This window comes from Diprion similis, chromosome 8, assembly GCF_021155765.1.
Source record: "Diprion similis isolate iyDipSimi1 chromosome 8, iyDipSimi1.1, whole genome shotgun sequence".
Lineage (NCBI taxonomy): Eukaryota > Metazoa > Arthropoda > Insecta > Hymenoptera > Diprionidae > Diprion > Diprion similis.
In genome coordinates, this window is record NC_060112.1 from 5739585 (window position 1) to 6027942 (window position 288358).

The 288358-nt window shown below is 37.9% G+C and overlaps 14 protein-coding genes and 1 long non-coding RNA gene across 21 annotated transcripts; 8 read left to right on the forward strand and 7 right to left on the reverse strand.

Annotated features, from left to right (window-relative positions):
• The first annotated feature begins 3635 nt into the window (after positions 1-3635).
• Positions 3636-125437, forward strand: LOC124409302 (netrin-3-like). Of its 3 annotated transcripts, none has more exons than XM_046886837.1 (7): positions 3636-5542; positions 69205-69393; positions 103178-103327; positions 104726-104830; positions 121835-121903; positions 124563-124761; positions 125257-125437. In XM_046886837.1, exons 1-7 carry the CDS (start codon positions 4237-4239, stop codon positions 125399-125401), a joined length of 2163 nt encoding a protein of 720 aa, XP_046742793.1. In that variant the 5' UTR covers positions 3636-4236; the 3' UTR covers positions 125402-125437. The 3 variants fall into 3 exon arrangements, with proteins under 3 accessions (XP_046742793.1, XP_046742795.1, XP_046742794.1); XM_046886838.1 differs by having other exon boundaries at positions 3637-5542; positions 104735-104830; XM_046886839.1 differs by lacking the exon at positions 103178-103327 and having other exon boundaries at positions 104735-104830.
• A 28555-nt stretch (positions 125438-153992) lies between these two features.
• On the reverse strand, positions 153993-159559 carry LOC124408826 (solute carrier family 12 member 9). The gene is made up of 10 exons (XM_046886062.1): positions 158999-159559; positions 158593-158876; positions 158370-158504; positions 157925-158262; positions 156578-156791; positions 156184-156453; positions 155908-156115; positions 155040-155828; positions 154511-154948; positions 153993-154352 (listed from the first exon to the last, which is right to left on the reverse strand). The coding sequence occupies exons 2-10, from the start codon at positions 158858-158860 to the stop codon at positions 154154-154156; spliced, it is 2859 nt and encodes a 952-aa protein (XP_046742018.1). The 5' UTR covers positions 158861-158876; positions 158999-159559; the 3' UTR covers positions 153993-154153.
• Positions 159560-160074: 515 nt separating this feature from the next.
• Positions 160075-162603, reverse strand: LOC124409257 (BUD13 homolog). Its single transcript, XM_046886765.1, has 5 exons — positions 162434-162603; positions 160985-162290; positions 160698-160852; positions 160359-160543; positions 160075-160267 (listed from the first exon to the last, which is right to left on the reverse strand). The coding sequence occupies exons 1-5, from the start codon at positions 162538-162540 to the stop codon at positions 160095-160097; spliced, it is 1926 nt and encodes a 641-aa protein (XP_046742721.1). The 5' UTR covers positions 162541-162603; the 3' UTR covers positions 160075-160094.
• Positions 162604-163602: 999 nt separating this feature from the next.
• On the reverse strand, positions 163603-167936 carry LOC124409902 (prostatic acid phosphatase-like). Its single transcript, XM_046887856.1, has 7 exons — positions 167510-167936; positions 167346-167444; positions 166526-166948; positions 165125-165248; positions 164817-165028; positions 164512-164692; positions 163603-163796 (listed from the first exon to the last, which is right to left on the reverse strand). The coding sequence occupies exons 1-7, from the start codon at positions 167621-167623 to the stop codon at positions 163672-163674; spliced, it is 1278 nt and encodes a 425-aa protein (XP_046743812.1). The 5' UTR covers positions 167624-167936; the 3' UTR covers positions 163603-163671.
• Positions 167937-169674: 1738 nt separating this feature from the next.
• On the forward strand, positions 169675-170549 carry LOC124409911. The gene is made up of 2 exons (XR_006929551.1): positions 169675-169814; positions 170059-170549. It is a non-coding gene; the product is annotated as an uncharacterized LOC124409911 (long non-coding RNA).
• A 1920-nt stretch (positions 170550-172469) lies between these two features.
• LOC124409045 (prostatic acid phosphatase-like) lies at positions 172470-174869 on the reverse strand. The gene is made up of 6 exons (XM_046886438.1): positions 174771-174869; positions 174582-174725; positions 173784-174206; positions 173344-173467; positions 173035-173246; positions 172470-172631 (listed from the first exon to the last, which is right to left on the reverse strand). The coding sequence occupies exons 1-6, from the start codon at positions 174867-174869 to the stop codon at positions 172470-172472; spliced, it is 1164 nt and encodes a 387-aa protein (XP_046742394.1).
• Positions 174870-178718: 3849 nt separating this feature from the next.
• On the reverse strand, positions 178719-182720 carry LOC124409900 (pre-mRNA-processing factor 40 homolog A). Its single transcript, XM_046887849.1, has 8 exons — positions 182586-182720; positions 182138-182366; positions 181179-181611; positions 180671-181102; positions 180120-180588; positions 179406-180041; positions 179187-179333; positions 178719-179104 (listed from the first exon to the last, which is right to left on the reverse strand). The coding sequence occupies exons 1-8, from the start codon at positions 182586-182588 to the stop codon at positions 178901-178903; spliced, it is 2553 nt and encodes an 850-aa protein (XP_046743805.1). The 5' UTR covers positions 182589-182720; the 3' UTR covers positions 178719-178900.
• An 808-nt stretch (positions 182721-183528) lies between these two features.
• On the forward strand, positions 183529-185525 carry LOC124409903 (inositol polyphosphate 1-phosphatase). Its single transcript, XM_046887857.1, has 4 exons — positions 183529-183819; positions 183897-184167; positions 184473-184644; positions 184769-185525. Exons 1-4 carry the CDS (start codon positions 183607-183609, stop codon positions 185211-185213), a joined length of 1101 nt encoding a protein of 366 aa, XP_046743813.1. The 5' UTR covers positions 183529-183606; the 3' UTR covers positions 185214-185525.
• Positions 185526-186958: 1433 nt separating this feature from the next.
• On the reverse strand, positions 186959-270440 carry LOC124409901 (RYamide receptor). Of its 5 annotated transcripts, none has more exons than XM_046887850.1 (8): positions 270217-270440; positions 266917-267157; positions 257158-257573; positions 256194-256444; positions 253634-253793; positions 190187-190255; positions 189870-190110; positions 186959-188414 (listed from the first exon to the last, which is right to left on the reverse strand). In XM_046887850.1, the coding sequence occupies exons 3-8, from the start codon at positions 257527-257529 to the stop codon at positions 188209-188211; spliced, it is 1299 nt and encodes a 432-aa protein (XP_046743806.1). In that variant the 5' UTR covers positions 257530-257573; positions 266917-267157; positions 270217-270440; the 3' UTR covers positions 186959-188208. The 5 variants fall into 5 exon arrangements, with proteins under 5 accessions (XP_046743806.1, XP_046743809.1, XP_046743807.1 ...); XM_046887853.1 differs by lacking the exon at positions 270217-270440 and adding an exon at positions 267515-267608; XM_046887855.1 differs by having other exon boundaries at positions 188274-188468.
• On the forward strand, positions 207570-212047 carry LOC124409906 (pancreatic triacylglycerol lipase-like). Its single transcript, XM_046887860.1, has 7 exons — positions 207570-207899; positions 208251-208305; positions 209665-209813; positions 210319-210561; positions 211011-211211; positions 211613-211772; positions 211914-212047. Exons 1-7 carry the CDS (start codon positions 207812-207814, stop codon positions 211993-211995), a joined length of 978 nt encoding a protein of 325 aa, XP_046743816.1. The 5' UTR covers positions 207570-207811; the 3' UTR covers positions 211996-212047.
• On the forward strand, positions 214222-216876 carry LOC124409910 (lipase member H-like). Its single transcript, XM_046887863.1, has 7 exons — positions 214222-214399; positions 214584-214638; positions 215678-215817; positions 215892-216134; positions 216208-216399; positions 216479-216638; positions 216718-216876. Exons 1-7 carry the CDS (start codon positions 214315-214317, stop codon positions 216794-216796), a joined length of 954 nt encoding a protein of 317 aa, XP_046743819.1. The 5' UTR covers positions 214222-214314; the 3' UTR covers positions 216797-216876.
• Positions 221102-222907, forward strand: LOC124409909 (pancreatic triacylglycerol lipase-like). The gene is made up of 7 exons (XM_046887862.1): positions 221102-221305; positions 221382-221436; positions 221518-221663; positions 221884-222126; positions 222207-222404; positions 222474-222633; positions 222714-222907. Exons 1-7 carry the CDS (start codon positions 221221-221223, stop codon positions 222796-222798), a joined length of 972 nt encoding a protein of 323 aa, XP_046743818.1. The 5' UTR covers positions 221102-221220; the 3' UTR covers positions 222799-222907.
• On the forward strand, positions 241261-243413 carry LOC124409904 (lipase member H-B-like). The gene is made up of 7 exons (XM_046887858.1): positions 241261-241400; positions 241605-241659; positions 241847-241992; positions 242128-242370; positions 242573-242755; positions 242846-243005; positions 243078-243413. Exons 1-7 carry the CDS (start codon positions 241316-241318, stop codon positions 243217-243219), a joined length of 1014 nt encoding a protein of 337 aa, XP_046743814.1. The 5' UTR covers positions 241261-241315; the 3' UTR covers positions 243220-243413.
• Positions 245651-247980, forward strand: LOC124409905 (phospholipase A1-like). Its single transcript, XM_046887859.1, has 8 exons — positions 245651-245787; positions 246009-246063; positions 246260-246405; positions 246569-246811; positions 247059-247237; positions 247326-247489; positions 247561-247702; positions 247866-247980. Exons 1-7 carry the CDS (start codon positions 245703-245705, stop codon positions 247697-247699), a joined length of 1011 nt encoding a protein of 336 aa, XP_046743815.1. The 5' UTR covers positions 245651-245702; the 3' UTR covers positions 247700-247702; positions 247866-247980.
• An 8625-nt stretch (positions 270441-279065) lies between the features above and the next one.
• Positions 279066-282348, reverse strand: LOC124409908. The gene is made up of 6 exons (XM_046887861.1): positions 282224-282348; positions 280811-281231; positions 280115-280293; positions 279722-279781; positions 279481-279581; positions 279066-279266 (listed from the first exon to the last, which is right to left on the reverse strand). The coding sequence occupies exons 1-6, from the start codon at positions 282299-282301 to the stop codon at positions 279077-279079; spliced, it is 1029 nt and encodes a 342-aa protein (XP_046743817.1). The 5' UTR covers positions 282302-282348; the 3' UTR covers positions 279066-279076.
• Positions 282349-288358: the final 6010 nt, after the last annotated feature.

Consider the following 288358-nt stretch of genomic DNA (forward strand, 5'->3'; position numbering starts at 1 on the left):
AATTCTTTTTCCTTCTGTAAAACTTTTCCCAGCGTGGCACTGATTATAATAATTAATTATGCATGGTCAATCCATAAGTTGAAGTGATTTTCCCGACTTGGAAATGTTTCAACTTAATGAGAAGGCTCGAACAAAACTTCTTGCGTTATATAGTTACTAGAAATTTTTGGTAGAATGGGTATCGACACAATTACGGTTTAAATATTGTTGGAATTAGAGGAAAATTTATTACAGGAGATTATTTAGTGCGATTAAAGACATTTTTCGATTCTACCAACAATTGATCTGTTTGTTTAACTGACGATACTTTTTCAATCAAGTACCAGGCATTAACATTGATTTATTCTTTCACCAATATCAAATTATCGTAACAGTTAGAAGAAAATTTATGTAATCAAAAATTCCTTCCAACAAAATTCAAATTATCATATGATTAATATGTGGCTGTATGTAAAAAAAAAACTCCATCATTTGCTATGCAAGTATGTGTAAAAGGAAATATTAGCAGCGAAGGGCGAGAAATTTTCTTTCATCCCTTATTAAGATCTTGTTGAATAGAATTTTGGTCACATGTCTTTTACAGTCATTTAAAAAACGACACCCTTGGTGTTATCAAAGTGTCATCGAAGTTCCTCATTAAGGATCCGCAAGTAGAAATTTTCCTCATCAATAAAAGGAGCATGTAGGCACCCTGCACAGCGATCCTGGGCGTTGGGGATCAGTTGGGAGTCGACAGATCGACAAAGAATGAATTCGGAAAGGGTGGATGGGGGGCAGCTGCACCCGTTTTAATCTGGGGAGAAGTCTGTGTCAGGGTCCGGTCGAGATTTCTGTCGACATGGACGATGATCGCACACAAAGACGAGAAATGAACGCGTACGTCGCGCTCAAATTCAAACAACGATTTAAACCGAAATGTTTAATAATCCTAAAGTCAAGCCGGACGTCACGCGTCACGTGCTTCGCGAAGTCCGACCGAGATTAACTCGATTCAATTAATAACCGGCCCATGCATCGCGGGACGATGTCTTCGAGACAACTTTCGACATGCATCATGCGCGTATTACTTATTACTATACAATTAGATTCTAGAGATGATGCGAAGCAATTTTATTCATTACATTGTAACGCCATTTCTTCGGTTCTTTGGACGAATTATTCAAAGCTGTGAGATTATATTATGTAATTGTTTTTTTGTTTCGAGATTTGTAAGATTAATCAGTGTTGAAAAATTGAAAATTTTAATTCTCTTTCCCAGCTTCGAAAAGTAGGTTTAATGTAAACTGAAATTTGCGGAATGCGAGGTATTGTGATATCAATTATTACAAAGAGCGTCAAAAATTGATGCAAAAATTTGGAGCAGGAATTTTATATAAGTTTGAAAAACGTTTCTGTACCCGGGAGTTGAAAAATCGAAGTAACGAAATGACGATAATTTGACTAATTTGTTAAAAAAAAAAAGGAACAAACATGTACAAAGCTCGAAAATCTTTTTAACGCGTATCTCTTGAATAATTATATACAATTAACAATTCAATTATCATTGAAAAATCGTAAAAAGGTCAAAGATCATAAACATCCAAATCAGCAGATATGAAAAAACGACTAACATAAATACACAACTTCTCTACACACCGTGAATGAAGTGAAAAAAATAGAATTTTCAACACCTTGACTCTGGAAAATTTGCAAAAAACAATTTTCCCGACGTCTATTATCGTTAATTAATCGTTAATTATATGTACTAGGATCCAAAGTCTGAAGTTCGGAGTGTCTTACTTTGAGAAAACAGGGGCGTTCACCTTAATTCTTTGAAAATTTTCGAGCAATTAAACCGGACCAGCTTGCAGAAGAAAAGAACGAGCGGCAGTAGCAGTGACCTTAGAAAGGTGAGACTTGTTGGCGTCGTTATCGATCAGCATCCTTAGGTGAGAGAGGGTCGAGGTTGAAAAATAAGAACGGGAGAACGAGAGAGAGAGAGAGAGAGAGAGAGAGAGAGAGAAGGCAAAGTCGTGGGGGCAGAAAACTTGAGGAATCATCGTACGTGATCAAAACTGTTTTCACTATCAAGATCTCGCTGAGGTCGGGGGGCTCAGAACCTCGATCTTGAACAAATAAATTCTACCGCCGCGGGATAAGGACCCCCGTTTAATAACAATAACAACACACGCGTTGCGAGCAAGTTCAGCCTACTTCAGCCTAGCCCAAGACCACCGTTAACGAACTAACCAAACAAGACGTGAACCTAAATAGCACGTAATAGTCGGACAGCTTCGTAATTTTTTTTTCGAAAAATATAGAAATTAAAAAAAAAAAGAACAACTAACCTACTGATTGCCAAGACGCGATTTTGGGGAGAGTGAAATGGTTGCATTTTCCCGGTGAAGGTAAGTTTCGAGGGGTCGGAAAATAGAAGCGTCACAAAGACGAATTTTTTAAGACACAAAAATTTAGTTCACAGATTTTCAAAATATGGTACGTTGAAGTATGGCAAAGTCAAAGTGTAGAGGACTAAAGTCTAAGTATAGAAAGCCAAAATATAGTATTTTGAGAATAAATGAGAATATAGTAAGACAACAATGAAATCGCGATAATTCTGACGATTTTATCATTTTGAGTTTCTACAATGTGAAATTCTGTAAAATACATTTTTGCGTTTCTGAAAATTCTACATGAAACCCTTCGACCTTCTGTCATTCATTAAAATAATTCAATTTTTTTTGGTATTTATTTCTTCAATTTCTAGTGTCTTATCTTCTTGCGTATGTATGACGAAGAGCTATGAAGATTTTTTACACTCTTTTATTGGATGAACTTACGTCTTTCGATGTTTACTTTCACTTTTTACGCTTATTCCAGTTCACTTTGTGTCTTCTATTTTATTACCCTTGCTTCATCTGATTTTCCTTATCTTTACTTATTTTCTTTATCCTCGGTATCGTTCTATTCCTTCTCTCGTTCTTGACGTTATCGTTCTTGCTGTGAGTTCTGATTCTTCGAATGCTCTTTGCGTTCCTTTTCCATCATTTGTTGCAGTTTTTTTTTTATTTATCTTTGAATTTAATCTCAATTTTTCATGCTTTTCTCTTTCCAATATCAATGTCCTCTTCATTCATTGCAGCATCTGAATTTTACTACAGCTTTCACCTTTATGCCTTTCCCTCCTTTTATCAAAATACACTTTGCTCCTTCCTTAATTTTTCATCCGTTTAATATCACTGTACCTCTACGATTTAGATTCCTTCAGTTTCTCACCTTCTTCCTCACGTATTACCGCAATAACTCTTACCCATCACTAAATCCAAGCTCAAAAATCATACCCCTTAGTAAACAAAAACTACCCACTTTCCATGCCATTAAAAAATCCTCACCTCACTCTTTCCAAACTAAAAAAAATCCCTCTCCACTCTCCTCTTCAAATTCCTTGCCATGCACCCTGTATCAGATTGTATATTATACGTATAAAAGGTATCAAGGATCAGTTGATAAGGCAGAGATTTCTGGGCGAATTCTCCCGGGTACCGAATCTCCGCAGCATCCCTTTGCTCCCCCCCCTCCCTCTCCCTCCTGCCACCCCACCGTCACTCCGCCGATCCTCCATCCCTTAGCCGTAAGCGGGGGCGGGTGCTTCGCTTGACGGTAGAGTGTGCGAGCGCTTTGACGCTCAGTAAGCGGCCAGCCGCCACAGAGGACGGTTCGTTCGTTCGTTCGCACGCAGGCACGGTAACCTCAGGTGCTGCTCGCGCGTTGGAGAGTCACCCGAGTGATTTCCACTACCTCCGAAAGTGTTATAAGTAAGTGTAACTGGCTCGAGGTTGAGATTAAGGTATAACATAGGTTTTCCCGAGGAGTGCATCGTCACACGGTCATCGCGTCGACACTCGAGTTGGAACACCTTGATCATATTCAAAAGCTTCGGATCCTCTTCGAGGGACTTCCGTCGTTGACATATCGCGAGTGAATGGTGAACAGTGATTCAATGTCGCGTTCATCGCATTAGTTGGGTGCAGGTTGCCTACAGCCTCCGAGAGTGCAAGGGTGTTTGTAAGAAAGCGCGATTGTCAACCGCGGAAATCGGGAAAGTCACATGGGACTGAAACCTGGAGGTCTGGACCGATAACCACCATCGTTGTTATAACCGGACTCATCACACTACTTGAGGGTACTGCCATGCAGGCAGGGCCGCGGTGCTAGTTCGAAGATCGTAGTTTCTTCTGGGTCCGAACCCCAGCGATAATGGCGCGGGTCCAGACCCTATCAAATTGTCTTGCACTGTTGCTTGTGGCCGGCGTTCGACTGGCCGAAGCCGGGGGCGAGGGTTACATGAAGATGTTTGCGGCCCAGCAGAACCCCGTGGATCCCTGCTTCGATGAGGATAGACCGCGGCGGTGCATCCCTGATTTCGTTAACGCGGCCTTTGGGACCGCCGTCGAGGCATCTTCGACGTGCGGAAGTGGTGGTCCCACGCGTTACTGCGACGTCTCCGATGTTCCCGGGGGCAGTCCGGGACCCTGCCACGTTTGCGACGACTCAACGCCACGGCGGCGGTTCCCCGCTAGCTACTTGACTGACCTCAACAACCCTAACAACATCACCTGCTGGAGGAGCGAGCCTCTGGTATCGTCGCAAAGCTTTTCGGCGCCCCCGGACAACGTCACGCTGACCTTGTCGTTGGGAAAGAAGTACGAACTGACGTACGTCAGCCTCCAGTTCTGTCCTCGGGCCGCCAAGCCGGACTCCATTGCTATACACAAATCCATGGACTACGGGAAGACCTGGCAGGCCTTCCAGTTCTATTCGTCCCAGTGCCGTCGCGTCTATGGAAGGCCCAATCGCGCCACCATCACCAAGGCTAACGAGCAGGAGGCACGCTGCACGGACAGCCATCGGTACACCGGAGGTGACGGACTCGCACCCGTCGGGCGTATAGCCTTCAGCACTCTCGAGGGACGCCCGTCGGCTTCGGACTTCGACAACTCGCCGGTGCTCCAGGACTGGGTTACGGCGACGGACATCAAGGTGGTGTTCAATCGGCTTCACCTACCTCATGGTCAGGAGGAGTTCGCGCCTCAGGAGGAGATCCAGACGCCGGAGGAGACCGGCGTTGCCAAGGAGCTCAGGAAGGACCTCCAAGAGCGCGCAAAGGCCAAGGGGCATCCCAAAGCTCAGTTCGCCAAATCTGATGGACTCGAGTCTGCTGGACCACCAACTGTACTTCCGTCCGTCCAGGTGATTGGACCACAGGAAATGCAGTCCAACGATGCCCTGGACATCGATGTTAGGGATATGAGTCTCGTCACCACCACCGTCATCACGACCACATCCACCACCCTCGCTCACCACTACGCTGTTTCCGACTTCACCGTTGGCGGACGGTGCAAGTGCAACGGGCACGCGGCGAGGTGCGTTCCTGACAAGGAGGGCGAGCTCTCGTGCGATTGCAGACACAACACTGCCGGCAGAGACTGCGAACGTTGCAGGCCCTTCCACTTCGATCGACCATGGGCAAGGGCCACTGCCAAGGAGGCGAACGAGTGCAAGGGTGAGTTGTTTTTATTCGCATACTTTGTAACAGTGCGGTTTGTGTTGGCAAAGGTTTTCGACATTTCCTCTACCTACTTCAGGAGAGAATTTTTCTTTGTTTCTGTGTTTTTGGCTTTTTACCACTTCGAATAGGCAATTGTTGCTCTTTGGTTAGTTAAACTTTTCTTAGAGTATGGTAATGACTGATCGTTACACGCATAAGAAAGAGAATGATTGGATGATTGAAATCCTCATCAAATGCAATACCGTGGTCAAAGAGAACGACAATAAATTGATCAGATTTATAAAATTATTTCATAGTGAATGCGATGGTGCGATTTGGTCGATTTCGTGGCCTTCAAATTTTGCGCAAGTCTGATAGAAGGGTATAAACATTTGTACATTGCACCCTTTAATACCTAGAGATTACACGTGTTCCAAACCGTTTTGAACACTGGTCCAACGAAGTTCAAGATATTCGCTACTTACATAGGCATGAACCACGTTCAATGATCCTTCTGTACATTCTCAATCATTCAAGAGCCGCGCAATTAGAGGAATTGAATTCCTTGAAGATCTACTTGCTGAATATTATCCGAGATGATGGAATTCCCTGAAGTCCTTATGACCAAGATTATACTCGTTCTCTCTCCTCCAAAAGGAGTTTCTGCATGTCTTGAAATAATTGATATTGGTTGGACCTTGAGTAAATTTGCTCGTTTGCGGAATTGCCCTTCGAAACGAGGCGGCGCGATTTCGCATGTCTTATACTATAATGACTTCTCGCGCCGAAACGCGTGAAAGTCCAGGTTACACACTCCGTGTCCCTTTAGAGCCATGAGCATGCAGTTTCTGGAGTGGATATACCTAGTAAGTAATGCGATTCGATTTGAAGAAGCGAGAATTTACGACCAATTTGTATCTGGAATTTTTGTACAGCGGTCGGGAAGGCTTGCTTTGCCAGTCGAGTTCAGAGACGCAATTCTTTTTTGGCATCGCCGCGGTTTCGCTGCCTCTTCTGCTGTGCCAGGAGTCAACCGAACCCGTGTCGTATCCTCGTCTCCATCCTGCGCGGTCTCGTCACACCTACAAGACGAACACCATGCCGTCGTCAGTGCTCGTCGACTGGCTGCCAGCCAGAGCAGATATTCTCTTCATTGCTATAGAAGTCATAGGCCTTATTCCTCCTAGTCGTCATGCTACGGTGGCCTTGGCTGGAACTGCTCATTTCGACACTTGTTATACGCGTGTTAAAAGAGCCCATGCCACAGACGTTTTCCGCAGGTATAATACACCCGTGTCGATTGTCCTTTCGCGTTTCTATAACTAGTCAGTCACATTTCTCGTATGTGTCCAAGGTACCTACGGTGATTTGACAAAACGCTCCTGACGTGTTTACTTGACGCCTATCCGCGTTCTCTCAATTGTCTCACTACCTATATTCATCCATCCAACATGCGAGAGACACGCTCGTTCCGCAATACTCTCATTGTCTGATTGTGAATAGATCAAAGCCACGCGTGTAACACATCGTGTTCTCGTCACGTGAATAGGTTCTCCAATTCCGTACTCGTGACCTGCACGGTTTAGACTTATTCTTTTCGTTTAACAGTTACTGCTCACAACCAGGTAACCACTATGTCCTCCAAATTCGGTTCACTACATCTTCCTCAATTTTTTCTCCTCTGCAATGGGTGGCTGCAGAGCCTTATTCTTTTTGCCAACTGTCGATATTCTCGCGTAGTTCTTAGATTCGATCGTCTTGCCTGATTTAAATGCTTCACTAGTTTTACAAAAGTTTCGTGATCGAGTAGACGGTTTTACACGTTAGTGATGATTCTAGACATCTACACTGTAGTAAGAAACATCAGTGTTAAAGTCGAACAATTCCGCGTCAGATCGTCACCAAAACAGAGTCTACACAAGTCCACTCTGCATAAGTCTCACAGTACAGTAGCAGTAATAGCATAAACACCATTTCAATACACACCCAAACCAATCACGTTTGCAACGATTATTCAACAACTTGGCCGTATCACGAATGCACCCTAGAGTCGATATCCGGGGTAGGTATAAGTAATAATCGACGGTTATTGACTCGTCTCTGTAGAACACAGGCTGACGCAGATCCACGTAGCGACCACTGTGAGTGTGACAAAGAAACTCGGAAGTAATAACCGGTGTTATGGGGGATCATGGAGACCTGGTATGTGCACCCGAATCACAAAGGAGTATAACACATACAGGAATTAAAGGCGGGGAGCCAAAATGGCTCATTGAATCTCTGCATAGAGGCTCTTTATTCATGCTCCCGTATGTAGGTACGTACATGTAGCAGTAATAACCGGCCAACACACACGCCGAATCTCTTCGATCCCGTTTGTGAACACACGGGGTGCATTAGGAGAGCCGATACCATCTTCGCCCGCGGCACTTTTGACTCTCTATACCTCTATACCTATAACCTACACTCTAGGCGGTTCATCGGCATGGTGGGCATAACTGGCCGCGTGTGCCGTCACCCGATGCTGCATGGATCACGTGCACATGGCCCGGTCTCCGGCATTCTTTCATCTCCGTTTCATCTCGCGGGAAATTCGACGATCTCTCTTCTCTCTTCTCTGCTTCCGGAGGAGCGTTTATAACCACTGTTTGCTAATCGCTGCTGAGCTGTTTGCTATTCGTCTGTCTTACTGTCCGCATTCCAGGCTAGTATAACTTGGGGAAAATATGCAGCCTCGTCTCCTCTCGTTCGCCGGATGTTGTCGTTGTGGAGGATCTTCCATTCAGTACCTTTACATTGTTGTTCTTTATGCTATATTTCTAAACATTCGAACTCTAGTCTGCTACTTGGCAAACGGATCGATTCTACGTTTCTTTACTCCGTCGATGACGACGCGACGCTGCGCTGCTCGCTTGATTCTTACTTCGCTTTTATGCTCTTGTGATATAACAATCCACCGCGTGAGGTAATCGTTACTGTATCCCTGACCATTTATTGGTTCTTCTTATCCCTCGTTTCATCGGTCGATTGCCGCTATGGGTTGATCAGTTTTCTTCTGTATTTCTACGAACTTGCACACTGTGAAAAATTATGCTTATAAAATCAATCGAAATTAATCGGTGGACAATTTTTTCGTGACCAATTTGAAAATTCAATATCAGACTGTGTTAGATTCGCACCAGCTTATAGTCTACAGAAATTTCACACCGCGTGCAGAATGATTCATCAAATCAAAGTGTATTTTGGTTATTCTTTTCTTTACGCTGTCTTTCTTCCTAGCATCCTTGCGGTACAGTGTGAGTGTATAAACAACGGTGATTAAACCAAGACGCTCGGCAAAAGCACGATGTCTCTTTCAAATAATAAAAACACTCACAATCAGGACGGATGTACGGCAAGCGTAAGGTTTGAGGCTTGAATGGGTCACATTGACGTTGAAAATCCGTTTGAATAATATTTTCGTTAACTGTATAATGTCGGTCGATAAACAGTGCGCTCAGTAGGGCATCGTGTAGGAATTATTCGAAGTCGACTTTGCATACTTTTTATAGGTACGTGTAGCCTTAGAAGCTGCAACTCTTCGATAACCTCGACTCCGGATTATTATATATATAATATATATATATATATATATATATATATATATATATATATACATTTATTTCGAATGAAATTTTCCCCCTTCTATTTATCAACGTGTAATACAACATGCGAATATATTCCATTACCGATCGATTACCACCTGACGTCGAGTTATTCATTTTCGTCAAATTATGACCATCATCATCATCATCATCATCATTATTATTATCATCAACGTTGTAGTCATCGCTAAAATCTGTACGAAAATATACTAAACGAAACGTATCCGGTTAAGGAGCAATTCTGACAGGGATGGGGGTGAAAATCGAGTTAAAAAACGGCGAGACCCCCGGGGGGCAACGTCGATTGAATTACAGTTTAATTTCGCCGGCGTTATATACATATATATATTATACACACTGTACACACGCACACATATATACAGTTAATATAATATTATACGTGTGAACATCGCACTCGCAACCTGAGTGAGCGGAGGAGTTGATAAGATAAGTAAATAAATAAATAAATAAATAAATAAGTAAATAAATAAATAAAACGACGAAAGATGGAATGAAAAAGAAAAAAAAAAAATAAAAAATCAACGAGAAATAGAAGAAGTGAGAGAATTTCTTGCGCAATAATTTACATTTCAAATTGAATTTTCCTTCTCATTTCTCGGCGAGAGTCAACTCTACTGACAGGCCTCCTCTACAGCATGCTCAGGTTCTCGGCTAGCCTCTGGATTTTCTCTTACTCCGTATCTCTTTCATTCGTTATTATTATTTTCGATATCTTTACTTTTTTCCGTTCATCGTTCAGTTGCACTTATTGCGAAACCGTATTACCTCATAAAAAGAGAGGTGTTAGAAAAATATAAGTATAATACAAAAAGTCCGAGCGGAATTACAAAAACCACGTGTGTAATACAAAATTAGGAATTTGGTATATCCGATATAAATTGAATGGAGATTTTACGGTATTGAAAAATCAGCCGTGCGAAGAGAAAATTTTTCACCTTCTCTTTTCATTTTTTTTTCTGTCTTTATTTTTTTTTCATTTTCATTTTAAGTACGGTTGATTCGAAAGCTCGCCTCGAGGCGAACATTAACACGAGGGATAAATCGTGTGGGTTCAATGGTCGTTCTCACTTTTCTTGATTCAGGAAAAAGATTTCTTGTACGTACGTACGTACCTACCTATAAACTCTTAAGAAAGTACATATGCACGTATATATACATAGGCGTGCAGGTTGAAAGGGAGCTGAGGAGTCGAGGCTTATCTTTAACGGGGTACAAATTAAGCTGCCTGATTGTTTAACGGGGTATTTGTCTTGGTTGTACGACTCCGTGTATTCTCTTGTTGATAAAACCGCTTGTGACACGCATTAATTTAAAACGCATCCCATGCAGCTATCGTATAAAGCGAGAAAATTTATCACGAAACGGAATTTATACACGAGATTTCGGGAAAAATTGTTTCAATCTGTCGGATCGAAAGGCGAAATATTCTTTGTATGTTCTTTTTGTTGTTGTTTTTCTTTTACCCCACTTGAAGCGGTGAAAGAAGAGAGTATAAACGTTTCACAAAATTCTTACTCGAAATGCAGGAAACTTGTATCAGCGGCTCGCTGATATCGCCGGCTGATTTAGGTCTACAGCGGTGAAGGAATTTGAGGAGAAGTGAGATTAGCATCGTGACTCGACCGACGACCGGAAGCAAACTGGCCGAAAGTACTTTGTTAAAATTTGTCTGCTCTTCCGGTTCCCGTTTCCCTACTTTTTATTTCATTTTTACTTCCACGTTAGCTTTGATTTTTTTTCCCCTGCGTTTGTTACTTTCACCGGGTTTTACGACACGTATAACGATCCGTTATTCCGTTGGTGTTTATAACGCGATACGTTTTTGAAGCCCGTTTTATACATCTCGTGGGAATCAATGAATCGGCTGTATTTTCATCGCCCATCGAGAATTCTTGGGGGCATCGATTTCTAACGGTTATCGGAATCAGCGTACGATCGGTCAGTCCTTGACTAGTTTCAATTTTTACACCCTAATCGAAAAATAGAATTTTAAGTACAAAATGAAACTGAGTTTTGTGACTACATTAACACGAAAATTTAAAACGTGTTAATATTTTTTTTTATTATGGTAATTTTTACTGTATACATATATATTTGCGTGCAATTATTTGGATAAATTGATCGAGAAATTGATATCAACGTTTATTAACTGACAAAAATTCAGTTGACTAAAAAAGCTGATTCAATGTTGAGCATACTATAATTGCACTAAACAATTACTAGCACCAGATTTTCTTGTAATTACAATAGCATTAAAAATTATAACTATAACTATCTTCCTAGTAACTACGAGAAATAAATAAATTCCGAGTTATGCAGAAACTCGAAATCGCTAACAATCTATAAATTACCGTCGTCTGTAGGAATTCGAATATTATTATCACTGGTTAACCAAATTCCGAGTTCTATGCGCCTGCAGAAGGAATTTCGAATGTATCGACGTTTCATGGTTTTTCGGACAGGGGACATAATGAAGTCCGTACGACGAAGCATCGCAACCTTAACCCACAGAATTACCCCGAGTGATTTTTATCTCCGTATTATAGATGCTTATTATCATACCTTCGGACGCTATGAGAGATTTAATTCGGTTGGAAACTTGATCCTTAAGGAGAAGACACGGCGCAGCGATGTCAGATGCTGTCATCGCTTTAACGAAATTCAATCAATGCGCGTATACGTTCACGTAGATATTACACGTATATATATATACAGACATTAGGGTGTCCGTTATTCAGAGTGTTGACGAATTTTTGCCGCCCCAACCCCCAAATCAACTTCAAATAATTCGAAAACAATTGCCTAATTTTTTTTCAGATTTCTAGCTCAACTTTGGGATACTCTGCTTTCTGATCGAAATTTCTTATGGAAATAACATGGGAAAAACTTGTTTCCTTGGTATATATTTTGTTGCAAGAGTAATAATATTTAAAAAAATCTGTAACTACGGGGTTTTGGTGGACATTAGTGCTACTATCTATAAAAAAATTTACATCACTATACCAGCAAATCTAGACGAATTGCATTTCCTCTAAATGCAAAAAAGGTCAGATTTCGAGGGTGTGCTATTCGTTGCGATTGCGTGGTATGATTATGTGAATTTTTTCCCAGACAGTAGCACTATTGCTGACTAAAACCTCACAGTTAAAAATTCTTTTTTTAACGTTATTACTTTTACTGTAAAATATATACTGAGAAAATAACTTTTTCCCATCATATTTCCATAAGAAACTTCGACCACAAAGTGGACTATCTTAGAGTTGAGGTAAAAATCTGAAAAAATTCGGTAATTGTTTTCTAATTATTTGAAGTTGATTTGGGGGGTGGGGTGGCAGAAAATCGGTAACACCCTAAATAAGGGACACCCTAATACACATATATAAAAATAACATACATCTTAATGAAGAGTGTCTGAAATTTTTTTAATACTTTTACACAAAACTCGTAAATTTCAATCCTCGCACTTTGTATAATTATATGTATATGTCACGCACTTATGTGTATACTCACCCTTGCGCAGGAATGCGGCACTTCGATTATCGGTATTTCCTTATCTTGACCTTTCTATTGCGTTTGCGTTCCTTCGGCGTTTTTCCCGTTCACAATTCAGCCAAGGAATGCGAAATGATCTGATGTCTTAATCTCTCGCCTCGCAACTCGACCGAGAGTTAAGGATTTATCAAGTGTACAGTTCGGTCAGAAAGGCGTCGAAACGGAATATGTAATCATAAGACACAGAGTTTCGGAATAGACGTGTTAGAATTTCGAGGTCTGATAGAAGAGGAAAAAGAAAAAATTAATTTCAAAACTTGTAAAAGTCGAGGCGATTAGATGCGTGCAAAAATAAAATTCAGTCGCAAGTCTACGTTATTTTTACAAATATTTATTATTCTCTTCCATTGTCAAAAAAATGCAAATAGTTCTTTTTTTTCACTCTGTTTGTTTCTTCAATCTTCATTTCGCTACACTTTCATTGGTTCGTGTAGATAGTTTTTACCGGACTGTACACTTCCACGATATGCAATTCAATTATGTGAAAACGCGCACTGCACTCTGAATATAAGTTTTATTATCTCGTCGGGAATATGCGGTTTAATTAGAGACACCCTTTCTCGGTGACGATGATGGTGATGACGATGATACACGGGGCGAGAATAATATCAGGTATACATATACAACTGCACACCATATGTGTGGATATAATTATTGCCGACATTTTCGCTAAGCGATCCACAGTGCAATACAACGGCTAAATGTCAGAAATAAACGCCGTCCGCGGCACCTCCGCTTATAATACCTACATACATACATATATATACGCTGTGTGGAGAGAGAAAGAGAGAGAGAGAGGACTGCACTTGAACCGTAATTGATGACCAAGTACAAATTAATAAGTAAACCCTTTACTCGCCGACTTCAGTTCAGTTACAACGCTGTAAATATTTCTGTCGATATATCATAATCGTATTTTTTCTCAATTCCCGAACGATTTTATCTTGTATATTGTATACACCGTGGTCAGTTTTAAGACATAAACTAACGGAAACGTAAGAAATAATATTTTATAAAAAAACTTGGACGGTTTTTAGAGATTTTTTCAAGTGTAACTTCTTGTCTTATATGTATAGAGAGAATGCGTTTATTTTGCGTTATTATGCATGAATATTTTGGATATGAGCCGATGACGGCGGGATTGAAATCGATTCCAAAAAGAGAACAAAAAAATTAATTTTTTGACGCTTGCTTTTTGATTACTTTTTTCATAAAAATTTTCAATTTACTAAATTAGACGATCAAGTTCGGCGAAAGAAGAGTTTTTCATTTGTTTAAATAAATTTAGTTTCACTTGATAACACAAATTTTTATGACCACTTTTTTTTTGGATGAAATAATATTTTCTTTTTTTATTTTGAATTATAGTAGCTTTTATTTCGGCCTATTTGGTAAATTGACTAAATTTTTTCTCTGTCTCTATACGCCTCGATTTTCATTATTGGGGACTTCCAAAGTCAGTACTTTGAAATTCCCAACCACAGGTACAATTGAACATTGTTTAGAATTTTTTTTTTCATCCTTCAGCAGAAAATAAATATTCCAATAATTCGTTAACATTGATTTCGAGTGATTTCTGCCATATCATGCGATTTTTATTCATTTCAATGTAACTACCCTCGATTTCCGATAACGTCCAGAGGTTGTGGGTGATTTTCAGTGATTTCCGGATTGTTTTGAAACACCCTAATCACTGAAAATCACTTGGTATTCAACTGAAAATGAACAAAGTTACGCCTGATAAGCCAAAAGTCAGTAGCATATGAACAAATCGGAACCATTTGACTGGATTGAAACAATTTTCACGAACCCCTACGACGTGATTAAGCAATGATTTCAGTCATCCCGAATGATTCCTTTTTATTTGAAAGTAAAATTTTCCATTTATCCTTATTCATTTTCAACTGTCTGCAGCAAATTTACGACTTTATCTTGATCTCCTTGCGTCTTTGACTAGTCGACGTGTAAATTGTGATTACCTTTCGACACCGCATGATTCCCCTTAAGTCTCCCTTTTCTATCTTAGTTCCTTCGTTTCGCGCATTTTCAAAAATTCGCAGCGTCCTCCTAAGCTGGTTGACAGGTTGAGAACACCTGTTCTTTGTCCGAACGGGTGCTGCACAGTGTGTATAAGCAAGCCTCAGAGCCGCGGTCCATGATCGCGGCATGTGGCTACGGGGAGAATTTTTTTCTACTTCCCTCTCTTTCTCCCATTTTTTTTCTCCTCTCCTTCTCTCCTTCTCTCCTCTCGTTCCTTTTGCTTCTTTTAAAGGCGCGTAGCGGTTAAGCAGCGACGCAAAGGTGCAGTACGCGAGAAAAAGGATAAGGAGGTGGAGGAGGAGGAGGATGGAGGGAGGGAGGGGGGGGGGAGGATATATATCCTCGGTTCATTCAAAGATTCAGAGATTCCTCGGTCGGTGCACATAATAGCTTATATATGAGCCCCAGGTGTACGTATAATACGGTGTGAAAAGTTAACGCAAGTATTTGTAAAAATTTTACTGGACAGAGTGAATTCTTAACGACTGCGTGGTCCATCGTCTGAGACTTGAGAGCAAATGTTTGTAATTTAAACAACAATTCTCCGCGATGTGTGTGATGTAAAAAATTTTTTACAGTTACCGCTGGAAATTCTGCTTGATTCCTAATTATAAAAATTTTTTAGTTTAGGGATAGTTAGTCAATCTGGCGAAGAATTGTTCACGGATTATAGCGTGTGTGCATTAAATTCTTAGCAGACGACGGGCCGTGCAGTCGTTAGGAATTCACTCTGTATTTACAATGTACTTTTGCATGGATCGTTATCCAACCATGTTTATTGTAGTCAATATGTTTTGTTTAGAGTAGTTTCGTGAGTATCATAATATTCGTATGATTAATTGAGACTAATTTCTTTTTTTGCCAATTTTATCACGAGATTATAGGCACGTTTATTATTCATTAAATTTTCGTACTTGCTAGCTACTATGATTTTCTTTTTTCTAAAAATTATAAACAAGGATTTGCACGCGTCGATTTTTTTCATTTGAAATCGTTTTAACATTGTTGAAAATGTAGCGGATCTGTTTTGATTTCACGCCGCGATTATTCGTCTTTCTCACGGAAAACTGTATTTTCTGTAATTCTACTTAGACACTTTTTTTATTTTTCAAATCACGTCAGTATCGTTGAATATTTATTTTCTTGAAATTGCACGCGTGATCTTGAATATTAATCCAGATCGAGAAACTGTAACACCAAATATTGATTATAAAAAAAAAAGAAAAAAAAAAAAAAATAGAAGAAAAATCTGTACTAGAAAATTTGAAAAAAACAATTTTCTAACCAAAATTTGCTGCCGTGGAGTGAAATTGAACATATCAATGCAATTTTTTTCAACAATTTCCAAGTGACTTGAAATAAAAACTCGATATCTTATTATTAGTTAATTAATGTTTATAACTTCAATCTTTTCCCCCTCCTATTTTTAAAAAACTTTTAGTACGGCTTGCGAGTGTGAAAATTCTATAAACACTGAAAATGCGACTATCTCGTAATAAAACTTTCAAAAAGTATCTGATTGTCACCCCATCAAGGTTCCTGATTGTTCATATGCTTATAATAATAATAATCTGATCATTCGGTTGATCGATAGATTGATCCATGAATAATTGTCGTGGCTATGTAAGTAATTATTGATTTAGGGAAATGTTAGAAATAATTTTGAACAAAAACGCTAAACTAATCGAAAAAACGCTAAATCAAATACAAAAAAACAAGAAACAACTTCTTCCCTCCGTATTTTCGAGGTGATTGATCACCCTGCTCCTGTCACAACAGTTGTGTTATATATACGCAACTGTAGCAACGTCACCGCAGCAGCAGCAGCAGCATGCGTCGCTTACAACTGTGTAATGCGTTTCTAATTATCACCCCTTGCAGCATCCGCGAGTTCAACCAGCTGGTGCAGCTTCTTGCTGCACCGATGCAGCCGCGTGTTCAGCGTGCCGTTCGCAATCCTCTCTCTCTCCCTCTCTCTCTCTCTCTTTTTCTCTTTCGCCTTATTACTAAAAATTGCACTTCTTTCGAATCGCTCCGTGCGCTAGTTCGTTGGGGCCTCAACGGGCCCGGCTTATTAGCGCAGACCCATTACACCTGCAACTCTGGAGAATGTCTTAATTTATATGTGGCAGTGCAAGGCGACTGCGATTCGCTCTACGATGAAGCGCAATTACGAGAGAGAAAAAAGAAAAGAAATTAATAATAATTGATTGCCTATGTGGAACAAATATCAAGTACGTGAAAAAATAGGAAATTAAATCTATACACTTTTGAGTTACACCGGAGTTTTAGAAACGCGGTAGCTTTTGCGATTGACGCGAGTTTTAACGGATGGATTTTTTGTAACTAATGTAATTTTATTCAATACAACTCTATCCACGTGCCAATTAAAAGGAAGACATCTGTTTTTTTCACATAATTTCAATGATTAATATTTATTTTTTGTATAATGCAATAGTCCAATAGTCCAGTATATATTTTTTTCTTTTTGCAACACAATAGTCGAGGAATTTTTCGACAAAAATTGTCTAGTACGAAACGTTTCTATATTACAAATTTAAGTAACAAAAAAAACTATTTCGGAGGATATCCATCAAGAAGGAAACGATTTTCTCTTCGTACTGAAATAAAAATCACCGAATCAACGAATTATTCTCTATAATTATGAATGAATAAACTATTCTTGAAAAAAAAAAATGAATCGAAGTATTACAAGACAAATGTATCCAATGTAGACACGTGTGTTTAACGCTGCGACATGGTACACTTATGGTGCAGAACTATAATATAATCGAAAATCGAATTTCTCCCATGGCATCGCGTCGGCTAATATTCCGTTATTCGATTTATCCAGCTGCAGTGCACTTGCCTATATATTATTATAGCATACGGAACATTTTATACATATCTACACTTGCAGACACCATATACCTCTGGGTAAATAACCTTAAACACACACATACCTATATCTATCTATGTACAATGTCTTACCCGAAGTATATACCTTATATGTACTCCAGAGCTCGCATCATCGACACGTGCCATTGAGTAGGTTACTCGCACCTAGTTAGGATCGATTTCCTAGTGACAAAGAGAGACGGGAATGTCCCGAAGGGAGAATGAGAGAGGAAGAGAGAGAGCTCCCAGCATTCGTTTGAAAGGGTGTCGCTGTAAGACTGGCGGCAGCACACGTATTAGCGTTAATTGCTCAATAATCATCTATACGGAGATACTTACTCGGCGAGCTCTCAGCCCCCATTAGTCGTCCTCCCCCCTCCTCCTCCTCCTCCTCCTCCTCCTCCTCGCTCGCTATCACGATCACAATCACGTCACTCCCGCATCTCTTAAGTATCCTCTGCATAGCCCTTCTGTATTTCAGCGCAGACGAAATGGTTTCAAATGAAATTAAACAGTGTTAGAAAATCGATCGGGAACAGCTCGTACGCATTAGGTGTGACATGTATTCTTCGATGATGGGAGTGCATAGTATACGTATTGTATGACGAGAGACAAAAATTGGCGCGACAACAGTTTCTTATAACAAGCGATCGAAAAGTCGTGGGGATTTCAAAGGTAGTTTCGTGGCACGCAGGTAGTCAATATTTTCTCCCTAGGGACGAAAGTGGTTTTCTCCCAAGGGAGGAAAAGGAAAGTGACGCAAAATTGGCTACTTTTGTCCCGCTAAACTGCCACGCAAAGCTCCACTTTTCATTCACGTGTGATAAGAAAATATTTCATCGATGGTTGTGCGCCTTTCTAAATTTCCACGAATTTTGCATTCTGCGAAACACTTGCTGTACTTTGGATAGTATGGTTTGTTGCTGATTCGTTGTTTGATCAGTTGTTGTTTATGCATCGTTTTTTTTTGTTTCGTTGCATGGGGCTGTCAAAATTTATTGCTGTTGGAAAAAAAGTTATTAGCTAGACTTTCACGTTCGTGTTGAAATAAATAACATGATTTGATTGAATGTTGAAGATAGTAATTTATTTGACAGAATTCTTTTGAAATTACTTGAACAGACGTAATCAGATCTATGAAGAAGATAAAATTCTTTTTGAATTGTTAAATTAGAACTATAAATTTCAGTCTTTCAATTCTCGCTTCGATGATTTTTCAATTACGAAAATCGTTTAAAAAACTTGATATAATCAAATTTCGAATCGCAAAACTATAACAATATAATATTATCCGAAAAATTGTTTGAAATTTTCATCATACTCATGCGTAACAATCGATTTGTCACAGGTTTTTTTCCTTTTCCCGAGTTCACTGAACATTACGAATATATATGTAATCTGAAATCGATATTGCAAAGTGCAAAATATACTGAACCAAATAATATGGTGTGTCTATAAAAATTCGAAACGTATATAAATGAAATCGCTAACAGATACAATAAATTATATTTCATCTGAGAATCGCCCAACTATTTTCTTGTCATGCCACTAATTAAAAATATGTGTTGATAATAGAAATTGTGCAATTTCAGAATTCACAATATGTCCGATCTATTCACCTCGAATTTCCGAAATTAGCACCTTGCCCGGAGATGAAAAATTCTCTCGCAACTATATTAAAAAATGGATTGAAATAACATTTTTCACTCTTAAAAAAAATAAACTGCATAGTAGAAATTTTTATCTCATAAAATGAAAAGAAAAAAAAAACGATCTGTAACTAGTATAAAAAAAGAAACCACGTATCAATTTGCTGTCGGTGTACAAGATGATAGAATATAACTAGAAAGAATCGGAAACGCAATTAAAGTCGAAATTATGGAAAAGATGAAAGAGCTTCTGAGAAGCATCTCTCGTCGTCAGTCACCCGTTAGGACATCGAGATGCATCATCAGCATGCGTGAGGCATCGACGCATACCTTTTCGTAGGTATATGTAAGTATGTGGACGGAAACGCGACGCGCGGTTTCGACGGCGCAGACTCGATGTCTCCGGTTCTCCTCTCCCGCAAGTGGAGTAAAGGCACCCCACCCATACCTGCAACCGACTAGCCGTACGGAAAGTGGCCTAAGGTGGCAGGCATGGCGGTGTGCAGTGCATACAGCGAGCGCGGTGAAACACCGGCTGCAGAGTGCAGACCGGGAACCTAACGGAGAGAAAATAAGCAGAAAACGAGCGCGACGCACGCGACTTACGACCTGCGACGCGCCCCCCTTTTGCCCCCCTTTTGCCCCCCGTTTCACCACCCGAAAGCCCAGGCAGCCGCAGCTTGCAGGCTATGATACTCCATAGGCGCGCTGCGCGACCAGCTTATAAATAAGTTCGTCCGCTTGAACGTATATCTTTTCCCTCTTCTTCTGCTTCTATTGAGATTATCACTTTGCAATGCGGCGCCTGGTGGTTAAAGATCGTACTAATGCAACCAGACTTGCAGTGACCTTTGACTGGGTTCTTTTTTCGCGTGTGATCTAATCGATTGCACGTCATTGATACATGGGCAGACATTAGCAATTTGCAATCGTCAAAGTAACGATTTTCGTCTATGAGAAACTGAAAACTTAGGTTATGTGGCAACAAAACCGTTTGTGGTTTGTTAAACGAACACATTACTGATTAAGTCTCATTACCATATGTGACATTAGTAATTTAAAAGCAAAGAACTAACGATTTTAGTACATCAGAAATTCAAAACTTAGGTTATGTGGTAACAAAATGGCGCCGAAAATCGGTCTCTGACAAAGTGAGGGCATTTTTTAATACATATGTATCCGTGATTGCGAAGTTGGTGGAGAGGTGGGAAGTTGGTGTACCAAGCATGAAAACAAGAGGAAAAATGTCTGCCTCCACAGAGCAGTGTTGCACGTATTTTCAGCTTGCATTTGGCGTCAGAAATTCCGACGCCGTCGCCGCTGCCACGCGGTCTGCCGTGCTGTCTCAACTCTTGGGACACCTTTCGCAGATATTCGTCTGGTCGGACGATGAGTGCGAAGTTCTGCGAATCATTCGCTGCGTCTGCGCACTGCTGAGGTGGATTTATTTCAAGTGTTTTGAGCACCCGGTCACGTGGCTGATTCAAGAGTATCCCAATGAGATTTGATGCCATTTTTTTATTGATATCGTTCCAATTTAAAATTTTTGCTGTGGTATAATCAGATTGATCTGATGTTCGGAAGCGCGGTCTGGTCAGCTGGGACAGATAAATTATCGTATGAATATCGAGTAATTTGTAAGATATAACCTCAAAGTCCATCTCGTGGCCAAATAAATAGATGAAAAATCTGTACGATGTTTATTTAGCTATGGGTGACCACAGCGCACTTTATGACAATAGCACGATCATTTTACAAAAAATTCGAAATCGAGAAGTTTTGGAAAAATAAATTATCCCAATTCTCGTAAATATTATACTCTTGAATCGGTCACGTGACACCGTACTGAAAACATCTTAAGGGCTTAAAGAGGGGATGGTTTACCAAAAGTTGATACTTCTTATCAATATTACTTATACCAATGCAGGCAGTCGTTATAGTGTGAGTATTTATCAAGTTGTTTTCGTAATTTGTATGTATAGAAAAAGAAAATACTGGAATTAAAACCGAAATTTCAGATGTTGAGATGATAATGTTATACGTATTATGCTTGGGAATTTGTTTTTTTAATCATTCTTTTTTGGTCATTTTTTGATGTAACGTAATAAGTGGAATGTAATTCAGAAATATTGCAGTCATAAAATTTGTTCTTCTCTTTCTTCAATGTTTTTCTACATAATGTTAGAAAGTCAGAGTTGAATATGAGCAGCGAAAAAAGTGTAGTATTGAGGAAATTTTTTACACAATTTTGAAAAACTTTCTCCGAAATTTTATGCATTTGCAGAGAATTTATTATATTTTCTGATCTTCTTGAAAATTCTATTTGTTATCGCATAATAAAAGTCGATTATAAAGCACTTCGCAAAAATAAAGCATCGTTAAGGAGAAAAATGGAATTGTAGAGTTTTACCAAGATCTGGAAAATGGGGAAAATAGTTTTCTCCCAGTTATGTCGAATTAACGTTGTAGCGTTAATTTTCCTACGCATAATTCTTCTCCCGAATAATTATTCATTGTAATTTGCGCAGCATTGTATCTAGTGAACTATGATCTAATAAGGGTTGATAAAGTCTTTACGAAAAGTGCTGAAATCGATGGAATCTATAGAACAAACTCATAGACGCCCAGGCTACAAGCCACCCTACACATGCATGTATCTATAGTAGTGATACATTATAACGTGCAAGGAAACCTTGATACCAACGACGAATTATGGGACGCCAGGGAAATGCAATTAAGTTCCCTGCAGCACGGCGAGGACTGGCAATGAACGAACGAAAGAACGAACGAGACTGAAGCTATTAAATTTCAGCCCGGTACTAGCGTAGGTTTAATACGTATACATAACGTACATATATGTATGTATATACGCGACCGTGTACCTAGAATGCGTAAAACGCATCTATAATACAACACGCGAAACCGCAGACCGACCGTAATGAATATATATAATGTATTTACACACGATGCTGCAGCGTGAATTTAAGGATGCAACAGGCGTACAGTCCAACAAAAAACCTGTCGGAACGGGAATATTTAGAAGAATACAGGCTTGCAGGAATAAATCAGTCATTTAATTGAGTTCGGATGAGTTTCTCGGGGGGAAAATTGTCTCTGTAGCTACACAGCAAAAAAATTTTGCATCGTGAATTTTCACCCGCAAAATTAAGCAGCAGAAGTTTCCATAGATAAATTACGCTTGAAGAATCCCGAATTTTACACAGTAACTAATCCGTGACTATCATTCCATTCACCATGGACTCATATGTCATCTGATAATGAGACACGAAAAAACCAATTACTTTTCCCCCCTGAACCTGTTATCGACTCTCTTCCTTGCCGACAGATGGTACTAGTTTTCGATCTGGATCTTTCGAAATTATACGTTGGGTATAGGGATTGAATTTTGATGATCGTGGGCTCACTGCACAAGGACACAACGATCTCGATTTATCTAGCTTCTATATGTTGGCATATAATAGTCATGCACAGGGCGTCGTAGGGCGTTATTTCTGGCGTGAAAATATTTTCATTTCGAGTATAACCGTTCGGTGCTGCTTCAGCCTGTAGAAGCAAAGTACACATCGCGACTCGGCTCGCCCTGTTGTTGTTGGCCGACTGCAGCATCGGCATCGGCAGACAGACGTGCGTCTCACAAAGAGATCAGTAAGCCTCGAAAGAGGGTCGAGTCGGATAGGAGAACTCACATCCGCCGATGATGGATACGCTGAAAGGGAATTCCGCGCGTCGAGAATTAATCGACGTCTTTTAGGGAGCTGCCAATCGGCTGGACCTCGAGATCGTTTTGTTATGACATCTCGGGTAAGAGGGATTCCTTATAAATCCGCTTACTGCGAGCCTCGAATTGATGGAGATCGAATTTCTCCTTATATTGTACCAAAAGGTGCTGGGAGAGGAGAGAAAAGCGCTAACTTCAATTGACTCAGTATTTAAAATCACGCCGAAATGCCTAATTGAGGTTTTTTGTTAATTCATATTTTTGAGGTTAGGAATTGCGAATCTTCGGGCATCCTGATTGTTTCGGGTTTAATTATGCATCTACATCGTATTTTACCAACACATTTTACTGACCAATGCGAAACATAATTGCAAGTTCGACAGCTAATTGTGCGCGGAGTTTTAAGCGGCGAAAACGATCAGCTGGCTGCTAAGTGCGACGCCATATTGCCTGTTGTTTATAGTATATACGCGCTTACCAATTTGGATCTTGACTCGAGAAAATGGTAGAAAATTGAATCGAATTGATTACGCAAATGATTGTTAAACGAAAAGTCATGTAACTCGAAGAAAAGTTTCACTGGACAACTTTCAAAATCGTCTTTGCCTTTATAAAAGTGATCAATTTTTAAACCTCGAAATTCCAAGAAACTGACAAATCCAGACTTTAAATGGCAGCAACGAAACTTCACCATTAAACGTTACATGACAAATTGAAGGTCGTTAATTATTCTACAAGCGTATACTCGAAAGTTTATAATACGTCGACTTTAATTGTCGTCTCACTAAGGCTTTCTCAAGCTATTTGCCAGAACTTCGCAGCTGCGAAGTAAAACACGGCGACAAAGTTTTGCACCAATTAGTAAAATGTATATAATATAATACATATATTGTAACGTGGCATTTTAGAATGGCCCGTCACGTGGACACATATTCGAAGGAAACTTCCGGAAAATCCGTCCTTGCCTGGATACTCCAAGCGAACGCGATACAAAATAGCCAATAACTACTAGTAACCAATTCTTTCTTTCTAAATTCTGTAACTTCGCGCTTCGGCACAACCAAACAAGGTGCCATAACGACGATTCCGACCACCGAGGGACCAACAACTACCAATGCCTACGGTTTTCCGCTCCCAGTGACTTCCTGACCAGGTATCATCTGACCCACTTGTGAGTAGGGGAGACTGAAGCTAGAAGTGACAGGGGTAGGTTGTTACAACAGTTATTATTTGTAAACTATGGAAGATGGTGCCACGGGCTAAAGTGTCTAAATACCTCCTAACCCGTGGCACCATCTTCCATAGTTTACAAATAATAACCGATGTAACAACCTACTACTCAAGTGACCTAATCTCTCCTACTACTGTTCACGTCTATTGCCGGCGTCGAGAGATGTTCAAAAACCGATGCTGCTGCGTTCTTGTCGGTAAGGACCACAATCATTGTGAGTCATGCTCCACGACTCTGCAGAGGTGCACTAAGACATCGTGTGACTGCATGATCTCCCTGATATATCGTGGGCAGAGGTCCACTGCCTATACGACGAAACCGGTGGAAGCCGTCGCTCTCCATTCGACAACTTTGGCTGGGAGACATCCTACGTACGTGCCTCCGTCAGAGGGTCCTCAACGATGGGTATCCTGGACAGTAAGGTGCCGCGAGTGGAAACTTGTACGAGATGGTGTCACGACGAAGTCACGACGGGCCGAACATTGCGTGTCATTTATTAGCAATCTTCGAAAATGCGTGACGTAATCGTAACCGATATTCGCCAGAAGAGAGATGATCCAATTATGATGGGGCACAAACCTCGATCTTGTTGACTTAGATTTCCTTCAACTTTCCTTTTTCTTTACAGCTATCACTACCGTTTCTATCGGCTTCGTACCTTCAACCGTTTTGCTCTGCTACTCGTTTAGCTTCTTTCCTCAATTCAAAATATTGTTGAGTTAATTATTGTAAAACAGAGTCAGTGTTTGAGCGCCTGATTCACCGGCCAAGGTGAGGCTTCTGCCTTGTATCGTATTGTTTCGAAGTTGCTCATATTTTCCGATTTATCATATCGTAAGTATTTATTTTTTGGTTGCATTGTGTGATGCCAGTATCTTCGTAAATCATGCTCCGCGGCTCTGAGTTGCTGTAAGCCGTCGTGTAACCACATGGTTTCAGTAATTAATTAATTCCGTATCGTTGAACGACCTCGTGGCTGTCGAATAAATATTTCTATCGTATCTTTGATTTTTTCTGATTTTCTTGTAAAACTTTTCATTAGAACTGCTTCTGTAATTTCCATCGTCTTTTGCTATCGTTAAATTTTTTTTCTCCCGTTTAACTTTATCCCATCGAAAATTCTGTAGGCTACCTTTGTTTGACTTATAACTTATCGCTATCTTTTGTAAACTAACTTGAATGATACGGAACTTTGTTAGAAAAAAAAAAAAAAAAAAAAAAAAAAAAAAAATTGTCGAATTAAAGACAAAGAAAAGAAAGCGAAAGAAATCAGAGAATTTCAAATTCTCCGCCAAATGATTTTCCTCCAGAATCGGCAACCCGGCGATCGCAAAACAGACGCGATTCTCAGATCTGGTGATCTATTCTGATCCACACGCAGTTTGGTAGGCTGCATGTACCTTACGTACAAGAAATACTTACAAGAAAAATCTAACCATCAAGTACCGAGCTAAGAATAGGTTTCAGGCTGCAGAGTTTCGCTCGTCTTTCTTGTACCGCGCTGCGTGAAGAGCTCGTCGAACAAATTGATACGAATGCACCGTCTAATAATGCATCCTGTGTTTACCTGATTAGGTACCTTGAAAGAATAGGAAAGAAACTCATTACTGCACAGTTTGTCAGTCTACTCAATTGCGATCACGAAACAAACGTGTTTGTGCTCTTCACTCGCGTTGAATTACACACGATGATGAACATATTTGCAATTTTATTTTCACATTGATATTTATTTGCAAATTGTGTTGTTGTTTTCGTTTTTATTTTACTTTATTTATTATTTTTTTTTTTATATATAAATTTTGAATGTTCAGCGTGAAAAAATATATATATATATTTGCATAAATTTCGCAGTGAATATTGGGAAGTTTCAATTACTTTTTGTTTTTTAAGATACGAATTTGACTCTACAAATTTTTGTACCAACTAAAAGACAAGAAAAAAAAAAAAAAAAAACCGCCGAATCGAACTAGGAAAAAAATCGTATATCATTAAAAAATTGTATGAAAATTTATATTACTGTTAAATTTGATCAAAAAAGAGATCCGCCAACAATTTTTCCTCACACGAATAACTAATCACTGACGGTATTATATCTTGGGTGAATGAAAAATTTCAACACATATCCGCGTATTTTCAAATTCTTATCTACGAATAACAGTTTACAATAAATACATTTAAATTGTATATGTATATATTACACATCATACACAATATCAAAGACGATATTATGTATTATAAGCAAAGTTGTTAGGCGGTAGCCGGGCGTCGAGGAAAGACGTTGTGAGATTTGAAACCAGTTTCATCGAGAATTGCTCGAGTGCCGCGTGGTTCCCTGCAGCCTTACATGGTTCTCGTATCAGAAGGCATACCTTTTAGATCTTACCAAACTGACCATATCCAGCTGGCTCAACTCCTTACCTTCTATACATCATACACACACGCATACACACGTATATGTGTGCCATATACACCCTATCCCTTTTATACACACAAATGTATAACTGATCCTGCACAACACCGCGTGCAGTTTATCCAGGTAATCGGTCGAGTGTCTCGCTGCACGCTCTCGGTACTCGACCATCGCGTGAAATACAGTTTTTTGTTTAGTTTTTGCGTCATTATTTATTTATTTATTTATTTATTTATTTATTTATTTTTTTTTTTTCGTCCCAGTTCTTTTTTCCAACAATATTTGTTCGCTCTTGTCACTCCTTGATTTTATTTATTTTGTTTTTGTTTCGGATTGCATTTTTTTTCGCCGTATACTGTTACGCTTTCTGGCGAACCAGTTTTTGAATTTCATTAAAAAAAAAAAAAAAAAAAAATCCAGTAATTTGATTTGCTTTTATCAAAACACTTTCTTCGTTTTGACTTTTTACTGAAACGGTTCCCTGAGTTTTATTTATTCCGTTTTTCTTTTAAATTTTATCGCTCCTTCGCGTGGAACCAGATTTTTGCAAGATCTTCAAATCTCATGGGTTTAGTGTTTTAAATTGAAGAAAAATTCTTGTTACATTATTACATTATTTTTATGCGTTTGAAGATCTGAAGACGGGAAAAACAAGAAAAAAAGCGAAAAACGGAACAAAAAAACAATGTTTCAACCTATTCAAAACTTGTTGAAAACACTTCTTTTCTAATGTGAGTAACAATCATGACCGAGGAGCCCCCTGTGTATGTATACTTGTGTATACAGGTATGCAATAAACGAGTGCTAAAAAAGCAGTTAAATCCGAACCAGCCGATTAAATGCAAAAAAAAAAAAAAAGTACAAATAGATAAATTTTAAGAAGGATCGTCTTATACTCAGCTCGCGTAGCTATTCTGACCGTAAAATCACGGCAGTATAACGCGTCGCGTGGGTACAAATAAATAAAGAAAGGGGGGCAGGGGGGGGGGGGAGGGGTGAGAAGGTGATAGGAAGACGCCGAATGAAGACCAGAGACCCCCGCGTTGAAAATATTCAAGATTTCTAGGCGTGTAGAAACGAAAGGTAAACAAATTCCGTAATATATAAATACTTGGTGTATATACGTATATACATATAGGTATGTATTACCTATGTTTGTGTATAGAACCCTGGGTATATCGTGTAGATAATCTTGATAAGATAGCTGCACAAGTTCCTGGTGTGTATTTGTGTGCGTGTGTAAAGATGTATAAATGAGAGAAAGGGGGGGGGGGGTGGATAATAAAATCGGAGAAAAGGTTGTTTCTCGCCGCGGTTCGACTGTACGGGAAGAATGTCAACGAATTTGTTACTCCCACGCGATTCTTTACATCTCCTTTAAAGTCACGGAGTTTCTGTTGTATATATCTTTGTTTTTTTTTTATACCCTCCGCGGCGTACGTAAGTTCGAAATTGTCACCGATTCGATCACTTTTATCGATCTTTACTTTACCAATTTTTACGATAATTTCTCTTCCCACTTTTACGAACGGTTTCTTCTTTTTTTTAAGTTTTTTTTTTTTAATTCCCTTCGATTCTGAGAAATAATCTTTTGTCTTCAGTTGAACGGTTCTTTTCCAATTGTTTAATTCAATGAAATTATATATTATTCATTCTTATCTATTTTGAGAAAAGCATTGTTGTAGAATCTTGTATATATATATATTGATGCTTTCGAAAAATTTTGCAATTCATCGATTTTATCAAACGTCGAATACAATTTCTTCAAACCCGATATTAATTTCTATACTTTCGTTTCATATATGTTACATGCACGGTATGTAGTGTAATACATATGGAGAATTCCATGTGAACTCAAGCAACGTCTGGCCCTCACCGTTTTTGATTTTGTTCAAATTTTTCCTGCAATTGTCCCAACTCTGAAACAGTGCCTTGAATTTTTTTTTGATCTCTGATTCAACTCGTTGATTATTTATAAATATTGAGAGTGATTTTGAAATAAAACTTTTTTACAATTCTCGAAAACTCGAGTTTCTATTCCAAACATTTCAAGATCGGGCACATGATGAGCTGATTTTTTCTGTTCTTTTTTTGAACAACTTTTGATTTTGTTGATCAACTAAAACATTGCTCAAACGACCTGACTATTCCCAAAAAATTCTCAAAACTCTTATTTTTCACTTAGAAGATTTCTAAAAACCTGTCTACAAATGGTCTAAATGAAAAACAGAAGGTTTGAGAATTTTTCGGTAATTTTCAGGCCGTTCAAACAATGTTTTACCTGATTAAAATAATTGATACTGCTGAAAAAGATGAAATAAATCAGCCCACATGGGACCGGTCTTGAAATGTTTGGAATAGAAAATACAGTTTTCAAGAATTTTTTTAGAATTGTATGAAGGTTTTTTCAAAACCACTTCAAGTATTTATAAATTATTGAGCAGTTGATTAAAAAATCTGAAAACATTCAGGGCACTGTTTCAGAGTTGCGACAAGTCCAGAAATTTTTTTTTTAACAAAATCAAGTGGAATTTTTCATATAGGTATTATTTTTAATATTAATAAAAAGTACGTTTTTTATTTTCTTCCCTTTTCTTCATGTCGTTGTGATATATAACTAGTGCAAAATTATAAATTTCGGACTCGATATTCTTCAATTAAATATCCGTCATTTCTAACGATTCCCAAATGATTTCTGTGCGTAGATATTACAACGAATACACCAACGTAGCTCCTCGACCCTTTTTTATTCTTCACCCTCGACTTCTCTCCTCTTTTTATACCCCTGCGGAATCTCGGGGTGATTTCCCCGCGGAAAATCTCCTCAGTTCAGGATCACTCGGGTGGAAATCTAATCCTTCGAAATGGAGTTCCTTCGCGACACTGCGCATGCCACGCCACTCGTCGTCTGCACTGTAGTTTGCCTCGCAGGATGTCTCGGTATATGTGTTTGGTGGAATTTTTTCAGGCCATATAAACTATACAACGAAACCGCGTCGGCATAACCCAGGAAAATATTACATACTCTATGTATATATATATATATATAACTAAAAGTAATCTATCGCTTCATTACCCATCGCTCGAGACATCGATAATATAGGTACCTATAGAATATTCTCACTGCGAGTGCGAGAAGAAAAGAAGATGTAATAGAGGAAAATGGAATTTTTTTTTTATACGAACGGTAGGAATTCCAGAAGTTTATGTCCTTCTTTCTTATTCTCTGTGTTATTGTTACTAAGATTTTTTTGTTGTTTTTTTTACGGTTCATTTGTTGATCTCTCTTTTTGATCATTCATTACAATTATGCCTTTTTTTTTAATTTCTCTCTCCGTCTAGATCGCAAAACTGGAAAATTATAAACTCATTTTCCGCTTATCTTTTTATTGTTACAATCATTTTTATTCTGTTATAATTGTATCTTGTAATTTTTGTTTCAATCTGGGTGTCGTCTCTCCAAGAAAAGAAATAAATGATTTTTTTTTTTTGCAAAAGCCGGCAAATAGATATAACTTTTTTTTCCAAACAATGAAATATCCCTGCCAGTCGATTTTCGTGGAACGATTTTTTTTCCCCCTGAACATCGTAATTCTCGTGTGCAATTTTGGGCTCTCGAGATATTTTTTTTCGTGTTGGTCGTTGAAGAATTCACAGCAAAAAAACAAAAGAAAAACAACAAAATGGGAGACTAAATTAAAGACTAATATTACATAATATATCGGAGAGGCATATTTGAAATTGATAAGAACAAAGAGGCTAAGCAAAAAAATAGAAACAAAAATCAATGAAAAGAAAATACAGCATTTCAGAAATATGACAAACGGAAAGAATCGAAGACAGGAATGAAAAATATATGTAAAAAATCGAAACCGCGTGTCTCCGGACGTTCTTCACACATTTTTTTTTCTCTCTTCTTATCCTTATCGTTTTTCCTGTTTTATTTTGACACCCACGAACGACCCTTTCGTAGTCTCAAGTACCAGCTCTCAGGCAGAGTATATCTCTTCTTCGTTTCTCTCTCAATTTCTCGCCTAAGTTCATCTTTCACAAATCCGTGAGGTGGTTTCTAGGTGGGCCACGTGTGGTCCACGTGCGCGTTGATGCTCTTCTTTTTCTTCTTCTTAACGCTTACTTGTGTTTGTATATGTATATACATATAGTTAGGCAAAAAAAGTGTTTGGAAAGAAAAAGTTTGAAAACCGAGCTAACCTGCGCGCATGATTTATAATAAGAGGTGTGGATGCGTTGCTTGACGAATAACGTCAAATTTTTGTTTTTTCTTACCGAAGCTCAAACGGTTCAAAAGTTACACGAGCCTCGAGCTTGAGAATCAATTTATTCCACGTAAAAATTCAGCTTTTCAACGTTTTTAATGTTTCTAACGACTAAATCATTGATTTCATCATCACAGCAAAAATTCACAACACAATTTTTTAAGCGATTTCAATTTTTCCTAAAAAAAAATAGCTGTAAAGCAAAGTTTTGTAGATTGAACGCCTTACGCGATGAGTTTTCTAACGAAACATTTGGTCTTTCGATAATCCATAGTGGCTAAATTATTTTTATCTTATGAGAACAATTAAAATGATCAATTTTTTTGAGAATTTGTTAATAATTCTTGACAAAATGCATTCAGGATCAAGACGTGAGAAAGAAAAAAGTGATATCTTCGTCGTATTATTTAAATGAAAAAACTTCAAGTTCCTAGAGAGTGATTTTTTAATATTATTTTTTTTAAATATCCGTCCTCGAGAATTCCTTTTTCTATATCCAAGAAGAGTTGCGTCAGTTGGGGGTGGAAAAATGGAAAATGAACTGCTTTCAAACGAAACACCTCAACAGGCATTGTACGTTATACAAGGGTTGAAGTTGGAGTAAAAAGTAAAAAAAATACGGAGACATAAGCAAAGCAAAACATTTCACGACACTTGAACCAGCTTACTTCTGTTTATTTTCTCACTTCAACGCCTAGCAGTGGTGCAACGGGTAGATTTCTCCCGCACTAATTTTTTCCTTTCCCTAAGTGAGAACTGCACGGGGGTGAGGAAGCTTAACGAGAGAGCCTCAGAGGCAGGCGTACCCCGCTATCTTCCTATTTTTCCTCCACTTTGCCTTAGTTCGAGTTTTAAGGGCGTCTCAGCAATTCGACTGAGATAAGATAAAAGAGCCCTTCGGAGAGTCCAAGTCGCGCGTTACTCTCGTACCGACGTCGTAAAGCGTCACTGAGGCCGATAAGCTTTTTCGTCACTCGCCAGAAAGAGAAAGAGAGAAAGAGAGAGAGAGAGTGAAAAAAGAAAAGGAAAGAGAAACTCCGTCTTATTCATTTCTCAATGTCTCAACTAGACATCGACTTTCATTCCTGCTGCTGTGCAGCTTCGGCGTCTGTATCCATTTCAAGTTACACCGACGTCACGTCGTTCAGACGTCAAATAAAAAACGTCACACCGATGTTTCATTATCAAGTATAACTTATTTTTTCTACCTTTCATTCTACCGAATGGCACTCAGTCAAATCTCATTACGTTAATCATTCGTTTAGAAATTTATTAGCAGCAGAGATCACGAGCAAGATCACATTTTAATTATACTTTTCGAAAAAAAAACAAACACTTTCAAAATTCTCCATCATCTTGTCAATTTAGGGCTGAAATGAAATCGGAATTTTTTGTTCTCTGATTCGTTATGCTAGCTAGGAAATTTTGATTTCATTTCGAAAGTCACCATTGAAAAAGAGAGAGAGAAAATAACAATCGAAACAACAATGAATCGAAAATCTCAATTTTTTTTTTTTAACAAATCCGAAATACCTACTTCGGGAGGGTTGAATTCACCCTGGATTTCAAGCTGGAGTGATTCGGGCAGAAGTTATAAGACTCGAAGGAAATAAGAATGAGAAATCGTGTCATTGTCGAATGGATTTCAAGATATTCGATGGAGCAGTGCTGCAGCCATCTCTTTTGCCATTCAATAGAATCGAAGAATAAGGGTTGCTGGCTTAAGGACCTTATGGCCGGGGGAAAAATAAGGCGTAAGAATAACAAGCGGATGGCCGGATATCCCTTTGCGAAATTTCAACCCCAGGTTTGCAAAAGCGGAAAGCAAAGACGTCCCGAATTCGTCTAGACCTCCATTCTCATTTTCCATTTGTTAGGAACGGACGCTCGAGGTATATACTTACGTATCCATGTAGGGGTACAGTATGCTTCAAAAGTTCGATAAGGACTCAAAGTTTTGTATCTTAGCCTCGGAAAAGGTACAAGCGAATAATTTAGGTAACATTTCTGAGTAGAAAGAACCAATTTTCAATAAATTTTCTGATGGAACTGAACAGAATGGTTTTGTTTTTGAGATTTTTATGATGCTTCGCAAAGTTGTTTGTCATTTTTTTCAAAATATTTTTAACTTTAATTTTATTTATGTTTTTTTTTTTTTTTTTACATTTTTTATGCGATTTTCTTTCGCGAAGTTACGTAACCTTTTGTACGTATAGTTGTCCTGTGTTCGGAAAATTTGAGTTTAAAATTAAATACTTTGAGTGAAAAAAATCAACTTCTTTTACTTTGAATGTGGTCATAGATTTTTTAGAATCGTTATTTCGTAATTCCATCTTGTTGAAAAAAAATACTTTTTTCTTTCCTCGTGTTTTATTTAAAATCCCGCATACAATTCTCGAGCTATTACACATTCTACAAAAACTAATCTAATGTAGAGAAATTTGAACAACTTTGTGAGATGAAAAAATCGTGAATAAAATATCGTAATACTAAATGAAAGTTTTTAAACTGGCCTCTTTCGATTTGTTCCGTTATGAAATTCTTACCGCTGTTTTCCCAAAAATTTTGCATTGCAAATTTATGAAGGTGTACAAAAATCGTCTAAAAAAAAACAAATTCAAAATCATTCAATGAGTCCAAAATAAACTGTAGGGAAGTTAAAAAAAAGCATATAACTAAGCTGGCTCCTCCCACTTTTAAAATATACACGGATTAGTCGATCAAGTTTCTTTTTCGCCAAGATATCTGTAACTTTTCGTCTCGGTCGTAAATTCAAAAAGTGAAGAAAAACTTTTGGACGGTACTGTATACACGTATAACGTGTATAGTATGTATGAAGCTGCGAATATTTGCGCGGGTTTATAACGTTCTCTCGATTTTCCCTCTTCTCTTCGCCATTTCTCGGGACTCAGGCTACATACCGTCTCGTTGCCGATTTTATGCCGATATGCATGCATGCATCCCGCAGCCTTGCATGCATACTTTTCTCTCTGTGCAGTTGCACCCGGAATAAGATATTCGGAGAGATACGATTCTCCCGCTGTATCCCCGATGCACATATTCTGGGCACAAAGTAGCCTTCGGCGATTCCCCCCCTTTCTCTCTCTTTCTCCCTCTTTTTCTCTGCTTCGAACACTCCGCATTAATGGAAATTGCGACATGTTTGAATATTCTCGGAAAGTTCTGAAAATCCAAATACTTACGCCTTTAACTCTTTGAGTCACACGTTATTGTTGGTTTTTGGGCTCGCTGATTACGAATATGGAATCAGATTTCAGAAAGTCAAGATGGCGGATCCAATATGGCGGACCAAAATGTCAAATTTTATCAAATTCGGTCAAAAAACTTTATATAGGAGTTTTTTGGGTTGCCATACTGAATTTTTAAAATACAATTTCAGACTTTTAATCGGTGACCCCAGAAAGTACTCGACAGAGTTTTTACTTCTGATTCGATCGAACTTGAAATTTTCGTCCGCCATATTGGGTTCAGTCCAATCCAATTTCAGATTCGTGATCAGTGACCCGAAACACTTATAATTTAAATGAAACATGTACATGTGCAGAGGGATAAGTTTTTCGGAAATGAATTGTTCCTTCAATTTTGACGATTTTTTTCAATCAATTTATTTCTAATAATAATAATTTACATTATATCACAATAATTACTCTCAAGTATTGAAAACATATCATCCAGCTAAATACCCCAAAGAAATTTGTTGAAAAGTTCTCTAAATATACAACAAATGGATATAAAATAGGGATGGGGGTTAAAACTTGAAAGGGTGAATATTCCGAATGGCCGATGTATCGAAGTCTCAAACATGCAAAAACAAAATATAAGACAATGTCACTGACACGAGTAGAATGACTACTAATCAAAAATCAAGATTTCTACCAAATCATCTTTCGTTATTCTATTTTTGCTCATGTTTCAAATTTCGATACACCGTCCATTCGAAATATTCACCCTTCCAAGTTTTGACCTCCAACCTTCGTTCCATGTTAATGGGCATGCATCGGCGGTGGTACAAGATGTGAATAGCTGGGGGAAGAGGAGATGAGACGAGATGAGACGAGATGAGACGGAGACTGAGACTTCGGGTACTCGAAGCATGCCCATCACCGCTCTCCAGGTATCTTCAAGGTGGGTAAGCAGGCACCCGGTGCACCAGGCGTGGGTGTTCGATATAAATTGGTTAGGTGGGACGCGGGGCATTGTCTCGGTTAGATTGAGCGCTTAATCAGAGGCCCCCGATTGAACTGGGTCCCCTCTCCTCTCCTCTCCTCTCCTCTCCTCTCCTCTCCTCTCCTCTCTTCGCCACCCGACACCGCACAGCCAGTTGGGGAGAGAGTTCATAATTAACGTACCTGCAACATCGCAGCCTACACAAGAGAGAGGCAACGAGATTTCATTTCCATGCTCAATGCGGGAGTGGATATTTATATTATTATTTTTTTTCCGGAACGACGATAGAGACCGTGATTTAATACGTTGTATGAACTGCTGGAGGAAAACGGAATTTCTTTTACATCTTCGTACAATAATAATGACGTTTCAAGTCATTTGTTTGTTACTTTCTTCAGTGATTTGATGCAAATGGTACCCGAAATGTTTCAACCTTTATTTAAAGTCAATTTCCTGCTGATTAGATGTGCAATATTCAAATATACTATTTCGATGATTCGTTTTTTAAGAGTCAGTGGAATATGGGCATTTGTTTATATTTATTTACATTAGGTATAAAAAAGTATTTTGACGAAGACAGTAGTTTGGGTGTTTATGGACGAATATAAAACACGATAAACAATAATATTTTTACTATTCTACGTGTACGAACGAATTGTACTTTACATGCAATAAAATCAATTCAAATTTCAGAAAATCATAGAATTTCAAATTGTTCTTGTGGGGCTAGTGCAAGAAAAAAAACTTCTAAAAAACAATGAAAACCATTTGGGACCATTCGAAACTTTATTGTTCCGTAAAAGTTCAATTTCTTGACTTCAATCAAGTTTTGCCAACAAATAATTCGGAATTAGGCGCTCTCGGGACTTTTCAAATTCGGAACTTCGACTCCGTCCCCTTTTTGCATTTCTGCACACTGTTAGCACAACTTCGAAAATCTTCCTTATTTGTCGAGCATCGAGTTCGTACGTGCAAGGATTAAATCGGCGAATACCGTACCTGACCCGAGGAAAATACTATCCTGGCAAAATGCATCGCAGCCTCGGCTAACTATCGGCTAACTTCTTTGCCTCCAGGTTGCTCAGATAGTACTGGTGCTATTTTCTCGGCTGCAACAAGCCTCTATTTACGACCTGTCCGCTGATGCATCGTGGATCCTTGCAGTAAAACGCATCGTCAGGCTCGTTAATTCGTTACTTAAGGGCTTATATACAGTCGAAAGGCCCAAAAAATTAATTTTTCAAAATTTTTTTTTGAGAAGACCTTTTAATTTATTAAAGTAAAAATTTGTACACATATTATGATAACTTTTAACTGTATTTTAACATTTTTTATTTTTTAAAATAATTGTTTTGAAGCTGCTATAGCTGATCAAAAATATAGCTGAAAGTGCAAAAACCAAAAATTCATCGTTAATATAATGTATTATCTTGTAATCGATCGAAGGAATAAGCAAAGTAATAATTTTTGACAAAAAATCGGCTTCATAAAAAAAAAAAAATCGATTTTCGACAAAAATGTAGGCCTTAGATTGTTTATAAAATGAAGAATATTTGTCGATGAGAAACAACCTTCGATTAATTACTAAAGAATATACTTAAAAAGCTTGTATTAAAATTTTTAACTGATCGGTTGAGCCGTTTCTCACCAACTTTAAAAACACAGTTTTGAGAAAAACGCGTTTAAACTTTTAGAATCACTTCATACGCATTAGAAAATTTTTTTTTTTCAACTGACATCGAGTTATCAATATTTGCCGGATTGACAAGAAATTTTTTGCGTGTGTGTACTTGAATATATGTACATACATTACGAGACTAAAATAAAAAAAATCGATTTTTTGAAAATTTTAACTGTACACGAAAATCGTCATGCCCTCATTCTTACATCGGTGCAATTCCAATCAACTGACTTTTCGAAGGGATTAAAAAATTCGTCAAATCTTTTCTCATTCATACAGTTATATAAGGTTGTAGTGAAGTAAGTGTAATATTTCCATTTCGCAAGATGATAAAATAAATTCATTCTTATTGATCAAAACGCTATTGAATGTAGATTGAAAAAGTTACGTTTTCGGATGCTTTCGTGAATAACGAATTAATTTCCTTATCCAGAAGCCCGATGAATTCAAACCGCTGTGTTTGAGGCGCAATTTCGTTATACTGCAGGTATAAGGGTATATAATATAAATTCACCCAGCGTATAAAAACTCCGAAATCGTAAATTTACGAGCGTTTTTTTACAACCTGTAAACCTGAACGCTGTAGCAGCATATTGCTCAAAAAAGCTTTATCCGCTATTTCTCTTCGTTTTTTTTTTTTTTTTTTTTTTGCTCTTGGATTTTCCATCGTGACGTCGAAGCTAAAACCTTACCTTATTATACTTGCACAATATTTTCTCTCCTATTTCATCTACGTAGTTGGCAGAAACTTTATTAACCCTTGGAACAAAAATGACGAACGTTTTGTATGAAAAAAAAATTTGAAACCCTTGCCTGTTCCGTATATCCTTCTTTATTTTACGTTTATACACATATGGTATAAGTATAGTATATAACAATGCAATATATAAAATATCCACGACGTAATAACGACCCTTTAAAAAGTTTTAGGATAAAATTTCGGACGGTTATTCGTCCTGTTGATCTTGCTGCACGGTAAAACGATCGTAAAACCCTCACTTTTGTCCTTCTCTTTTACCCTGATATGCTCTCGTATGAAAAAAAGAATTTCTCGGCTGTAAATCTCGGCTTTTTCTTCTTTCTTTTTCTATACTAAGTAAATTTTTTATCCGTTTGCCAATTTATAACTGATCAAATTTCGTTACTCGATTCCTTAGATTGAAATTTTATCTATATTATTTGAAAGAAAACAAATTGGTTTATCGTCGTTTCGTATCCGTCATACGGTGAAAAATTAATCGTTTAGTCAGGGATAATCAATTTTTAAAGAATACAAAAATCGTGGTTAATTTTTGAGATCGAGAAATTTTTAGATTCTCTTCTAAATAATCTGTTTAACAAAATATAAATTCGTCTCTGTGATTTTTATAAGAAATATTTGAGATCGTTCTCTAAATTTTTTTTAGTTTTATTGTTAGCACATTAATTTTAGCTCATTAATGTTGCGAACATTTCGCCAATCCGGTGTATATCTTGATCGAAAAATTTCACCTTTTTAAAAATAAAAAAAATCCAAGAAAACAAAAGAGAGAAGGAAAAAAAAAAAAAAACACCGAATAAGTTATAAAATCCGATCGCGAGAATTATTTCCCGGAATCGAGATTCTGTTTCCTGCAATCCCATGCATGATGCAGGCTCTAATTGGCGCGCTGCAAAATCCCTCGTATGATGAATTGTAACAAGGACGCGGTAAGTTGCTTGCCAATTAGCGAGGAATTTCGTTTGATGTTGAGACCCCTGATGAAACGGACAGAGTCAGAGGCATTATCCACTCTACATATTCCAATGCCAACTTCGCGACATGAACCTGTGCGTTCAAATCTCTGTAGAGATCGTTTCAGATCCTGCGGCGTCCTTTTGGATGTCATAAATTTTGACGCTGAGAGTCAACTTATTATCTGTTGTACAGATCGATTCGTCGTCCTAGTGATAAATCGACCGACTCAAAGAGAGAGAGAGAAAAGTATTCTCGGTTTTGAAGAGGCGAGATTCCGTCACGATATCGATGGGAGGTCCTCGATGTAATAAAACTATGATATCTGTGTGACAAATGCTGTCCACTACCTGTCGTTCGTTTCGATCTCGGTGGTCCTGCTGTCCGAAGGAAAGACCAGGACTTTGATTTATTTCGAATCTAAACACTGTTCTGATTTTTGTCAGTCAAATTTGAGTCGAATCGTACACGCAAGAAAAATATCGATATCTTGATAGTCGATTTTTTATTCAAATAGTCGTAATAAAGTGATTCTTCAAAGTTGAAAGAATTATATGTATAATAGATATAGTTTGAGAGAATATTGATGCGTGAAATTATTTTATTCATTCAAGTGTCGTGAAAAAAAATTAACACATAGAAGTTTGAACATCTTTCCATTTTGTTTACCACTTACATCCAATATTGTTCAGTTATTCATAATATCTGTGTCGGATATCCTACATTATCGAGCAGATATTTCGTTTATTCCAAATTTATACACTGTGCCCAATTTTGATTGCCAATAAAATTTTTTTTTTTAAATCGTATGTCTCAAAAGTTGTTGTTTACGAAATTCATTTGTCTGTGAACCGATTCGACCGGACTATACATCTGATAAATTTCTCAAACGTATCTCACGGTGGTTAAAAATTTGTTTCTGTCAATTCAGTGATCACAATTTTAATAATAACAATGCCAATAACAGCTGTAGACTAAATGTTTATAACATGAGCCGCAGCCTGTTCATATATCATTTTGAAATAAACACATGAAGAGAAAATTTTACAATTCCTCGTTCTTCTTTTTCTCTTTTTTTCTCCCTCTCTTTCTCTGTCTCTTTCTTTTAAACATCGTATACATACCGGGGTGAAAAATTGGGTAATAATTTTTCGGGACGAAAATTGCGATAAGATTAACTTAAATTTTCCCAGCCTCTTTCCTTCACCTGTACTACCATGTAAAACATTCCGTATATTCTGCAAGTATATAACATATATGTACGCATTTGTAATATATAGATAGATATACATTGTACATACCTCGCCTCTCGTTATACTCGCATATTTATATGGTCCGTTTCTCCTCTTAAAATTATACGTAAGAGGCTGTTATAATTTTTCATTTTTACTCGAATGTCAGAAACAATTAAGCCGCCGCTCTCTTTAAGCTAACGCCTCTGGTTATTTTACCGCACACGTACACACTTGTGCGTGTGTTTACATATATAATAATTATATATATATATATTATACAGACATAATAACGCTGCAATTTGACTCGTTGAAATACACGGAGCCGCCTCTCATAATATTCCGCGAGAATATATTACAATGCAGGCCGCGCTATTAATTATCGGAACGTGTATAATAAACGGTGAATAGGGCTTATAAAATAAATATACATACCTGTAAATGATTTTTTTATTTTTTTTTTTTTGTTTCTTTTACTTTTTTTTCTTTGTCTTTTTTCCCTCCTTCAACCGCTACTAATACGTTCAAGATATTACGCGTTCGTAAAAGACGGCTAGCGTTTCTTCTCCTTTTTTTCCTACCCCCTTTCTCTCTCTTTCTCTCTTTTCATTTATCGTTTTGCTTTTTTTTTTCTCAGCCCCTGTTCTCCTGCCTCTTTCGACGTGATCCTTATAAATAATTCTCGATCTATGTTGTATACATATATACGTACATGATGAACCCGTTTTAACGCACTATAGGTATATAACATGTGTATTATATTATATATATACGTATACATGTATATCCTATGAATATATAGGTATTATATATGTCTATCCTATTTAAAGCTCAGCTACTCGTATAAATATGTATCCTTGAGAATGCATGACTATATACGATCTGCATGTCGTTATGATTACAGTGCATCTCGCGAATGACGTGAATTATCGTAAGTTATCGATTGTTATTTTGAGTTTTTTAAATTTGATCTAAATTTTGCAGCGCGACAAAATTTAGAGGGGTGAGTGTCCTAGTGTTTTTCTCCTGTTTTATTCTGCCGTTTTTTTTTTGTTTTTTTTTTAACAAAAGAATTCTTTATCTTGAAATTCGTTTTCGCAGCAGCCTTTTTCAATTAATTATTGTTCCCATGTCGGATAATCAAAATAGAGTTTTAGAATATCGTGGGATTAACTGGTAAAAAGATACGACGATTATTATTATTTTTTTTTACCCTTGTTTTACTGGGTAGAACTTTTCACGGTCTTTTTCTTTTGAAAAAAAAAAAAAATAAAAATAACATCCACACCTAACATAACACAACTGATCTCCTATGGTGTTGAAGTGTGAAGATTCATTGTCAGTAGGTTTTTCTGGTTCAAAAACAATTTTAAAAATTATTTCTTTCCTTTATGATTCGAGATCGAATTAGGTTTATAAATTATTTCTTCAGTAATCTGCATACAATTTATTTATTTATTTTTTACTTCTTCAACGTTTCAAAATCGATATTGAAATCGACGAACGAAATCGAAATCTTCTTCGATTTTAATTCTAGATTTTTTTAATTTCGATTCAAAATCAAATCAGAGTTAGGCTAATATCAGAACGAATCCTTTCTTCGTTTTCAACTCTGTTCCGCCATTTTCCGTTTAAAAAATTTGAAAGAACTACTAAAATAATATATTTTATTAACATACCTACCGTACAATTCCTCGCTTCTCAATCATCGTCTATCGTCATCGGCACTATTATTATTATTATTGTTGTTATTATTATTATACACGTTTCTCGAAAGCCGAAAACCTTGCGAAAAAAATGATCTCTTCAACAAATGGAAAGGAGAATTGAAAAAAGCTGGTGGTGCCATTATTTTGTTTGTTTTTTCAAATTTTTTCCTAACAAAGTATGTACGTGTCGAGTTTCTTTTCTTGAAAAAAAAATTCAACTTTCAGCATTTTTTTTTATTATATTCTTTAAATTTGTTCGGTAAGAAAACACATATAGGTTTGAAAACGAGGCGGGTCAGCCGCTAATTCTGAAAGACCAAACGCAATGAGGATCTTAACAGTCAGGTAGTTTCCGAGGTGTGAATCTAAGGTGGTTGGGCATTGTTGTGTGCGGTATTGTTGCCCCGTTACTGCTGGAAGGAAAAGAGCACCCAGCTCTTGTCCATCCCGAGTTTATTCCTTGCCACCCACAGCGCGTGATCAAGGAAACCTCGAAAAACTCAACTCATACGACGAAGAGGTAGAAGAACAAGAAAAAGAAAAAGAAGAAGAAGAAGAAGTGGTAGTAGTAGTAGTAGTAGTAGTAGTAGTAAACGGAGCGAGGAAGAGCAAGAGAAGAAGGAAAAGCTCGGCGTGGGCGGATCGGACCCATTGACCATTGCTGCCATCAGCAGTGGCTCTCATTTTCGAAACGTGCAGGAAATACAATGAGAGGAATTCAATTTCGAGTAGAACATTGAACGAAAAAATTAAAACAAAAAACAAAGAGTACTATTATGCAAATTCAGATTATTGGATCTGAAGGACTCGAGTTTAAAGGATATTAGGAAAATTGGAGAATGGAGAAGGTGTTAAAAGAAGAAGGAAAAAACTAGTTACAAGGTGTTTTACAATCAGTAATATTGTAGAGATAAATCTTTTGCGTAAAATGAATAATCACAGAGTGAAGTCGAACGAATTTGTGCTAAATCTTTTGAATCGTAGAAAAAAAATCATGGATAAAATTAAAAATCGATGTGTTCGTAATTCTAGTATTTCTATTTTCTTTTTACATTTTTATTAAGAAATTATCGTAGATTAGGATAATAATATACGTGCAGTTTATAAATTTGTTAAATACTAAAATATTCGTGAAATTATCTCGTAATCGAGATAAAAAATATGAGACAGCATTAATTTTCAACTCGTTGGTTCTGAGATTGATATTGATGAAACCACGCTAAAAATATAACAGAAAACAATTTTAATCAGCGTTCTTCAATAACGGTGATCAAATAATTAAACAGTTTTGTAACGAATATAGCCAGCTGAATTTACATAAGTAATTGTCTGCCGAAAATGTTTAATTAGTCGGCTTTGAGTATAACATTGAGGGATAAATCATATTATTTAACGCGAGTCGCGGACGCGATCAGCTAGAAATATTTCGGCGTGTAGAGAGACTCATTCGCTTCGCTGTCGGATCGCTTTCAGGGTTATTATGCAATTAACCGAAACGATCTAATTAACATTTGGCAATTAATCTCCATGCAATTATATATAGAAAATTTGCCCGGTCTTATTATATCTCGGGAAAATTTAAGTGGAATGAAAATAGAAACGAACTGTAGATAAAAGATATGAAAGAGGATCGACAACAGAAAATGGAAAGTTTGACGAATCGAAGATGAAGATAAGGAAAATTGGATTGGGTAAGAGAACAATTAGAATTGAAAATTAAAGAATGAAAATCTAAGGAAAAAATAGCTCTACTTGAAAAATTTCATAGAAAATTTGGATTGCACCAATAAAGTTTCGAATGGTCCCAAATGCGACGGCACAAAGTTCTGAAGTGCAAGATTCTGAGAATTCAAGTTACGACGGGGCAAAGTTCCGAACAATAAAGTTTCGATATGAGTGAAATTCCGAAAATTAAAATATACTCACACAGCGTCGTTTACTCAACGAGTGCGTGTAAAGAATCAGAAAAACCGTGAATCAGAATGACCAGAATTCCGGGCGTAAAAATATCGAAAATCCAAAACAAAGAAAGATCAAAGTCGTGAAATTTCACCACGCCAGAAATTCACAGAACTGAGAATCTTCGGTCATTCGGAATTTCGATGTTTCAAGTTTTTGAATTTTTTCACTTTCGCACTTTAGGAACTTCGGAAGTTTGATTTCTTCACTTTAACTTTCGTCACTAAAAAATCCGGTTTGGAACTTTTTAAATTCGGGATTTACCTCTTCGAGATGGTGAATGATTTTTAAAAATTGTCCGACCCTCGATAGGAAAATAGAGAAAGTTGCCTATCTACAAATCAGAAGTAAGGATCTAGACCCGCCAAATTTTTTCCCGAGCTTGTGGCGCGGTTTGAGTATCTATCAGTCTTCGCAGAGTGACTGATGCTCCTGTAATAGCAGATTTATTCGGTTAATTAAGTCGGCGTAATTAGCCTCCGACGTTTAGCCTTTCTAATCGTTTAATTACCCCGAGTGAGCTGTCTCGCTGCGTCACGTCGCGTCCTCTTACTTGTCGGACGCCTTTTTTCATCTTTTTAGTGCATGTATTACCTCAGTTCACATCGTGTGTCCCTGCATGTGAATATGGAAATACTGAAAAACTCAATTTTGTTATGTACAGTAGCTGGAGAATTATGTAGTAAAATTGTTATTAATAACAAGGAAATTTAAAGGTAAAATCGAATCCGTTTGTCTAGTCGATGACGTTTAATTCATTTGAATAATAATTTAAAGTGTTTTCAATTTTCACCATGATTCTTCTAAATCGTATGCAAAAAGTTGTATCCTTTTTTTGTACTCAAGAATTTCAACCTAAGCGGAATAATGAAATTTAGTTAATAATTGTGTACCTTTTACTCAGATTTTTTACAAGCTCTGTGCATTATAATCCAAGACTGTTCATTGAAATATTTAATCGAATCTAGAGCGATTTTGGTTATCTTTAACTACTAATAAAAAATATTTGCATAGTTTCTATAACCTATATTTTCTAATCTTTGTTTAAATTTAATTCTTTTTGCATCGGTTAAGTTAATTGCCGTAATTTTTCTCAACCGAGCTTTCGAATTTTCTTGAATAATCCACAAAACTAGTAGAAAATTATTGAAATCACATGTTGCAAAGATTGATCATAAATCTAAAATACAAATTTTTTAAATCTTATACACAATTCCGAAACTGTGCAGAACATTTTCAACCAATATTTAATCCGATGTTGATAATTTTTATCTCATCGTAACAAAATACTATTACCTACCTCTTTCTGTTTTGAGATACTCGCTTGTTTGTTTTTCTCTCCTTTAAAAGTTGAAAAAATCTGATAAAACCAGCAGGAATTTTTACTTTTGCTTACTAGACAGCCCTCAACTACTTTCGACTATTACCATATCTAATTGAAAACATAGTTCTGGGTACAAGATGAAACTGATTTTTGTACCTGTAATGATTCCTTTCTTCTATCTATTGCGATAATTTGCTGCCGATGCAACAATAAATGAAATTTGTGGTTTTGTTCAACTGAAAAAATGTAGTCAATCAATCAAAAAAAAAAAAAAAAAAAAAAAAAAAACGTATTCAACGCTACAATAAGTACCAAATGTAGAGTAGAAAACTGTAATATAATCGGACTAAACACTTGTAGAATTTTTTTTTTTTTTTTTTCCAATTTTAAACGTATTTCAATTATTCTATCGACACGTAATAATTCTGAAAAATTAAATTTTTTCCTCAGTGTGTTATAAACGACGGTTCGCCGTCTCTCGGAGAGCGATCGATCAATCATTGCAGCCGGCGGGCAGACACGGCACATTTTCCATCGCAAGCCTGTCGCGTTTGTCGAGCTTATATATGTATATATATCTATATATATATATATATATATAATACAGCTAGCCTGAAATGAAATTGGAAAATATATCGAGGGAATCCGAGGGGCGCACCTGAAGCAACAATGCGGCATTGCTTCGTAGCACCTGGGCCAGCAGAAAGGTCCTTTTTCGAGGCTCCGCGCCGCAGGATCAGAATAAACACGGCCGCATATTGCAGGGGAATCGTGAAACGGATAAACATACATATAATACATGGGTATATTCAGAGGGCGCTCCGCCCCGAGAAAACTTTCCCAAATCATTCCCCATTCATGAATAGAGACCCTCGAAAAACGCGATATTTCAAACGTTTAATTATCGAGTGGCGGCAGCTTGCTGCTACCGATTTTTCTTTTTAACTTCGGTGTCGTGATTTTTTGTTATTTGATTTTATCTTGATACTTCTTTCACTTTCACTTTCACTTTTTTTTTTTTTTTTCTTCTCTTATTGCTCTCGCGAGGGTGGGAATGAATTGGAAACGCGTGATGCGGAATTTTTTAGTAACAAATTGCAAACGAAGTTACACGTTTACGCTTAATTATGTTACGCATTAAGTAATTAGTGAGACGTACAATTGGGTGAGATATTTTCATCGAAATTGGGTATCAAAACATTTTTATCGAACAGAGATGTTATAATGTTTTTATACTTTTTTTTATACCAAAAAATTCGTATATAGTTTAGCTGAGGTAAGGCTTTTAAAATTTCTCTTACTTCATCCATTCGCAAGAAAAAATTTGACGTGTACAATCGTCATTATGATTTACATGCGATAAACTTTTTCTTATTAGACATCATTGTTATTTAAAATCTTAAGTTATTGTTAGAAGATTTGAAGAGACTTTATTTTCGAGTAAAATAGGCTATTTCTCATCGTAATCAAACAAGCAATATAAATTTTTGGGTAGAAAAAAAAAAAAAAAAAAAAAAAAAAAAAGACAGAAGAATGTGATTTCTTTGACATTGTTATTAAAAAGATGTTTACAGTCGAAATTCAGTGTTTTAACATTTGTTTCTCTACCATGTGGACTTTTTTTAGTCATCATATGTATATGACACCATATTAGCTTTAGTGACACTTTCGAGACTTTTTTCTTTATAATGATAATATGGTCAGAAATTTCTTTTACGATCAATGAATTATTCTTTCTTCGATCAACGAAATTAATTCTTTGGAACACGATTGCTTCGCGATTTGCCTTAAAATATATACTTTTTGTTGTACAGAAATCGCTGATGATTTTTTTTTTTCAATTATTAGTCACCTACGGTGTTTTCAAAATTTCGTAGACCCGGATTCAATTTCGGATAAATCTTACTCCTAGATCCTGAGATCGAGATCGGAACGATTTCTCGCATGTGTAAAGTGGTAAAAAACGTTTTAGAAATAAATACATATATACATATACATACACATACAATGTATGTATGCATATAACCGTTTGAGTCCTGATACTTTGCATACACGTTTATACATATACCTACACACCGCCCATAATCACATACTGGCACATAAAGGCAAACTCTGATCGTGTTGCAGCGGTGCAAAACGATCGAGATTTACGATTTTTTCCACGAGATCGCATTATACATAGCTATTTATTCTCGGAAGGATCATATAAGCAATAGCCCGTGTTAACTTATACGCCTCTTGTTATTCCGTTCTCTCTCTGTCTATTTTCACTCGTCCAAATAAATACCCACCTACGCTTATATTAATCAGAGGGGCTCACTCTAAAGCTCTGTTAACACGGTTCTGCCTCGCGAATTTATTATTACTATTATTATTATTATATGTATACGTGTGTGCACGAGTGGAGGCTGAAAAAACATTACCAGCCTCTTTGAGGAACCGAGTCGAACATGAAAACTCGTCGTGAAATCGTGAAAATGAACGTTGCGATTGTTGTTTTCATTAAATCACTTCTAAAATCTTCAAAACTTTTTTTTTTAATCGAGTATTTATTTATTCAGTGTAACGTGAAGTAAAAAAAATGAATGGTCGAGCTTTTTGATCGGTATAATTAAAGATTGATTTAAAATAAGTTTGACAATAATTTGCTCAGTGTAAAATCATCGAAAGTAAAATAGGAAACTATTTAGATTTTCAGAGGTTAAAATAATCCAGCAAACTAAAATTTGGATTTCGACATCCCTCCGAGTGTTAAATATTTGTAATCACATCTGGAGCCTCGGGTGAAATCCAATCCCTTACATTGCTGAAGCGTAGAGCTCATAATTCGAAAATATCTGTTTGCCAATGTTACACAGCCAGCATAGCATCTCCCCCTGATTTATTTCTCCCTAAGTTATATTACGTTTCCCGGCGCAACACGTGCGCGGGGGCTTGTTTGCAGCCTCCTTCGAAAAACGGGGCTCAGCTCCAGCGGCAGGAGCTAATTAACTCATTTGTAGAACCATCGTCCGCGTGCCGGGTGGATGGATGTATATCTGCGCGCGGCGATCGCCGGCCTCCTGGTAGTTTAGTTCCAGGGACGCTCCGTCGACGCCGCGTGTCGCCCTCGGCGAAGCGCCGCCGGACGGCCAACTTCCGAGGCTCCGCTTCTCTCCATGCGATTTCTGCTGCCGCCTCCCCCCTCCCTCCCGTCAATGGCACACTCGTCCCTCGGGGCGGATTTAGATTAACTCTACACGCGCTGCCGGGTATTACGAATAAACACACACGCGCGCACGTAGGTACAGAAATACAAGGATTTTGTATTCACGCAGAGGAAAGGGGTCCCGAAGCTCAATTCGCCGGCTTATGTCTTCTCCTGGATTCCATATGCCTTCCGTATAATTGTCTCTCTCTCTCTCTCTCTGTCTCTCCCTCTCGAGACTCTGTACGAAGGATTATTTATTATAAGGTCTACAAGTTCTGTTAATTCAAATGATTTCTTCATTGTTTTTGTTTTAAAGTTTATTTTTCATACAATTTTCACCATTCTGAGAATAATTTTTTATCCTATGATCTGATTTCTCACGATTTGTTTTTTCGTTTCTTACAATTTTTTCTTATCGATCTCTTAATCGATCTTCTAATCATTTTGTATTTAATTTTTATTATTCTCTTTCTCTGGATACCGATTTTCAATCAATACACGTTGATTTCAAGATCTTCGTTTTTGTTTCAAGTAATTTCGACTATTTTTTACAATTTTTCGACCAGTTTTTGCTTTTTTCTTTTTTTTGACATTCAAACAGTTTTATGCTGAATTCAAAACGATTTTACTTCTTAACTGCCGATTCTTACTTTTATCCAGTTTCGCTGATTTTGATTTGTAAAAGCTTTTATACCGATTTCGATCGTAACGACTTTTAGTTCGACTTTAATTCTGTTTTATTGATATTTCAATTCAATTTCTACGGTTTTACTACCGATTTTTAATCACTACCGATTTCAAATTATTTTTCTATCTTACACGATTGACAGTGTGATCCTGGTTCGTTTCATCGATACTTCAATCAATATTCTACGATTTTCATTTTTCTCTGCTGATACAGGTTCACAAACTTTGATAATTAATTGAAATGATTTAAAGTTCGAATTTGATTGTTCAAAGTCGATATTCTAACCAGTTTAGTACGATTTTACGTCCAAGTTCAAATTTCTTCAACCGATTTCAATTTGCAAATCTCGATGCCGATTGAATACGATATTTTAAACATGATTTCGGATTCAGTTTTGGTTTCTCCCGGTTGAATCCAAACGATCTTCTACAATTCCAAATCAAGTTTTGGTCGTTTTAATTTCAAATTAGCTACCGATTTTCAAAGTGCATGGATGATTCCAGATTCAGTAACCTCAGACTAATGCGTCGGCGAGCAAATAAGCAAAAAATTGATTTTGCGCGTTGGTGCGAATATCAAGATATCTAGAATTCTTCTACCGATTTCTAAGACCCTGCGTCTCTCACGAGTTAGTGTACGACATCTCGTGCTTATTATACGTAGCGAAGTCTTGTGGGCGGTAAATACGCCATCACACCAGGCATTACGGTCGCTTAAACGACGCCCACTTGCGGTGGAAAATATAATCGTCTAAAACTCGACGCTCCTCGATGCGGTACGAGGTGTAAGTATTTCATACACGTGTATTTAAGAGGCATGTCCCCGATGCTCAGAAACCGACCCGCGTCGTTGCGAATTAATGCCCCTTTCGACACCCGTGACATCGCAGTAATCTACAAGGTATACGACTCGGCTTAGAGACATCAAGGACGGTGTATAAGGTGGTATAAGGATGCGGAAAATTGGCGAGCACGTCGATGCTGAAAAAGTTCGAATAAGCCCTCGAGCTTTTTTGTGTAATAAGAAATCGTGGATAGTCGTATAATTTTCAATAATTCGGTAGAGATTGGAAAAATAGAACGACATACCTGCTCGTCTTCTAAAAACAAGTTAGACAATTATTTTAGCGCTGCGTCGAAGTTGAGATAAGAAATCACAATCTTGTAACTTTGCATACTTTGAAGCTAGTGAATAGGAAATCATAAATTAAACAGTTGAAAATCAAGTTGTTCAAATTAATCACGCCAAAGTGCTGAAAAAATCGTTTAAGTCTTGAGGTAAACCCCGAATTGTTGGGAATTATCATTGATATTCTATTAACTTCTAACCCATCAAGTTAAATTTCGTTTATTTTGTCCACCTAATGATTTTCATTTATTAAAAATTAAATCTTGACAGCGTTCTCAGTGATTTGATGCTGTGACTCTAACCAATCAGGAAATCAACGAGAATCGCGTATAATGACGTAAAAATCACGATGTCCAATTATATAATCGAAATCATTCGTTTGTTCATCAAGTGAATGCGGATACCTTCATTTTTCTAAAACTAAATAATTCGATCTGGCGATACGCCTTTGATTTATTTATTCATTGCGACGAGTCGCCGCAAATTGTCACAATTTTCAATTCCTAAAACCATCGGTTCCACCTTTACTTCCGGAAAATTCGCATCTTCGGAGAGACAAAAATCCGGAAAATATACGTTTAGTTGAAAGTAAGGTCACCATGTATGTTGCGCGGTCTTGGCTTCGATGGTTACGTTATGAGATGCGGCTGGGGTTATTACGTCGAGGCAGCAGGGGCCACACCTTGTGGTTATGCATCAGGATCTTAGCGCATCTGATGACCGGAACATACGATTCATTAAATACGACGAGCGATCTAACGACGCGAGATTCGGTGTGTCGAACTTTAATTTCGTTGCGCAGGAATTAATATATGTTGGTATTATATCTTGTCGTTAAGTATGTACGAGTTATGCATACATTATATTATATATGTACATATACAAGTGGTCATGTAAGTATATAGATATATGTATATTAATATATTTCTATATATAATTTATGTGGACGTATACATATGTACATTGATGTAGAAAATTTCCTGACTGGCTGCACGTGATGAAACGCCAAATTATACGCAGACGTTTTATTCATTTATTTATTTTTTCTTTTCGACAAGTTTATCTCGTTCTTTCTCGTCCGTTTTCAAATTTCTTTCTATTCTTATTTTACTTTCATTTTTATTCTCGGTCTTAGTCAATGTGATGACCTGTATATATATGTACCTATATAATGTTACAGCTGTACAATTTCAAAGAGCGGTAAAATTTTTTTGAAATCTTTACTTTCTACAAGCGAAAAAAGTAGCTGTTCTATTTACCATGTTCATGAATTAGAAATTTTGCTCATCAAGACAATGATGTTAACTGTCATTTGTTTAAAAATAATGAAACATTTGTTGCAGCGTTGTAAATCCTTCGAAGAAAATTGTACTTAACTTTTTATCAATTGGACTGGAATTTTTTTTTTTTTTTCACATTACATCAGTATTAAATGTCATACAATTAACGTAAAGAAAACTTATTTCCTTGGTTTTAGTCCTAAGAATGTTAGAAAGATGAAAATGAACAATTCTTCATTTAACTTCTGTGAAAAATATTGATATTTTCCAAAAACTCCTACAATGATGGTAGAAAAAGAGAATTGCATTAGTATAGTGATGCGAAAAGTAAAAATTTTCTTAAAATAATTACTAGGATCAAAATTACTTCATCAAAAATGACGAAAATTTATAATTCACTGTTTCATTATCACTCTATTTCTGTTGGGGCAGGGATCAAAATTTAGAAATGTATTATTACACATCTGTTTATTATTACATATTAAACAATATTTCGAATGGCTGATATATCAAAATATGAAACATGCGAAAATGGAATAACAAAAGATGAATTGTTCGAATATTAACCCCACCACCCCCCTCCAAGTTCTGAGCCCCAACCTTCTTCTGTACAAATTGAAGCATCCCTTTATCATTCAAAGCTCATGCGGTGAAACTCCAAAAGGATTTTTTGCGGGCGAGCTGCAAAAACTAATGCGGTGAAATTGCCCGTTTAAAGGAATATCCCGATCTTCGATTGCGTTTCGACATGCTTCGACATTGAACGATGAGGCGCGTGAAGACGGGGGTGAATTTGGAGATCCGTCAGGGCACGTTTCGAAACGTCCTGCAGGACGTAGCGGGTGAACAAAATAAATGTACTCGTACAACCGACCATAATCTCATGCGATTTTCTGGACGAATAATCGCGCGGCGAGCGAGACCAGAGTTTCTTCGAGTTTAGCCTGTTATTCACAATAGCCAGTAATGGGGTGGTTCTATCGTTCCTGACCCACCCCGGAGACCCGGGATATTCGGGTTTTGTTACCGCGTCCCGCTGCCTCGCTGAGCATTTAAACCGAACGTTTTGATAATTGGGTTTACCAGAAGAGAATAACGTTTTTTTTTCGCTTTTCTAGTTTTTTTTTGCCGATATTAAGGAGAATTGCGCGAAAAATGGACCGTTTCAAACACCTCTGAATTTTCGAATCGACAGTAGATTTTGAAAATCTGCTGGGAAATTTTATTCTAAAACCCGAAAGAAAATTTAAGAAATTTAGGTATTGATTTCAGAAAACATGTCATCGATCAGTAAGCGAAATAATTGAAAATAAAAATGCTAATAATACTTCATTTTTAACGAATGGAGGAAAAAAAAAAACGGTTTCCAAATAACTGCGTAGCAGGAAATGAAAAAAAAATTGAACCTGGCAAACGCGAAAAATATTAACATCCTGAAAAGTTTAATTTTGTATCGGAAAAAGTGTGAACAAAAAAAAAAAAAAAAAACAATTCAGTGCCTAATATTTGTTAACAATTTTAAACCTGATCGTCAGGAAAATAGAATAAAAAACAATAGAATTCAGGCTGCAGGTGTTTGAAAAATTTTGTAAGGAATTTAATCTTATAGTTCAACTTCAAGGAAGTCTCATAATTTCACATTATGTCTAAAAATACGAACAGAAACATAAGAAAGATGCTCACATTTTACGCTCTAGTCTTCAGTTATACGAGAAACGGGAAAATCCGAGATTCTCTGAGCACTTGGAGTATTTCTACAGAATTTCCTGACCGATCCTGAGTTTCGAACGTTGCGCAGATAATCTGTATAAATATTTCAAATCTCACTTCACTCGCATTGAGTCTCGAGTGAGGAATTGTAGCGTAAAATCCACGTCGAGAACTCGAATATATATATGGGTTGAGACTTATGGGGGAAGGATTTTTGGCCCCGTAGGAAGAAATTGGTTTTCTTTATCAGGTATGAATTTGGATCTTTGGGAAGGAAACTCCTCTCGAGAAAAAACCGTAAATGAAGTATATAAATATGAGTCTCAGTTCCGAAGGTGAAAATTCGCCACAATTTAATGGTGGCAGCGCTCTGATCAGGGTCAGGATACTCAGGAGTGAAGGATAGAAAGTGCCGGTGAAAAATCGACCATTTCTTCGGATCTTCTTACGTTCCTTCACGTCTCGTGACGGGAAAAAGTGAAGGAGCTTTGACTCAATCCTTGTGAAATGCATTTGTCTGTATTATTCACACAATTTCTATGTTTTCATTACCTATTACAATATTCTTCAGAATATTTATGAATTTTACAGGATTTAATCAGGCGTCCTCGTAAACAACTTGTCTTTTTTTAACACCGGGTTTGAGGATGTAATGGGTGTACTGTTCGGTTAAAAATTGTAAAAATGGAATAATTGAGGAACAGAGGTACAGAGTTAATTAAACTTGATTAGGTTTTAATAAATTATATGAGAAAACCGTCATTTTGGTGAAGAAACTAATTTAGAGCCGTCAGTTTTTATCGAAATCGTTCAATAATTAATAATCTGAAACGCGTTTCACTGTCGGAACAGCTTCCGATGACGTGAAATACGAATAGTTTATTCAATTTTAATAAATACTAGCTCATATTATACCTCAATGAATTCTACACAAATCATGAATATACATATTTTGAAGCAAATCACTCGTACATTACGTAGAAACCGTATAATACGTAGATAAGTTAACAAAGTCACATTTTCTATTTGGATTTTCAGTTGATTAAACCAATACTATAATGAAACAAACTCGACAGTTATTCGAGATCTGTTCTTGTAGTTTTGCAAAGAATTAATTTACGAACAAAATAAGCCCCGAATTACTAAAATCGATCAAACATTGCGATTCTTTTCATTGTAAGAATGATTCGACAATGGGATCTCTTCAACGTCATCAATAACTGTCCTACACTAGTTGAAATTGATAGTATTTCAATTTTATTGGTGTTTGATGGTGTTTCAGATGAATTAAACTGGATCAACCTTAACGCCACTTTGAAATCTTCGATATATCATATCTTTCTCGTCAAGTACATATGTCGTCAAGTAGTCAGTTGATTAGATAGTTAAACAGCTTGTCATTAAGTTAGATTTTCATCCCTCCTTCTTTCCCACACTCTCACCCCCACCCCTCGTTAAAAAACCAAGTAATAAAAAAAAAGTCGTGGAAACACTGGTCAAAGAGGAGAAAATTTTCGCGATTTTGGGTTCGGCGTGCGCGTAACTCGAGTCTCCGACATGCAACCCTCGGGTCATTGTAATCGGCAGTTTGACACTCCATCGGGAACCGCACAGGGAGTTCGAGGTCGGGTTCCTGTCGCCAGAGGCTTCGTTTTTCGTGACACATGGCCGTGGCCTGGAACAACAACCCGGAGCTTTGGCAGAGGCGCGTGTTTCTCGCCTCATATTATGGGACGCGGAGTGAATTTTCCCACAAGGTACGCGGTCTCACAAATCCATAAATCTCTCAGACTAGGTTTTCTTAGGGCCTCCTTTATTGTCTTCGGAATTACTGCATTCGACGCCTCTCTATAAGCGACCTTAACGCCAATTCTCCGAGCCCAGGAAGTCATGTGTCAGAGTGAAAAGGGGGAGACGAGTTTACCAGGAACTTTGTAACACTGCGGCGATGTGCTTTTAGGTGATGTTAACGGAACATTTATAACCGTTTTACTTTTTTTTAATCCTGCACCGATTTGTTAAAAAAATCGATTCGAGAAGACTTGAATTGTTGTGGTTTATTTTGCTTTAAACTGTAATCACGCTTTGGTGCAATTTATTAATATTCTTTGAAAAAAAAAAGAGAATTAAAAAATTGCTACTCAATTTGAAATTGCTGTGTCCAAAGGATAAGAAAAAAATGTTGGGAAATCCCGAAGCAGGGAAAACAATATCATAGCCCGACTGTAACTTTCTTTTTTTGTCTGATAATCGAACATTGAGTGTTCACAAAATTTTTTATACATTGTACGTAAGCTGCGAAGATATTTTTAAAACTAGAAAAATACTTGATTAGTAGAAATAAGTTTAGATGTGCCAATGCTTCGTTTCAAATTGCTTGAAACCACTGTTTTCTCTAAATTTTCTGAGAAAACTAAGAAAAAAAAAAAAAGAAAAGACAAAAATCTGTTTCAATGACTTTGTAAAAAATAGTTTTCCGAACGCAACGGATCATTGCACAAATTGTGTAATACCAAATCACTGCTTTCGATGTAAACGTAAATCGGCGCAAAATGACGGAGTCAGAAAATGAAAACGGCGGAGAAATAGAACAGATTTATTAATTGCGTACATTTTCCGTTCAATTTCCGACGTAGATCATAGAATGTTAAGGCGAATTGAAAAACTACATAATTCAAATTTCTGCGACGTTACGACGCACGATTTTTTTCTTTTTAGTTGCAACTTTTACCGACCATAAAATTAAAGTAACAGAATTACGTGAAAGAAAATCTCTGGATCCTTCGTAAAAACGATTTTTTTTTCTTACAAATTTGGCACAACCATGGATCTTAATACAAGACTGTAATAATTCAATATTGATGAAAATTTTTCTATAATATATCACAAATCTTGACGTATAATTATTATTTTTTTTAATTCATTTTCTAACTATCAAGAACTTTTTATTATTATGGATGAATTCAGAAACACACTGCATGACTTTATGTATCGAACTCCCAATGCATACGTATAATAATATAGCCTTGTGTTTTATTATAACCCATAAAGGCTGCCACTGCCCCGTTTACAAGCAAAGTGTAGCCGACCTAAGTTCATGGCGCAGTTTAATTAAATCCCTAAATACAGAGGCCACCCTATACATTCGAGTTTCATGAAGTAAAACGACTTGCTTGCAAAATTTACTGCTTTGCGGTGATGATTTATATGACGTTTACTCGCTGATTTTAGCTCTCATTAAAATACACGCAGCTATGTAATGTTGCGACTTTTTTTTTTCTCTTTTTACATTTGTTCGCCTTTACATATATATTTATTTTAACCGCTTTTTATGCCGGTTATGTTTACACCTTGTTGTACGTGTTGCAAATTTATAACCATGAAATTCGTTGACGGTATTATAAGTTATTTTACATGAATTAATACGGGAGAATTAAATGCAACTATTTTATATGTCATAATTTGAGATCAGTTATTCAAAAACTGGTCAAATTTTATTTGGCGTTGTATATTTTTGTTTTCGAATATTTCGAACAGTAAAAAAAAAATTCGATCATTAGGATTAGGTTATACCAAAGTTAAAACACAGATTTCGTTACCGTATAATATTTGTATTGCATTTTTCAAAAAGCTGTCGAACGAAAATCATTTTTCCTAGCGAAATTTGAGACTTTTTGAAACTGCAGTTTCAATAATATTAATTCAAAATGAGCAGGTTTATACATATGTTTATAACAATCCCTGAGTAAAATGGTTGATGATTGCCGATGATCAAAATTCTGAAACGTTTTTCTTGATCTTGCTTGATCGAAGCTCACGATTTAGATAACTGAATTTTTCGATAAACTTTGTTTCCAAAATTGTTCCTCTTACTGTTAAAATCGAACGTCGCAATTTTGTTGCGCCTTCTTGCATGACCAGACATACTCATATACTTGAATATCTATTCGTACTGCTTCCAACGTTATTTTATTTCATCGAGAAGAAGATGAAATTGCCATTAGTAATTTTGACCGAAAGTTTGGTCTGCATCAAGGAGGATTAAGCTCGCTATACATACTATAATATCCACTGCAAGCTGAGTAGCCCCGAATGATTACCGGCACTCAAATCAGCAGTGACACCTACCCTGCAACAGCGTTGTGTATAACAGTGTGCATACATATGTGTCACACACACACACACATGTTATACAGCCAGGAGCTAATTTCCTAATGAAATTCTCCGAAACGAGATTAGTTTCGATTCCCGTCGCCACGCGTATCATCCGCATCATCCTTCGGAGCTTTCAGCCTCGGTGTCTCTCTCCTCCACCCTTCACTCTCACATTCGGCTCTTCCTCAATCCTCTATTCCTGCTGAGTGCCAACTGACAGGCTCACGTGATGCAGCGATAAATCAAACCCCGCGGATTGACAGATCGAACGGAGTATCGTCGCTGAGGGATCCAGAGAGCGAGAGAGAGAGAGAAAGAAAGAAGTGGAGAGAGAGAGAGAGAGAGAGAGAGAGAGAGAGAGAGAGAGGGAAAGAAGGGGGCCCACCCACCCATAAGTGGGCCGAGCCGAGTACATATCGCGGGCTGGAATCTTACTCCCTCGTCTTGTTTTCTTTTATTACACCCGGTAAACGGAGTGCTCATATTGCGCCGGTCGCTCCGACTACTCGCTTCAATTTAAAACATATTTAACGCTCGATTTAGCACGCTAGTCGCACCTCCGCAGGTATTCTCGCTCTTTTTTATTCTTCGTTATATCGTTCGGTGCCTGAAAACCACCGCGAGTGTCAATTTTGACACGTCGGAATCCCGTCGGCGTCGCTTCACTTTGTTGGAAATTGAATTTCCCGCGTGAGCGCGCGCGCAACTCGGCGACGCGGGAATTTTGAACTGCTTTAATGATTCACGAGCCTTATAGTCGATTGTAAAATTGAATAAATAAAGGTACGATCGAATCATGGTTTGAAAAGTGAAACTGTTTGAAAATTTTTTTATGAATGTCGAAATATATTCACAGCCCGAAAGTCATGCTCATAAAATACAGTTATTGGATAATTTTATAACAAGGTTAAATTCTTTTTCAGTTTCTCGTTAAATAATCAAAAATCGCCGTTTGTCAAATTCGAGGCTCATTTTTTCCGTGAACTGATTATACTCTAAATTATATATTTAAAAAATTCATGTCTTTCAAAATCATTTGACCAATTTTCATAGAATATTTATTTATTCGTTGAGCCATCATATCGAAACATATAATTTAACTGTCCTAAGAAGCGAAGGAAAGTTTTTTTTTTACCTGGATTCCTGTACTCGTGGTTTAAATTTCTATTTTCTTTTTCTCCTCGGGTTAAACGAATTCTGATAGAAAACTGAGAGACAGATCTCTTAACCCGTCTGGTTGCAGCGCTATCAACGTAAGGCTTGCAGTTCTTCTGTGCTTGTTTGACTATCCCTACAAAACTGACAGAAAAAATATATCCACCAGCGGTCTATATGATGTTATATACATGTAAATGTGTGTATGTATATACTTGAAGAGCGTCCTTCCCTTGCGACGCTCCTGGGTCTCTGTATCATTGTGTTTAATGAATGGAGAGTCACGTGTTTACTCTGGGCAAACGAATGCGCAAGACTCTCTCTCCAGTCGCGCCGCACCGCGCCACGTCTACTACACGCGGTATCACACACATGTGTGTATATGCGTTGAAAAATAAGGAGAAAAGAGGATGAGAGAGGTGGAAAAAAGAAACGTTAGAAATACGCTCACGAATTTACCTTTTGTCTTCTTTAGAACGTCGACTCGAATCGCATCCTCGTCTACATTTTAAGGTGTCCACGTGTTATAGATATAGTTTCAAACTGTTTCCTGAAAGTCAATTTTCAAAATGTGCGACGCGTTTTGATTTGTGTTTTTTTTTTTTTTTTTTTTTACACTCATGTATCTTGATTTTATATCTTTGAAAATCGCTACTTCTTATCGATTGGTTGAATGAAAAATTCTTCGATCTAAACGATTGTGATATTCTTCACAAACGTTACGAAGATCGAAGAATTTCCAGTAAAATATCTCGCTTTTTCTTAAACAAAAATTGAAATTAACTGCTCCGTTGACGGGTAAAAATTACTTTCCAAATTTCGTTACAATTGTCGAAATTTTTTAGAACAAGGGTTAAAAAAAATTCTCATCACGTGTCTTTTTTTTTTTTTTTATGAAGAAGTTCTCACAATATTCCAAATCCAAAATCAGAGTTATATAAACTAGTTCGCACGTATAATAAAATATAGCCGAGAATGCGGCAATGGCGGAACTCTTTCTCTGTATTTTTCATTCATTTTCTCGCTTCGATTTTGACTCATCTGTAAAAAATCGGGCCCAGGGCGGGTCCGTCTGAATTATAACAGGCCCAATTTGGGCCGCGCGGTCACCTTTTTCTATCCCCTCGACTGCGTTCTATTCGGTGGAGAAAAGAGCAGAGAGAAAAAAAAAATGAAAATAAAAATAAGTAATAAAAGAGCACGAACCAATTCCAGCTTCCCGGGCAATTTAACTCATCCTCTCTCTCGCTCTCTCTCCTCTCTTTCCTTCTTCCTTTATTTTCCGCACAGTAGGCGAACCTTCTTAAAGTCAAACCGTTTGAGATGATGTCCTAAGATAGTCGATGCCGGGACGACGAGCATATTTCTCCTCTCCTCTCAGGATATTTTTTCTCCTTGTTATTTTTTATTGCGAATTCCTTATTCCTACCCGTCGCATTATATACCCTCGACCCTAAACCACTGCCACGTCTATCTATAGCATCGCTGCTGTTTTCTTTCCCCCCCAGACAATTTTCTCTGCAACGTCCGCTGCGTAAGCCGTGTCTATATACATACAACCACGGATAATATATATTATACGTACGTACGTGTGCAATAGAATTTTTGACTGATTGAAAACTGCACGCTCTGAAACAGCTGATGAGAGGTGCAATTTACTTGGTTTGAAAAATTAACGCTTCTGTTGAGTGAACAGACGGTTTTTTTTTTCTCACTGCGTCGAAAATGCAAAGACATATTTACTCGTCTACACGGTTTTGTAAGAATCGAACGGAAGTTATTTGTTTCGTAATTGTCGAATCGTTTCTCAAATAAACTGAGTAAGTGTGAATAAATTAGACAGGTGAAATGATTGATCAAATAAAAATTTGTAGAATTAATATTCGCAGAGTAAAACTGTTTTTGGAAATACATCCAATAGAAAGCGAAATGTTGAAAAATTATGAATAAATGTGAGTATTTCAAAATTATCGAGCAATATGCTTCTATCGTTGAAATTTATGAGTTTCCAAGCTTATTTCACTTAATGCTAACAACAAGAGATATATCCAATTTTTTTCTATACGCCTAACATATTTCACAATAAATGGCGACTTCTGAATTACGCCTAATTTTTTAGACGAAAATGAGCAAAACAGAGACTCTGCATTTCTCGCAACACCTTCGTTTTTTCGTTACAGTAAATGAATTTAAAATGGGTTAAATTTCACCCTAACGACCCTTTCAAATAAATAAATATTCTTTCTTTGTTAAAAAAGAAAGCTACGCACCTCTAATCACGACTAACTCTCTGCCGAATTTAGTTGACAAATAACAATGGTTCACCTAAAAGCCCGAGAGTTTGGAAGAGAAGTTTGACTCTGCATGACGGTGCAGAAAAACGTTGCTCGATCGTCTTCGGTGATAAATATCAGCACTTTCGCAACATCCCTGATATAATAATTTAATCATCGATGCTCACGCCCATACGAGAAAGATATTACATAACCAGATTTATAAATTCGTAATATCCTCCATGACGATAATCATCACTCACGTGTAGCAGATCAATTCCGACCAGCTGATTGGACGCGGGTTATAAAATTGGTCCATACCACCGTTGGTTCGGAATAATCTCACTTTCGTACAAGGATCCATGAGTGTTTTTTTTTGTTTTTTTTTCATCTATTACAGCCCGGAAGCACGTGGGTTGCGATTCACTCCCAATTAACGCTCGGCCCTTTCGACTCCGAGTCGATTACACCAGGCAGTAAAAAAATGTGTGTCAAGTACGTGCGCGGGAATCTATCAGGCCACCACTCGAACCGCCTTCAGGCCCCTCAAAAATACGTGGCTGTATAATTTGATCGATGCAGACCCGTTGACAGGCTTAATGGACGCAAAGTTGATCGAGTCCAGCACAACTGCCTGCAGCGTTCAAGAACGCGACTCGAATCATTTCGTCGAGCCCTGCACAATTCGAATTTCGTTCCGATTGTCACCATGCATGAACCTACGCCACATACCCTTGTCAATCACACTACGTACCTACTACAATAGATTCGTCACACCATCTCGTCAATTTCGCGCATTTCGTTCCAGTTCTTGGCCTCCAGGGTCACTTCAAACCACTTCGCATGCTGGGCGAAGATTTTCTGTTCTCCTTTTGCTCTTCCAGTGCCGGATTATCAGTCCAAATGGTCACAACTCAAACTAGTCCTCGTCTGGCCAGTGGCGAAAAATTTATGTTGGGTCTCGAGAAGGGTGCTCCCAATGATCTTTCTCGTTGATCAAGTCATAGTTTCGATCTTGATCGTTTGGAATTTGACCTACAAAATTTCTTCAAACCACTTCGCATGCTAACATAAGATCAGTCCAAATAGTCAAAGTTCGAAGCGGTTTTTTGTCCGGTCAGTAGCCAAATATTTGTGTAAAATATACAGAAGATTCACCACAGAAGTCATCCATATCATGAAGTGACGGTTGTGTTACTGGTCATTTGGAACTCGACTTGTACGATCACTCCAAACACCTTCGCATGTTGAGCCCAGTTTCTCTGTTCCTTTTCCTCTCGCAGTGCCGGATTATCAATCCAAATGGTCAAATCTCAAAGTTTTTCAGACTGGCCAGTGGCGAAAGCTTTATGTCAGGCGTCAAGAAGCTTCGACGATGATGGAGTGACAGTTTTGATCTTGACCATTCGGAGCTTGACCTGCAGCACCAAGCCAATCGGCGATAGTTCGACGAAACCTGGAGTATAATTGAGCAGAGATGGAAAAAAGATGCGGACAATGCGAGAGGTGTTGGCGATTGGACTTTGGTCGGGAAGACTGATGGGTGACCCGAGGTTAATTACACACTCAACGGGGAGCCGAGAGGCCCAAACTCTTCATCCCTCCTTCAACACCGGCGAAACGGTGATGGAATGAAAATTCTCGTACGGTTTTAAAAATGCGCCGGTTCTCTTCTCGCTTCCTCTTCTTTCTCAGTCCATCTTCCGGCTCGTTGATCCCCTTCTCTTTCTCTCTCTCCAGCTTTCATCGAAAGTCCGAAGGCGATCTAACCGCGGGGGCGTTTTGTAATTAATTACACGTATCGATGCGATCGTTATCGGTCGTCGATCTGGATCCTCGTATAGCTGGGCCTCGCGATATCGATCGGTTGATTTATTATTCGCATAATTATGGGAGATTAATTGAAACTATTGTCCAGCGTGTGTTATACAACCCCGGGTGCAGACCCGAACGCAACACATTCAAACGCCGAATTACCCTTAAGGCCAACGAGATAAACGCTGGATTATAATTTCAAAGTCGATACCATCTGCGCTTCCACCGTTGCTTCAACCATGCGATCAGCATGTGTTCAACGCATGATTCGACCGCTATTTGTACTATCAATCGTTATTTGCTCCTAACTCGCAGCGTTATTATGATTCTCTACTGTAAAGTACTTCACGAAAGAAGCATTAATTTTTTCACACAAATAAATGATCGTTTAACGAAAATGCAGTTTGAAAAGAAACTCTGAACCCTTTTGAGGGTCCGCAATGTTTCAGCTTTACAATTAGAATATTTCTCTCCATCTCACAAGCGTGAAAATATAGAGCTATACTGTCGTCGTAATCAGTTTACGACATCACGCAAGGTTCACTATGTGACTAATGGCTAATTAAAAATAAAGTAAGTGTCAGTAACTTGGAGTACTTGAACACGATAGTGTTTCTCTGTTTATTAGATCAAAATCTAGCGGCCGTTTTATGGCGTTGATTTCGTTCGAGCATTTTCAAATACAGTCAAGCCTTGGACTGCAGGGTGATATTGGCTTGTGGCGATGACGGTGGTTACAGTTGAGATGGTTTGGACCATGACTCGGATATGCCGGTCACAGCAGAGATGAAAAAAGGGAAAAAGGGACCGAGATCTGAACGTATTTCATACACGCTATCACGCGAGGTGAGGTGTGGCAACTTGTACCGATAGTACCTCACGATCCAAGGTCTATTAATCACCGTTACGAGATTTCAGTATGGTGTACCGCAGCTGCACGCGTGCCTCCATCCGTGTAATTTATATTTATGTACACTCGATTTTCTCCCTCCTTCATTATGCCGTTTTTTCCATTCACTTTAATTTCATTCTCGAACCGCATACTTTACACAATTTGGATAATACGGTATTTGTGTATGGAACGAATCTGAGTGTTATAGAGTGGAAATTTGAGATGTGTGGAATAAGGGTGGTTCGTCGGGTTACGGAAATGACGATTGAGGCTCTTCAGATTATGTCGTGAATTCGATAGAACCTTTTTCGCCCAGCTATCGCAATAACTCTGATAAAAATTCTGGCATCTCTGAAGTCAGGTGGAAATATGATCGGGAACTAGTGATTGGAAAAAAGTCACTATAAGTTACCTGAAATCGCGTGAAGTTATCAGAATTCATGAACTCTTCAACCCACTGGGTTTTCTTTTCATTACCGAAGCTGTCGATATGTTCAAGGATCGATTTACCGATAAAATTGAATCTCGGATGTAGTCTGTGATGCGGCTTCAAGTTCTTCCAATATTCGCTCAAAGTTTCCAATACGACAGTTAAGATCTGTCTGAGCTGATAGCTGGTTAATTTCGCATCAAGGACGGTTCAATTAAACCGTCTTATACTGTCGGAAATAAACGAGGCATGCATCTCGCGACGAGATAATAAATCTGTAAAAAGCGTAAAAAAGATGGATGAAGAAAAGTGGTTAGAATTAGCTAGAGAAAGAGGCGAAATTTATCGGACTGGTACAGTCCAGTAAAAAAGTGCTCAATTGAAAAGAATCATAGAAATAGGCTAGAATTGACAGCTGAATTCAGTTTTATCAGAAAAATAATCCTCTTGGTTACTTTATTTATAAAAAAAGCAGAACAGCACGATGTCTAAAAAGTTTTCGATAATTGGGCTCTTTTTTGTATCTTGATGGGAGAACGTTTGACCAAATTAAACTTGATTAACTTCACATGCACTTGTTCAATACTTATTTCGTAATCCCTTCGTTTGGATATCGTTGTTGCCAAAATGTATCCTTGCTATGTTCTCAATTACACCGGCCGCGGCAGAAGCTACATCTTAAATTACCGAAGAAGTTATTTTCCACATCTAATACTGTAGCAGCGCTATCAAAAAGCAACTCCGTAACCTGTTTCGGGCGAATAACTGAGCCAGATATAATTAACAGGTTCTTTCGCACAAAACCGATTTGAGATTGATGAGTATCTATAACGCAGTAATAGGGTGTGTTCGAGGATTGCCAGCGCAGCTGCATCCCTGATCACCATCGCACAGCATCCCGAGATAAGTTATTTACAAGGGTTGTTTTGGGCCCGGAATCCAGGTAGCCGCAATACTACTCCTCGAAGTTTTTGGCTCGAGTGATGTTGGTTGAAATTTACCCGGAGGAGCGCAGCGGTATCTGGATATGTATGTCTCTGCATACGTGGGACGCGTTACAAAGCAAACTCTTCAGGGATACGCCCCATTAGAAGCTGGGACCTCGTAGATACCAAATTAAGGAAAAATTCCACGTAGCATCGGTTAATGAACTGATTTTAATTTTAAACGGCCCGCACGATGTGTCCGGAATAACTAATCGAACCTCCACAGCCTCTTCCTCTCTTCTCCAGGCTTCCGAGACGTTCACCACCAAACGCACAGGGGAGCCTTTAGTCCCTTCTCTCCCCTCCTTTCTCTTCCTCCCTCTACTTCGCATCGAAACGAAGAATTTTATCTCGACTGTGGGAAATCTCGTACAAATTACTCGTTTAAGATCGGCTTAATTATTGGGTCAGGCGTTTTTTTTTTTCCACTTGCACATGATTCCTCTCTGCACGTGGGCCATGGTCCCCTCTCCTTCCGCCATCTTGTCATAATAATCTCGCCACAAATTAGCACCAATTATTTATACCGAGATAAGCTTGATATTAATTAATTTCACTGATACAACCACTAGAGAGAAAGAGATGCAATAGAGAGAGAGAGAAAGAGAGACAAAAGACAGTTCGCTTTGCACCTGGGTCCAGAAGGGGTACCACGGATTCTGATATCTCCAGAGCTTCGTTGGTGGCCCGTCTCTTTTCCCTCCGCCTCTTCGCCTCCGTCTCTTCTTCTTCTACTCGAGGTCTGGTATAGGCATTCACATTAAACCTGGCGCTGTTCAGTGTCTTCGGCAGGAAAAAAGTCCGAAGGATCATTGTGATCGGGGCTGAAACTGTCTGTGACGATCAAATCTGTTCGTAGAAAACTGCACCGCAATCTCTGACGAACTCTGCAGCTGTGCAATCAATTAAATGGATTGGTCTTCGATTTAATATGGAGTTGGATTGCAGGGTCGTGACCTTGGTCCAATGTCTAACCTGGCACCAAGTTTCCGGGGAAATTTACCGGCGGCAGCGTTCAAGACGCCTCGGGTAATTTATTTATGTACGCACGTGTGGGTAGATAGTGCGTGGGTTGACCGTAAGAGAAGGGAACAGGGGAAGAGAACACCTGTGCCGTTAATAGCTTATTTACGCTTCAGTCCTCCGCCGCATTTCCTCTCTATCATTTTCTTCATCCTTTCTACTCTTCTCATGCGTTACAGGCTACACGGCATTTCCAATTCGCGATAAAGTCTTGAACGGTTAAATTTCTGGTCACGATCCTGTGTCGAAGACAAGACAAAAATGGGGTTCAATTCTTGATACGTCAACGCTTCTTTTTTTTTTTAAATCTTACTCCCATGGTATTGTTCGTCTCTTGAGTTGTGAATCTGGTCTCGAAAGTTTTCCTTAAACTGAGTAGAAACCGGAAAATTGGTTCTTTTCTCTTTCAACGTGAGACCACTTGGATGTCACCTCAAATTTCTTAGTTAAGGTGCGTATGTTTTGTGAACTGAGTTGAGTTTCGACTCCCCGGGACTTCTTACCGTAGTATCCAACTGTTATAAGATTCCTCGAGGGTATTCCTCGGTTAATTTTTTAGGGTAGACTGTAGCGGCGTGTAGACGCGAGCGAGGTGCGGAGGCTTGGTGGCAGGTTTGTTTTATGGTTGGGGAGACCTCCCTCGGAGATTCCGACACCCTCGGCACCTTATCTAAGGGGCGTTTTGTCTTAACGAGCCAACAGGATTCCTACGTGACCAGAAACTCAAGCCACCTGATATAAAGGTTGTTTCGATCTACGGCAGCAGAAGCTCACCGAGTTGTCCGGGGCAAATGGAAACCGAAAGTGTCGTGCTCTCTTCTCACGACCATTGCAAAACCTTATATCACTAGCCGAAAATACTCGAGAGTATTTTAGTATACTGTATAATACTGAACACATATAATATCAAGGCCGAAAACATTCCGAGGCGCGGTGTTCACCGCATGTTGTTGGAACACAGAGGAATTAAACCCGGGCAAAGCCTGTTCGAGTGACGTGTAATTAGAGGATAGTTCCAGTTCAGCTCTCAATTTGCAAATGTAATCCCACACCGCGTTGACGCTGAGCCCTGCAACGAAGCCGCTGTGTTACGCTGATTGTTCCCCTGGGAATCTTCGGGAGAGAAAGAGAGAGAGAGAGAGAGAGAATCCACTCGGCCGTCTCTCCTCCTCATCCCTTTTCCATCCACTCTCTCTCTCCGGCTGGACTATGCCGGGCAATCTTCTTCAGGAATTAGGTATCACCTATATACGACGAAAAGCTCATTCGGACACCTCACACTTTGCCGTTTACCCCTCTCTTCCCTTTCCCCAGTCCTTCCCCGCCCTTAACCGTCACGTTAACCCATTTCCGACCTCTCGACCCTTGCAGGTAGTTCGGTAAATTCATTTCAAGGGGTTCGACACACTCGACGGATTTAGAATGATGATCTTCAAGATTTCTCACGTTCCGGAAACAAACTTTGACAAATGAAATTTTCGGAACCATCGTGCTGACTGCAAATTAGTGCTGGACGTTTTTTATTTCACTTTGGATTATGCAGTGGCGGTATGTTTTCTCTATTTTTCTAATATCGATGCTTGACAACCGAACCATCGAGTAAGAAAAAGCTCCAATACAATTTTGCACTTAGAATAATCGTGTGAAAGATTTAGTTGTTAATTGTTGCTCTACTGCCAACACGTGTGATCAGTTAAAAAATTGTCGAATTATCGTAAGGGTTCTTCCACAACGTTTTTAAATTTCTTGCTGATCAATTATTTTGACGAAAAGCCGTGATAATTGTTCGAATCGATACTTCGGCGCGAGCATTCGGTAATCGGCATTCGATAGGCTACAATTAGACGAATTACGGCATGTCGAATAGGTGCTTGAAATTGGTGGGTATCGATCCTTCGAATATGTATTCCGTCGTTGATACACAAACTCTTTTTAGTCACGCCGCGTCTCTTGGCCGGACTGAAAATGATCGGAGAAAGAGCGAAGCGGCATCGATTTTTATAGTTTGTAACAAGCCGTGATTAATCACTAATTACGGTGATTGATCGGGTGGTTAGGTCTGGTCTGCTTCTACCGTCTTCCAACTCTTAGGCTGGATCCTGTCGGTACAATAAAAAAATAGATCCTCTAGGAATTTGAAACGAATGATCCGTTATTAGTGGCTGAAAAAAATGGCCTATTAACAACTCGAGAGAGCCGTTTACCGTCGGCTTGTTGTTATAATTTCATAAATCTAAGTCCGGAGACTCGAGGAGCTGTCGACTGGCACAGTCACCGATTGATCGAAACCTGAACAGATATCGCAACTAATCCAGCAAATATTGACTTTTCGTTAGAGGAGCACCCTCTCGACCGTCGTAAATCAAACATGATAATGAACCGGCCCGCGTAGGCAGCTTCTTCTTCTTATTCTCTTCTTCTTCTTCTTCTTCTTCTTCGCTGGGCTGCGATGACAGAGAGCTAAGAACCGGATGGGTGTAGCTCGCACTGTTTGCACTTTGCTCGAGGAAAGACAGTGTCTTGGAGAAGAACGATCGAGGAACGCGTGCTTTACAAAGCGAACAGTCCGACGCTCCGTATACTAACGAGCTTCCTATACGCCTCGGCTGATTGTTTTTAACCACAAATTTGAACACTGGTTAGTGTAACGATACTCATTGTCAGTCAGTCAGTCTGGAGATTAAAGAAAAGCTGAGAGCTTTGAGGGCGGCTGGACTTCTCGACTTTCAAGTTTATCAGACGGCTAAAAGGTGTCGTAAAGCTTTCCTGATATACATACCCGTTTCGCAGAGTTTAGGTTCTCATTGTCAGTGAATTATCAACGTTATTTATCTCATGTTGGTAACGAGGTGGCAATCATTATGCAAGAATGGCTTACACTGATTATTATTACATTTATTATAGTAATTACAGGAAGATTACACACGATTACAGAGATTGTAAAGATTTTTTGAAATTACAAAAATTTCAATTATTATTAAAGATTACAGACAGATTTCAAAGATTACAAAAAATTACAAATTATTATAGAGATTACAAGAATTGCGAAAATTATAAAATTGCACGGATTACAAAGAATACAGAGAGATAGTGTGTGATTATAGTGATTACAACGATTACTGGAGATCACAAATATTACCTGAGATTACATAGAGATTGCAAAAAGATAACGGAGAATACAAGAGATTACAATGAGTAAAAAAGATTACAAAGAATACACGAGATTATATTGGTAATCAATAGAAGTGAATTGGAGAAAATTCGAATAATACGAGTTAAGATATCAACAATTCGAGAAAAGTTTCTGTGATTAGAATGTTCCCATTAATTACATCTACTAGTTCTAGTAGTCCGATTAATTTCCAATTACAAAACGTTTTCTCGAATAGCTAGCTATCATAGTTAATTGCGTTGTTCGAATTTGCTCTTTGTCAGTCACCTGTATCATTTAGTAAAGGTGTTGTCTCATTCTGTCACTGCTAGAGACGTTTTAAACACTTGTTTCTCTTTCAACTTTTTATTCAAACAGTTCAGCGGATTGATTCTCCAGAATCACCGCCTCCAACTGTTCAACACAAACTTTTCAATCCAGTAAGTTGGTTTTCACAGCATTTTGGAGAGGATGAGATGAATCCGACCAGATTCCGCAGCTTCTCGAACTGACCAATCTCCTTTCCGTTTCAGCATGCAACTGCAACCTCCACGCGCGAAAGTGCCGATTCAACATGGAGCTGTACAAGCTGTCGGGTCGTGTCAGCGGCGGCGTGTGTCTTCAGTGCCGACACTTCACGGCTGGCAGACACTGTCACTATTGCAGAGAAGGCTACTACAGAGACCCGGCAAGACCGATCACCCATCGGAAGGCCTGCAAACGTGAGTAGCCCTCCTATTTCCGGTATAATTCACCGCGTCCATCTCGCCGTCATAGTCGTTAAACCGACGGAATTCGTCGCTTCCAATATCTCGGTTCTCCTTCATCTTCCCGCCTCGATGCATCTCTTCATTTTCTTGGTCTTCTTCAAACGCACGCGGTTAGCAAAAAGCGGTCGAATGACACGGTTTTTTGCCTGCAAGCACACCGTCTGTTCTCGCTTCTCCTCCTCTTTACTCCTTCCCTACTTCCATAAGCTTTTCACATAATAACTTAAATAAACGGCTCAGTTTACGGACACAGAAGCGCAAATATTCTCTCATAGTTAGCGGGGCGTCGTTAATTCTCGACACAACTACAATAACGACTATGCTAAGAGAGCACGGATTTTGTAACTCGTCTGTTGATGCACGGTTCTTTACGTAGGGGCCATATGTACCCCGGTATGTACACTCTGGAACATCGGCTCTGTATACCTTGATACCTTGATACGTGAGAACACGCCGCTTCGTCACGTTCTTCTCGTCTTTCATAACCGTATAAATTGCAGATTCATCGCCTCGTTTTCATCCCCCATTTTTTTTTTATCTTTAATCTTTGCTATTTTTTCCCTCGGCTTTAGTTCTATTCCTTGCTTTTCTCATTCACAGATCAAAAATGCAAATTTGAATAAAACATTTTTTTCGTATTATAACTTTCAACTGAATTCGCGACAAAATTATGTCCAATATTTTTCGAAACATATCAAAAGAAACGAAAATCATTCATTTTAAAAATTTGACAAATATCATTTCTAGTTTTCCTGCCACCTGGTAAAATATTTACGTGAAATTATTGAGAATTTATTTTGAATGTTTTTAAATTGTTTTTAAAACATTCTTGAAAATCGTTTCAAATTTCTTGGAATGTATCTCGAGGCGGACGTAAGCTCGGTAAAAATTTTCAAAATTATACGGGGATTATGTCCGTTTTCTTTTCAGATCTCTGTTTATTTTAACCTTCCATAAGGGAGTTTATTTACGGCCGATATATAAGGCTTTTAAGAGAACTATACCTATCCGTGTGTGTATAATATACGGGAATGACATCGCCCACGCGAAGCGACTATATGTCTATGGGGCCATGCGTTTATACCTATGTGTTGCACAATATGCGTATTCAGATATTTCAGGACGTTGGTGAGTGGAATATCAATAAATACTTTTGGGTAATTTGGTTACGAAACGGTCACAGATTTAGTTTTAGTTGTCATATTCGTATGTATGAAAAAAAAAAAAAAAAAAATGGTTCATTTCGAAGAATATGTCGATCAAATATGGCGAAATGCCGAATTAATGTGGTGTCAGTTAATAAAACGAATTATTGCTCTGACTACTTGTTTTTTTAAATTAAATATCATTAATTTGAATTTATAGAGCATTTTTTCGACACATGTGATCACCATATTCGATAAATTCAATAAATCCTTCGTAAGATATGATGATTTACCCAAAAATGCAAGAAAAAAGGACTAAATTCACGAACGAGATGTTTGATATTGATTGATTTTTTTTTTTTTTTTTTTATGTAAAATCGTTTTAAAATAACTGAAAGTTTTGTAAATTCGTTCAGTTTCAACTTCACGATAGCTACTTTTTTTTTTGATAGATAAAATCGTGATTTATAAAATTTTTACAAATAAAACATTTGAAGATTCCGATGTGACAAAAAAAAGTATTTCACTAGAGTTGTATAAAACTACAGATTTCTGAATAAAATGAGCAGTCACAGAGTATAACCGAACAAAGATTTTAGATTTTTATCCATTTTAAAACGATTCCAAATGATGAATTAATATTTTAGCTCCTTTATATATAGTTTTAGGATTACTTTTTCTTGCATTTTTAGATAAAATTATTCTAACCCATATAAATACATCAATTTTATAAACATTTAATGTGCATTTAATTTGGCAGTCAAAATTGCTTCTCGACCCCTTAACTCCATCTGGTAATTTACACGCGTAACGAGAAACGACAAGTGATAGGAAGAGAGATAGAGAACGCGAAAAAAAAATAAAAAACAGAAGCAGGAATACTTCAACTTGTACCCACGCAGACGGACGACTGTGAATACTTCTTTTTTCCTTTAGTTTATCCTTTTTTTTTCTCCTGTAATAATATTTTTTTCTTTAACTTGTTTCATTTTTTACACACCTGTGCGAACGAAACACCCGTGCGGTTTGGAATTTAACCGCAAAACGTCTCGGCGTCTACACGACGTCTGGTAAAAATAATTGAGGCTTTGATTCGGGACGTAGACTCGGTTACAAATGCAGATTAAATCTCATTCTTTTCGTCACGCCCTGTAGATGAGTGTATATATAACTGGTATATAATGGTGTAAAATTGCCGTGCGAACTTCTGTGCTGTCACCTTACTCGGAACATGATGCGTTGCATCGATCGTAACGAGATTGTGTCGATTACTTGTATGCAATTTCCCCCCTCTTTTTATTCTTCTTCTTCTTCTTATTCTTATTCCTTGCTGTTTTTTTCTCATCACAAGGAAATAAAAAATTAGAGATATATGTAATTACAGATAATTTGTTCTCATTTTAGAAATCCTTTGACATTTTGAATGTAAAATTTTCGATCAAATAACTGTGGTATTGTAACGGTTAGAGGAACAAAAAAAAAAACAAAAAAAAAAAAAAATCCGAGGAAATTTTAGGCGTAGATTAACTTTTTTTTGGGGGGTGATTCACAGCTTTTTGATTCACAGAAACAATTCAACAGATTAAAATAGAATTCTGAAGTACGAAGTTCGTGAAACAAATTCTGTGGTACGATATATTTTCAATCAAATCCCAAGATATGATAATTTTTAATAAAATTCCGATATGTTTTTTGTCAAATTTCGAAGCACGATATTCTCGAACTAAATTCTGAAAATTAACGTCTTTGAATCAACTCACGAAGTGCGATGTCTTTCAATCAATCTCCGAGGTACAATTTTTTTTTCTAATCAAATTCTGAGGTACGATTTTTTTCAATCCAAAATCCAAAATACGATATCGTTCTGCTCGTTCGTTACAAATTTAACCTCGAGCAAAAATTTCACCCCGGTTAACCCGCGAACCCTGTCTTGCGAGGGTGTAAGACACACCGATGATTCAACTTTACTGCACACAGTCGCAAGATTGGTAAAGAGAACGCGATGCACACGGGGTTGCCCGGTAATATTGGAAGCTTTCTTCCCCCTCCGCATGTTTGCGGAGTGCGCGTGAGTTTACTAAAACGATACCGGGAGCAATCCCCCTCCCCCCTCCCTCTCCCACCCCTTTCTTTCTTTCTCTCTCTCTCTCTCTTTGCTGGCGGCTCTCCGCGTGGCCGTAAATACGGGGTCAACCCTCTATATTTATTTTAGCCCCTCCGCGCCCTCAGGCAAGGGTTGCTTCTCAAACATCAGATTTTTCTACGTTGTTATATATACTCCGTGTTACGTATGTGCGAAACTCGTCTACAGGACGCTTCACAATATATGCTGATGTTATGTTCTTCTGTGAAAGAAAAAAAAAAAAAAAAACACTTGAAACACCATTTTTTCAGGCTATAATGAACGGAAATTTCGGTGATACAAATGAGGTGTAATTTTTTGGACGATTCGTTAGTAGCAACGTAATACAATTATGGATTCATAAAGAAATTGTAACTTTTTATTGTCGTTTTTTTTTCTCTCTAGAGTCACTCGGTTTATTTCGAGTCCGAATATTACATTCAATTCGATATATTTTGTTACGTTCGATATATTTTTACTGGTAAAACTCTGCCGAAATAATTTTGTTGTTGTTGAAAAATATTCCTTGAACAACCTGTAAATGTAATTGTTGAGATTCCACGTAGAAGAAAAAAAAAAAAAAATTCATTTCACTCAAGCTCATTAATTTCAACGAAGTATATATAGTAGAATAAGTTCTTCAAACATCGAAGAAAGTTTCTTTGACATTGTAATATAGATATTTTGAAAATCAATGAAAACTTTTATCATTCCGAGAAAAATTCATAATTTACTGCTCAATTTAAAACTGATAATAGGAAATTTATTCAAGTTATAAATAAAGTAAAATTATTTATTTTCGTAGGACGATTCGTTTCCTGATAAATCAAACCCGCAGGCTTATGTATCCTAGTTGCAAAATTTAATTGCACTGCAATCTGGTTCGTTCATTGACTCGTTTGATACCTATAAACTCCATTTATTGGTGCATTAGGAGATGTTTCACTTCGACTCGATATTCTTTCGCCTGGTTTTGACGTCCATTTGGAATGGCCTGTATAGCGATACGTACGCATGCTGCAGACGGAATAAGGGGGCATGGTTGGTTAGGTTAAAATCCCGTGGCTGGTTTCAGCCTCTCAAATATCTCCTCTCGAGGCTGCGAGACCCCGTAGTCGGTGGTTTTATACTGGAAAACAAATCACGTAACAGGGAACATCAGCCGCAGCTCCGGATCTCGGGAATGGGACGTCATTTGTTACGTGGCGAATTTGCCCTCTTTCTCTCTTTCTCTTCTTCTTCTTCTTCTTCTTCTTTCCCCCTTATCTTTTCACCGGAATTGGATAATCGATTTTAGTCAACCCTCGGAAAGAATCATCGGATGGTAAGAGATATTCGTTCATTTCTCAGTGAAGAGAATGTTGTCATTACTATATGTATATACGCCACGTTGAAGAAAGAAAACGAAATGAAGAAAGAAAATTTTATACAGTGAGAGAAATTTCTAGTCGTAATTCTTATAACTTTTTTCATTTTTCTCCTTGTCACAGTAACGGCAAAAAATATGATTTTCTGCCTGCAGTGATAATAGAGAATCTATAAGCTAGATATATTACTATTATTTTGAATTGCGATCATTTCTACTGCATTTCCTTATATAAGCATCGCGATAATTTTGACTAAAAAAAGAAAAAGAAAGATCTAAACTTCGAGATAACTAAAAAATGCAGTAAACTAACGAAAAAAAAAAAACATATTGAACAACTAAATAGCCAGAAAAATTAGCATTGACAATTGTAATTTCAATACGTAGTTACTTTTTTACTCTATAATTCGTAAAATTGACTTGTTATTCGAAGAATACATTCAAACCGTTATTTGTTTAGGAACCTAACAGTCGTATTATTTCCTTATATTTTAACAAAACGAATAAATTCTATATGTATAGATTTACGCTATCAAACTCACTCCTACATACAATGAACGAATGATCATCTAAAAGTATAGTTCGGCAAGGGAGAAGAGAATTTCTCAGTCGCTACTTCTATATCGGTGACGTCACCGAGCGACTGCTGAAGACTTGATGATTCGACCAACCGTCTCTTATAAAAGCGCCACCGCCGATCGAGACGCACTTCTCGTTTGACCAGCGCCAAGTCAGCTTCAGATTCGCATATCAGACGAATCCACATTGGTTCAACAACAGGTTGACAACGAAAACCTTTCCTTATTCTATTTTAATTATTATAATTGTTTCTCAAATACGTTTACTTTTCAAGAGCCAGATCATGTCCTTGGACGGTTCATCCGAGTCAATTCTCAATTTAAACACCGTTATTTTATCAACAATGCCGACATTTTATCGGACTTTTTTGGTAAAAATTGGTATAACGAAAATGAAATTTTTTTTTTTCTCAATGTCGTCGGTAAGAATAAAATTCCTTTTTAAATTCCTCGGCGAGCTGCTGCTGAGTGAAAGGGGCGGGGGTGTGGGGGGGTGTGTGGGGGGGGGGGGGGGGCGTCGACGGAATTTCGCTACCCTCTTGAGCCCTGCACTTGCAGACAACCCCCTTCCCTTATTTCATCCCCCAACAACGGAAAGTTACCCTGGCTTCGATCAATCGATGTCGAATGATGAAGACGCGTCTCGCGTTTCCCGCCATACACCGTCAAATATTATATACCTTATACCCATGGCTCCCCATATCGCTTCGAGGGGGAAACTCGCTGAGCGAATATTACATACGTGTTTATGGTTCTCGATAAAATTACGCCTGAAACTGTTTTTCAATCTCGCGAACAGTCGGACTTGGGATATATTTTTTTAACCATTTACCAGAGTTTTTTTTTCTATCTGCGTTCGAACAGTTTTACAGCGAAATAAAAGTTGTTTATTTTTCATGAAATTCGTTATTACTATTAATATTATTATTATTATTATTATTATTGTTATCATTTGTCAAGTTTTTACACATTTGATAAAAATTTTCGCGCACTTATGACTCGTTTTAACGCATGAAGATGTTTTTTTGAAATTCTTAGTGTATTATTTTCAACATATTAATAGCATTACAAAAAGTATCAGAGGTGATAATACAACATTAACCTGTAAAATTGAAATTTTGAAATTGTTCAAAATCATTTCTAATCGTTTGAATCGTGACTATTGAGGCATGAAATTATCACGATGAATCAGTGACATATTTCAGCTGCTGACAATCACACCGGAATCGTTCGAAATTTGGCAGTTATTCTGCTGAATCATTTAGCATTTCTCAATCAACAAATCACTAGAAATCATTAGTGAAATATTTGGAATTATTGATAACCACTATTTCTAAATTATTTGAAATTCAACCTTTCTTTTTCAATTATCGTTGGTTTTTTAAACGGCAATATTTCCAGGCAGAATCATTGAAAATTTGGCGAAAAACAGCCTTATTCACTCACTGCAAAATCAATGATAGAAGCGAATAGTAATAAGTTGAGAAAAGCAAAGAAAAATAATATTTAACAACAAATGCTGTCGCGTATTGATGAAATCTATGGTACCAAGAGATGATCAAGTGCAATGCAGCAGGCTCTGCCGGAGACGGGAATGGGGAACAATTAGGTTCATTCATCGAGTGAATGACGAGACTCCTCGATCCTCTTAGCATTCAGACAACGTCGCTCGCCGTCTCCACGATCATCAACAAAGCTCAATTCGTCCCGTTTATTGTCATAGCTTCATCCCTTAATTAAGCGACCACATTCAAACTTTTCTTTTATCTCTCTCACTTACGCTGCTCGACTTTTCTTCTTGTTTTCTCATCACAATTATCGTCAGACTCACGCATCGCTTGAAAAAAGTGTGTATAAAATCGAATCATACTGCGATAGAAATTTTTTTTTATTCCGCTGTCGAAATTCAAATTTACTTTCAATTTCACACAGAAATCAAAAGATTTATGAGATAAAAAAATACTGTACTCAGCGTATTGATAGATATCGATAAACTTGTTTTTGATTGTATATTTTGAAAAACTGCTTCTGTTACTGAACATTTTTCACAGACTGCAAATTTTTTAGTAGCAAAATTACGATCGTTGGTTGCCGAGTTAATCCTTTGAATCATTTTCATGTTATTATATTAAGTTGATAAAAACAATAGTGACGAGCTTTTTGTTCCTCTGTTTAATTTCTTTTATATTTGCAAACCCTTGATCTTGATAGTAGTAATTTACAGTGTGAGTTTACGGTGAAAATATTCACGCCAAGAATTATATTGATATCGTGAAAGGGTTGATTCGAGAAGATGAAAGTGCGGAGGAAACTCGACGACGTGAATCGTAAGAGAGAAAATTATCTCTTTCCGGCGGTGAATAATGTGTCTCCGAGAAAAGCTTCTTACATTGATTCCGCAAAGCAGCTCCGTTGTTACAGGAAAAACTAAAGCTTGATGTTGATACCGCGAATTCTCTCTTCTCTCTTTCAAAGATTGAATACGTCTCATTCCTGTATCTTGTTTCGCCTTGTCAAGTGATAATTGCTTTAATCGGATCATGTTGTATTCCTAATAATCTCTGGGAAAATCAAAAGTTCCGTCTGCATGTCGCTTTTAAAAAGGGTGATGAGATGGAAATCAAGACGTTTTGTTAATTCTGCTACTCAATAGTCGTACAGTGAGAAGGTGTATTTGATGAATTTATGCATGTACTCGTTATCTCAGTTCAAGATTATTTTTACAAAAACGCTAAAGGTTAAAAATCAGCTGAAATTCCAGACAAGAGTTTAAATTTTACTTTTTTACTTCAAATCGATTTCAGATGGTTATAGAAATCTGTAAGATATATATTCGTTCGATTTCAATTTGCGGTTACTCATTTTATCCAGATAACTATTCTCCGTAATTCGACTGTGAAATTTTTTTTTCCTCGTCAATCAGCATCGTTGCATTTAAAATTTCTTAAGATTTGGGTGAAAATAATTTTTATCAACAAACAACGATGTCAGATTTATTATTTAAACAAAAAAAAACCTGCTGGCAAGTTTGCAGACAATGATTATTTATTTATTTATTTTTTCTCTTTCCTAATGAGCAGTAGCAAAGTGAAATTGAACGAATCAATCAGACTTTTTATCATTCTAAGGCGATTTGAAATTAAAAAAAAACCAACTCACTGAACTCTTGTTAAAAATTTGCGACAATAAATCCAACGATAAATTCAATATGGTAAAAGAATTTCAAAAATGCATATTAAAATGACAAAAGTTGATTTACTTTAACCAACTTGATAAAGCATCAGGATATTGTTATTCTATTTATTCTTACAAAATTGAATCGTGATTTCACGTTTTATGAATCCAGTGTCCAGTCACGTCTTTCAAGCCTTCGTTCTATACTTTTTTTTCATTTCACTACTTTTTGTCAGACTGTACGCCCGAAAGTTTGGCGTCTTCGCTTCTCTAGCTTCCAGTCTCTAAATCGTATTATATCGAGATGCGAATAAACAATGGCGAATGCGCAAACAGTGTCCAGGTGTAACAGGACACTCTAACCGGCTATTCTTCTGATTCTGTCTCTTTTCTTTTTTATTCCGGGACGCGAGCAGAATCCGCGCGTGCTTCAACCGTCGAAATAACATAAATAAATACAGAGTAAATAAAAAGAATAAGAAAAAATAAGAACAAATTCAAATAAAACACGCGTCTCCGCTGCTCAGCTCGCAACTCGCTTCTGAAGATTCGCCAACGCGAAGGAAGGAAGCTCTTTCAATGTGGGCGGAAACAAGTCATGTATTTATCGTGTTGGCTGATCTAAATTATCTGGAAAGGATCAACCGCGGAGCCTGCGGCAACCGTGTCTCTAATTTGATCGTTAACTTTTTTCTTTTATCCTTTTTCTTTCTTTGTTTTCGCACCATTCTTTCAATCGCGAATTTTTCCCCCATCGTTTTGACTCAGTTGGAGTTGTTAAATAGCAGGGAAAGTGCTGAAAAATTATGAGATTCCGTTACCTGTTTTTTTTTTTTTAGATTTTACTCATATATATTGTTACTGAGATTTTGTGAGTCTAGTGCTGCATATATTGTGCATGGATTTGCTCGTTGGTAAATGCTAGAAATTCTTCTTTTTTTTCTGTGTTCGGTCGTTTTGATAACGGAGTATAAAATCAGCTTCAATGAGATAAAGCTCAATGAAATTTAAAAAATTTGCAAATGTTATAGTTTTGGAATATCGCAATTTTTGCGTTTTTCAATTATAGATACGATTTCTAGTTGAGTCTATTCCTTCAATTTTTAATCAGTGAAATTGCTAAAAAAAAAAACACGCTACTTCTGATTATTTCGTGTTTCACTTATTTAGGCACGTGTATAAAAAATCGGAGGATTTTTGTTTCAATGCAAAAACCGAATAAACGAAAAAAGCGAAGAGCGTGTTTAAAATCTTCATTTATCCCAGCCTCACTTTTCATCCAAATTGCATTTCATCGCCTTTTACTCTTTTGAGAAAATTTTGGGACGTTTAATTTCGGATGACTTTTGAAAAGCGAAGCGTCACGGATGAGAACGATTAGAGATTAGCGAGCAGCGACTCTCGGCATGGAGTGGCACTCGATTTGGAAGTGATGCCAGCGGCGGTGCGGGGCTCGGATCATAACTGCTGATCCGGTGCTCCTCTCCTCTCCTCTCCTCTCCTCTCGTCTCGTCTCGTCTCGTCTCGTCTCGTCTCGTCTCCTGCACATCGGCCGAGAGTGCCGAGTAATGAATATGCTAACGTATGCCGAGAGAGTGAGAGCTAGCGAAACCCTTTTGTGTTCGGTATCGAGTTCAAGAGGTTTCCTCGAGTGCGCCGCTTCCAGCTTCCGAGTTTCGAGTCGGCGGTGCCTTTTCCTGCCGCGAGGAGACGCCGATGATGATGATGATGATGATGATGATGATGATGATGATGACGACGACGACGACGACGAAGAAGAAGAGACACCACGACGCATCGTCGTAACAAGGCAACTTGCCGAGTCGTTGACCCGGCGCTTATTTTATTCACTGACTTTTATCGAAGGGTGAAGTGGTTTCCTTAATTAATAGTAAAATTCGATCATTCCGAACTATTTTATTGTCAGTATGATTCAAATGGTTCGAATTACTTATCTAAATCTAAAATTATTATGAATTTCTTTTTCTTGTGCTGGAAGTACTCGCGTTACTGTCGAAATTCTCTTACATGCATTAGAAAGTTAGAGAAATTTCTTAAGACTTCTGAGTTCATTTCGAGTCAAAGGATTGGTAGAAAATTCAGACGTTCAATTAATTTCAGAAATTTTCTTAAGGAAATCAAATCATTTGGTCATTTGTTACTGTAGGTGTGTAAAATAATTAAAACCCAATATTCACGGTTTCGACTAAACGATTCGAGAAATAAATTCGAATAGTCCGAACTCTGATGTAATCGTACGTCGAAAAATTCAAATTTCATACAAGGTTCATATTATTGCGAAAAAATTTAACAACCCTGAATTTCTTCCTCTCGAATTTTGGCACTAGATATATATACATTTTTTTTTATATATATGTATATATACGGATAATGGAAATGCCGAAAGTGCAAGCAATCGATCGCGCCTCGCATTCTTATTGCAATAATCCCGTCTTTTCCAGATTGATTGATTGGACCGTTTTTCTTTCCTGTCGTTCCGATAAGGAAATGCCTTTCGGTTTTTCCCGAGGGAGTGGAAAACCCTGGGCTGCTAGCCTCCGTCAAACTAAATTTGACGTATGATGCTCACTCCGTTTCAAGTCGTTCCAGCGATAAGAAATTTGACGTTTATATTGACACACCAAAAATTGCTGGGCACGTGTGTCATTTTTTTTGACAATCGGTTGGTGAAATCAATGGTCGGTTATGGTCGTCGTTATAACTGATGTTTACGATTTTTTTTCAGTTACTTCGATCAATTTTCGTATATTTTTATCCATCGACTAAAAATTGTTGTCACATTGTATTTAAGGATTCAATATCGAAACGTCACACATGTGGATAAGTGTGAAAATGTGATTTATATTGATAGTTTTGGAAGGTAAATAGTTTCTAAGTTGAAAATTGTAAAGATTGATTTATTTGAAATTCTAACGGTTTAGGAATTAACTATTTGTCAAGCTCATAATAGCTTGCTTGCAATAGCGAAGAATGAAATCGTAAAAAATTTCGAAAATATAAAACAGTCAAAAATCTAGAAATTACACAACTGCAAATTGCAAGACTTGAGACTCTCCGCTGATTGTGAAATTTTGAGAAACTCGAGGAAAATCGAATCTCTGAAGATCATCAAATTGACGAAATAATTCGGTGAGGTGATAAATTTTATCGTCAATCTCGTCAGTTAAAACTCAGCTTTTCAATTCATCAGATAACACAAAATCATAAAACAAAGCAAACAAATAAATAAATAAATAAAAGCAAGATTTTCAAACTGTGGAGAAAACACTTTTAAAAGTTTGGAAAACTATAAGGTGAGAATGTTTTATCGAAATCGGCAATGAATCCACTAATTATGATTATCTTTTTCTAAATTTTAGAATCGTAGTAAAACTTTTTCACGTGAAACTGTTCATTTTCCTCGCCATCCGCGCAACGGTGAAGGATCTTGACCCTGAGGTTGTTTCGCACGCTATCTTCCATCTTATTACGCCTGTCTGCTTGTAATATAAATTATATAGACACTAACTCGCGTTACCTGACGACAAGCAGGCGGACAGGTTAATAGCTGCCGAATTTCTGAGAGCGACGGAGAAATAGGGAGTCGAGAGCCGCACGCGATCCTCGAGGTATTAGGAGAAGGTGGAGGCTTACAAAGTAGACGTGTCTTTATTTCGCACCCTATATCAACTTGCCTGCATCGTTGAGGATAATTTTTTTCGTTATTGTTACTAGAAAATTCTAGTGAAAAATTTAGGTATACAATTAGTTTAAAATTACACTGGAATTTTGTGCGATAAGTTATTATTCAATGTTTGTTAAACGGAATATATTTTTCCAGTCAAGAAAATATTGTTAGATTATCAAAACTGATTTTCATCTTGTAGCCCGAAACTGTATTTTTTATTGATTGGGGTGGGAAATTAAAACAGTCTTCATTCATCTTAAAAAAAAAAAAAGAAAGAAAACAATAAGTAGAGAGGTTAAATCGAATGAAATTATTCACGAGATCTAAGTTGAAATTGGTAACATGAATCAAAATCAAGTGATATCACGATTTAAATTGATAACAATAGATGGAAATTATTTTACTTTAAAGTCATCCGATTCAATTTATGTAATAGATCAGAGTTGAAATTGAGATTGAAACCCATTTTGAAGTCGCTTGAAAGGAAAGAAAATTTTCCGTAATCATCATTGAAATCGAATTGAAGTCCGCTAACAGATTGGAAACATGGCAGTCCTGTAAAATTGCATTTTCCCTGTTGAAATGGTTTGAATGAAGATAAAACCGGGTAAAATCGATGTCAAAATCGTTCGGAGTTATCGAAATATAGCGCCAAGAGTTTTTCACCCTTTAAGTTTTTTCCATTGTCTCGTTTATCGGAAGATTCCGGTAAAACGAGCCCCAAAACAAGGGAAAAACATTTCGCACTTTCGCACACCATCTGGAGAGCCGCTACCGAGTGCGACGGTGGAAAGATGATACATCGGCTCGTTTATCGGCGTAAAAAATGATGGTAGACCTCGCGAGCAGGTGCAGCAGAAGAGGAAAAGGAAAAGGAAAAGGAAAAGGAAAAGGAAAAGGAAAAGACTCGGCTGTATTTAAACGTCGGATGATTACTTTCAGCCTGAGAAGAAGCTTTGCGTTTGTATATCGCTGAGGATATAATTCCGATCGCGTAGGTGTAATTTTCCCGGCATAATTCGAGGGTCCTCAATGCTCTGCAAAGATTGATCGGACTTGCGCCTTGACTCGAAAACCAACAACCGAGAATCGCGCTTCGGTCTTGATTGTTATTTATCGACAGATGGAGTTGTTCGTGAACTTTTGCAATGCGGTCAGAAACGAGAATCGAATCACGGCTCGTGCACAGGGAATTAAGGATACGTACGAGCCGTACAGCCCAGTCGAAAAATCGTCGAAACAGTCGAATTAAGAAACAACGGTTTGAATTGCTGAATTCAGTTCTGACGGGGTTTACGAAAAAACTGTCCCTTTGGTTTATGGAATAATGAAAATCATGAATTTTTATTGAAACCGTTTACTTGTTAATTATCTAACTCGGTTTGTATCACTGGGAAGATTTTTGCAGTGCTGTATTCGTATAGTTTACCCGATTTCAATAACTAATAATAGCTCATATTTTGTCTAGTCATGAATTCGAAACAAATCACCTTGAAATAAATTATGAGTATTACATCCGGTTACCCGGGATCAATTTCACATAAATTGTTTTTTTCGCCCTATCAAAGTCCTGAAATAAAAGCGAAATTGATCAAATCGCAAAACTTTTTCATTTACAAAAAAAGTAGAAGAGTATTACGTTTTTTACAGTTTTTAACAACCGAAATCTTTTTGTGAAAATGTATTGATATTGGCTTCTTTTATTGATTTATTGGCTTAAATTATATTACCAAATTCAGCTAATCGATCTCAAGTGCACAATTGTTCAGTCTTTATTCCGTAAGACCTCCGCTTCTAGACTGTTTTGACTAGACTGTACACCTGATACATCCTCAACCTGCGTGAGACGCGAGCCTCGTCGAGGATCACACGATTGCAAAGTAGAAGAAGAAGAAAAATGATTAACAAAAGTATACGAAAATGTGTCTGAGTCGAATAAAAATGGCGTATCAAACGAGTGTCTAATCCCTTTTTCAAAACCGAAATAATTATTTTATAAACGATAAATTTGCCTGTAATATTCCAGAATTCGAATCGAGTCGTGTATCTATAGACACTTTCCGAAATTGAGCTATTATTTATTTAAACTGTAGAAAGAAAAAAAAAAGAAAGAAACTCGGAGGAATGCATAATTAAAATTGCCGAATACAAACTTCTGTCGAAATTCCCTTTCGTTGCCGTCGAACACGCGAAGAACTGCTGCGTCTATAAACGATTCTGCTTCCTGCGGGCTTCGTCGGCTCGGATTTCAGCTTATTAGACTCGCGCGTTTTCGAGATTTATCTAGCGGGCTGAAATGGACCCAACTAGAAGCCTAGACGCGCCTTAAGGGGTCCGGATTCTATTCGTTTAGAATTTTTCGGGCCTCGAGTTCGTCTGGACGTGATATCGGTTATTCGGGAAGTTTTATTACCCGGAAAATTTCACCCCGAGATGAGAGAAGGGTTTTTTTTCTCGCACGCATCGTCTTGTAAATATAATAGGCTCGATTATCCCCCTCTCAAATTGCCACTGATTGTAATTAAACATAATGAATTTTTGGCTGAGCAGCTCGTCGACTATAAAAATTTCATGAAGATAAAAAAAAAGAGAACATCGATTAACGCTAATTCCGTTATCTTTATCAAGCAATTGAGTACGTTTGCAGTAGAAAGCATTGAAATGAAAACCTGATAGCTTTATACGAATGATTGACATTTTTTCTCACCACTGCAATTGATTGAACAGACTACATATAATATAAGAAATGACTCGATGATGTTTCATTCTAGAAATTTAGTCAACTGTGAAGGAAAAATACTGGCTGATAAGCATTTGTGTGTTCTTCGATTGAACGTTTCGGCTCACGTTCTAATTCACTGTTCAATTAACTCAATTGGGAGTTTGATCGGTCGAAATAAATTTATCGAGTTCCGGAACGCGGTGCTTCGATCGAGTGCACACATAAATAACCGGATTCATACGCTCCTTCTCACGATGCCGATAATTTTCTTCTCGTCGATTTCTTCAGGCAATCGAAACGAAACTCGCGGCACCGTTCACGTTTGCAAGCGACACAGGACAGAAAGGACAGAACGAAGGATGCGGGATAAAGAGATTCGTAGAGATAGTCGAGGGCTGGCCAAGTTCGGTATTAGGTTTCAATTAAATATGATTTATAATCGGAGATACGGTCGAGACTGCTGCTGCTGCTGCTGCTGCTGCTGAATGCAGCTCGTTGTTATATACGGCAACAATTTATTAACGAGCGTCTCTCGAACCTGTTGAACTGCCAAGCCGAAGGTATGTTAATCCTCGAGCAAATGCAATATCTTCATCTGCACCGGTAATCCGCGTTACTTTTCATCGCGAAATACATTTTCTGGCTCACTTTGTCGACACCCTCGTTATAAGAGCAGAGATTCATTCGATTTAAGCACTGCATATATCGAGAGGAAACGGTGAAACTTATCAGTCTGCGCGACGGACTGCGCATGCGCAAAACGATGCGCGTCTGTTGGCTGGAAATATTTTCGTCCGCAAGGCAAGCGTGCCAACTTAACTGGGAACAGATCGTGAGATGTCAAACTTCCCGCGTGAAATCTGTCAGTCAATAATGAAAGTCCGCCAAGACTTGCCGATTCATTAGATCAACTGGCTTAGATCTGTTTTACCTAAAAAAAAAAAAAAAAACTTCGCATCATCTCAACTTACGAAACGATAATTTTCTTTTCGATAAATAATCATTCGTTGTGATAACGTTTCTGGATTTAACATCGTTTGGACACCCGGTACCAAACGACGGGCAATAAAGAAGGAGAAAAGCAGGTCGCCGCTAGTCGTCGACACGCCTCGGTAATGTCGATTACGTAGCGATCCAGATGGTCAAGGGTCAAGAGGTGCCCCTGCGAACGCGCCGGGCGTAGATTGGAGGCAATTAACCGCTCCGCAGGCGTTGATCAAAGCTTGATAAATATTGCATCGCCCGTGGGTGCAGTGTTTAGACCTGCAGTCCTCCTCCTCATCCTTTGGCCCCTGATCATCGCCAATACTCCCTCTAATTGCATTTACACGTTGCCAATTCGCTTTGCCAGTGTACCAAACACGTTCCGCGGTATTTGCACGCGTGTAATGCACACAAGAATCGCTTCGCAAACTCGCAATCAGCTCGGTGATCACCCCACGAAAAATCTCTCTTCAGTATGATATGATATGTCAGGTGAATCACTCCTGATGAATTCTCGAAATTCTCTAGGTAGCAAGTGCTGTAGATGTGGTTGGAGAATTCAAAATCATGAGAATCTATACAAGTGCTTTGGAATCGTTCGTCTCTAATGTTTTTTTACTTACGATTGGTAATGACCTCCGAATTAGAACAAAGACAAAAGACGAGGACTCGACGATCCATTTTGGAATTATTCTGACTTGAAAAAGTCATGAATAGAAAGTAAATTCTAATTGCTTGAACTTGGCTCGAAGTGAATTCACACGAGGTCAAGTTACATTGCTGGACTTGAAAGTGATTCCAGTAAATTTGAAGATGATTATCAACCGACTTCCTCTTCTTCGCCAGGAAAAGTTACCCGCTTCCTTTTGTTCTTCTCGTTTAAATTACGTTCTAAATATGATCTGAAATTTCATAACACATGCGCCGTGATTCTCGGATCCATGATAATTTCCCCACATCCTGGGGTCGAAAATCGATGGAATATCTTCGCAGACCACAAAAGACTGGCGATCGAAGTGACGAAACGGATTACCGGACCGGGTACCAGACGGTGGTAGAGCCGTTTCAGCGTTTTCACGTCTTGTATTCCGTTACTCAACACGCAGCCCTGCATGGTCGATGGGTGAACACGCAATGATATTAATCGGTGTAACTCGATCGAGCGGGTGACAAGGAGAGAGAGAGAGAGAGAGAGAAACTGACAGAGTTACACGGTGTACATCCAGGCAGTCGCAGCATCTAAAACACAAAGTATCCTCGTGCCTACACCTACAATATGGCTAACACACAAATCCGGTGTTTGCTCCATACGCGTAGAAGATCGCTTTCCTGTCACTAAAATTTAGTGTATACGCAAGCTCCGAGGTAAGTCGGGCTTCGATTCCGAGTTGAGATTACCATCTTGAATGGCATCTATATATATATACGTACACCCAGTTTCGACAGAGTCGCGTGTCTCCTGTATAGGAATTACTTGTGAATTATATACACCGGGAAGACTTATAATCAGCTTTAAGAGCAGTGCGGTTAGCTTCGTTTCCCTATTTCTCTTCCTTCTTTACCGTTAAAAATGATCCTCAGAGATTCAGGTTCAGATTATTCCTCAGTTCTGACCACCGAAGGGAGTCAAGTGACTTTGAATATAAAAATTTCATGAATCAGGAATGTCGGAAATGGTCTTGTATCTTTTTGGAACGAGGTGTACACTGCAAGACAAATTTTCGTCCAGATTTATGTAGACTATAATTTAGTGGGATTTTAACACTGTCTGATGCTTGATTTCAGATTGACCAAAAAAGGTGTTCTATAGTAGTCGACACTGGCCAATTTTGGTCAACTTTAACACCAGTATTTCCTGCAGCGTAATTCCACTTCAAAATAGCTAATGCCAAACGAACTTGTGATCTAGTATTTTTCTTCACTTGGTTACTGAGAAAAATAAATAACTGGAAGTTGAGTTTGGCCGAAAATGTGAGGCTCTCATCTTGGACAGTATCCAAACACATCATGAAAATCTTTTTAGAGATAACTAAAATTTTGTTGCTTCGTTCTAGAAGATGCAAAGTCAAAATTAACAGGAATTATAAAAATTGACGAATCAGTCTGTTTTTATGTGCCTATGAATGTGTTTAAGACGACAAATGATAGGCATCAGCTATCGTTGCTCAGTAGCAGATCTCGGGAAGAGGTAATCGGGTCTTCAGGAAGTCGATACTCGGTCTAGCCAGGAGCGTGGCCTGCGTCCAGAAGCTCGGTGGCAATTCGATATACCGCTAGAGGATCGTTCCCAAGCGACGACGGGGTGCCAAAATTGGTTCGGAATCGTAACGTTTCCCTGGGGAAGGATCCTCCCTCTCACCCTCACCGGTTTTTATCTCGTTCTATCCACGTTCGCCGGCGATGATACCCCAGGGATGCCACTTCCGTGGCGAAGCAAAGTGTCCGACCCTGTTATAAGTGTCTCGGAGTTATTGCCACCGCGGATTACGCTCTCTCCATACTCCGGTCTCGAAACATCCTAGAAGAGTGTCCAGGGAACGTTTCCTAACAGAGCGCAACGACTTTGCACTTTCGGAGTAGCTCCGACCATTCGTTCTACGAGTATTTTTAGAGCCGTCTCCGTGATCGATCAGTCGTATTTGCTTGGTATTTTTTTTTTTTTTTTTAATGGGGTCAAAGTTCACAAAATTTTCTTGTTGTTTTCCTTTCCAGCTATAAGAACAATTATATCGATTGGCTTTCAATAGTATCGGAGTTATTCGAAGTGTTATCAAGTTATATCTTAAGATTGTTTTTTTTTCAAGTTGTGTCCCAATCACATCGGGTTCGGGTCATGTGAATGCATTCAGTATTATATTCATCTTACTTTAGCCATTGAAAGTCACGTAAAGTTTCTATTTTCTCGCATTGGTAAGGTCCAATGCCATTCGAAAAATGTCACATCATCACGTGGGGTTCATATTTAGTGGTACAAAGTTATGTATAGTAATTTAAAACTACATTGCGACCGTGTAAAAGTTGCAGAAATTTATGGAAGGTCAGGTCAGTAATTATTATTCTGAATTCATAATTTTCTGAAATTATTCATCTTAATGTAACACAATGTCGTAATCTTGCTCGAAATTTATACGCTGGTGTGAGTGAGTCTCGGGGTCTTTGCCCGCTTTTTCTTTTCTCTCGCCTCACCTCTCGGCGTTTCGGTGTTCTCCTTTTTTCCACTTCCGAAAAAATACGACACGTGGAATTTCGCAAGCCAGAGAAGAGAACGATCGCGAAAGTTGGAATCGGAACTACAGCCATACCGCGGCTAACCTACCTCGAGTATAAGTCCGGGGGTTAAAACTTTCACCAACTGAATTCGAGGGGGGAAAATTTACTTCTTGGCTAGAGTCCCTGATATACACCGCCCTCCGACTCACCCACAACGTCTGCTCTACCGTCTGTCCTGCAACTTCCATTTCACCGAATTGATGAGCTTCTTGTTCAAGTTTCTTCCACTTCTTTTCTCACTTTTTTTCCCATCTACGATGCACTCTCTGTTCACTGTGGTGAAACAAGATATTTATTGATAGGGGTTGAAAAATTTTCAACTTTTGTTCGCTCTGTCGCTACTGTTGTTTCTTTTTAAACTTCATCCGAGCAACTACCGCAACACAATAAAAATCCGAACGTCTTACTCTAGCTACTTCGGCAATTGCCCGAAGTCTTCGATAACTGGAAAATAAGGTCCTAATTATCCGACCAAGCGTCTGTCCAGGTGCCGGTTGCTTATGGAGTATCGACTCCCGGGGGTAGATCGGTGCCTAATTAATTGCCGCTTAAATGCCAGCTGTTAAAGTCCCGGGAGTAATTGACTGGGACTGAAACGGTAGGAAAGAGAGAGGAAAGGTAGGCTCGTACAATTTCTAACCTCCCCTCCAATATTCCCCGTTAGCGTTACAACGAAACGAGAAAACGATGAAAAATAAACCGAACACCTGACGACTATATGTGGAATATTAATTTTTTTCTTCCACTTGACTTCTCGAAAATCCATAAACGAGTTGCTCACACTCGACTGCTGCAGCAAGTGTGACCGGTAACGTCATGCAGGGGCGTCAGAAAAGTTTATTTACTCACTGCAGAGATACTGAAGTGCTTCTTACTTCACTTCACTTCGCCACTAACGGGACATTCCGAGGATAGGACGAGCTTCAACTTTTGGAACACTCCTGACAACCTGCGTACCGATTGCGATATCAAAATGCCTTTGAAGACGAATTATCTATCCAAAAAGGTACATCCGGAAATTCAATCACATATTTCGTGCTAATTAGCCTCGTCGAAAAACGAGAAGAAATAAATCAAGGTTTTCGCGATCAGTAACTGCTCCGCCATGTTGGATTTTATTATTTTGGCGTCTGATTTAGGAACACCGACTCCGAAAACACATGAGTACGAAGTTTCGAGCAAATCGAACAACTTTTACCTTTAGCTAGTGAATCTCTTTTCATTTTCTCATTATTTCCCTTTATCCTTTGCTGCAGCGAACCTGAAAATGACAACGATAAAGCGTAATTTGATCCGAATATCAACGTGAGAATGTTCATGGATTAGGCAAGATCCCAAACTCAGGAACCCAAACAGGTTTTGTCACACGGGGGTGAGCCACCTGTGGCAGAATATTGTAATTCAAATGGCGGTCGGCGGAGGGTGAAGCCTTCTATGCTGCGTCGCGTTCGTCAAATTGATTTTTGGCGGTTTGCATCGATCACGTCTTCTCAATCCACACCTGCAGCCCAAACCGTTTCCAGGATACTTCGCGGTTCGACTGGGCTTCCGGTCCCCGCACACCGTCATATCCGGATGATTGGCCGGTTCCACTCTTCGGATCCGTGTCCTCCATAAATGATTATTAATGTTTTCCTGCGCACCCGCGGATCCCGGCTCGCCTTTGACCGATGTCCACGCTCCACTGAGCCGAGGCCAAACACGGCCATTAATCGGTTAATGTCGTGTTCCTATGAGTATGTGCAAGGCCTAAGTGTCTCTGTGTTTCCTCTCTTATTCCCGTTTCAAATGATGTTTCTATGGTGAAACCGTTTTCTTCTATTCCAGCTGTATGACACGCGTGGATACCAAGATTGTTCAGTACCTGTGAATCCGATTGACGCAGCTAGACAGTGAATCATCAAATCGTTACTCATAATGCATCATAGATTTCTATCCTTGGCTTATTCCATCTATCCAGTTTCTCCCCTCAGCTTTCTCTCTCCTTCTTTCGTCTAGGACTATTACCACGGTAAATTCGGGGTGGAGCAGTTCATGGCTCAGAGGAGAACTACGCCCTGAACCGTCCTCTCGTACAGATCCATGCTTGGCGAGCTTCGCACGGGTGGAACAATTACGCGACCTTTGAACCTGGGGAACGTTTCTACACGTCTGTGGCAGTGACGGGGCTGTTTTTATCTCCCATAACTCTTCCGTTCACATCGCTACTACTATATAACTCGGTATATTGGATACACCGAAGTCCTGGTCTTGGAATAAACCATTCCAATTGAACCGAACTAGCTGCAGTTACGTGCAAATTTTCACCTTTTTCTCAAGAACTTCCGTTATGGAAATTCGCAATAACGTAATATAATGATTTCGAAGTGTTGAAAAAACCTCACTGCGGTGTGAAAAGCACTAGGTACTGTAACGGAACGGAAGGACAAGGTCTGATGGCTTGACGGTGATGTACGTGACTCGGGAAAAGGGATGCTGAGAAGCGGAAGAAAGGTCGCGGAACTCGAGCATTTGGTCGGACTACAGGGTGTTATCACAAGGTAACGGCGTCGTAAACCCAAGTGACTATAATGCCGGTTGGATGAAGGAGAGGTGACCCTCGCTTCACAACTGCTTATCTCAGTTCGCGGTGCATTCATGTATAATATGGCGACACGTCGCGTCAGGTCGCTTATTTCCCGTGCGAAGGATGAGCTGGCTGGTTGTTGGCGCGGTTGTTAAACTTTCCGCGAATTCACACAGAGTTTAATTTACCGGGCGTTATCTCGAATTGTTCGTTAATCTCGGGTCCCGGATCTCTCTCGCCACTGTGTAACGCACCGTCGTCTCCTCTCCCCTTCACCTCCTTCTATAACCACCTTCCTTATTATACGTACCCTCCGTATGTTGGTACACATTCCGTGCCTTTGACCGTGTAATTTCAACCGTTCTACAGACGGCAGATTGCCCTCCCAGATTTATAAGCAGATACGTATACGTCTCTGTTTGCACAAAGCCTACCAGCCGGCAGAACTTCCTCAAGGCTTGAATGCCCGGGAATTCATTCAAAACCCTTTGAAAGTCTTGCCAAGTGACCTATGATCATTTTATACTCATGTCAAGGATGTGGAATGCACTTTAAAGTCTTGTGGTAAATGATGCACGGTCGTTTTACAGTAATGTTAACTTGTCTCAAATGATGCTGAACTATTTCAAAGTCAGGTTTATTCTTTTTCGATAATATTGACATGACGCAACGTCATATTTATCGATGGAAATCGATTTTAAAGTCATTCAGAACCATGTCGCATCATAATTGATCATCCAGAAGCTACATGAAATCTATATAAGTCAAGTGCTGTTGAACCTTATGACCTATAGTAAAAAGTCGTGTCAAATGTTTTTACTGAGCACGTTGGAAACACGCCAAGTAATGTAAAGTGATTCGAATATCCGTTAAGTGATCTCAAGTGATTTGCTACATTGCAGTGTAATACAAACTACCAAAAGCAAATGAACCAATCTCTATTTTTCCTGTAGCAAAAGCCTTGATAATTTCCTTAGTTTCTCGAGCACAACTGTGAACATTGACAAATGATAAACTGGCGATCATTTGGCCCACAATTGGCGAATCGGTGACGCGTACCCTGCCTGCATAAGGAAGAAAAACAATTTGCTGACGTGGAGTTCAAGTTATGAATACAAATTTTTCGCTGCAGGGGCTTCCACCTTCCGTGTGCTTTTCTTCTTCTTCTTCTTTTTCTCTAACACGGTGCGAAAAGCGCGAGAAACGCCATAAGCCGTTTCTCTCGGTTCGTGAAGGGACCGAACGGACTGATTACCAAAAGCCGCGTGCCGTCTCTCTCCGTGATTGGAATATATCAGCGCTCTTCTACGTGTCCGGAATCCAACTCCGCGTCTTTCCGACCCCCGAGTTTCTCAGAAATTTCGAAGAATTCGCTGCACGGTTTACGAACCCAGAATTTGCCCGCCCCGATATCTTCTACCAAGTTTCAACCCCTCTAGAAAAATATTTTCCAATTAACGAGATCGCAGGTTCGTTCCACGATCGATCATAATCGATGCAACGATCAAACTGTCTTGCATTCGGCTAGGAAACAGACTCGCCGAAAGTTCACTGAACACGCTGAGACCATCGACCTTATGACCCCGGGATAACAGAGTTTCTAAAACGAGGGTGAAATTGGAAGAATTCTATCAGCGGGAAATGGCCGAGGGGAAAATCATATTGCGGAGACTCACATTGCAGAAACTCAAGCATCAGTTGACACTGGCACAATTCTTCGCAGAAAGTGAGAGAAAAGAAAGGGGTCAAAATGCTTCTCTTCCCTGATTCAACTGCACCCTTATTGGCTCTCATAATGACGCTGGGATGCGGAAAAGCCACATTCGATCCGCGGGCTTGCATCGAAAAGCTGCAGGGGGAACTGTTCCGGCTTCATTGGATATACCTGGAAGCGTCGGCTGCGGGGCCAGAGCCCGAGGGAAATCAGCCGGCTGATAATCTGATAAATAAATTACCCGCGGCTGGCTAAATCCTCGAGATAATAATAATTATTCCCGATTTAATTGGTAATTTCCATGAAATAAGAGAAGCTCTCAAGGGCGGATAGCCGCCCCTCGCATTGTTCGACCCAACGCTCTTCGGCTTTCCACTTATCTATCTCTCTCTGGCTGTTATTGTGCGCCTGGAGAAGCGAAGCTGGCCGAATAAGAGTAAGAACAAGAAGATGAAGAAAGAGGAGGAGGCAGGCGGTAAATTCCGCACGCGCGAAACGTTAATTAACTCCTGTGCCAGCCACCCATCGAGGCTTTTGTTACTCCTAATTCAGTTAACATGCCGAGTAGAAGGACGTCGAGGCCTTCGAGTCGCGTTCAGATCAGCCATTCGCTTCCTATCTCTGGGCCTTTTTTCGATTAGGGTAAATCGCCTGAAAGGAACGTGCACTCTCGGGTTTCAACTCCTTTTGGACAGTCCCGACTAGTTGGATCAGAATACCCATCTAACAGTGTCCTCCAGATTTCTTATCAACGGAAAACCCAACCGTTTTCGGGGGAATTCGTCGATCCAGCATTTTTTGCCTGGGATCAATTTTTGTAGCCTGGCGTGAAATTCGAATCGTTTATTCGGATGGAAATAAACGCTTGCTGGTATTTTGATTATAGGATACTCGCACATCCAGTATTCATCGAATTATTCTATCTATAAGTTTTTTATCTATCTATCTATCTATCTATCTATCTATAATATTTGTTTATACCATATTTGGTAACTTCAATAAATCCTTTCATTGTACGTCGATAAATACTCAACGTGTAATTATCTCGTGCTGAAACGAACGAAAGATAATTGGCAAATTCTTTAGCCAAGATTTGAAAGCACGTGTCCAACTTTGAGATAGACGTTCGGTGTTCACCTGGCTGGTTTTACTGCTTGAGCAGAGCTGCTGCCTCTGCTGCTGCTTGTGCTTCTGCTTCTGCAGCACAATCTGGAAATTGGACGTACATAGGGGGGCAGGAATTATAGCCTTGGCATGTACACGTCGTGCGGCGTGAGCACTTTGGTTAACTTTGTGCCTAGCCTGCGGTTGTCCAAGGCGAGGAAGCGAGCATCGCGTCGCTTCGCGACTCGACGCCACGCCGTAACGGGGATAGTAATTCGCCCCCGCAAACCGTTCTCTCTTGGTTCAAATTTGTTCACCCTGTTGAGAAACTATTCCATTAGAACAGACCGCGATTTGTTGAACTCAACATAACGGCCAGACGCGAACTACGTGCTCCTGTAATTTTACCCCTCGCAGTTTCCCCGGGTCAAATCGAAACTCAGGCACTCAACAGCCTCGCCGCCGTTATACTCTCTCAGCATTTTTCAAAGAATTTTCAAAATACAGAGAAAAAAAGAGAGAGAATGAATGAATGAATGAATGAATGAATGAATGGGTCAAAGGGCAATACAAAGATACAAATTCAGCACAAAATTACTGGAAAATTACAAATTTTTATACAAGGTAATGAAATTTAAGAATGCAAACTATCGAGAGAGAGAGAGAGACGCGAATCACAGCGCCGAGAATTCGAATGTTTATTAAGTTTTGGGGAATTGCCACGGGTTAGGTATGGTCTTTTCCATTCCTCGACACGAAATTCCCGACAGTTGGTTTCACAAACACTCAAATCGGTGACCATCATTCTACTCACTGTTTAAAATTTTCATTGTCAATAAACGTAAATTGGCGCAACCGATTTCCTGATAATTTATTAATCAATTGTGGAAATAGCCAAGGTTTTTAAAGGTTCTGTGATCGCAATTTTACGATTAGAAGTTGTCGAGGTTCTGAATTTTTTACACATTTTCCATGTATTTTGGTAAAAAAAATTTCGTTGATAGTTCCGACGATCGATTCATCAACCGATTGCTCACCCTGCCACAAAAATCGCATCAAAGACGAAGCTTGCGAGTTCATAGATAATAGAAAATAGTCTTCCAGGGTGAAACGTATAGCTGGAACGAAGAGTGACGTGCCGATCTATGTAACCGGACATTCGATATGGAGATCGGCGATACCGACTCGTCGATTTTCCGTTATCTGTTAAACGGGCTGGTGCCTGGGCGGACAGCCGCTTAGAAGTTGAAGATATCGACGACGGGACGAGGACGTGGGCGAATATCGCTTCCGCGAGCGGAATACAGATTGCGATTTTATTTCACCTGCGGCTTCGGAGTAAATTTGCAGCCGTGAATTAATCGGGGACAGACCAAGAAGTCATGCTGGCCTGTTTCGGCCGCTGCGCAATTCGAACTCTCCGAGCAATTGAAGAGAGATTTCTCAGTTTTAATCAGCTTAAGGCGACTGCCGGTCCGCGTCCGGCAATCCGACGTTTACGATTTCGTACCTTGACTGCCTCGCGGCTCGCTAGATGCCTGCGATTGCCGTATCTCTTGTGCTTTAAACGAGACAGAGAGAAACAGAGAGAGGAGTTTTGGTGAGCCTCCGATTTATGGCCTACGCCCCGATCCCAGCCGGCTGCTCTTCGAGATTATCTCAGACCCATGAAAACACTCGAGGACACTGCAGTTACTTCGTTCTTCGTTTCTTTCTCGCCTTTTTAGTCACCTCCTCAGTGCTTCTTTGACTCTTGGTCCTGGCGCCAGTAAGCTTGATCGGTCGTTCAAAAAACCAGGGTCAACGATCCTCTTATATTTCTTGCTTAAAACGGCATTTACTAACAAGGTAACGATTGAAAAAAGCGGTCATGCTTTAGTCTACTGAAACAATCTTTTCTAGACGTAAAAAAGATTTCAAACCTACGAATTTCGATGTACTTATCTTTTATCATTGCTGTATCGTTTTCTAAAATGACAAAAATCGGCGAGCATCTATAGGTATGTATAATCGAGGCGGGATTCTTTTGCCAAAAGTCAACCCGTCAATTTGACCACATATTTTCGGATTCATTAGGTAATCTGAAACATAAAATTGAATCTTCCAGTTTCTAGTTTCGGTTGACCATATGAAATTCGTAGTTTCCAGAATTTGGACGAAAATTCGGATCGTTTAATATACATAATTGTTTATCAAATGACCGTACACATTCTCGCTACAAAGAGTATCAACGATAAAATTCAGGCATAAAATCAGAAAAAGGTGTGAAGACAGAAATTTTGGTTTCACTATCTCGAGGAAATGAACGTCTTTTGCAGATTCTGCAAATAAATTTCATCCCGAAAGGCATGGCAGCAACACTCGATAATCTGAGTAGCGTGGCACTAAGTCTCAAGTGTCATGCAAAGTCTTGCCTATAGATCATCGCGTCCTGACGCGTTTAAAACTGGGCAACACGTGCCTTCGCTTAAACCGATGAGATTAATCAAAGACCACATACGTCGGTTTCTTTGGACAGGAAGTTAACTGGCTTCTAATGCGAGGAATTATGTCCTTTATCGCGAGGACCTGCAAACACGCATTAGCTAGACCTTTCAAAGGCGAAAGGTCAAAAGCGGCCGGACGCTTTTACGGATTCAATCGCGATTTAGATTTTCAGATCGTGAAAACGAGAAAAGATCTATTCTTGTACCACTTTTTTGATGCTTTACCTGAGATAAAATCTCGATTCTTCATTCACTCACATTTATGCTCGAAAAATTTTTGTGCACGGTCGATAGTCCAAATTCAATTCAAGATCCATTGGCCATTATTTTTGATAACTTATTCATCCATTTTCAAAATTACTTTTTATATTCAGAAGATTTAAAGGAACTTGAATTAGTAAAGTTGGAGAAATTTTGTGCAATGATATTTTTCGCAACTAAAAAGAAGATGGTGGTTTGAAAATTTTGCACAATTTCGAGTCTTAATTCCAGTGATTTTAGAGGATCTTAAAGATTCACAATACACGAATTTAGAGATTTATTTTGATTTCTCGATATTATAATATTAGTGTACAAGAAAAATGTTTATGTAAGAAGTTCAAAGATTTCATGTACATATAACTTTGATCAGTTTCACATGTTGTAAATAAAAATTCACGTTACCATTAATCGTAGGATTTTGAAAGGTTTCGAAATATTTTGTAAGATTTCAAAAGTTTTTATAACATTTCGATAAGATTTCATCCAATGTCAAAGACTTTGGTGATTTCAAAAGATTTCAGAGATCTTATATAAATCTACCAGCCGTTTGGCGTCCTGTCAAATGAAAAAGAAAGTAAATACAAAGACGATTGAAAAAATTCCTTATCGTTAAGCAAGAGCTGGACGAGAGGCTGGCATGTCGCGAGTCGAAGCTGAAAGGCGATTGTGATCTTGGCAATACAGCGCAGCGTTGCATGAAAGGCCGGGGATTTGTTGGCTGATATTCGCCGCGAATAATACAGCCGGCTAGAATCCGACTTCAAAAAGGAGCCGAAGAGGAGTAGCGGAAATTTTTACGGTTGTTGGAGGGTTATCCTGGATGCGTGGTAAAAATTGTGGGGTGAGAAAAAAGAAGGAAAAGAAGAAAAAAAAAATAGAAGAGAAGGGAAGAGAAAAAATGGCCGAAAAGCAGAAAGCAAAATGCTGTGTAATTGGCGGGGTTCGCAGAGGCAATCATTTTTTCTTCCGTGAAAAAATTTGCATCCCTCTTTACGCGTCGAAGGAAACACCCCTCCAGAGATGTTACGTGGATGTATATTCTCGGATTCTCGCTCTCTTGCCGCTGCATGGATAAAAAGACCTTTGCCTGGTTCTTCTAATCCTCCAAGCGTCTACGTCGTTAAGCAGAACTCATATTCTCTTTCACTACGGTTTTTGCCATTTTGCGATAAACCAGTAGGAGTGCAGCAGCTGAAGCTGCAGATCGGATTCAAACGCTCAAAATTATTCCGCCAACAACGGAGGCATCCTTACTTTATTCCGATAGATGTAAACCACTTTCATGATTCTCCTACAGATTTTGAAATTGATGAAAATCTTTGGAAATCCTATGAAATCAATCATTTTTTTTGTCAACTTGAAAATAAAGTAATCGAAATTCTTCAGGGAATTATTACAGCCATGATGTGAAGCGCTTTGTTTCTGGAAATTCTTACAACCTTGTAATACTTTTTTTTTAAATTGCTCTATAATATTCTCGTTGAAATTATCTACCAGAAATTTTTGCTAACTTGTAAAAGGATTTGAAAATCTACCGACATTTGAACTCTTCTGAAGTCTTCGAAAACGATACGAAAACAATCAGAATTCTTTTAAACCTATTACAATCCTTGGAATACACTTGACGATATTTGAAGTTGTTCGAAATCCTCCTGCAAAGTATTTATATCCGATATAATATGATTTTGATATTGTTTACCAGATTGAAAAATTTGATAATTACTTCTATCTATCCGATTTATTTATATAATTGTGGTAATCTGAATATCCTTGAAATTCGCTAAGATTCGGCAGATAATCCAGAAGTCAAAAGCTTGTTTAAATACTTGTTCAGGAATCGCAGAGATTTTTGGGGTAAAAACGATCTGGCGAGTTTTGAGGGACGTGGAGAAAATCGACAACAGATCAACACGTAACCGCCGGAAAGACGTCGTTAGCCGATGTCGGGGCAAAGAGGATACCACGAGGTTAACGATACAAGTAGAACTCATATTCGCTGATCGTAAATCAGCTTTATTATGTCCATGAATAACTAATTACCTTGCCGGCGATAACGAGCATGCCAGCGCCGCGTTCCGTTCAACTATTTTACGATCGTTGATGCCGATCAGCGAAGAGGTCAGTCATAAAATTTAGCGGAAGTCCCCAAAAGTCCAGTACCGATTTTTAGAAACACGCGTAAGAGGATAATTTTGTCGAGAAGTGATGCCGATCATTGATATTTCGAATATCTGGTCCTGAGAAAATCTGACAAGTCCTGCGAAATCGGAGATCGAAATCGCGGCTTTCAAGTTGTGATAAACGGCCAAAATGGCACGCCGGCGATCGCGAATCGCTACTCGTGCAGTCCTTTTCTCTCCGTGCGGAACGTTAAAGGGGAATGGTAAAATACCATTGATTTACGATCCGACGTGTAGGTCGAGCTCTCGTGGGCGTCTCAGTCATGTTTATATTAGTTAGCAATAAGTGACACGCTCCGGCTGTTCATTTTACCCAGCGTAAATATGAGTTATGAGACTTTTCGCTCGTAGACTTCAGTTGCACGTCTTGTGTCCCCCTCAAAGCTCTCAAAATCGGTAACCAAAGTCATCCATCTTCCTTTTTCCATCGATTTTAACATCAAGTTATAATTCGATTTGAAATTCAGGTATCTCATTCTATGATATTACAACTACGTACCGATTTGTTGATATTTGTTTTTAGAATTCATACCGATTCTCGATTCTAACGTCATACGATGCGATTCGAAATCCAAATATTTTGCTGGATGCTTTTATAACTACATACCGATTTTTTCTTTTTTATCGGCATCTTTAGAATTCATACCGATGTTTTTGATCGGTAGTTTTGAAATTGATAGCGATTTTGCGGTTGGCGCTTCTAAAATTTGTACCGATTTCCCGATCAGTACTTTCAGAATTGATGCCGATTTTTCGATGGCATTGTCGGAAACCTGAAAACCTGGAAAACCTATGGAAACTAAATTAGCGAAGAAGCTAGAACATAGATAAGAACAGCAGACTGTGATCGGTAGAAGTAGAAACCAATAAAACTGAGACACCGAACACCGATTAATTTTCACAAGTCGTTTTCATGCTTCATATTTTTTTTTTCATTTCACCCTGATATCTAATCTTCCGTGTTATTAATTCTCTTTCTCCTCCTCTTCCTTTCTTTCTATTTCGTGCTTCTTTGTCTCTCTTAAGAAGATCAAACGCGGGGCGGAGATTAGAGCTCGGTTGGTCCGTACGTGACTCGATCCGGGACGCGTGACAACCTGATTTCCGTCCGGGATCAAGTCGGTCTTAATTTTTTCTTCTCTTTTTTCCTCTCTTTCGTCTCTTGCGTCGATCCGGTCCACCGCAAGGGCCGCGACATCTCGCCTGGGGATTAAACCAATCTTACGAAGCTGTGTCATCGCCCCATGCAAAACACGCTCGCTTATCGTTTCTCGATTTAAACGTCGACTCACCTCGCATTCTTGCGCAAATTCCTCGTCTTTGCTAATTTTTCATGAAAATATTTTTTCGGAGTATCTTCATCCTTCGAACTCCCCTCGCACGGCGTCCCCAAAACTGTATTTAAGAAACCAAAATCATTCATGTCGCATTGAAAAAAAATAATTTCTACTTCCGGTTACAGAGTGAATTTTGAAACGATCATTAATTGCGCCCAGAATTCACCGCGGCATAAAAAATGGCGCGAATAATCTAACATTCGCAATTTCTGACTTTTAAATTCTACATTTATATAACTTGTAAAAAATTTTGACGATATTTTGAAGGAGTTTGAGCACAGAATACGGTTCAATTTAGATCTTTCTAAATTTATTTCAAGACGTAGAAATATGTCAGGCCTTAAAATTGAACGAAAAACTTTTACGAATCGTAATTCCTCTGCAGGTCAAGTAAGGTCTTGCTATTTTTTTTTTTTTCACCCTGCCTGCGGTTTTGGCGCGAGATTTACGAGAAAATCGACTCGGCGCCGGCTTCATACTGGCACTGCTCATCCGCTTACTGCGGCCTCGCGGTAGAAAGTAATTCATCACACCCCAAACGGGTGGGTGGACGTAAACTACAAGGTAGTCCATACTAATTTCATTGATACACCAAGAGCCAATCAAGACTGAAAACCCACGCACCTCCTCGCCTCTTATTATATACATTATATATTCCATCGAGGCAGCGTTTCGTGGACCAACATTTCGGTGAAGCATTTATGTATAACATCATACGATATACAGGATTTATTTTTCCTCCCCTTAGCTTTCTTTACGCAGGAAGTTTCTTTTTCGTTTTTGTTTTGTGTGTGTGTGTTTCATTTCTCGTTGATTTTGTTTCAATCTCTCATGCAGACCCAAAAATTGAATTATTATACACCTTCAGCTACATCCACGCAATTTCACGAGAGGTTTGTTATTTTATTTTATCATTTTTGATTTCTCCGCTTTTTCATCGTTTTAATGAAATTCTACAACGAAACATTTTCCCCTGTATTCAAATTGTATCTTATTCACTCCGGATTGAAGATTCTACTGGAATTTTTTTTTTATTTTTATTTTTTTTACAAAAACTCATGCTTTCCTCTTGTTTCTTCTTTAGCAATTTTTTTTCATTTTTCTTATCTTCTTCTCTTTCATAAACACTCTCGCTTCTCAGGCACGAAAGGTCGTGTGAACGCCGCCTTAAGCTATAACACTTTTACCAACGAGGCCGTTTCTTAGGTGCATAGAATTAGGATAAGATTGGAATGCAACGCTTCGTGATACGGTCGACTTTATGCTCAGGTTCTTGCCGCGTTCAGAATGAAACATGTGTATTGAAACTTGAATAACTTGAAACAGATTAGCACAAAAATCTGTCAATTATCGTCTTACGAAGCTCGAGAACCATAAAGAAAAACTGGTTTACTAATATTCAATTTCCCAAGAAAATCTATTCTCTGTTTTTTATCATTTCTTAAAAATCACTAATCGCATCGTTTTTTATTTATTTTTTTTCTTTATACCTAAGTTCAAGTACGGAGCAAAAAGACTTGAATCATCGGAATCAAACGTTCGGAGTGAATTAATATCCAGACGACGAAACAATTCTCGTTTTTATGATATTATGAGTAATTCTTTAAAACAAAAAATCTCTGTTTATCTCGGTCTAGAAAATCCGTCGGTTGGTGTTTAGACCGAAACTTATTTTCATTTGGAGTCGAGTTCCTCGTCGAGGCTGCCTCGTTGAATTTTTAGGGCCCTCGATCCGAGGAGCATCCGGTTTTTATCTGAAATTCTGGTAGCGCAGTACCTCAGCTCGGATCAACGCCGCGTCCCACGGCCCGTCAAAAAATTATACCACGAACAATTTTCTCCGCTACGAAGAAACCGGTAACCGAACTAAACGTGCACGAAGGTTCGTCTCGACCCTGTCAGTCCCTTAGGCAACGAGCCTTTATCACGATTTTACCCCCGCGTTTTCTTATCCGTAATGACAAAAAAATTGTGCACATATATGTGCGGGAAAAATCGCTGCGATGTATGCATAAAATCAGAAATTTTCAGCGATTTGCGCTACCTCGCTACGGCTAATTAATGTTTAATCAACTTTGACGCTATTTCAACTCGTGACGCGGAATTCCCCACGCCGCACCTCGAATTATTCTGCAGCTGGGCGGACGTGTAATTAAATACATACCAACTCATTGGTGTCTCGTAATTTTAATCAAACTCTGTTGCAATATCGCGATGCGATGTACAGTGCAGTTTACAGTGCGGTTAATCAACGGGACGTGTCGCTGAAAATTTGTTACTTCACACTTTTTTACGTAATAAGTTCAGGACCTTTTTTTTCTACAATATTCTGAGAATGAATCAATAAATTCCGATAAATCGTAAGTTAAGTGCTTCTTTTTACCTCATAACTGAGTTGGCTGAAAAGTGAGAAGAGTAAATTATCTATAACAAAAACAACAACAACAACAACAGAAAATAATAACTATATAAATAGATGAATCACCCGATTAGGACAAAAATTGATTCATTGATTTATCTCTATTTAAATGATTTAGAACTAGTTTGCAAATTTAGAGCAAAATATTAAGCTAGCCTGTAACTCCGATTAATGTACCCGAAATTCGTTATATTTTTGTAAATGTAAGGATCTATCTATAATTTATAATGCGAAATTATTCTTCAAGATTTAGTTAATTTTCTCATGCATGTGAAGATTGATGAGATTCGAAGTCAGTCAGATTCTGTACCTCCAGTAGATTCCACCATCTCAGTCAGTCATATCCACTTCCATGAAAGGAAAAAAAATGGAAACAAACATGCCGATCCCCAAGGAGAATAGCGGAGAGTTATTAGTTTTTCATTCGATTTCACCCTCCTTCTTGTTTTCCCTTTCAGTTCCGTTTTCGCGCCGTTTTTATGTCTTGGAGTGGTTTTTCACCCCACCATAAGTAATTCCCTTCCTTCCTTCGTAACCCCGCAGGTATTTTAAAGCCTTTATACGAAATAGCCTTAATCCGAGAAATACTAACCCCGTTGTTTGCGCATGGTGTGTTTCAGCGTGCGACTGCCACCCCATAGGTGCCTCGGGCAAGACGTGCAACCAGAGCACCGGGCAGTGCCCCTGCAAAGACGGAGTAACTGGAATAACGTGCAACAGATGCGCCAGGGGCTACCAGCAGAGCAGATCCCACATTGCGCCGTGCATAAGTAAGTTCAGATCGAGAGAGAAGGAGAAAGAGAGAGAAAGAGAGAGAGAGAGGAGAGAGAGGATTGTCCGGCAAAGCCGGGGCATCCTGACCTCATGCAAGTTTGCGGCGCCGGTTTCCGCGGCGCGATAATAAAACCGGCAGTCTGCTGCAGCTGATGTATTACCACCCTGAAGAGACCCGGGAACAAAGTATTATTGCCTCGACATTCGCCCTCGGCGACGTCTTCGCGATATTCTAGATTTCACCCGAGAGGATCGCGCATATCGTTCTCGTTCAGTTGCTGTATTCTTCTTCCTTCGTGATTCAATAGCCACTGTTGAGATTATCTTTTTTTTTCATTTTTTTTTTTTTGTCGAGAAGGGGATTTAATTTGATTTATAAAATGACAATTGTTCGTATGGAACTCTGGAATTTTAGAATTTGATTAAAATTTTTGATCTTAATAATATTCAAGCGATTTAAAAGTCATGAGTATTTTTCTAAGATTTATTTGGGACGGAAAGCTACAATTTTTTTGTCGATTTATACCGAAAACTAAATATCGGCGCAAAGATCGGTTTATTTTTTTTCTATTTTTATTAGTTTTCTCAGTTATTTAGTTTACTAACTAAACTTAAAGGAAATTTTTAACGAAATCTCCCGTTGAAGGAGGTTCATTAACTTGTTTTTATTAAAACTAATCAGCGAGAATTTTTTATTTTAAAACCTGCCAAGAAAAGTTTCTGCAATATAAAGAAGAATTTGTCACTAATTTTGGAATGTATGATACCTCTGTTAAAATTTTTTAAAGAAAATAGAATTTGCGAAAGATTCTTAAAAATCTATTACTACTGTTTTCAACGTCGAAATCGTGTGTTAAGCGATTTTACAAAGTGTTTGAACATTCCTATATACTGCCGGAATCTACTTTTAGTCGAGAAAAATAATTTCCTCTTCACCTACTATGTATAGAAACTTTTATAGGTATAAATTTTCAAAAACGGCATACTCGAAGAACTCAGTTTTTTTACTCTTGCGTTTCGTGTAAAATGAGCAATTGCGTTTCGTGTAAAATGAGCAAATTTTTCAATCAAATTCCGCTCTCGAAACCTTCTTTGGATTTTTTAAAACCTTGTCTAACTGTATGTATCAAAAATTTATCAATAGAACCTTGCAAATGTACTTCAATTGTTTCGAAAAATACGGTGCATGCATGCTTGGGTAGATCCTGAATTGACCTGCCCAAATGTGATAGTTTTTTCAACTCTTATAATCCCGTCGACATTTTTGAGTGTTCAAATCTGTTTGCAAAAAAAAAAAAAATTCGTCACACCCTTAGTAAGATCCGTGATTGTGTCTCGCTAATCTCGGTATCTCGAAGGACTTCACGACTAATTTTTTCCTTTTCTATGTTCTGTGTTTTCAGAAATCCCGAAGGTAGTGCAGACCCAAGGGATGGCTGGCGAGGACAGCGGGGAACACGAGGAAACCGAACACGAACACGGCTACGATGGACGCGCCGGTAAGTAAGTGATGCCATTAGCAGCGTTCACGTTTCCATTACGACACATATAATACTGTACGATCGATGCTCATATCGTGTTTACATCCTGCTTCCATTTTGACGGTGGAAGAACGTTCAACCTTTCTGATATTATCACGCAAGCTCGAAAATTCCTTTTTTCTCGAACGTTTATCCGAATTCTGCGGCAAATCGCTATCTTCTATAATTGTGTTCAACACATGCGTAGAAAATTGTGGTTTGCGCACGGTTTGGAAGAAGTACGAATTAGCGTTCTAATATCAGGAGTTTATTCACGTTACTATAAACATATCTGTGATAATTTATGTACTGACACTGAAATCTAGTATAAACTATAAGAAATGCTATAAATACTCTATTTTTAATTTAACTATCAAGATTATATCCGAAAATTAGGTATTCTTACTTCAGAAAATCATTCCTCGATATATTGATCGATTGGAATTGAATTGATGAAATTCGAAGAATATTTTTGCAGTAATATTTCAAATTTTGAACTTATCGATAAACGATGGGTTCGTCGCAAGTATAAACTGCAGTAAAGTAGCGGTAACTAAAAGACGTTTTAAACGCGCGCCATTCTTGTGACGTCATTACTCAGAGGTTAGGTTTACAATTATACCGAATAATGACGCGATCAAAATAATAGCGCGCAGTTTGAAACGTATTATTTTACATACTATAATAACGTTGTTATCGCAGTAGATTTTCAGCTCTTATTTACGTAGAATAATCGTGAAAAATCTTTGAAATCCCTTTAAACCCTTCTCGCCCAATTTCGAATAACTTTTCGTACTTTCGTTGACGAAGCGTCTGCGGCTGTCTACGGTACGTCGTACCTGTATAATAATGCGCAATATTTGGGTGTTGAAATTAAAGCGAAATATACATTAATTTCGAGAGTCGTGGCGCAGACGGAGAACGGCGTGGAGGCTGGCTGTCTGGCTCTCAGCCTCCCCTAATGGTTTAATTAAAACTACCCTTACCTTCGCTCCGGCCCGCGGCTTACGACCCCAAACCTTCATCCTCCTGCAGGCGGTGCGCGCCTTCCTGCCGTTTTTATTACCGTCACTTGTGCGTTGCTTGTATGTATGTGTTCATGGGTGTAAATGCGAACGAGGCTGCACGCGTTTTTACCAGGGTGCAGGGTGTTTGGACACAAACAAACCCCGCGCCAGCCACCCTTATTCCTCTTCGAAATTCAATAACTGGAACGCCTTTTGTCTCCGGATCTCGATACTCGGGCTGCTGAGTCTTTGCTTAGAGATTATCGCCGTAGGTGATCGATAAAATCGGTCGAGATTAACGGGAATCCTTGCACAAGAGTGTGGAATGTATTATTTTTACTAGCATTGAGAGTGAACAGGAAATAATAAACGTCAGATTCGCTAATTTTTGGTGAAACTGTTTCTCTGCGGCTTATTTGCAATTTTATAAGAGCTACATTTTTCGATTTTGGCATTAGTTTTTCACATTTTAATTACGAGATCTCGCGGCGCTCGACGAAATTCAATCGGTTATTTAAATTCTAAATTCAAGCTTATTGAAGAAATTCTTAAACAAGCCACGGTAGTATTTTTCTAATAATACTAGAACAGGATAACACTGAAATTCTGACTAACTAAAGTTTAATAGATGCCAAGTATTCGTTTCAAATCTCTTTAAACTGTTTGAAAATCTAGTCGATTCATTTTCGATTACAGTCTGCGATTACTGATTTCACTGTAAGGCACTTTTTTTATCACTTTAGTATAGTTGAATATACAATTTTTCAATATTCCAGTGATATTTCTGTTATTCTAGTTGTTTAATAGAAATTTTCAAAATCCCAGTGTTATTTTAATTAGAATATATTGGAAAAAGATGTATGATATTTGTAAAAAAACATATATATACTTTTCTCTACAAAATTACACGCTAAGTATCGTAAATTGAAATTGAATAAATTAACTAAATTTTTTACCACTTCCAACCAAAAGGAAATGAAAAATCGACATCCAAGTTCTTCTTTATGATTTTCGTATTTATTTTCTTTCAACATTCTTAAGGAACTCACCTAGGATTGTATACATTTTATTAATAATAATGAATAAACGATTATCTCTAATCAAAAAACCAAACAGTGAGTTGATACTCAACTCTTCAAGATTCGTACTATAGTTGGAGATTCGAAATTATAAGAAAAATGGTGCAAAGTGGAAAATAATGCCATAACATATATATGTAAAAAAAAAACAAACAAAAACAAAAAAAAAAAAAAAATGCTCGAGAGTTAAAATTAAAAGGCGACCGACGGTTCTATCAAATGTAGCTCAGCTGAATCGAGGTTGGTTAGTCTAAGAGGCAGACATGAGGCGATATCACATCCGTGGCTGGAGAGTATGCAGCGTCACGGATCGCATCTATATGTTAATGCGAGCCAACCGCAGATAGGTACCTATGTACTTATATCTATATACATTGTGTGCTTCGACTTCTTGAGTGCTGGTCGAATCTACGTACACTGTGTGTATACATACCTAGGCTCTGACAATACACATAAGAATGATAATAACAATAATGACAGTAGTCACGAGAATGAAAATAATAAATAGAATGTTGATACAAGAAAGAAGCTGAAGGTGAAGAGAAATTTATAGATACAATAATAAACAATACGTTATATTTTTTTTAATTGTTCAAAATAATAATTGTAACGTTATCTATCAAAATATGAATCACACTGTATAAGTATCGTATTTGTATGATGAACAGAAAAAAAAGATGCCGGAGTATGAATTTGGGTGAGGAATTTTTATTGTTACTGATAATGTACGGATGAAATTGAAAAAAAAAAAAAATTTAATTTAACCACCCCTCTCTTTTCTCTTTTAAAAAGAATATTTTGAAAAAATATATTAAATATTCAAATTAATCAAACAAACATAATAATCAATATAGGGGAGTGTAAAAATACGGTTTCATCGCGTTGGAAGTGGAAATAAATAATTAAACGATACGGAAACCATTTGATTCAACATTGCTGTGGTAACCGAAAATTCGGCGCTGTTTATCCGCGCAATTAGGTTCTCTCGGTTGGGAACTGCAGGAGGAACCGCGCCTCCGTCGTTATAACGCCGCCCTTAAGGGCTGGTTCGCCTGTTTCCCCGACCCCAGAGAGGAACTTCAAAAAGGTGGCGCAAGGGAGCTGGAATGCATTCTCGGTTGAGTTGTTATGTACGACGAACAGTTTGTCGACGAGACCCACAAACTCGAGCAATCTGTGTACTTTCGAAGAGCTCAGAGAGCGGGCTTGGAGTGCCGGAGCTTATGAAAGGGTCGAGGTTTCTCTAAAACGTGAAATTTAATACGCGAAACTCGAATCTGAATACAAATTTTCCTTGCGAATTATTGTCTATATTTTTTTACCTTGAGGTATGGCTTCGTTTTTTATTTTTAATTTTCTTACATCACGATTGAGATCAATATATTTTGACAACTCGATTACGACGTAGTTGGACATTGAGTGATAATTATCGAAGTTATAAATTTCTAAGCAGCGATAATTTTCTTGAAGTCCGAGAATTAGAAATTCTAAAAGTATAAACAATTAGAGTTTGCTTATTGGGGTTTCATTTCAGATTACTTAGGAATAATTAGTAGATAAATCGTTCGAATTCACTATTTATTTATTCATTTTTTTGGACAGATTGTTTTTACAAGTCGACTAAAGCAGATTTTTTTATTCGGCCGTCAATTTGATATCGCTTTTTGCTGATAAAAATCATTATCGTGGCGCGATTTCGAAATCTCATATAATTAACGACGCAAAACATAATTTCAAAAAATGAGCTTAGCTGAATTCCGGAGAAAAATTCTTTGATTAAAATGCGTAAAATAATTTCAGATTAAAATCGAATAAACCTACTAGATTCTTCTGGACTCATAATTTGAGTATTTATTTTTTCTCTTGCGTGGTAAAAAAAAATCATTCCAGTTTACGAATATTTAAATCCGTATAATACACTCAATATGCGGCTATCCCGCGATAAAATTTACTAAGAGTATGGATTCCTGACTTACGAACGTCAACCTACCATAACAAAAATTTTTATTAGCAAATTTTCAACACTTCAGATCAATGAACATCTTTTTCATTTTTCAAAACAGTGTCGGGGACATCCGTTAAAAAATAATTGCAAACACAGTGCGTAACAACCTTGTTGCTTGTTTATTGCGACGAAAGCATGCGTGCAGCGTGTGTGATATAAACGATGAAATAAAGGCCGCCAATCAGGTTCTAATTGCGGTACGAGCCGCGTCGTAAACGCGAAAAAGAGATACGCCACGCTTTGGGCCCTTGGGCGAACGTAAATCAATGATCGACCGGCTCCTCCAACCATTAATACACCGAAGACTCTCAACACTTTCTCATTTATCGTACACGTTCATACCGGCGATTTGTTCGTTTTCCTTTTTTTTTTTTTTGAACTTCCTTTCTCACCTGCAATCTTAGTAGAAATTCGATTTCTGAGTGCAATTTGCGAATTCTAGGATAAGGAACATGGATATATTCTCTTTTACAAGATTTACGTAAGATAAAAAGAGAAAAGGAAAACGGGGGAAAATTTTGTTTCTATGTGCAGAAAAAAATGTTTGTTTGAAACAAATCAGATTTATTTCGGACCGGTTGGTAAAATTTTTCGTCGATTTATTTTAAACACAGTTTTGTTCCAAGCTAATAAATTTTCAATATCTGTCTTCGCACTATTTTTTTTTCTTTTTTCTTTCACTTTTTGTGACTCTGGTATATGCAAATAAGACTATAGAATTGTTTATGTTACACGTATACTTGGCAGACATTATCAATTTTTTTGTAAACTAAGTTTTATCGGTTTTCGAGTAATTGTATGGCATAATAAATTCAATATAACCAAATGTACGGTGCAGAAAAATTCATAAACACACTTTGACGTTGATAAAAAATTGGTTAATAACCTCGTAGATTTTCACTGAACATGCTCGCATAAACCAGGCCGAGCAAATCCGTACACCAATAATCTTGTCTAATTGGCATCCCTTTGTTGCGTGATCGACCCCAAGAGCGATGCAGCAACGGGACGTCGTCAGTGGAAACCGGCGTGCAAAGCCCAGATCGATGAGGATAACATGTGGGACCGTCAAGGAGAAGATCGGATGAAGAGTAACGTGAATGTATTTGTCGAAAAACGGAAGGCTCAGGTTATATCGGGGCGGAAGAAGAAGAAGAAGAATCGGTCGGACATCGACGCGGCAAAGTGCAAGCGCCAAATCCAATAACCTGCAAGCTTGAGGGCATTTATAGTATGTATATGCCTACGGGGGGAATAATTTTTCAACCTTATCCCTCTGCCGCGGGGAATAAAGCCAGAAACTCGTTCTCGCTCTGACATCAATTTTGGGTAGCTTAGATCCAATAAGGTATCGGAAAGTGGTTTTTGTGCAGAAGCGGCGAGGGCTAACTAGGGCTTACTCCGGAAAGCCGGCCTTAAATAAGGTCTGTCGGCTCGGTGAGCCGAGATAAGTCTCCGAAGAGCAAGGCTCGGAAATATTGATATTCTTACCCCGCCTGTACGTGCAGCTTTGCAATTTGCATTCACCGTCGCGACGTTGCAGTGGCACAATTCATCCCTTAAGAAGTACCTAATAAATTTTCTCTCCGTTCGGATATCGTTCACTGGTATATGCGAATTCAAAACAAGGCTCATAGAGTCCAAAACGCGCGATTATTTCGATCATGATATCAAGTGGGTAGCGAGATTTTTTTATTTGAATGCGGTCTTGGTGCAATATATCCGGAGGCTTTTTTCATGGTTTTATATCCGTGTGTGACACAAACGCTGGTATAGCCGTGGCTTTATTCACTTCTCATTCGCTCGGCGAAGACATAAACTGTAGTTAATTACAACGGAGCTAATTTAAATCAAGACTAATTGATCCTCTCGCTTGTTTGATTACGAAAGTTTTACTCGAGTTGCGGGCCAACCCACCGCGCCAACTTCAATTAAAATTCATCAAAATTACGATTCAGTAACTCTGAGCTGTGCGCGTACCGTCAGGTTCCCTTCTCCATAAAGACATCCCACGTATCTACCTCCCAGTTTTTCTCTTCTGCATTTCTCTCACGCTTCACGAAAGAAATCTAACAAAAAAAGACGACGAAATACGGACGTGAAAGAAAAATTTCAGAAGTTTCACCCATATATATAGATATATATATATATATATATACATACTCGTATACACATATATCTACCAGTAAATAATTCACGCGTCGTAATTTCAACCAAGGTCTTTTTTCCCTCAAGCTATTTACCAGCGGCGTCTTATCGCGAGGGAATTCCTCAGTCTGAATCGGAATTCCTACATTCTCGAATTTCGTCCTGCTACGCTGGAGGTTTAAAAACAGTCCGTCCGATCACGCCTCGGTTTATGGTCTACAAGCGAATCCAATGCAGCCAGGTGTCGTTATCGTGAAACTCGCATTTCACCTTTAATCGGGTTCGCTGTTACCGATCGAATTACGGCGCTCGGGTTTTAAGCTCGGCGGTCCAACATGGCAACCGACGCGATCCTCACCTCGAACTTTCGCACTTCCGCAATATTTTTTCTAGTCAACTCTTCCAAGCGTGTATCGCACCGATCTCCTCCGCGAGAGGGAGCGTTTCCGGAATTCCGGGCCACATCAGAAACCCCGCATTGGTAGCCGAGATTTGAGCCCGTTTATCTCGCCGCGTTAATAACACTTCGCGTCACGCCTCTGTGTGTCTCGTTGAGTTTATTTCCCGGTCTAGAACTTGGACGGGCGGACAGACGGACGGGACTTGAACGAATTGATTAATGTCCCTCGCGGTGGTGCAGGTCTTACGTCCATTCGTTAATGTATTCTCATCGCTGACGGTAATTAAGGGGCTCACGGTGTACGGTTAATACCCTCGCACCTGGCCGAGAGCGTGGCTGTCCTGCAACTATATGACTCGATTCTCTCGCAGCCGGTTCTATGATTTACTGTATCATTGCTTGACGCACGGCTTCGACTATTTGAACGTCACATGCTCAACGTCATCGGAATAACTAGTAAGTGACTCCCGGCTGAAACAGGTGCTAAAAGATGAAGTGAAGTTTAGAATTTTCTGCAGTTTCGGAGTGATTGCAATAAGAACTTCCCATCTGAAGATGTGAACGAGGTACAGTTCCTACAGGGTCGAGAGACTTTGGTTAATTTACATCGTAGGTACGTACATTTTATAGGTATATATATATGAGTACATACCATATAACGATCATTGAAAGGAGGAGAAAAGCTGGTCTTTAGTTAGACGCAAGCCGGTATTTGCATCTGAATCCTTGGTTCAAACTATTTATCAGGATCGCCCGACAGGAACCTGGCTAGCTTAAATCTCCCGGTTTAATCCCCCGGGAATCTGCGCGAAGAAACTCCTCCACCGTACACTTTACATGAACTTCGAACAAGTAATTTACTCAACTAATTTCGGAGTTTTGGTTTCGTGCTTACGTAAAAAAAAAGGAAAAAAGCAAAGGATCTATAAAGGAAAATTGAGTCAGTTGAATAACACGAACAAATAATAATAACGGGCCTAATTCCGAGGAAGCCGGATGAAATGAATTAGAATCCCTGCAGCAGCGGCATTCGTAATACTCGAGATAAGATCGGCCTCTCTCTCTCTCTCTCCCTCCCTCTCTCTCTCTCGCTTTTCTTCTTCTCTTTCTCCCTTTCTCTTGTTGTGTTTTCTGGCCGCGTGAGCTCTTAGTGAGAGTCATAAAGTAACGTCTTAATTATAAAGACATCGATGTATGTATATACTATGTATGTATGTATGTATGCATGGGTGCAACTATACGCGTTTCGAGACCCAGCGCTAACTTAAGTGCAGTAAGAGAGACCTTTAGAGTGAATATTCAGTGTTTCTCCAACTGTATAAGTATAAAGCCGAGTCTTTTAACACCGCACGCGCGTGTCCATGAATGCCCGGCTGTGCATATTTATGTTATTCATATAATGTTGTACCGGCAGCGCAATCTTAATATGTATGTTCTACATCGCGCTGGCTCTATAGGCGAAGAGGCCGCAGCATAGCTTTCCGCATGCGCCCAACGACACGAGAATATGTGCGCATAAGTATGTATTTACACGTATAAGTGTACTAACTTTGCAGAAACACGTGTCGTTGGTTGTTTATTTATTTTATTCTTATTCAAAAACGCAAGTCTTCACACTGTAATGTGAAAAAAAATAAATTAGTCCCTCGTACGACGTAATAACGTCAAGCTCTTCTGGTTCTGAGACGTCCACTTCCGGCTCGTTGGTTGACAGCAATTGCCTTGTATAGTTAAGTACTATTTTCCAATACACACGAAACTTCCCTTTTTGAACATTTTAAACAACCAATTTTGTAAGACCATGATCATTTTATATGATTTTTACAAGCCAAATCTAATTTTTGATCTTTCACTTGTCGAACTAATTTCGAACAGTGCTGATATAGGGATAATATTGTTTCGAAGGGATCGATTTAACAAATGAATTCCATTGAAACAAGAAAACGTCTCCTCTGACTCTTCAACGTTAATTTTTTCTTTTTCTTTAGCTATTGTTAACAATAACATTACTCAACTGTACTACGTTTACGAAATAAAATTCCTAAAGATCGTAGAAATAAGTTGATAAGAAAGGAATTTATGTAAAATCTTGATATTCTCGTTTCTTGAATGATTCTAAAGAATTGAGTTTTTTAAAAACTTGAAGGGAATACATTATCATATTATAAAATGAGTTTCTAAATCTGTTCGTAAAGTAATTAGTAATTGCAAATTCCTCAGTAAATTAGATTACCTGATATTTCAGTGAATCAGGCAATTTATCGATTGAGAAACTGCTGCAGAAACATCGCGAAATACAGCTGTTTTTTGCATTATACACGTGTTCTGCCTGCACAAATCCGCATGAATTGCAGCTTGCAATTCGGTACAGCACGATGCTGCTGCGTGCTGTGCAGACGTATAAACGATTCGAAAATAAACAAGAATGAAAGTGAGATAGGCCAGAGTACATAACTTGAGACTTAAAACAGCTATATGCGAATCGGAATGCAAAGAGAAGAGAAAAGAGAAAGCAGGAGGTTCCTCGATCCCTTGAAAAGACGGGGGGTGGGGGGGATGAATAACACACCATACTTCTGCTTCTTAATTAAGACACTTAAGTCTCGAGCAATCATCATCAGGTCGGATTATTACATCATTCTGCAAGTTATGGCGAATTTATCCCCATCAATAATAATTGATGAATTTTTCTATTGGTTATTCCATATTTACGGCCGACTTTGGCCGCGGTTGCAATTTTTCTCTAAAAAAAACTCGAATCACCAGCCCTCCAGCGAACCTTCGGATCATTAGCGTTTCGCTCGTGTCAGCCTCGGGCCATAATCGGGTTTACTGTTACTTACCTACAACAGTTTCTTCGGCTAACTCTCCCGCATTTTATTGCATGTACACTTAGCCCCAGTGATTCTGGACCAGCTGATTTTTTCGACGATTCGATTACGTTGGCAATGATGAATCAACGCGCAGCGCCACCTTGAGGCAGGATTTTATTTTGCTGAAAATGATTTATCGGCTTTTTGTGTTTTCCGAATGAATTCGACGGTCATAGGTTATGTTAGGTTTAAAAATATCGAGCCATTGCCAACGTAATGACTCGTTGAAAAAATTATCCGCTTCAGAATTACTGCGGCTAAGTGTACATCAAACCTTAGGCTATGTGCACATAGCGGCTACAGTAGCGTAGCTCACGAAAGTTTATATGCATGTTCGATGCCCGTCTCACCTTCCGGCATTTTGGTGTCATGTTATCTTTAGTGAAAGATGGAGAAAACGAGAGGCAGAAGTCGGAAGAAATCATAGGAAACCCTCGTTGTATTTTACTAGTTTCGTAAGTTATAATTTAGGTGGATAAATATATTGGAGTTCTTTGGTCGTTTTAGATTTGGAAAATATTAACTGAGCACGTGGAATTTGTTGCTTTTGAAATTCAAGTCATCATGTTTTTGCACTGTTGATAATTAAAAGAAATATCTGGGTGTGTTATCAAAAATGTTTCGGAGAATATAACAAAAACTGAAAATACAACTCTGGTTATACAAAAATAACAAGAATAAGTAAAAAACAGGTTTTGCCTCTATTCACACAATATGAAAGCATTATTCAGGAAAAATTGCATGTCTCAGGTCCTGATAAATGTTTAAAAGTGGTTTAATTTAACGTTTGCGTTATAAATCAACACGGTTATAATAAATACCTGCATAAATTCTACCCAGGAGAAAAATATGTATTCATATATCACGTTATTTACCTAAATATTAAATATACACAAATTACAGGATTCGGATTCGCTTAGCGTGTCAATTCCGTGGCTTGCAAGATAATGAAGATAAGACAAAAGGAAGAGAGTGTGAGAGAGAGAATGTATATTGCAATTGCAAATTTTATACCGTTTTAATCAAGTTGCAGACGAGGTTTCCGTCGTTCAGGTCTCTGCGATAATCGAATCTATATAACGACGCCGCACGCTGAGTCCCGATAGCTAACGAAATTAAATGTAATTTGAATTTTATTTGCAATTCAATCGATTCCGAACCGCGACGAGCCGCGACCCCCAATCTGAGGGAAATTAGAAGGAGAGAAACCCGTTCGGCGAATCGTTGAATATTAACGGAAATATCCTGCCTGAAGCCTGTAACTATATGAGTGAGTACACAGATCTGTATATTATATTGACACACGCGTCGGCTTGTTTCCAGCTTTGCGAAATGTGCGCGTGTACGAATTCGCTTTTTTCATACGTCGATTATTAGTTTCATATCCGCACCGCGATCCTTTGACAAAATTTTTTACCCCCTCAGGCGGTTCTGGTTTTTGTTACCCAATATCACTGGCAAACTATTGAAAATGGATTGTTTGCTCTTATTCACTTTTATTCATACATACGCTACAGATGTATTATTTTCACTGGAATTGAATATCTAGGGAGGAATTTCAGCGGAATTAGAAAAATTGAGTCACTCGTCAGCGTCAATATCAGTTTTCAGAAAAAAGCAACTTTTTTTTTAGTCGGAGAACTGATCGCGAAAGTACAGAGACGGTCCGTTGGTAAAACCGTGTGTGAAAACGTAGAGTGAGCGACAAAAAATATTGGTTAAAACAGAGATTTTTTGAATTCTCCACTTTGAACAAGTAAAATTTCGTGAAAATCAAGGTTATTAAGTAACACGTATAAAATAGACGATAAAATATTTTCATAAATCTCAGATTTCACCAATTCAACATTCTTAAAAAATAGAAAAACACGTTGCACAGTAAAATATACGATTATAAAACGTCGAGTCGAACAGTTTCGAAAAGAGGGATTCTGTAGAGATAAATCGATAATCCGTGAAATTGATGATCGAGAAGCGATGAAAAAAATCTAACAATAAGTGTTGAAAACTGAATTTTAAAATACACAAACCAGCCTCCGTGCTAAATTAATTTCAAACAGGCGTGAAATCTCTCTGAAAATCTCTCGTAATTTTTTTCTTGTCGCCTTGAGGTACGAGATTCAACGACTGCGATCCCACCTGGAATCGCCAGGATTTCAGTCACGTGGCCGATCGGAGGGATTGATGCATTTAATTCCGGATAACGAGGCGTCGTTTGCGCCGATTAACCCGCGTCGCTATCCTCTCGATTATTCGCGTTACATGTCGACTCGAGACGGTGGAAACCGGTCCGGGAATCGCCGATCAGCCCCTAATTGCCCAGAACTTAACGCTGAAACTTATCGTTAGTTCCGAAATTCTCTTGGCTGTCGTCCTCTGGCTCAAACTCTCGCTACAGACGAAATTAGGAGGCTCTTTACGAGGGACAAACCTCTTCGCTCTTGAAACTTTGCCAGGAGAGTCTCCTCGAAGGAGACTAATTTCCCACGCCTGAGGGAATTAATTTTCAATTCTCCGGGTCTTCGACTATTTTCACTTATCACCGCAATTGAAAAGTATGGTTCAAGGTATAAAATGAAAATTATTAAATATTCTTCGCGATTATGGCTACTCGTATTATATTCATATTCTCGCTACTTTTCCGACAATTTGATCTTGGCGTAGCAATAAATTGATGATCATTCCTTATTGAACTGATAAAAGTTTAGGAAACTGTGTAACAGAGTGATCAAATGTCGCGATAACCAAAAAGTAGAAAATATGTTGATAACTAAGTATAGTTACGCTAATTTCTTACTTGTTCCAAATTTTCTTTATGGACATTGACTGGATTTTCAGTATGTTGTAGTGGATATCTTCCCGGTCAAAATTTCTCACGGGCACAAGTTCCAAAAATCAGTAATTTCCGAGATATAGACTTCGGAAGGGGGATGTATGGATTTTTTGATATCTATGGATTACGCGATTTTGACCATTTAAAAAGCTTCAAAGGGAACTTGAAATAAAATTTATCACTTAAAAACTGCACAGCTAAATCTTTTAGAAACAGGGCAACTCGATTATTGCAAAAGTTAGAGGGTCTCGTTCTTTACGCGAAATTTTTGCATATCTTTTCAGAAAACCAGCGAGTTCATGAATGTTTTTGAGTGATTTGCTTGATTTCTAGTCCCCTTAAAGCTTTGTAATTCACGAAAATCACAATCCATCAATCAAATCCATATAAATGTCCAAAATTCCTAGCCTCTATCTCGGAAACTACTGATTTTTGAGTCTTGTGTCCATGAGAAATATTGATCGAGAAGATATGTATTATAAAATACTGAAAATCTCGCCAATTTTCATAAGGATTCTGCTGGATCCTTTGTACAATATTAAAACTGTTGTTATAACGAGATCCGTTTCATTAGAAAATCAACTTGCGACTGTAAGATATGAAAATTTTATCTCAGTGTGTTTAATTTCCTCCAGCGAATGTCCCTGAACCGAAACTCCATTACTCGATGCCAAAATTAATTCGACATCACCTCGCTGCGGTAGTTGAGAAAATTCTGATTACCTATCCCCGCGAAGACGCGGAGCCAATGTGGCATTTAAGTTTGGCGCGTAGGGAAGAAAGGAGGGTGAATCGGGAAACGGTGGAAGAATGGGGCTGCGTTAAACGTAAACGGGTGTGGCAACTTAAGAGGGGCGGCTTACCGCCTCCTTCTTCCTCATCCTCTTCCTCTTCTACTTCTTCTTCTTCTTCTTCTTCTTCCCCTTCTTGGTAGTTGCAAGATAAATTATTAAGTAAAGTAATTTTGAAGCAATCTCCTCTTCTCTTCCGCTTGTCGGATGCTCCGCGACTGAATACACGTGGCACGGCTACGTGTATCGTTTTGAAATCCGCAACGCTCGATATCAGATGTCCTTCGCCCAAATTTCAGGTATACCTTGTTTCCGTAGCGTGAAGAACGATTTGACCGGATTTATTGGAATGGAAAATCTTCCAAGATTACAGAATCTTAAGTTTGACTTATTCGAGCTTTTTTCATTTACATTCAAATTAACTTTCATTAAACAAATACTTTTCTAGAACCTGGCTGTTTGGATTGATTCATTTTGCTGAGTATGTTTCCGTCGGATGTTATTTCAATAGTGTAAAAAATTTGTGCTTTTGTTCGAAAAGTTCTTTCTGTTGCAATTTTTCTTATAAAAATATTTTGAAATAATTACATGCAGCTACGCACTTTGTCGAGAAATATATAGAAAATAACAATATTGAACTGTGAAATGTAACAACGAGATTAATTTGAAAATAAAAATTTTCCGAATCATCCGACAGTTGGATGAAGATCATCATTTCTCTATATAATCGAAGGAACTTTATACGCTAGAGTTTGACAACTCGTTCGGTTTCCTTCAAATCGAGGCATCGCAGAATATGCGAAATTCGACGATATTCGAAATTGCAATATTGTGTAAAACATAGTTTTTTACCTTTCGAAAAATCGATACCTAACAGCACAAATTTTTGAACTCTACCATGTAAAGCTCCGTCCATTGTATAGAGAAATGATAATCTTCATCCAACCGTCAGAATTGTATTTCTTACACGTTATTCGAATGGCAAATTCAAAATATCGATGCACGAACCACTTTCAACAGGTTCACTATACGTTATTAACTATGGTTTCACAAAGTGGGAAATTTAAAAAAACTAAATTTTTTTTCAATGAACACAAATCGAAAAGCTTGAAGTATCACTGAAGCTCTCCTCAACTGATCAAGTTACGAGAACAACACAAACTTGAGTAGGTATCGTACCCTAATTGTGAGTATAATCATAAAGCTGCGGTAGAAACGAAGAAGGTGAGGCTTGAGCCAAGCTAGGAATTATGATTATTTAAATATTCGGAAGTGGCCGACTGTAGGAAGGATAAGAGTTTTTCAGTCTTAAGTATAAAAGGCCTGAAGAACAAAGGACGAGTGGGTACCAAGGCATTACCTAACCAACCAGGTTTTTGGGCGTGTTGTACTACACGCCGGAGATTTTCTCGGAGAATTTACTCTCAGCAAGATTAATTGCGTTTTACGGTGGCCTCTTTGTTTACGTCTACGTTCGCCTGCCAAAACTAACCGGCCATGTTGGTAACCGCCGGATTATATGCACCAAGGTATATATACCCGGTTTTATAGGAACCACCTTAGCCGTTAACAAGACTTGACAGCCTGCAGGGGTTATTCACTCCGCCCGATTCGCTCCAAGGACACTGGAATCTAGCATTTATCATCTCAGGGGGTGGATAAAACCCGCGAAGATCAAACGGTGCTGCGCAGTTTTTGTTTTCTTTGAAATCGTTTGACATCGTTTTGGAGTTGCCCAGATTATCTTCATGACAGCTCAGAATTCTCGGTAGGAAAGAACGTTCAATGTCCGAATCAAAGGTATGAAAACTGTCCGAGATCAATTCAAAAATCTTTCCAGCATGATCCTGGTTGAAGGTCACCTGAACCGATTATTCTAGTCATGAGGGGTATTTGGATGATGATAGAAATTGTTAGAATCATTCAGTTCTTCGAAGAATTCAATGAACATGATTTCCCGGTGAAAGAAAAGTGAAAACTGGATGAAAACTGACGTAAAATGATTCTGAACTCGGTTAAATTGCGTGATCTGGAATTAGATCTAGGTCAAAAGGTTATTCGAGTCGTGAATCCGTTTTTTAAGGAACAAGTTGAATGATGATAGAGGCCGTTGAAAATTTTCAGTTCATCGAAGAAATCAATGAACTCGATTCCCCGGTGAAGAATAGAAGTGAAATGATTCCAAAAATTCAGGGTTTACATTTGAGTTGATCCGAAATTAAATCACTGCTCGAAGAATGACACAGTGACTGATCAAAGATCGAAATGTAGTCCCGGATCAAAGAACTAGGTAGCAGAAAATTGAGGAGAGCGATTTTGGCTAAAATCGTAGAAGGTTAAGGCCAATAAAACGAAAAAGGAAAAGAAAAAGAAGAAGAAGAAGGAAGCGATTAACGCACTCACGGTTTTCTCCAGCGAGTGATTAACGTGGGTAAGAAAAGGGGGCGGAGTTTGGAAGACGCGAGTGAAGTTTCACGGTTTCACGAGGTGTCTGCTTCAGCCGTCCTAAATCTTCGCTCTTCTCGAATTACCCACTTAACTAGATAAAGTAGACACCAAGTCCTAAATCACTGTTTATCTGTGTTCCATCCATCCATCCATCCATCCATCCATCCATCCATCCATCCATTCGTCGTCTGGTGTTTAAAGCAAAAGACAAAGACTCACCACCGACTGTCTCTCGGTTTCGTCTTTCGACCGTAGAATGAGAGAAGCCTGCAATGTCGCGAATTGCCCTCCAATGTCACGAATTGCCCTCCGATCAACGGAGAGTCACGCGTGTGAATAAATGAAAATTGTAATTTATGCACATATAAATTACAATCGGAGCTGGACTACACTCGCTGTTTTGACCTACAGCGATGGCTAACCACGCAACGGAGGTTGATTCCCAGATTTATTTGGTATTCATTAATATATACTGTAAATCAATTTCTCCCCCGTCTCAAATCTCAATCCCGAAACAATTTTTAACCGTCATTCACGTTGACCCGCTGATAAAGATCTCAATAAGTGCAGTTGCAGACAATGAAGATCGTGTTGTTATGATTGATTGGAAGATTTTCAAAATCATTACTTCAACGTCTTTTAAAACCACTTTAGAGTTGGTCAAGAATCCAGTCCAGTTTTTCAGTTAACAGAATTTCCTGTTTGAAAAACTGTCGAGAATCAAATAAGGGATTCGAGCTGTTCGAATTCACTTTGAAATGTGTTGAAACCCATTTTTGCGCAAAATCATTTGAACTATCATTGCGAAATCAGTTTAAGGTACAATTTCTAACGTGAATTCAGTTAAAAGCATAGTGAAAAATTGATTTAGAAATTTGACAGCCCTTTAAAAAAATTCCCAAATTCGTGGCAACGCTATCAAATTGAGTAACAGTTGCTCAAAATTAGGTTCAACGATCATTCATGTGATGAATTCTTTACTAAAAAACTATAGAAAATTAAAGAAAAATCGGACTTACTCGAATTCACCTAAAGAACGTGATTCGATTAGAATTTCGGACATTCGAGATGGGCTTTGGTCCCAGAATAATGGTCATTCGTCACTTTTGTGACCAGTAGTTAAAAGCTCGTCGTTCTGCTGACTGAACACGAGCCATTCAGCGGACCATTAAAGTCGACTAAACGCGATAAGTTTGGGAATTTGTGGGTTTCGTGATCGCACGAGTATACATAAGTATAAGTAATAACTTGACGGTTAAGGCGGTGTAATTGACGCCCATAAAGCGGCGGAGTGCCGACGATCTCCGAAAATTCACAGGTCATGACTTTCTGTAGGTGCCCTGCAGTCGAATTCGAAGTGACCAGCTTACTGACCCTCGTTTTTATTACTCTGTTTCAGACCAGTGCGGAAAGTGTCGCGCAGGCACAAGAAGACTAAATCTAAACAAGTACTGCAAAAGAGACTTCGGTGAGTTAGCAATTAAATCATCATGAATCTTTGTTTAAGGTGTCATATTTAAGGCCCCATTCAAGTTGCTATCCTCGTAAAACGCTGCAGAGATCAAAACAAATGCGACAATTGACCCACATGGGTGCTTATTTATTACTATGGCGACCACAGGCATGTCTAACGATCTGCGAATGGCGCGCATTTTCTAGCTTGACATTCATTTGCGGTTATGCAAGTGAAATGGGATCAGTTTCGTCGAGGCTTATACAACTTTTGGTAGTATCACCAGTTGCTTTGAAAAATTCGTCAATTTTTTTGAGGATAATAATTTTACGGTGATCGCTGAACAGCTTCAAATTCATGGCTTACGATTAGTAACGACTTGTTCTCTTCTCATTTTTTTGAAAAAAAATTGAGTTTGGTACCGTAATCAGAATAATTGATATTTTCATTATACACATGCATCAACGTTGAAAAAAAAAGAAACTGTTTACGCAATTGCGATTTTTTATCTGTTTAATTATAAGTCTGGAAGCTTTTAAGAATCTTGAACAATGAATCCACAATCAGATAACAAAATTTCAGAATTCTATACCTCAAAAAAAATATGATTCGAGAAAATCATAAGATATGTCATCAACTCATTCAGAAAGACGGAATTGTCGTGGTATAAATTTGTCGATTTTTTTTGCTTTCAATATGACAAAACTTTCGACCGCGATCGTAATTTTTTTGCCTACAACAGCCAAAGGCAGCGAACTTTCGGGTTAACCTTTTTGAAATTTCGGTCTCCGCGATCAGCGACGAAGACTCATAGCTGTAAGGGTGAGAAAAAGAAATCTCGACGTTATTTCGGGAGCTTTTTTTACTGCCCGCCGGGTGTTCCGGGAGCAGCTCTGATCCTCGTTCAGGCAAAGACTTCAATAATAGACCTGCATACCGTCGGGGCTTTTGCGCGCTTTTGAGTTTGACGCGGCACGCGCGGAATGGCCTTCTGCCTGTCCGGCGGCTTGATTCAGCGGAGATAAATCTTCCCGAGGTCCGAACGACTCAAACGCGTCTCTCGCCCCGGAATAGCAGCCCGGCATCGCGAAATTTTGGCCCCGGATTTCGCAGACCATCTTTCGCTGCGAATTGTGCGCTCTTCGAGATATTTCCAATTCATATCAAGGGAGTGGAAAAAAATTTCGCCCGCAACTGGTTTCGCGATGGTAATTTTTTTTTCTTTCTTTTTTTTTGGAACAATTCTAACGATACTTCTCACACCGCGAAAAAATGTCGATTTGAATATCATCAGGAAAACTTTTATTTATGATTTTAAATATTTTCTAGTTATACCTGATGCGCAGAGATTTATAATCAAGTTTTGGAAAATCAACAATTATTGTGAGACTGAATTTAACTTAACAAAATGTCTAACATTTTGACGGATTGAATTTTTGTTTTGTTGAAACTCTTACGATATACTATTTCACTGAAATTTCGTGATTGTTCAAATTCGAGTGTGGCTATTAATTCGAACCGGTGACGTCAAAAACGTTTCAAAGGATGGTGCAGTATTATTTCAACGACGCAGCAAGCGCATACGGACGGAATATATGTGCGAGGCTGCAACAGCATCGTTAAATTGGGAGAATGTGTATAAATTAATCCGTGGTGAGGGTGATGATGATGATCATCATCATAACCATGCCGCTAGGCGAGCTGGGCAATTGGTCTCCTCTGGAATTTATTGTGTAACGTAGGAAGGCGAATGAATTAACGAGATTATCGCTGACGCGATGCTGTTACATTCGCTAATATATCCTGCACCGCCCACGCATTGCGATCCATAGATCATCCGCACAGTCCGGCGTCGATTAATGTCCGCTAATTTCTACCATACATGTATATGCATTCAGATGCTCTGCAGGGATTCGAAATTCCATCATTAGTCTACTTACAGAATTGTGCAAGCTTCTGCTAGGTTTGGATTATACACGTTGATAGACGCAAAGAAAGGGATCGTTCACAGAGATACGCAATTTATTATAATAAGGATCGTTAGTTCATCTCTGACGTAATCGAAACCATCGAGGAAAAACAGAGTCGATTTAATACGGAAATTCAGGTTCATTTGTAATGGGCTTATCTTTTTTATGCCAAACTAGAGGAGAAAAAACCATAAAAGAACAGAATAGAAAACAATAGCACATGGCGTATCTATATTACATTTAATTTGTTCCACAATAATGAATTTGTTTCTAATCCACATCAGGCAAATAAATAAACGACTAAAAATAAAATAAACTAAATAAACGATATAAAAATTTATCAACAGAATGAATAAATCAATCAGTACTCTGTACTTTTTGCGTGTCTATAGACTTGAACTACGTTTCTGTTTAACAATGTTTCTATCGCTTGGTTACTTTTTTGGTTTCAACAAGAGCAAGCTAAATCTGATCCTTATGTTTAAAAAAAAAAAGTCGATTCAGCCACAAAATGTATAATTTGTAAATAATCCTGCTACATTGTTCTCTTTTTTCAAATTCTTATGCGCATTATGAAATTTCTCTTCGATATTGAATAATTTCACTCGCATATATCACAGGTGTAATGAACATGACGATAACGATGACGATGATCGTTATAAAGGATGATCGACGAGGACTTACAATGAACGTTTTTTTTTCAGCCATCATGGGTAAAGTGACAGACAGACACGTGGAGAATGGTGCTGGGAGTTCTGGGTCGGCGGAATGGGTCCGGTTCACCATTCAGGTCCAAAGCGTCTATAAACGGGCCCGAGAATCTCGCCTCCGTCGGGGCCCTATGGCCCTCTACGTCCACGCCGCCGATCTCGCCTGCAAGTGTCCGAAGGTCAAGGCCAACAAGTGAGCATTCCCATTCCATTCCATTCTCATTCTCATTCTGCATGCTCGAGTGTTACTCGGAATCGATTTCCGGGCCCGATACGCTTTTCGCGATGCTTCGGAACCTGATTTTAAATCGCTATTGTCAAGGGTTTCGAATCGTTTACGAATTTATATTTTGCACACTGTTGTTCGAATTTTCGGTTTTGTGGTTTTTTCGCCGGGTGAATTTAAATTTTCTCTCAAATCATCGTTAATCGTTTTCTATAAACATTCTTGTGCAACAGGTTTGCACGTAAAAAAGCGTTGATGTGGATAAATTTGGAAACGGAAGCTTGTCGTTAGATTCCACAACCGAATTAACTTTTTCATACTGAGAAAATTGTTACTCACTATAGTTATTGTAAAATTCTACAGTGAAACGAGTATAGTTACAATATTAACGGTTATATCGTTAAAATGACAAGAAAATCCGGTACAAGTAACTGGAATTTATTATTATCCCTGAAATTTCAGATCCTATTTGATACTGGGTCGAGAGAGCGACGGTGGACGTCAGGGAGCTTTGACGGCAACGCAACGGTCAATCGTCATAGAATGGCGCGACGAGTGGCACCGTCGAATGCGTCGTTTTCAACGACGAGCGAGATCTTGCCATTGAATATCCTTCCAGAGTCATATTCTCGGAACGAAGAATGAAATTCACGTTAATCCTATTTATATGTAATTTAAAATCGCGTCATATATGTTATATATGTACACATCGGCCAAACACACATACACACACACGCATACACACACATACACATACATACAAACACACACACACAACACGCACACATGCACCTACAAATATATAATATAAATATCGAAGGTTAACATGTAACACGACCTCTCAAAATAATACGCAAAACGCAGCATCACTCAGCTCCATGTTTACCCTGCATACGCGTTTCCAAATAATAATAATAGTAATAACAACAACAACAACAATGATAATAATAATAATAATAATAATAATAACTACAGTTAAATAATAATAATGATGATAATAATAGAAAACCATAGCGATAATTACACTGAAATAATAAATAAATATGTCGACGCTTAGGATATTTTCCCCAAACACTTGATGTCCGTACAACCGCAACTACATAGACATGTTGGGTACATCTATACAGCGTGAATTCCTAACGACCGCATGGTCGGTCATCTGCTAAAATGCAATGCGCACGCGCTATAATCCAAGAGCGGCTATTTGCCAGGGTCACCAACTGTCGTAACCGTAACCTCAAAAACTTTGACAGTTTTCACCAAAAGTTATCGTGCTCAATAACGACAATTGTCAAAATTTTTCATATTATATACATCGCCGCGAAGTGTCGTTTAAATTTATGACGGTTCGTCGCCGTGGGAAACAGTTGCTCTCGGATTGTAGCGCGTGTGCATTAAATTTTAGCAGATGACGGGCCATTCGGTCGTTAAAAATTCACTCCGTATATATTAGTAGGTTCAACATTTTTTATGCATATTATGATTGTTATTGTTCTTGTTATTTTTATTATTATTATCATTATTGTTATTATTATCATTATTATATAGCTTTCTCTATTATATGTTTTTTCCTTGCATCTCAGCGCGCGTGCAGCGTATAATGTAGGTACTTATATGTATGATGTAATATGTAATGTAATATCGTAAAATATAATATCATGTTATATTAAGATCTGATATTATAGTTATTTATCGAATTTTCTATGTTTCTATTATGTATACATATATGTATATATGTGTACACACATATACACACGCCCGAACACATGTATACATATATATATATCATATATTTATTGAGATAATATTCTAGCGTTATTATTAATCGCAATTCAAACTTTATAATAACTAATTATTTCGGAACTAATCTGTTCAATCGATGTGTGTATGCGTGTGTGTGTGTGTGTGTGTGTGTGTCTGTGTGTGCCTGCGTGTATTTTCTCTTTTATTCCCCGAGTGTGAATTATATAACAATAATGATAATAATAACAATTCATGAAATTTTTCCATTTATCTCTTAACCGGTGATTTAATTCATATTCTTAATATATATTGAAAATCTCATATCGAAACACAAAATACAGGAAACAATAGAGAGATAAAAATATTTTATTGCGATGAACTGCAAATTTTACTGGAATATTCTAAAAGTTGTGTAATACGGATTTACGCGATGGCATGGGAAAGCAAAAATGCGAAACCGGGAAAAAAGGAAGCAGAAAATATGCATAAATTACGGCCATGCGAGCGTTTTCTTTATAGACGCAGGCTGGTTAATTTGGTATTTTCTGTTTCACCTCGCCAAGTTTTCGCGCCCTACATCGTCGATATTTACGATGTAAATGCGGCATTATACGCATATTTCACCGAAGAATAGAGCCTCCCGGATCGCAAACTTCCTCTTTTCTTCCCGCGAACCCTTGTTTATCACTTCCTCCTCCCCCTCTCTCTCTGCATTACAAACTCCTAAATTAAACACTCGTATATAACTGTCAAAATTATCGCACCTATCCAACTTTTCTGAGCCATGCAATCAGGCCCAATCTACCGCACAATTTATTCTTACGCGAAAAGTTGAATGTTCTTTTTTCTATTCATCTCGGAAAATATGAATTGGATACAATTTTTATTTCCGGATATTTAATCACACCCTCAGAGTCTATACGTAATATAAATACAGCGTTTTTTCATCATTCGCGTTTACTTGTCCTACTGCATGGTTTCCAGTATTATATATACACACATATATGTATTGGCGAGAATATATCATTTATTATTCCGAAAAACGTGTTTGACGTGGAATAATAGGTATCACACCGTTATAATGAATTATAATTGTCTGAATTTGCATCGCGTCACTGATTATGCATTATATTATACTGCACAAAATTTGTCGAATCGATACGCAGAATAATACATGCATATTATTCGCATGTAATAATCCCGCAACTGTATTATGATCTATTACAAAATGTGAAAGGCGCAAGGTTTTTTTTAAATGTAATTTCCTCCGTTCTGTTCAAATAGGATTTCAATTTATTTATTTGTTCTTATTATACATGTAAGTAGGTATAATGTATACATATTATGTATCACACTATCACACTGCTGTGTGTATTAACTATAAATATAATTATGTCACACGCTTGAACCGAGCGTACTAACATTTTACTACATTATACATAGATTTTTGATTCCCCTGTAAATTATTCTCTTATACCTATTAAATATTGCATACGTATAATCATATTACAAAAATAATAATACTTAATCGTTATCAACATAATACTGACGGTAGTTGTTATTAATATTATCATTATAATTATTATCATTATGATTGCCGGCGTAGTAACAGTACACTAATATGCAAAAATATAGATGATAAAACAGTTTATTATTATAGAGTCTAAGAACAATTATTTATATGCGAAATATCGTATATATTTATACATCAACATATAATATTATATCCGTATAGAGTGATTTTTATAATTTCCAAAAAAAAGTTATTTGATAAGTGGTTTAGGTATATGAATGTATAAACCTTTACCTATGTAATACTTATTACCCTTATGGTTACAATATGTCTATAAAACAACACCCCTACGTTTATAATATACTGTGAGTACCTACTTGCGTTTAAAATTAATTTTATACACGTATTATATTATAGGTATATTATACCGTAATGATATGACAGTTGATTTAATGTAATTTAATTTAATACATAAAGGCGTGATTAATTCACGCGTATATAAGTAGATTATTAATTTACATTGTTTCTTGTGTACAGTTGTAAACGCAGTATTATACTATAATGAAGAAAAATGAATTTATCTACTATACTCACTTAAATTTTAGGTCTATTACCATTATTATTATTGTTATAATTAATTACATATTTCTGGTACACGAAATACGGGCTAGTCAGCAAAGTCTATCCCCTTAATTGAAGTTTCAAGTGGCGCGTATTTTGCTAGTTTCAAATCGATTCAGAACAATTAACTGGTACTTGAAAGAGTAGTTGGAATACTTCCTGTTAATTCAATGATCGGAAATTATGAGTAATAACTGAAAAGGTACGTAAAAAATCGTGAGAGATAGAGAATGAGAGAAAAAAATGTGTGAGTGATAGAAAACAAAGCGGACAGAGATAAGGAAAACAGTATTCCATTTCGTATATAATATAGAGCGAATTAAAAAATGAATCAAAGATAAAAATTGTCGGCATTGATTTTCTTGACAACAAAATAAGAAGAAAAATCATGTATGCAACTCATCTCACGTCAGTCACCGAGTAATCCAAGTTCCTAAGTACAGTAAAACCGTTGGTGTATACAATAACTGAACTGTTAAGCTGTCACGAATTCTGCAAAAATGTAGCAACACATCTCTTAAAACAGCCGCCTGATGCCAACAACACCTATAATAATAGTAGTGATAAAGTCTGGATAATATTATGTACTCAGTAATTGTGCATACATTATACGTATGGTTCTATGTAGCGAAATACAATAGAAATGGAAGAAAAAAACAACGCACTTTTTTATTCAACGTGCCAAAATTACCTACGCGACGATTTCAGTTGTTATAGCGAAGCGAAGAAGTATATCATAGGTGCGGAAGTTTTTCGATAATTACTAGATATTGTGTACATCTTATGTATTTTGGTCGATTTAAAAAAAAAAACCTGAATTTTCCAATAAATGTATTTTGCCTAAGCGTACAATATGGCGGATCCTTGTATGTATGGGAATAAAATTAGAAAATATGAATATGTACTTATTTTAATATATATATTCGATGTAATTTAGTGTAGTATAGCCGTTTTACAGCCTAACTTGCGTCTAGGTAATAATGCGTATATATGAAAGATGTATTATCGAGCAGCGGGTAAATGAGAAGAGAATAATGCGATTTATGGCAAGTGCGTTGCAGACCGCCAAACCAGATAAATATGTATGTATAGAATTTATTTAAATAATGTAACAATAATGATAGGCTTGGTAAGGGAATAATAATGTATGTATCATGCATTTGGCAATGAAGAATTCGATAGATCTATGGTAGAGAAACAAAAGTTACGTACGTATGCACATGTAATATGGGGTAGATGAATTATATAATTGATCTAGAATTATATACAATGATTGTGACTATATATTTTCATTAATTATTCTTGCCAATTTGACAGTAATGAATATACTTGCATATTATACACGTACATTGTATACATAAACGAAAAAGGAAAAGAGAATATCGGCCATCTGATAAGAACAATTGTATCACAATGGGTGTGCTATTTACACGTGTGGATTATAATGTGGAGTATTTCACGACATGATGGAGTGTAATAATAATAACAATTATTCTTAATGATATTGAAATTATTATGATTACAATGATGGAAAAATATTAAATTATTAAGTGTAATGTTGTGTAATGTGGTATAATAAATGTCATTAGATAAGAGAAAGGGTTAGGAACAAAATCCCACGATAGAGTATTTGATGATGAATGTATTGGAGAACAAGTTTCACGATTCTGTATAAGACACAGCTTGCGGTAACTCTTGCTTCAATTACAATTTTGGAACTACGAACTCACGGATGGGATCAGGGTCTGTGATGCGATAGGATTTTTTCTTTTTTCCTCTGAAACCTCTGACTTGAAGGACCATTTCTTAAGTAATTGGGCCTTCAAAAATGCGACAGACCAAGGTGGAATATTTATCCTGACGCTGACTATCATTCAATTACAAAAAGTCAACGTCTTGTCTCATTGAAAAAATGTTCACGCATTGGTGGCAGAATAAAGACGAAAGGTCGGCTATTTTTGACAGGCTATAGATCATCAAAAGACTGTACTTGCGGTTGACATGCACTATACTTCATGTTTACGGATGTCCTCTGATATGCCACGCATAAGGCAATACTTCTGAACAACCCGTTGTCACTTTATGCATGTGACCACTGGAAAGTCAAGTAGAGAGTTTTTGACGTTATTCAGACAAATAATTGTTTATGTAAGCGCATACATGTGTCAAATGAACGTCAGTGTCTCGTGGCAGTTGAACTGACAGATTGCGATCTCATACTTGACGCGAAACTATCGGTACACGTGATTGGCCTCCTTGCGGATTGTTGCATTTTTATTTTGACTACTCACAATAAACTAAAGACCTAATAATAGTTGACATCAGGTGTTGTCTTGATCGTGTCATCTCGGAGGACGTTCGCGCACTGATAGTGAGTGTACAGTCAACGATATGCTGTGGATATGCCGATTGAGAATTGAATTGAAATAGTTGACTGAGAATTTCTGTCGATATAATGTCGACTTAATATCAACGACCAATGAACTATGAGCTATCTAGAGAGAAAAATCTAACACCGCATAGCTTCGACAGCAGTGAAATAATAGAGTAGGGTACAATAGCGAAGAAATCACAGATGACATGTTTCGTTTTTCGGCTGTAACTTTTGATCCGTTCTCCGCAACGCATTCCAACTGCGCGCAATAGAGTCCTTTCGCAAATTTACATGAAAATAGTGTGTCAAAAAGTAGCATCTAGCACTTTTTGGAATCGATGAAATGTTCAGCAAAAATCCGAGAGTGTTGACCTTCCTTTTGAAATAATTTTTGGATATGAAAGTTTTAATGCTCAAATCGATTGATATGACACTTCCTAGACTGATTGAAGGCCAGAAACGCAAGAGACGCACCAAGAATAGCGAAGGACCAACGGCGAGGGAGTGCAGTAGGGAAGATCAGTAGCGACTTTTGGAGCCGAAAATTTCTGGTCTCCGAATTGATTTGTATGACCGTTTCTTGGCTAATTGGAACCCCAGGAACTCAAAAAACACATTAGAAAAAGCGTAGGACCAACAGCAGAGAAATGACGATGGAAATCTGCAGTTTTTTGCCTGTAACTTTTGATCCGTTGCTCGCAGCGTATTGGGACTGCGCTCAATCGATTTCTCTCGCAAAGTTACGTCGGAATAGTGCCCTAAAGAATTATTTGCAGCACTTTTAAAAGTCGTCGAAATTTTCGCCAAAAATCCAAAGGGGTTAGCCTTACTTTTCTTGCGATTTTTAGAGCCGAAAATTTCTGGTCTCCGAATTGATTTGTATGACCGTTTCTTGGCTAATTGGAACCCCGGAAACTCAAAAAACACATCAGAAAAAGCGTAGGACCAACAGCAGAGAAATGACGATGGAAATCTGCAGTTTTTTGCCTGTAACTTTTGATCCGTTGGTCGCAGCGTATTGGGACTACGCTCAATCGATTTCTCTCGCAAAACTACGTCGGAATAGTGCCCTAAAGAATTAATTGCAGCACTCTTCAAAGTCGTCGAAATTTTCGCCAAAAATCCAAAGGGGTTAGCCTTACTTCTCTTGCGATTTTTGGAGCCGAAAGATTCTGGTCTCCGAATTGATTTGTATGACCGTTTCTTGGCTAATTGGAACCCCGGAAACTCAAAAAACAGATAAGAAAAAGCGTAGGACCAACAGCAGAGAAATGACGATGGAAATCTACAGTTTTTTGCCTGTAACTTTTGATCCGTTGCTCGCAGCGTATTGGGACTGCGCTCAATCGATTTCTCTCGCAAAATTACGTCGGAATAGTGCCCTAAAGAATTAATTGCAGCACTTTTCAAAGTCGTCGAAATTTTCGCCAAAAATCCGAAGGGGTTAGCCTTACTTTTTTTGCGATTTTTGGAGCCGAAAATTTCTGGTCTCCGAATTGATTTGTATGACCGTTTCTTGGCAAATTGGAACCCCAGGAACTCAAAAAACACATTCAAAAAAGCGTAGGACCAACAGCAGAGAAATGACGATAGAAATCTACAGTTTTTTGCCTGTAACTTTTCATCCGTTGCTCGCAGCGTATTGGGACTGCGCTCAATCGATTTCTCTGGCAAAATTACGTCGGAATAGTACCCTAAAGAATTAATTGCAGCACTTTTCAAAGTCGTCGAAATTTTCGCCAAAAATCCAAAGGGGTTAGCCTTACTTTTTTTGCGATTTTTGGAGCCGAAAATTTCTGGCTTCCGAATTGATTTGTATGACCGTTTCTTGGCTAAACGGAACCCCAGGAACTCAAAAAACACATTAGAAAAAGCGTAAGACCAACAGCAGAGAAATGACGATGGAAATCTGCAGTTTTTTGGCTGTAACTTTTGATCCGTTGCTCGCAGCGTATTGGGACTGCGCTCAATCGATTTCTCTCGCAAAATTACGTCGGAATAGTGCCCTAAAGAATTAATTGCAGCACTTTTCAAAGTCGTCGAAATTTTCGCCAAAAATCCAAAGGGGTTAGCCTTACTTTTTTTGCGATTTTTGGAGCCGAAAATTTCTGGCCTCCGAATTGATTTGTATGACCGTTTCTTGGCTAAACGGAACCCCAGGAACTCAAAAAACACATTAGAAAAAGCGTAAGACCAACAGCAGAGAAATGACGATGGAAATCTGCAGTTTTTTGGCTGTAACTTTTGATCCGTTGCTCGCAGCGTATTGGGACTGCGCTCAATCGATTTCTCTCGCAAAATTACGTCGGAATAGTGCCCTAAAGAATTAATTGCAGCACTTTTCAAAGTCGTCGAATTTTTCGCCAAAAATCCAAAGGGGTTAGCCTTACTTTTTTTGCGATTTTTGGAGCCGAAAATTTCTGGTCTCCGAATTGATTTGTATGACCGTTTCTTGGCTAATTGGAACCCCAGGAACTCAAAAAACACATTAGAAAAAGCGTAGGACCAACAGCAGAGAAATGACGATGGAAATCTGCAGTTTTTTGCGTGTAACTTTTGATCCGTTGCTCGCAGCGTATTGGGACTGCGCTCAATCGATTTCTCTCGCAAAATTACGTCGGAATAGTGCCCTAAAGAATTAATTGCAGCACTTTTCAAAGTCGTCGAAATTTTCGCTAAAAATCCAAAGGGGTTAGCCTTACTTTTTTTGCGATTTTTGGAGCCGAAAATTTCTGGTCTCCGAATTGATTTGTATGACCGTTTCTTGGCTAATTGGAACCCCGAAAACTCGAAAAACACATCAGAAAAAGCGTAGGACCAACAGCAGAGAAATGACGATGGAAATCTGCAGTTTTTTGGCTGTAACTTTTGATCCGTTGCTCGAAGCGTATTGGGACTGCGCTCAATCGATTTCTCTGGCAAAACTACGTCGGAATAGTGCCCTAAAGAATTAATTGCAGCACTTTTCAAAGTCGTCGAAATTTTCGCCAAAAATCCAAAGGGGTTAGCCTTACTTATTTTGCGATTTTTGGAGCTGAAAATTTCTGGTCTCCGAATTGATTTGTATGACCGTTTCTTGGCTAATTGGAACCCCGGAAACTCAAAAAACACATTAGAAAAAGCGTAGGACCAACAGCAGAGAAATGACGATGGAAATCTGCAGTTTTTTACCTGTAACTTTTGATCCGTTGCTCGAAGCGTATTGGGACTGCGCTCAATCGATTTCTCTCGCAAAATTACGTCGGAATAGTGCCCTAAAGAATTAATTGCAGCACTTTTCAAAGTCGTCGAAATTTTCGCCAAAAATCCAAAGGGGTTAGCCTTACTTTTTTTGCGATTTTTGGAGCCGAAAATTTCTGGCCTCCGAATTGATTTGTATGACCGTTTCTTGGCTAAACGGAACCCCAGGAACTCAAAAAACACATTAGAAAAAGCGTAAGACCAACAGCAGAGAAATGACGATGGAAATCTGCAGTTTTTTGGCTGTAACTTTTGATCCGTTGCTCGCAGCGTATTGGGACTGCGCTCAATCGATTTCTCTCGCAAAATTACGTCGGAATAGTGCCCTAAAGAATTAATTGCAGCACTTTTCGAAGTCGTCGAATTTTTCGCCAAAAATCCAAAGGGGTTAGCCTTACTTTTTTTGCGATTTTTGGAGCCGAAAATTTCTGGTCTCTGAATTGATTTGTATGACCGTTTCTTGGCTAATTGGAACCCCAGGAACTCAAAAAACACATTAGAAAAAGCGTAGGACCAACAGCAGAGAAATGACGATGGAAATCTGCAGTTTTTTGCGTGTAACTTTTGATCCGTTGCTCGCAGCGTATTGGGACTGCGCTCAATCGATTTCTCTCGCAAAATTACGTCGGAATAGTGCCCTAAAGAATTAATTGCAGCACTTTTCAAAGTCGTCGAAATTTTCGCTAAAAATCCAAAGGGGTTAGCCTTACTTTTTTTGCGATTTTTGGAGCCGAAAATTTCTGGTCTCCGAATTGATTTGTATGACCGTTTCTTGGCTAATTGGAACCCCGGAAACTCGAAAAACACATCAGAAAAAGCGTAGGACCAACAGCAGAGAAATGACGATGGAAATCTGCAGTTTTTTGGCTGTAACTTTTGATCCGTTGCTCGAAGCGTATTGGGACTGCGCTCAATCGATTTCTCTCGCAAAACTACGTCGGAATAGTGCCCTAAAGAATTAATTGCAGCACTTTTTAAAGTCGTCGAAATTTTCGCCAAAAATCCAAAGGGGTTAGCCTTACTTATTTTGCGATTTTTGGAGCTGAAAATTTCTGGTCTCCGAATTGATTTGTATGACCGTTTCTTGGCTAATTGGAACCCCGGAAACTCAAAAAACACATTAGAAAAAGCGTAGGACCAACAGCAGAGAAATGACGATGAAAATCTGCAGTTTTTTACCTGTAACTTTTGATCCGTTGCTCGAAGCGTATTGGGACTGCGCTCAATCGATTTCTCTCGCAAAATTACGTCGGAATAGTGCCCTAAAGAATTAATTGCAGCACTTTTCAAAGTCGTCGAAATTTTCGCCAAAAATCCAAAGGGGTTAGCCTTACTTTTTTTGCGATTCTTGGAGCCGAAAATTTCTGGTCTCCGAATTGATTTGTATGACCGTTTCATGGCTGATTGGAACCCCAGGAACTCAAAAAACACATTAGAAAAAGCGTAGGACCAACAGCAGAGAAATGACGATGGAAATCTGCAGTTTTTTGACTGTAACTTTTGATCCGTTGCTCGCAGCGTATTGGGACTGCGCTCAATCGATTTCTCTCGCAAAATTACGTCGGAATAGTGCCCTAAAGAATTAATTGCGGCACTTTTCAAAGTCGTCGAAATTTTCGCCAAAAATCCAAAGGGGTTAGCCTTACTTTTTTTGCGATTTTTGGAGCCGAAAATTTCTGGTCTCCGAATTGATTTGTATGACCGTTTCTTGGCTAATTGGAACCCCGGAAACTCAAAAAACACATCAGAAAAAGCGTAGGACCAACAGCAGAGAAATGACGATGGAAATCTGCAGTTTTTTGCCTGTAACTTTTGATCCGTTGCTCGAAGCGTATTGGGACTGCGCTCAATCGATTTCTCTCGCAAAATTACGTCGGAATAGTGCCCTAAAGAATTAATTGCAGCACTTTCCAAAGTCGTCGAAATTTTCGCCAAAAATCCAAAGGGGTTAGCCTTACTTTTTTTGCGATTTTTGGAGCTGAAAATTTCTGGTCTCCGAATCGATTTGTATGACCGTTTCTTGGCTAATTGGAACCCCAGGAACTCAAAAAACACATTAGAAAAAGCGTAGGACCAACAGCAGAGAAATGACGATGGAAATCTGCAGTTTTTTGCCCGTAACTTTTGATCCGTTGCTCGCAGCGTATTGGGACTGCGCTCAATCGATTTCTCTCGCAAAATTACGTCAGAATAGTGCCCCAAAGAATTGATTGCAGCACTTTTCAAAGTCGTCGAAATTTTCGCCAAAAATCCAAAGGGGTTAGCCTTACTTTTTTTGCGATTTTTGGAGCCGAAAATTTCTGGTCTCCGAATTGATTTGTATGACCGTTTCTTGGCTAATTGGAACCCCAGGAACTCAAAAAACACATTCAAAAAAGCGTAGGACCAACAGCAGAGAAATGACGATGGAAATCTGCAGTTTTTTGGCTGTAACTTTTGATCCGTTGCTCGCAGCGTATTGGGACTGCGCTCAATCGATTTCTCTCGCAAAATTACGTCGGAATATTGCCCTAAAGAATTAATTGCAGCACTTTTCAAAGTCGTCGAATTTTTCGCCAAAAATCCAAAGGGGTTAGCCTTACTTTTTTTGCGATTTTTGGAGCCGAAAATTTCTGGTCTCCGAATTGATTTGTATGACCGTTTCTTGGCTAATTGGAACCCCAGGAACTCAAAAAACACATTAGAAAAAGCGTAGGACCAACAGCAGAGAAATGACGATGGAAATCTACAGTTTTTTGCCTGTAACTTTTGATCCGTTGCTCGCAGCGTATTGGGACTGCGCTCAATCGATTTCTCTCGCAAAATTACGTCGGAATAGTGCCCTAAAGAATTAATTGCAGCACTTTTCAAAGTCGTCGAAATTTTCGCCAAAAATCCAAAGGGGTTAGTCTTACTTTTTTTGCGATTTTTGGAGCCGAAAATTTCTGGTCTCCGAATTGATTCGTATGACCGTTTCTTGGCTAAACGGAACCCCAGGAACTCAAAAAACACATTAGAAAAAGCGTAAGACCAACAGCAGAGAAATGACGATGGAAATCTGCAGTTTTTTGGCTGTAACTTTTGATCCGTTGCTCGCAGCGTATTGGGACTGCGCTCAATCGATTTCTCTCGCAAAATTACGTCGGAATAGTGCCCTAAAGAATTAATTGCAGCACTTTTCAAAGTCGTCGAAATTTTCGCCAAAAATCCAAAGGGGTTAGCCTTACTTTTTTTGCGATTTTGGAGCCGAAAATTTCTGGTCTCCGAATTGATTTGTATGACCGTTTCTTGGCTAATTGGAACCCCAGGAACTCAAAAAACACATTAGAAAAAGCGTAGGACCAACAGCAGAGAAATGACGATGGAAATCTGCAGTTTTTTGCGTGTAACTTTTGATCCGTTGCTCGCAGCGTATTGGGACTGCGCTCAATCGATTTCTCTCGCAAAATTACGTCGGAATAGTGCCCTAAAAAATTGATTGCAGCACTTTTCAAAGTCGTCGAAATTTTCGCCAAAAATCCAAAGGGGTTAGCCTTACTTTTTTTGCGATTTTTGGAGCCGAAAATTTCTGGTCTCCGAATTGATTTGTATGACCGTTTCTTGGCTAATTGGAACCCCAGGAACTCAAAAAACACATTCAAAAAAGCGTAGGACCAACAGCAGAGAAATGACGATAGAAATCTACAGTTTTTTGCCTGTAACTTTTGATCCGTTGCTCGCAGCGTATTGGGACTGCGCTCAATCGATTGCTCTCGCAAAATTACGTCGGAATAGTGCCCTAAAGAATTAATTGCAGCACTTTTCAAAGTCGTCGAAATTTTCGCCAAAAATCCAAAGGGGTTAGCCTTACTTTTTTTGCGATTTTTGGAGCCGAAAATTTCTGGCCTCCGAATTGATTTGTATGACCGTTTCTTGGCTAAACGGAACCCCAGGAACTCAAAAAACACATTAGAAAAGGCGTAAGACCAACAGCAGAGAAATGACGATGGAAATCTGCAGTTTTTTGGCTGTAACTTTTGATCCGTTGCTCGCAGCGTATTGGGACTGCGCTCAATCGATTTCTCTCGCAAAATTACGTCGGAATATTGCCCTAAAGAATTAATTGCAGCACTTTTCAAAGTCGTCGAATTTTTCGCCAAAAATCCAAAGGGGTTAGCCTTACTTTTTTTGCGATTTTTGGAGCCGAAAATTTCTGGTCTCCGAATTGATTTGTATGACCGTTTCTTGGCTAATTGGAACCCCAGGAACTCAAAAAACACATTAGAAAAAGCGTAGGACCAACAGCAGAGAAATGACGATGGAAATCTACAGTTTTTTGCCTGTAACTTTTGATCCGTTGCTCGCAGCGTATTGGGACTGCGCTCAATCGATTTCTCTCGCAAAATTACGTCGGAATAGTGCCCTAAAGAATTAATTGCAGCACTTTTCAAAGTCGTCGAAATTTTCGCCAAAAATCCAAAGGGGTTAGTCTTACTTTTTTTGCGATTTTTGGAGCCGAAAATTTCTGGTCTCCGAATTGATTCGTATGACCGTTTCTTGGCTAAACGGAACCCCAGGAACTCAAAAAACACATTAGAAAAAGCGTAAGACCAACAGCAGAGAAATGACGATGGAAATCTGCAGTTTTTTGGCTGTAACTTTTGATCCGTTGCTCGCAGCGTATTGGGACTGCGCTCAATCGATTTCTCTCGCAAAATTACGTCGGAATAGTGCCCTAAAGAATTAATTGCAGCACTTTTCAAAGTCGTCGAAATTTTCGCCAAAAATCCAAAGGGGTTAGCCTTACTTTTTTTGCGATTTTGGAGCCGAAAATTTCTGGTCTCCGAATTGATTTGTATGACCGTTTCTTGGCTAATTGGAACCCCAGGAACTCAAAAAACACATTAGAAAAAGCGTAGGACCAACAGCAGAGAAATGACGATGGAAATCTGCAGTTTTTTGCGTGTAACTTTTGATCCGTTGCTCGCAGCGTATTGGGACTGCGCTCAATCGATTTCTCTCGCAAAATTACGTCGGAATAGTGCCCTAAAAAATTAATTTGAGCACTTTTCAAAGTCGTCGAAATTTTCGCCAAAAATCCAAAGGGGTTAGATTCAGATTTAGATTTAGATTCAGATTTATTGACAAACATATTTTTCGTGTTTACATATAATTTTCAGTTCTCCATGCCTGAGCATCTAATTATGCTTGTGTGGCTGGAGTTGCTTTTTTCTACTTAGTGACAAGTTGTCACTTAATTTCCTAAATTACAATTTTTTTTTTTTTTTTTTTTGCGTGATTGTGTGCTTGCATTTGAGATATTCTCATCCGCACCTGATAGTTCACTATATTACGCAGATCAATCATTCCGAGTTGTTATTTAAATCTACACATGTACTTATTTCCTAATCTATACCTAATAAGTTGGTGATACTTTTTTATTTGCTTACATTTGTAACAAGAAAACATTCAGACAAAACCTTCAGACAACTTCTATATTCCTAATTGAGTCTTGGTATTCACTTATTTTCTAGGTGTTAGTCAGTTTATCATAGTACATTCTTCCCTGCTGTAAAATCCAAGTACTAATACTTTTTTTGAAACCCTGTATACATTTTTGCTTTATTTCTAATGGAATTTCATTATACAGCTTGTTTATAATAACTCTTTCCTGTCTGTGCCCAATTGTTGTTTTAGTTTTCGGAAGTATGAGGTTTCCTCGTGTCCTGGCTCTGGTGTCATGTTCGTGGGTGAGCTTTCTTTGTTCTATTTCTTCCGGATTTCGTTTAAGACGCACTAGTGCGTTCTTCATGTAAGCCTGGCGTATGTCCGGTATTTTTGTTATGGCAAAGAGCATATCACTTGGGTAATACCGAGGTTTCCAAAAGGCTATTCGTAGTATCATTTTTTGTATTATTTCCAGTGGTCTCAAATTTTTCTGGTATGCATTTCCCCATGCTATTATCCCATATTCAATAATAGAGTGTACTAGAGCATAGTAGATTTTCCTCATCGTGTCCTGTGTTACAATTGATCTGATATTGAGCAGCGTGTGAATTGTTTGTCGTAGTCTGGCTGCTGTTCGTTTTATGTGTTCAGTCCACTTCATTCTTTCATCGATCGTGACACCCAGGTATTTAATGCATTCTTTCATTTCTATTTCTTCACAGCCGCATCCTGGTTCGTATTTTCCGCAAGTGTGTATTTTCAGAATCAAGAATTCACTGTCTTCAGGATCTTTGATTTTATTAATTTTATACCGCATGTACTTAGTTTTGTTCCCATTCAGGGTTAGTTTGTGATTGTCTAGCCACCTCTTTATTTTTGCCATATCCGTGTTCGCTTTTCTATAAACCTCCTTCCAGTCATTTCCTGTCGTTATTATTACCGTGTCATCTGCATAGGCTATCATTTCTGATTCTATTTTCATTTTGCACAGATCGTTGGTGTACACAATATACAATATTGCTCCAAGTACAGGTTAGCCTTACTTTTTTTGCGATTTTTGGAGCCGAAAATTTCTGGTCTCCGAATTGATTTGTATGACCGTTTCTTGGCTGATTGGAACCCCAGGAACTCAAAAAACACATTCAAAAAAGCGTAGGACCAACAGCAGAGAAATGACGATGGAAATCTACAGTTTTTTGCCTGTAACTTTTGATCCGTTGCTCGCAGCGTATTGGGACTGCGCTCAATCGATTTCTCTCGCAAAATTACGTCGGAATAGTGCCCTAAAGAATTAATTGCAGCACTTTTCAAAGTCGTCGAAATTTTCGCCAAAAATCCAAAGGGGTTAGTCTTACTTTTTTTGCGATTTTTGGAGCCGAAAATTTCTGGTCTCCGAATTGATTCGTATGACCGTTTCTTGGCTGAACGGAACCCCAGGAACTCAAAAAACACATTAGAAAAAGCGTAAGACCAACAGCAGAGAAATGACGATGAAAATCTGCAGTTTTTTGGCTGTAACTTTTGATCCGTTGCTCGCAGCGTATTGGGACTGCGCTCAATCGATTTCTCTCGCAAAATTACGTCGGAATAGTGCCCTAAAGAATTAATTGCAGCACTTTTCAAAGTCGTCGAAATTTTCGCCAAAAATCCAAAGGGGTTAGCCTTACTTTTTTTGCGATTTTTGGAGCCGAAAATTTCTGGTCTCCGAATTGATTCGTATGACCGTTTCTTGGCTAAACGGAACCCCAGGAACTCAAAAAACACATTCAAAAAAGCGTAGGACCAACAGCAGAGAAATGACGATAGAAATCTACAGTTTTTGCCTGTAACTTTTGATCCGTTGCTCGCAGCGTATTGGGACTGCGCTCAATCGATTTCTCTCGCAAAATTACGTCGGAATAGTGCCCTAAAGAATTAATTGCAGCACTTTTCAAAGTCGTCGAAATTTTCGCCAAAAATCCAAAGGGGTTAGCCTTACTTTTTTTGCGATTTTTGGAGCCGAAAATTTCTGGTCTCCGAATTGATTTGTATGACCGTTTCTTGGCTAATTGGAACCCCAGGAACTCAAAAAACACATTCAAAAAAGCGTAGGACCAACAGCAGAGAAATGACGATAGAAATCGACAGTTTTTTGCCTGTAACTTTTGATCTGTTGCACGCAGCGTATTGGGACTGCGCTCAATCGATTTCTCTGGCAAAATTACGTCGGAATAGTGCCCTAAAGAATTAATTGCAGCACTTTTCAAAGTCGTCGAAATTTTCGCCAAAAATCCAAAGGGGTTAGCCTTACTTTTTTTGCGATTTTTGGAGCCGAAAATTTCTGGTCTCCGAATTGATTTGTATGACCGTTCCCTGGCTAATTGGAACCCCAGGAACTCAAAAAACACATTAGAAAAAGCGTAGGACCAACAGCAGAGAAATGACGATGGAAATCTGCAGTTTTTTGGCTGTAACTTTTGATCCGTTGCTTGCAGCGTATTGGGACTGCGCTCAATCGATTTCTCTCGCAAAATTACGTCGGAATAGTGCCCTAAAAAATTAATTGCAAAACTTTTCAAAGTCGTCGAAATTTTCGCCAAAAATCCAAAGGGGTTAGCCTTACTTTTTTTGCGATTTTTGGAGCCGAAAATTTCTGGTCTCCGAATTGATTTGTATGACCGTTTCTTGGCTAATTGGAACCCCAGGAACTCAAAAAACACATTCAAAAAAGCGTAGGACCAACAGCAGAGAAATGACGATGGAAATCTACAGTTTTTTGCCTGTAACTTTTGATCCGTTGCTCGCAGCGTATTGGGACTGCGCTCAATCGATTTCTCTCGCAAAATTACGTCGGAATAGTGCCCTAAAGAATTAATTGCAGCACTTTTCAAAGCCGTCGAAATTTTCGCCAAAAATCCAAAGGGGTTAGCCTTACTTTTTTTGCGATTTTTGGAGCCGAAAATTTCTGGTCTCCGAATTGATTTGTATGACCGTTTCTTGGCTAATTGGAACCCCAGGAACTCAAAAAACACATTAGAAAAAGCGTAGGACCAACAGCAGAGAAATGACGATGGAAATCTGCAGTTTTTTGCGTGTAACTTTTGATCCGTTGCTCGCAGCGTATTGGGACTGCGCTCAATCGATTTCTCTCGCAAATTTACGTCGGAATAGTGCCCTAAAGAATTAATTGCAGCACTTTTCAAAGTCGTCGAAATTTTCGCCAAAAATTCAAAGGGGTTAGCCTTACTTTTTTTGCGATTTTTGGAGCCGAAAATTTCTGGTCTCCGAATTGATTTGTATGACCGTTTCTTGGCTAATTGGAACCCCAGGAACTCAAAAAACACATTAGAAAAAGCGTAGGACCAACAGCAGAGAAATGACGATGGAAATCTGCAGTTTTTTGCGTGTAACTTTTGATCCGTTGCTCGCAGCGTATTGGGACTGCGCTCAATCGATTTCTCTCGCAAAATTACGTCGGAATAGTGCCCTAAAGAATTAATTGCAGCACTTTTCAAAGTCGTCGAAATTTTCGCCAAAAATCCAAAGGGGTTAGTCTTACTTTTTTTGCGATTTTTGGAGCCGAAAATTTCTGGTCTCCGAATTGATTCGTATGACCGTTTCTTGGCTGAACGGAACCCCAGGAACTCAAAAAACACATTAGAAAAAGCGTAAGACCAACAGCAGAGAAATGACGATGAAAATCTGCAGTTTTTTGGCTGTAACTTTTGATCCGTTGCTCGCAGCGTATTGGGACTGCGCTCAATCGATTTCTCTCGCAAAATTACGTCGGAATAGTGCCCTAAAGAATTAATTGCAGCACTTTTCAAAGTCGTCGAAATTTTCGCCAAAAATCCAAAGGGGTTAGCCTTACTTTTTTTGCGATTTTTGGAGCCGAAAATTTCTGGTCTCCGAATTGATTCGTATGACCGTTTCTTGGCTAAACGGAACCCCAGGAACTCAAAAAACACATTCAAAAAAGCGTAGGACCAACAGCAGAGAAATGACGATAGAAATCTACAGTTTTTGCCTGTAACTTTTGATCCGTTGCTCGCAGCGTATTGGGACTGCGCTCAATCGATTTCTCTCGCAAAATTACGTCGGAATAGTGCCCTAAAGAATTAATTGCAGCACTTTTCAAAGTCGTCGAAATTTTCGCCAAAAATCCAAAGGGGTTAGCCTTACTTTTTTTGCGATTTTTGGAGCCGAAAATTTCTGGTCTCCGAATTGATTTGTATGACCGTTTCTTGGCTAATTGGAACCCCAGGAACTCAAAAAACACATTCAAAAAAGCGTAGGACCAACAGCAGAGAAATGACGATAGAAATCGACAGTTTTTTGCCTGTAACTTTTGATCTGTTGCACGCAGCGTATTGGGACTGCGCTCAATCGATTTCTCTGGCAAAATTACGTCGGAATAGTGCCCTAAAGAATTAATTGCAGCACTTTTCAAAGTCGTCGAAATTTTCGCCAAAAATCCAAAGGGGTTAGCCTTACTTTTTTTGCGATTTTTGGAGCCGAAAATTTCTGGTCTCCGAATTGATTTGTATGACCGTTCCCTGGCTAATTGGAACCCCAGGAACTCAAAAAACACATTAGAAAAAGCGTAGGACCAACAGCAGAGAAATGACGATGGAAATCTGCAGTTTTTTGGCTGTAACTTTTGATCCGTTGCTTGCAGCGTATTGGGACTGCGCTCAATCGATTTCTCTCGCAAAATTACGTCGGAATAGTGCCCTAAAAAATTAATTGCAAAACTTTTCAAAGTCGTCGAAATTTTCGCCAAAAATCCAAAGGGGTTAGCCTTACTTTTTTTGCGATTTTTGGAGCCGAAAATTTCTGGTCTCCGAATTGATTTGTATGACCGTTTCTTGGCTAATTGGAACCCCAGGAACTCAAAAAACACATTCAAAAAAGCGTAGGACCAACAGCAGAGAAATGACGATGGAAATCTACAGTTTTTTGCCTGTAACTTTTGATCCGTTGCTCGCAGCGTATTGGGACTGCGCTCAATCGATTTCTCTCGCAAAATTACGTCGGAATAGTGCCCTAAAGAATTAATTGCAGCACTTTTCAAAGCCGTCGAAATTTTCGCCAAAAATCCAAAGGGGTTAGCCTTACTTTTTTTGCGATTTTTGGAGCCGAAAATTTCTGGTCTCCGAATTGATTTGTATGACCGTTTCTTGGCTAATTGGAACCCCAGGAACTCAAAAAACACATTAGAAAAAGCGTAGGACCAACAGCAGAGAAATGACGATGGAAATCTGCAGTTTTTTGCGTGTAACTTTTGATCCGTTGCTCGCAGCGTATTGGGACTGCGCTCAATCGATTTCTCTCGCAAATTTACGTCGGAATAGTGCCCTAAAGAATTAATTGCAGCACTTTTCAAAGTCGTCGAAATTTTCGCCAAAAATTCAAAGGGGTTAGCCTTACTTTTTTTGCGATTTTTGGAGCCGAAAATTTCTGGTCTCCGAATTGATTTGTATGACCGTTTCTTGGCTAATTGGAACCCCAGGAACTCAAAAAACACATTAGAAAAAGCGTAGGACCAACAGCAGAGAAATGACGATGGAAATCTGCAGTTTTTTGCGTGTAACTTTTGATCCGTTGCTCGCAGCGTATTGGGACTGCGCTCAATCGATTTCTCTCGCAAAATTACGTCGGAATAGTGCCCTAAAGAATTAATTGCAGCACTTTTCAAAGTCGTCGAAATTTTCGCCAAAAATCCAAAGGGGTTAGCCTTACTTTTTTTGCGATTTTTGGAGCCGAAAATTTCTGGTCTCCGAATTGATTTGTATGACCGTTCCCTGGCTAATTGGAACCCCAGGAACTCAAAAAACACATTAGAAAAAGCGTAGGACCAACAGCAGAGAAATGACGATGGAAATCTGCAGTTTTTTGGCTGTAACTTTTGATCCGTTGCTTGCAGCGTATTGGGACTGCGCTCAATCGATTTCTCTCGCAAAATTACGTCGGAATAGTGCCCTAAAAAATTAATTGCAAAACTTTTCAAAGTCGTCGAAATTTTCGCCAAAAATCCAAAGGGGTTAGCCTTACTTTTTTTGCGATTTTTGGAGCCGAAAATTTCTGGTCTCCGAATTGATTTGTATGACCGTTTCTTGGCTAATTGGAACCCCAGGAACTCAAAAAACACATTCAAAAAAGCGTAGGACCAACAGCAGAGAAATGACGATGGAAATCTGCAGTTTTTTGGCTGTAACTTTTGATCCGTTGCTCGCAGCGTATTGGGACTGCGCTCAATCGATTTCTCTCGCAAAATTACGTCGGAATAGTGCCCTAAAGAATTAATTGCAGCACTTTTCAAAGTCGTCGAAATTTTCGCCAAAAATCCAAAGGGGTTAGCCTTACTTTTTTTGCGATTTTTGGAGCCGAAAATTTCTGGTCTCCGAATTGATTCGTATGACCGTTTCTTGGCTAAACGGAACCCCAGGAACTCAAAAAACACATTCAAAAAAGCGTAGGACCAACAGCAGAGAAATGACGATAGAAATCTACAGTTTTTGCCTGTAACTTTTGATCCGTTGCTCGCAGCGTATTGGGACTGCGCTCAATCGATTTCTCTCGCAAAATTACGTCGGAATAGTGCCCTAAAGAATTAATTGCAGCACTTTTCAAAGTCGTCGAAATTTTCGCCAAAAATCCAAAGGGGTTAGCCTTACTTTTTTTGCGATTTTTGGAGCCGAAAATTTCTGGTCTCCGAATTGATTTGTATGACCGTTTCTTGGCTAATTGGAACCCCAGGAACTCAAAAAACACATTCAAAAAAGCGTAGGACCAACAGCAGAGAAATGACGATGGAAATCTACAGTTTTTTGCCTGTAACTTTTGATCCGTTGCTCGCAGCGTATTGGGACTGCGCTCAATCGATTTCTCTCGCAAAATTACGTCGGAATAGTGCCCCAAAGAATTAATTGCAGCACTTTTCAAAGCCGTCGAAATTTTCGCCAAAAATCCAAAGGGGTTAGCCTTACTTTTTTTGCGATTTTTGGAGCCGAAAATTTCTGGTCTCCGAATTGATTTGTATGACCGTTTCTTGGCTAATTGGAACCCCAGGAACTCAAAAAACACATTAGAAAAAGCGTAGGACCAACAGCAGAGAAATGACGATGGAAATCTGCAGTTTTTTGCGTGTAACTTTTGATCCGTTGCTCGCAGCGTATTGGGACTGCGCTCAATCGATTTCTCTCGCAAATTTACGTCGGAATAGTGCCCTAAAGAATTAATTGCAGCACTTTTCAAAGTCGTCGAAATTTTCGCCAAAAATCCAAAGGGGTTAGCCTTACTTTTTTGCGATTTTTGGAGCCGAAAATTTCTGGTCTCCGAATTGATTCGTATGACCGTTTCTTGGCTAAACGGAACCCCAGGAACTCAAAAAACACATTAGAAAAAGCGTAAGACCAACAGCAGAGAAATGACGATGGAAATCTGCAGTTTTTTGGCTGTAACTTTTGATCCGTTGCTCGCAGCGTATTGGGACTGCGCTCAATCGATTTCTCTCGCAAAATTACGTCGGAATAGTGCCCTAAAGAATTAATTGCAGCACTTTTCAAAGTCGTCGAAATTTTCGCCAAAAATCCAAAGGGGTTAGCCTTACTTTTTTTGCGATTTTTGGAGCCGAAAATTTCTGGTCTCCGAATTGATTCGTATGACCGTTTCTTGGCTAAACGGAACCCCAGGAACTCAAAAAACACATTAGAAAAAGCGTAAAACCAACAGCAGAGAAATGACGATGGAAATCTGCAGTTTTTTGGCTGTAACTTTTGATCCGTTGCTCGCAGCGTATTGGGACTGCGCTCAATCGATTTCTCTCGCAAAATTACGTCGGAATAGTGCCCTAAAGAATTAATTGCAGCACTTTTCGAAGTCGTCGAAATTTTCGCCAAAAATTCAAAGGGGTTAGCCTTACTTTTTTTGCGATTTTTGGAGCCGAAAATTTCTGGTCTCCGAATTGATTTGTATGACCGTTTCTTGGCTAATTGGAACCCCAGGAACTCAAAAAACACATTAGAAAAAGCGTAGGACCAACAGCAGAGAAATGACGATGGAAATCTGCAGTTTTTTGCGTGTAACTTTTGATCCGTTGCTCGCAGCGTATTGGGACTGCGCTCAATCGATTTCTCTCGCAAAATTACGTCGGAATAGTGCCCTAAAGAATTAATTGCAGCACTTTTCAAAGTCGTCGAAATTTTCGCCAAAAATCCAAAGGGGTTAGCCTTACTTTTTTTGCGATTTTTGGAGCCGAAAATTTCTGGTCTCCGAATTGATTTGTATGACCGTTCCCTGGCTAATTGGAACCCCAGGAACTCAAAAAACACATTAGAAAAAGCGTAGGACCAACAGCAGAGAAATGACGATGGAAATCTGCAGTTTTTTGGCTGTAACTTTTGATCCGTTGCTTGCAGCGTATTGGGACTGCGCTCAATCGATTTCTCTCGCAAAATTACGTCGGAATAGTGCCCTAAAAAATTAATTGCAAAACTTTTCAAAGTCGTCGAAATTTTCGCCAAAAATCCAAAGGGGTTAGCCTTACTTTTTTTGCGATTTTTGGAGCCGAAAATTTCTGGTCTCCGAATTGATTTGTATGACCGTTTCTTGGCTAATTGGAACCCCAGGAACTCAAAAAACACATTCAAAAAAGCGTAGGACCAACAGCAGAGAAATGACGATGAAAATCTACAGTTTTTTGCCTGTAACTTTTGATCCGTTGCTCGCAGCGTATTGGGACTGCGCTCAATCGATTTCTCTCGCAAAATTACGTCGGAATAGTGCCCTAAAGAATTAATTGCAGCACTTTTCAAAGCCGTCGAAATTTTCGCCAAAAATCCAAAGGGGTTAGCCTTACTTTTTTTGCGATTTTTGGAGCCGAAAATTTCTGGTCTCCGAATTGATTTGTATGACCGTTTCTTGGCTAATTGGAACCCCAGGAACTCAAAAAACACATTAGAAAAAGCGTAGGACCAACAGCAGAGAAATGACGATGGAAATCTGCAGTTTTTTGCGTGTAACTTTTGATCCGTTGCTCGCAGCGTATTGGGACTGCGCTCAATCGATTTCTCTCGCAAATTTACGTCGGAATAGTGCCCTAAAGAATTAATTGCAGCACTTTTCAAAGTCGTCGAAATTTTCGCCAAAAATCCAAAGGGGTTAGCCTTACTTTTTTTGCGATTTTTGGAGCCGAAAATTTCTGGTCTCCGAATTGATTTGTATGACCGTTTCTTGGCTAATTGGAACCCCAGGAACTCAAAAAACACATTAGAAAAAGCGTAGGACCAACAGCAGAGAAATGACGATGGAAATCTGCAGTTTTTTGCCCGTAACTTTTGATCCGTTGCTCGCAGCGTATTGGGACTGCGCTCAATCGATTTCTCTCGCAAAATTACGTCGGAATAGTGCCCCAAAGAATTGATTGCAGCACTTTTCAAAGTCGTCGAAATTTTCGCCAAAAATCCAAAGGGGTTAGCCTCACTTTTTTTGCGATTTTTGGAGCCGAAAATTTCTGGTCTCCGAATTGATTTGTATGACCGTTTCTTGGCTAATTGGAACCCCAGGAACTCAAAAAACACATTCAAAAAAGCGTAGGACCAACAGCAGAGAAATGACGATAGAAATCTACAGTTTTTTGCCTGTAACTTTTGATCCGTTGCTCGCAGCGTATTGGGACTGCGCTCAATCGATTGCTCTCGCAAAATTACGTCGGAATAGTGCCCTAAAGAATTAATTGCAGCACTTTTCAAAGTCGTCGAAATTTTCGCCAAAAATCCAAAGGGGTTAGCCTTACTTTTTTTGCGATTTTTAGAGCCGAAAATTTCTGGTCTCCGAAATGATTCGTATGACCGTTTCTTGGCTAAACGGAACCCCAGGAACTCAAAAAACACATTAGAAAAAGCGTAAGACCAACAGCAGAGAAATGACAATGGAAATCTGCAGTTTTTTGGCTGTAACTTTTGATCCGTTGCTCGCAGCGTATTGGGACTGCGCTCAATCAATTTCTCTCGCAAAATTACGTCGGAATAGTGCCCTAAAGAATTAATTGCAGCACTTTTCAAAGTCGTCGAAATTTTCGCCAAAAATCCAAAGGGGTTAGCCTTACTTTTTTTGCGATTTTTGGAGCCGAAAATTTCTGGCCTCCGAATTGATTTGTATGACCGTTTCTTGGCTAAACGGAACCCCAGGAACTCAAAAAACACATTAGAAAAAGCGTAAGACCAACAGCAGAGAAATGACGATGGAAATCTGCAGTTTTTTGGCTGTAACTTTTGATCCGTTGCTCGCAGCGTATTGGGACTGCGCTCAATCGATTTCTCTCGCAAAATTACGTCGGAATAGTGCCCTAAAGAATTAATTGCAGCACTTTTCAAAGTCGTCGAATTTTTCGCCAAAAATCCAAAGGGGTTAGCCTTACTTTTTTTGCGATTTTTGGAGCCGAAAATTTCTGGTCTCCGAATTGATTTGTATGACCGTTTCTTGGCTAATTGTAACCCCAGGAACTCAAAAAACACATTAGAAAAAGCGTAGGACCAACAGCAGAGAAATGACGATGGAAATCTGCAGTTTTTTGGCTGTAACTTTTGATCCGTTGCTCGCAGCGTATTGGGACTGCGCTCAATCGATTTCTCTCGCAAAATTACGTCGGAATAGTGCCCTAAAAAATTAATTTGAGCACTTTTCAAAGTCGTCGAAATTTTCGCCAAAAATCCAAAGGGGTTAGCCTTACTTTTTTTGCGATTTTTGGAGCCGAAAATTTCTGGTCTCCGAATTGATTTGTATGACCGTTTCTTGGCTAATTGGAACCCCAGGAACTCAAAAAACACATTCAAAAAAGCGTAGGACCAACACCAGAGAAATGACGATGGAAATCTACAGTTTTTTGCCTGTAACTTTTGATCCGTTGCTCGCAGCGTATTGGGACTGCGCTCAATCGATTTCTCTCGCAAAATTACGTCGGAATAGTGCCCGAAAGAATTAATTGCAGCACTTTTCAAAGTCGTCGAAATTTTCGCCAAAAATCCAAAGGGGTTAGCCTTACTTTTTTTGCGATATTTGGAGCCGAAAATTTCTGGTCTCCGAAATGATTCGTATGACCGTTTCTTGGCTAAACGGAACCCCAGGAACTCAAAAAACACATTATAAAAAGCGTAGGACCAACAGCAGAGAAATGACGATGGAAATCTGCAGTTTTTTGCGTGTAACTTTTGATCCGTTGCTCGCAGCGTATTGGGACTGCGCTCAATCGATTTCTCTCGCAAATTTACGTCGGAATAGTGCCCTAAAAAATTAATTGCAGCACTTTTCAAAGTCGTCGAAATTTTCGCCAAAAATCCAAAGGGGTTAGCCTTACTTTTTTTGCGATTTTTGGAGCCGAAAATTTCTGGTCTCCGAATTGATTCGTATAACCGTTTCTTGGCTAAACGGAACCCCAGGAACTCAAAAAACACATTAGAAAAAGCGTAAGACCAACAGCAGAGAAATGACGATGGAAATCTGCAGTTTTTTGGCTGTAACTTTTGATCCGTTGCTCGCAGCGTATTGGGACTGCGCTCAATCGATTTCTCTCGCAAAATTACGTCGGAATAGTGCCCTAAAGAATTAATTGCAGCACTTTTCAAAGTCGTCGAAATTTTCGCCAAAAATCCAAAGGGGTTAGCCTTACTTTTTTTGCGACTTTTGGAGCCGAAAATTTCTGGTCTCCGAATTGATTTGTATGACCGTTTCTTGGCTAATTGGAACCCCAGGAACTCAAAAAACACATTAGAAAAAGCGTAGGACCAACAGCAGAGAAATGACGATGGAAATCTGCAGTTTTTTGCCTGTAACTTTTGATCCGTTGCTCGCAGCGTATTGGGACTGCGCTCAATCGATTTCTCTCGCAAAATTACGTCGGAATAGTGCCCCAAAGAATCGATTGCAGCACTTTTCAAAGTCGTCGAAATTTTCGCCAAAAATCCAAAGGGGTTAGCCTTCCTTTTTTTTCGATTTTTGGAGCCGAAAATTTCTGGTCTCCGAATTGATTTGTATGGCCGTTTCTTGGCTAATTGGAACCCCAGGAACTCAAAAAACACATTCAAAAAAGCGTAGGACCAACAGCAGAGAAATGACGATAGAAATCTACAGTTTTTGCCTGTAACTTTTGATCCGTTGCTCGCAGCGTATTGGGACTGCGCTCAATCGATTTCTCTCGCAAAATTACGTCGGAATAGTGCCCTAAAGAATTAATTGCAGCACTTTTCAAAGTCGTCGAAATTTTCGCCAAAAATCCAAAGGGGTTAGCCTTACTTTTTTTGCGATTTTTGGAGCCGAAAATTTCTGGTCTCCGAATTGATTTGTATGACCGTTTCTTGGCTAAACGGAACCCCAGGAACTCAAAAAACAAATTAGAAAAAGCGTACGACCAACAGCAGAGAAATGACGATGGAAATCTGCAGTTTTTTGGCTGTAACTTTTGATCCGTTGCTCGCAGCGTATTGGGACTGCGCTCAATCGATTTCTCTCGCAAAATTACGTCGGAATAGTGCCCTAAAGAATTAATAGCAGCACTTTTCAAAGTCGTCGAAATTTTCGCCAAAAATCCAAAGGGGTTAGCCTTACTTTTTTTGCGATTTTTGGAGCCGAAAATTTCTGGTCTCCGAATTGATTTGTATGACCGTTTCCTGGCTAATTGGAACCCCAGGAACTCAAAAAACACATTAGAAAAAGCGTAGGACCAACAGCAGAGAAATGACGATGGAAATCTGCAGTTTTTTGCCTGTAACTTTTGATCCATTGCTCGCAGCGTATTGGGACTGCGCTCAATCGATTTCTCTCGCAAAATTACGTCGGAATAGTGCCCCAAAGAATTGATTGCAGCACTTTTCAAAGTCGTCGAAATTTTCGCCAAAAATCCAAAGGGGTTAGCCTTACTTTTTTTGCGATTTTTGGAGCCGAAAATTTCTGGTCTCCGAATTGATTTGTATGACCGTTTCTTGGCTAATTGGAACCCCAGGAACTCAAAAAACACATTCAAAAAAGCGTAGGACCAACAGCAGAGAAATAACGATAGAAATCTACAGTTTTTTGCCTGTAACTTTTCATCCGTTGCTCGCAGCGTATTGGGACTGCGCTCAATCGATTTCTCTCGCAAAATTACGTCGGAATAGTACCCTAAAGAATTAATTGCAGCACTTTTTAAAGTCGTCGAAATTTTCGCCAAAAATCCAAAGGGGTTAGCCTTACTTTTTTTGCGATTTTTGGAGCCGAAAATTCCTGGCCTCCGAATTGATTTGTATGACCGTTTCTTGGCTAAACGGAACCCCAGGAACTCAAAAAACACATTAGAAAAAGCGTAAGACCAACAGCAGAGAAATGACGATGGAAATCTGCAGTTTTTTGGCTGTAACTTTTGATCCGTTGCTCGCAGCGTATTGGGACTGCGCTCAATCGATTTCTCTCGCAAAATTACGTCGGAATAGTGCCCTAAAGAATTAATTGCAGCACTTTCAAAAGTCGTCGAAATTTTCGCCAAAAATCCAAAGGGGTTAGCCTTACTTTTTTTGCGATTTTTGGAGCCGAAAATTTCTGGTCTCCGAATTGATTTGTACGACCGTTTCTTGGCTAATTGGAACCCCAGGAACTCAAAAAACACATTAGAAAAAGCGTAAGACCAACAGCAGAGAAATGACGATGGAAATCTGCAGTTTTTTGGCTGTAACTTTCGATCCGTTGCTCGCAGCGTATTGGGACTGCGCTCAATCGATTTCTCTCGCAAAATTACGTCGACGTAACATTCGAATGAATTGATTGCAGCGTTTTTCTAAGTCAACAAAAAATGGACGCCAGATATAACCGGAAAATGAATACTTCTCACTAGATCAGAATTATTCGACTCAGAATTGAGTCAACTAACCTCTTGTGAACTGATTGGACTCCAAGGAATTAAGAACGGGCATCAGAAATATCGTAGAACCATCAGCTGAAAAATCACCATCGAAGTCTTTCGATTTACGGTCTTAACTCTGATGCTCTGTTTCCAATGAGTTCAAACTACACGTAACCAAGCGTTTTTCTATTGACAAACTTATGAATAAAGTCCAAAGGACATTCTTTCCCTACTCGAAAATCGCGCTGCAAGGGCGTTTCAGAGACCATAGCATTATCCTATTGACTAAGGTATAAGAATTATAAAACTTGCACAGTTAAAATTTAAGTCATGGGTGCTCAACGTAAAAAACTGTGCAATTAATAGTTTCCAAATTAGATGTATTAAAATATTACAAGTTTCTTATATTCTGTAAATACAATACCTGAAAATTGGGTTGTAAAATTATTTTCTCTAACAACTAATGCAACAATCGATCATTGTCGGTTGCCTTCAAATACTCCTTACCTGTCATTATTCAATGTTCAATTTTACTATCTAGAATACCATATTCAATTACGTCAATCAAGGTATCTCAGTTACCAAATCACAGATATTTACGTAAAACTTGTGCTTATAAAGTTGTTGATGTTACAGCATTAAGTCCATGGATCAGAATTGTTGGTGGTAAGTTCGTTGTCAACAAAGACAGCGAATGAAGGTACTGGGGGTAGATTTCTTTCTCGTCTCTGGTGCTGGAGTCAGGTGGTGGCGGAAGGTAAATAAAAACTACTGCCGTGTTTGCTGAATTTTGCCGTATCAGCTTGTTGACACTGGAAAGTGATTAGATTTTAGTGCTATTATTTCTGGTGTATGAACAACAGTTGGAATGATTGTTCAAAATAATAAATCAAGTGTATTATAATCAACACTTCAAAGAAAATATGATTGTGCTATTGCATCATGTGATTCATTTTGTTCTAGTTCAAACCTGGATAAGTAAGATTCGGGTATATTGTTGGCCACGCCTTCCCTTTGATCCATGGTAGACGGATAGTCGCTGTCAGATGATTGAAACCCTGCCGAACCATTACTCTGCAATTCGTCAAGTAGCCTTGACCATTCCAAGACTTGGTTTATGGATGCTGAAATACGTAACATGTTCAAAAGTTCTCTCAATTTACGCTCGTTCAGTGAGTTCGGAAACTCGCTCGATGTTGATCCAAATGATTCAGCCACGTTCAAAATTGAGTGGTTCTGCATTGTTTCACAATGAAACACTCTGAGGTGTAAGTTTTTCCACACCGGCACCATGTTGATTATGCAGGCCAACTGCAGCATGAACAAAGACGAAGTGTCGAAAGGATCTTGGTCGGATGGTTGCAAGAAATTCACTGGCCAGACATCGATGTATTTCAAATTCGAACTTCTGTAAAAAGGTATAACAATCGTAAAAGGTGAATGAAATAAGTGAGACAGCGAAACAAATTTCACAGTGCAAAGACTCTGTGGTTACTCACTTGTTGATACTTGATTTGTCTAGCAAATGGAAGCTTCTGCAGAGGCATAAGTTTTTCTTCATTTTGAGGACATCAAGACACATTTTAACATATTGTACTTGATCAACAGTTCTCTCGGTGCCCATGTCTCTGAGTGGGAATACTTTAACAGTAGTCGATGCAACAGAGCTGTCAAACATGGATGTGGCGTATTGCGAGTTTTGAAAAAAATCCCGAGGCTCTTCCTGGTCATAAAATCCGAGTATAATCGTGTTCGGTTTCATGGCCCCCATACCTGAGAGGCGAATGAGCTGATGCAATCCTTCGCGAACACTCGGCGCAATGGTCAATTCTATAAATGCCTTAACTTTCATGTGATCGACTAGGCTCAACCAGTGCGGATATTCTTCTATTGTCGGGTCGGTCCTCTGTGCGAAGAATTGTCCAACTTTAACGTGTCCGATGACATATAAACCTCCCTTTTTCAAATCGTTTACAAAATCGATCAGTGGACAGGCCGACCTTGGCGAGGCTATCATCAAGAGCATTTGAGGACGCCAAAACTTGACGTGATCCTTGCGCGAGTCCAACATCAATAAGTACTTTCTGACTTGGTGGAATATGAGAGCCTGCGATATGCTGCCCCATGGTGCGTTTTTGCTGGGAGAGAACAGGTGCAGTACTATGACTAAAATTAAACAAAGTATTATACTGCTTGACGCGTAGATGCTGTTTATCACAAACATCATTATCAATGTTCCCAAGAGTCCTACGGTAGCGGTATACCAGGTAAAATAGTTGAAAGTTGGCCTGAAAGCGAAATATATGGATTGAAATTAAAATTTAGATAAACAGGAAAAATAGAAAATAACATTTCATTTGATTTTACCTAAAGTTTGGAGCACTGGCTAGCTCAAGTCCCAAGCACGCCAAGTTGGTTGCCAAATAGCTAAGCAAGAAGAGGACTGAATTAATCTGGGCAATTGTATTCAGCGATCCAACGAGCAGAATAATTTGGACCAAAAGCCAGGAGGTGAGAACGGCACTGATCGGATTTCCATGCCACGTTCCGTACAAAATATAATTCAAACCCGAACCTAGAAAGAGTTTTCCAATTGATGAATGCCGTATTCTTCATCACTGTGAATATAATCTTATTTCTCACCAAAAACATTGTCCTTTGCCAGTGCTTCCAACACTCTGCTCGAACCAATCAAGTTACTCAGTCCAGCACTGAATGTGGCGGTCAAAATACCGATCGCTACAAATGGCGGCCAGAGATTGATGGGCATTAGATAAATAAAATTGTTTTGCAATAAAAATCTACTGCTCGTCGCGGCAGTAAGTATTGACAGCAAGATGTAGCATATAAATGTGAACAACACTGCAGATAAGGTTCCCCTTGGTATATTTTTCGCCGGATTTTTCAGTTCACCTTAGGACACATAATCTGGTATTAGAAGTATTTTTAGTGTAAAAAAAGAACGCATTTTTCACTTGGCATTCAGTTATTGTGTTCTTGTTTCACATAATCACAACGAGAAAAACTCTTTTATTACCACTCATGTTCGCTCCAGCCATTATTCCTGTTACTCCACTGAATAACACACCAAAAACACTTGCAAAGTCAACGACTTTACCATTACTTGTGTAATCAGCCGTGTAATTGGTATAAAGATTTTCTATCAAGGTGGTAGAGAGCAGACCTGTGTACGTTCCATTTACGTGATATGTAGCATTTTGAACCAGGGTATTTGCAGCTGGTATTGGCACCTAAAAACCGGCTAAGTCAATGACTGGTAATGATAAAATTTAATTAAAGGCAAAAAACGATATAAATTTTTTTTATAAGATAGAATTTAGAATAGTAAATCTATTCCATAGCAACGCATTACTAAACTTTGTACTATTAACAAATATCAAGCGATACTACAAAAAAGCTAATTAGCATTCAAAGCAAGCCTGTTTGAAATATTCACATTGTTTGTGAACCAATTGCATGCAGTATATGGAATAATCATTAATGAATATAATAAATTCAAGTTTATGCTCTATATTATACTAACGGATAAATAATGAAAGTATATTTTTCTGAATAATTCGATGATCTGATACATTCAACTTCTCTTTCCTCTTAGCCAAACTACTAATATTAAACTTAAATTAAGTGAGCTATATCAACATAAATTATTTGGGCCGTCCCACATTTTGTATTACAGTTCTTGTTGGCATACATACTAAATGTCAGGACGACTATTGACTCATGCACTGGGGGAGCCTAAAACAATTTCTGTACCAAGATCACAGTTGTAGCCCGTTCAAATTTACTCGTACATTTTTGAGACATGATTGAGATGAAGCGTCATTTGAATGACAACTCACCTTTGCATTAAGCCTGTATGTCTGTGAGATCTTGTCGAATCTCAGGCTTATTGTAGCCTTTTTCCATGTCGGAATTTATGATCATAAGACATGCAGTCTTCGATGCTATTTCCAACGCAAACTGTGAACGAAATAGAAAACATTGTATGCTACGCCAATGTTTTCCTAGATATTGAAAATATTTGTTTGTTTAAAATTTGAATGTTGTAAAAAATATTTTTAGTTTACAACAATTTCTCAATGTCAACACCCAGTGATTTGCAATTAATAAATAACAACCGACATTATTGCTTGCTTATTTTTTGAGCTTAACTGATCATTGATTGAATAATAAACATGGAATGTCCAAGACTGTAAGCAATATAGGATGGCAATAACGGGTATGTATAGTACCAAGAAGCTTGTGGATCAGCAGGCTTGCTTTGAAGCGTGTCAAAAAATTGGCAACAGATTTAATTGAATAAGTATTCCAAAGAGAAAAATAAACTGTTCTAACGTAATGCTAAATCAATTCAAAAATTTACCTCACTTTGACCTTGTGCGAAAAAACTGATGAATACACTGCCCAGACAAATGCAGACAATGGCTAATATGACCGCACTTGTTTTTGCAAACATAGTTGCACCGATCAAACAGACAAATAAGTTTGCAGTATTCACAACAGAACAATACAGAAATCTCCACCATCTGCCATCTGGTAAAATAGGATTCTGGCCAATCAGGTAACCCGAGGGTCCGAAATTTTCCACTAAACCTTCGGCGAACCCAGATATACAAAGTGCACTGGAAACGATATTCGCCATGAAGAACAGAGTCCCAATTGAACCGCCAAACTCTGGACCCAGTGTTCTGCTGATCATGACTGATCAAGAGAATTGGAAAAGTAATAGCTGCTAAATTGTACTACACGAACATTGGTCGGCAATGCTTTGATCTTGAAGACATAAATTATTCTACAGGCAAGGATACAATACGCTCCACCCCCCTCAACGGCACCATTTGTTGAAATTGCGCAAACAGAGGCGACTGTGAAGACTAAAATTCCATACGCAATGACAAATTGAGTAAGCGTAACGAGTAGACCAGCATTTCCAACAATGTAGCCTGAAAATTCAAGGCAAACAATTGAAACCAGATAGATGCGCTTGGAAATCATTTGACAAGTATTTCGATATTGTGTGGAAAATTTTACCTATTCGGATAAATACCAAGGCACTGAACATGGAGAGGGTGACAGGGCTGAAAACACCGGCAAAGGTACCCAGGGTCCGACCTGGCTGCGGACCCAAAGTTCCAAATTCCACATACCCATCGCTCACAGTTTGAGATGATCTTCCAAAACTGAAAAGTCCACCGAGCCTCTGGAAAATTCCCCTTCCCGTAATAAGGGGAAGTTTCTCATTTTTCCCATGAATATTTACTGTGTCTGAGTTCGTTGACCCTGTTTCCGGGGCCAGCATTTTCCATACGCTTTACCTTCAACGAAAAACATTCCATCATTTATTTATTGCTTGTATACCACAAAGACTTACGATATACAGATGTGAGCTCATATGTCAGATATTTGAATAAAGAACAGTAAACAAACTATAATATACCTGAGGATTCCGAATAGTTGTTAATCGTACGTTAATTCATGGATTTTCTTTTGTCCTTTTCATAGGATAAAACAAGTGCATCAGTCAAGATTCAAGGTTTACAAGTGCGATTGAGTAACGGTCGTAAGTGGTTGAGAATTTATACTGTCAAACCGTCCTACATCAATCCTCGAGATAACGTGGGAATGCAACTGATCGCGGATGGGTGAAAACAAAGTACAAGTATATAAAAGAAAGAAACGCTCTTCCTAAATATCATCGAAATTAAATATGTATCCTATTACAGATATATTTATTCACACGTGGAAGGCTGCTCAAATCGTTTGCTCAATTTAATACGGATACTTTTTTCACAAGCCTGACATTTGACAGACCGCCAGATCACCAGAGCAGAAACATGACACACCGACTAACTGGTCACAGTTTCCTAGGTTCTGATTGTACCGTTGACCCTACCTTTCACCCGTCTGACTCATTAAGAGAATGTTATAGTCAGTTTTTACCGACCGCGTTAAATGTTACTTGTTTTGATGATCATCAAAGCCTGCGCATTACCGATGTAAAAATATCTAAATGCAATGCCAAATACAACTATCGAAAAAAAGTTTCGTTTCACGCGATACTGATGCCAAGAAATGTATTCCTGTAATTGAATTACCACAATACAGGAACACATTTCCGGGCCTTATTAGTTTCACATGAAACAAAAAAGTTTTTCGATCGGTAAAAACTGATCATAGTACTACACCCCCGAACATCTGACAGATTTCCTTCTTTACTGACCGATAAACCACAGATATTGACAGGTTTTTCTTTGTATTTATATTTATCCGTAAATCGTAAAATGAATAAATACATATTAAAAATATTAGGCATTTCTTTATTCATTGAATTCCAATAATTTTAAACTTTATTCTCCCCTAAGATAAAAAATACTTATATTAACTGACATAATTTATTCCCGATTGATGAGTACCGTAAGAAATAGAAATTTCTTGACGCGAGTTCCAAGGTACAGGTTGCATATCTACGAAATTTGAAACGAGCGAATCTGATTGATGTATCAGGAAAAATTTTATATATGTACATTTATTCACTACATGTCAGCGGTACTCCATTTATATGCTTCTTCCTGTACTGCCTTCCTCGCATTTTGTGCATCGAACCACTTCTTCTCATAACCGTTACTCCGATCTACACCATCCCAACGATATCCTGGTCGAATGCCAAAACGATTGGGCATGAAGGGTCCTTGGTACTTCGGTTTTTCTGAAATTTCATATTCAGAATAATTGGGTTTAGACTGCTATCTAAAATACGATTGCATTTGGCACAGATGTGTCATTTTTTCTTTCAATACCTGGCTCCTGTTTTCCCTCTTTAATCTGCTTCCGTTTTATGTAAGCTAGCATTGGATCCCCTTCTCTTTCCTGTGCTTTGAGTTCTCGCTCCAAATCCGCGTCGTCCGCGTACCTCGCCAGGGGTTTACTCATCTCGTACAAATCTCTGTCCAGCTTTTCTTTGTGGTCCTCAACTTGCTTCAAACTATAAATAAGATTGTATGCGTTAATTGAAGGTTCTAAGGTTACTTAGGTAATGTAAAAACTTATAAACTCAAATATTTGCGTAGACAACGATAATACGTAGCTCAGTAAATATGATGTGGTCATAATATCAACATATCCACAGAAAAACATACCCTCTTCCCCACTGAGCATATTTATCCTCCAATTCTTTTCGCTTTTCATCCTTCGCTTCTTTGTCGCGTCTTTCTGCTGCAAAGTCTCGTTTTCTCCCAGTTTTACGATCACGAAAGATTGGAGCCTGCCCAAAACCAGTTGTCTCCTCACTCATCTGAGAATAAAAATTCGTATCTTTGTCAGATAATAAAGATCTCGAATCATTCTAGTACAAATTTATTAAATTATCGAATAAGAAAAGCAATTTGCAATGCAATGGAGAGATCATGTCAAAATCAATAGGCACCTCTTGATAATTTTTAGTAGTGTTTTGTAAAGGCTTGGACTCTGGATCCAAATCTTCAAGATTCGTTTGAGCCTCCCTAGGTGGACTCAAATCAGGTGTCGAATCATCTTCATCCTTTCTGGAATGCTTATTTGCGCCTCTTTTTTTGCTATTTCGTTGCCTATCCCGAGGTGATAATGACCGTTCTTTATCACCCTCCTTTCTTCTCCTGCTGGTCAATTTCGTTCTGTCTTTTCTCGACTGTCGATTACTTCTCTCATGTTCTAATGAATTACTCCTATTTCTACGCTTCTCTAATTTGTAATCATCTTTTCCTCTAGATCGTGAAGAATCAAAACCTACAGATGGAGATGCTTTAGAAGTCCTATTGTCATACTTATCATGTCGTGAACTTCGGAACGAATTTTCATGTGTTTTCGAATGTTTACTACTAGAATCAAGTCTTTCAGCCTTTGAATGTCTGGGTGGGCTAAGATCTGAGTCTGAGACTTTTCTGACCCTCCGAGGCACACTTAAGTCATTGTCCTCAGAATTCGGCGAGACAGCGCTGCGTCGTTTTTTGGTTGATTTTCTGTGACTATATTCATCCAAATTAGAGTTCCTCTGGACTCTTCGAGGTGGGCTGCAGTCACTGTCCTCAGAGTTGGAAAGATTTTCAACCCGCGGTTTCTTCTTAGAAGATTTCTTGCACCTAGTTTCGTCTGAATCAGAATTTTTTCTGGCCCTGCGAGGTGGACTAATGTCGCTGTTTTCAGAACCTGAGGAATTTCTTGCAGGACTGGAAACTGCTCGTCTTTGTTTTTTTTTGAAAGATTTCCTACGGCGACTGGACTCTTCCAAGTCATCGTTTTTTTCTACTCTCCGAGGTGGACTGAAGTCAATGTCCTCCAAAGCAGGCGGCTTTTCATTCGGGTTAGAAACAGAACATTGACGGCGTTTCTTCGAAGATAATGTCTTACGGCCAGGTTCTTCCTGATCTGAATCATTTCTTTGCCTCAGAGGTGGTCTCCCTTTACCATCGTCAGAAGGAGAACGATTTCTGGGGTTGGAAGCAGGTATTCTACTTGACTGGCTTGTCGCCTCAGATATCTTCTCATTTCTGTCGATGCTCGTCACAGTTATATCTCCATCAATGTCGTCTGTTATAATTTTCCACCTTTTCTTGTCGGAGAAATCAACCGGACCACGTTCGTCGACAATACCAGCGATTTGTGGTCCATCTTCCGTATTGTTGTAAATGTCGAATTCGCCATCTTCAATTGCTCTCATATTTTTGAGATCAATGTCATCATCAATAATTGTAACACTGGAGAAAGTAAACCAAAATGAATGGATATTATTGCGCAATCGATTTTAAAATCGTGGTAATTCTATTTGGGGTTATTGCGACCTAACCTAATAATAAGCGCATTATTGCTTGATCAAACAGTCATACAAGATAACACTTACGTTTGAGACCCGATTTTGGGTTTCTTTTTTTTAATCTTCTTTTTATCCTTGCCGGATGATAGGTATTTCTTCAAATACTCTTTCTGATTTATCATTTTCTTATCCATCGTTTAGCGCGCATAACCTTACAGTTTGTTTTCATCTATACCTATTCATATCGTAGCTCGGCCTGTTCGCCAGGCAGAAGCCGTAATCACAGACAACGCCGTAATAAAGCTGCTTTTTCACGTGCAGCAAACAGCTGGATGCAGCGGCATCAAAATGCTCTCATTGGCTGCTTGATACTTTCGAGGTGTAGTGCGAGGGGGGGTCCTACTGTGTGCAGCAAATTCATGATTTGGTGTTTTCATCAGCATCTTGCTGTATTCATACACGGAAATTACTGTTCGAAGTAGATATGAAACTACTTTATACTGAGTGTGACCTTTCTACGGCAGTTGGTTTTGCTGCATACAGCAGAAGTCCTCACACCACGTATGTATGTATGTACCTACCAAGCAGCCAATGAGAGCATTTTGCTGTACTGCATCCAGCGTTTGCGGCACGTGAAAATGCGGCTTAAGAGAGAGAAGGCAGCAATTGGAGCCGACTCTCTCACTCTAATCGGTGACTTGGCGAGACTCTCTCTTTTTGCGGCCTAAAGGCTTGTATACGTCACTTCCCTACTCTATTTATTATATATGTAGTATTTAAATCCGTGGTAGTATTGGTTGACTGAATCGACTGAATCATCTTCACTATCCTCTTTGCTTCAACCCTTTCAGTCATATGAGCAGTGCTGCCAACAACAGATACGCCAAATTGACTAATCTTTTCAAAATTAAACCAATTTATTTACCCGTTGTATAATATATAAAATTATATGTATAATTATATTTCCAAAATGATTTCTACAATAATACTTTGTGTTATCAAATCTCAATTTTGATGTCGCTGTTTTATATTAATATAAAGTGAGCAGAATCTGTTTTTTACAGCCAAGTTGAAAGATGAATTAAACCATAACAGCTGACTTAATTAAATTGCTCTAATATCACGAAAATTTTTGGATACCAAATGAACACCACTTGTCAAATGACATTCACTCTAATCCCCTAAATAAATTTAATCATTTATCCAACGATCGATAAAAACAAGGGATGAAATTCAGACTAGAAAATTCTCTTTTGATAATACTAAAGTATTTCAACGTCTGCATTAGTATCCCTAGTAATCATAATTCACATTTTATTAATAAATTAAATAGGATCTGTTGTCAACTTTAGGTAATAACGGTTACTATCACAGTTATTATGCCAGTAGACAAAGCCGATGATTAATAAACCTAGTAATACGACGACAACCAGCAACGATATTGAAATTCCTGAAATAGAAATGTACAGAGAGTAAGAATTTAGAAATGGAAAGATGCCGTATGAATTGTCAATAAAAAAAAGGGGTACGCCGGGCAGAAGGAACTTCTCAAGCATTTTTATATTGAATTATTGTAAATGGAATCTACGACAAAGTGGAATAGATTTATGGATGCTATATTATGGATGCTAATTTATAATTGAAATCATAAAGAAATTGTTCATACGAAATTCAATATCCATGTTACAAATGTATATACAGCGATTATTTATCAAAATTATTTACAAAAATTAGGTAAAATCTATTGCATTTACATGCATTTGTTAATTCTTTATAGATAAATATGTAGACTCATTTACTATCTTGTTCACAATCACGGTGTGTTGAACTTTACATTATGTTTATTATTCAAAACACTGGAAATAGTATAGTCGTGTCTTATGTTGCCTCAGCAGTTACGATATAAGGGAGTCAAACGTTGAGTCCGCTATAAGAAAGCTGTAGTAACACTGCGCGGTGATATACTACTGACACGCAAGTCAAAGTAAGAAAAATAGGGAAATGCAGAAATAAATAGGTATACTGAAGCTGCAATAGGGGCGGAGGGGTCTGGCATTACCAAGAGAAGTGCTATAAGAAGTTCCTTTCAAAATTTCTCTAATTGGTATGAATGTTGTTAACTTCAAATGAACTAAGGGATTGTAACTAAATAAAACTTAACTTACCAAATATAGATGGCATGGTAATATTGTGCGTGTACTGTTCCCAGCCTAGAAGGCATTCCTTTGCCCAATCTTTTGGTATCATATCTTTCGTTAGATCTACAAATTTCCCTAATGGACACGCGACCTCGCAGCCTGGCAAGGTTAATATCCTCGGTTCAGCAGACGTATTTTTGTACGAAATCTACAATATTGAAGAGAAATCTGAGGTGGTAATCATTCTACGAAAGCTTGACTTGCATGCAAAACACAGTATGAATGACCTGAAGAATTATTCATTACAATGCACAAGTAGAATGGATGCCTACCGTTACAATATACTCTTTCAGTGAGTTCACTCTTAATTCCACGAGGACAGTCGCTGTATATGGAGGACAGTGTGGCTCAAATAAACCTAATGTCATCAAAAAGTTTGCCACTGTGGTATCATGGGCGCTGTATATCCATATTTTTCTATTTGGGAATAGTGTATTTTTTGATTTGCTTACTAGGTGATCTACCATTTCACCTAATAATCGACCTGCCAGGGATCAGTGATCTTTTTTAATGAAACATCAATTCTCAGGAATTTATTTTACATAGTTAATATACGTTTTGCAGGGATATTTCTACTTGCCTGACTTCAATCTTTGGAGTATTTTATTATGAGCTTCTACGGTAAAACTAAAATCCGCTAGAGGTCTTAATTTATCTGGATATACAGATTTCGTCCACTCTGGCAAGGTTCGGTTATACAGAACCTGGAAAAGAATAACTTATTGATTATTCAGCTGAATTGTAATAACAATTACTACATCGACATCTTAGAAGTAATGGAATTATAGTACGAATATTATTTCTTCGTTAAGGATCTCAAATCACGCTATGGAAAATTTTTGGAGTTTTATCTGCCTGTGGACAAGGATTTCTGTTACGAATGATTAATATTTAGTAATTTCTTCATTCATCACGAAAAAATATTTTTTAGGGAAAAAACGTTTGACGTGTTAAGCGGGTTCCCTGGTTGATTTCAACATTGACATATATATCTCTAAATATAGAATTTCACATATATCAAATGCAAAAAGCGTTTCACAGCCCCATTTGATACGCAATACTGAACAAAAACACTCGTAACACATTTTCATTTGATTCAGAAATAAAGATATGGCATGAATTCTACAAATTTATTATTACGATTTCATAGAACCCATACCATTTCTTTTTTTCTGTGCCAAATGAAAATTTATCAGTGTTTTTATTCAGAATTGCATATAGAATGGAACTGTTAAGCCCTTTTTTGCATTTGAGACATGTGAACTTCCATATTTGGAGACATATACTTCAACTTCGAAATCGACTAGGGCTCCTCCTTAAATGCCAGCAGAAAATCTAGTATTCAAAAGCAAAACTAATTTTTGCAGTCTGTTATACAGCATGGAGAAAATAAAATATTGGATATCAAATAATTACGATACCTAATTGATCAAGTATTTACAATTACGTATTATGACATTGACACGGTTATCAATTCATTGGTAAGATATTGAATTACACAAGTGTTGTCTCCGAAGGTTATTGTGCTCTTTTTCATGTGCTTTGCCAACAGTGGTTCATTTGTGTATCATCATTCAAGGCCAAGCTGCGATTATGCCAGAAGGCAAAGATACTGAACTCACAGGATGCTAATTGTACTATGACCGACATAAACATTAGTTTTTTTTATTTCAATGCAAACGTTTGTGCAATAAAGAACACTGATTAGGCTTTTGTACAGAATGATCGACAATCTTCTCTAATGGTAAATTCGAAGCGGTTTTCAATTTACGTTATTTTCTAATATTTTAAAAAAGATCTTTGTCCCAGATATTGCATTTCACGAATAACCTATGCTCGTGAAAATGAGTAAGAACTGTTCAATTAAGCAAAGCAATTACTGTATTATCAAGCTAGATTAATAAATCAACAAAAAAAAAGATTAGTAAATATTTCTCTCAAAACGAAGAATTGGTATTCAAGATATGCGATGATTAATTACCTCGATAAATAATGTATTAAATATGTCATTAACATCAGTGACAGATTGAACCGAAGTACCAGCTTTTTTGCTCAAATAATCGTACAGCCCTTTGTTATCATCATTGATTTTCCTGACCTCAGGGGAGTTGATAACATTTTCCAACTCTTTTTCATACTTTGGGCAGTATTTCTTACTCGCCAGCAGGCTGTCCTCAAGTTCAGGTATAGTATGGACAGGTATAGGCATCCACTTAAGTTTGTCCCATACTTGGTCTCCTTCAGGTGGATAAAGACCAGCCAAATTAGCCTCTGCCGACATCAGCGTCCTGTCGACGTCCGTACTTTGTACATGTACATCATAGGGAGTATAATGTTCTGGTAGTAAGTGTGAATAACGCTTTCTAAACCAACGACCAAGCTGAAGATGCTGACTTTTTCCAATCTGAAATATTCAAACAATTTGTGTCCGACTTTTGTAGAGTCCGTGGGTTTGAATCATTGAACGAGATTTAAACCAATGTAGAATTAGGAATTGTGTACTAGATCAATGACCTCTGAAAGAAATAACAAATTTTTCCAACCGTTTCTCATGTAAGCTCTTGTTTACTGTTTGTATCGCTGGGCCTAACAATAACATTGGCCTTTCGAAATTGTCAAATCACATATACAAAATCTCACAATGTTTCGCTTTCACTAACCAATGACCATTTCTCCTTGATACCGACTTCATGGTCAATATTAGCCATTGAGTATTTAGAGTATTTATGATCAGGTGATAAGAACACTAAATTCAACAAGGTGGTCAAAACTGATAGCGTATTAATAGGCTGTTTACTTACATTGGTCAGTTGACCAAAGGGCACAGGCCAAAAGGATTCGTTGCCCCAAGGATCCGTGGGGTACGGCTCGACGGGTGTCCGGTCCCCATGTCTGAAGAGCTGAAAAAGTGTGATGGGATAGTTGATACAAAATTAGAAGCCAGGTATCACAACGAAATACTTACAACGTTTGCGAAGATGATGGTTCCCAGGTCAAGATTTTCGTTGTGGGACGTCGAGGCGCCCAAAACAATGCAGCAAGTGGTCACGAGCACGACGACCGCTTCGACGGTTCGCATGTTGCAACGAGTACTCGCGAATAAAAATGAAAATCCGGTATATTTCAAAAGCTGATAAATCACATGTGTGTACCAGAGATGATAAGCTGCTCCCACCACTCACTTCTGCGGTTTTGCTAATGAACGGCAACGAGGAAATTATTCTTACGCGATGATTACGATGGGCTGGAATTTATATTTTCGGGCACGTTTCATCATTTCGTCGCCGAAGAAATGAATACATACTACTTACAGACAGCTAAACAACATTGACATATCCAAATTGTCTAATTGTTTACTGTAAACACGACGACCCAACTAGTACAAACGGATTTTAATACTCGATTTAATATTATACTTCCAATTCACCGATTAGATTGTTTACCATGTGATCTAGCTAGTGATTACTAATTTTATTGATACTTTGCGTGTTACCCAACAGAATTTTGTGTATTTTTTTTTTTTTTTTTTATTTAGAGCTAATGCAACGGCATCTGTCTCGAACGAGAACGATGCCAACTCATGTTGTACCGATTAGCGTCCAAAGTAAACGGAATATATTGATAATTGATGCAAGAATTTACTATGCGTCACTTTCACGGGGCGAGTAATAGTTACCCAAAATAAGCGATTTTCGATTATTTTGTCTCGATTAATCGAGTATGATCGATTATTTTTCAAACTCGATTAATCAGAATCGGTTTTGTTACTTTACTCCCATAAATGATATGCAATACAATATCAACTTATGTGATTAAAATATCAATTATCATCATTATCTTACTTACTAAGTATCTATTTGATATAATAAGTAAAAGATATAGAAAACATTTCCACTTGAAACTGAAAAATATCTTGAATGAAACTATAAATTATTAAAAAACTGATCCGGCATTAAGACTACATACTGAAATTGACGAAATTTAGAACTCATATGCACGGTTTCAAAAAAATTCAAAATAATCGATTAATTTTTGCCTGTTCAGTCAAGTCGTGTTCTATTATTATTTGGACTCTATTAGCTAGTGACCATGGCTAATTGAGATTCACAGGCTGCTTAACAAAACTGCAGACGCAAGAGTCGCCGTCTCAAGTCCGACGTGGAAATAGACGATATCCATCGATGTTTCGACTATTGATATTTTTGATAGGTGTTTTTTAAATTTGATGCATCGATAGTCGATGGAAAATATTGGACTATCGACATTTTAGAGTCAAAAGTAAAATCAATTTCAGTGCCAACATCTGTCGGTAACTTATCTATACCATTTCCATGTGTAGGATATATAGTATACACGCGGAACATTTTCACATCTGACCCTTACCGACCGAGCGAAAACATCCGTTTTCCTTCTATATTAAGAAATTTCGGGATGAAGATACTTATATCCAGAAAATCGTAAGAAAAATGTGTGGTTTATTGAAACGTGTCGCTATTCCTACATTTCCCGCATATAAGGGTAAAAAAACGTATATTTGATGGACTTTCCGCCAGAGCTAATAGAATGAGGAGTAAAATGAGCTATAGTGAGACTGTTTTCAATATTGCAATATTGAGGCCGCTGGACGAAAACTAGTGATTACAATAATTTCGTAAATAAAAGATGTTCTCGCGATCAACTGGGTGATCCTCAAAATTCACGGAAAAAATGAAGGCAATAAAAATATTGTATGTAAGTTTGTAGGTATGCAGTTATCAAATCGTATCGAATTGAAGAGTACAATCTGAATTTTGGCTGTTCATGCACGTCGTTACGGTCCGGCTGTTCAAAAGCGAATGACGCTGCGCAGCGCTCGCCGCTCGGAAGTAAGTATCGATCAGTCGGAGCTGGAAGTGACTAGCAGTGCGTAGCGAAACGCAGAATGCGGTCCCAGTTAGACAGAATTGTTGTAACTTGCAGCGTCAGGTGTAAATTTGAATTCTGTAACGACCTCAGTGGGATCCCATCGGAAAATGACCATGTTCAGGCTGATACGCTCAAAACAGCGTAGGGGAAAGGGGGGTAGCCCCGGCCATATTCAAAATCTATGCTCGCTTTGTCTTTATTTCGATTGTTTCCATTGTCCTGTGTTGTTTCGCGTCCCACCAGTAACGCGCGAACAGTAGAGCTCACCTCGGCTTTGTGTCCGGTCGTGAGAACGTAAACACTGATTTCTGTGAAACACGATCACGTTATACTCAAAGTAAAAAAGTGTGCTCCATTGAAAAAACGTAAGTAATTATATTTTTTACCTGGCCAACATTTATTATAATCATTAAATCTTACATGTAATTTTTGGTTTGGAAAAATTAATATTTATTTTAGTGCTGAAGCCATAATTCTGCTAAAAATCGAATCGGGTAGCTCCGGCCACCACTTTGGCGGGTAGCTCTGGCCATTTATTCAAAGGCCTATTTCTTATCGAAATTTCATAAAAAAAGATTTACTGCAATTACATGTCGTTTGTTTACGTAGGTGAGCGTCAAAATGGCTAAGTTCAAAGGAAGAACTACGAACCGAGGAAATTGGAGTGGCGAAAATATGAGAAGAGCCATCAAAATCAGCTGATTGAGAAATCAGCAGTTCCGAAAAAAGCAAAAGATCGCGGTGAAAAAAAGGAACGTCACAAAAGGCAAAGCTGAATCGAAATCGCGTGCCAAAAAAAAAGACACCGAGTGCATAATTTGTGGCGAAACATTTGACGAGGACTGGATCCAATGCCACAAATGTCAAGACTGGGCTCACGAGGAATGCGTTGATATAAATCCAGGCGATTTATACTACACGTGTGACGTTTGTGTAGCCAAAGAACGATTTCGGAATTAAATATCGCAGTGGCCGGAGCTACCCGCCACTTTTCTTCGGAGGATGAATTTAAGCCAAAAATTAACATTTTTTTTTTAAGTTGTTGATAATTTACAATTTTTTTTGTTCGATATTCCGTTGAAATATATCTTTGTTGAAATGTTCATGCAATTCCGATTAATTATTGAACCTTAATTTGCGGCATACACATAGAAATAGAAAACTGGCCGGGGCTACCCCCCTTTCCCCTATTGGGGGCTGCGTTAAACTATTTATATTAAATTCACGTTATTCTACCGTCAGTTTCGGAGACTTTGCCAGACTGATTTTCTAAACAAAATACGGTGCGGGAAGCCTAATTCTATATAAAGCAAATACCATTACCATTACACTCACTTTATTGGACATCCACCCATTTTTCTGGATTCTCATTACTTTCTTACAGAGGGGATATTTCATAACTCACTATGATAGTCATAGAGCTCATAAACGCGATAAAACATCACGACAATTTCACAGTTTCTATGGTATTGATAGAGACGGTATTATCGCATTTATTTATTTTTGTGTAACACTGCAGCAATTGTCTAATCCTTCTCGTACTCCCAGATTTGGCTTTTCGATGGAAATTTACTATATTATATGATAAGGAATGTTTTGTAGAAAACCTTGAGCTTGCTAGGTTTGTCAATTATTTTTTCATCCTGTGGTAATAATAATATCCTGGTGTATTATTTGTGTAATTTTTTTTTCAATATCTGAGGTATATTTGATATGAGAACCCCTAATTATAGGCAATTCATGGTACAAGCCCACTCTGAGCAGCTTCGTTGACCTTCGATCAGCGCGCGGCTGACGCACTAAAATATAAGACGGCCCCTGAGTCTTGATTCTGATTTATTATTCACTCGTCAAAAGAAGATATTTTTAGGTTCATCTAGATGGCTCTTAGCACGGCTTTCACGTGTGAAAAATAAGTCAGTTAGAATCAGGGGTCTAACACAATCAGGCAAAATCAGAATAAAAATGAGCCAATCAACACACACCTTAGAAAAGCTACGCCAATCGTAGGGCTTATTTCTTATTTCCTCTTACTGTGCCACGGACTCAATACTAACTACGCCCATTTACCTTTACACGTGGTAAAAGGGCGTATAATGACGGATACATCCTTATATCCCTAGGCACGCGATATACTTGTATTCAATATGTTGCCGCTCCCTATGGTTATTTTAGGGTTTTCTATCCATGCTGGCTTCTCAGCATGTCAACCATTACGAGAATATCCTCGCCTTTGCGAGACCCACTCGAAACGGTCAACTCGTGACAACCGTTTTTGGGTTCCACTACTGATTCGCAGACTGCAATTTCCACACCAGTTTCCCGGAGTGTCAATCATTGCGGCGTAACCCCTTGTATCAGGTCCCCAGGAAGCCAGCACAAAACCCGTAATGTTGAATGTAATTGCTCTTCTTTCATATTTACCAATTCAATTTCATTATGCAAGTTGTCGCTAATCGGCGCGCTGATAGCTATACATTGTGAAAATACGACACTATACGTGTATTTACGCATGGATACATTATTATTATTATCCTATAACACTTTACGCCTTGCTCACGCGCCGTTCGGAGCAATACCAACTTTATACCATCAGACATTCCATTCATCCTCCTCTTTCAGGTAACGGTCTTTATAATAAAGGAATCGAGTAACTGAGCATAATCATATTATTTCAATTATTTAATTAATAAAATGACAAACAAAAAGGTTGACAGGGATAACCAAACAAAATAAACCCGATTCCACTTGTGCCGTCAATAACTTTGACGGTGATAGAGATTCCCGCTAACTTACCTTTACTGGTCTTTACCATTATTGTCGCTTAGTCATACAAGTTTCTTATTATGTTAATAATTTTGCGACTCCAACCAATCCCGCTTAATTTTGTCCATAATAGGTGGTGCGATACCCAGGGAAAGACACTTTTCAGGTCAGCACCGAGGGCAAATTATTTTGTTTCCTTGTTTCTAAGGAATTTTGCCATTTAGCATTAAGATGTGCTGATGCTGCAATATCGTTTATTGATGTTTGTGATTTGCGCTGTTTAAAAGACATTCCTTTGCCCAATCTGTTGGGATTGCATCTTCAGTCAATGTTACGAATTTAGTTAATGGACACGCGACCGCACAGCCTGGCAAAGCTAACAGCCTCGGTTCATCGGACGTACTTTTGTACGAAATCTAAAATATAGAAAAGAGGAATCAGAGGTTGTAATCATTTTAGAAGAAGGTCAACTTGCAGACAAAACCTGGTATAAGCGACCGGAAGAATTGATTATTAACACTTATTAGCGCATGGGTCTTTGGTGTCCCCCTCAAATTTTTCACATGAAACAACTGAAAAACCGAGGTAGTTGTAAGAATGATGAGGTGATATGGAAAAAAAATATTCCATAAAAAGTATCGCTCGTTACACAAAGTAGAATAGTTCTACAGTAATTCAGAATTTTTACAGATTTGACGGAACACGTTGAGCCAATGAAAAAGATTACGGACGCGAGCGACCCATGTGCGGGGTTTGCGTGTCCCAAAAAATAGTGCTAAAATGAAGTATTAAAATGAAACGAATAAAACGTATTCCTACCGTCACAACATATTTTCCCAATGAGTTCACTCTCAATTCTACGAGGACAGTCGCCGCATACAGAGGAACGTGTGGCTCGAACAAATTTAACGTCATTAATAAGTTTGCGACTGTGGTATCGTGAGCGCTGTACATCCATATTTTCCTATTCGGGAATAGCGTATTTTTCGATTTGCTTACTAAATGATCTACGATTTCACCTAATAATAGCCCTGTCAGAAATCAGTGATTTTTTAAATCAAACATCAATTCTATCAGGGATTCATTTTACATGGTTGATGTACATTTCGCAGGGATATTTCTACTTGCCTGACTTCAATCTTTGGAGTATTTTATTGTAAGCTTGTATAGTGAAACTGACATCCGCCAGAGGTTTTAATTTATCTGGATATACGGATCTTGTCCACTCCGGCAATATGTAGTTGAAGAGATCCTGAAAAAAAAATAACAAGTCGATAACTCAGCTGATTTGTGATAAGAATCACTACATCGACATTTCAGAAGCATTGTAATTTTAACAATTTTTATCTGACAGCAAACTTTTTCTGATAGGTGAAGATAAATCATTGTCTCGGATGTTGCATTGCATCAGGAACCTATGCTCGTGAAAGTTAGGGAAAATTGTTTATGAAGCGAAACGCTCACTATATTATAAAGCATAAATGATCAGTCAAATAAAAAAAAAGATATATTGAAATATTACTCTCCAAACGGAGAATTGGTATCCAAAATATGCATCGATTATTTACCTGAACGAGAAGCGTATCATATATACTGCTAACGTCTTTGACAGATTTAACTAAAGTACCAGTTTTTTCGCTCAAATAATCGTACAGCTCTTTGTTATCCTCATTAATTCTTTGGATAGGAGGAGAGTTCAATACATTGTGCAACTCCTTCTCATATTTTGGGCAGTATTTTCTGCTCGCCAGCAGGCTGTCCTCAAATACGGGTGTAGTATGGACAGGTATAGGCATCCAATTAAGTTGATCCCAGACTTGATCGTCTTTAGGTGGATAAAGACCAGCCAAAGCAGCCTCTGCGGACATCAGCGCTCTGTCGATGTCCGTACTTCGTACATATATATCATTTGGACTATAACGGTCTGGCAGAAAATGCGAGTAACGCTTTCTAAACCAACGACCGAGCTCGAGCTGCCGACATTTTCCAATCTGAAATATTCAAACAGTTTGCATTCGACTTTAGTCGAATCCATGAGTTTGGCTGTTTGAATTTGATTTAAGCAATTGCAAAATTAGGACTCGTGTACTAGATCACCAACCTCTGAAAGAAACAACAAGTTCTTCCAATCGTTTCTTATCCAAGCATTAAATTAGTAAAGTAAGCGTTCCATAACATCGGCAATTCAAAATTAACAATTTATATGCAAGTATCAAACCATTCCGGGTTCATTAATCAGTAGCAGCCTCTCCTTGACACCGACTTCATGGTCAATCTCAGCCATTGGTCTTTCAGTGTTTGTGTAAAAACGGTAAAATCAAAAAGACAGTCAAAATTGATGGTGTATTGATGGGCGCTTTACTCACGTTAGTCAGTTCCCCGAAGGGCACAGGCCAAAAGGATTCGTTGCCCCAAGGATCGTTGGGATAGGGGGCGGCGGGTGTCCGGTCTCCATGCCTGAAGAGCTGGATGAGAAGTACGATAGGATAAAAGTTAATATAGAAAATAGAAGTCAGGTGTCACGGAGAAATACCTACGAGGCTTGCGAAAATCACGGTTCCCAGGTCGAGATTTTCGCTGGAAGTCGGTGAGGTGCCCAAAACCATGCAGCAGCAGGTTGTCACGACGGCGACGATCACTTCGGCGGTTAGCATGTTGCACCGAGTACTCCCGATCAAACATGTAAATTCAGCATATTTAAAAAGTTGATTATGCACATATATATATGTCGGAGATGCGGATCTGTTGATTCTGGGGGGAGTTTTGTGCAAGGTTCTAAGCTACTCCCACCACTCGCTTTTGCTAACTAACCGTCACGAAGAAATGAATTTTACGCGATGATTTCGACAGGCTGGTAATCATATTTTTGCGCACATTCCATCGGCTCGTCGCCGAAGAGATACTATATGTATTTTTACATATATTCTACTTACAGACAGCTAAGCAACCTCGACATGCCTAATTATTTACACACGTGTTTAAACACAACGACGCAACGTTCTACTGTATTACGGTTATTGGGGTTAATTTTCTTTTTTCTACAAGGATATTCATACCTTGTCAACAATTCGAATATTTTGTAGATTTTGACAGGAGGTAGCACAGAAAAACGGGTTTGTAGCATGTGCGCACATAGGGACTTCTTGACTTATGCGGCAAATTAAACTCGTCAAGAAATCCCTATTTTATGCGCACTTGATACGAAAATATCTATTGTGTAACACTAGTATGGTTTACGCATCTATTTTGACAGCGTTCCGTGCGAAATTGTTTTTGCGAAAGTACAAAAAAGCGATTCGAAGTATAAAAAAATGCGCTTTCATGACCTAGTAATGATAAGTGCTTTTTTCCGTACTCCGCTATAAAAATAGTACATTGTGTACCAAGAGGGTAGGGTGGTATTTTTGAGGCCAAGCGCGATGTTTTCCGTACGAGTCGTAAACGAGCGCGCGAAGCGCCCAAGTGCTACTTTTCTCCCGCTTATCACGTCAAAAAAGTAAACATTATCGTTGAGTCGGGAATGAAGTTTTTTTTACCACGCGTACTTACAATATTTGTCTGATATTGCAAATTCACGCTCGGCATAAAAATACATCTTATTGTTCAATGTTCTTATTAACTTATTACTTGCAATTCATCGACTAGAATGTTTACCATGTTCTTTGGACAGCTGTTGATTCCGTTGTCTTATAACTTCATCAACACTTTGCGGGTGTAGCCAATAGAATTTTGTTCTATTTCGTCTTCTTTTTTTTTCTTCTTCGAGTAAATGCGACGGCATTGTCTCGGGCTAGAACGATTCCATCTTATGTTGAATCGAATAGTGTAATAAATATAATGCTGAAATAAATTATTATTATTATTATAATTATTATTTATACTTATATCTTCATCGAGATCTTGACTTCTTAAAGATAAGTTTCATGATGAACATCTAGAATTTACAATGTGTTTCAGAAATTGCGATCAAATACGTTTAAAGAGTATATCCGACATGTCACGCTTTCGAGACAGGTACCAAGAGAGAGAGAGACTGTTTCTCGTTTCTCAAAAAGGCAGAAGGAATTATGCGAAGGTTTTTCATTAATTTTACGTTACTATTTATTTGATTTTAAGTGGGTATATTTGCATTTTTAAACCAGCTTCAAGGTCAACTAATTATAGATGCGAAAGTTTAGGCTGATTTCACCTTCACCAGGTTCAACTAATTATAGATATTATTATTCTTTTTTATATCTTTAAGATACACTCGTCCGTTCTCCTTGATCCTTGATCTTCTCGATTTTGGAATGTGTACTTTACTTGATCCTTTTCTATTTATTCACTGTGTCCTATGTCTGAAGCATATTCGATACATTTTTATGGCAATGGATTCATCGTTGATTGTTTATCAAAAAATGAGGAATATGTATAGAATTTGCGTTACACGATGATCTGCCAGCTATTAGTAGCACCATCAACTTTATTTTAACTGGGTTTGTGTTTGCGTGTAGGCACAGTACACATGATCGCGTCAACTCTACCAAATCTTCAGCCAAAGAAGGCCATCATGCAGAACCACGAGCCAGCGCTTTTATTTTAGTAATTCCAAAATGATTAAAATGTAGTTGTTTTAAGTTTAACTTTTATAATATTTCCGGTATAATAACTCGGTGTCCCAATAACACACAATGGCTACCTGTTGAAATAGCTTCTTTTTTCGCCAAAATGATTAAAAAATATCATGTTCTAGTTCTCTTGCTGGCCCCACACATATTTACAAAAAGCTTCAACATTACAAAATGTTTTAGCTTTCCAATCGAAACTCGTAAAATATCATGCCCTTTAATAAATCTTAAGTACGTCTCTGGAATTTCTTCCTGTACTCGTTGCATTGCACAGGTAATCACCTCATCTAATCGACATAATTGTTACTACTAATCTTATACTAAATTGCTCATAAAAATGCTGCCCACCCAATTTGTAGTCGCACTGTCGCACTGTAGGAATCGATCGTTTATAATCAGAATTTGTTAGCAAACAAGAATTCAGAGAAATATTAGACATCGAAAATGATTGCAAGCTCTTCTCTGCCTTCTCTTCAGGCCCTGGTAGGCGCGTTATGGACGAAGCCCCCCGCGGAAGGGGGGCGAGGGTTAAAAAGCAAATATTAATAAAATACCTAATACAGCAGTAAAATAATTGTAAAAGCTGACGAGGCAATCGTGACCTGCAATTATTATGATTATTTTAAGAAATGTCTGATATAAAATATTTCAAATAAACAGACGAAAGCATTTTTTGTATAAAAAATCATTATAATGTTTCCTTTTATGTGTAAGTGTCCTAATCTTATAGTTTAAAAACTACAATATTATTGGAAGTTTATAATAATACAGAAAGAAGTTGTTGAAAATTGAAAAAGACGAGAGAATACTAGAAAAACCGAAATAATAATTTACGGGAAATAAGTATAAGAAGGAATTACAAGCTACTTTCGTCTCGCTTTTCAGGTCAAAAATGTGAAAATTTTAATTTAGTCGAGAATAAATGTTTTTTTTTCAACAACTGAGTAATGGGCATAACCTATTTGCTATACTCAATTGGTTGATTAATTGAGTTATTCTGCAAACGTTTTAATTCTCCTTTCACTTATATTTCAAGAAAAAGGGAACTTTCTAGGGTTGTATAAATTTTGGCTTCGTATCCGGCTTGAAACGCAATCACATCTTCGACGCCATTGTAGTGTATGGGTATTTACTAAATTCACAGTGTTTGTAATAATTTCTTTAGTTTCTAGCACTCGAGCTTCTATACGCTCAGGTAGAGCACCACGGTTATACCCTCACTTTCAATACACGCATGTAATCAAACACCACGATGTGATAAGTTGAAACAGTCAATATGTACGATTAGCACAGTGACAAAAGTGTGTGCACTGACAATAACTATGTACGGCCCAAGATAAAATTCGCGGTAAGTCATTATTTTTATTGACGAAACAACAATAGTACACTTTTTGAACTAGTATCAATATTTTACCACGAATTATTGAAATAAATAATTTTTTCAGCTGAACACTCTGTATTTATCAGTGTACTTGTAAATAAAATAGTTCGTTGCCCTGCCGCCAAGGTTCTTCACTATCACTGTACACACCCGAGATTTTCGACCGCCCGCGTCGAGTGCCGATCAGCAAATACTGTGCAGCTTCCTCTCAGAACCGAAAAGCATCAAGTTGACGCGCAAATGGCGCGGTCAAACTTCAAAACTTGATGGTCCGTAACAAAATTGAGTGGAGAACTGAACGCTAGCATATCAATAATGTTTTACATTTTCGTTACCGTCTGCGAAATCGATGTACAACTGCACTATCGATTGATTCGCATTGCTAATCGTTGCACAAAAGGCGCTTGCAGCGATTCCCACGGTGATTCTGCGTGCAAAGAGGTGACTGAATGTTTATTGCGAATAACGTATCGGAATCGTCATTTTATTTTATGAGCACAAGAGGAACGTTGGAATTGATTCTTAATCATTTTCTTTAAATTTAATACTAACTGAAAATTAAAGTCACTTTACCGTATTGCCGTTGGATTACCCCGGGGTAAGATTACTTATTTCAAGTGATGAATACATTCAATGTTTGGTATATATCTCGAAGTCACTCTCGCATTGGATGCCGTTGCAAGAAGAATAGAACATTTCAATTGTCTTCCTGCTGCATTTGCAGTTCGCGCAATAGTTGTGCTCTTTGCTTTTCTAATTCATCCTCGGATAATTCATGGTGATGAGCAGCACTCTCGTTTACCGAACCATTTTCACTGTGGGCGGAGGTTCGTCGGTGTTTTTCATCCTTACGTTTTCGGTCAGGAGACTCTTCTGAAGATGGTAGTCTTGAAAAGGATCGCTGAACAAGAAATGAAAAGTAGAACAAATTCACTAGTTGAGTAAACACACGATCACAACGATAGAAATAAAGTTTCACTTACTGAACGGCTGCGACCTCTTTTCTTCTTACTTTTCTTGCGTTTGGTTTTTTTCACGTCAGATTCAGAACTGTCCGATTTACTCGGAGGACTCATAGATCGTGATTTTTGGGTTTTTTTCTTAGCCCCTTTTTCACTAGCATCAGACTCCTGAAAATAGTAGAAATAGATTTATCCGTTCTCGTCGAAACGGCAAAAAGGTATTTCTATATTTGCACTTACACTATGCGACCGAGATCGTGACTTTCTTTTTGGTTTTTTTGTCTTCTTTTTTTTGCTTCTTATGTGATGGTGACTACAGCTTTCCTCGATTTCGTGTTGATACTCCTTGAATATCCTTACTCTCTCGCTCTCGAGTGTTATGGCTTTAAAATCGGATTCTCCTTCGATTTTGGCTCTAACATCGTCCCACGACATCTGATAATCGACGTCTAAGGTTTTCAGCAAGTTTTTGAATCCAATTTCAAGTTTTTTGAATTTCCTTGTCTCTTCTTTGATCCTTTCCTTCTCCCTTGCCTCTGCTTTTTCAAGCAACAGATTATACGTGAGTTTGACATTTCCAGCATCCAGAGTCGCCGATTTTCTGTCCTCGCAAACCACTGTCGCAAACTCTTCAAATGTAGTATTAACCTGAACGTCGAAACTTTTGTCTTTTAAAATTTCGCGTATTATTTTCTTTTCGTCGTGGAAACGTGATTTTAAATCTTCGACGTAAAATTTGAACAGATCCAATGGTGTTGATCCCGGTTGACCGAGCATGGCTGAAAACCGTATATCAGCAGATAGCATGGGGTAAAGTTCCACCCAGAGTGACATAGACGTCAGCTTGCCTTGCTCGTGTAAATCGTCCAATAAACTCTGTAATATAAATAACGAAAGGAATGAATGACAGAATACAGCAAAATGACGTATCCATACGTGAATTCAGTGACTCACTATAAATCCGTCCCTATTTTTCCTCTCCAATCGTTTCCTTCGCTTTTTCTCCCGCTCCTTTTCCTCCTCTTCATCCTTCTCCAATTGACGAATATGGTTTTCAAAAACTAGCAGAGCATCTTCCTTGTCCATAGCCAACAAGTCCGCGTCTTCAGCAAACGCGGAGTGCTGAAGCAGCAATGCTTGTGCCTCCTGCCACGTGGTTTTGTATGTAACGTCTGTCATGGCATCTAATACAAGGGCAAGTCGTTTGGTATTACGTTTCTTCATAACCTTTGCTTCCTCTTTCTCACGTTTGGCCAAATTGAATATTACGTCCTCATAAATGTCACGACGATCTGAGTCTCCAACCGATCGCCAAAGCTCCAAGTTACCATACATCTCCTCGCATTTATAATACTTTGTATTACTCGTCATCTTCTCGTGAGTTAATAAAAATTGTTCTAAATCCTCCTTGGCTTTTTTCAACCTGACAACAGAAAAAAATACTCCAATACAAATCAATTACAATGCATCACCAACAGATTTTCAGTAACAAATAATAACTCTACCTCAGTCTTTCCTGTTCACGTTCTTCTTTAAGCCGTTGCGTTTTGTAGGCGTTGAAAGCCTGTTTTCTCTCGTTCAATTTCTTCATCTGTGGATACCTTGGATCATTTTGAATCATTTTTACTGCCTGTTCCCAAGTAGCATTAGAGGGTACATCTCGTTCCTTCAGCAACTCCTTGAATGCTTCGATCGCTTCCTTCTTATCCTTAAAATGCACTTTGGGTTCAGGAGTGCTGTTCCTACTCCCATTGGCAGAACCTTTCGTCGAGTTACTATCGTCGTCGGGTTTTGTCGGAGGAGTTGGAATATTTATCGCGGCGAGTGTTGCCGCCATAGCCTGTTCGATTGCCGATTTACAGCTCGCCTCAGGGGTGCTTGCTTGTGGTGTGGTAAGTTTTGGCGATAACGCATGCATTACAGGTGGAACAAGAGCCCTAGAAGAACATAATACGTTCGATCAAATATTTTCAAATCAAATCACCATTTGTCATTGAAACTAATAACACTCACGCATTCGAAGTACTGCTTGGAACAATAGCAGAGCCAGCAACAGCAGCAGAGGCAGCGGTAACTGAAGTAGCAGTACCAGCTTCCTCACTGGCAAGCTTTGCCTTCAATTCTTCAAGCTCAGGTGGTATAGTCCACCTTGATTCTTTGGTTGTGACATTGTGGTAGTATATTTTACTGTTGTCAGATTTGTACTCTTTCCATGGGCACTGAGATAGCAGCAATTCACTTGGAGTTTTCAATTCATCAGGTTTTTCCCAAAGTGATTGCTTTGTTGAACTGTTATAATAATAGGTACGACCGTCTGGAGCTTTGTGCTCTGTCCATTCAGACTTTTTTTCCATTGTTGGAATTGATGGTGTAACTGTGGTTGGCTCAAGCGCCGATGTCGTTGATGTTGGGACAGCTGGTGATCCAGTTATTTGAGGTGGCGCAGCTGAGAATAGCAAAACAAAGTGAACAAACTTAACTCAACAAACAGAATAGGACCTTTCACTAATCACGGGCTAGAAAAAAATGACTTAGTGGTTTCACCACACATAATCATTCTATATAGATAATCATAGTAAACTATTATTTATAATTGTACAAAAGTTCAATAATTGTTGTGTAATTCATAGTACACAAAAATTAGAACAAATTTCAAATTCCTTGACCTGTAATAAGAGTGGAGTACAAAAATGAACCAATATTCACCGTTAACAAAATTTTAGAAGCATAATTCAATTTCAGTTACGAAATAATTCTGGCTCTAATATAAGGTTTTCAGGGTATATCATTATTATTTATTACCAGACTGTTGATACAATAATAATGTAAATGTGACAGTTTATTACTTTATTAGCCCATTGTCAATTAATACTACAAACATATTCATGATCCTAGAGAATGATATAAGCAAAGCGGTAAAAGATATTGAGTGTAATAGATTTCCAATGGTATTAAATGATTACTCATCTTACCTATAACGTTTAAATCTGGTGGAGGTCCGGCGGAGATTGGAAAACTGAAACCAGGTGGCGGAATAGAAAATTGAGGTGGCATCATGTTCGGAGGGCCTGGAGGCAATCCTGGAGCTGGTATATAAGGGGTGCCAGGCATGATCGGTGGCACAAAACCTGGCGGCATGCTTGGTGGAACTGAAGGGAAGCCGGCTACAGTCCCAGGTGGCGGAATGCCGTCGCTGGATGCCTTTCATACAAAAACAAGTTACACGAAATCGAGATTGAAACTGAAAAGCTGATAGTGCATAAGCATCAGAACTCCGTTCATCGCATTTGTTTTTCGCATCACTAAAAGAACGGCTCGTTCTGCGGCCCTCGATAATTTTGAAGGTTAGGTTAGGTTATATTGACGCGCCGGTCAGCTCACCGGTTTTGGTGACTAAATAACAGATAAATATATTCTCACCATTATCCGTCCTCTAAACCTCGGTTAAAACACGTTGATCATTTAACGGCAACACCACCATTCACGAATCACAACGATATATAATTTACTTCGAAATTCCCACGAACTCCTAATTGAGTTATGTTGTGACTATAGACATAGTATAGAAGTTGACCGCACGAGCTTGGGCTAACGTGTAAGCGGCTACGATTGTAGCGTAGAAAGAGAAAACTGCTTATTGGAGCCAATTGGCCACAGACGTAAGAAATATGTTCAAGCCATAGACATCCTTGTCTAATCCCGTATGCCAGACAAGGATATTCGTTCAGATGCACCGATCGATAGCTCGAGGAACTTCGATAGTCTCGATAGAAATGGTGCGGATTTTCAAACCACCCAATAACAAAACAATCTCTGTTGCAATCTCACAACGGACGTTGATTGAAGAATGTATGTAATTACTATAGTCGATCATTTTTTCTGTGCTATATGGGGCAGGTTCTGCCCGCAAGTGGTATAATTATTATCAGCATTGGAGCTCTGAGACTGGAATCTCGTATATTTTATTCAACGTTGAAGTTCAGTGTGGCAATCGAGAAAATTACGTCACTACAATGTGGCGTTTTATTGGCTGCTTCGATTGGACCAGAGCTGTGATTAGACGAATAAATACGAATAGAACCAGACGTCTTTGCTTGTACGCAGCCAGCCGGGAACTGAGCTCAAAATCTTGTCCTCTTAACGTCGCCAGTCGCTACGTGGCGCCCTAGAATAGAAATTTACGTGGCGCTGCCCGTGTTCCACGCTGCTACCGCTACGTGGCGCTGGCAGTATTGCGCGCTGTTACCGCTACGGTGGTTACGTCTACGTCATAGACTTTTGTCTATGTATGTACTGCCAGCACCCCGCAGTACGAACTAAATGGGGTGAAATACATAGGAGCGCCAGGGGGCTGCTTGTACGGCATCTGTCAAACTCAAAGTCATAACCTTGTTGAAAACAATTAAACAGAGGAATTTTTATTTACAAATAAATACCAATAATGTCGGAGGGAAGCAGATTGTTGAAGTGTTTGTTGAAGGTGTCGGAAAAAGCAGCGAATATAGCAAGAGTATGTCGCCAAAATCGTCAGTTGTTCAAACTCTTGGTACAGGAAAAATCTGACGAGGAAAAAAACCCGAGATTTGTACAGGACTTCAAAACTCTAGCCGACGTATTGATACAAGAAACAATAAAACACGACGTGGGAACAGAGGTATAAAACGTTAAAAAATTGCAAAATTGATATGCTAAGAATTACCAACAATAAGTTAGTTTGAAAATTAAAGGCAGTTTCCAGACCTGGCGGAGCATGTAACAGGTGAGGAGAATAACACGTTCAGCAACACATTGGGCGAGTCTGTCACCGTCAAAGTTTGTTCAAGTTTTGACGATACTGCCAACCTCCTGGAAAAAGTTCTCAATAATGATTCCGAAGTTGCCAATCTACTTGCCATTGAAGTGCACAGAGAAATTCAACTCGAAGATGTGCCAGGGAATAATTGCGTTCCTGATAATCTCAAACTCACCACCGATGCACTCGGAATATGGATAGACCCAATCGGTAACTCGTATTGAAAGTTTTTCAGTTTACTCGTTGTCTGTGATTTGATTTTTGAATATCTATTCATGCATGCTACGCAATTCTACATTGTTTTGTTCTATTCACTGGCAATATTTCTTTTTCCTGTACATAGAAAATTTACTGTTATTTGGTGAATCTATACTTGCTTAGCACACAATTCTGACATCTTTAGATTCTTTTTGTGGCCCATAAGGTCTGGGCACTGTTTTCTTGTGTTTTGATAAGTTAATGCACGCAGTCTACACAATTGGCAGCCTTGGAATGCTCTTATTTAAATTTCCTAGATTCTACCGCTGAGTATATTCACGGGGTAGAAAAAGTAGATGAGGTGACGGGTGTTCATTTAAGCGGTTTGAGGTGCGTTACCGTGCTGATTGGAGTCTTTGAAAAAACCACCGGACATCCAGTTCTAGGTGTGATAAATCAGCCGTTTTACAATAATACTTGTGATTCCGAGTAAGTTGATGGATAAGTATAAATAGAGAATGGTACCTGGGTTTGGAGCTTGGTTGAAATTGTTATTGAAAAGCTTTTATTGATTACTTCATCACTGTTCTTTCTACTTCGCTTCACTTAACAGGTGGCGGGGATCTACCTACTGGGGCTTCAACTATAATGGTGTTAGACTGTCCTCGATAAGTGGGCCAGAACTAATCAGGAATGTCGCTGTTCTGAGCAGCTCAGAGAGTGCGGCTGTCAAGTCAAAGTTATCTGAAAATGGCTTCACTTTGGTCGAAGCAGCTGGAGCTGGTTACAAGTTGTTGACCGTGATTCTTGGTCAGTCTGACGTCTATATTTTGTCTAAGGACTCCACATTCAAGTGGGACACTTGTGCGGCTCAGGCTATATTGGGTTCCTTGAAAGGAGGTGTAATTGATTTTGGGAATTTCTTAAAAACTGATTCTCCGAACGATTCAAATCTCATTTACTTACGCGCGGATAATGATTTCTGCAATCGGGGTGGTATCGTCGCTTACCGCAACACAGAAATCTTGGAATCTATTAAAAAAATATTATCTCAATAGCATTAGAATGCGGTGCCAAATTTTCATGATCTTACAACTCGATCCTGTTATTTATTCCGATTTTGGGTTTTAATTAGAGTTCGATACATGCAGGGCATACTGTGCTTGAAGTGAGTCGGTGTTTTTATCAATTAGTTCGAAAATGATATATTTATGTCTAAATACCTATTTTTAAAGTTGTTACTGACTGGTCCAGATTTATATCCCCTCTAAAAATGTACTTAAGCAAAGTCAGAGTTATTGTGTCATGTGACTGTATTGTTATCCAGTTACTAATTATCATTACAATGTGATTTAAAGTTACCTCACCGCCGGTGATTGCACGATCTTTTTCGAGACGTTTTTTTTTACGTATTGTGAAGTAAAAAATAACTGAAGATTTCATTACATTTATGACAAAAAAAAGTGTACTTGACAGTAATTGCATGTATAATTTGCTTCAACCGATGTAAATCTAGTCCAATTCGATAGATCAGAAAATACGATATTCAGTCATTAGGGAAAAAAAAGTAAATATACACAAGTCAGAGCTTCCACATGCGTTCTTCACTTTTTTCATCACGAAACCAGGCTGATCAAGCTTTAAAAGGTTTAAATCCATGATTGGATCTTTCAGGATTCATTATTCTGATCTTTTCCGTGAATCATTGATTTCATGTAGCCAATCAATATGAAATATTTTACATTTCTCGTCCACGTGTACAGCAATCAATCGAAAGTTTACATTCCTCTACATTAGACATTCATTGTCGTCTATATAGAATCTCTATTTTATGTTAAAAAATAATTTTGATGTACTTAAAATCTCTACTTACCCTACTATTATACACATATATTTACATATACAAAATTTATGTATACATACCTGTAATATTAAGTGTTGAAAAGTTGTAGTAAAGAAATGAATAAATTAAATGGGACAAAAGTTGCAAGCGTCAAATTTTACCCGATGAAGTTGGTTGTACCGCTATTTTCAATACAGGTGCCTAAAGTTGATGATTCACTATCAACGACCATGAGGTTGCGGTCGAGAAGTAGCGTTTGCCCGATGGTGAGAAAAAATGTGCAAATTTGCCAGTTTCGAGACAGACAAGTTGCCCTCAAACTGCGATGGAATTTGAATCGTTGATTGAGGATTCAAGACCGCGCGTTAGATCAGGCTTTGCTAGATAAATCCTGCGGTCCGTAATCGTATCTAATCAATAACTGAAAGACTTGTTCGATATTCAGCGATTTCGCGGAGTGAAATGTGAGATTAATGATCGCCGTTGGAAACGTGCGATTTCGAAGATCGAAGGGGAGGTCCGTTAAGGAATAAGAAATTCGTACAGCATGCTGCAAATCTTGTCACCGTAAGGCGCTTTGGAGTACGTCACCCGTGTCGTTTTACGCTTTAGGCTTCCGCTCAATATTCCGAAAAAATTCGCCAATTCTGCCGTAAGCCTACATCAATGATATTAAAGGGGTGTTATAGATAGGTGCAGATATACTCTGGGGAAATGTATGACGCAAGGGAGAAAATTATCATTCGGTTTACAAGAATATCAATATATGTGTTTATGGGACTTTCTTCTACAAACCGAACACCTTTCTGACCGACACATTTTTGAGTTAGTTTTCAATGAAACTGTTTTTTTAATAAAATTCATTCTTTTAGCTTTAAAATGAAAAAAAAAAGAACTTTCTTTCTAAAAATTCAGCTAAATCAAAAACGAGTCGATCAATTTTTATCAAAATCTGTCCAGTTTGTAAAGGAAAGTCCCTTATATGCATATAGAACCATTTTATTACAGTATAAGGGCGAGGCGCGTTTACTGGCGAATTTCCTCTGCGCGTTGGCATGTCGCATATGTCTGTGTACATAATATTTTATTAATATAAATCGTTAAGTATATCTAATATGTACTTGTTAGTTTAGTTTTTCGAGATGGCTAAATTAGTAACAGTAAATACGACAAGATTCATTTAACCCGTATTATGGTCAACAGTCTTTTACACATTAATTATAATTACGTATTTGTAACCTGTAATGTTGTTAGACATTGTATAATATACATACTGGTAACATATATTCATATGAACATATATAAGTCATTATGTATTCATACCAATACCATTATTATATAAACGAAAATAAAAATCTTATGCAAAGCGTTACACAGCTTACATTTAAATATAAGATAACAATGACTTATTTTTTATTCGCACTTTTTGTTTTTCCCCGTGACAGCACAGTCAATATTTATATTTTATGGCTAGACACCTGATATTTCATATTGTACTGTATATGGGGTGTGCGACTAGTTCGTTTACTTCATTGTTACGGATTATCAACAACGAAATGCGATGATATCCGCGCAATGATTAAATCAGACCTTTGAATACTGTAATATCGAACCGCGATGGGATTTCTGGTTGTGCAGAACCCCGTAGATCCAATAAGAACTAAGATAGAAAATCTCCCTGAAAATCTAAACTCACAGAAAAAAAAGATTCCAGCAGCAGAATGAAATCGCTTGCGAGGATATGTTGCGTTACGATACTTAATTATTCCAATATATTTACAGTATCATATGCATTCTATTTTTCTCGATTATTCGTCTGCTTCTGTATGAAAATAAATTATATAGAAAACGTCTGTGGGCAGGCAACTCTAGTCACACCAGGGACTTCTGTGCATAGGCATCTTAACAAACATTAACTTAAACATTAAATGCAGTTGCCTACAGACAGGCGAATTTACCTGAACTCTATCATATTTTTATCTTGCTTTCGGTAGAAGAAAAAAACCGATAAATAGTTTCTCTGCAAAGCGTGATAGAGTCAAATTTATATTCTTTCGGAGTATATTAAATTAACACGATATAGCACGACTCGCTGATTTGTTCAATATAAAAGAAAAATAAGGAAATGATTCAAACTAAAAGCAATGATTTGTTCCTTAGAGAAGAATGTCGTGGAGTTAAATATATACTTTGTTTATGTTTATTTTCGACTAGATTCGTTCCTCCGGATGTGAGTCGAGTCGAATGAGACGGCGACTCTGCGTCTGACCCGATCTTGACGAGATGAGATCCGTGTGACGGAGGCTAGCGGATCGTGCAGGAGCATAATGGTGCCCGCTTGGTTTTCGCCTGACGCTAATATAGGTGCTGCAGGTGTTGATCCTCCGGAGAATCGAGTTGTCCGGAGCCTCCAATCCTGCAACGCGATCAGGGAAGGATCATTTCTTCGGATCGTGCGAGGAGGCCACGTCTGCAACGAACCGTCACTTTCGAATATCAACTACGTTCACCTCGTCCGTTTCAAGTGAAGGCCCAGCAGTATTCGATGATATTCCTACATAAATGTATAGTGTTTCTGTTCTTTCAATTTGTAATAAGTGTGCATCGGTTGGTGTTTGGTCACCTGTTTCACACCGTAGCTGCAGGCGGTTAATATACAGTACCTAAACAATTACCATCGAACACTCACTTCGTCCAAAAAGAAAAATCGAATCCAAGAAGACTGTTTAAGAAGCCGTAAGGAAAAGAAAATCAATTGTCAAATTTTCAATCATTCGAAATCTTTAAAACCATAGTCAACGTTATTTTGGCTTATTTGAATTAGAAATAGTTGATTGCAGAAATTGGAGTTGTAAAAACGAACATTTTTCAATTATTTTTGTTGAGGATCGACATATTTGATCCTCTTCCGCAGCTGTTAACGCTTCTTGTGGATTGGTGGGGCTGTTCGTGGGTTTGGAAAAAATCAGGCATATGTTAGCGAAGCATGAAAGACCGACGGAGTAACTGAGTGACGAGTTTTCGTTTTGTAAATTAGATCAGGTTCCAGCATAGTAATCCAGCATCCTCCAGCACCTTAGGCGCTATAGGAGGAAATTAGATTAGACGCATTGCGACTGTACGGAAAATCTATACTTGTGCGAATTTCCAACAGACTCAGAGTCAAGCTTGTGGATTTCGACTCAGGCGATTTGGGATTACTAATTTAATCTGCGACTGATATCTGGTTTCATTGATGTAGTCTTATGAAGTGCAGATGCTATCGAAATCCATGAACTTGGCTCTGAATGCGATTCAAAGCATTTACTGCACTCTACTATTTCATATCCAAGATTATTAACTACCAAATGCTCGTCCCTCAGCAAGTTCGTTTTAAATCCTCGTGTTACTTTTGGTGGAAATGATTGTAAGTGTAATAGAATTATAAAAGAAATGATTTAGAATAATTTTCATGCAAATCTGAAACTACTAATGCAGCTTGAGAGCGCAATGAATCCCGTAAAATGCGACCAATTTCGAATTAATCAAGAAACACAAAGAACTTAAAAGTAATCCATATCCGTTTTGAAATTGATGTACTAAATTGTGAATTTAAGATGACCATCATCAATCAATTTAACCGACTTTAAATTGAATATCAAGCTTAAAATAATTGGCAAAATCGTCTACGTACTGAGCACTGTATCGGGCAAAGAAAAATGACGGCAAGAATAGTTTAAATTTGATTTCACGCTTGAGGAAACCTCAATAGCTGGAGAATTGACCTAGACAAATTTACTCCCAAGTTTGAATTGGGACTAGTTTCTACAGTTTGCTCTCAATTTATTCAAGACGATGAAAAGTGCAGCATGCTGAAAGGCGCGGTCCTTACCGGTTAGAGCAATTCCCGCCATGCTGGTATGGTGCGTTCTTCGACGACCCTGAGGGATGATCCGTTGCATGTACGGAACTCGTGCAAGGGTCAGCAGAAACCCGGCTCTAAACCTGGCATTCATCCAGCAGTAGATAACCGGATTATAGCAGGAATGAGACATAGATAGCCAGTGGAGAGCGGCCCATAGGTAGGGCAATCCCGACCATACTCGTAACCGGTCATCGTGGTCAAGGGCGAGCTGTTGGAAAACAGTGGCGTTGGAACAGATCTGCGAATTACATCACTAAGTAGGAAAATATTATCTGATCCCTCACCGTCAGTACGTTGAACGGAAGCCAGCATATTGTAAAGACTATCACGACGGTCATCATCATTTTCACCATCTGAAAACAGAGAAAAGAAACTGTAAAGACCATGACAGCAGTAATTTTAGTAATTGAATAGGAACGATAAAGTGCGTGGCTTAATCGGGCAGAACCTCGAAAGATTGTACAATTTAAAAGCGAGAGGCAAGAATTAATTCCCACGCGATTTTACACCGTCATCTTGGTCTTGACAGTTTTGACGGTACTTCCGGGGGAATACATGGCTGCTGAAAATCAGCCTGCGGCTTCTTTATGTTAACACTTTTTGCCTTCATTTTCTTTTCTCTCTTTTACAGACATATGCTCCTTTGCCGTTCAATTTTATTTTTTCCAAGTCGGTAGAAAAAAAGAGGGAAACAGAATTTGCGTCAGGATAAAACTTTGACAACTCCCTAGACACAAGGGAAATAAAAAAAAATCTGCAAGCATATATTGCGCGATACTTTAAGGAGTAGGGATACCTATAATATAAGTTAAAGAGCGACGAGTAGAAGTAATATTGCATTTTATCAGTCAAAATGGAGAAAGAAGAAAGCTTTAATTACGTCCGTCGTGTAGAGGAAAGATTAAATTTCATTGGGAAATGGCTCAGCAAAAGACCAGCTCTGATGAACGGTTCAAAAAACTGTAGTCTCCTACGTAACTGGCGGTATAATGCGATTTACCTCGTTTGAGGTTGTAGGACTTAGCGAACGGACATTCCCCTGTTTCAGGGTTCAAATTGGGCGACCTTACACCGCAATTTCTGCAGTTGAATCACTCCACACGAATTTAACCAGCTCATCATAACTCGCACATATATTCAATGCCTGCAGTATTGCCTTCTCTATGATGACACGTGAGTTGGACTTGAATTCCGACAGTTGCATAATATTTGGTATTAAACTGGGCAAGTAAAGCGGATAATCAGACAATGAAAAAAAATATGCGCTAATCGAATGTTTGGTGTGAAAATAAGGGAAAGTATCATCCGAGAGATTACACTGTTGATACAGCTGGCGTGAATGATTATTTTCATTTATTCTTGTCAGTGAGAATTACCGTATTACCATAGCAACGGATTAATTTTCTGTTGGTCGTTAATTTTTTTGATATAGAATAATAATAACAAGGTACACGAAACCTGCCGTCCCTTCATTCGCTCCATCTGAAGATTGAGCGGCAAGAAGATAAAATTGCCAAGACAGACATAGACGTGGAGATTTTTTTTTAAAACCTTATTAAATTTCAGGGGCTGACTGAGTGCCTTCGCGGGACGGTTGCTCTCATCGCAGATTTAACCGTATTACGCAATTATTTTACATCAGTAGGGATGAAATTGAGCATTATAATTTACGCCTATAAAGTATTGTGCACATGATGATATAAGTGTGCGTCTAGCTTTTTCCCCAGATTATTACACTGCTAGGGGATTTTCTCGGTTTTATACGTACCAGTTGCAGCAGCAATGAATTACTAAATGTGGCGCGTGAATATGAGCTTGAATTTTATCAGCGATTCTCCTTTTCGCTTCTGATTTTCACCAAGATTAATAGGCTGGTGAAAGTAAGTGATGATTCCATTGAACAATGGGCGTTAACACCGCGGCACGAGCTCCTAGATAGATTATTCTAGGTATATATAAGATACTCGATTTTGGGTGGTGTAGTTGCGTAGAACCGCCAGTTCGCGTGATTCCGGGTACTTTGCCGCCTTCGAGTTAAACGATTATTTAGTCCCCAAGTTCTGACCTCTGAGTCTGAGGAGTTTAACCTTTGTACGATCTATTCAACGCTCAGCTGTTACGGTATGGCCAAATATTATATACCTATCAGTATAGGCAGGTAATTTGGGAGGGATCAATCACGCGAAGTTAGATATTATCAGTATAATAGAAGGACTACAAAAACGTAGCGAGTTAATTGCCATTATACCCAACATTTCACCCATCTCTCGCTCCTGATCGCACGTATAATCGATTCGTAAATTGCTAACCAGAACTCTTAAATTTTTATCGAAATTGTGCATCAGACTGTCGAGAAATAAACGAGCTGACGGATAATGAGATGAAAAATTACTGAGAACAATGACTCTCGGTACGTAAATTACTAAGAAAATGCGATCATTTGTACTGCACAATTTTACATTGCCGCCTGCGGTCAGGCAACCGAAATTTTGCATGAAATGGTAGTATGGCAGTTGCATTGGCGAAAGTAAAATTGCCTGACCACAGGCGGCTTTTTCAGACAATCTGACCGCGTTTTTATGTTCAACTTTGGGAGAACTTGAATAAAGAGAGGGCAACAAATTAGAAATATGTAAAGTAAGAAGTTTGAAGAGCGTGCGAATAGAGTTTATAACAAATCGACGGTTCGCGCGACGCTTTTTAATACCGTCATCATCTCTGATAGCGGGTTGCTGATGATGGAGTCGATTTATCGTCTCGTGGAGAGTATACACAGGGGGTCAAAGTATTGTTAAATATAAAAGTTGTAAACTCGTAGCCCTCGCTTGTCTAGACGGTAAATCATCGTCATGCCTAACCTGACACAACGTGCGCCGAGTCATCATTATTCGGATCACTGCACCGGACACGAGAATGAAGCTCGTTTGGAATTTTCACACTTACGTGGTTCGATTCATGACAAACCGTGCAGGAGTATCCGCTGAGATATCGTTGAAAGCGATTTCAAACTAGTCAAAGGTTCCGTCGTGTTGAGTAAACTTTAACAAACGGGGGCAAAAATATTGGGATACAGATTTACGATCACGCAGCGGAATTGCTTTAATACGAAAAGATTCCCTTTCTCACATCTGACCCATGGTGGAAAGAAAATTCACGCATGATCGAGCTGTCCACCGAATTTATAGCTTAAACTTGCTAAAGTTTATCGGTCACAACAGCTGGCTTATAGTTGTTCCACCGGAAAATATTTCTGTTTTGTTTGAAAAAAATTCCTCTCTGTCGAGTCAGAAGACCCGCAACACGTGGTTGCGTGACTGAATTCAGGTGATTTACCGATCGTTTGCTGAAGGATTTTTCACGGAAGAAGATTCATCGGGAAGGAAGAAAAGCGGGGTTTTGAAGATGAACAAACTGGACCGACGAAATATATGTTCCTTTCTTGAGATTACAGTTTCCTTTTTTTCCGCTCCGCTAAACATCGAGACACCGTTTCTTTTGTAACTGTCTAGACTCATCGTCAGACTCGACGGGCGTTAATGGCTACGTTCCCGTAGGCTGCTACAACGCCTTCGAAAACTGATGTAAAAATGGTGCGTACGGTTTGATTACGGCCCGCGAACCGTGAAAATATCAGCACTATTGTGCCAGGCGGGCTGCGCCCTTAGGGACTGCCGTCATTTTTTAAAAACAGATACTCCCACGGGTAATCCTCGGCGAAATGTAGCGCTGTGGTCCATCTCGCTATTCACGGCCTTCTAGATAAACTGACAATTTCGAATGGTTTGAAATCAACGATTTTCGCAAATTTCGCTATCTTTTATAGGATGTGTAACCCGTTGAATTATAAAGTTAATTTTCATTCTTGTCAGTTGAGTACTCGTCAACTCTCTCCAAAAACATGGAGTAATGAAATGATTTAATTAGCTCGCGATATGTTTCTACTCAAGGTTTCAGGTTCAATAACTATAAAAATATTCAGGCATTTCAACCGAAACCTGAATTCAAGTAATTTCTGATAATTAGCTGTCAATGCGTCGGATAAGCCAGCTAGTGAAGTCATTCCCCGTTATAGGCGAATTATCATTTCACCGCGTGATCTGTTGACTCGAGATAAATAACTGCGGAGAATACCAGCGATTTTAGCTACGTGTTCAGTTTTAACTCTCAGCTCTCGCAATCACCTTTCTACGCACTTTCAGACATAGTCAGTTGCATACGAATTTGCAGAAGAAGAAGACCAAGTCCTGAGTCTTCGATGTATCTGAGTACCAAAATGGCGGCCATGTTGGTCGTGGCTAAAGTTTTGCTCTACGTCACACTGACCATAGCCGACACATCAGATTGCGTTGTTGTGAACACGCAGTTTTACCGCAAATCAATCAGTGAGTATTTTGTAACACTAAATTAAAACCTGTAATTTGATTTTTGAATTATCGGAACGTTGAAAACTGATCAAAATTAGTTAACAGTACAAGGATACCTTAGTTGTTATACTACTAGAAACTTGAACCTGATTAGTATGTTGCGCTACTGGGAAGTTTGAACGCATCGGAAAACTTTGATGAAGTAACTTTAAGTATTAAAATTTCAATCGATGGATGCAGTTCATAAGGGGTATGGATCGCCCGTGGTGACCAGCCTGCAGGGATCAGGAGTACCGGCGCCACAAAGAAGCGATTACACGTGAGTGCTCTTAATGTAACTACTATCTCAAATTCTCATTGTACGTTTCTCTTCAACGCCCCAAAAATCTGCTTTCGGTATCTTGTCTAGATATCCGAAGAACGCTCCTTCTGGTTACAAAGTCCACATTCATGCTGTTCCGTGGATGCAGGCTCGAAGAATTTGCATTGACGAAGGCAGCCACTTGGTCACCTTGAACTCCGCTAACGAGGCAGATACAGTGGCCGAGATCTTCAGGAAGTCGCAACCAATGATCGGGTCCAGATATCTCGATCTTGCCAGTATCGGATTTCACTCCCTCTTCGAGCCGGATCAGTTCGTCACCGTTCTTGATCAGACTTTGGCCAAAGCTGGGTTCGCTCAGTGGCTCGAAAATGGACCCTTCACAGGCCAAAGACGATACTGCGGATCACTTCACTCCAGCGGCCAACTTAACAATCACAATTGCTCAACTGTGCTGGGATTCATATGTGAGCGTTCGATGTACTGATCAAGACGGTCAGATGCTGTACTGATATGTCGTGTAGTTGTTGAATACGTACTTTTTGTGACCAGTTCAGCTTCGTTTTTGAGGAATAAATATAGTGTGTAAGAATTTATAGTACCTTATCTATGATGGTACTAATTGAAATATAGTATGTATATAATGAAGGTTGGAAGATCATCATTCTTTCAGTCTAACCCCAAATAAAGTATTCACGAGTTTGTTGGAAAATAATCAATTATGTATACGGAACTGGTACATTCCCTTTACGCATAAAAGCAAGTAGGATCGATGGGAAGTCGAATGCAAATAATAAAGACATCTTATTATACATACAGTATGCAAATTGCTTCTTTTCAACCTTGATCTGCTTTCTCTCTTCCTTTAAGTTTTGTTTTTACAAAACTTCTTTTCTGAGATGCAAGGCTGCAGCCATTCTTGACATTTAAAACGATCAGCAAGGCTCCTTGACGTCAGATAAGTCGCTTTGAAGGAATACCTTGAACCGACGCCATCGACATAAGAAAACGTTTCTTCTCTTTCCAGTAAATCTAAATTCTCCGATAGTCGAGAAGAAAACTTCATAATTTAATAGTAGACGTAGAATCAATTGCTGTATGAGAGAGAAAATTTTAAACGAAATCTGCACTCTACTGTTAAATAATCAGTCTGTGTCACCGCGCTGCGGTAGATTAAAGCTATTTCAGGTTATAGGCGCATTATCATTTCATCGCATGACCTTTTAACTGGGCATAATGAACTGCGAAGAAAACAAGCGAATCAGAGCTACTTGGTCAGTCTTAAGTGCAACTTCTCATTTTTAACCACGCGCTTTCGGGCACAGCCACTTGCATCCGAAGTAAAGGAAGAAGAAGAAACCCTGCAGTCTTAATCGCATCCGAGTACCAAAATGGTGGGCACGTTTGTTACGTTTCAAGTTTTACTCTATGTGACGATGATCTTGGCTGGGTTACCTTGCGATGTCATTCACAACTGGTTCAATCAGTCAACACTCGGTGAGTATTTTCAACGCTCAACTGAAATCTGCACGTTGATGTTTGGATGTCTATTGTAATTAGATCATATGGGAATTTGAGCCTCCCGGACTTGTTGCGGAAAATTGCCGTCACTCGTTGTAACACAATTCTCCTTTAACATGAAATTTCAATCTCTGGATGCAGTTACCTCGGGGAACGCGGCACCAGTGAACGTTCATCTGGGATGGGGTGTACCTGCTCCCCAAATAGGCAATTACACGTAAGCTTTCGACCACCTCAAAGCCTAGTTCCGCTGCTATTGACAACTTCCTGAACAGGTCGCTTTGGTCATTTTGCCAGGTACCCGCAAGGCGTTGTTGCCGGTTACAAAGTCTATACCGAAGCTGTTCCGTGGCCGCAAGCTCGGAGGATTTGCATCGAGGAAGGCGGCCACTTGGCCGTCCTGAACTCCGTTGCCGAGGCGAAATCGGTGACCGAGATCTTCAAGAAGTCAAAACCGATAAACGGTTCGCAGTATCCCGAATACGCCAGCATCGGGTTTCACTCGCTCTTCGAACCGGACCAGTTCGTCACCATTCTTGACCAGACTTTGGCCAAAGCTGGCTTTACTGGGTGGCTTTCAAACGCACCCTTCAGAGGCCAGAGGCGATACTGCGGCTCTCTTCACTCAAGTGGCAGACTCAACAACCACGATTGTTCCATTCCGCTGGGCTTCATATGCGAGGCTTCTACGTTCTGACATAACACCTCGTTTCTTTGTTGTTTTTCGGACAAAACAAGCAGCGTGGAATCAAAATTCGCGGTCAAGCACCTGTAAAATCATTTACAGATGAAGATCTCTTATCACGTGTGATTTCGGACAAATAAACAAGTGTGTTGAAAAATTGTCATTCGTGTACTGAACTACAACATTCGCTTTATTCCCTTCACCTTAGCGCTCGTATTTCAACATAGTTAACAGTATATTGTATTACAAGTCCGGAAAGAGGACGATTTTTCATGAGTGTGACGTTCGCAGCGCGAGGCGCAAAGGCGAGTACTGTAAACACACGTGTCAGATATCACCCATCCTGATGTGTGACAGACGATATTTTTTTCGACACTTGTGACCGAAATTGTGGAAAATTTTAAACACATATAAATAGGTAGAAACGTTAATGTTGATAAACAAACACATTACCAACTAATATTGTAATATATTTATCATATAATATCAACGTTCCATATCTTCCCATAATTTCCGTTCATCAGAAAATGGCGGTCAAGATGGAGGTGATTGACCGGACTCTTGTTTCTAGGGACTCTAGTCCAGACATCCTAGTTTTTGTCAATTTTAACGTCACCACCATGTTTTACGATGAAAATTTACGACCTTCTCGATTATACTGAAACTACTCTCCAATAACGGTAAAAAAAAGCGTCGAACAGAGTATATGTATAATGTTGTATTTTTATTAACTGTATACGACTATAACCCACAACACGGGGTATTCAAATATTCAAGTACAGTCAGACATGTTGAATTGAATGAATTTCTTTTCCTGTCATTGACCGTTCCACATGCTTGACCAATGTCTACAAAGCCAGAAGGAACATAAATCCGCGGATTACCTCACGCGCCATAAAGCGATATTTTTAGCCAGGAACACAGAGCATCAGTGACTTTCACTGAGGATCAGATAGATGGATTATTTGTTGATCCAGCAGCCGTCAAAACCCGGATATCCTCTGATAAATTTTGAGATTCAGAGCACCGTATCGTCGTGGCTGCGCCCAAATTTCCACAACAGCGTCGACCCGAGGATGAAGACATTCTGTACAAGAACTGCGATGCCGACGTACGTGGAAACCACGTCGTAGTAGAGGACTTCCGCCAGGACGTAGATCGACGACATCAGACTCCCGAAGCCGACCAGCAACGCTAGGAACAGTATGATTCTTGGAGCAAGGACACCACCCTCGTAGTTCGCCGAGTTTTGGAGCCTCTCGATGGGGATATTATGCACGACGACGAAGCACAGGGTGTTCGCGAAGCCCGGAAGGAAGTATATCTTCTTCTGGGAAAGCTTAGCGTCGTAAAATGACCACGCGTCTATCGCTACCCACCAACCGACGAAGAAAAGTGCCCCCGTTGTTAGTGAGAGCAAATTGTTTTTGCCGAGGCTACCCGAGTCTGTTTTGAACATTTTCTTTTTGAGGTTAACTACAACGACCGTTTATACGATCACCGGTGAAATTAGCCGCGGTCGCCGCGGTTATGTGTGTCACGTTTTCTTGTTTTTATCGATCGCCGATTGATTGATCGTACAATGTTTTTACAGCACATTCGATGAAATTATCCAAATTAACACAATTACACGGTTTGAACTACTTTGTTTGTGTATATCTGTTGAAAACTAGTCCGGGATCAACGGAAGATTTGTAGGAAATAGTTTTATATGTAGAATTGTTGTATGTACGTGTATCAGTGGTGATAAAAAGTTAAACGCTTGACTTGAAGTTCGTGCTGCCTTTTCCCCTTCCTTGTCTTAAAAAATTATTAATTGGCTATCGCAAAAATTTCTATTTCGTACATTATTATTATCTGTATAGGCATTATACTTCAAATTTGTATAATCTCTTGGTGTCTCGTCTGCAGCGTCTAAGGGCTTGAACTGTAATATTGTAACACCAATTATAACGTCTGACAAATTGTGCCACCGTTAACGTCTTAATGTTTGTATTATGAATTAATAATCCTTTTATAACGGGAGATTTTGTCCGGGAGCGTGCTCAGCAATAATTACACAGGGTACCGACTGTATTATAAATTAATTCGTAGCGTTGGAAAATTTGCACAATTTTTACCCGTCATTAAGGAAAAATAAAAATCAGAGGAAAGTACAGAGGGCCAGGAAAAACAAAATACAAACTTCAATTGTGGGTAAACTTTTTTTAGGGTGATATATTATTCCACTTTCGAGTTAGGCAACATACTCGGCCCTTTTTCCTCTGGTTCAAAGTTACGGTTCGCGTATTCTGCGGGATTATCACTCTTATTAGAAAGGTGGAAAGGTGGAAAGTATACACGATGACCCGTGGCCGGCAAACCTGCACCCTCCGAATCCCGGAGTTTAAAATTAATCGGTTCTTTTTCCTCGCAACGCGTGCCCAATTTTTTCAATAATTATTCTTCCATGCTCTGCAGGATATACGATATAGTAAGAGTCATGCTGAAAATGATTTCCGCTTCCCTCCTTTTCGTAGAAAAAAAAAGTGGAAACATTTGTTACGTATGGCGTACTGCGACACGTCTTACCCAGTTTCTTTGACCACCTATTGCCTCTATTTGTTAAGTCTTTCACATTCTTTACAGTGACGTCATGGTCTTCAATTATAATAATAATTCTTTTCCCCAGTATTCGGGACTCTCGCATCTTTTTCTCCCAAGACCATTTCTATATCTACTATCATCAGGTAGACTTCTAATCCATCCTCCATCAACTTCACTTATATTTTAACTTTGTTCAATAACCCATTACCAACAAGTCAACTTCCAATTCTAAATCCCAGCAAACCAATTCCTAAATCATTTTTCAACTATCAATTCCAACACCATAACTAGTTGTAAGATCCACTTCGTCTGCACATTTATACCCCTTAATATTCTAATAAGCCGTTATACATTCGAATACATCTTCTTCGCGTCAATTCTTACTCCTTCCTCCATTCTCTGATTCGAGAGCAGCGACGATATCGGACCGAAAAGGTATTTCCCCTTTGTACAAGAAGTATTTTCGAAACCTGCAAAACCACCGTAAATTTACACGAGTGAAAATGTGTAGAGTGGCTGTTTTTCTCCCTGGTGTTGCTCGCGCGTGCACGTCGGATCTAATTTTCTCGAATAAAAAGGATCTTTTCTTACAGGGAAAAGGAAGACAGGATGAGGTTGTATTGGCTGCGGCGTTGAAGGTGGCTTAGAATACTTGAGCCGTCGACATATACCTACATAATGACATACGATATACACGCAGCGTGCACCTGTAATATTATTTTGATCGATCATCCGGATCCCGAAAGTGGGAACAGCTCAACGCAACCTGAACGCAAAATTTTCTGCCCCAGCCAGCCACTTGAACCCGTGATATAAACAATTCTTGTTATTCGTGGAAACACAGCTTTCAGTTAGTGATCGTAAATATTATTCTATAAACATTATTCAAAAAAGATGACGGTTCTCTTTTTTTCCATCGTATAGAAAAAAAGACTGAAATTTGCTGCGTAATTTATTCTATATTTTGATGAAAAAAAAAAACACCCGCAGGAACTGCAAAAATTTTGAGTAAAGTTAATATTTTCAAGATAAATGAAGACGAATAATTTATCATCGAATCAAGGAGTCACGATGTATAAGAAATATTTTTCTTTGGGGAATAAACTTTCTTGTTGTTCAATAATATTCAGGCTTTATCACCGTGCTGCGATAGATCAAAGTTATTTTGGGATCGAGGCGAATTATCATTTTACCGCGTGATCCGTTGACTCGAGATAAATAACTGCGGTGCATAACAGAGATTGTATAGCCACTTGGTCAGTTTCAAGACCGACGTCTCAGTTTTCCACGCACTTTTGGACACAGCCATTTGTATCAAAGGCAGAAGTCATCAGTCTATGTCGTACCTGAGTATCAAAATGGCGGCCATGTTTGTCGTGGCTCAAATATTTTTCTGCGCGACACTAATCCTAGCAGAATTACCACCTTGCACTGTCACCCACAACTGGTTCTATCAGTCATCACTAGGTGAGTGATTTTTTTCGTCTTTTGCACGCAAAATTTAAAACCCACATGCCGATATTTGAATGGTCAGAAGGCTCGGAAATGGTTTGAAATTGGTCAAGATTGCGCAATTTCTTATCGTGTGGTTTTCGTTGATTTCACCGCTTACGCGTCACCGAAGCAAAAGAAAAAACTGTAGATATAACGTCATTCCACATACAGTACTGAATAAAAATGTCTTAAAAAAGTTCTCTTCGACGCGAAAATAATGCGACAAAATGTATTCCTGTCATTGAATTACCACTTATCACATAAAATTTTTGTTCATATTTTTCTTCGTTATTGCATGTAAAACAGCACCATTCTCACATGAATGATTCACAAGCTAGACTTGCTAATAATCGGAATAACTGAAATTTTACTCGGTCGTTAAGGACTGACGACAAAATCCTCCTAAAATAAAGCATAAATCATTGGCTGTAGTTTACACTGGAAATGCATCGCCAGCGGTGGTCCGACTGGCATGGGGTGTTCCGGTCCCCCAAAGAGACGATTACACGTAAGTATCCTCGCAAAAGTGTTTCAAATTTTTGTTCCAAAAAAAAATGTTCCTTGGGTATGATTTGCTCAGGTATCCAAAGGACGCGGCTTCTGGTTACAAGGTTCACGTTCAAGCTGTTCCATGGATGCAGGCTCGCAGGACTTGTGCCGAGGAAGGTGGCCATTTGGCCATCCTGAACTCCGTTACCGAGGCGAACATGGTGGTCGAGATCTTCAGGAAGTCGGAACCGGTAACCGGAAGTCGTTACCCGCACTTTGCCAGCGTGGGTTTTCACTCCCTCTTTGAATCGGATCAGTTCGCAACTGTTCTTGACCAGAACTTGACGACAGCCGGATTCGACCAGTGGTTCGGAAACGGACCTTACATCGGCCACAGAAGATACTGCGGATCCTTTCACCTGAGTGGACGACTGAACAATCATGGCTGCCCCACTCCGCTGGCATTTATTTGCGAGATTCCGAATTTGTACTAAGCGAAACGTGCCGAAACAGTATGCAATCGCAATGCAACTTGGAAAATTTTTTTTTTTCGTATTAGCGTTGTGTTGAAAGAAAATTTTAGTGAAAATTGTCGGTAATCAGAAGAATCTGCGGCTCAAGTAACTGTTTAGTGTTATTTCAATTGTCGGTATGAAATTTTTCGGTTGCTGTAACGTCAAATCTGTTTGATTGGTTTATTGCATTCATTCAGGCCCATATATAATTTTATTGTTTCACCAATAACGAATTTTGCCACGGTTACATGAAAATATGGTAAACTGAACACAATTAAAAAGACTATAAATTATATTAGATTTTTCGGTCGCACAACTAGAAATCGTTTTAAATGGCACTAACGCAACTTTTTTCGTGGATAATACGAGTAGCGTAAAAAAATTGATGGTACTTATAAAGTTACGTTTATAAGTTACACGAATATCCTGCAAGTGTCTTATATACAGGGTGTTTCCAAGTAAACGGTGTAGTTTGTCGGTTCGCCTATCACTAAGGGGAACAAATATCGGTAAAACAGACTCAGACTTTGAACACCCTACCATACCGATAACTAATACCGATATTTGTTCCCCTCGGTAGTGGGCAACCCAACATACTTGGGACGTTCACGTGTAAAGAACGTGTATAAAAATAAAAAATAGTTACTTCGCAGTTAAGAAAATTCGGCTAAATAAACTAGTATATAATGTCCTAGAAAATGATGAGATACGTTATTCAAAGATTCGCTTTATGTGTGATTACGAGAGACAAGAAAAATGTACATGGCAGAATGAGGAAAGAGAATAAAGAAGAAACATTGAATCGACCGGCAATAGTAATGATATCTTATCGTACCTGCGACATAAGAGTGGTACGTGTAGTAGTATTCGTATAATGGATGTTTCCGTACTCTGCATTCGGCTTTTACCTTGGCTCTTACACTTTGTCACAAGTTTTATTCTCTCGTTAGAAATTCGCAAAGCTGTAGCTTCTCTTGGCTATGTTCGATGCAGTACTCAGGAAAGTCGGATTTTCCACCGGATTCACATAGAACGAGGTTCAACCTATGGACACTGATCTGGCTCGAAACAGATATGATAACGACAAAAGCGGGTCTACAATGCGCGGCTTATTTATTCCCAGCGATTCTCTTTTCCTCTCTGTATCTTTTTGCGCATGATTTTATTCCAACGAGTTACCTGAAATACTGAGAGGATGCTCGATTGCGTCACAGGCAACTTTATTTTTAAGTAAGAATTTACATTCGCATTCATTTTTCTGTTATTGTAAAGTTGAAATGTTGTGATTTTTGAACGTTTTTTTTTTTCTCCTTACAACGTTTCAATCTAGACCAACCGATTTATCCTTCATTTTTGCTGTGATTTTGTTAAGACGGCCTCGAGTAGAGGAAGTTCAGCAGAGTCGATGCAGGCGGGAAATAGAAATATTGAAACCATTAAATAACAATAACAATAATAAAAAAATTGAGTTTGACGCACTTGTTTGCAGAGTTTCGCGTCGAATATCCTCCCGAGTTTCGTCAACGGCGTATCTATAAAACTTTTTTCCAACTCTCGCCTTTCTCTCGCAAATATCTGGCATTTCTTTTCTGTGATTAAATTACGATCACTCTGCTAACCGAAAAGAAATCCGATTGTAGACATATGGATAATATTATATCGGTATAATCAGACACGGTATAACAATAAAAATTTGAATATTCGAGTTGTTTTATCGGATCATTTAATTTTTGTCTGATACGAACGTAGAAAATTTTTTCAATTCTAACAGTACATTCAATGAATTAAAGCTTATTTCTTTGGTAAACTAAAGTTAAAAAAGATATCCGAGATGTATTTTTGCCGTAAATTTTTTTATTCGAATTTCGTAAAATCGTATAGTGTATAAAATTGTTCAAAACTATAATTGTGTTTCATTAGAAAGATGATAAAGGAAGAAACAAATACTCATCGAAGATATATAGTCAATAATTAAAAAAATAAAATTACTTAATGTAATACATCAGTCGGAAATTGCGTTTCAAACTGTGTTCATCGAGTGAAGTAGAAGCAGAAGAAAAGGTGACGTAGCGCGTACGTGTTCGGCGTTAGCAAAGTTGGTAAATGGGTTAGAAAACTTGAAAAGCTTCGCGGGGCATGAGCGGCACATATTTACCATCAGGCGAAAGCTCCACGTGCCTACGAAATGTACGGATATCATTTACTCGCCAACTATCTCTCTCTCTCTCTTTTTCTCTTTCATTTTTTCTGTTTCCATACGCAACGCAGAGGAGATAAAACTTTCCTGAAAAAGCTTTGAACTAGATTCAAATTTAATTTTTCCATCACTGACACACTGGAAATATATAACAAATGATAGACCAACATTCGCACGATTATTCATGCGTGTCATTCGAACACCAATATTTTTGATGACAATAAACCTAAAAAAAGAACCGAAAATGCGATAAGTTATTCTCGTTATTCCATTCTCGTATGCAGATTTAAAATAACGATTGTTGTCTACCACAAAAAATATTCCGTTGACACAAAAAAAAAAGGAAGAAAACTCATTATTAGCGGAGTGACACAAGTTTCCCGTTTCACTTTCTTATTTGAGAATTTTATGACATTCTATTACCACAGCAAGAAAACCAAATTTTTAAGAGGAAATTGACTGGTAAGAGTGGTAGCATTGATCATAGTAATAATATCACCCCGCTGTTGATTAATTATTAAGGATACAAGATTCGAACTATAAGGAAAATTGTTTAGACATGTATTTATAGAGGTGTAATCAATAAATTTTGTTTTATTATCAGTTTTAAATGAATTTCTTTCTTTTTAGATAAACTGTATATATTTTCTTTACGTTTAATGATTGAAAAAAATAAGAGATGTATAAACTTGTATAAATAAAATTGTAAATTTGATTTATTTTAAATCATTCATTCAGTTGTAAGATTAATATACGCCTTTGCTTTTCTTTATTGTTGTCCAAGCAAGTTTCATAGTTTGTTAGTGAGAAAGGAGGTAGATATTTTAACGAGGGATTTTGTTAAGCCGTGTTACCACGTTTTCACAATGTAGATTTCATTTCTGTAGACAGTTGTTCACTTTTAATTGTTAAAAACTTGTTAAAATTGTTGCATTACCATTTAAAGTTTTAAAACAAATGTGAGTAGACTTTGTTTTAAAACATAAATGTAGATTGTGAAATTGGATATGTTGGAATGTGCAAGTAGATTAGAGATGTGAATTACGAGGCAGTGATTAGATGTTGATTCTTAGAGTGGGAACCGATAAAAATTATTCGTCCACGCACACTATTTCTATTTGACTTCTTTTCTTATTTCGATTTACGTAGTAAGCGCGCTATTTAAACTCGAACGCGATGATTTTTGATTATCAAATCAGAATCTTAATCGATCTTGTTCCACTTTTATATAATTGCCTACACTGCACTGTTGAAACAATCACCGCTCAAATAAAAATATTTCAAATTCATTTTCGCGAAGAATTAATCCGTAGGTATTTTACGTATGGAGATTAGCTTACGCGTTTACCAATAGTTTACAAATTATTTCGTCACAACACGGCTTCGCAGGATTATCTCTAGAACGAGAATCAAGCATCCAAAATCCATCATCAAGTTTGCCTGGTGCTACTGGTACTTCGATAATCCTTAGTATACCCGAGTAAAATTCGTAAATAAATTCCTTAAAGCGTTTTCCAAATTAGGCATGCCAATTATTATCGTTAAACCGATGACGAAATATCATATCTAAAAATTTGAACTCATGTCTCTTTGAATTAATCACAATACTTTTTAATATGGGATGGAAGAGATTTATTCTTAGCCGCGTGTAAGTTTTTGTTTCAAAATTCGCGATGTTGAAAGATTTAATCGCTTTGCAGGGTAAAATTGACCGTTGACTTGACACATCTGTTTCTGAATGTTCGCGAAATGCTGCAGCAATCGCATTGGATCTACAATTACAAGAAGGTTCAAACCTCCGGGAATTGGCACTAAATTCGCTTCAACAACTGCTGCCCGACCAAACGCGTACTTCTACTACTTCAGCGGCTTTCATCGATGGCTTCAACTCTTGACGGAACTTATATTACAGAGTTTCTAATAAATCACATAAAATTACTAGTAAAAAATGGTGAAAATTGTCCTCGTATCTTGAGCTTAAGTCAGGATAAAATCTGAATCAAAAGTGTCATCTGATATTTTCTGACGTAATTTCGAACGATATTGAAAATGAAAATTGTATATAAAATCAAACGGAGAGAAATTTTTAGTTATGGCTATTATACAGAAATATATTAGCTCTCGGTACAGAATAAAAGTTAATTTTGTAGCTGTATTTATAAAACTGAAAAATAAAATATTATCGACTAAAAAAAGAAATTCAGTGTTAGAATAAATCAAAAACGGTAGAATATTACCAACAATTTTCAAACCCGTATTAAAACGATACTTATTTTAGTAGATTCTGATTAGCCGTTTAAACTAATGTGATTATTGTCAAAGTATACTTATTTAAGTATTGATTATCGTCATATACATGTTTTCAATTTGTTTAAGCCGTTGATTAATTCTAGCTTCATAATTATTTAAAGCATAATTTATTCTGGAAACAGCTGTGAGTATACTTTGCAACCTGTGTATATTATAACATAATATTTACACAGCCGTGTAACTAAAACCGCGACACAAGTGCTGTTGACGAAAATAATGTTGCAATAACAATTCGACGGTAATAGGGAATTACAGTTGTTTCATCAGGCACGGTTCGAATTTGCAATTACATAAAATGACCGGTATAAAAATACCGGATTATAATACGCGATCAGTTATTGCTGATAACTCGTCACTGTGTATACAACTATACAACTATGATAATTTCACGTGGTCCATATATTTGCGTCAGATTATATAACAGAAGGTGACCTTTTCATTGCGAGTAACACGAGTCGTTGAGTGTATTAATGAGAAATTGTTTACTTGAGCGTAGCTGCTGTTTTCATTTTATCTTCTATCTCTCTCTTTCACGTTAAATCTTTCCATTCGTGAATAATTGAACCTCGTTCCACGTTGCGTTCAGCCAGCCGCGTCTTTATACCGTTGTTTCCTTATCAATTTCGCTACACGGATGACAGAAGAATAATGAAAAACGAATGGTGATACAATAATAATAAAACGAACGATAACATTTAATATAAAACATACCTATATCGAATTCTACAGATACTTAATTAATTTTCAGAAAAGCTTTCTTCATTCCCCTATTTTTATTGATAATAATTTTATAAAATTATATACTCACCAAGTTTTACTCTCTCTCTCTCTCTCTCTCTCTCTCTTTCTAAACTTCAATTCGCACTTGCATATATTCACATTTGTCAAGTGTCGCAAAGATAAGAAAAAAAGCTAGCTGACAGTTGGGATAATATAATATGCATACACGTAATTGTATAATATATGAACGTGGGACGGAAACGACGACGCCGCGTTGCAACGAGATTAAAATGCAACTCTAATTTTTGCCGATACATATGTAATTGAACGTTCCGATAAAACCATAAAGAAGCACGCCGTAAACTTAGCACCGAATAATTTACTGGCTGATTGTACTGGGCGGATATATACACTTGGCTTGATAACGTGCGAGGTGCAGTCACGTTGGTGAACAAAAAAAAAAAAAAAAAATTCACTTCCCGTTTTTCGCAACGTTCAAATCAATTTTTGTAATCTCCTTTGCACCAGCGATGCCTCGCAAATAAATAAATTATCATCTGAAACAAATTAATAGCCGAACGAAATCAAACGATAATTATAATCGGTTTAATATTTAAATCGTAAAGACTCGCTACAATTTTCATCGGTAGAAGAAAAATTAATTTCCTGCAGTCTCGTGTAGTTTTAAACAGCTTTCACAATCACAATGGAGATGTCGAAAATTTTTAACGGAAGCAAATCGAACGTCATATTCATTTTTATCCTACAATTTCTCGCTCTTCGTTTCACCCCGGGTTTGTATCGCACTAATCTAAATTATTATAATCACTAATGGACAAGAAAAAGAAAAAAACAATACAACAAAAATATCATGGCGTAAATTTTTTTTTTCCTTTTATACGAATTCAAAAGTTTGAATTCAATGATATGATCGTCTGAATACAATTATATGTGTACGGAATAGTGAAATGTATTGAATAAGAAAAGAAGCTCGTCGAATTAAATTTCTGTCCGGGAAGAAAGAATCGAAGAACGGTTCGAAAATATAAATATACATATACAAGTTTTTTTTTTTTTAGTCATTTTTTTTTCCATCGATATTTAATTTGACAACCGATATTGATTGTAATTTTGTTTACTGACAGCCGCAAGCGCGACGGCACAAGAGCTGGACAGAATATCTCTACGTATTTATACGGGGTGAGTGTGAATAATTTTTCATAATTCATAATCGGTGGGTACTTCCTCAGAAATGTTATATATGTGTATTAGGGTGGTCCTAAAATGGATTTTTTATTTTTTTTCTTACTTAATTTCAATATTGAATGAGCGTAGATCGGCTTTAAATGTAGGAAAAAAAAAACAAAAAATAAAAATAAACAAATCTCTAATTTTTTCACACATTTATTTCGAGCCTTGAGTCTCCCTGATGGCCGTTTTTTTTGTGTGTATTTTTTTTTTTAAACCTAATTCTTGAGAACTAGAATGAAATTCCTCGCACATCTTTTTCCTCTACAATCGAAACTAATGACGATTCGAAGTTGCACAAAGATTGAAAAAAAAAAATTCTATAATACGACGTTATATGTAAAGCTTGAAAAATGATTGAAAAATAATATGCCAAATTAAAAGACCCGCGACTCGTGTGAAATATGCGATCTATATGGAGACTAAGGGGTGAGAATAAAAATGTGAAAAAAGTAGAGAGCAATTTTTTTCTACATTTCGAGCCGATTTATGACCATCCAACGTGATCTTCCCTTTAACGACCACCCTAATGTCTATGTATTACATATATCATACGTATAATATAATAAACGTGTACATGCATATTGCATGTCTATATATATGGGGTATTCCACGTGAAACGGAACTGGTTTTGTGCGACAGTTAATCTCATGCCTTACCATCTTGTGAAGAGACTTCCATAGTTTTTGGATCGCAAATAATTTTTTATTCCTCTCAACTTGCGATTAAAGAAATTTTTCCTACGGTTCACTCGATTCACTTAAAAATTTTACCAAGCACAGATGAAGTTGTGGAAAAAAAGTGTTATAATTTTCAGCTGGATGCAATTTTTTTTTTTTTTTTTTTTCATTGTTCACCGGCAATAATTTATTGGAAAGAATTTTACTGAAAATTGAAAGTTTGTTTCTTTAATCATTTATCGCTGACAAAAAATACAAATAAAAAAAAATAAAATAAAATAAAAATGAACGCCCAGCTTTAAATTATGCAACACTTTTTACACAACTTGAATTGTGTTCGGTAAAATTTTTAATTCAATCGAGTAGAACCTAAGGACCACTCTTTTAATCGCGATTTGGAGAGAGTTAAAACTATGGAAGACCCTTCAAAAGATAGTAAGGAATGAGATTTGGCCGTGTGTCAAATTCGCTGATAATCAGTCGAAACTCGTGTCGTTTCGCGTGGAATACCCTGTACGTATGTAATATAATGAGACAGTCGAACGGAAGTTGATTGATCGATTGGATGATTAATAATTTTCAGTTTGTTAAATAATCTCGTACATGTTGCAGCGTGTAATTAATGTTACAGGGATTCTTTTTACGACACATATCATGACGTACCTATTACACAACCATCTAGCGCTAAATCGGCATTAGATCCTAGAAGGCCAACCCTTTTATACCTTCACGGATTTCGCGAAGACCTCACAGGGGAAAGCGTCCGCGCTATTGTTGATGGTAATTATAATGCAAAAACCGTAAAACGAAAATAAGAATAATAAACGAATGCGAAATCTGTTCGCAGGGAATTGTCAATCATCAAGTATTTACCTGCATATATATAGAAATAGTTTTGTCACTTTGTCCATATAAATAATTGCCGAATTATTCGTCATGTTATATATATATATATATATATATATATATATATATATATATATATATATATCACGACTGTTATCATAATTTTTTATGTTTTTTTTTTTTGCGTTGCACTGTTATTATTACTATTATTTTCAATTTATTTTTAATAAAAAAACTATCAGTTATTATAATCGTTAATTTTGACGAAAAAATCTTTACAGATTTATCAAATTTTTATCAACGGGCGAACAGAATTTTCTCACCATTTCGAAAATCAACTCATAAATTTTTAAACATTGAATTTAATGAGGTTGTGAATATTTTTCACCTGCACAATTGGAAAAGAGAGTGGCATGAAAAATGAGGAATCTCGTTCCAGCTTATCTCGACCGCGGTGGTCACAACGTGATTGCGGTTGATTTCGCTGAAATAGCAAATAAGACTTATGTTCAGGCCGTCGAGAGTGCGGAAGCGGTCGGAAAGAGATTGGCAATAACTTTGCGCCAATTAATTTCGATGTTGGATCCGAGGCAACTTCACATTGTGGGCTTTTCGCTGGGTGCTCAAATGGCTGCATACATAAACAAATACACAATCATATTCAAAGTGCATCGACTAACAGGTTCGTTTCCGTCTTTCTACGCAATTCTATGAAGGTCGGGAGTCAAAACTTGGAAGGATCAATATTTCGAATGGCCGGTACACAGGAGTTTCAAACATGCGAAAATAAAATGAGGAAAGATTACGAACAATTCGTCTTTCGTTATTTTATTTTTTTCGCATCTTTGAAATTTTTATACATCGGTCATTAAAAATATTGACCTATCCAAGTTCTCAATATTTACTGCAATATTTTCACCATATACAACATGAAAAAAGAATGAAACATTTCTTTGAAAGAAAAAAATTAAAAAAAAAAAAACATTTCTTCTGCGACGACATTTAATCGCTATATTTGAAAAAATTCCACAAATCGCTTATCTATGTGCAGAAAAAGCGACTTCGGGAAACTCTTTATTAATTTCTAGAACTGCTTCCGTTTCCGGGATAAATGTCGTCCCTTTTTCTCAGCTTTGGATCCCATCGGACCCTCATATTTCGCTGTTGCGAAGCGAATCACGTCAGCCGACGCGAGATTCGTCGACATTATTCACACCGACGCCTTCGTTTACGGCAGCGGCTACGCATCAGGCGGTGCAGATTTCTGGCCCAATCAGGGCCTGCGGCTTCAGCCAGGATGTCCAGCACAGTACGAAAAAGGCAGCGACAAAGGTGACCTGATCGATTAGAGTGATTAATACGAGGAGCTGAAAAATCTGAAAACTTCCGGCTATTCCTTTTGCTTGCAAAAATATTGAGAAAATTTCTTGAAAGATCATTCCGTCAATTCCGCTCGAAATTTGACAATTTTTACGTTGCCCGAGTTCAGTCTGATGGACCAAGTTTCATAAAATTCGATTGATCCGTTAAAATCTGTTGATAACCGAAAAACATTCATCTGACATCCCAGATTTTCTCTGAATAAAGAAAAACGGAGAGTTGTAAAAGCAAAATCGTCAATTGATTTTATACCGGATTTTTACAAGCGATGATAATGTGTTTCCAAATTTGATAAATTCTGTTTTTACATATTCGTATCTTGTTAAAAAAAAAAAAAAAAAACAATTTCCCAGATTTTTGCAACCACCGAAGATCGTGGCAATACTTCGCGGAGTCGGTTAAAAATCCAAGAGCATTTATGGCGGGAAAAGCCTCTTCCTGGGGGAGTTTTGTAACGCTGACGTACAGAAAACAGAATCTTGTTCCTATGGGATTCGATACGCCCTACGGGACGTAAGTAAATTTTAAAACAATATCCTCTATGATGTTGTCTCTTATTGAGCAACGTAATAACATCAGTGATGAAACCTCGTTTCATTTCTGACCTACTTCTACTATTTTCTTCTTCTTTTCTTCATCACCGCTATTTTTCAGGACCGGATTATTTTATTTGAAAACAAATGAACAGTCACCCTTTGGAATGGAAGAAAATGGCGTTCGGGTAGCCAATGAATAAATTTCTGGAATGGCGCATTAGTAAAGTTTTCACACACTTGCACTATTATAATTAGATAATATGCAACTTATGATACCTACTATATGTAAAAACATGAATTTAAAATAATAGCAAGTGTGAAACGTGATTTACAAAATTGCTTTTCCATTACTCTGTATTCTATAGTTATTGTTCAGGTGTACTTGAGAACGGAAAAAAAGAACTGAAAATGCGCGAAACAGATGAAATAGGAAAAATCATTTCCAATAAAAATATATCAAAAATAATAAAAAAATATTTCGGATGAACATTACATTCTCTTCAACTGCAGGTTGTCTAGTTAACCGATAAATTGGCTAATTACATTTATTTTATATTTACTTTCTCTCACGAGGGGAGGGTAAGATGCGTGCATCACCGATTCGATCCATCTTTATTACACGTGTAGTTCATGACCAGAAATATATCAGGTGCGCCTTAGTAAAGTGCGCTTCTCAGTCGATTCCAAGAAATTAATTGAATTAATTATCAATTGATCAGTAATCAAAATAAAAAATTAAAAACGAAGTTTGCTTCGCGACTGATGTTTTAAAAAAACCGAAATTCTTATACAAAATCACATAATTTGTAACTTGCGCAAGGTGTCGTAATAATTATTGTTCTCCGTGCTTCTATGATGGATATCATTTCAATTTGTGCAGTAATTCGTCACTCAAACAGCACGATAGCGAAAAAAAAATATGGTCGAATAAATAGTACAAAATACTGGGAATAAAAGTACTAATTCTTCAAACTCTTGTGCAATAATTTTTTTAAACTCCCTTCTCCCACTGAAAATGAAGTTATTGCAATTCATTCTAAAATAAACATTAAGTACTCAAGACACCTTAATTTGTAAGAAATGCGAAATATCTGAATAAAAAAAAAAGAAAGAAAACACGTTTATCGGCTGGATTCGATCGAGCGATTCCGGTTGCAGATGAACGCGCAAAAATTTTGAGTATCAATTTTAATTTTTAATTTTGACTATTAATCAATTGATAATTCATTTAATTAATTTCTCGGAAATGGCACCTAGAAGCGCACCTTACTACTTGCACCTATTATACTTCTGGTCATGATCTCCAAGTGTAATAAAGATGGATCGAATCGACGATGCACGCATCTTACCCCCCCCCCCCCCCCCCCCCCGCCCTTGTCAACGAAGGAAATTAATTCCCAATTAAACACGGCACGCGGCATGTATCACATTGCTTCAAATTAGTCATTTCACCGGTTGATTGGAACTTGATAAATTCGCTTAACAACTCTGAATTCAATATAACATGCAACTGGTGATGGTTCGATAAATGAAGCATGCCGTCATACTTCTGTAAAGAACCCAACATTTTCAAGAACGAGAGAAATACAAGAGTTGCTTGACTATAATTTACGTCTTACTATTAATTTCAAAATGAATGAAAGATAAAAAAAATAAAATAAATAACACAACACTCATCAATCGGATCGCTATCTCGGAATGATTGCGTTCCTCATATTTTTCCTTCCAGTATTTCAACGGAATGCAATTCGGCCGAGCGACGAATTTGCAGGATTGCAAAATATACTTGTAATAATCCAAATCCAAATTCTGAACAACTTGTGTACAAAACATATCACCTGTCTCTGTTTTTTGTATACAGACACATTCTGTATCGTCAGAGGCCTTGCGATCAACCGCTGTTATTTCCGATAAAAATTGAACGTTACATTATATTGTTTTTACCAAACAGTGTTGATTCATGGGAAATGCATATACGTCAATTGCAGATATCAACCGACTGGAAAGAGGAGAGTAAAAAACGAGAACAAATATCTACTGATATATATAGCTCCATCTATACACAGGTGTAAATAATCTAATCGCTACAATTTTCAAACGATGTATAATTCGGTGATTATGGATATTTAATCGACAGTGTAAATCGCATCATTGAAGGAATGAAATAACGCGTTATCGCCTGAATGAATTGCAGAGAATAATATTTACGGCACAAGTGTGTTGTGATAAAAGCAAAAAAAGGAAAGAAAACATCACTTCGAACTATTATCACTTATGACGATGCTTGTGACGACGACGTTAATTCGCTGATATGAGCGTCGTCAGCAAATATTTGAAAGTTATTATATAAATTTGCAAACGATTTCAAGTATTTTAGAAGAAAAAGGCGAGCGCGATACCTGATTAGGTCTAATCGTGGTTCGTATTTAATACACCGGTTACGACAATTGGTATTTAAGCGCGACGCCGATCGGTGGTGATGGATTTCTAGTTTGACTGTCTATACATAGTTTTCGACTATGGCACGATTCGCGTATTTTCTATTCTTCGGAATGGCGCTGGTTAATGTTGCGAGTTCAACTTACTCGGCTTGTGACTCTTGCAGTAAGCGAATATTATTTTATTTTTTTTTTTTTCGAATGAAAAAGCAGAATTTTAGTCTTGCAATCCCAGATCACCGATTTGTACAACATTTCGATTACCTTCGTGCAACGATTAGCATATAATTTTTATATCCCACCTACGGAATTTGACGTGTCATTATAATTCAATTTTCTTTCCCTTGCAGCTGACCGAGCAAATTCCACCATGTTGAAGAATATCGAGTTGTACATATTCACTAGGTATGCAATGTTTTCTTTAATTTTTTTCGAAACCAATTGTCTCCAATTTTTCAAATACAAAGAATGAAATTAGGTGATGGTTCGAAGTTGTTGTTTTTTTTTTTTTTTTTTTTTTTTTCTTACTATTCAAAGAAGTATTCTCAACGAGAAAGTTTCTTTATTCAACCTATTCATTCAGGTTTCACCTTCTCTTTGGAACTATTTGTCACATTTTTCCGTCTGCACAAAGTTATCGATTGCACGTGGAGAAGAGATAATAGTCCAACGACGCGTTCTATGGTGTGTTATCTAAATATGAAAATAGTAAGGCGAGCTTGGAGTGAATTTAAAAAATATTTTGTTCCAAGTAGCCAATGCCTGGGAGGTTCAGTGTTTGAAGAGTGACTATACTGTAAAGAAAATGTAGATTTAACAAGGGGCTTTGTGCCAAGGAGTTGGATGAATCGTGTTTTGCTATTTTCATTGGGCCAAAAAATTCGTGTCGCATATTTTAAACGAGAGGATATTTGAAAAAAAAAAAATTCCTGGTCCGGTAGAAAAATATTAAATTCATAACATAAATATGAATCAAAGATAAAGGTGTGTTAAATTTTTAAATTGGCTGATAATTTACAAAAGTGTATGTCGATAACTTCGATAAGGCGGTATCAAAGTTTTCACGGCCGTCGTGTGAATATATAGGTGCGCAATGATTTGTTTGATATCTTGTGTATCTTTTTCACTGATCTTTGAAACCATTTCATTAACGAGGAAGGTATCCCAAATCGATCTCTCGGATTTTAATCTCCTTCATACATGTTGTAGTAGGTCGAAAACTAGGGGATGAAAGTGCCCCCACAGATGTAGATGAAGATGTTAAGCATCAATTTCATTGTTTCACTCATAATATTATAATATTTTTTCAACAAACCAACGTAAAAATTTTCTACTACAAAAGTAGCGACATATGTTCGGTTGAAAGTTGGCTTTCTAGATCAGTGAAGAAAAAAGGAATAAATTAATTTTCAAGACTAATATTTTCGATCAATTATAGTGACAGTGCTGCTGAAAACACAAGCGTACTAATTGACGCTGCGAGCAGTTTAGTGGACAAAATCGACGCCAGCAAGTCAACCGTTCTTTACCTTCACGGCTGGACAGAATCCTGCGAATCATCGAGTGTGCAGGAAGTAGTGGCAGGTAAGAAAAGAAGAGGCCAATCTGACCTCGTTCACGGTTATCGGGCTGAACAATAACCGCTAAATACGTTTCAGCCTATTTGGAACGTGCCGACTACAACGTGCTGGTCCTAGACTACAGCGAAATAGCCGCACAGGTTTGGGACTACGCATCGTTAAGCACCGAGGGTGTTGGCTACACGGTGGCACAGGCTCTCGACGAAATGGTGGCAGCGGGGTTGGACGCGACGACTCTGCGCCTGGTCGGTCACTCGTTGGGAGGCCAAGTTGCCGGTTACGTTGGGAAGAACGTGAACTTCACCATCCCAAGAATCACAGGCAAGATAGACTGAGTCGCAAGAAGCAAGGGGGGATGCAAAACGGGTCCTAATGACATCGGGACTTCTTTCAGCTTTGGATCCAGCAGGTCCCGGATTCTCGGAGAGCGACGTGCATCTGCAGGCCAGCGACGCTGGTTTCGTCGAGATCATTCACACCGAGGCTTCGTACTTGGGCATTGACTACAGCGCGGGCGATGTCGACTTCTGGCCTAACGGCGGCTCCTCTCAACCAGGATGCTCCGTAACTTCCGAACTTCTGCTGAGTGAGAACAAAGAAACCGAATTCTGTTTGTCCTTATGATAGAATGTCTCTATCCTGATGACTCGACATCTTTTTTACAGTCACCTGCAGTCACGCCAGGTCCTGGGCTTATTATGCGGAGTCCTTGATCAATGAGAACGCGTTCGTCGCCGTCGCTTGTGACTCTTATACGGAATTCAAAAACGGCTCATGCAGCTCCAACACGGAGGTGGTAATGGGCTATGCGACACCGAACACAGCGTGAGTTCAGTAAATTTTCTCGAATGATTAATTATCAATGTGATCCACGATTTAATAGCAATTCCGGGATATACTTCAGGGCCGGGAACTTCATGCTTCAGACCAACAGCGACTCACCGTATGGTCGAGGAGACAATGGAACTACGTATGAGGCATAGAATCGTCCAGGTTTTACGATCACGTTTCATCCTCTCAAACAGACGCGGAGGTCGTATCTCGCGACCTTCAATTTCCAGCATCGTGGCAAAATTATTTTTAGGTGTACTGAAAATGGAATAAACAGATAATGTTCAATCCATTCGTCTTATACACTTATTTTTTGAAGGGGATGTTTTCTCAGCCTTGATCACAGCCTTTTTCAGTTATGGCATTTTATCGATTTACGGCCCCCAACAAGCATTTTTATAGGAAATAAAAAGCACTTCATTCTTTTTATTTCCTATGAAAACACAGCTTTTTGCTTTACGGCTAAGTTTTCGGAACGTATCTAGGCCGTAAAGCGAGGTATAGGTGTACTGTGTTTCATGTCACGGATAAATGTTTGACGTTCGTCTGCAGACCCGGTTTTCAAGACGGTCAATATTTGACGTTACTGTAACACGAATCCACCGAATATCATTTTTATCCTTGATCCAGTCGTCAATTTGGCCAAATGGTCATACGAAGTGTTGATTATCCAGCGGCATAAATAATTGAGCGAAAGAGTACGAGACGATCCATTTGCGAACAGTCAGTGCCATCTTGCGTATACCGAAAAGTCTGTTGAATCGGGAAATTATTTAGTCAAAGTGGAAACGGAACACACTAATCGCTCAACCTCAATGAAAATTTGCTTAATTTATGGAAACACAATCATAGTGTTACTTGTATTTGCCACTTGTCGAGTTAAGTAGATTTCGACACGTTACGAGTGAAGCCATACGGTTATAGAGGTGGTTCAAATCAATTCGTTGGACAGTACAGCGAAGGATGCTCGCATTTGAACAGTAATTGAAGAATCGATTCTAACCGCATCAATTACCAGCGACTCGTATCGTTACGAATTGATCATCCAGAAGATAATTCGAAAGAATAATGCAGTCAACCTGGTTCTTCTACTTTTGTATGCTTTTCGTTGCGGCAGTTACGAATTGCTCCTACACGCCTTACAACAACTATAGTAAGTCAGCGGTCTTTTCAATTTTCCGAAGTGTTTTTCCCGTCATATCTCAACCGTTCTTTGATTTCTCTTACAGCCATTCGAGCGACACCGGATGAATTGGCAAACATATCACTCCGCTTTTATACGGGGTGAGTAAGACCGAGTTGTTCTCGAGCTTATGGATCAGTTTGTTCGAAAATTTGTAAAATGTAACACGAGTATTGTTTCAGAACAAACTTGGATAATTACGAGGAAGAGTTGGTTGGTAATGCGGTGAATTTATTGAAGTATTTCGATAATAGCAAACCGACAGTCTTTTATGTTAGTGGCTGGACCGAGAGTCCAGAGTCTAGCAGTGTTCGGGCTGTGGTTGGTGGTAAGTGTCTTAAATTTTTTATGCATTAGACTCTATCTGAGACACTGTTCGCGGTGGCTTTCGAGCATGATCACAAGTTCCGATCTGTGATCACATATCATGAGGTATAAAGTCCGTACAATTGTACTGTAAGGACATCTTCAAGACGGAATTTTTACTGGTATATCTTCCAGGACGTTAATTACGCGAGGCATTAGGGATTGAACAATTACATTTTTAGAATACTTGAAGCGGGGTGATCACAACGTCCTACTCGTAGACTACCGGTATATCGCAGCAAAGCCATATCCCTTTGCTGCAATGAGCGTTCCTGGGGTCGGCTACACCTTGGCACAAGCATTCAACGAACTGGTGAAAAACGGCTTGAATCCTTCGTTGCTCCACGTGGTGAGCCATTCGCTTGGAAGTCAGGTCAGCGGGTATTTCGGAAAATGCGTGAACTTCATCGTGCCGAGGATCACAGGTGAGGAAAACGATTGTAATGGGCGACCGTAAGCAGTCTTGATCCTCTTCGGGATTCAAAAACGCTGACTTTTTTCTCAGGCTTGGATCCCGCCGGTCCGTTGTTTGACATGACGGGGAAGAACCTGGCTTCTGGTGACGCTGAGTTCGTTGACATAATTCACACGGACGCCGGAAGATACGGTACTGCAAGCAACTCGGGGGATGCCAACTTTTATCCGAATGGCGGTACGCGCCTTCAGCCTGGATGCAAGCTCAGTCCTCCGCTCAGCGATAATGGTAGATTATCACAGTGCCTAACCCTTGACCAAATTTCACTGTGTTCATCCACAAATGTTCTGTTTTCAGACTTCTGCAGTCATCACAGATCCTGGGAATACTTCAGCGAGTCGATTCGAACGAAGCGCGCCTTCGTTGGACAAGCTTGCAACTCATACTCAAGCTTCACATCGGGCTTGTGTCATTCCAATAGAACCGCAGTCATGGGATATGCAACGCCAACAACAGCGTAAGTCGATAATGGGTGAATGATAATTCTGATTTGTCGAAGATTTAAGACCAGACAATTGAACGCTGTTTGTATTTTAGAAACGGAAAATTCTATCTTCGAACCAACAGCGCGTCTCCATATGGTCGAGGGTTGAAGGGCTTGACGTGCGACACGGTGTCTTAGGCGAAAGCAATTTTGGCCACTGGACGTCCCATCGACACGAGATTCGTGTGTAACTAACTATCACGGCAATCGGATACTGTTGAATGAAATGTATAGCTGTTAGTTGTGTGACAATAAATGAAGTGAAGGTTACGAGATTGATTTTTTTGTTGTCAATGTTTTATACTGGTCCTTGCACCCGTTGCCGGAAAATCAGTTTGTCGGGACCGTTTATGAATATGGGCAGTTCCACGTCAACTGCACCTTACATGTCCCCCATATCCAGTGATTTGAATGACATTTGGCGATTACGTAGATTCACTAGGATAACAACTTTTGGCCAAATGATTTAAAAAAAAACGGGACTTGAAATTTTTCGATAGCTAGTTTTTCAAAAACTCATCACCCCGCAATCATTGATCGTAAGCTGATTTTTATTTCACCAGATCACGCAGAAAAGTATGAAGTTTCTAGATAAAGCTATGTCATTTATGTCAGACCAAGAAATGAGTGTTTATCATGCCGAACAATGTCAAAGATAGTTTTTTAATTACATTCTTTCACTTCCTGAGATCCGAAAAAATAACACACTATTCGTGACAGTTTTATTTGAATTGTGACTGTCGTAAAGCTTGGCGTCTTGTTTATTTGAATTTTTGGGTAGCCTATTCATAGCCTGTCTTCAAAATAAGATAGTTTGACGGTATAACCGTCGAAAGTGTCTGAACAGTCTTTGTTCGTGAGAGCTTGTACGAGCACAGAAGATTGTTTGTTACCCATAATGCTTCCAGTAAGCGTGTGTTGCTATCCATTAAAAAAAGTTGAACAATTCAGAACATCGAGAACGAGACCCGTGATCCAAGCACTTTGTGTTTAATACGACGGAAAGGTGAACGATAATATTTAAACAACATATCCAATGCTGATCGTAAAACGGCTTCAGAAAAAAGTCGCAGTATTCAACTCACAATCAGTATCTGAACTGAGTGATTGACTTCGACAACACAGTATTACTTGGAAGTCTTCAGGCATAACTTTGCGATTTTTTACACAAATAGCACGATTATTGTTTTTAATAACATAACTCGATAAGTGGTATAAATATTTTTGTTCGCCTTTCCGTCGTATTAAAAAAGAAATGCTTGGTTCATAGATCTCACTTCCAATATTCTGGAACGCCTGACTTTTTCCTTAACGGATAGCAGCACACGCGTACCTACTGAAAGCATTATGGGTAATAAACAATCTTCTTTGCTCGCACAAGCACTCACGAACTTAAACTGTTCAGACGCCTTCGACGGTTATAATGTCAAACTACCTTATTTCGAAGACAGATTATGAACAGGCTACCAAAAATACAAACAACCAGACGGTGTCCAAAGTTATGACTGTCCTCCCGCTGTGGTATATTTTGTATCGCAAGAACACGCATGTCAGACTGTGCCATTTATTATCGCGAAAACCAGATGAGACGCCAAACGTTGCGAAGGTTGAAATTTAAGATAAAACTGTAAGGAATAATGTGTAATTTTTTTGGATCTCAGGAAATGAAAGAACATGATTAAAAATCTAACTCTGACGTTGTTTGGCATGATACTGAAAGCTGAACGTGATTGCGAAATATCTAATTATAACGTGACATAATCACGCAATATGTTCCAAATTAGATCTCCATTGAATCAGCAAAGTGTAAACGGAACATGCTGTTCGCTCGGCCTAACGAAGATTTGCTTAATTTGTGCAAACACAATCACGATGTCATTTGTATTTGCTAATTCTACTGTGGTTGAATAAATTTCCGCATACGTCAAGAGACGTATTGAAATGGCGGACAATATAGCAAATGATTTTTGCATTCGAACAGTAATTGATGTATCAGTTCGGACCGCAACAGTCACAGGCTACTCGTATCCTCACGTATTCAGCATCAAGAAGTTAATTCGAAAGAATAATGCAGTCATCCTGGCTCCTCTACTTCTGTCTGCCATTAGTTGCAGCAGTTACCAATTGCTCCTACACGCCTTGCGAGGACTGTAGTAAGTCAGCGGTCTTTTCAATTTTCCGAAGTGTTTTTCCTGTCATATCTCAATCGTTCTTTGATTTCTCTTACAGCCATTCGAGCGACACCGGATGAATTGGCAAACATATCACTCCGCTTTTATACGGGGTGAGTAAGACCGAGTTGTTCTTGAGCTTGTAGATCAGCTTGTTTGAAAATTTATAGAATGTAACACGAGTATTGTTCCAGAACAAACTTGGATAATTACGAGGAAGAGTTGGTTGGTAATGCGGTGAATTTATTGAACTATTTTGATAATAGCAAACCGACAGCCTTTTATGTTAGTGGCTGGACCGAAAGTCCTGAGTCTAGCAGTGTTCGGGCTGTGGTTAGTGGTAAGTGTCTTAAATTTTTTATGCATCAGACTCTATCTGAGACACTGTTCGCGGTGGCTTTCGAGCATCATCACAAGTTCCGATCTGTGATCACATATCATGAGGTATAAAGTCCGTACAATTGTACTGTAAGGACATCTTCAAGACAGAATTTGTACCGGTATATTTTCCGGGACGTTAATTACGCGAGGCATTAGGGATTGAACAATTACATTTTTAGAATACTTGAAGCGGGGTGATCACAACGTCCTACTCGCAGACTACCGGTATATCGCAGCAAAGCCATATCCCTTTGCTGCAATGAGCGTTCCTGGGGTCGGCTACACCGTGGCACAAGCATTCAACGAACTGGTGAAAAACGGCTTGAATTCTTCGTTGCTCCACGTGGTGGGCCATTCGCTCGGAGCTCAGATCAGCGGGAATTTCGGAAAATGTACGGACTTTATTGTGCCAAGGATCACAGGTGAGAAAACCAACCAAAGTGGGAGACCACATGCAGTTTTGATTCACTTCGAGATTCAATGAGGCCGACGTTTTTCTCAGGCTTGGATCCCGCCGGTCCTGCGTTTTACTATGTAATCGAGAACCTGATGTCTGGCGACGCTGATTTCGTTGAAATAATTTATACGGACGCTGGAATATACGGCACGGCAAACAATTCGGGGGATGCCAGCTTTTATCCGAATGGCGGTACGCGCCTTCAGCCTGGATGCAACCTCAGTCTGCCGCTCAGCGATGATGGTAGATTATCACGGTGACTAGCCCGAGATGAAATTTTATTGTGCTGACTCAAAAATGTTCTGCTTTCAGACTTCTGCAGTCATCACAGATCCTGGCAATTCTACGCTGAGTCGCTTCAAACAGAAGATGCCTTCGTTGGACAAGCTTGCAACTCATACTCAAACTGGACGTCGGGCTTGTGCGATTCGAATACAACTGCAGTCATGGGATACGGAACGTCAACAACAGCGTAAGTCCGCAATGGGTGAATTGTGATTCTATTTTATCGGAGATTTTGGACAAGACAGATGAACACTGCTCGTGTTTCAGGAAGGGAAAATTCTATTTCCAAACCAACAGCGTGTCCCCATACGGTCGGAAGACCGAGGGCTTGACGTACGACGCTTCAATTTAAGCCAATGCAATTTTGGCCACCAGACGTTGAGCGATACTGTAATAGCATCATTATCACGATAATCAAATACTGGTGGATGAAATGTACCGCTGTTAGTTCGTGAATAAATCAAACGAAGATTATGAGATAGATTCCTTTTTTAATATAGTTGAATACCCGGTCCTTCCAATTGCTGTCGGCAAGTCAGTTTGTCGGTACCTTCAATGCATAACCGTTTCATACCACGGAGGTTGGCGGAAAACACTTCCGAGAAGGTTGAGCAATTTTGCACAAATTGAAGGATAAACCAACCTTCGTTATTCCCGAGATTTGATCATGAGAATGCATGTTATTCACCGAATACATCCGGGACAGTTTTCTGTATCTGTAGACGGAAAACTATGGAAAAATAGGGTGCTAGTGGCACATGGACATTTGACGAAAAGCGAGATAAATTTTGGAACGCACGTCCAGATCGTAATTGGGGCAGGTAGTCGGAACGTAAATTTTGTCGAATGCAAAGGGCAACAATGATACAGTTAAAAGACCACTGACCTCGGAAAGTGACCATGAATGCAAGATATCGAATTGGAACGTGACAGAATTATACCGAATAATGGTCATTAGATTTATTTTGGATTATCTTAGCAATGCGTGCCTCGTCATCTGGATCCAGAACAGCAACCAGAGCAAGGATTTTGGCTGTGAGTATAAAACGGAAGGTGAAGTTTAGCAAACGAGATTGAGGCGACGGCGCCGCTTTGTCGATATACTTTAATATCGGTCAAACGGTCAAATACCGTGTAGAGACATTTTTATCAATCCATCTGACTGCGTGCCGACGGCCAATACTCGACATTCGCTCTGCTAGTCTTTATTTCAACATCGAACATGTTTTTTTTTTTTGAAAAAATACTCGCATCGATAAATTGAGATTTATCTTCCAAAATCTTCGAGTCAGGTATTCAAATTCTTTGTGGTTCTAACCTCAAAAACTGAAAAACGACAAAAAGCACATCAAGTACTGACACATGAGTTGCTAATCAATTGCTAACTAACTAATTCTCTAATGAATTTGTCTGTGACATGAGAACTTTTTGGTCAATCAACTGGTTTCGCCCGCTCTCTTACACGCTTCGGTTGCTCGCATTGTTAGCCACGTCGTCAGCTTGGTCAGATCAGTTCACTCAAGACTTAATAATGGATCGTTCTAAACGTCACGGGCCTTCATCAAGACAATTGTACCGATATTAAGTCTCTGCAAACGGAAGTTGTCAGACGGAAAGTGCTGATTTTGGCGAACAATTTAAGTCTTATAAATACCCTAAAATTATATTATTTATGTAACGTGCAATATTTTCAGCAACTTTTTCTACGTTTTTAATTAAAGAATGATTTGAATAATTGCAAGAATATCAGATGTGGAAAATTAATTCAGCTTTTCAGTGCACTTAGCATAATTATGTTTCATATCATTTCCTGTTCCCTTTCAGAACGCACGAAAGCGGAACTTACAATTCGATGATAATTAAACCGCAGTTCTAACTTTCGTGTTACATGTGCGATTTCGCACACCATTTGTTATATCGCAACGAGTCCGATAAAACCGTTGCACGAGCATGTCGTTAAGTTGACACCGAATAATTTGCCTGCTATTTACGCGGTGTAGATACGCTCGGAGTGATACTTGAACCGCAAATGCTAATTTTTTCTTACCGTTTTGAAAATGCCAGTCGCGTTTAGCCCTATCAAGGGCACTGGGATGTATACCTATACGTACGACCTGTCTAGCGCAACGTAGTAATTAACATTATTTAACTCCAAAAAAGCCCCACGTACTAATTTTTTTGTGAATTATGCAAAAACCCGCAAAGTTAGCCCAACGACATGGCCATATTGGATCCGCCATTGTGAATTTTGCTATTACGAATTTCGAAACTTGTAGATCACCTATGATTTTCGAAATTTCTTCAGTACAAAAATGTGCTCCTCAAAGGTTTAAACTACGATCTGTGGTGTGTAAGGAAAAGAATCAATTTTTTAAACAATAAGGAAAGATTTAAAAACACTCTGAAATACCGCAGATGAATATACGAGCGTTTTAATTGACGCGACGACAGATTCGAAAGACGAAACAAGTTTCAGCAAGCCAACTGTTCTCTACGTTTCCGGCCAAACCGAGACTCTGAAGACAGCAAGAATAGTAAAAAGTACATTTCTATTGCTGTTGGAAAACTCTCCCACCCTTTGACTCTCTCTCTTTCTCTCTATCTCCGTGAGACACGGTAAACTTCCGGCCAATCAACTCGGTTTCCCGACATCTTGGATGCTGCGGCCACTTACAATGGCATCCGTGTCATTGGCTCGGCCAGTACATTTCACTCATAATTTAGTAATAACCCATCGTAAGTTTCTCGAGCTTTCATCAGAATATTCGTCTCAAGCAAATCATCTCTTCTTGTTCAAGTTCACTGGCTCAATGTCTCGTAATATCGCTTTCCCGACCTCATTCTTACCGTCATAAGCTGTCAAGCCGGTGTTCATTTTCACAGAAAATTATAAACGACGTACAAATTTGAACAACACTGTTTACGTTTTCTAATGAAATACAGCAGGTCAAGTGGTTGGGTGTAGTGACAACTAAGCCTTGGGAAACGTATAAGTACTGAGACCTGCTTCCACGAGAATGGACCTACTGGAGTCAAAGGAATCGAAAGAAATCGGCGAAACTCATCTACAGGATGATGCGATTTTTGTGTCTACTATTTGTGGCACTGCCGTTTGCCGTGGAAGCGCAAGAAGATTACAAGCCTTGCAAGACTCGCAGTAAGATATTCGTCGTTTCTTTATCCTTCCAATATAACACGAGATTCGATGTCAGTATTCATAGTTCGAATTTCATTTTACAGTTTACCACGCTACACAGACTGAATTGTCAGCTATTAAAATGCGGCTGTACACAGGGTACGTAAATCGTCAATAATTATGTAATAATATAATTACATCAATATATATATACGTCGCTGACAACTGACAGAAAATTCAATTACATCTGAGGTATTCTAAAAAATTGAGCCTCGCTCGAGTTCGGTTGGAATGCCCCAGGTGTATATATAATATGTGATGGTCAGATTTTGCCAGATTGTGTTCAATGGGTATCTGGTTTATCGGCTGATTGAATAATCCGTGAACTTTGACTTTTACTTGGGTTTTCATCGACTTCCGTTTCGGGACGATTCTCAGTGACGACCTGCATACATTCACAGAAGTGATGGTGGGCGATGCTGTAGACCTGCTGGCCAAAATGGATTTAAACAAGCCGACTGTTGTGTACAGTTTGCCTTGGTTCGGAACTACAAACTGGGAACACTCCCAAGCCATAATCACCGGTACGAATGAAATTCCATCGTGTTTAAATGAAAGATTGTCATTGGATTTTCAGGCCTTTAAAAAACATCACATACTATAAACCATATTCGCAAACAATCAGAAGATTTTTACCTCATCTTGGGTATTTTTCAGCGTATCTTGAACGACGGGATCACAATGTTCTGGTGTTAAACTGGATGAACATCGCTACCAACGAGTACATTTACGTTGTTCGAAGCATTTCCGGTGTTGGCTACGCTTTGGCCACAGCCCTCAATGAGTGGGTGACGGCTGGTCTGAACTCGTCTTCTATTCACCTAGTGGGCTTTTCGTTGGGAGCTCACATCTCTGGATACGCCGGAAGACACGTGAATTTCGTTCTGCCTCGAATAGTAGGTGAGACGAAAGTCATTCAACGCTCGTTTCGTGTATTTATCTCCTATTTAGAATTCAGAATTGTGCTTCCTTCACTGGACCAGTGAGTACGAACTAGTTGATACCAGTGATTTACTCGCTTCTGCTTCAATCCATTTCCAAATATTTCCCTGACTTCGTGTCTTTTTGGATTTACTAGGTTTGGACCCTGCGGGACCACTTTTTTATACCCTCTTCGAGCATCTGAAGCCCAGCGATGCTGCATTCGTCGAAGTTATCCACACGGATGCGGGATTCTTTGGAATGGACTTAGAAATAGGACATGCCGACTTTTATGCCAACGGCGGTACCAGCGTGCAGCCTGGATGTTTGTCAGCTGGTATGCGAGGACTACAATCGATCTCTGCGCGTCGAGATTCCATCCATATTTTCACACTTACCGCAACGTGCTTATTTTTTCAGATCTTTGCAGTCACGTCAGAGCTGTTCTTTTCTATGCCGAATCAGTGCGAAATCAGGACGCTTTCATCGGCCGTGCCTGTGATTCAAATTCAAAATTCAAGATAGGTTCATGCAATTTCAATGGTTTATCGGTAATGGGCTACGCCACACCGGTCACCACGTGAGTCAAACTTGTATAATCATTCCATCGATAAAGACGTGACACAATAATGATGCAAAAAGTGTAACCGAAGCTGATTAAGTTAAATTTATGTAGAAATCTTTCTGTGATTCACAAAAGAAAACAATTTCCGTCACTGAATTTCAAATGCAACTCGCACTGTTTTTAACAATATCAAAGAAGTCCATTATTGAATTATACATTCACCGAAATATGCATACAGTTTGTTCAATTTAATTGAAAAGTCGTTAATATTGCGGAGGATGAATTTATCATTCCACGAGTAATTTATTGCCGTTATTTAAAATTTAACTTGAATAATTTGTACCGAATCGATTTCCAAACAAAAGTTAACTTTAGTTAATCAGAATCGGAGAAGTCGTGTCGATTTTCCGATGATAAAATGGTAGAACAATATCACTTTCCTACTGCTATCGATACAGTGAGGTATTTAGAGTTGAAATCCATTGTGTTTAAACTTTTTCCTGAGTTGCGGAGATTTTTCTAGCTACGCGTAACGAGAACGGTTTCAGTAACAATTTTTAAACCTCTGCCTAATCATGCTTCTGCTTTCAGAGTTTGATCACCTGACTGTAAGTCGCACGCATCTTTAAATGAAATTTTTTTTCTTCCAGAAGGGGAAAGTTTTACCTTGAGACGAACTTTGCTGCTCCCTACGGTCTAGGAATGAAGGGTGCGACATACGACCATTCATCCAATCTAATGGTATCAACTGTTCAAAGTCTGTTAGAGATATTGAAAGGAAAAGATTTGATCAAGAATGTTTCTGTTCCCCCGATTTAGCGATCATAGTCCAATTGAAAAATTTGTAAGAATATTATATCAAATAAAAACAAGTAGTTATACATTCTACTTGACCTAGTATAATTACGATTTCTTTCAATTCCTACTCCCATCATTAATGAACAGGATTTGAAACCACGATGCAATACTAAATGAGCCGTGGCTTAAACTTTCCCGTCACATACGTGCGATTTTGCACACCGCTTGATACATCGTAGCGAATCCGATAAAACCACTGTACGAGCATGTCGTTAAGTTGACGTCGAGTAATTTGCCTGCTAATTACACGACGTAGATACGCCCGGGTTGATACACGACTCGACGTTGATCAGTTGAACCGCAGGTGCGATTCTGTGAAACGTTCAAATTTTACCTCTAAAAAGAAGAATTCTTAGATTTCTATACGAGGTTTAAAATAGAAAAGTCTAAATGCATTTTAGTGTGCATTTGCTCGAAGCAATATCTTTATTTTTCTGATGTACTTCTAACGGTTTCTATTGTCGCTTATAGGTGACAGAAAATTCAACCATATTTTCATGTTTCTGATCATCACTGGCATTCCAGTTTCTGGGCTGATTACATAATTCGTGAAACTTGTCTGTGACATGGGTTTTTAACTAAATACGTTCATCTAGTGAAATGCGAAAAAAGTCATCCTGTGTCGATTGATTCATGCAGCCTTATAGAAAATGCACATGAAATTAATCGACGATTCATATTAGCTATGCCACTCATTAGTGTTGGGTTATGTGGTGGTGAAAAATTAAGTGCCTTCATGGATTTACCACGGCCGACTGAGTTTAATTGACCATAAAAATTCATCGGGTAAAATGTAGGTCGATGGTATAAAAGAAATGTTTATAAAATCGGAAACACCGCATAAAATAAAATATATAAATTTTATCGGTGATGATGGTACTGAGATGTATAAAAAAATATTCGCGATGCAACGTCCAATGAAAAGTCCCGATCGTAAAAAACGAATGGGTAGTCGACTCAGGGGTATCAAGAGAAAACCTGATAAGATAGGGAAAAGCTTGGGGGAAGGGTCAATTAACCGATAAGGTGATTAATGAGCTGACCAATTATTATGGCTTAGCAATACGACGTCACCTCAACAATATTGATGACATGTGGGATAATGGGATATGGCAAACGGTATACGATAAAACGTCATCATTAGATCATCCACGACATTTTGTCTGACGTGAAGGTTCTAACGCCTGGTGCAAATTTCAACAAGCTTTATCAACCAATAGCTTGGAGTCATTTGTTGATAAGCCACCACTTCCAAAAGGTGTAGCTCAAGAATTATTTCCAACATACAAGACCTTTTGGATCTCAAATTACTAGAAAAATGTGATGGCGGATTCACCCAAAATAATAATGAATGTTTCAATTCACTAATATGGCAATTAGCCTTATTTATTTCCTGACAATTTTTATTCACAGAAACACGTCATCGTATTATTTTAGTTTTAATCAATGAATTCATCGCAAATAGTGAAAAAAAAAGGTGTAACAATTTGACTTTACTAGTTAACTGCATATTTGTGGGATGATATGCATGGGGTGAGTGTTGAAGATAATTTTTTGTCAAACGTCTAGATTCTAATTGATTGACAGTTTGAAAAATTTATATTCACGGAAATTTTTTAATATAATATTCGTACACAGTATAGATACAAGATAATAACAGCGGAAGCAAAGGATTGATCGATTTATAGGACGAGTAATTAATTATCGAATGCGTAATACTTTTGACACGACGGTGCATTATCGGTGTTTCGGCGAAATTGTCGTTGACGCAGCCTAAACTGATACTAAAATTCTATCAGAGGAAGCCAACTGTTCTCTACATCCACTGATCTCACAAGACTCTTGAGTGAAAATAACTTCTGCATGGTTCAATGGTTGGAATGATTTTTTTTTCAAATTCAAAGGCTTTAAGAGCAATCCAAAACCAATCATGAGTACTTGAACAAAGAGTTGTCAATTCGATTGGCTCTTTCCGTCGAATATTTAATATACACAATGTACTTTTGGTGTTAAATTAATTACTTACTATAGATACAACAAAATATACCTGAACAAAAATTTAAAATTTTCAACCCTATCAATGGCCATTTTTCAATTCCTATTCCGTTTCACTTGTTCGTTTTTCTCAACTTGACAGAAACTTTCTAGCAGCGAACCTCCGACTGAAATCACAACCATTCCCAAAAAAGCGTTTTAAACCAAAAAGTTTCAACCACTTAATCAAAATATATCTATAAATTATTTAATAATTAAACATAATTAAAGAACGCCGGCGTGGATTTGAAATTTTGTGTTCAAAGAAGCCAGAACTTCTGTGACGACTTGTGTCTAAACGACGACCGCAATACCGAGTTTCGTAAATATATCAGACTGAAAAGTATGAGTAACAAAAAAAAGAATGAAGAAATTAAAGAAAAATTGAATGATGAAAATAATTCGTCGATAGACTTGTTCTAGCAATACTACCGATGACGCCTTCTACAGACGCGCTTGCGATTCATTCGTGGTTCGTGATGGGATATGGGACATCGTCCACGACGTAAGTTTGAAATTTGAACAACCGATTTAGTTTTAAGGAGAAGCTCTATGCAACACAATAATGACTCGTGACGCTCATTGCATACGATATTATTTACCACGAATGCGTCGAAAATGAATTTTGGACACATGTGTGATAAAAAACTGATGATATCGGTGCTCAAGATTTGGGACGACACTGTCCAGCCGTATAAGATAGTCGCATAGTCACCTCGTCGTTCTGACTCGATTGGGAAGAATAGATCGAAAAATGACGTCACATGCCCGAATATATCGATACTTTTCAACTTCCGCCGTCTGTTGCCGAGAGGTTTCAACCGATATTTGTACCGCCTTGAGAATCCAATAAACTGATATTGCAGAAGCTTGTCGTCTATCCTGTTTCTCGTTCCACAGTTACAAGTGAATTCTGATTTTTAGTCTAGATTTTGAAAAAGTCACAGGCTTACGGTAGATACTCGAGCAAAGCTACTTAATCAAACGGTACTTTCCGGCCAACGTTCAGTTGCGAAATCTAGTCTGTTTAAATGTTCACTTCTAAGCCACGGACAAAATAATTGTAATTAAAACTTTTTCAACGCACATCGTGTCTCCCCTCATAAGAATATTGAAATTCCTGATAAACAATAGATCATTAAGAAAACTGGCCTTATCCGTAAAATTTGTCTCTGATAATTCTAAGTATGTAATGATGTAAAAAGACTTCACCTTCCCTTAGACGATACCAAGAATTTTCAATCGTCATCTCAACATTTCAATGACAGTTCAATTATTAGATTCAGGGATTCGGAGAATTTTGAGAAAATGATTAATCAACGCGAGAAATGATTTTCAAACCTATTTCGGTTACACTTGAAGCAGTTAACCACGTTCTAATTTTATGCAGGAGTCAACCAAAAATCAAACTCTAAACCTTAACATCGTTGAATATAATTGATCAGAATATTTTACTGATTTTTCTATGGTTAGTACGATAAAAAGGGTAATAAAACTTTCACCACCATGATCGGATCTTTGGGGAAAAACAAGCACAGGCAAAAGATGCAACATGTGCAAGTTAATTTCGATAAAACCCTTTGAATATTCTCAAGTATGATTGATCGTGCTTCATGCCACGTAAAATGAATGCATATTCAATGAAAAATATTACCGAATAAAATTACGTGTAGATGAAACAGATGGACGATATCCAATGACGTGGATGATCGTTATCGTATATTTGAATTACATCTGCAAGTAAACGTGGCCGTATATTTGACAGCTGAGCAAACAACAAGGAAATGAATGTAGACAAGTGGAAAGAAGAGTGAGAAAAATTGACCGCGTTTAACTGGCATTCGCAGAATTCTGACAAGGATGACGACGATGATGATAATTATTCAGTAGACATGACACATTTGCGAATGCAAACTCTAACAACCAGTCGAGAAACAGTAAATGAAGGAAAAAAATATCTACTCACGTCTTTTTTCGGATAAGGTAAAACGAGTGAAATTTGATGGAATTTTTATAACGGAATCATGACACTTTCAAGCACATGGGATATCCCATGTATTTTTTTTTATGTGTTCGAACGCAGGCTAAAAATTCAAACCATTTTATTTGTAACGACTGATGTGATCTACTTGAAAAAGCACTTTTCATTGTAAAAATCTTACCACGTATTCGACGATGAAAGATGAACACTGTAACTCCAATATTAAATTAAATTTGAACTCAAACGCTTTGAAGCGAACTTAAGTTTCTATGAAATGACAGTAGAAATAGAAATGATATTCCAAATGAAACTTTAAGATTTTCGCGCTTTTCATAGTAGAGTATATGGAATTTTTTTTACAAAAACTGGATCCGTTAGAGATACATTGAATAATTCATTACGAAAAAAAGCTCTTAGGGTGAGGTTGACCATGTAAAAAATAAAGGTAGAATCGATAATGGGCAGGGTCACAGGTTGAGTGATTTGGCATGGAATGACTGACAGGTTACGTGAGTTACGGGCTGATCAAAGGATGTGGATGTTCAGTTGGATATGTATAGACTTTCCAATTCCGATTGCTATAGGAAAGTATCAAATGTCATTGCTAGCGGCTTGAGAATCCAATAAACTGATATTGCACAATCTCGTCGCCTGTCCTGCGTCACATTTCGCAGTTTTACACGTGACTTTTGTTTCTCAGGGTAAATGAAAAGTTCAGCGTTTTACTGTATCCTGTGCTCAATCAATTTCAGGCCAATTTCAAGCCACGGATCATTGAAGTATGTAATCAGTATTTTTCTACATTCACTTTTATCCGTTCACTACTCACAGGAATAAAAAATGTCTGATAAAATAAAGATCACGGAGAACCTGTACCTGATATATAAAACTTATATGGCATAATTATGAATAATGTTATAATGATGCGTACTTTTCTCAATACGATTCATTTCTCAATTAGATATGGCGGCTGTAGAATTTCGAAACAATTTTTAACCCCTTATTTTGATAATTAGGTTACACTCTTACGGATCGAGCGAATCTCGATTCGAGGGTATTTTCGCGGAGTACGAATCGCAAATTTGCATCGCTAATTCGCTCCTTGTTAAAGGGAGAAAAATTAATTGATCGATTATGATGGATTTTTAGTTATTAGTATTTTCAAGGCTCCGTACCGCAAAAGGAAGAAACGGAATCCTTTTAGGATCATTTTGTTCCCCGTTTGTCTGTCTGTCTGTCGGTGCACACTATTTCTGAGGTACGGCTAGAGGTATCAAGTTGAAATTAGTTAAAATTTCCAAGTCAACGTGATGAAAAAATACGATCATTTGTGCCACATATTTCGATACTAGCAATCTCACTCATTAAAACCTATAGAGTACTTCCCGTTGACCTAGAATCATAAATTTTAGAGAGAAGCAAAGTCTCACAGCACAAGTGAAGGAAAATGTCCAAAAATGGTTAATTTGTAATTATATCGCATAAAAAAAAAATAATTAAGTTTGTACGGAAGCCTCAGAGCACGAGTTCTACGCGTACTTGTTCGGTTTTGTTCTATTACCGTCAGCCAGATGCGCATAGAAAGAACTTCTGCCTAATGTTTCTCTGCGTTTTTATACGAGGTGAGTCTTGAATTTGTTTGCTGTGTACAATCATTGTTCTGATCATTGTATTCACAATGATTTTGACGAAATTTCGCTGTCTCATGCAGTCAATTATCAGTAAAGCAGTCGGAACTGACAGTGCAATACCATTTGACTAAGCAATACACGGGCACCAAATCTACGGACTCGACGATAAATGAATTCCGAAACTATCGGAAACTATTCGAAATTTTGAAAACGAGCGTCAAATTGACTTTGGAAAAGAAAGTGCAGAGGTTCGAAATGGTAAAGAAACGTTCAATCATGTGTAAGGTAACATATTGAAAAAAAAAATATACCCCGAGTAAAACGACGCTTAGATGAACCAGGTCAACGATATCAGTCAATAGGATGAATAATTGTTTGCAGGACATTTTTAATCGACATCTCGAATGGTGCAAACATGACATGAATTATGGAGGTGACTATTGGCCAAAAAGAAATTCCAATAAGCAAACCTATTGCAAATGATATAACGAGTGCTCAAAATGGTTTTCAAAATAAAAGTGGAGCACGCGTGTCGAAATTCATTCAAATTTATCCTTGCGTTTCTGTTTGGACAAGTGATCCAGCCACCGTTGTTTAATTGCTGAATTTACTTACAAAAATGAAAAAAGAAGTTCCCAAAAGAACTAACGAATAGAAAAAATGGCTTTTGGATCAATTGGGTAAAATTGCACGATAACTTGTGTGATCTAATTCGAAAACTGCTATAGTATGAATTGGTATATATAAAGGCAAAATTCGATACACGAATATTCAGTACGACGACGCGGTAATCAACGAAATCTTATCCTCCGTGCAGAGAACTACTTAGTTGTTTTCGAAATTCGATTACAAAGAGGCCAGTAAAACTTTCGAACAACGACCATGCGATTCGCGGCTATTTTACCGCTCTGCCTGTCGTTCGCCATTGCAGATGGTGAGTTGATAACGTTTTAATATATTCATCAAAAGCATTTGAATCGCTAAGCTACTCTTTGCGATCAGCAAAGATCTAAAAATTCAGAACACTCGGTCCATGCAGCTGTTAGTTCGGCTATTAAATTCGATTTGTCGATTGTCCACCTTGGTTTGCAGAATACGAAGCCTCGCGTGAACAATTAGACGAGATGCGATTGCGACTTTATAAGTAAGTATGAGTGTTTCCGTCAATCACGTCATGGATACTGATCGAGAGGGTTGTCAACAGCCCAGACAACCGACAGGTATTATACTCGTAGAACTTCAATTCACTTTTGTCCGTCGTAGCAAAACCGCCGATGACTACATATCCGTGAAAATCGGCGATGTTTTGGATCTGAAAGACTATTTTGCGCCCAACAAGACGCTGATTGTATACATTTTTGGCTGGTTGGGATTAGTCGCAAGTACCCCAAGTGTCAACGACGTCGTAAACGGTAGGGATCAATAGTAACCCCTGAACCAACTTGCGTATTAAAAATTCTTCTACGCGTTTTTCAGCATATCTCGGGCGAAAGGATCGCGATAATCTGACCGTAATGCTGTTGGACTGGAATGACATTGCTGTCTCAGAGTACATCTTCGCCACAAACAGTGTAGAAAGTGTTGGAGAGTACCTGGCTGATGCCCTGAATAAGCTGATAGGTGCAGAAGTGCTGCTCCCGTCGAAGATACACCTGATCGGACACTCACTCGGAGCCCAGATCGCCGGGGCCGCTGGGAGGGCCATGAATTCCGATATCGCTAAAATAACAGGTGACGAGAATTGCGTTTTGACGAAGTACACGTCTCGTCCTCGAGATGAACTGCAGTAGTAATACAAGGGGCATTCTGCGCACAGATTCCTGTTACCGACACTTACCGGGATCATCGCGGAGAAGGGTTTGAGTCTGGGGGAAGATGTCGGTAAGTGTCGGTAACAGGAATCGGTGCGCAGAATGCCCCTTGTATTACTACTAACTGCCCTCGAGAAATTTCCGAGTGGTGGACGTCCGTTATGACCGTGCTTCCACAGTTCTACTGTGATGGAGTTAAACCTCCATACTCTCCCCAGGCTTGGACCCCGCTGCTCCGGGATTCGAGTTCATTCATACCCACCTGAGCTCTACCGACGCCAATTTCGTGGCAATTATCCATACGGATAAAGGTGTTCTGGGCATTCCATACAGCGCAGGAAACGTCGACATTTACCCGAACGGAGGAGGCAACCCTCAGCCAGGCTGCGCAAGGGAGGAGGATTCTATTCCTATTCTGACCGATATATGCTCTCACTTTAGGGCTCCTCAGTTGTTGGCGGCAGCAGTTCGTAACAAAGGTGTACTCGTTGGAATTCAATGTGATTCGTATGCCAGCTTCATTGACGGTTCATGTGCCTCTGGGCAAACGGTATTAGTGGGATACGAGACAAGGGACAACGCGTGAGTGCGACACTTGGAATAGTGCCAGAGAAACAGTTGGTCTAGGAATGATTGCTACCCTCAGATTAAATCTCATGTCATGACTTTTCAGGCCCGGAGACTACTACCTTCAGACTACGGCTTCGCCACCTTACGGTAAAGGATTGAGCGGCACCAGATACCAAGCCACCTTATCGTCCTTGTGATCCAGGATTCCTTCACTACCGATGATCGGATGAGACTGACAATATGTAGCACGAATAATCCAGCAACGGCACCAAGGTCCAATAAGATCGGCGCTCACAATCCGGGTTGACACCTCCATGTCAATTGATCCAAAAGAGTTGCAAAATCGCCTCGTCATCCTGAGTTACCTTACGAGTACCTATATCACGACAGGACGCTTCCACAATTTTTCTTCTATATAGTAATAACTTAGCATTGTTAACATCATATTATTGTAGTTTGTACTTGGTCACTTTTGAACTCTGGATAAAATAAATGCGTAATTAACTTTTTTCTATACTTGTCAAGTGTCTGTTCATGAGAAGTTGGAATTACTGATAAAGAATGGATCACGGAGAATCTTGACCTTATCCGTGAAATTTATAACCAATAATTCTGCGTAACGATGTAAAAGGATTTCAGATAGCTTTAGAAGAAACTGAGAATTTCGTAACAGAATTCTCATCATCTCAATGACAATTTTTCAAAAAATTCCAAGGAGATTATTCATGGGCTAGGCAAATAATTTCAATCCGTTCGTTTCGATTAAACGTCGGTGAAAGGAAATCTATTGTCACCAAGTTATTCTCGATTCTATGTGACTTCTTCACTCGTATGAGTGAGAAGGTGAATCAGACGTTATATTTTCATTCACTTGCACATACGCCAATCGCGTTTCAAATTCAACGACTCGACAAAAACTTATTTCTAAAACATGAGATACTTGAATTTGATAACTCGCAATTATGTAATGATCTTTCTTTCATGGTTATAAAAAACTAAATAACTTTCACCAAAGCGTGACTGAGTCCAAATTTTTTTTAATTCCATAAACTTCAGGCAATATGACTGTGCGTAGTTCGATTGTTTTCGAATTTTTTTTCATGTTGCAGTTCTAATGAAAAATCTTTGAAGAGAATTTAAAAGAGGTTCGATAAATACTTGCGGTATAAAAGAAAACTGCTCGGTTACGCGTAGCATCATGTATAAATTATGTTCAGTATTAGTAAGCGTTAGGCAGAAGCGCAAACATAAAAAACAACTTCGATAGGGTAAATTCGTAAGTCTCATATAATGCGAGACCCGACATTTAACGGCGAAAATTTATCGGTAAAGGTGAATTATTCAAATTATAACTGCAGTTACGTACTAACGTGGAATTCATACGAGCAGCAATGATTCGATTCTCTAAGCGTGTCTTGGTCTTTGGAATTACTCTCATTAGCGTGTCGAATTCCGACGAAATATTTTGTGACACTTGCAGTAAGTAAATTACTTTCAAACAATTCCTTTGCAACGATATTCAAGTTCGGAAATTCAGATTCTGACCAATCGAGCTGATTCGTTCAAATTTCCAATTATTGATAGTTGAAACAATACGCTAGTATACCTTTCACTAATTCCAAAAAAAGAATCAGCTCCGAGTTTTGTTCCTTTTTTGCACAATTGAATCGTTCATAAAATAAATTTTCTTTCTACCTCAATTCGTTACTATCCAGGATATATACGCACATGTGCCGTGTACTGTGTTATTTATATTTTTACTATACCTTTACTCACACGACAAAACAGTAAATGAATTAATTAAACAGATTTTCTGAACTGTCTCATCATTTTTCCCTTCCTTTTCGTTAGATTCTATATTTTCGTTGTTTCCCTCCCAATCACACGATGATTTCAATTAAATACTCAATTTCATTCGCAAAGTTACCAATATAAGACCAAAAAATACCATTGCAATGAAAAGTGGAAATTTGCTGGTTGTTTGCAATAATAAATTCAAACTGAACAGCGGTCAGCTTTCAATCTCTCAAAATAACCGTCGATATGACGAAACTTTTTCGAATGACCTCATGACGTATACTTAGGGTTATACTAGCACTTTAGCTAGCGATACTTCGGTCCTGGCGGAAAAAATCCATTCCTACAAACCAACTGTAATCTACATTCACCGATGGATAGAGAGTCCTGAGAACGATGATAAACGATGAGAATTCAAGGCTACAAACGATTTCGCTGGCTCTTCTGCAATAAAGAAAACGTAGAAACGTGAAGTTTGAAACGATCAGCAAAACTTGTTTCAGCTTACGCGACACGCGACGACCACACGTGCTTATAATCGACTATTCAAGAGTGGCCAAAAACACATGTCTCTACTTTTACACGAGCTTCGAAAGCGTCTGCTACGTCATGTCCAACATTGTGCAACTCCTGGTCGACGCTGGTCCGGACTCGAGGACTCTGCACATAGTCAGCCACTCGATCGGAGTTGAATTGGCCGGTTGCAACGGAAGGAGCGTGAATTTCACCGTGCCAAGAATCACAGGCAAGAACGAACCTCGACGAGGATCGCGATAACGAGACAGAAGAGTTTTTCCACTTGCTCTCAAATCAGGTCGAGAAGATCCTCTCGATTGTTTCAGGTCTGGACGGTGCTTGTCCCAGATTTCCAGAGACCGGAACCCAGCGCTTGAAGTCCAGTGACGCAGCTTTCGTCGACGTTATTCACCCCGACAACGAGTTCTTCGGGATTTGCTACCCTACGGGACACACCGACTTTTTTCCTGATCGTGGCGCCGCTCCTCAGCCAGGTTGCGAGGGTTCTTCAAACTCGGAAACTCGGTCGAAAGCCGACCGACCTCAGGCTTCCGATCCTTTCATGTCCGTTCCTACATTTTGACCTTCTTGGCCATTGAGTGGCGTCGTTTCATATCCTTATTTTCAGCGGTCTGCAGTCACAAGAGGTCTTGGCTCTATTGGGTCGAGTCTTTGCTCAACGAGACTGCGTTTGTTGGACTCGCCTGTCAATCCTACGAAAAATTTTACGCGGATTTGGCGCACCATTCACAGCGTGAGTTTTGCAAACTTTATTTGCCGCTGAAAAGTTGAGGAAAACGTCGATTGAATATCGTTTCATTTTTTAGACGTGAAATCTTCGCTCGATGAATCAACAGCGCATAGCGATACGGTCGAGGAATCAGCGGTGCCACGTATCAATAAGTATAAAACTATTCAATAAAGTCAGTGCATATAAGTATACGATTTGGTACATTTTACGTTGGTGTAAGTAGTCCCAGAGTCACCTCATTTTGCTAGGTAATCAACATGACTATAAAGGGAAGTTCTATTTCTAGAAATGTAAGACACCATTCCAGCTTTCTCGATTCGAGAATATCTTGGACCAGTTTTCGCTTCCATGGATACTCGTACCTAGATTATACGTTTAAATAATGTTGAAAAAATATTCTAAAAACGAACATCGCATCCCACGAGAAGAGCCAGTTCAGGATATACTCTTTGAAAGACTTGGACTAACAATAACTTTAATGTTTTTCACACATATTTTGAAACATTCAATACTTTCGATTATCAATTGTTGTTCCGATTTTTGTCATATATCACAAGAGTTTAATGGATTACTTCATTCGTTTAATTCAGATTAACTGTACTTCATTACTGTTCAATCAATATATGATGCGAGACCTCTAAGAAACTTGATATTTATATCTATTGAATGTCCTTCAGCTTCATCTTTTTCTCATATACTTGTTGGTTGTAAGTCTGGACTTTCTTCTTGAACAAACAGGACCAGCAGAATTTTCGTCATCTCTATCCTTTACATGAATTTATGGTTCAAGAATTTGTAGAATCAAACTGTATGTTTCTACCGCCTTATTTCACAGAAAAATAGCTAAAGCGTCGCGATTTTTTTCATCTTGACGATGATGACAACACAACTTTTGCCATCAGGAGAATAATCTACAAGATGCATAGAAACGATTGCTGCAATTGAAATGGTTCGTAAAAGGTGTGCGACATCGAGGAAAAGACAGGTTTGAAAATCGAAACGACCACGTGTACGATAATGTCCAAGTCCGATTGCGAATGAGAAAGATTATATAAGTTAAGTTGTAGAAGATTGCTAAAAGCAATCTTCGATTTTCCTGATCACTGTGGACGGTACGTTTGTTATCTATACATTTAACGTCATTGTTCTGTAGAAATTTGCTATTGATCCGTATCAAAATTGAAATGTTGTGTGCAATCATAATTTGAGATTACCAATGAAATGCTTTCTGCGAGTTCAGCCGTGATCTGAATTTTCTGTTTAAAAATTCCTTTGATATTTCTGTCACTTAAAGTGAGTATGTGACACGGTAATGCGATTAATGATTCCAGTGTTTTTATGGCTACCATTTCCCATGACAAAAAATCTGACATAAGAACCCTGCACAGAGTGCAGTAAGTTATTCAAGTTTATTCTTTCTTTATAGAAAATTGCTGCGTAATGCCGAAACTCTGAACGAATGGTCAAAACTGAATAGGTCGATGTTCTGAATGGTTAATATCCTAAAAAATTACAAGTCTTCGCATATGACTGCACCAGAATCAGCTCAAGATTGTTTTGTCACTAAACAAATGCAAATCATTAATTAAAATTATCAAGGAACACTAGAACTATCGTATCTCGATTACAATAAAACAAATTATACATATATTCTGCTTTTCTGAACGAAGCTCTGATCTACTCAGTATCACGTACCTGGGTCAAATTCCAGCCTAAGCGTGTTGTCAACAGTTGAGATTCGGTTGATTCGTAAACAAGATATTGATATCACTGTTTCCATCGCGGCAGGGAAAATAATAAAGGAGTTAGATAATTAAAATCGGCAATTAAATTGTACAAAGCTTTCGCAAAAAATCTTGTCCCGCGAATAAAAATCTATTTAAACGGATGATTATCACTAATCGTGAAGCCATATCTTTTATCGCACGAGTACTCAAAATCAATCGACTGAGCCAGAGGTTCACATTTTTTTTTTAAATCTGAATTTCAAACAACTTTTGCACAGAAATTAGACCGATATTTTTCAAATCTTATTTTCAAAATTACAGGTCACGTACTCTAGGACAATCGGTATCTCCACTGTATCATTCGATCGAGATTCAGGAGTGTTGAGTATTGACTAAAAACTTCAGACATGTAGCCCGAGAATGATAACCACGTTACGAATAACATATATAAGGAGGATTGATTAACGCTTGTGAAAGTCAGTTGCATCGAGCTTACAATTTGAACCTAATAATGATACGATTCGCGGGTCTACTGTTCTTATGGCTGCCAATTGCCATGGCAGTAAGCACGACGTACACGCCATGCACTTTGTGCCGTAAGTTTTTCACGACTTTTGTTCTATGACTATAGTTTTACACCACACGAGGTAAAAATCAATTATTTTTAAAACGCAATACCCTTTTTACGTAAAATTTTATTGATATTAAAAAAGTTTGCCCATCTTGACTGTTTCAGTTCTCGTACGATATTGTCAAATTCCAAAGTGTGTACCTTTCGATAAAAATTTCTATTTTCACAGTTTACCAGGCATCATCGTCGAAATTGGCGGCAACCAAAGTACGACTCTTTACAGGGTATGTAGATGTAAAACGAATAATTCCCAACTGCGTTGTCAGAACATGAAAGAAAATTTCATCCCAATAGCCAATAGCAACATTTTACTCGATCCTACCATTCCCAACTAATTTAGGACGATAGTTAATTAAACTGCTCGTCCAGCCATTTGCGTTTTCATTGAATTTAGCATTCTATAATTCCCAGCGAGGACGTCAACACGTACACGGAAGTAGCATCTACCGAAGCTCTGAGCTTGTTCGCTCAAATGGACGTCAGCAAGCCGACTGTCGTTTACACCCATGGTTTGTACGGTACTCCGAGTTGGCAAAGCACCAAAGCAATCATCGATGGTACGTATAACGGTTCAAAATCCAGCGTTTTCAAAAGCTGTAATCGATTGATGGTTGGACCATTTTCATTAACGCAAGCTTGGCTTCGAACCACCAAAGCTCTTCAGACTTATCATCAACCTGAATATTTTTCAGCGTACCTCCAACGGGGAGACCACAACGTTCTGTACATGAACTGGGCGAACATCGCTGTCAGTGCGTACGTCTACGCGGCTCGAAGTGTTCCTGGTGTCGGTTACACCCTGGCCACCATCCTCAACGATTGGGTGGCGGCTGGTCTGGACTCGTCCTCCCTTCACCTCGTCGGCCATTCGATGGGTGCCGAAATCTCAGGATATGCTGGACGTTACGCGAACTTTACAGTGCCCCGGATCGTGGGTAAGAGAGTCGACGGAAATGTCCTTTTCGCATCACATTTATCTCCATTTTGCACACTTTCGAATTGAATTGACGTGCTGGATATTCTTCTCTTGTCTGCGTCTTCTCGATTCATCGGTTCGAGCTGTTCAAATCGTCAGTCGAATGGAAACGTGCACAGAATTTAGAAGAACGTTTGTTTACCCAAATTCTATTACTCCAGCTTTGGACCCTGCGGGACCCTTGTTCTATACGATTCTCGACCATGTAAATACCGACGATGCTGATTTCGTCCAAGTAATTCATTCGGACGACGGCGTCATTGGACTTAACTCAGATGTAGGACACGTCGACTTTTATCCTAACGGCGGTACCAACTTACAGCCAGGATGTGGTTTAGCTGGACGTGAGTTTGCGTGGCTTTCTATTTTTCGTCTAAGGTTCCCAAGATTTTTAGCCCTCGATGTACGTTTTCGTTGCTCTATTATTTTTACAGATATCTGTAGCCACCTTAGAGCTTGTTTCTACTATGCTGAGTCCATACGAAATGAGTCTGCTTACGTTGGCCAAACATGCGATTCGTACCGGAAGTTCAAGCAAGGTTCATGCGATTCGAATGATGTAGCGGTGATGGGTTTCGCCACCCCGACAACCGCGTAAGTAAAGTTTGCATATTCGTTCCTTGAAAGAGCTTGAATTACGATTGAATGATGTTTCTTCTGTTCTAGGAGTGGCAAATACTATTTTCAAACTAACGCGGACACACCTTACGGTCGAGGATCGCTGGGCATCACTTACGATTCTTCAACAAATCTAATAACTTCAACTGTCGAAGATCTGTGGGAAGGACTGACATCACTCTTTGGTTGAAATTAGTTAAGCGTCGTAGCATCGCTATTATCAAAGTTCTGAAGAACCTGTCTCATATATACATAGAGAGTAGAGTTTCTACGGTGACATGTATTTCACTTTGGAGCAAAGCATGTTCAACTGACATTGAATAACAAATATTTGTAACATCGTTCTTTCGGGACTGTAAACATTAAATGAGAATGTAAATATCAGATTACGAATTGCTCCTACTTGATTCCTAGACCTGTATCTTAATCCCGTTCACAGCTGATTGTGAGCTACGTGAGTAACACTGGGCTTGCATAGTTCCAGCCCGGTTGCAAATATTTCGTAAAATTCCATAGGGAGGATGGTTAGAATCATCAGCAAAAGAAAATGAGGAAGACTCTAAGATAAAATTCACAGATTGAAATGCATTTGTCGTCTATGTTTAGAATTCTTGTATTTCAAACGTCATTGAAACACGGCGTATTATTGTTTGGCCTGCCTAGAAAATACTACTTGCTTATTCAATAGGACAATAATTTTAACGTCGATTCAACGAATGTTCTTCCCATTTCTTTGACGGATCCGCATGGAATTTAGCAGATTCCCTCGCTACCAAATACCGCACAAACTACATGATTTTATCGAAAATATTATGATCTCATGTCATTTGTCGTGTTTCGTTTCTTTTTCTTCGTGCAGCAAGGTAATAGGTACCTAAGTCAAAGTATTTTGAATACTGAGTTGATCGAAATAGTCAAAAAATTAATTATTAATTGTTCAATCCAAGTAAAATGGATGAAATGAATTTAAGAAATGTTGTAAATACAATTATTACATGTACCTACCACAATGAAAAATATTCCTACCAGGCTTAATATTTTTAACGTAGGTATATTTAAAATAAGAAATTCATTACAGGGGTCCGGTTTTGGTCCGCATGTATTGACGATTATACTTAACAATATCCGGAAGTGTTCAAGCCAAATTTCCGACTCAAACTTATGCACGAACATCGTTCTTTCCACATTTTCGAAGCTGCGTAAACATTCACATCTCTGAAAATAAAACTGCTGTAATTTGTATTGTAGCCAGACATATTTTATACTGTGTGCAGTTTCACGTAAGTACAGATAAAAATTAGGGATGACTCGTGTTCATGCAGAATTTATTTCATGATTGTGGAAAGTTATCAGCGAATGCATTTTCTCGATGTTGTTCCGTAGCGGTATTTAATACGATCCAAAAGAACTTTGACAAAAGTCAAGATTTATTCGGCATTGAGGGTAAGTGAACAGATCCGTATCAATCAAGGCAAAAATGAAGAAAACCATTTTGCTCAGTTTTTTTTTTTTTATTCCTAAATATGCCTAATGCTAATATATGAAAGGCGATGTCACGTCCCGATCACGTGCAGGAATGCGATCGAGCCATTGTTTAATTTGCAAATCAAAAAATCAGTTCGAGTGTGCGTTTCAGAAATATTGAAGAGATGTGATTTTTTTTATTTTTCGCATTGTAACTGTTTGCTTCAATGTTTTATCACGGTAGTACGCGTGTCAAGGCTATCAGCAAGAAGATTTTGCCTTTTCCAGAGCTACATCCTCCTGCCAAAAAAAGGAGTTGAGTGAATTGTTTCAATTCCGCATGAAAAGCTCCGTAATTTAATGGCTTCAAACTCTCTATGATGAAGCTCTAAATATGAGTAATCTCGTGTTTGATCTCTGATATTTTATCTGATGAAAAAAGGATGTTTTCCCAGTTTCGGTTATAATTTAGACCTTGCTTGCTTATTTTGATTTCAATTTTTTTGTAGTTCATAGTGTCGGAAAAATGGCCTCAAGTCGTTGAATCTGCTGATTGACTGAGGGCACCTCAAGTACGCTTTTGGCAGAATAGAATAAACATTGCCTCACTACACGACGGCGACAACTATTAAAATTATAACTACAATGTGTGCCTCAAGGTGACATTCCGCGGGCTGTTGAATAGACAAGGGTTTCGCAATATTTGACTGCGTCACGTGAAGCACGTCTTTGTAAATTTTTAAAGTATACTCAATCTCTTTTTCTTATCACATGATTTGGATATCATGTGTCTATCACGTATTGATCGCGTGTGAAGAAACCTTCAATAGAGCAGACACGAATCACAATTAATGCCCATGCGGTGTTTAAATATGCGAAATTTGATATACCGGAAGAAGGGTACTCATTTCGCTCTGAGCATTAAATTACAATAAAGACGAAAGTGACGATATTGCACCACGTTTCGGAGCAAAAATCTTCGAATTTCGTGTAAGAAATCCAAAGCCACGCATCCGATGCAATCGTCATCTCCACCACATTATTCGTTACCGATTCAGAGAATATAAAAATGTCGAACGATATTTCGAAACATTCGGCTCACGAATGAGAACCACAGTGCAAAAATCATATATAAGGGGAGCCGATTGGGTCGCTACTCATTAACCGTTTTGGAAATCTCCGCATTTATCCAAGTTCCTCGACGCAGCGATGTTTCGATTTGTGGCTCTACTCTCTTTGTGGCTGCCAATTGCCATGGCAGGAAACGAAACGTACGAGCCGTGCGAATCGTGCAGTAAGTTATTTTTTTTCAATTCTCTCATCTTTCTCTACATTATTGTACCCCCTGCGACAACTCGACTATTTGAAAACTTTACCACTGAAATGTTCACATCGATCAGGTTTTTCTGAAAGTATTGCGATTTCATGGAAAAAGTTTGTCCGTGTCCGAATTTTTTTGTTAACCCCGATTTCGCATGGAATTTTTTTTCTTCATTAATATTTATTATCTCACAGCTTGGCAAGCTTCGACATCAAAATTGGCAGCCATCAAATTACGTCTGTATACAGGGTACGTAAATCTTTGATAATACATTGTCTTGTGCTTCTGTTACGAGATGGAATCAAGTCGAAACATTATAGTCGATCACCATCGATAGTTGCACCATCGCTCGGTAACCAACGAATTTAGCACGATGATCAAATATCTCACGACATTTGCCTCCATAATTGTATAATCATTGACCATCACCTTGAACAATCCTCAGCGACACTGTCGACCAATATACGGAGGTGGTGGTCGGCGAAGCTGTGAGCCTCATGGATCAGATGAACCTCAACCTGTCGACTGTCGTTTATACTCACGGTTTGTTCGGGACACCGAATTGGAAGAGCGGCGAGGCTATCGCACAAGGTGAGAATAGAAATCCTTTCTTGTCCGAATGCAAGACTTACTCGGTGTTCGGGCCTCTGAAGGAGGCTCGCAGTTCACGGCGGTGTCTCAACATTCAAGTTCCATAAAGCGAACTTCAAACTACCGGAACACCCAGCTTGATCGTACTCCGGGCATGTTTCAGCATACATCAACCGAGGGGGCTACAACGTCCTGGCGCTCGACTGGGCGAGTATATCTGACACCGAGTGGATCTACGCCGCTCGAAGCGTTCCTGGTGTCGGCTACACCCTGGCGACGGTCCTGAACGAGTGGGTGGCAGCCGGTATGGAGATTTCCTCCCTTCATATAGTGGGCCATTCGATGGGAGCCCAAGTGTCCGGGTACGCCGGGCGATACGCGAACTTCTCGCTACCCAAAATAGTAGGTGAGTCGAGGTCCGACGAATGCTTGCCTTAGAACTTTCTTGCTCGCCTTTCGCGCCATTCCAGCGTGCTTTTCCTCTGGACCAGTTTCCCAAGCAGCGTCTGATGTAAACACTCCACCCGCACCTGCCGAATCGACGATCCAAATACTCTCCTCCTGTCCGCGTCGTCCTTATTCTTCCAACCGTTCTGCCCTGAGAATTACATTCGACTTCACAGAGTTAATAAAATTCTTTTACCGCCACGCAGGTCTGGACCCGGCTTCATTCATGTTCTACACCGACTTAGAGCATGTGAAGTCTGGCGACGCTGATTTCGTCCAAATCATTCACACGGATGCAGGCGTCATTGGAATCAGCCTGCAAACAGGTGATGTCGACTTTTATCCCAACGGTGGTACAGAATTGCAGCCGGGCTGTCTGTTGATAGGTGAGTCGGCGTGTATACGTTATAACCGTGTCACGATTGTCTCAGACTTCACCCTCTTTCGTATATCGTAATCCGATCATCTCTTTTCCAGAGGTCTGCAGCCATCTCAGAGCTTGTTTCTATTACGCTGAAAGCGTACGAAATGAGACTGCATTCATTGGCCGTGCGTGCGACTCGAATTCGGCTTTCAAAGAAGGCTCATGCGATTCGAATGACGTCGTAGTGATGGGCTACGCTACGCCGACTACCGCGTAAGTCAAGCTTGCATGGTCGCCTCGTGGCGAACCATGAACCTTGATCGAATCATGTTTTTCCGTTCTAGGACTGGCGCCTATTATCTCGAGACCAACAGCGATACGCCTTACGGCCGAGGGGAGGAGGGCGCCACTTACGCGCATGCAACCAATATAGTTAGTGCAACCGCTGAATCTCTGTGGAAGGAAATCAAGTCAATATTTTAATTGCGGTCCCTCGAGGTCTCTCGGCGCTACGATAAAAATCCTGAAAGATCTGCGTCAGGAATGTGCACCTGAAAAATTCGTATCCACCGGCGTTGATTTGATCTGGAAACTCCACCCAGTTTCGTAGGCTTCAAGTTCAATTCGCCAGACTCCGATACCATCAGCCGAAAACTGATTGAGATTTCACAATCGGCAATATACGCAGAGAGAGAGGCTAAGATTTGTACCGTAGCGTTGTTTTACCAGTGTTTTGAAAACTAAATAAATATTTAATCATCAAGATACAAAATTGTCATTACTCGCTTCCCAAACCCATATTTCTATAGTGTTTGCAGGTTCAGGGATTAAATTGGTATTTGGAAATCATTCAGTTTACGTGTGATTCGTTACAAGATTTCGGTAAATTCCGCGAGAACGTGATTCGCCGAATCATTACCGCTCTCAACTTTGATACAATCCTAGGCAATCGATTAAAATTATTATAAACCACTCGCGCCTGCTGCATTGACGTTCCGAATGTTCTTCTCCCGTCGGCGTCTTCTCGGTGAACTTCAATCCAGGTTTCTCGACGCGACGGTCCAAATGCTGGACAAACTATTTCTTGCATAGAAATGTAGAGTATCTGCAGGATCGTGTATTTCAATGCGGAGCAACGCCTGTTGAACTTGGGAGCAAACATTTGTAACGCCCGTATTTTGGTAATTTGAGGATTGAATGACAATTAGAACGTTAAGATGAGAAATTTGGACTTTTGGAGAAATTAATTATAAATTACTCAATCCAAGTGAAATGGATGAAATGAATTTAAGAAATGTTGTAAATACAATTATTACATGTACCTACCGTAATGAAAAATATTCCTACCAGGCTTAATATTTTTAACGTAGGTATATTTAAAATAAGAAATTCATTACAGGGGTCCGGTTTTGGTCCGCATGTATTGACGATTATACTTAACAATATCCGGAAGTGTTCAAGCCAAATTTCCGACTCAAACTTATGCACGAACATCGTTCTTTCCACATTTTCGAAGCTGCGTAAACATTCACATCTCTGAAAATAAAACTGCTGTAATTTGTTTTGTAACCCGACATATTTTATATTGGGTGCAGTTTCACGTAAGTGCGAATAAAAATTAGGGATGACTCGTTTCATGCAGAATTCATTACATGATTGTGGAAACATATCCGCGAATGCATTTTCTCGATGTTTCTCCGTAGCGGTATTCAATGCGATCCTAAAGAACTTTGACAAAAGTTAAGATTTATTCGGCGTTGAAGGTAAGTGAACTGATCCGTATTAAACAAGGTAAAAATTATGAGAACCATTTTTCTCCGTTTTTTTTTTTTTTTTTCCCCACAAAAACTCGGTTCATTCCTAAATATGCCGAATGCAAATATATGAAAGACGATGTCATGTCCCGATCACGTGCAGAAATTCGATCGAGCCATTGTGTAATTTGCAAATCAAACAATCAGCTCGAGTGTGTTTCGCAAATATTGAACAGACATGATTTTTTTATAATTTGCATTGTAACTGTTTGCTTCAATGTTTTATCACAGAAGTACGCGTGCCTAGGCTATCAGCAAGAAGATTATGCCTTTTCCAGAACTACACCCACCTGCCGATGAAGAAGGAGTTTAGTGAATGTCGTAATGTAAAGGCTCTAAACGCTGTATGATGAAGCTCGAAATATGAGTAATCTCGTATTTGATCTCTGATATTTTATCTGATGAAAAAAGGATGTTTCCCTAGTTTCGTTTATAATTGAGAGGTTGCTTTCTTCTTTTGATTTCTGTCGTATGAATTCAAGTTTCCTCAGTAATTTTCTATGTTTCTAATGATCGTGATCCATTACACAATTTTGACCTCACGTGTCGATTGCGTGAAAGATGCGTGTTGGGTCAGTTGCACATTGAGACAAATTAACATTTTTTCAACAATCCTGTTCATTCGCATAATTTTTACACACTCATACGCATACTACTATTGAATATGCATGCAACGATGATTGAGAACCCTGTGTAATGCAATAATACGATTTCGCTTTGCTACGAAACATAACTAGTTGAAACAATGAAGATTGAAAATGCATTCCAGTCTAACGGTGAAATCGTAGAAAATATTTTGTTTTTCGTTTCGCAAGGTTTTATTTATTGAAAAGAAATTCCTTGTCTTGACGTTCGAGTTTTCATTTAATGTTTAAAGTACCAAAAATACGGACGTTACAAATGTTTTCTCCAAGTCGAAAATACGTTGCTCCGCAATGAAATACACGATCCTGCAGATACGTTAATTCAATGATCGGAAATATCCTCTTCTTGAATACTTCGGTGTTTCGGTATTTCGGTATTATTTCAAGCTACGGTATTTCCTTATTTCGATATCGTTATAACTGATGCGGCCAATTCTAAAACTGTTGAATTTTTCAGAGGAATCACCAGTCTAGAAGATGAAGACGCGAAGTATCAAATGACTTAATCGTCTTTGCGACCCGGGTTCTTTCAACACTGATCGGATGAGATCAAATCGATTCCTCGCAGATACTCGGAAGGTCGACAAAAGAAACCCTGAACAGAAAATAAGAGGGCAACGATCTCGAGATCACGATCCGCAAGTCTGAATAACTCGAAAATATGCTGTGACAAAAAGGTCAGGAATTTGTCCAATGCTAAGCTCCGAAATCTTGTCAGACAATACATGTTTACTCCAACATACCACGAGTCACTTTACAAATATAAAACAACAGTAGAAAATGTCTTTTTATTCTCTTCAACGAATGTTTTTCCGTCCTTTTTACGGTATTCATCTGGTACACATATTTGGTAACAAAATTGCGGTGCAGTGACCACGTTAGCATAGTAAATTGCACAGCCTCGGTACAAAGGTAAACGTGTGTACGAATGACAGAGGGTCTTCATTATTCATTATTCATTTTTTCATCTCAGTTGTCTGCTGGAGCAAAAAGTTTCCCAGGGTCATTCGTCGACCAGCGGTTAAACGGACCGCGAACCCTTAATCAAAGAGAATTATGAGGACGGTAAGACATTTTTTCCAAATGCAGCTTCAAAGAGACAGCGAATAAGTCCTTATAACCGTAAATTGCACCGCGTAGCGTTTTACACGTGACAACAATAATGGGACCACTATACAGTATCGCAATTATAAAAGGTGAAAACGTCGAGGAGATTTCGCACGTCTCTTCAATTTCACACCGAGACAGCTTTTGTCCGTGTCACAAAGAGATTGCGAGAAAAAATAACTCCGGAAAAATATTTCACGAGTGCCTATGATCTCTTGGCAAGTGGATAGGAGAATTTCCATTTTGTAAAAAAATACAACGACAACCTTCTTTACCAATCTTCTTTGCTTCTATATCTTTTCTTTTCATACCGTTTCAAAGAGGGTTCATCCCGCGTGATACGAACCGAAACAAAGAAGTAAGAAAAACAAAAGAAACAAAAAAAAAAAAAAAAAAAAAAATACAGAAACAGAAAGACTCGCGGTTTGGAAGATGTCACGGACTCAAGAGCGTGGCAATTACTTTTGAAGTGGGTATAACTTAGACTTGAGAAAAGAGGGTAAAAGGGTCCGAAGAAAGATGAGGATACCTACTTCGTTGGTCCTTAATGCGTAGAAAAGACAAAAGTAAGACGGCTGCTAAGTAAGAATTCGCATCTTCAAACACCCGCGAACAAACGTGTATGCGATATGTAAATGTATTAGTTTCCACAGATACTCCCAATCTCCGCGACGTGATGAATAATTCGCTGAGATTTCCATGGAATTGATATCTCGCCGTTGCTGTCAGCCCGGAACTTGGCGGCTTGCCATTCATCAAAATACATTTATTCCTTGTCTCAAGTTCGTTGCGTTTATTTTTAGGTCTCAAGTCGCTCGAGAGTTCAATAGTAGTCTTGACACTTGAAGCCGCGCGCCTTTTCCACAAATTCCAGATCATCATTTTACCACCAATGTTCAACCCGAGAGGTGAAACAGTTTCGAAAATTGTCAGGATAAGTTGCATTAAAGTTTAAATGAAACTAAAAACAAAAATCGATCAAATAAAAATAATAAATATAACTATTATATAAAGAAGTTAAGCTTAGTATAAAAGTTTATATCGAATCTGAAAAGGAATATTTTCGTATTCGTACAGTCTTTTGTGTTGAGCAAAATTAATAAAAGTTGTTTTCAATGTAATTTTTGAAAAATATGTTTTTTCCTAAAGTTACGTCACGGAAGGCGGGGGGAGTGGGGGCTTACGGAGCGTTACGTAATATCTGAACGATGCCAGGGTGGGAATTATAATTTTTCAAAAACTCACTTATCTAATTTGCAGAATTTAAAAACTGGAAAGTCTCGTAAATGTATAAAATTCATACTACAGAAGAGTAAAAATGTAGAAATAATAGCATAATGCTATAAATCGTGTTGATTAATATATTTCTTTCGATTAAAATAGAGAAAGCCAAAGTGTAGAATTGTCAAAATAAATGTATAAGCGCAGAAATATGTGAAAATACCGATGATTCAATTTACACTTAAGTTGCAAGTAAAAAAATAAAATAGCACAACATTGTAAAATTATAGAAATCAATTAAAATGCACAGAAACATGTTAAAATTTGAACAATTCTATATTTTGACCGAAGGGATAAATGTATCGAAAGCAAAAGTTTATACCATCAGAATAACTACGTATGGAAATTATAGAAAAATATAGAATTTATGACGGTTGCATGTTTTGGATATTCTATAATTTCAGCTCAGCTTTCTCTATTTCAGATTCGTATATCTCGATTTCCCTTTTCATGATTGAAAACTCGACTTTTCAGCCTTGTACAGGTACGTATTGTGCAGTGAGTGATTCTACAATTTGGCTCCCAATCGTTAATCTTGACTGTTTTCAATTCGATTATTGCTTCACTTTCTTTCCATTAGTAAACATTGGCCGTGACATCAGTCTTCCTGATCCTTCGATTCGTGAGCTTTCTCTTCCTGTCCTAATCTCTGGAACGGTTTATCGGGCCTCCAAAGGCGTAATAGCGTTACATCAAAAGCGACCATTAATTTCGAGGAATTCTGCTTTACGTGGCAACCAACATCCCGTCAAACAGGAGAAACTTGTGTGCGGCTGACGGCCCGGACAAGGAGAGAGCATCGTTCCTGATTACCTGCTTCGTCGAATCCTCGTCCCTCAGAGATACACGGATGACCAATTCATCCCAGAATACCGCGTGTACGTCCGATATCGCAGAAGTTCCAAGTTTGCATTTCCTACAATTTCGCATCCTTTCTCGTCGCTTTCTACTTTTTGGAAAGAGAATTCTACATCTGCGGAGTAAATCGAATGAAATTCGGAACGGAATTTGGGTGAAAAATCCTTTCAAATAATATCCGTCGTCCTATCGGTTCTAAAGAAGCAAATTGAGTTGGATGAATTAATGGATGAGGAGTAGTCGATTCGGTACGTATACCTACAAACGGTTTATCGTCGCTGAAGGCGAAAAAATTTTCAAACGCGGTCTTTAATTTAAAAAAATAAACAACTTTCCTCATACAATGGTCCTTTAAAATCCAATAGCGTAGGCATAACCTAACTATTTAGGTTGGTTCTTGCTGTAATAAGTCTGGTAATGAAAGCCTGCCTCCCACGTGCCCGAATAGCTAATGCGTGGGAATTTCTATGTGTACCTAAGCCGAAGGTGAAGAGGATTTGATTCGATCAATTCACACTCCAGTTTCCTCAGCTACTTCTCTCTGCATTGTCGGTGTTTTCCGTTCCGAATCCGTGGAATAAACCAGGCAAATTAGCACCGACAAGCAAGTCAATTTCGTCTAGTCCAAGTGTAGTGAGCTAACGCGTGTAAGCCAAACCGAATAGGGTAGAAGAATTTGAAAGAAGTGAAAGAGTCGAGAGTTAAATTCCTACCTTTCTTTTCGAGCGCGCCATCCTCTGGTCCCTCGTGTTCTCGGCTTCCCCAGGTATCTGCTTTCCCCAGACGACAACCGCGATGCTCGTGTAAGTAAACATCAAGACGAGCAGCGGGATCAGGTACTGCATCACCAGTAACGCCATGGAGTAATAGTACCTGAAAAACATGATCGTTAAAGCGGCGGTAGAATAAGTGGAACAAGAAGTCGAGTCGAAAATATCAAATGGAGTGTTTTCCGTGAGGTATATGAGTTGCTGGATCGAGTCCGGGGTTCAGAAGTATGATTTATGACTGGGAAATGAAACGGGCTTGTGATTCCGGCGCAGGATAATCGAGCGTTACGTGTTGGCGTTACGTGTTGGCGGGTGCGAGCAGGATCCAAATTGATCATCGCGTTAGTATAAGCGCGGCAAAAACTAGAACTGATTTTGATAACGAAGTCTATTCAAACTTTTGATCTGAGATCCCTCGACCGACAGGCTGTATATCATAGACCGTTAAACGTGGATTTATTTTTCCTCGGCTCTGATGCAACAATCGCGAAGGCGAATCCGGAGTATGCGGACTATATAAACGCAGTGTAAACAATCGCAGGCACGTCGGTGGAATGTAAATATAGAAAAAGTGCGATCAACGATAGGAGGAGGAGGAAGAATCGTCGGGGTAGCTGGGCGCGGTTGGCACTATTTTAAGAAGACTTTTACGTAGGTACGCTAATTACGTCTGCCAGGGTGGAGTCACGTCCGTCTCCTACTCCTACAACGATTGACAAAAATCGTATACCTACGAACCTATCGCCCTTCAGAATCAATTATGACGCTACCAAATCCTGCGCGATGCTGATGGAGAATTCTAGACCTGCCACGCTGGTCGGTACACGCGATTAGCGACCAACTGGCACTCGGCGATGCTCCATTAACCCCGGCTAGACACTCCACCAAATTCCCGATAAGCGCTCTCCGATTTGCACTTCATGTAGTCACGAGAGAATCACCGTGAATCTTCGTAGAGCTTCGGTCAAGAATAGCTATTGTCTAGACTTGGACCTCTTATTTGCTCACTTCGGAATGCAACCACAAAAAATATTTTCAATAAACACAATGACACGGGATAGTTTTATTAATGATCTGGACAACCATAACTGATTGATCAGTGACAGCTTTTCATTTTCTTTCCGTATTTCCTCCGCTTTTTTGGTACGAACGTGACTTCTACGAAGAACGATTCCAAGAGATGGGATGACCATTCGTTCACAAGGAAAACATGATGGACGATCAGAGAATTCCTTCATGCCAGCATCATCGCGGGTCGCTTCCAGAGACTCCGAGAGATCGGAATATCATGTATTATGGGTACCGTTGAACCCCTCGGGAATACCAAGAAGGGATTTTGTTGATGTGTTCGAATGGAGGAAGCGTAATAGTGTAAAGCATGCATGCTTTGCATTCGGTATGGAATTCTGCTGAGTTATCTTATCGCGTTGATCTAAGCCCGAGTAAAACACGGTTGAAGCATGTTTGCTAGGTTGTGAACAAAAGTTGACTGTACATCGACTTGGCGTGGTGTGGTAAAAAAAATGGTCCACTAAAACTTTCAAGTTTCGAAAATCATCAAATTTTGTTAATCATATTAGGTACACATTAGGTTTCACCATAATAAATTTTTTTTTTTCAAATAGGCATCAAAATTTTGGTCGAGCATCTCAAATAGTATGTCTTATCCAAACATAAGCTCTTAATATTGATATTTAGAGATGCGTGTTTTGTTTTTTTCCATTTTCCCTTTAAATAACACGTAAGGAAACTTGGAAAGTTTTTGACATTTTTTTTCCCTCTTAAACGGTTTGACTTATAAACTATCTAAATACAAATTTTTATAGGAAACTTTACGCTCTATAAAAATGTATTGCGATAGAATTTTCCTAATCTATCCGCTTGAGAGATATTCAAGATGACTCAATGTTTACAGGCAAATATCTCGTAATCGATTGGATTATAGAGCGTTAAACTTTCTATAAAAATCTGTATTCAGGTAATTTCTAAGTCAAACCGTTTGTGATAAAAAAAATTTCCGATTTTCTTTACGTGTTATTTAAATGCAAAGTGGAAAAAACAAAATAGGCACCTCTAAATATCAATATTAAGAGCTCATATTTGGCTGAGACATACCAAAATTGTGATACACTTTTGAAAAAAAAAATACATCGTTTTCCGTTTTTTTTTTTTGCACACCCTAGTACACCATCACTATTCTAAGTTCTATACGATATCTAGCGATTGTTTTTACTTTGTCCTAATCTCGAACTGTTTGAGAATATTCATGGACAACTTTTCAACTTTATGCTTATCGACACTCATTATCACATCTTGCTTAAAATTCTACCAATTTTGTAATTATAAGTCGAATATTTAATCCGTTAACGTCATGCGACATTAATTGGTCGCACGATCTTCAGTAACTTGAAAAGTTTGCTGTCTCGAAATGAGCTTGAGGTTACCGACAAACCCACCCTGAAACGAATAAAGGGAAAAGAAAACACGCCAATCGTCCAATTACCTGTAATCATTGGTCGGCCAGTCCTCGTGGCAAATATATCTCCCGCACTTGACGAACTGCTCGGCGGGCTGGACAAGCCGAGAAACGGCGGCGATGGGGGAGGCAGTTGCCAAAGCCACAAGCCAGACCGAGAGGATGACGATTTTGGCTTGGCGTTTTGTCATCCGTGGTTTAAGCGGCCACATTATCGCCGTGTAACGGTCAACGCTTATCGCTACCAAAGTGTAGGCGCTGACCAAGACCGACACCGCCTGTAAAAACATAACGTTGGAAGTGCGGGTATGAAAAAAAGTTTCCAGGCCACACGGTGTAACCAGCTACCTAACTATACTTTCATGTTTCGCCATTGGCGAAGGATATTATACGGTTCTGGATGGACAATATGAAGATGTGATCAGCTATCTTTATCGCTTTGATCGGAACATCTAGTTTGTGTAAAGTTGTTCTGGTGAGTGTAACGAAGTTAATGGAAGCGACAACTAAGTGCATGGAGGGAACTTTTCGGGGGTACCATCGAGCGATGTTGGCTGTTTATAAGAGAGGATCATGTTTCTGGAAGAATTTTTTGCTAGGAACATCAGTTTGGTGTCCCCCTCTGATTTCGTTAAACATTAAAAACTAAGAGACACGTATTTTTTTTTTTCATCTGCGGAAAACAGTTTAGAGAGGTGAAAACGACCCCCAAAGATGGGCACTCAATGGAGTGACTTTTGAATAATGAATAAGAAAACTTCAGCGTTAGTTTTATTCAAATCCATTAAGCACATCAAGAAATCTCCTTGTTGGGTGTCCATCTTTGGGAATCGTTTTCGCCCCTCTAAGCAGTTTTTCCGCAGATAAAAAAAAAAACGCGTGTCTTAGTTATTTTCAATGTTCTACAACATACATGAAACGTCTCAACGAAATCAGAAGAAGACATCAAACTGATGTTCCTTGTTAGTTAATGAGCGCGCTGTACACTTACCTGGGAGTAATTAACACCTGGACAGAGTTCAGGACCAAAAGGCCAGTATTGGAGTATAAGCGTGCTGACAAAGCTAGTCGGCACGCAGAAGAGGGTCATCAGAATATCGCCGACGGCTAGATTGGCTATGAAGTAATTGGTGACTGTGCGCATCCTCGGACTGCTGTAGACAACGTAGCAAACAAGTCCGTTTCCGAGCAGTGCTGTGAGGAATATGGAGCTGTAGAGAAAGTAAATGATCGCCTGAAACCAGGCAGTGGCCAGAAGAGCGCCTTTGAAGGGTGGTTCGTCGCATCCCACAATCCCCAGCGAGGTGTTGAACGGCCCCTGACTTCCGCCGGCCTGTGATTCCCCGACTTCATAATCCTCCATTGATCTGGAGATTATCGCTTTCAGCCACAGTCCGCAAGAGACATCTGTGAAGAAAAAAGACAACAACATTGAGGCATCGGAGGTTGGCCGAGAGAATTTATTCCTTTTTGTTTTTGATTTTTTTTTTAATCTTCAGACGGTAACCAAATTTTTGTCCTTTTTTTGTACTTCTTATTTTTAGGGATCATCGGAAAGCGAAATGCTTTTATCGTTGTGTTTTTTATCGTGGAAAACATCATCTTGGAACAAAAGATTTTTTACGACTTGGAAACACGATTCACGTTTCGTGAATCGGACAACCTTTTTCTGCTTATGCGGAATATTTTGCACTTTAAATTCTGAGAAAATGGTTTTTCACCTAATCGGACGAGAGTTGGATGAAAAACTTATTGACGGTTGAGAATGAACCATGAAATTTTTCGAGGAGACTTTTTCAACGGAATATTACTGACACACCGAGTACATATTCGATATAGACACGTCAAAGCTTCTACTACTTCCGGTTACGTATATCCTGAATTCCGAACAAAGTCCCGAACCAATTTCAAAATTTGGAAAGGAAATCAACAATCCGATGGAGAGACGGCAAAATTTTTGTGAAAATTTAACATTTTTAGTAACAAAATGGCGACAGCTCAATCTTAAAAAAAAATTCATAACCCTCAGAATTTTCCTACAATATTTCCGATCTTTCGTTTCCAGTTTACGACAACTCATTTTCACTTGTTTCGATATAATTCGTTCCGAAACTTTTTACTTTACTTACTTTAAACGTTTATTACCGGCTGTTGGTTTTTTCTTTTTTTGTCATCACATACGCTGTTAGAAAAATTTAACAAAACATAACGTCCAGCACTTTAACTTCATATTTGTGTTATTTGTTTTTTAGACGTCAGTCAATGAATATAAAACAAATTTTCAAAAATTTTAACATTTAAACCGTCATATTAACATTTATTTTGTCATTATTACTTATTTTCACTTAGTAATACATTGAGAAATGGTTAAATCGATTCAAAAATTTTATTGAACCTACTGGGACATTTTTTTTTAACCATTTTCAGAGAAAACTTTTGCCTCCATAACTTCATAAAGCAATAAATTAAAGCCACGGCTTGCAATTAACCGCTTCCCCATTTACAACCACAAGGTTTTAACGCTGCACCCTTTCTCGTCAGCGAAACTCTTTACATGTCGCCCTAATTCCGACAGCGCCTTGCGCCACAGGGACTCCCTTCGTGACCATTAATAGCACTTTCTACCCTCGCGGTGTGCCTACGTAGCAAAAGTGATAAAAACTTCATTACGTCGAATTAGCAGCGATGCAATCAAGTTAATTTGAACTGGATCAATGCTCTTTTGCTTTCGTAATTCTTCGTATTCCACAACACCAGTCCCACCTCTCAAGTTCTTTTTTCTTCCTTCTACCTACTTCATCTCTTGAATTGCTATACATGTGTCTTATTATTTATTTATTTTTTCTTTATACGGTATTTCTTTTTCATACCCCCAGTGACTGATATATGAATGAAGTTACGAGAAAGGAACGGCGAACTTAATTCTTCCTGTTGAATAAGGGATAGTGTGAAAAAAAGAAGAAAAAAGAAAGTTAAAGAAAAAAAAAGGAGGAAAAGAAAGAAAAAAAAAACTGAACAAAAAGCTGAGATGGAAAAGGGTCGGCTACGGACACTGACTAATATATTTTGTCCGAGAAAGGTACGGTGTACTGTGAATATCGAAAGAACAAAAGTGAGAAGAAAAAAGGACGGAAATAAAGAAGGAGAAAGATTATTGGAATCAGTAATCACATTGGGAATGCGTAAGGAAAATTCATAGGAAGGGTTGAATAAAAAAAAAAAGGTCTGAAATCTTTGATAGGTGAAAAGAATCTGAGATCATAATACACTATAGCAAAATTTGACTTTTACAATGGATATACTTATATATTCGTCTAGGTAACTCCATGATCCCGGCTCGAGCTTATCTTCAATTTTCGTATATTTAAGCCATTAAAAAATTAGAAGTGATGAGCGAATATTTTGGCAAAATTTCAACTCGAGCGATTCTCAATTAGGTTAAAAGTGATACAGTTTCTTACCCGCGGTTTCGCGACCTCGCAGCAAAATTCTAAAACATCGTGCAGAGCAAACTTCGAAGGGATGAAGTTTACGAAGTTGTTTCAAAGTTTTCAGGGTCTGTTTATTCGATTTTCATTCCGTGTAGGTACTAACGTTACACGTATATGTATACCTAAACTTCGCAAAATCAATTACCGAATGTAAGCCGCATAAGTGATGTTGATATAATATTATCGGGTATAAATAGTCTTGATGGAAAGGGTGGCGTGTACAGTAAGAAACTCTTACACGTCTCGTGTTGAACTTTTCATATGCAAATATTTGAAAAAGAAACTGCCAATTTGTTTCATCCCACACGTGAGTAGAAACCTTTTGTTTAAAACAATTTTGAATTAAATTAAAAGCTTATCTTGAGATAGTAAAAGAGAAAATTCAAGTTCTTGTAACGCTTCACCACATTTCACGATCGATGGTAATTTCAATTCTTTATTTCTTCGCTGATCTATATTCTTCGTTCTAAATTTCTTTTCTGTTCTATGTTACGAGTGGAAAATCCCCTCCGTAAAGAAACAACGAGAAAAATTCACATTGGGATTGATCGTGCGAGTTCGAATGATACGTAAACGGAAAAAACCTTCTTTAAACGAAGAATTTTTCGAATAAAACAAAAAGAAAAATAAATAAATAAAAGAAAAACATTCATAGCAAAGAAATGACTGATCGTCAGTTATCGGTTGAACGCGAAGAAAATACAAAGTTAAAATTATACACTTGCGGCGTATCTGTAACTTAATTCCAAATTCCAACCACGTCTTCAAGTTATTTCGTGATCGACTTTACATTCTAAGTCATACTGACACTTTGTATTATTATACAATCGAACGAATAATGTGGCAGAAATGTTTTCAAAATATCAAAGAAAAAATTTGGATAATGTGAACTTTTTTTTTTTTTTGTTCCGGAAAATCAAATGATAAATCACGATAGCCAAAGAATATCGAACTGCTCTGATGACGCAATAATAACCATGTAAACGCGGATGCAGGCGATTTATTTACGATTTCGAGAAAAAAAAAAAGAAAAGAAACGGTACGATAATAAAATAACAAATTTATTAAACTCATTTTATAAGCAAAGAGAAGAGATACCTACTAACTGCGGAGGAAGGTTATAATATTGCGTACGGTTTAGCGTCTGTGCTTTTTATACGTGCAGTTTATCATCCTCGCATCGTTAGATCACGGCTATTAATCGAGCTTTGAAATATACCAGATACGTGTAACAAGTACGTATGGAATCGTGCGATTATTAAACCGTATAGCAAATAATAACCGCGTTTGAAATTCGGTGGTGAAAATTCATTTGAAAAATTATTATTCCGGTCAATTTTCGGAACGGATATTCCGTGTCGTTAAAATATCATAAATTTTTCAGAAAGCTTGCATGCTTTGCAACGGAAAGAAAAAAAAACATCTTCGATAAATTAATCATACAATTTCCACCATTAAAAAAAAAAAAAAATTTCATAACTAAGCGACGCAACTCAGCTCGCGCGGCATTTTACATCGAGTGATTATTGAAAAAAAAAAAAAATTCGCCGAGGGTTGTATGTATAATAAGTCTCCATAATTATTCGGTCACGAACGGGAAAATTATTGCAAAACCATTTTTCACGGTTGTCGATATTTCCCGACCTCAAGACTCAAGATTAAACAATGCCGCGAAACTTCCTTCAAACTTCCGACGATTTCCAGCCCTGCAGCTGAAAAATGGGAAGCATCAAAACTTTTCTTCAGCCAATTTATATGATTCCGATCCTTTTTGAGAAAAAAAAAAAAAAATGTTCAACGGAATTTTAATCGCGCGTCTGTCACGTGAATTTGCTTGTAGAATTTCCACGTAAAATTCGTTCCTAGCTAAACTGTATTTTTATTATTATCACTACTATTATTATTATTCTAATTTTCATACAAATTCTGCTTTCTTTGGTTATTTTCATCGTAATTAAGTTTCAACGAATTCGTCAAAATTTCATGCCTATAATAACTGCTCCTCTAATATCTCTTTGTTAAATTAATATTGACTTAATAAATGAAATTGTTTTTGGCCCATATATGAACTACGAGCGTGCTTGCAAACTCGCTGCTCAAAAATTACTCCATTATAGAAGGGTAATAACACATTTCACCGATTCAAATTATACTTCATATCATATCCTACACACGGCTAATCATAACCCGTTGATTACTGGGCGCGGTTTTTGGCAATCAATAATAACGCGAGGTATAATAAACGGTTTGAATTGCGATGAACAAAGAAAACTTGACTACAATTAAATGCTGCGAATTATAGTCACTTTTTAAAATTATCTTTCCTCTTATCCCTCTTCCTCATTCGTTTAGCCCATTATCGACAGACTGTCAGATAGTTATATAAAGAAATTGAAATTATAAAATGAAAATAAAGAACTTTATACGACAGCTACTGTGAATCGAGAGTGCGAATTATTTATTCCAAAAGAATGAAAGCAATAAAAGTGAAGGAAAATATAGACAAATCATGAGAATTTTCACTGTCCATCTCGCGCTGTTTTTCGCTTCGTCGTACACCGTGTGAACAATGAAAGGGTATAATTCATTCAAACATGATGATGAAAAAAATTCATCGGAGTCAGGTGAGCTTTCAACTGTTATAGAAACGTAAAATATGTAGATTATACCAATGTATGTATGCACGTATATTGTACAATCATCGTGACGTCGACAAGTCAAAATTGTTCATCAAATCTAAATTCGTAGTACAAAATGATAATTTTGAACTCGATTCAAACGAAGGCGTATATTTTTTTATTCATGATTTAGAGTGCAAAAAAATTCAAAGTATTGCTGCAAGTCACGAACTTACGTTTCTGATTATTTGTCATTTTTATTTATTTATTTTTTATTTTTTTATCAAAGTGGAAAAGTGACACGTTCGTTGCAGATAAAAAAAAAAAGTATTATAAAATACTAAGTATTAAAACGATTGTATAATCCAGTCTTAAACATCGCGTGAGGCTTAGAATTACGAAACATCGTATTTCGAGACGATCGGTTACTTTTTCCCGTTCCCTTCGCGCTTTTCCTCCGCGACTCGATTCTTAGACATCTTCATTTTCATCTTCGCATCAATTTTGTTTTCTTTTTCTCATTCCTTTTTTTTTTTTTTTTTTTTGTTTCTTTATCTTTTTTTTTCTCCCACTGCTAATTCTTGCGCAACGTCGTTTATACGCAGCGATGTCTGTCAGACGGAAATAAAAACTAAGACGCCCACTTCCTTGATACCTTCTCTGTCTACGTCTTCTAGCACGTCATAGTTAACCTGATAATATGTCTATAAATACTAATCGCCGAACGTCCGTCTTCTCTCAATTAATCGTGAAATAAACAAGCCTTCGTACACAATGATCGCGGTTTCCTCGGTTTCCGTTCACTCCATCAACTTCCGGAATTCCACCAACAATATACATATATATATATATATATATATATATAAATATAAGTGTCAATCGCTGACAAAAGAATCTCCCGTCGTCTGCTAAAATTTAATGCACATAAGGTGTAATACGAAAGCAGTTGTTTGCCAGGGTGATCAACCGTCATGAACAGATCCTCAAAAATTTTGCACAGTTGTCGCTGGCAAATCGTGCTCAACTCTGGCAGCTGTCAAAATTTTTGACGTTATACACATTTCGGCTAACTGTCGTCTAAATTTACGACGGTTGGTCGCCCTGGCAAACAACCGCTCTCGAATTGCAGGGGAAAAAATTTTTTGCAGTTTGTTGCAGAAAAAAAAAGAAATTAAAATAAAATTTAAAAAAATGTATGATTCATTCCAAGGTCATTAACATTATTCTGAATCTAAAACCGTTCGATTTTTCGGTTTCGGGTTAACGGTCTCCGAAAATCATCAAGGGTACGGATTACCTTTTTTCAAGCTGATTTTCAACACGATTTTCGTGTATAAAAAGTGATTAAAATGAATGAAATTTTTTTTTACATGCAAGTCGAGAGTCTATTTATTAAGCCAAACAAAGCCTATATCATTATTTGCAGTTAAAACTTGTTTAAAAAATTCTAAAAAAAAAATGCTTTTTTTTTGCTCGTCAGTTGGGTAGACCTCTTAAACTATAACAGTCGGCGGAATATCCTATCGTAACGAAATTCACACTGTATATATAATGGGTTCGTTTTATTTGCCATCTTTCGGAAACGAGAGGTTTAAAAGAAGCTGCTGTTTGGCTGATTTTTAAATATTTATCAAACACATGTACAATTCTTTCAGTTCTTTCGTTCTCAAAAGGTGGCAAGTAAAACACACCCAATCTATGGCAAGTTGAAATTTCAAAAAAGGCAGAAAGTCATTAACAAAATTCAATTCTAACGATTTAAGAAAGGAAAAAAGTTGTTATAAAAAATTATTTTACCTGCATTTATCATTTTTCACAGATAAATAAATATCACATACTATGTATTAAAATTTTTTCGTCGATCATTCAAAACGAAATAAACGAAAAAATAAAAAAAATAACAACCTAACCAATGACCAAAAAATATTATTAAAAACAAAAAAAAAAAAAAAAATGCTGCATAATGTATCACGTATAGTATAATTTATTTTTATCGGAAGATGAGTGAAATTTCTAGGTCACGCCCAAAAATACCCATAAACGTCAACGTTGAAACGGAGATCCATATACATATAGATAGGTCGTACATTGTATATTGCAGCAGGGATCGAATCAATTAGGATTTTGAAAGCTAGGGAGAGAGAGAGAGAGAGAGAGAGATAAGCTATCGCAAATCTGACAGTCGCATCACCACGCTTATATATGACATACCAATAACGCATATATATATATATATATATATATATATATACACACACATATCTGGGCACATACCCTGCAAAGTCGGGTAGTTATCGTCTCTGACGTCATAACTGCTTGTCGCTAATTATATATAACCCACCTTTGAGTAATAGGATAATTGATCCAAGCTATCTTGAATATTGTATGTATGTATGTATGGTATATGATGTAGATAGGTACATGTGTTGGGCGTTGAAATGTCGAACCTTTGTAAGATTACATTCGAAAATCACGAAGAGAATAAAGGAAAACCAAGTTGAATCAAGAAAGCGAAAACAGAAGAAAAGAACAAAAAAAAATAAATAAAAAAAACGCACTATAAAACAGAATATAAAAATAGCAAGTATAGTGAGTTTTTATCTAAGCGAGGGGAAAAAGAAAATTATTCAATTTTCATCTTAATTATATATGATATATGATGATGATATGTATAAAAATAAAAAATAATGATATATATATATAATATCATCATGTATTCGTATAACGTAATTGTTTAAATTAACAGAATATCTTCTTTAAATTATAACCTTCAGCAAAGTAAGAAACAGTAGAAAGGGAAAAGAAAAAAATTGAACTTAAACATTTCAAATGAGAGAAAAAAAAAATGTAGAAAAGAACGGTTCCTTAAATATTTGGAAAAACTCACTGCGCATTATTATACGAACGATCAATGAAATTCCGCGCGATCCGCAGCAATCCGATTCAAGTTCGATTTTCTTTTTATTCTCCATCTTTTCAACTGCGGTATACATTTTTAGACGGAAGTTTGCGCTCTGTTACGTATACAACGTGCGGGTTAAATAATCAAATTCAGTGTTGATCGAGTCACGTGCGATTGTAACTCGAGAGTTTCCTGTGATCGCTGATTTTCGTTCTCTGTTACTACTATTATCATTATTATTATTGCCAAATTTTCACCGATTGATTTTCATGCAGATGTGATCGAATGCGAGCGAATTAATGAACTAATTAACTTTAAACGGTGATATATTACATGATGAATTTATGCTACAATTACAATTTCCTCCCGACTTGAGAAATAAAAAAAAAACTTCAAATTCCCAATGAGTGATACGTCGAAAAATATGCGAGTTTTTCAATTATACCTGCCATAATTTACTATATATATACTGAATAACGGAATTTCGCCTTCGTAATAGCGAAATTTTTACCTAACGTTTTATTATACAGTGCACTCTACAATTAATTTTCCGATATTTTTTCGTTTACGTTTTATTTCTCTCTTCTTTCTATGCGCTAAGCAGTAAAGGAGTTCTTTACTTCACTCGCCACCTAAGCAACAGACATCCCACAATATTACTCTTTTGAGCGTGGCAGTAATTTACTTTCAAATATATTATCCCTAACTTGTAAGACTGTCGAAAGAAGAGAAGTTCATTACTGCGAGATCGCATTACACTTGTGTAATATGCACTGTCTGTAATACATGTTGCAGAATTATTTTGCATCAAGAGAAAAGGGATGAGGAAAAAAGAAAAAAGCTTAACGGCTAGATACAGGTGAAAAATTCTTTGAAATTAGTTAATCATTCCTAATAGTTGCAAATATTTTTGTGCAAATTTTAATCGAAAAGAGAATAGATATATTACACATGCATACACTAAAAGAAAACTAATGAAACTTGAAGAACAATTTTTTTTTTTTTTACACATGAGAATTCAAATTTTCAAATCACAACAAAGACAAGAATTATGTTAATTCGTCGAAAAATTTTCTTCAAGTTCGGATAATTATCGGATACGAAAAATTGTTTTTAGACCAAATCGCAAAAAACAGATGGAAATTATAATCTAAATTCTTCTTTTTGTTTCTTATTTTTGTTTTTTTCACGACGGTAAAAAAATAATTGTAAATTTTCAATTACAATTGTTGAAAACATTGTCGCACTCAAACTGTGTATTTTCAAATTAGATGAATCGGAAAAAAAACCTACGAAAATGAACGATTATTGTTTAGTATGTAATGTAATGTAATTTATTTTTTTTATTTCAAGAACAATAACAATTTCCGGTTCATTTCAGAGCAGAGAAATCAAATTCAGAGAAATTGTAATCTGCTAAAACAGTCTCTCGATTCTTTTGAGTGTACTCAGGGTATTTTCTTCGATATAGAAAAAAAAAAAACACAAAAAGCCAATTGAACAAATAAAAACAAAAGGAAAGAAACCGAGTTGTTAATCAATTGTCCAAGCTGTATCGTATACTCTTGGTACACAAAAGTCTTTCCATATTAGGTACATACACGTATAGCGAAACTATGCAATCTCCGGGTAAACACGGTGTCGTAAATTACAGCAAACAAACGTGTACATACATGATCCAGGAACAACATATAATGAATTGTAAACAAATGGATCAACAGGTATGAAACGCAACTTACTTATCACCGAATATCGGTGTGCGAAGGGATGATTCGTCGGCTATTCCTTGATAATCCGGCCTCCACGGTGGATCGGGAAATCCGTAAACACCGTGCGTGGAAATTTTATGTTGGTAATTTTAAACGTAATTTTCAGATCGAGCGCGGCAATTACCATGTGTAAACTTGAAGGAGCGGTCGTTGATCCTTTCCTCCAATTTTGTCAACATGGGCGACACCACTTTCATCATCATTACGATCACTATAACCATCGGCATTATTATTATTGTTATTATTATTATCATCGATTATTATCAATCGCATTACCGTACATTCAATCAGCGACTGAGATAATTGAATATTAAAACTCCTCCGCATTTCTCTATTACCTGCATGGTATCATCGTTCAAGTAATAATATCGAACTAAACAACATTTATTCGAAACAAAAGTAAACTGTTAGAAACAAATAAAAAATATATATATATATATACATGTACATATATTAACAAAATTAACTCCCATTAAAAATTCAATTAGTTTTGGACAATAATAATTGCTTTGAAAGTCGAGGAAATTTTTTTTTATGTATTAAGTTGGCAAATTTTTATTTTCTTTACTATTTTTTTTTTTTTTTCTACACCTCGCGTGCATCCGACACTTGACCTAATTTTTGTTTTTATCAGGATTATCCCTTTAATTTCACTTCTCTTTTAAAAAAAAGTGAGAAAAAAAAATCGCGAACGTCATATTTTATAGACATTGCAGGTTTTTTTTTTTTTTTTTTTGTTCTCGTTTTGTAACACTGATTAACTATTATTGTTGTTGTTGTTGTTGTGCGAATATTCAATCATTTTCACTATGATTAATCACATACTGCAGTTTAGACGGTTTTTGAACGCGCACCATACACACATGTTTGTTTTTCGTTGACCAATCCAAAAATTTGAATATTAATCGAATCGAATTTTATCCCGATCACGAAAGAAATAACTTTAAAAATATTTATCGTTGGCAGTTGTTCAAATCGAAGAAGAAAACAAGAATATAACAAATTTGTTTCCGGTCATTCATAGTTTGAAAATTATTACTAGTATTGTTGTTATCATTGTTTTTTTTTTTATCGATCTAAGCAATTTATAAATCATTAAATAAGAAATAAAGGAAAATAATCAAAGAACACTTGACAAGTATTGAGGGAAGTACAATTTTACAAGGTCAGCACCGAAGCGAGTAAACTGAGTATTTTCAAAATTCCAACGAATCGAATCGATGGTAAAATAAATGAATGAAAATGGATCGATTTATCAAAGGAAAAGTGAAAAACAGAATCCTAGGTGAAGAAAAACCGATGTAACAACAAAACTTGATTAAACTTTCGAGAATAGGTATTAGCTATACCTAAAACAGAAATTTATTAAAAAAGAATCGACAAAAAAGTTTCACCTCGAAACAGCTACTAAATTTGAGTAAAAAAAAAATTAATAAATATACAAATAAACAAAAATTGCGATAACTGTGTGGCAATATATATGTCATAGCAAGTGCAGTCGCGTCTTATTTGAACGATGTTTCGAACGAAAATGACGATTCGTAAACAGCAAAATATTGCTATGAAAAAATGAGCATTTCTTGTAAAATTATATCAAGTCATAAAGCGCTGTGAATTCATCTTGCGACGTGAATATCGCAAATCTCCGCCAAAAACAACAATAACAACAGCGATAATATATTAGTACGAGAGAATTATTTATACCAATGAATGGCGATAACTTCGAACTGGTTTTTCAAACTTTGATTTCGATTTTGATTTTAATTTTGATTTTGATGTCGAGGTTCACCTGGGCTACGTCGAGACGGGACTGAGGATGCAGAGAGCCGGATTTCACCGAGTCTGAACGCTCAGCGCGTGACTGAACGCCGACCAAACTCGAGAGGGAAATTCGCGTTTCACTGCACAGCCGCACGAGAGAAAAAGAATTTGATCACGCGCGTCGAAAATACAAACAACCCGCGTATTTCGAGCTATCTTGTAATTCAATGGAAGTAATATGTAGCAACAATAATGCGCGGATTCCGTTTTGCAAAATTATTAGCATACTGCATACAGTTTCTGCAATAACTGGAATAATGGTCCCAGCATCCATACTGATGTAATTCACTGCACAATATGCATTTTGTGTATTCAGTTAACTAGAGGTGAGTGCAATCTCAAAGTCATTCGGACGTTGTTGTTGTTGTTTTTTCACAATTTTTCATCGAAAAGGATTTAATTTTGTATCTAATTTTAAAGGACAATAATATTTCACAGGAAAGATGTTATTAAAAATGTACTTCAATCCAGCGAGGAATGACAATAATTCGTAACAATGATAATGATGATGATGATGATAATAATAATGAGAAAAACTGATTCTAAGTCGTTTGACATAAGATAATAAATAGAACAGAAGATGGAATGAATATAAATATCTATAATATGAAATATTAACAATATAACAAATAAATCAATCGTTCATATTGTTTCACAAATTGTTTATAAAAAAATCTAATATCGTCGATTCTATCGATATTTCTATGTAATAATGAATTTAAAATCGAATTTTCATCGCCATGCGAAAAAGAAAAAATGTGAATTAAAGGAAACAAGCAAGAAGAAAAAACAAAAAAAAAAAAACAAGAAACAAATTAATCCAGAAATACTGAAATATTCGACTCTCTGTTTTTATTAAAAAATTTGGAGATTGGCATTCCGCCTACGGTGGTTTATTATGGCACGTGCGTAGAGGCTTGATATGATATACGGTCCGTATCCCACCTCCTCAAGTTTTCTCATACAAATTATATACACGTCAAGTTCAGATCGGAGAATTGGAGTGAAGTAGCCTCGTTCTACGGATGTGTAATCATGTTACACCTACGCCCCCTTTGCGACGTTTTAAACAAAAATCATACACGCCCTCTTATACCCCTCGACGTACAAGAAGGTTAGCAATTCGGATGAGTGCGCGACGATACTTGAGGGATGATTCTAGTGTAAAATTTGCAGAAAATATATATGCTTTTCTTTTTCTTTTGTTGTTTATTTAATTTTTTTTTTTTTTTTTTTTTTTTTTTTCTCATTTTCCACCTGACATCGCCGATCGATCGTAAGTAAACAATTTATATGAAAATACCGCACTCGAAAGTTGAAACATTTTTTTCTCTCGAAACGTGGTTTTTTGAAAACGGTGTGTGGTTTGTAAAAAGAATATTTTTCAAGCTATGCGTTTCAAATTTTGACACAACATTCCAACAACTTCACGCACTTCACATTCTTTACCTTGGTATGAAAAATTTTTTTCTTTTTCTTTGAAATCTTTCTTCTTCGAGAGATAGCGAAAGATACCGAATCATCGACGTGGGATCCGCGAAGTAGCGATAGAGGAGAGAATTAAGTGAATCGGAATGATGATGATCGAGAGGGATGATCATTAAAGATATTTTACGATTACCAAATTAAAGATATGCTTTATTTTCGCGCGCGATACGAACCGTCTCGCTAGAGATCAGAAGGACAACTGAGGTTCGTATTATCAATTGTATTCACAGATGATACACAGATATGACTTTGCGACCTTAGACAATAGATGAAAACAGAGCTGATTTCTGTTTCGAATCGCGACACGGACGAACGGCGAGATTTCAGGTAGAGACGGACAGGTAAACACTGTACGTGAGTGTGAGTGCATGTGTGAGGACGACTTTAAATAGCGAGTGAAATGAGACTGGAATCAAGGCGATACGATCATTTGATTTGAACTGTTTAATCGATACTTTGCCGAAGTAATTATCATATTTTTTTAACGAATAATTGTCGAAAAATCACTCTTTTAAAACCATTTTTGCAGTTTTTTCAATTTTATTGCCATTTTGTCAATTTTGCCAAAGAAAAAAAACCTCCATAGCAAGATGGCGGCTTTCATACTTGTTAATAATCTTTTTATTACACACCCTGAGGACTGCTTTTTGTCTACGACGTTTTCAACTGTTGAAAGAAAATTTGTTAAGAAAAAAATAAAACTTGACGTTTAAAAATATGTTTTTTCTCTTCTTAATAAGTGCTTTTATTTGATATTAAAAGAATGTAACTGATTGTGAGTAGCGTATTTCAACTATCGAAAAAAAAAATGGCGAAAATCACCTGTTTTTCAATCCCTTACGTTAAGGTGATCCCTTAATCTTTATATGAACGCCTCGAAGAACGGAGAGTAAAATATATCGGAGAAAATTTCTTCATATTATTCTTGCGTATATATTGTATTATAACCTTGATGTTTTTTGCTTTTATTTTAATTCTTTTTTCACCGCATTGTACAGAAATTTTCACCCACTTCTGTTATATTTCATTCCTTACACTCCGAATGGCATCAAATATGGCTTTCGAATGGTATTTTCATTGCTTTAATATCTAATAAGAAATAATTTGATAAATAAAATGTTAATATAACCCCTAAATCAGGTTCGATTACGGCAAACTTTACAATCATTAATACAGCTATTCCGTTATTTTCTTTTCCTCTTTCTATTTTTCATGAATTTACCATAGTTGAATATTGAATTTTCCAACATTGCGCCGGCATTGATAATATGATCAACAAATATTACAGTATCGAATTCACAGCCGTAAAAAAGAGGAAATCAATCTCAATAAATTTGTAGATAATTAGTTCTCAGAATATAATCAGCCATCGTGGAGTGAAATTGTAACGAATCTATGAGATTTTTAATAATTAAACGATATAATTCAAGCCTTTACTTTATAATTTCAACATTTTACCTATTTTTTTCTATTTTTCAAAAAGATCTTCGCAGCCTACGAATATCATAATTTTTCCTATACTTTATGCATGGTAACCTCCCGTAATAAATTTGATAAAAAAAAGAATTTTCCATTTTTATCAATTAACCACCTGAATTATTGCAGTCAATGCAACAGGATGTGCATATAAATAAAACGCCGCGTATACGTACGTGTATATTAATTACAAGCGATTGTTGAGTAATAAATTAATTACCGATTGCACTGTGCTTAATTGTTATCCAAGCTTTCCTGCAGTGCAGTTTCGATATGCAATCCCTGCATCATACGCTCAACCGCATCACGTCAACTAGGATAATTATTATGCATGCACGTGATATACAAGAAACTCTCTCTCTCTCTCTCTCTCTCTCTCTCTCTCTCTCTCTCTCTCTCTCTCTCTCTCTCTCTCTCTCTCTCTCTCAAGTTGAATTCCGATTCGCAAATTGATCCCAATCAACTGAATGATTGCGATCATGGTCACCGGCTTCAATTACGGTTTGTCGAATTCATCGATTCTGTACCGAAATACCTCGCTCACATGTATCGTGTTTCGTCGTCGACATATGCATAATAAAACAGTACGCAATTGTAAGCGGTTACATCAATATCTGACCAATGAATCGAGTCAAGTGACGATACTTGCGGCGATAAGTTAATATATTAATAATATTATAATAACAATCGTCAAAGTACTGGTTTAAAAAGAGCACTTAAAAAATTCGGAGACAAAAAAAAAAAATCCGATGATAATACATTTGTTCGGGGTCTGTTTCAATCGAACGATTGTTACGAAAAAATTGTAAGGAATAAAAAGAAAAAGAAAAATAAAAAACAAAAGGAAAACGAAAGAAAATTTGATTAAATTAGAATATCGTGAAACAGATGAATAATTATCGTGTAAGTGTAAACAAATATCCTCACACAAAAATCTGGTTCCGCTTTAATTAATGATCCACTTAGCGAAATCGAATTAACACGTGCCTTCTTCGCGACGTGTGTATAACGTCTTACACAATATCATTTTACATATATGTATAATATATTTCGCACATTGTGATTGTGGGTGCGCGTGTGAAATATTCTATTAATCCGTGGGTGCCGTGAATGAATTTCGCCTCGTTTCTCCGCTGATCACGTTACACAGGAATAATTTTCTTATTCATCCACAATATAATTACATGTCGAATTTATTACGCGTGCCTTTGATGTATTCGACGTACCGTTGCGCGTATTAAGAAAAACTAATTTATAAGTTATTTAGAGACAGGAAATACGACCGGAAAATACATCACCACAACGTATATTGTATGTGAGGCATATATGGGGCATTCCACATTAATTCGACTTGTGATGTCGTGTAATAAAATGACTTTTTCGAAAAAGTGTGTCAGTTTTAAACGAATATTAAAGCAATTTGCGAATACGTACCACCTGGTGATAACACGGCTGGTTATTGAGGGTAGGAACTTCGCATCTCAAATATCTTTACTTGCAATACCACGTGACTCTCTGGTGGATTCGGCTTCACCGTATTATTGAAGTGTTTTTTCAATGGATCCTGAAATCAGTGATATTCGAGTAATGTTTCGATTAATCACTCAAAATCCACTCGATTCTATGATGTAATTGTAAAACTTTTACACTAGGATTTTACCAAAATTATACTTGGAAAATCCACTTTGGTATCAACGAACTATCACTAATAAGTTTTTGAAGAATAAAATATATAATTTTAGAAAACTGTCTTAAGGAATAAAACAAATTCTATGATTATCGTTTCATGTGTGCATCAAAATAAAAAATTCCGGCCAACTACCACTTACTAATTTAATTTATTTCTGAATTTTTATCAATGAACGAGTTATTTTATATTTTATTTATACTTAATTATCATTCGTAGTTGCATAAGTTTAGGACCGGTCTGATCCCATTGTAACAGCAGAAATATGTGGAAACTAAGGGTTAAATTTTGATCCTGCTTTTATTGTGAATTAACAGACATGTACTTGGCTGCAGTACGTGATTTCAATCTTTTTTGTTAAAGGATGAGAACACATTTTTAATGTACTTGGCGAAAGGTTTTTGCACCTGAACTACTTTTTGGGGGATGATTATTACATCTGGAACATCGCGCGTCATCTTGTCGATAAATTTTATACATACCGAATAATAAGAACGTATCAGATTCCGGAGAAAAAAGAGTGTTTTTATTCGTATAAAAATTTCATTGTGAATTTATACAATCGTATCAGTATTCAAAATAATCCTTCCGCATTGGCGAGTAAATTCGGATTGACAATGAATAGATGAAAAAAAAAAAATAAAAAAAAAATAAAAAAAAAACAACGCATGAATTACCAATTTTCTCACTTTAAATACGATCCATGCAACAATGGCAATTATTATTACGAAACCAATCGTTCTGTTCGCTAGTTAAAAAGTTTACCTAGTTTTATACAATTACATGATGGTCAAAATTTTTCGCTATTTCTTTCTTTTTTTTTTTTTTTTTTTTTTTTAATATTTACTATACTGTATATTATTCATCACGATCAACAGTCTTTGTAATGCTTTGTTGGGTAATAAATCAGTGTCAACGTGAATAATAAAATTATATCGAGTTTTTTTGGAGAATTATAAATCTCCAACGTTATAATTAACCTGTCTGACACTTCTTAATATTCGAGTCAACCCGAAACTTGCTAGTATTCGAATCAGCCTGAAATGTGCTCTTTTCCATCCGGCATCTGCTCTTATTCGTATCGGGGGTCGATATGTCATATTATATATACATATATACATACATGCATGCGGGATAAAATTCATTTGCAAATAAATTAATATAATATGAATGTATAAATAAGTAGAATTCGCAGATTGAACGGTGAATCTCTTTGTTGGCTTGTCGAAAATCGATGAACACATGGAGAGAAAAACAAGTTTGTTTCCGAATTTTTCCTTCCTTTTTCTTAGTAAGAAAGAGAAAAATTGAGAACTAATTCGATGAAAAAAAAAAGAAAAAAAATGCTCTTTTTTCTTATTCATACTGTGCATGATGATGAAAGTGAAGATGAAAGAAACGAAATAAAAAACGCCAAAATCACTTTCACACAAGGGGGAAGACTTCAGAGGAAAACCTGCACCGCATTTCCGTTTTTTTCTTCTTTTCTTTTTTTCTTAAGCACGTTCGGATGTTACGTGTATATACATATATATATATATATATATAGTATATACACACACACCCCCATATATATGTGTATATGTATATAGTATAAAGGTGTATCAGAGAACGAGGGTAAATTGACTTTTATGCCTCACAGAAAAATCCCATACCCCGGATGAAATTCGTTTCCGGCCTAATTCCAAACAGCTCTCAGAGACTGGAAGAAGAAATAATTTTCTACACGATTTTCATCCCAATAGCGGTTCACCACATTTCAAGGAAACGATCATGATGGAAAGCGGATAATTTCCTCCGTCGATAATCGCCGCCGGTATACACAACATGCCGTCGATTTTATACTTCATCTTGTTTTTTTTTTATCCCCGCATATTTCGTATATTCAAGGTGATAAGCAAAAAGTTTTATTTTCCTCTTCGTGAAATCGATGTTTTTTTTTTTTTTTTACCGACAACAAATTTCGTACCTGAACTAAAAATTACCCCGTGTTTTATGGCTAGATGTTATCCCATGTAATCAGTATATATGGGGCATTATCTTAATTGATATCCGATAAGATTTTTATATCGAGTTTTATTATTATTTGCTAGATTCGGTATTTCATTTGAAATTTTCATTCCACTTTGTTATTAAGTTACGAAAGTTGGCAAAATTTTTTGTTCAAATTTTTTACACCTTCTTTTTTTATCTTGAATCGTAGATTAATTTAAAAGAAAATTATGAGAAAATTGATAATGAATCAAAGCTTTTTTGGCAGCAATTTAGAAAATTTAACAATTTTTACATATTTTTTCTATTTATTTTTGCGAATCTTTGATTCAAGATGAAAAAAACAAAATATAGACTCGACCTTTTTCATTTGAAAAGTGTAAAAAGCTATTTTTCTGGCAAATTTATAACTCGATAATAAATCGGGTTGAAAATTTCGAAAAAAAAAAAGATTATTAATGCTGTTTTTTCAACAGGTATAGAATAAACTGAGGAAAAAAATTTATAAACTATTGAAAAAAACATAACGCTACTTATACGTATAGTATGACAATATATTGCGGAAATTTTCACACATCGATGCCATTTCCCGATTATTAAATTACACAGGCAATAATTTTTTACCACCTCGACGCGTGTTTGACAAGCATCCACATGATATACGTAAATCTATATATGAGCGTAATTCCATCATCTGGCAAAAAATTTTTCTATTTTATTAATTATTCGTCACGTCAACATAACAATATAAGCATGCTTGAAAAAATTGACGTAAATAATTTTTCCTTCTGTTAATTACGATTCTAGCACGCGATATTTAACAAGCTAATAATTGTTTTGTAATAATTCACAATACACTTATGAGAAAAAAAAAAAATAGAAACAAAACGACATAATAATCGACATGCTTTGCGAAATTTCGGAAACTTATACTTCGCAAACGAATAGCAGAATTGAGTTTGCTCGAATTATATATATATATATATATATATCCGGAGGTGTATATAATAATCAAATCCGCGGGGTTTGCGTAAAATCGTAAAATCGAACCAAGTTATGCGGGTGTATATGCCATGCAGTGAAATGCCGGGAAATTTAAACTGAAACTGCGTAATTCCCTCGCCTCGAAGTTACCAAGATTTCTTGTTGCGTAAACAAAATAACAGGCGTACATCATCCACTCGACGTGCAACCGGCGCCTGCTCGACGAGTGCCAACATAATGTTCTAACATATTCCATGATCCATTAATATGATCATCCCGCCCCCGAAAATTCTCGGTACGATTCATTTCATTCACTGGCTTCTTTTTTTCCAGCAATTTTTCACCGTAATTTCAACTACGTAAGAATTTCAAATTTGCAATAATTTCTACCCGTAAATCCGTATCCAAAATCCGTGATACAGTGTGTTGCATAATTTTCACAAATAATCACACAATATTCAATTAAAAAATTTCATGGTCAATTTTTTTTTCTTTTTTTTTTTCGTTTCTTCATTCGCTATTTCGAGTTGTAAGTAAATTTTTAAACTATTTTTATAACAATACGTTGAAAATCCAGTATGATGTAATTATTTTCGATAATAAAAGTCTTTTCAAGATGACGAATCCATCCAGCGTGTGACTGATAAATTTTTGTACATATTTTTATAGGATGTGAAATGTGAAAAAAATGTGACCCAACGATGAATCGATAATTTCCATTTAAAATTCTCCAAGGTATGTGTGATGATCATACGAATAATAATAATAATAACAGTAATAATAATAACCAAATTTGTAGAGACTTGGGTTGAATTATGAGCAATATGGCTGGGAAGATTGACGAGCTTTTATCTGTATAGAAATCTCGTAATTTACGCACGGTTTTCTTGAAGCGAATACGGGTTTAATGTACCTTGGGTATAATATACACTGACGTATTTAATGTGTATACATGAAGACATGGTGAAAAAGTTGATGAAATTTCCGCGCATCGGCAGAATGAGAATATCAAATTCTCATACGGACGTTGTTCAATCGCTCCTTGACGTAATAAAAATAATAATACCGAATCTGTAACCCACGATTTCATCATTATAATTCACAAACTGCCTATTGACTGGCGGAAACTTTGATATCTGTTCCTTTTTCTCGATTTTTTCTTTCTCTATTTCGTAAAAAAACGTGTCTTACAATTAACGTATTCGCACATACGGAGGTTGAATTAATTCATGTTATTCGTGACAATGAATCGTATTGTATTTTGTAATTTTTCAATTCCCCAAAACTCGGAGGAAAATTATGAGGTTAGAATTCAAGGATAATTTAGTTGGTTTTTTGTTTTCTTTTTTAATTTTATTTTATTTATATCTTTTATTCACCGGACCGAAAAAATCGCGAATGAATAAACTTTGACCGCTGCAGTTATGAAAACGACGGCGGCGATTTGTCAAATTGTGAATTGGCGACAAAAAAATTTCTCCAAAGAATAATAATGTAACGAATGAGTGTTATACATGTGTATGAATACATGGTAAACAAATTGATGAAATATATGAATATAATAACGCAGTATTGCAGAAGATGATATGAGAAATGTACAATTTTTTCACATTATACTCGCATGTCATTACATTGTAATGCGAAAAGTCTGCTGCATTAGATTGAACGCATTTAGCTATGATATTGCAAATCAATGCCGAATCAATCGTCTGCAACTTCCAATTTCTGCTGTATAGGAAATATAATAGTTACTAATTTCAGGATAATTGTGTGGTAATTGAAAGCCAATTTGAATCATGAAAGTTCTTTGATAATTTAACGAAGAGAATAACTCAAAAACGCATATATTTCGCAAAGGTGAATCCTTGGTATGATAAATATTTTTTCATGGAATAAATAGAATGAAACATTGCATTATTAGTGCAACAATAATAATTATATAGTATAAATAAATTAAATATTAAAATTAAATATAAGAAACTATAATGATGTGATGTAATATAATACAAGTGACGTAGTCGAATTTCAAATTCAATTCGATTATATTATATAGTTGAAATAATTGTCAGATGATCGCTGAATGAATAATTTCGATGAATGATCATTTTTACAGGCATATAAATAAGATGTATAAATATATTGTGCGTGAAAGTTGTCGAACAAACGATTAAAATTCGATATTTAATCGTTTTTTTTTTTTTGTTTTTTTTTTGTTTTTTTTTTGTCTTTCTTATCCCGAGGAATATTAAATAAATAACTTACAAATAGAAAAACTGACGGACGTTAGTAAATCGTTTGAAAAAAAAACATCCGCATATTTTATATCACAGCCGATTGAATGAAAAAAAAATTGATGATTTCAATTGTTCTTTTCATAATCTTTCCTACTTCCGTCACTGCATTGATTCGTTATAATAAGAAACTAACGAAGTACGGTGAGTTGAAAAATAAATTGCAAAATAATTATTCAAATGTATATACGTGTACGGTAAAAAATTCCAAGGCAATCAATAAATTACTGGCGAAAAATCTGCAGAAAGGCAATATAACGGGAATTCACGTATAATAATAATAATAATAATAATAATAATAAATAATTTACCACAACTCCAGGTCGGTTTTTGAAAATTTTCCTCATCGGTACGATGCGTAGAATAAATCGTAGAAAGAAAGAAGGAGAAATTAGTTTTTGTAATGGCAGCAACATCCCGAAGGGATTTTTAACGGTCTGAGGACGACTGCAGGATGTCCGTCCACCTGATCCAACGTGTGAATGTATCGTTCGATATAATGCTGTACGCAAACCGACACGGCGTTCGCGTTTGGACCGTCAGTGAATCCAGTCACAGCTTCGCAAGGTTTCCCAGCCTCGCTGTGAGGGGAAAGAGAATAAGAATTTGCAAACACGTTAGACATGTGGATTAATTATTTTCCAGAATAATGAAGTTGGTCTTGAAATAAAAAATTATCGAATAAAAAAAAACAAAAAACAAAAAACAAAAAAAAAAAAATATTAATAAATCGTATTTATCAATTAATCGGGGATAAAATTAAAACACTAAAAGATTCTGTTTATTCATACTTACACGCAAACGACGTTTTCAATCATCTGAACGAATTTCGGTGTCTGCAATACGTAGTACCAAGTTCCGTTTAGAGCAATAGCTTTATCGATCGTTACGTGTGTCTGCGGGAAAATATGTCAAAGATGTTATTGAATTAGGTACAATTTAACGGTACAGAATGTACGAATTCTGTTAATAAACAAAGTAATTTTTTGTTTCTACCCCCGCCAATTTTATTCTAATCAAAATAACCAAAACTTACCTCACTTCTGCACAAATTTTGAGTACGATCGGAAGCGTCGATTCTCTGACCTACATTCACCTGAAAAAAAAAGAACGCCCAGGTTATTACTATTTACCATTTTTTTCAAGTTGTTTTTAGTTTCTTAGGTTCGTCTTTGTCTTAGAATTAAACAAAACTAGCATCATATTTATTTCAAATGGTATAATATATGTATTTCGAAAAATTAAAATTATATGCGATAACGTGTGATGAAAACTTTCAATTATTGACTAGAATGTATAATAACGATAATTAGCTATTGATTGATTTATATAATTATCATTCCATGAATATTCTTTTATATATTCTCTTATATATCGATACATTCAGCAGCATTTATCCGATGCAAAGTTAACAATTAAATCAACTAACTGGATTCGACGGAGCCTCTATCAGCAGGTTATCTTCCTGCAGCTTTTTAACCAACTGCTCGATGATTTCCATTGGATAAGATTCCGTCTTATCGCAAACAGTTTTCCCCTCACATTCGGCGGGTACTTTTGGCATGAACATTTCTTTCTGCATTACACGCTCGTTCCTCAGAGCCACGTCTGCAAATTCGCAATTCGTTATACAATTATCGATGCAAAATGTATGTTTTTTCTTAAATGTTTTATATTTCGTAAAAATTGACTGGAACTTTCTCTTAATGCGCATGCGCTAAGGTTCAAGTACAAGAGCAATTGTTTTTCAGGGCTACCAGCATCCATAAAATCATATGACAAGTCATCGTGATGTGTTATGACCTAAAAAATGTTGGCCACCCTGACAAAACAACTGGATCTTGCTCTCGAGTTTTAGCGCATGCGCATTAAATCATCCAATCGTTAGTAATTCACGTATTCCAAAATGAAGAAGGTTTTTGTTTTTATGTCTATCGTTAAAAGCAGAATTAAACGCAAGTTTAGAAGGGAAAGAAGAAAAGGAAACGCTGCAGCTGTGACAAAAATTAATACCAAATTGTTGAGTATGGAAAATTGCAAGGAAATTCCGTGACATGCGAATGCATGACAGAAAATTGAAATAAAAAAAAAAAAAAAAAAAAAAAAAAAAAACTTATTCCCTTACCAGCATTATCTGGCTCTCCCATTCTTTCGCTGATCGTTCCTTCGACGTCGTTATAGTCCACCTCATTCTTAGAATTGAAAGCAGCGTCGATCCATTCCTTGGGAGTTAAAACCCTTTTCTCATAATCGTTGCCTATCAAATCTTCGATTTCAGATTCTTCTGGGATTGGAAGATGATTGTCGTCACTGAATGACGATTCCGAATTTTCCTCGTCAAATGCGTCGCGATTTTTAGCTTCGGCGTCGTTGATCACGTTGTAATTGACTGTCAACTCGATCGGACTTCGGTAGAGATAAAGATTGAGATTTTTTTTCGTGTCATTCGACAAGGCCGTGAAATCAGAATTACTTTTAGATCCAAGCCCCCGCAATCCAAGACCCCAACGATAATCGCGTGGGACGGAAATCGCAAGCTGGGCAACCTGCGGCAAAAAAGATTCAATTTAAATAAGCAAAGATTATCAACGATAGGGAAAAGAAAATGCGGTTATTTTTTTTTTCGACAAACTTTTTCCAAAGTAAGAAAGAGAAAAAAAAAAAACACTATTCGATAGCTTAACAGGATCTTAAATTTTACGCGCAAAAAAAATTATAGAAATATTTTACCGTAGATTTTTTCTTGCCTTTTTTTTTCCTTGAAAAAAAAAAAAAAAAAACTGATCAGATTTGCAAATTATTTAGCCGTTTTTTTTTTTTTTTAGATTTTTTATTTCTTACCATTGAATAGAGATTATTCACTCAATATACTTTGGAAATTTTATTAGTCGAAAATTTGTTTCTCCCTTAATTTTAACAAATACCTATCAGATAAAACTGTTTGCTGCGTTTCATGTGATTGATCATTTTGGATAATGTATTGATTTTTTATTTATTATCTACATTTTGCAAAAACGAGGCAACGAAGTGTGAAACAAAATGGTATTTAACCAAATGCTTATTATATAATAAAAAATAATACGGTGAACGATGAGAAATTGCTTGAAAAATCATAGATACTTTCCGTTGAAAATTGACGTATAATATTGTTGAAGGTACGAAAAAAATTTAAATGTGTAGATTTCTCCACTCGTAGTCTGAAATGATTGAATCACGCTTCTGTATTACACACGTACGTGTATTCTGTAAATAGTAGCTTCATCACGTAGCGGAAGTGTTTCAAAATTAGAAAAAAAAAAAAAAAATGTATAAATATACGTAATATAATAATATATATATATATAGAGCGTGAAGTTGTTTGCGAATAATTGAATTACATTGTGTAAATAATAATGAAAATACTAGCTCCTTGAAAAAATTATTGCGATTTTTTATAATATATATATATGTATTGACAATTATATATACTAAAATGCGGATATCGAAGGAAAACTAAGGACAATGATGTTGTATTTGAATAGTTATTATTATAACCTACCAGTGCGAGGATAACGATTCGCAAGAGGAGCGAACAGGTGGTTGGCAGATTTTTGTTCTTGTTGACACTTAGCAACATGATGCGATACTCGACTCGTTTATCGATATAATAAATGTTTGACTCTCGCAATAAATAAAAAACAAATATCGTTCTTTATTTGTAATATATGTTAGCAATGAGAACGGTAATCGATTGTTGATCTAATTTGTTGCACAAACTTCGGGTCAATTCCGTTTCCGATTCAGAGTAATAAGTATGATTAAACTGCTGCAGAAACACTTTGCGATATATCCGCAAATAGAGGAAACGTCGCAGCGCGAAAATTAAGAAAGAGAGAAAGAGAGAGAGAGAGAGAGAAACGCGACGAATGGTTGTAAACGTTGGAATAAAAGAGCTGAGCAAAGATCCGCGGTTATATTATGATCGACGATCTTTTCCTGCCTTCCTTTTTCTTGTCACTTACCCTAACTCTCCCACTATTCTCAACGACGCGCGACGACGATTGCTACACGCGATCCTCGACGTCATTTACAGAGCACGCAGGAAACCGCTAATTACTTTATGCGTAATTCTTGTCCGCAAGACTTTGCACCCGCGTCACTGGAGTTTTATTTCATATCCGTAACTTGAGTGTCGAAGAAAAAATACAAAGTTTCCTCGCGATAAGGAAGATGTGGGATACCAGAATTAATTAATATATAGAATTGTCGATTGGAATTTATTAGTGGAATTAGATAAATAAAATAGACCTCAAAATGAGTGTTTAATTATGGAATTAAAGAAACAGGAATTTTGGTGGTAATATAGAAAGCCACAATGTAGGAACGTCTGAATACATGTAGAAATTAAGAGTCAATAACATTAGAAAATATTGAATCATCGGAATCAGTACATAAAAATATCAACAAGAAGAAAATAGATATTTAAATAGAAATGTCGAAAATTGAAATGTAGAATCGTTTAAATAAATGTAGAAATTTAAGCGAAAATATAAATAGAGATGTAGAAAGTGAAAATATAGAAACGTCGTGATAAATTCAGAAACAAATAAAAATCCAGAAACACGAGTTGCAAAAATGTAGAGATTCAAATCATAGAAACGAAACGCCAGAATAAATGTAGAATTGTGAAAAAAAGGAAACAAGAATTCCGAAAGAAATGTAGATACCCGAAGTGTTCCACGTAAGAAAAAATTTAGAAACATGAAAAAATTAAGTAAGCCAAAATGAAATTACGGAATTTGGTTTTCACACTATTGCCAATTGCACGCACCTACATTTGAGATAGAATTTGCCGTTTGACGATATTCGAGAAACGGTTTTCCGCCCGATTGAAACATAAAAATCTGATTATCACGCTTGACACCCAGTAATTATTTATCCCTGAGACAACGAAAGATGACATTTGTTCAGATAAAATAAATTTCGAGTCGGAATCCTATGGAAATTAAAATATAAAATGAATATTCATAGTGACTGAAGGGAAAAAAGCTAACGCAAGAGGTGAGCAAAGTTACGTAAACATTTTCAATCAAACCTTACAATTTTCAATTTTTCGTCAATGATTATACAACACTTTTTTCTTTTCACACCTAACTTGATTCATAAAACTTTGTCACAGGCTCTATAATAGATTTTCAACCGATTCAGGAGAAACGATTCACCAGGAAGGAAAAAAAGAAATGAGACGTTGAAAAAAAAAGAAAAAACTTCAGTGACAGATGTTATTGTAAAACGAGCTTCAACAATGTTTAAATATTTTTTCCATCTGCAGTTTTACAGGAGGAAAATGTTGAAATTAAACTATTGGAGAGAAATCGAATGAGTAAAACAGAAATAGTACGTATTGAGAAAACGGAATTCATTCTTTGCAATCGTTGTTCAAATAATTTATTTAGCATATAACGAACGGTATTTGTGTATGCATTATTATTATTGATATTGTAGTTGTTGTTACTATTATTATTATAACTTTTGTTAATCCCATTATTATCGCTTTTGTTTTAAAACGAAAGACGAGACACATGATTCGTAGTTTTTTTTATTCAAGTTTGGACAGTATTATAGATGCATTTTACATGGTTGTGAAATTATGTTGTGAATCACGGCTATACATATGTGTAATGGCGTGGATATTGCGAAACGCGTGATTCTACCGAAGAAGGAATGAACAGACGTACGCATAACCATATATGCACTTCAAATTGTAAAATTGTTATCAAAGTTGAGTTGAAACGTGAAATTAAAAAACACAGGAAGATTTATTTATTTATTTATACTTGAGACGTATAAACAGTGACATTTAGGAAATGAAAAATTTCAATTCTGATTAAAGTTAAACTGCATAAATTGACTCGAATTTAAACGATGAACAATATCCTTGACGCAGAGAAGAACGACTCAAAATCACGAATTTCAACGTATAAGAAAGAGAACCCGCTAAATTTCATTATACATGTTCAATGGGATAAAAAACTCGTTTCGATTTTAGCGATGAAGTAAAAAGAAGAGGGATTCGCGTAAATTTGCAGGTTAAAATTTAAATTTACTCTCCCAGTAAACTTGCTCCAGAGAAATTATCTCAATAATATTATTGAACCCGATAAATTTGAATCGGTTTACCTTTACCTGTAACTTTGTTGCTTACAATAACGCAACGATAAAAATAAATCAGTGTACGTCAGAAAAAATCCTTGCGTATGCTTATTTCTACAAATATTTCTATATTTGATGTATGAAACGAAGGAAGGGGGAAAAGAAAAAAGAGAACAAGAGAATTAACGTAACGATAAAATTGTATAAATATTTTTACTACAATCTCGTTAGATCCGATAAATTTGATTTAATTTCCCATGATACTATAATTAACCTGAGAAAGATAAATAGATCTAATTAGATAAAAATCCAACGTCTCAAGCTGATCTAAATCGTACATTCTAATTTGTAGATCGGAATAGATTACAGAAACGATTCGACGATCGTCCGAATAAGTCTATAAATTATTTTATACGGTTGGATAAGATTAGATGAGAAGAGAAAACATTTGGATATAATTATAAGGGTGGGAAAAATTGATATTGTTGTAAAACTATGGTTAGAATAAACCGAAGCACGGTATGGAAGGAAAAAATTTACGAAATGTATTTTTAAGAAATTTGTATACCACATATAGCGGATAAAGACTAGAAATAAAACCGGTCGTTCGGTTTCGTCGAAAATAAGCGTAAACCGCAATTTGCAGAGCGCGGTAATTCGCAATCGGATTCGTATGAATGTAACAGGAAAATAAGAACAAATTGAGAAAGGTTCAAGAAGTACGTACGATTGTAATACGATGAACCGAAGACACGTGCGAAACGCACGATTTCCGAGAGCTTGTAAGAATCAGGGATATGAACATGAGAGAGAAGGAAGATGAAACGGATATTCCGTTTCCTTAGAGTTTCCTTGCATGCGCGTATTTAGATACGTATAGCGCCCTGAATCCCGATCTCTGCTTCCTGTCGAGCTATCAAAACCGCAGTGGATAAATGGAACAGCGGAAAAGAGATATTGGATTGGATTTGGATATGATATACGTACATAATACGCGTGCCGTCCAAACGGTATTAAATGACGTACGTACGAGTCACAGGCGTGATGATTGAAGAGGAAAATTAAAAGAGGCTGTACGCGCCATATTTAAAAGGAAAAAATCTCATTTTCTCATATTTCTCCACTTGTACAGCATTCTCTAATCTTTAGACTACAGACCTCGCTCCTTTTCGAGTGAGAATGTTGAAAAGTGATCGATTATTTTTCTTAAGAATCGGTTTTTGTTTTTTGATTATATATAGAGAATCAATTGTTGTCATTGACTTATTTATAATGAATATTTTCACCTTAAATTGAAAAATATTTTTAATCAAATTATAAATTATCAAAAGACTTTTCCGTTATTGATATACTGAAATTTGCGAAACTTTGTTTCATAAGCAATGTGACTAAAAAAAAAGTAAGAAATAATCGATTTATCGAATAATTTTCACCGATTCAATCTAGTTGTGTTTGATTATTTTTTTGGACTCGATTAATCGATGTATCCATTATTTTTATTGTTAGTGACTAATTATGTATTTATAATACCTCTAAAAAATATCGAATTTCAAGGTAAAAATGTCGCCCCTCTAAAGGTTAATCCTTTTCTTTAATTCTCGTGCTTAAGGAGCAGTAATTGGTCAGTGAAATATCGATATTTTAAGTGTTTATCAATGAAAGTTAGAAAAATATGAAATACTATGTTGAAAGTAAGAAGCTTGGGTATCGCATTTTCATTTTGAATCGTTTAAAAATGTGTTAAGAGTTTAAAGTTTAGCAGATTCGTTGGATTGCACTTGATAATTTTATTCACGTGTCTTCGTTTCTGCAGAGTCACCGAAAACTGATTTCGTTTGTTTCTTTTTTTGGTGCAGGTCAATTAAAAACCGACATGTTTTTTTTTATCATAATCAATATATCGATGCAATGTCGTAACAATGAATATTTTCAAATCATCCCAACGTGATATAAAAAAAAGTGTTTCAGTGAATTTGCCAAATAAAATGAAATATCGATTTTTAACAATTATAAGACAAGTTGAGACGAAGCATCGGTATCAAAACTTTTGTCTGTAATTACAGATTTCCTATCTTTTTTATTTTCAAAGAGATCTTCGCAGCTCGCGAGTAATAAGATTAATAAAAAGTATTGATTCTTAGCAACCCGGTTCAATTTATTCCAAAGTTTTTTACTTTCAATCGTAAGCGTTTCTTATATTGGTTTTCCGAAAACCGATGATATCTTTATTCGAGATTGTTTATCGTCTTCGATAAGAAATTTATGAATAATTAGCATTTTAATGCCAACAATGGAGTGATCGATGGAAGAAATAAAAACAAATGTATGATGAAAGGATCGAGAAACCTACACGAAAATTCCATCGCTATTTTTATTTCTTCATTTATCAATCCCTCCAAGCTTCGATATATTTTGATTGAAGAATGAATCGAAGAGAAGCGGAGAAAATAGAAATTGTGCGTTGTATTAAATCCAGTAAAAACATTCATCGCAATATCAAATACTGCAAGTTATTCTGAATCTCTTAAATTTCTAGCGAACTCTCGATATTTCCGTTCAAGAGCTGCAAGGTTTATTTTTCTCTTTTTCCATTTCTTCAGACAAAAATGTAAACATTTTTTCAATTAATTTCACGATTTCACTGAACGTAAAGAGGATTTATTTATTCACAGTCCAATGTGATCGCCTGAAATTGTTTCATATTTTTAAAGAGTCAGGCTGCCTATCGCGAGGCGTAAAAGGCGATCGAAAAATTGATTTAGATTTAATAATTTGAGGTGACAAAAATGCAGGTTTGTTTTTTCAATTCTGACAATGAAACTTGACCTCGTATTACATTTACCAGTCTAATAATAATCAAATTATAATTTGAACCACTTAAATTCATTTGTTTAAACAATTTATATCGAAATTAATGAGTCAGGCATAAAATTTGAAGATGAGTGACATTTTCAAGCTCTTCATTCGTCTTTTTCTTCTTATTCGTTTGAAAAATATTCTATTTTGAAACCATAGCAAGTGACCAATTGCACAATTTTTTTAAATCAAACAAAAGCCTCAAGTTTACTCCTAGGCGTCAGCAATTCGGATTGATTTTTGTAACGTCACAAATTCACTGCCTGTATCGACGGTCGGTAATGAAACACGTGTCACGATGGTAACGAAAAATTTTATAAATCAACTCAATAGGTACTTCGATCATGTAAATATCTAAAAATCATTTTTCTTAGATTATTTTTATACAAATCTCAACTGCTCGGGAAACATTGACAGCGTTTTACGATAAAAGCATCGGATTAAAAAAAAAAAAAATCATTTGTACTTGTACTGCAGTAAGAACAATAAAAATCGAAGTGAATAAAAACGTTTTTCATTTCCTATCAATAAATGCGATCTAAAGTCTAGCAAAGATTATTCAGTTCGAGCGTTTTATTCTTTTCCTCTTCTTTAGCGTGCACGAATTTGTGAAACAAGTTATAATACAACGTACACGAATATTGCAAGTAGAAAAAAAAAAAAAAAAAAAAAGAAGTAAATTGAA

Coding starts and splice junctions, on each gene's coding strand:
- LOC124409905 (XM_046887859.1), top strand. CDS start 245,703: ATGTTTCGATTTGTGGCTCTACTCTCTTTGTGGCTGCCAATTGCCATG. Junction 247,238..247,325: donor AGCCGGGCTGTCTGTTGATA/GGTGAGTCGGCG, acceptor ATCATCTCTTTT/CCAGAGGTCTGCAGCCATCT. Junction 247,490..247,560: donor TACGCTACGCCGACTACCGC/GTAAGTCAAGCT, acceptor TTTCCGTTCTAG/GACTGGCGCCTATTATCTCG.
- LOC124409902 (XM_046887856.1), bottom strand. CDS start 167,623: ATGCGAACCGTCGAAGCGGTCGTCGTGCTCGTGACCACTTGCTGCATT. Junction 164,693..164,816: donor TGAAAGAGTATATTGTAACG/GTAGGCATCCAT, acceptor TCAATATTGTAG/ATTTCGTACAAAAATACGTC. Junction 163,797..164,511: donor TACCATGCCATCTATATTTG/GTAAGTTAAGTT, acceptor TTTCTATTTCAG/GAATTTCAATATCGTTGCTG.
- LOC124409045 (XM_046886438.1), bottom strand. CDS start 174,869: ATGCTAACCGCCGAAGTGATCGTCGCCGTCGTGACAACCTGCTGCTGC. Junction 173,468..173,783: donor ATGATACGCTTCTCGTTCAG/GTAAATAATCGA, acceptor TTTTTTTTTCAG/GATCTCTTCAACTACATATT. Junction 173,247..173,343: donor ACTCCAAAGATTGAAGTCAG/GCAAGTAGAAAT, acceptor GATTTCTGACAG/GGCTATTATTAGGTGAAATC.
- LOC124409909 (XM_046887862.1), top strand. CDS start 221,221: ATGCAGTCATCCTGGCTCCTCTACTTCTGTCTGCCATTAGTTGCAGCA. Junction 221,306..221,381: donor CACGCCTTGCGAGGACTGTA/GTAAGTCAGCGG, acceptor TTTCTCTTACAG/CCATTCGAGCGACACCGGAT. Junction 222,405..222,473: donor TCTGCCGCTCAGCGATGATG/GTAGATTATCAC, acceptor TTCTGCTTTCAG/ACTTCTGCAGTCATCACAGA.
- LOC124409908 (XM_046887861.1), bottom strand. CDS start 282,301: ATGTTGCTAAGTGTCAACAAGAACAAAAATCTGCCAACCACCTGTTCG. Junction 281,232..282,223: donor GAATCGTTATCCTCGCACTG/GTAGGTTATAAT, acceptor TTTTTGCCGCAG/GTTGCCCAGCTTGCGATTTC. Junction 280,294..280,810: donor GGGAGAGCCAGATAATGCTG/GTAAGGGAATAA, acceptor GCGAATTTGCAG/ACGTGGCTCTGAGGAACGAG.
- LOC124409257 (XM_046886765.1), bottom strand. CDS start 162,540: ATGGATAAGAAAATGATAAATCAGAAAGAGTATTTGAAGAAATACCTA. Junction 160,544..160,697: donor TATGCTCAGTGGGGAAGAGG/GTATGTTTTTCT, acceptor TCTTATTTATAG/TTTGAAGCAAGTTGAGGACC. Junction 160,268..160,358: donor AGAGGGAAAACAGGAGCCAG/GTATTGAAAGAA, acceptor ATGAAATTTCAG/AAAAACCGAAGTACCAAGGA.
- LOC124409906 (XM_046887860.1), top strand. CDS start 207,812: ATGGAGATGTCGAAAATTTTTAACGGAAGCAAATCGAACGTCATATTC. Junction 208,306..209,664: donor TCTCTACGTATTTATACGGG/GTGAGTGTGAAT, acceptor TTAATGTTACAG/GGATTCTTTTTACGACACAT. Junction 211,773..211,913: donor TTCGATACGCCCTACGGGAC/GTAAGTAAATTT, acceptor GCTATTTTTCAG/GACCGGATTATTTTATTTGA.
- LOC124409901 (XM_046887850.1), bottom strand. CDS start 257,529: ATGGAGGATTATGAAGTCGGGGAATCACAGGCCGGCGGAAGTCAGGGG. Junction 256,445..257,157: donor CAGGTGTTAATTACTCCCAG/GTAAGTGTACAG, acceptor ATGTTTTTACAG/GCGGTGTCGGTCTTGGTCAG. Junction 253,794..256,193: donor TGGCCGACCAATGATTACAG/GTAATTGGACGA, acceptor CATGTTTTTCAG/GTACTATTACTCCATGGCGT.
- LOC124409904 (XM_046887858.1), top strand. CDS start 241,316: ATGATACGATTCGCGGGTCTACTGTTCTTATGGCTGCCAATTGCCATG. Junction 241,993..242,127: donor CACCAAAGCAATCATCGATG/GTACGTATAACG, acceptor AATATTTTTCAG/CGTACCTCCAACGGGGAGAC. Junction 242,371..242,572: donor TACAGTGCCCCGGATCGTGG/GTAAGAGAGTCG, acceptor CTATTACTCCAG/CTTTGGACCCTGCGGGACCC.
- LOC124409302 (XM_046886837.1), top strand. CDS start 4,237: ATGGCGCGGGTCCAGACCCTATCAAATTGTCTTGCACTGTTGCTTGTG. Junction 104,831..121,834: donor CGGCTACGATGGACGCGCCG/GTAAGTAAGTGA, acceptor ACTCTGTTTCAG/ACCAGTGCGGAAAGTGTCGC. Junction 124,762..125,256: donor CCGAAGGTCAAGGCCAACAA/GTGAGCATTCCC, acceptor CTGAAATTTCAG/ATCCTATTTGATACTGGGTC.
- LOC124409910 (XM_046887863.1), top strand. CDS start 214,315: ATGGCACGATTCGCGTATTTTCTATTCTTCGGAATGGCGCTGGTTAAT. Junction 215,818..215,891: donor TGTGCAGGAAGTAGTGGCAG/GTAAGAAAAGAA, acceptor AATACGTTTCAG/CCTATTTGGAACGTGCCGAC. Junction 216,639..216,717: donor TATGCGACACCGAACACAGC/GTGAGTTCAGTA, acceptor GATATACTTCAG/GGCCGGGAACTTCATGCTTC.
- LOC124409903 (XM_046887857.1), top strand. CDS start 183,607: ATGTCGGAGGGAAGCAGATTGTTGAAGTGTTTGTTGAAGGTGTCGGAA. Junction 183,820..183,896: donor AACACGACGTGGGAACAGAG/GTATAAAACGTT, acceptor AATTAAAGGCAG/TTTCCAGACCTGGCGGAGCA. Junction 184,168..184,472: donor AATATGGATAGACCCAATCG/GTAACTCGTATT, acceptor TAAATTTCCTAG/ATTCTACCGCTGAGTATATT.
- LOC124408826 (XM_046886062.1), bottom strand. CDS start 158,860: ATGCTGGCCCCGGAAACAGGGTCAACGAACTCAGACACAGTAAATATT. Junction 158,505..158,592: donor CTTGGTATTTATCCGAATAG/GTAAAATTTTCC, acceptor TTGAATTTTCAG/GCTACATTGTTGGAAATGCT. Junction 154,353..154,510: donor CCCGAATCTTACTTATCCAG/GTTTGAACTAGA, acceptor ATCACTTTCCAG/TGTCAACAAGCTGATACGGC.
- LOC124409900 (XM_046887849.1), bottom strand. Junction 181,612..182,137: donor ACCAGATTTAAACGTTATAG/GTAAGATGAGTA, acceptor TGCTATTCTCAG/CTGCGCCACCTCAAATAACT. Junction 179,334..179,405: donor CACGATCTCGGTCGCATAGT/GTAAGTGCAAAT, acceptor TACTATTTTCAG/GAGTCTGATGCTAGTGAAAA.